At 41.3% G+C, this 269,664-nt stretch overlaps 8 protein-coding genes and 2 long non-coding RNA genes across 33 annotated transcripts; 6 read left to right on the top strand and 4 right to left on the bottom strand.

Moving 5' to 3' along the window:
* The first annotated feature begins 35,905 nt into the window (after positions 1 to 35,905).
* On the top strand, positions 35,906 to 51,479 carry col1a2 (collagen, type I, alpha 2). The gene is made up of 47 exons (XM_071500153.1): positions 35,906 to 35,983; positions 36,660 to 36,716; positions 36,958 to 37,002; positions 37,136 to 37,189; positions 37,356 to 37,409; positions 37,521 to 37,574; positions 37,686 to 37,739; positions 38,353 to 38,406; positions 38,782 to 38,826; positions 38,995 to 39,093; positions 39,240 to 39,293; positions 39,679 to 39,777; positions 40,175 to 40,219; positions 40,498 to 40,596; positions 40,715 to 40,768; positions 40,887 to 40,994; positions 41,108 to 41,161; positions 41,302 to 41,400; positions 41,711 to 41,764; positions 41,884 to 41,982; positions 42,095 to 42,148; positions 42,263 to 42,316; positions 42,416 to 42,469; positions 42,729 to 42,782; positions 42,884 to 42,928; positions 43,112 to 43,210; positions 43,414 to 43,521; positions 43,653 to 43,706; positions 43,833 to 43,886; positions 44,826 to 44,879; positions 45,032 to 45,085; positions 45,221 to 45,328; positions 45,640 to 45,693; positions 45,996 to 46,049; positions 46,238 to 46,399; positions 46,585 to 46,692; positions 47,416 to 47,523; positions 47,799 to 47,852; positions 47,958 to 48,065; positions 48,211 to 48,264; positions 48,466 to 48,573; positions 48,691 to 48,744; positions 49,017 to 49,124; positions 49,264 to 49,507; positions 49,672 to 49,856; positions 49,982 to 50,224; positions 50,409 to 51,479. Exons 2-47 carry the CDS (start codon positions 36,714 to 36,716, stop codon positions 50,553 to 50,555), a joined length of 3,810 nt encoding a protein of 1,269 aa, XP_071356254.1. The 5' UTR covers positions 35,906 to 35,983; positions 36,660 to 36,713; the 3' UTR covers positions 50,556 to 51,479.
* Positions 51,480 to 55,891: 4,412 nt separating this feature from the next.
* On the top strand, positions 55,892 to 68,350 carry casd1 (CAS1 domain containing 1). 2 transcript variants are annotated; one of them, XM_071500158.1, is made up of 18 exons: positions 55,893 to 56,272; positions 57,436 to 57,532; positions 57,801 to 57,921; positions 58,914 to 58,958; positions 59,052 to 59,114; positions 59,252 to 59,296; positions 59,403 to 59,526; positions 61,200 to 61,414; positions 61,554 to 61,973; positions 62,108 to 62,197; positions 62,303 to 62,422; positions 63,159 to 63,319; positions 63,510 to 63,585; positions 63,948 to 64,049; positions 64,221 to 64,361; positions 64,810 to 64,887; positions 65,336 to 65,428; positions 65,730 to 68,350. In XM_071500158.1, the coding sequence occupies exons 1-18, from the start codon at positions 56,014 to 56,016 to the stop codon at positions 65,997 to 65,999; spliced, it is 2,520 nt and encodes an 839-aa protein (XP_071356259.1). In that variant the 5' UTR covers positions 55,893 to 56,013; the 3' UTR covers positions 66,000 to 68,350. The 2 variants fall into 2 exon arrangements, with proteins under 2 accessions (XP_071356260.1, XP_071356259.1); XM_071500159.1 differs by lacking the exon at positions 64,810 to 64,887 and having other exon boundaries at positions 55,892 to 56,272; positions 65,730 to 66,137.
* Positions 68,351 to 68,426: 76 nt separating this feature from the next.
* On the bottom strand, positions 68,427 to 81,991 carry sgce (sarcoglycan, epsilon). Of its 5 annotated transcripts, none has more exons than XM_071500160.1 (12): positions 79,241 to 79,411; positions 74,629 to 74,751; positions 74,182 to 74,339; positions 73,568 to 73,640; positions 72,212 to 72,410; positions 71,451 to 71,613; positions 71,068 to 71,282; positions 70,561 to 70,587; positions 69,894 to 70,082; positions 69,496 to 69,539; positions 68,996 to 69,033; positions 68,427 to 68,836 (listed from the first exon to the last, which is right to left on the bottom strand). In XM_071500160.1, the coding sequence occupies exons 1-12, from the start codon at positions 79,284 to 79,286 to the stop codon at positions 68,786 to 68,788; spliced, it is 1,326 nt and encodes a 441-aa protein (XP_071356261.1). In that variant the 5' UTR covers positions 79,287 to 79,411; the 3' UTR covers positions 68,427 to 68,785. The 5 variants fall into 5 exon arrangements, with proteins under 5 accessions (XP_071356261.1, XP_071356262.1, XP_071356264.1 ...); XM_071500165.1 differs by lacking the exon at positions 79,241 to 79,411 and adding an exon at positions 81,851 to 81,991 and having other exon boundaries at positions 68,634 to 68,836; XM_071500161.1 differs by lacking the exon at positions 70,561 to 70,587 and having other exon boundaries at positions 79,241 to 79,412.
* ppp1r9a (protein phosphatase 1, regulatory subunit 9A) lies at positions 81,971 to 128,954 on the top strand. Of its 4 annotated transcripts, XM_071500154.1 has the most exons (19): positions 81,971 to 82,174; positions 83,558 to 85,073; positions 96,783 to 96,915; positions 97,895 to 98,015; positions 102,575 to 102,679; positions 107,907 to 108,042; positions 113,025 to 113,177; positions 115,547 to 115,600; positions 116,483 to 116,712; positions 118,151 to 118,247; positions 119,430 to 119,565; positions 120,853 to 120,929; positions 121,812 to 121,974; positions 122,137 to 122,206; positions 122,870 to 122,918; positions 124,622 to 124,741; positions 125,294 to 125,317; positions 125,634 to 125,816; positions 126,202 to 128,954. In XM_071500154.1, the coding sequence occupies exons 2-19, from the start codon at positions 83,700 to 83,702 to the stop codon at positions 126,382 to 126,384; spliced, it is 3,408 nt and encodes a 1,135-aa protein (XP_071356255.1). In that variant the 5' UTR covers positions 81,971 to 82,174; positions 83,558 to 83,699; the 3' UTR covers positions 126,385 to 128,954. The 4 variants fall into 4 exon arrangements, with proteins under 4 accessions (XP_071356255.1, XP_071356256.1, XP_071356257.1 ...); XM_071500155.1 differs by lacking the exon at positions 81,971 to 82,174 and having other exon boundaries at positions 83,564 to 85,073; positions 113,028 to 113,177; XM_071500156.1 differs by lacking the exons at positions 81,971 to 82,174; positions 125,294 to 125,317 and having other exon boundaries at positions 83,564 to 85,073.
* Positions 128,955 to 129,345: 391 nt separating this feature from the next.
* Positions 129,346 to 133,420, top strand: asb4 (ankyrin repeat and SOCS box containing 4). Its single transcript, XM_071501303.1, has 6 exons — positions 129,346 to 129,779; positions 130,176 to 130,475; positions 130,580 to 130,822; positions 130,941 to 131,188; positions 131,299 to 131,412; positions 131,580 to 133,420. The coding sequence occupies exons 1-6, from the start codon at positions 129,479 to 129,481 to the stop codon at positions 131,766 to 131,768; spliced, it is 1,395 nt and encodes a 464-aa protein (XP_071357404.1). The 5' UTR covers positions 129,346 to 129,478; the 3' UTR covers positions 131,769 to 133,420.
* A 773-nt stretch (positions 133,421 to 134,193) lies between these two features.
* On the bottom strand, positions 134,194 to 144,453 carry pdk4 (pyruvate dehydrogenase kinase, isozyme 4). 3 transcript variants are annotated; one of them, XM_071501306.1, is made up of 11 exons: positions 144,313 to 144,453; positions 143,041 to 143,182; positions 140,846 to 140,917; positions 139,683 to 139,867; positions 138,695 to 138,784; positions 138,296 to 138,373; positions 137,541 to 137,617; positions 137,355 to 137,453; positions 137,006 to 137,119; positions 136,527 to 136,640; positions 134,194 to 136,209 (listed from the first exon to the last, which is right to left on the bottom strand). In XM_071501306.1, the coding sequence occupies exons 1-11, from the start codon at positions 144,329 to 144,331 to the stop codon at positions 136,066 to 136,068; spliced, it is 1,134 nt and encodes a 377-aa protein (XP_071357407.1). In that variant the 5' UTR covers positions 144,332 to 144,453; the 3' UTR covers positions 134,194 to 136,065. The 3 variants fall into 3 exon arrangements, 2 of the variants coding, with proteins under 2 accessions (XP_071357407.1, XP_071357406.1); XM_071501305.1 differs by lacking the exon at positions 144,313 to 144,453 and adding an exon at positions 143,712 to 144,064; XR_011694019.1 differs by lacking the exons at positions 134,194 to 136,209; positions 136,527 to 136,640; positions 137,006 to 137,119; ... (1 more) ...; positions 137,541 to 137,617; positions 144,313 to 144,453 and adding an exon at positions 143,712 to 144,064 and having other exon boundaries at positions 138,330 to 138,373; positions 139,657 to 139,867.
* LOC139634675 (cytoplasmic dynein 1 intermediate chain 1) lies at positions 144,263 to 198,847 on the top strand. Of its 12 annotated transcripts, none has more exons than XM_071501300.1 (18): positions 144,263 to 144,933; positions 145,958 to 146,082; positions 146,356 to 146,470; positions 147,428 to 147,515; positions 148,785 to 148,826; positions 150,273 to 150,332; positions 150,652 to 150,764; positions 168,517 to 168,612; positions 170,412 to 170,583; positions 171,995 to 172,094; positions 172,303 to 172,428; positions 183,140 to 183,286; positions 185,048 to 185,161; positions 185,395 to 185,528; positions 186,005 to 186,149; positions 191,759 to 191,899; positions 195,225 to 195,350; positions 198,056 to 198,847. In XM_071501300.1, exons 2-18 carry the CDS (start codon positions 145,975 to 145,977, stop codon positions 198,164 to 198,166), a joined length of 1,938 nt encoding a protein of 645 aa, XP_071357401.1. In that variant the 5' UTR covers positions 144,263 to 144,933; positions 145,958 to 145,974; the 3' UTR covers positions 198,167 to 198,847. The 12 variants fall into 12 exon arrangements, with proteins under 12 accessions (XP_071357401.1, XP_071357400.1, XP_071357395.1 ...); XM_071501299.1 differs by having other exon boundaries at positions 147,428 to 147,517; positions 148,781 to 148,826; XM_071501294.1 differs by having other exon boundaries at positions 147,377 to 147,517; positions 148,781 to 148,826.
* Positions 198,848 to 198,908: 61 nt separating this feature from the next.
* On the bottom strand, positions 198,909 to 246,191 carry LOC139634674 (electrogenic aspartate/glutamate antiporter SLC25A13, mitochondrial). Of its 3 annotated transcripts, none has more exons than XM_071501287.1 (18): positions 246,054 to 246,191; positions 244,879 to 244,932; positions 244,581 to 244,723; positions 239,099 to 239,214; positions 235,644 to 235,783; positions 230,455 to 230,601; positions 228,304 to 228,442; positions 223,673 to 223,766; positions 222,411 to 222,495; positions 219,928 to 220,012; positions 218,258 to 218,416; positions 216,239 to 216,291; positions 215,746 to 215,826; positions 210,287 to 210,427; positions 206,178 to 206,316; positions 202,329 to 202,487; positions 200,987 to 201,077; positions 198,909 to 199,913 (listed from the first exon to the last, which is right to left on the bottom strand). In XM_071501287.1, the coding sequence occupies exons 1-18, from the start codon at positions 246,063 to 246,065 to the stop codon at positions 199,730 to 199,732; spliced, it is 2,022 nt and encodes a 673-aa protein (XP_071357388.1). In that variant the 5' UTR covers positions 246,066 to 246,191; the 3' UTR covers positions 198,909 to 199,729. The 3 variants fall into 3 exon arrangements, with proteins under 3 accessions (XP_071357388.1, XP_071357389.1, XP_071357391.1); XM_071501288.1 differs by having other exon boundaries at positions 246,081 to 246,173; XM_071501290.1 differs by lacking the exons at positions 244,879 to 244,932; positions 246,054 to 246,191 and adding an exon at positions 243,655 to 243,729 and having other exon boundaries at positions 244,581 to 244,720.
* LOC139634679 (uncharacterized) lies at positions 245,197 to 248,901 on the top strand. Its single transcript, XR_011694020.1, has 4 exons — positions 245,197 to 245,649; positions 245,901 to 246,160; positions 246,970 to 247,044; positions 247,173 to 248,901. It is a non-coding gene; the product is annotated as an uncharacterized lncRNA (long non-coding RNA).
* A 13,063-nt stretch (positions 248,902 to 261,964) lies between these two features.
* Positions 261,965 to 264,457, bottom strand: LOC139634416 (uncharacterized). Its single transcript, XR_011693960.1, has 3 exons — positions 264,296 to 264,457; positions 263,700 to 263,793; positions 261,965 to 262,167 (listed from the first exon to the last, which is right to left on the bottom strand). It is a non-coding gene; the product is annotated as an uncharacterized lncRNA (long non-coding RNA).
* Positions 264,458 to 269,664: the final 5,207 nt, after the last annotated feature.

Below are 269,664 nucleotides of genomic sequence, written 5' to 3'. Positions count from 1 at the left end.
CATGTCTTCCATTGAAGGAGCTAGTTGTAAGTTTTGCTGATGACACAAAGCCAACATCAGCATTAACAGCTGTTTACTTACCAGTCTTGCCTAGAGCTTCAACCATTGTTGCATTCACAATACAGGAGGTTATAATACATCCTCTGAGCAGCGCTACTTCTTCGGCGCAGACTGGACATTACAGTGACTCAGTATCTGAAAGTGACGAGAAAGTCTGGCCAAACCGGAGCGCTAGCTGGTTAGCATGCTAACTTGAGTAGAAAAAAACAAGTGATAGAAATAGAAGCAAAACAAAAGGGTTGCTTTCCTCCCTTGGTGTGTAAGGGAATGAAGTTTGATGCTGAACTTGCAATGTTTCATTGACACTGGCTATTAGAAAGCAAAAGAAATACATCCTTTAAATAAAGCAAACATGAAATGTAAGCAATGTCTTCATAAGCATGTGACTACAAATCCTTCGGTATTGGCAAAGGTGTGTGTGCTCAGAGCACATTCTGAATGAGTGTCATTAAGTAATGATCAAAATCATAAAATTGAACATTACTTCAAAAAAGTAACACAACTGCCTAACATGCTCACTTTATCTTCACTCTCAGATTTATGGTATTCTAGCAAGTTGGTGACTTCACTTGTGAGTCAATTTCTGCAACACACTTACGTATGTGTTTTCTAACCACATACTGTGTGGAGAACACAGAGTGTTCATGTCAGATAAACACTAATCACCTGAGCCCGGCTTGTGTCATGGACTCACAGTAAGCTAATCAATTGTTTGCACACCCCCAGTCAGGGTGACAAGAAGGGTAGGTAGAAAGAGCCGACCTCCCGATGGTCTGGACCCATGACTGATGATTAAGTGCATGATTGTCTGCACAGGGCAGAAGATTCTATGTGATGTTATCGGACACACAGCTGTTTATGTCTTCTTCAAGGTTGGGAATTTACATGGAGAGGATGAACAGTTCTATAGGTCAGACATGTTTATATCCACAGGTCAGGCTGAGTCATGGTGAGGCGAACTCACATTTGCTAGCATGGCTGTAGAATCATAGGCTTGTTTCAGCTAATACAGAGCAGTGAATGGCTGTTAGTTTGTAATGATAAATAAATTCTTTATCCTTTAAATATCAGTGTAATGTCAAAGCCACATTCTCCAAATCTTTTTGATGTAGCCATAAACCCCCATTCAAGGCATAAAAGATCAGAAAAAACTACCAGACAGCCTAAAAAAAGAAAAGAGATGAATTCTAGGAAAAGGTTGTTAGTTAGACATGGTGGAAAATATAATTTGATTGTAATTTTTTTTGAAAAGCCATTCTGCACTGCTGTTTCCTTGCTTGTCAATTAGGCAAGCACCCATTACCCAGAAATTGAAATTAAATCTTTGGAGCACCAAAAATATTTTATTTCTCCTCAAGGGCACATTTCAGTTAACTGAGGCAATTATCATATGCATGATTATTTATGTGTCCTGGTGGCCTATCTGTCTCTAGTCCACTGATCTGTGCCTCTCTCCTCCCTTAAGCTTGTCTATGAAGTTCTGACACTTTTTAAAACTAATCTTTATGTATGGCTGCTGCCGTGAGTGTCTGCCTTCATTAACAATTCTAATGTATGCAGATCAAGCTGTCATTTCCTCCTCGAGTCGCCTGGTGACTCTTGAATGACTGAGCAGGACCTTTGGTAAATACAGCTCAGCAGGGACAGCAGGAGCAAACACGGCAGGCTCTTTCTCGCTGTAACATACGTCAGATCAGGTTGATAGACGAGATCTGTCAGAGACGTGAATCAAAATAAGATTAGATCGGACACTGTTCATTGTGGTTTCAAAAGATCTCTAACATCAGAGACCACATGCGGCTTCCTGTCATGTATAAGCATCAGTAAACTAATATGCCACTGTTCCCATATTGGTAATGTTACTGGATTCAAAAGAAAACAACCGGATCAAAAAATCTTACAGGCTGTAGGATGACATTGGGGGAGAATATTGTATCTAATAAAAAAGCTTACAGATATAGTAATGTGATTTAAGAGAACCCACTGAGGCATTGCTTTAGTGAAGCAATGCCTGAACCGAATGCATGAACCAAAATTGTAAAGTTGCAGGCCGGGCAGATAAGCAATGAGCTGAAACTCACTATGAACCTTGTCTGTCATCCTACATCATCGACGCCATACACAGCCGCAGGAGAAATTCAAAACAATTTTTTTTCCTGCTAAGTGACAGCCAGGTCACAGTGACCTCAAATGTTTTATTTATTTTCTGTGGTGGTCACAGAGAGTTCACGAAGCTCGAAGAGAAATATTTGGATGTGACTCTAAATTTTGGTGCAGCAAAATGACTCTATCCACTAAAGGCAGCAAAGAAAGAAAAAGGAAACAATGCATCTTGTACCAGAACATGAAACCAGTGATGGAGGAATGGCTGCCGAGGTCAGCAGATGAGTCGAGTTTGCATGGAAGCAAACGAGCAGATCATTTTAGGCTGCCTTTCTGCAGCTGTTCATGAGGCAGTTTCACCATTGTTTGAATAAGAGTGTTCTCCCCATCCGGAATGAATCAGGATAAATAGGAAAATCCACCAGAGTTTGTGTGAGGTTTGGCGTAAACACAACCTTATCAATGTGCACAGCAGAGGGTTTTACCTGCGTTCTACTGGGAAATGATTTGAACATGCTGGAGTTATCTGAGTTGAAAGTGGAGTGACGAGAAGAATCGAGCTCTCCTGGTTGAGATTATTTCTTCTTCGTGTTTTTTTTAAACAAAATAACTCTTACACATAAGAGGATCTTAGAAATCGCGAGTCGATGAATTACAGATTATTATCAGATCACTGCAGGTTTGTTGTGAATGAAAAAGTCCCATCCTCAAAATGGCAGGATAAATCTTGGTGCTGAGGTATCCTTCCTTTAGGAAAGACACCACATTTACAGCTGCTCCAGTGTAGAGAGACATTCAGACTTCTAGACTGTGAATTAGTGTGGAGCATTGCATATGTTTACTCTGCCCTGTTAGAACGATTTGTCCACAAAAGTCACAACAAGTGATTTATTTAATGATCTGAGTTTTAGAAACTTGTCTTTAAAGGATGCTTCACAATTCAAGACACAGTCCCTGACGCTCTCTGCATTTTATGGGAGAATCTGATGCTTCAGTATGTGATCCAGTTGCACCCTCCAGTGGACAATGGGGCAGTGCTTTCCACAGCTGTCACGTATAAGGCTATAAGGACAGTGTAACTCTGCTACAAATACTAGTATAACTTATAATTCTTGCGAGAGAAGTACCTGTGTATGCAAAAATATTATTTCCATATTGTTTTGATGAGTTGCATGCAAAGTGTTGTCTATGGAGGTGACAGTGAGGTTTCTTTGAGACAAATCCCTCTGTCCCCTGCGGAGACATCAGAGGAAGGAAAGGGGATCCTACTTAGGGAGTGTTTTGTTTATTGAGCATTTTAACCAGAAGAGGATGCTGCTCTCTCACTCATGAAGGGAAGGAAAAAAACTAGCAGCTGTCCCTGGCTGGGGTTAACGGAGGAGCTTACAGGATCTGTGGTCGGAAAGTCTTTGTCTCACAATAACAGAAAGAGCAGAGAGAAGAGAAAATGACGACAAACTGTTTGTACAATACAACAAAGCTTTAACACAGTCATTTTGGAGAGTACCTTTCTGTTTGATAGCATAGAAGATCAAAAAATGTGAATGAAAATAATCAGAATAAAAGGAATTACACAAATGGTTGCCTACACTTTTGACGTTTTCTTTGTTTTCTTTGCACTGTTCGTGACAGTTATTTTGGGAGAAGCAGTTAACTTTTTCTCTTCTTTTTCTTTTCCTCTTTTCTTTTTTTTTGTTTTTTCACAGATGGTTGGGGTGGTCCCTAAGAAGGAGTGTGGGAGGCGTTTAGACGCTTCACGTTTCTCACATTGTTGGTGAGGTAAAATGTTAGTTTGATTCTCTAAAATATGTTTAAGTGTTGTAATGAGTAGGTAGAAAGAGCTACAGTCTAGATCCCACTCAGCTTTAGAGTGAGACTGCAGTCTAGACTGGAGACTGTGATGGTTGGAAGTGGCTGATATCAACTGTGTGTATGTGCATTTGAGGTCTATGCATTTGCTGCCATGAGTGGTTTATAGAAAACAACAAAAAAAAAAAGCCCCAAGTGCTTGTACATTTCCACTTGGTAGAACACAGGAGAGGGAAATTAAAGCTCTGAGCTTCACATCTCTGAAGTCTGCACTGTACTTGTGGTTACTCTGTGAGCTTGAGATGCATATAATGAACTGTTTACACTCAGCAGCTTTAGCAGCACTTTCACTGTAGACGTGTCCAAACGCAGTGTCTGGATCCTCCGAAGCCTCCATCTGAATATGTTGGGGTCAGTGGCAACCTGTTATGTTGTTTTTTGTCCTCAGGGCACTGACTGATCACTGGTTAATATTACCATTAATCTAAACAAACACCGCCACATGTAGATGCTGGAGGGCAGATATAAACACATATACACAGAAGTTACATTCATTTGTAAAGAGACGTCAGAATGTAATATGCATATTATTCATTAATGTGGTGCCAGTGGCCCATCACATACTAAACATCAAGCCTCATTCTCTGCATGTTTGTCTATTTCAAGAACGACATTTATCTTTATGAGTCGAGGAGAATTGCTCAGATTAACAATTTGCTTTGGTGTCTGTGAGGTTGCACCGTCTCATTTAGGGGGGAGGAGCCGGCTCCGTCTGGCTTCAGGTCCTCTGAAGGAGCCACGTCCAGCCTCTGCTCTGCAACGCAGCTATTGATCAGGAAGTGATTCATTAACTTCTGAAGCCTCAGTATCAAGCACCCAACACACGCACACGCTTATCCAAAAATATTCAGAAGACACAGCATATTTAAATATTAATTACATCACCATATGGTCAAAATGATGTAGCGCACACCTTTGTTTAATAAAACTGACGATACTCCCAACAGCTCTGAAAAACTCACAAGTTCATGTGGGAGCGGACAAGAGGGAAACAAGAGAAACTGAGAAAAATGTATTAAATGCTACAAGACATTGAATATGCATAAAATAAACCAAAGACCCAGACATAAATATACAAGGCAATTGCTCACTCATTAAATTTACTAACCAGGTTTTAGTCTGTTCACTTTCAATTAACCTGAAAAGGTTACAACATTAATTACAAATGACAGAGTGGTGTAGTAATTTTCTTTAGTCTTATCTGTCTACAGCAGAGGTTTGGATCCTCAAGAAAACTGAACAAACTGAAAATGATTAAACACAATACAGCTTGGTTTTCCAAGACTCAACCTGAGGAAGTAGAAGTAGAATTGTTAAATGTCTCATCTTTCACCAAACATTCAGCAAGCAGTCTGTGTGTGCAGGCTCATAGGCCCCGACAGTGTGTCTGTCTGCGGGTCTCGACAAAATGAAAGAGTACAGCGTTGTGAAAATGGCCAGTGTGACCGGGATGCAGCAGCTGAACTATCACTGCACCCTTCATGCGCTGCTGTGTGGTCACCAAGCTGGCATTTAGACTGCGCAGAGCACAGGAAGCACATCTACTGGACTGACCCTCCCTTCATCCCTGCGACAACCACATCATACAGCAAGAGTCAGAGCTCTGCCAGAGACTGAACTGCCAAAGAAAGAAAGAAAGAATGAAAGATAAAATGGAGAAGAAGCACAGAGAGAGAGGTTCAGAAAGTGAAAGGTATCATCAGAGAGAGGGAGAAAATGGCAGGAAAAAAAAGGGGGGAGACAAGGCCCAAGAAAATAAAAAAAAAGAATACAGTGAGAAAAGAGCAAGGGAATGAGGAAGAGACAGAGAGTGAGGGAGAAGAGAGAGAGACAGGGAGGGGAGAAAGAACAGGAGAGACAACGTGGCAGGAGGTTTCGTCCGACGTAGATCTTGGATGGGATGATAGGACTCTGGGTTCATCTGAGGATGAGTGCTGGTAAAAAGCGCTGCGTAACCATTCATAAGTGTGCAGTAACTAAACAATCATTACCTTTCAGCCCCTTTTAACTGCTGTTTGCACCATAGCTAATGAGGCTTTTTGCATCATGCAATTTAGTTTTCACTACCTATTTGATACCACACCCCATGGCCTTAAATGACATCTAATAGAGGGCATTTTTTATAAATTAAGCCATAAATTAACACAGTTCCCATGTAATAACAGTAGTACAATGTGATGTATAAGTATTATAGGGTGGTTTGACTGAACTCATTGTGTTTCCAAAGCACAATTCCCTCCTCTCTTTGTATTTTCTCCTTGCAGACAGACTTTATCACAAGGATCAGGCTGTGCTATTAAAGTGGAACGTCCTGTTTATCCCCAAGGAAGGGCAATTGGGCTTTCGAATAAATCAGGAGCCTCTATAAGGTCAGTGGATAGTGAATTCTATCTCTTGAATATATCAAATCCCAGCAAAACTGTGGATAAAAACCATTTGATTTAGGCAGTTCGACCTTTGCAGTGTCTTGTTTGAGCTCTTGTCATGCTTGTGGCGCGGGGATTCACACAGAGTATTTTCTTTTTTGCATGTTGGGCACTGATGTAGGGAAGATGCCACTGCTGATAAAATTTGTAAAAAAAAAAAAATGGTGTGTATGGCGTTTTTACTCCCATTTTAACAGACTTCAACAAAGAGGGACTCTCAGTGTGAGAAGAGGAGACGGCAGGTAATTGTGGCTTTCACCTCTCCTTGGCCCACCTTTCAATTTTACACTTTATTGCTGTTGAAATGGGGGAGTGGGGGGTGGGGGTGGTTCTCTCAACATGCAATCACAGGCCACGTGCCTGTAAAGACAAGGTATGGCTGGCACACTTAAACTCACACACTCCACACACACACTTCACAGAGCCAGACGTGGGATTTGCAGGTGTGTGTGTGTGTGTACAACTGTTTTACCTTCAGCGCCAGAGAGGTTACAGCGAAGTGACCAGGTCATATGTGTAGCAACCTCTTATCTATGTAATTACACAAAATCTATTGGAATAGAGTTCATTCCTGACCAGGAAAGCCTCCAAACCTATGTGCAACAGTACAGCACACTTCAAGTTCAAAGCCCCTCCCCCTCAATTTCTTCTTCAGTCCCCACTATAAAACCCCTTTGCCCCCTCACCTCTCACCTCTTTGTTCACTTATTAGCCTGTTGTTTCTCATAGTGTATTGTGCATATTTAGTCCCCTGATTATCAAAATATTTCAGTCCATTGTCATTTACTCAGTTGTTTTAACAGCCAAGCTGCTACTCACCTGAAAGTTCCAGTAAAATAAACCGACTCTGCTGTTTTTCCTTTCATTTAATTCATTTGTGAGTAGAAGCAAGCATTTTTTGTAATTGCTGGGATAAAATGAGTTACAAAGCAGAAGGCCACTGGTTTCGTTATTCCAGTGTTGCTAGGTACTTTGACCCTATGACCAATTTCATGACATATATTTGAAAGAATAGTTCAACATTTGGAGAAATAGGCCTGTTTCACATGATGGCAAAGAGTCAATGAGAAGATTGATACGACTCTCTTGTCTGGTTGTACCTTAACATTTTATGTGTTAACGTGGCTACTGCTCGAGAATGTATCATCAACCAGACCGGGACATAAGCTGCTAAGCCTATGAGATTGCAGTCAGGAAATCCCTCCACCAATTGCAAGGAAGCATCATCTATCTTGGAGAGTCATAGAAAACGCACAGAAAAGAGGGAGCGGGTGAGGAGCTAGGGAGCAAGGAGTGTGTCTGGGTGGGACAGGGAGGAGTGGGGAAGGGTGGGAATGTGGCAGGGCGGCAGAAGACGGAGGGAGGAGGATCGCTTTCCCTCATGCTGGAGGTGTGTTTACCACCCTCAGGGTGTCATCTAGCGGATCCACCCATGACAGCACCTGGGCAGGCTAGTCCCACCTCCCCCTCTGACCACCAGGGGAGGACAGAAAGACGGAGAGAAGATCCTCCACAAAAAAACCAACCCTTTGGCTACGGAGATTCCACATAAGCCTCATTCCTTCCCTCTGTTGTGTCCTCGTTCCACTGTTACTGACAAGCACTGCAGGCTGAGACAATCCAGCAGTAGGAGCCTTAACACAGAGAAAGAGAGAAAGTGGGGAGGGGAAAAAGGCGTGGGGGAGGGGAGAGCGTTGGACCTTTTAAGATGTCTGTGGAAAATGAATCATGGGGGCCTGCACAGGGGGAGATCCAGAGGAGAAACACATCTGGTTAGGAAGAAAGTAGAAAAGAATAGGACCGAGGAAAGAGCAGAAAACATTTTCTTTAGGGCAGCTCAAAGAACTGAAAAGTGTCTGAGACTTCATGTGCTTTTGTCAGAATAAAGTGCGATGAAAGAGAAAGAAAAATACAGAAAAGGAGAGAAGAGAATATGAGAAAGCAAAAAGTCTACAGAGTGGCAAATGAGCAGAGACTGGTGGGCATAAAGGAGACTGTGAGTTGTCATCTTTGAGTTTAATGCCATGTTATTCTAAGCTGGAGACGTCCCTCCCTAAACACTGACTGTTCTCCACAATAGGCTGGCAGAGGCAGGGAAGTGCAATCCATCGCCGCCAGCTCTCGATTCACTCTGGCCACTAGGGCTTGTCATTAAGTCTTTTTTTTCTGTACTCTTTTAGAAATTGGTTTGAGCCACTAGCAGCAGAGACTGTCTCAGGAGCCCGACCCAGCCACGTCATCTACAAGTCTGTGTGAGGGGAAATGATCAATGGGCATCACATCATTAAGAAAATAGCATTATACTAAAGGTGCAGAGGAGATGATACATTTCATTGGAGTGCTGTTTTAACCTATTGTTTCTCCTTAAGTAGCTTTAAGGTTGTAAAACTGTCTCATACCCCAGTGACTGACTGTCTCATAAACTGTATTGGCTTGTTCCAATTCTTCATTTCAGCTAAATGATGTTTGCTCTCTGATTTTATGGCTGCACCATTCCTGTGCATCATTTTATACATGTTTCCCCAAACTTCTGCCTGAAATATCAATGGAAACTTTGGGATCACCACTAAAATTCAAAATAAAGTAATGAGACTTTGAACAATGTTTGTCTGCACAGTCTGGGTTTGTGCCCAATTCACTTCTTGTTAAATAAATCTTTGCAGATTTTAATTGAGAAAAGTAAAATGGTGCAGCTTTTTTTCACGTGTGATTGTTGCCTCAAAGGGAGTGGTCAACAGACGTGGAAGAGGAAAGACAGAAGGAAAAGAAGAAGCAGAAGAAGAAAGGGGAGAGAATTCCAGACATGTTGGAGGAAAACCAGATCTGTGAGGCTGGAGGCTGCAGATTTAGAGATCAGACTACATGCTGGAAAAACGTCTCTCTGTCTCTCTCTCTCTCTCTCTTCACGTCACTCTCGTCATTTTCACTAAAACTAAAATCATGCTTGTGTCTCTGTAAAGTTCTGCAAAGTTGGACACAACAAGAAAAAGTGTTTCACTCGTACTTTGGCATTCTCTGCCTCCCCTCCCACAGTTTGTTGCTTCACTGAGAACATTTATATAAAAAAAAAAAAAAAAAAAAAAAGCTGAGTTGACGACAGTGAGGTTCCAACCATTCAAACAATTAGTGAGAGGAGGTACAGGTTAAAGTGGGGTAAGAGAATAAAAGCACAATTTTTGGTGTGAGCTGCAGCATCTGCTGACAAGAGTCCTGGATGGACACGTGTGTGTGTGTGTGCGTGTGTGTGTGTGTATGTGTGTTGACACTAGAGACCCCAGGGAGCAGTCAGAGGAAACACCCCTGATTCCTGCTCAGTGTGGTCATCCTGTCTGACACAGGCTAAGAAAATACAGCAACATGGCCCCCATGCTCACCTGAGTGTGTGTTGTTATTGTGTGTGTTATCATTCAGGTGTGAGACCTGCATTTACTTTAGGGCCATTGATAATATTTATGATTTATTTACAGGCTATAATCCACTGCTTAATATCTTAAAGAAGACAGTTAGTAGAAGATATCACTGAATATCATTTATTGTATGTATTGATAATGGATGATGGTTGAAATTCCTCCAAACTCAGTAGTGAATTCAGGGTAAATGCATCTCTCTAAATTCAGTTTGTTGAAAGTTTTGCCAACTGACTGAATTTCATTCATTTCAGACAAAAAAGCTCTGCCTTTGCTGTGCTTTGCTACACTCAAGACACAACACCCGAGTCACCAAAGAATTTCCCCAGTAAACATTTCATTAGCTCACATGCAAAAAGATGACTAAGTGACATCAAAAGCTTTTGGTTTGCTTCAGAGATACACTAACAAAACATCCAAAAATAGGAATGTAGAAATACGTTGATATATATCTGCCTCAGAGTGGCACACCCTCAGTTACGCAGAACTTGAGTTATATAAGTGAGTGATATGAGTTACATAAAAATTCACCCCAATACAGTGATGAAGTGGGAAATTAGCTGTAGTGAGTTTGCTTGAGCCGGCCTCAAGACGCCACGAGAAGAACTGCAGTTTTCGATGCTTTTGTGATGGCCGCATTTTTTAGCCTCAGAGGGTTTCACTTGTCGGAAAGTGACATGACAGACCGGGGCTAGCAGGTTAGCATGCTAACTTCAGTAGGCAAAAAGACATGATAGAGACAAGAGGTAACAATGGTGCTGCTTTCCACCACTGGAGACAGCTCTTGGTGAGTAAATAACATTAATGCTAATGTTGGCTATGTAGCAATAGCAAAATTAACAAATCGCTCCTTTAACCTTCTTTATATACACGGGGAACCTTTTGTTGCCTTGCTGCGTGAATGTAAATGAATAAAGATAATGATACTTATATTTATGTTTACTGTACCACCATTATAGAGAATCTGTAAATTTTAGAAACACAGGTGTAAAAATGCTATCATATTAATTACGATGAAATATTATTAAATACTATTATAGTGCGGTACTCTTATTGCCTCTAAAACGAAATGTGAGCGGTTTACTTGACTATTTGTATCTTTTCAATTGAAGATGATAACTGTGAGTCAGATATGTACATGCGTTAGAAGAGAAAACATGGTTGTCCCTGAGGGAGGAAAAGGGGTCACATTTCACAGAGCTAATAGCAAGTCCCAGCACATCTCTAATCCCTACCTGGTTGGGACTGTCAGGCTGAGTGGCCAGTCTCAAAAATCCCTGCCAACCATCAATAAACAGTAGAATTAGTTATTGCTGGACACATGTTGGTCAGGGGTTAATGGGAAACAGGGCTGATACAAAGATAAAATGAAGATTTCTGTAAAAAAAAAAAAAGCTGCAAATCTCTCTCAAGGATCAAATTTTGATCATTATATGGTGACATCCTTTATGAGACACACTTTTAAGTTACCCCAGCTTCAAAGTCCTTTCCTCTGTCTTTTAATCCAATGGAAGGTGAAATAGAGCTCAGGGCTATTTCTGATTACAGGCAGACAGACAGCTTTTCAGAAATAACCGCAGTTTTATTTTAGAGGCACAACACTATCTCTTGTTCTTTTTTTTTTCTATTTATCAGTCATATAAGAGTTACATTTTGCGGCATGTGTCATCTTGTTTTAGACTGAAAACAAATACTTGTGTAGTAGATAATGTGAAGTACTCTGCTCACTACAGGCTCAGCGGATTTGTGCTAATGATCCAGCAGATCCCAAATATCCCCTGCATAAACTTCTCTTACATCCAGTCTGAGAAATGCAGAAATCACAACAAGAACTTCATTATGAGGATATGTTTAATGCAATTAAAATGGAATTAAATTGTGATACTTTTTTTTTTAATTAAAATATGAAACTTTCATATGACATTGTCAATGTACTGCAGCAGTGGTGTCCACTAATTGCAGTGATGTTCCTTCAGTCCCTGGCTCCCTGGCGGACTACAGTATAAGGGCACCAACTACTCACGCTGTCCTCCAAGTGAACAATAAGAGGCATAATAAGAGCAACTACAGAGCCATGGTGCACATGGTGGGGACAGCCAAGTCACAGACACAACAAAGGTGGCTAGGCACCCATATACCCTCTGATGATGAAATTTACATCATGTGGACCCTCGCAGACTCTCGCATTCTCGCGGATGCAGAAAGTATAACACTGGCTTCACTCTCTCTTTCTCTCACCAGTCAAGGCCTGTCCCCTTCAGCTCAGCGTCTCAACCCCCCCCCCGGGGCAGAATGCCTCCACTCTCTCCTCCTCTCAGAGCCAGGGTTACTCAGGTCACGTCAGCACAGTATTACTGAACTTCATCCAGCACCTTTGTCACATTAATAAACACATGCTTTAAAAAGTAAACTGACAAAAGGATGAAATGGAAATAAGGTAAAGAAAACAAAAGAAAAGAGAGAGAGACGGAGTTTATAGTGGAGTCACAGGCCTTTTCACCTGTCTTCAACTGGGCAAAAAACATCATTATTTGTATGTTACTCTAACAACTTCTCTCGTATTATCTGACATGTTGGATATGTTCTTTTTTTGCACATATTCAACACACCCTTTCCTGCAGTCTAGTACACTGCTCATGTAAGCTCAGCCTTATTCCTACCCAAACCTGAGCATTTCATGAACACATGAACAACATTTTGTTTTATACAAAAATGACTTTCTAACCTGAAAACACTGATAAGACGAATTCCTTGTACTGGTTTCACCAGACTCCTAAATCATATCAGTTATTTCTTAGCCAGCCAGCTGTGTTTTGTTTTGTTTTTTTATCTGGCCTTCTACATGCTGTTGTGTCAGAGTGTGTATCTGTTTGCATTACATCCAATCTAAATGGATATTTAGCACTGAGCACCACAATCTACAGTTAATATTTCATAACCTTGATTTAAGGAGATGAGAGACAAAAAACTGGAGAAAAGCTGTACATGTTCTTTTCCTCCCCTCCTCCATCCAAAGCCAGCGGTGGACACGTGGAAGAATTTCTTGGTCATCATGAAGTTTTGAATTCGGCTAAGGAAAAAAAAAGACAGAAAGCAGGACTGGAGAAAAAAAGGAAGGGCAAGGAAGGAAAAGAAAAGAAAAGATTTTTTTTTTAACTCAGACTCCACCCCAGCATTATGACTGGCTCCAGGAGATCATCTGGTCAACAAACTGAACTCGGTAAAGAGTGGAAGCGTGGACATGCCCTGAAGCTATGTGTTTGTGTGTGTGTGTGTGTGTGTGTGTGTGTGTGTGTGTGTGTGTGTGTGTGTGTGTGTCGTCTTTGTGATTATATTACATAGAAAAAAGAAAGGGAAGGAAGATTTTAGAAAAGAAGAGGTGCAACAGAGGATTTATAAAGTTAAAAAAAATGGAGACAGAAAAACACACTTTGTTTCCAAACAGACCAATCCAATCATATGAATAATTCTGTCTTGAACTTTAAAGATATATGTAAAGAAAATAAAAACTGCATGATCATTCACTCAACAAACAATTATTCAGGACATTTATTTACTTTATCAACATTGAGGAGTTTTGTTAAATTGCAGGTACCATTAGCTTGTAGAAGAAAAAGTGTGTGTATGTATGCGAGTGAGAGTGAGACAAGCTCATACCTGTCCCAGAGCCCCACGTAAACCCTGGAATGACTGGGAGTCAGTACGAGAGTTTGGGACCACCAGTGTTTCAACACGTGGCCTCATCCATTAGTCTTTATTGTCCTTACAGAACCAGTGCACAGCTGTCTGACCAAACACCTCAGGCCTGTGATATTCTTTTGGATGCAAGGTGCAGACCTCTATAGCTGCAAAATGATCAAAGTGCAAAGTAATTAAAGACATTTGCATGATTTACCTGCAGTAATCAGTGAGAATCTGCATGTTATTAATTCACCATCTGGAGGCTGAAAGGCAAGGGTGTCTGCTGAGCTGTGAAGACCTGGTTCATTATTGTGAGTCATGGCCACCTTAGGACTTTATAGTAGATTAATCTATGAGACACTGACACCATGGAAACACTGCTTAATTTAAAAACTGCACTCCTGGACAAAATTTATGCCAGTTTGCTTAGCTATACTGAACATTTCACTGCCAAGTAGAATATGTGTGTTATTTTCCTGTTCCCAGTGAATTATCTCTTCAGAGAGATACAGTCCAACAGAGACAAGAGACTTTTCTGTATGGCGAGACATCATCTGTCAGAGTTAGTCAGCTGATAATGAAAGTGACACTTCCTCTCTCAACATTATGATAGAAACCAAATGGCTTTAAAGTACTTGGGTGTCTGCACATTTTCTGGGTTACAACAGCAAAGGAATCCATGTCCACGTTGAAGAAATATTTCAACATTTTGGGAAGTAGTCTTCTCGCTTTCTTGCTGAGAGTTTGATAAGATTGGTGGCACTCGCAACTCATATGATAAATATGAAGCTACTGCCAACAACCAGTTAGCTTAGTGTGGCATAAAGACTTGAAACAGGGAAAACATTTACATACATACATATACTGTATATATTGCATACATATATTGTATATTTAAAATATGACATGTTAATCAGTAAGCGTTTCAAACAAAGACAAGCTAGCCGCTTTGCCCTGTTTTCGGTATTTTGTTGTGTCCCAATCCAGGGGCCGCATCCTTCAGGGGGCACCGTCGATGAACGCGTGGCTTTCGTAGCCATGGTGGGCCACGAAGGCTGGACCGAAATAAGGCAGCCTGGCCAATGGAGGATTTCTGTTTTGCATCCCCAGCTGTACTGTTAGCAACCATGATTAAATGCAAAGTTTTTTTTTCCAAAAACTGGAGGTTTTAAGGTTCTTGGTTTTTTAACAGTTGTACCATTAGCTGTTTAACTGAGCTGAAACCCAGTGCTTGCATTTGAAAGTGTAATCCTCCGTCTCTCTGTTGGTGTTATTTGCTGCCATATTACTTTCATTGCCAGTGCGCAGTAAATCTTGGGATCGGTTGGGCCACAAAGGCTCTACCAGTGGGAGCCTTCATTTCCCAGGAAAAGATGGTTGCATAGAGCCTTTAAAATGGGACAGCTTCAAATGCAGTCTTCAAAGGATGCAACCCCTCAATTGGGAAACACCTTATGTTCTAATAAGCTATCGGGCTGGAGGCATATTTTACATATACATGGGGGTGGGTGTCAGTTTAACTCTTGGAAAGAAAGAAAGCAACCATGTTTCCCAGCTTTACCCCTGCTTTCCTAAATTCAGAGTTTCTCTAAATGGAGATTTTAATTCTGCAAAATGTTTGTTGATTAGGAAGAATCCACTTTCTACTCTCGTTACCGAAACATTTTAGTTATTAATGTGTTTAAAAGTGAGAGAAGGGAAGGGGCAGAACTACAGATTAGGAGCAACAAGACAAAACACTTTGGCAAAAAGGTCAACTCTTCCTTCCAACAATGCTGAAACATCAAGAAGGAAATAGGTTAAGAAACGTCCTAATGTTTCTCATTCTATGTGTCTGCGCTTGTCTCTGTAGACAGAGACACAGAGAAAAAGCAAAAAAGAAACAAAGAGCAAACAGGCCACGGAGAGGAGAAAGGGAATAGAATAAAGGCGGAATAATTGAAAATGAGAGGAGATTAAAAGAAGCGAAGAAGAAGCAGGGAAGTAGAGGGAGGAAAGCAGAGGCAGTAGATTTTAACCAGATGCAGAACTTCTCACAGTGGACGTCAGCCAACAGGCATGTACTCATGCTTTAGCTATGTCAGAGGCTGCCTGCTTTACCCTTAAACCTCCTCCCCTTCCTCTACTCTCTCCCCCTCTCTTTCTCTCTAGTGCTTTTCACCTCTTTCTCTCAGCCTCTCTAAACTCTGTTACCCCCCCCCCCCCCTCCCCCCTTTCTATCTCCCCTCCTTTCCATCATGCTTGCAGCCTCTGACTCATTCGTGTCGTATATAAACAGATGTCTAACACTGTCTTGATAAACAATGGTCATGAATTTTGTCGAGTCTTGGTTACGAGTAGAACGAAAGTCAAATTTAAGCTACGTGGCATTAAAATATAACAAGTGGGTCTGTTTCAACCTAGCTTCGGTTTACAGTTTTTGACTAAGTGAGTTTGAGACGCACAGGCTAGTGTTTGCTATGATGGTGATTTTCCATTGGGCACTCATGAAATGAGAGAGAGACATCCAGAGAGAAAGAGGGAGAGAGTGGGAGGGACTAGACAAAAGAAACTGGAAAAAAAAAATAAAACCATCTGTAATTCTCAACTGGAATTTCTTCCATCATCAGCCAAACCTCCAAATGTAACCAGCAGAGGAGGTCAACACACACACACACACACACACAAGCTATGTCTGGTGGATCTAGTGGCCTACATACACTGCAGATCAACACAAACCCCACCTATAGTTAAATTAGGAAGACTTCCCAAACCAAAACTACATGAGCTAATTCTGGTATAGGTTGTATTTCATGTGCACTGGAGGCTTGGAGAAAGTCATTGCTCCCTCAGGATTAGATATTATTCCTTATTCCAAAAGCCATGAAGTGAAACATCTTATTTATGTTGTGTAAATATTTTCACCATAAAATCACATTTTTATCTCCACCTAATACCCAGACCCAGTAATTAGGGGCACAACAGTAGCTGAGGATATAATATGGCCCTGAAAAGACAACAAGGGGTCCATATCACCCAGCACGTGATGATGTCATCGGGCCAGTCCAAATGGCCAGGCTGGCAGGGGGCGAGGACTTTACTAATAACTGTAATGTGGGAAAGACAGCTCCCTGCCACTTTAAGACTCATGTGCCCGACACATGGCTCTGTAAGGATGTAATGTGTTCCAGGTGGTTTTCACTGGGAATGTACACACAGGCATGAATTCATTGTCTCTCTCACACACACACACACACACATACACACACACACCACATGTATGTATACACGTACACAACAAACAGAAACCTGCATGAGTGACCACAAGGTCTGCACACACCAAAATTATTTTGCATGAATAAAATTGCACCAGTGCAGAGGGGAGATTGTTGTGCTGGAGACCCTGGTGACCCTGATCACCAACCATGACCAACAGCAGCTTCACACACCTCTAATGACATACACACATGCACACACAACCAGGGACAAACACAGGCACATATTAGGCAAGTGTTTGTCAGATACACCTAACATGGCCGTCCCATCGTGCCAAATTAAACATTTCCTTCAGTCTACATACTAGTGGGGGTTTTTTGTATCTCAGAGAACAAACCAGGACTGTATGCAAAGCCAGATATTCATGGGTTATACAGGAAACATAAAGCATTTCAAGCCAAGCTGCAAACTCCTGTTGAGCAGTCTGTAACTGTCGGCACACTCGCATTAACTCAGCAATTTGCTGATTAGCAAGTTAGACATGATCGTTCTATGGGAGTCCTGCTGCTCCTGGTGCCTTCATATCATAAACTCTCACCTAGAGCAGAACTATTATTAACATAGAAGGAAACACTTAGTATGTCTAATTATCTTCTTCAGTGCTCTTTACAATACTGTGTATGAGCCTTCACATACAGTAAAGGAGATTATTATTACATTATTAATTAAAGGCTCAACAGTTAATACTGTGCTGTGATATTTTATGGTTTTACATCATCGGTACAGTGAATACTTCCTCCTCATGTCAACCTGTGTAGTTTTAAAGGCAACACTGTGCTATACTGACATGTAACAGTCCTCACCTGCACAAACCACAGGCCACCATGAGGCCAGGCTGTCTTCTGTGAGCACCGTAATAAACATACTTGGTCAGCCACTAACTTCCAAACAAACTACCTGTGCTCACAGACGCTCAGCAGGATCTCACCTGGGGTTTTCCTGCAGCATGCCACATATTCACCAAGTAGTGAACTCCACTTTTGTAAATGAACTCTCCCTAATGTTCCAGCTGTGTTGTAACGAAGGGATTGTCACCTAACAACAATGGTTTCGCAAAAGCAGAAACATGGGAATAAATATACATATATATTACATGTGCATGCATATTTGTATCATTTGCATTATATATGGAACTATATTGTGTAATAAGAAGAAATAATTGTGTGTAAAATGCAACGTGTCATCAGTATTTTCCTCCTTGTTCTCAGGTTTATTCGTCTCACTGTGGGTGTTTGCACATATTTTTTGTCAGTAAAACTACTGTGGCTTTTAATATACTGCACATATTAGTGTAATATGTTTTTTCAGTCACAGGCAGGTTAAATATACAGCAGGAAGGAGGGACTTCACTAAATTGCGTCCTTTTTTCGAGCTTTGAAACAAAGCAGTGTGTATCCATATCAAGTACAAACACCACTGCTTCAAATCTTTATCACAGGACACGCAAAAGTTTTCCCTGCACTAGCTTTAGCCCCCCCCTATTTTTCCTCCTTTTGTTTGGCTCTGCATAGTGTTTTCTCTGGACAGCAAACCCTAACATTTGGACTGTGATCCAAAACCATGGATCCAGAAGCGCTGTGCTACAGGCAGAGAAGAAAAGGCAGGAGGAGGAGGAGGAGGAGGAGGAGGAGGAAGAGAAGTGATGATGTGGAGCTTGTGAAAGTAGAACATAGTCAGAGTGAGGTGGATTTTTAGAAAAAGGAGAAGAAGAGAAAAAAAGGGATGAGTATGCCATTGTGTGTGTGTGTGTGTGTGCGCATTCACGTCTGCGAATAATAGAAAAGCAGAGGCATACTTGGGCTTTCTAAATGACCTCTCTCCAATAATGATCGTTTTTTTGAATACCAGTGGGCGGATTGAGGACTATTTAATTTGTTCATTAGTTTTGTTTACAGCACCTTTGTTATAAATTGAAAAACATCAGTTATTTGCTTCAGTTCAATTAAATCGTATTTGAGACAGTGCACATTTATCACAGATTTCACAGGTGAATTAAATCAATGTAATTAAGAGTCTGTTAATTAGATTAAACAACAATTAGGCTAACTTTATTGAAGGTGTTGTCACCATGGCAACATTTATCTCCTTCATTATCTCTCAGCAGGCTTCCCTTCTGAAAGATGGGTCCTGACTTTGGAACAGACTTCCTAGTCCTAAGCTTTTTTCTACATCCCAGCTCCACCTCACAAGACAGCATGAGGGTTTCAAAGCAGTGGCTCCTCCGGCTATGACAAAGTGTACATCCTTCCACGTCCAGCAAAGCTCCAGATTCTGCACTACCGGTGCAAACTTATCACTTGTACCCATGGTAACACATGGTAACCAGGCCAGTGTATGGGTTCCTCAATGGCTGAGGGCCACAACATCAGAAGCCATTATTTAATTAATGTAATTTATGCAATTTTAGATGGAAATTTACAACTCTAACTCAGAGCTATATTTAAAACTGTATTGAAGAGGCCATGATTGGTAAGTATGGGTTATCACCAAGTGGCAACCAAAAATGAAGCCAAACGTGCAGTTCTTCAAATGGCTGCTTGAGGCTGGCTCCAAAAGCAATCCCTATAGACTCCCATGTTAAAATGCCCAACTTTACAGATTTACAACATGATACAATAAAATGCTTTTTGACGACAGTATGGGGGTGAATTTTTATATAACTCAGTAGTTTACATTTTCTTATGGCTTAAAATAATGCACAATTGAGGGCAGGCGGGTGAGCATATGCTTGCCGCTAACCGGCATGTGCTGAAGTCTCGGCTTCACATACGCCCCACCTCTTTGCCCATTTTTGGAATAGCTGGGAGCTAGGCGGAGTCAGGCACTGCCAACATGGCGACGGCAAAGCAGCCCACTCTGAGCTTTAAAACCACTCTTCAGAAATCTATGATTGACATCGCAGAGGCTATGTCCATCTTTATTTACAGTCTGTGGTTATCACAGACACTGCCCATGCCTGATGGCCGAGGTATATGCAGATGATTATGTTGACCACACATGTAATTATGTTCCCAAAGAAAGAATATACTCTATATATCTGTTGTAGCTTTATGTTTCCCTGACAAACATGGTGGGAAAAGTCAGAACTTACTAAACAGCATCATCAAAATAGTCTCATATCTACTTCTACGATAAAAGTATTGGGACTATTAAGAGTATTAAGAGACTATTTCAACTTGATGTAGAATTATTCTGCAAAATCAGACAGTTTTGTCCACCACTACTTGGTCCTTAAAAACATCTGGGTTTTAACACCGGTTGGTTTTCCTGCTGCCGATAGGAGATGTCTTCCACTCATGGCTTCAGCTTTTTCTCTGCAGTGGCCCTCCTCCCACTGGCGTAGCGGGTGGAAAAAATGACACAGCAGCAGACTAAAATGCAAGAGGTAACGCAGCTCCCAGACAGTGATCGAATGGAGACAAAGAAAAAAATCTCAGAAACTGACTTACTTTTCTGAGTTTTATTGAGATAACATGGAGTATTTACTGAGCACAATTCAAAGACATGACAGAAAGTGTATATAAAGGTTTAGATGGACCATTTACTACAAACAGGAACATGTTCAGCTGTGGAGATGGCTGTAGATAGGCTTCCCACCCCTGTACTGCTCTCAGACACACACAAACACACACTCACTCACACACACACACTCATTGCTCTGACCCAAAGCAATCAATTTCAAGAATGTCTGCCGTTTGCAGTTTAGATGTGCCAGCCATGTTAGCTGCACAGTCACCATACAGGGCTGTTGCTAAGTAATTCATTATTTCATGTCTACTACTTTATTTTAGAAAGTTTGGAATCCCAACACGACATTATTATCTAAAAAATGATTACTTAAACTACTGACAAATCATTTAGGATCAATAAAGAATAAAATCTCATAAAGAGGAAAGAGCTATGAAATCAAAAAGCATCTTGTGCAGAAAGTTGTCCTGCAATGTCCCACTCTACTCGAAGTGGTAAAAAGGGAAACCAAAGAGTAGCTATCCATGTTTCATATATCCCCTGAAACCACTACTTTCTTTCTTCTTCAGCCCGATAAGTGAAAATTCCAAAATCAGACAACAGGATTTCAGCTGTGACTATGGTTCCTTGTTTGTCCCCAGGCCACATTGTTTTACCACAAGCTCGAGGAAGTTTAAAAGACCTGATTGCCCTCAGCAAGCGTCCACCAGGTGTTTTATGTGGCAGGTGGAGGTTTGATTGGTAGCAGGTGGCAGACAGTTCAAGCACTCATTTAAACCCATAACCCAGCAAGACCGGGGACAGTCCATTTTAGCGGCTGACTACACCAACACATCCCAGCGGAGATGAGTCTTGCTCGAGAAGGATGACACAGTGCTTTGAGTTGGTCTCAGTTCAGTCATACTGACCTTCATTCTACAAGGTTGTTTGGGTTTATGACTATAGTTACAGCCAGAATTGAGTACAGCGCGATTACATTTTAACCGACTAATTCACAATAATAAATGAAGGTTTCTGGTTCCTTTTCATTTCATTTTTATGCAGTTTACACGATTTAAACATGAAACAATGGCATGAGCTTCATACAAACATAAATTGTCATTTAAAATATAATTGTAGCATATAGAGCTATGATAGAATAAAACCCTAGAACTCAAATAGACTCTTATTTTCATTCGCTATGTCAGTACCGAGCTAACCTAAATCTCTGTCTATCCAGAGATATAGGGGTGTGTTGTGCCCTTTTAATTACAACAACATTATGTTAATGTTATATGAAAATTTTTCCCCTTTCAACCATATAACATGATCTCCATAAAGTTTTAGCCAATATAGAGAGCTGCAAAACCTAAAACCTAAAGATTTGTTGAATTAGTTAGCATTTTAGCTCTTCTGGTTCCCTTGTCTCGAAGTCAATGGGTTTCTTGAATGGGTTTTTGGTTAGATGCCTGTGGTTAACACAAGCTCAAGAAATTTTAATGTTTTATTCTTTGACATAAAATACACCAGTAAATACTATAGTTGTGATTTCTTTAAACTTTTATGTGTCCTAAAAAAGGCTGGTTGCTATCAAGTGGTGAACAAAAAGTATGAGTATCATAAACTTTTGTCCGTTATTTTTTGCAATAATGTAAAAGCCAAAGTAAAAATACCTATTGGCTTCTTGTCGCAGGAACCAGGGGCTGCTCATTTCCAGGTTGGCCTACAAAAAGACGTCATCCCTGCAATTTTCTACTGTTAGCCCTGCTAGCAGCATGGCACTAGCAATGGCACTGCTGGTCTGCTGGTCCACCACTTTGGTCCAGATTGTATTCATGTACCCCTCAGGGTGAATTGTAATAAGTTTTGTGAATTTCCCTATAGTCCATCCATCAAGTCAAAATTATGTCATTATTTTTGATCAAATACATGCAAAACTCATGACATTACCATTACCCTGATTTTTTCTTTGTATTTTGTGCGAATTAGCAAATGCACGCTAACACACTAAGATGAACATGCTCAACATTATACCTGCTCAACATCAGCACGATAACATTGTCAGTATGAGTATGTTACATACCAACATTAGCACTGAACCACCGCTGTGCCTAAATACAGCCTCACAAAGTTGCCAGCAGTAAACTGGCTGTAAATTACTGGCCTTGTTTATTTACAAGGTCAAGAATGAACTTTCATGACTACTACTTGTGATACACTCCCAGTATACCTTGGGTTGATGTCTTAGTTCATCTTTCCCAGATCAAATCTATCCATCATTGGCTGGTTTTAAGTGTCAAACTGTATCTAATCTCAGTCTGGTATGGCATACAAGTCATGATTATTACATATACATAAGAAAACATCCTACCACATTTGTTCAGCTACATGAAATGTGTAAAAATGTTCTCTCCCTCATCAAAAGCCTTGCCCTACAAGATCCAACTGTTTGGTGGACCGTTTTCTTCTTTCCCATCTGTGAAATCATTCAAGTGCGGAGGAGGTCTGAAGGAGTCAGTTTACTTCCTTGTTGTCACACTGACTGCAGCAGCTGTAAAGCCAGAAAGGCCAGGCCCTGACAAAAAAACTCATAGGCAGCGTGAGCAAAGCTGAATGCAAGGGGGTTAATTGCAACTTAAATGTACAATACCAGTGAAACTAAATTTTATCAGAGTAACTCCCCAGCACCTGGTGATAACATGAGGACAAAAAATGGTGCAGACTTTCAATTTTGAACTTTCAGCAATATCTGCTGAATGCAAGGGGGTTAGCAATACCTGCAGAAAGTATTAAAGGCCTGAATGGATTCACTTCCATTTGAAATCTGGCATTAATATGGGAATGAGTGTTATAAGCCCTTTGAGGAGTTGATGTGCAGATTGCAAATGAAGTTTACATGGCAGAAGTGAACTGACCAGAGAGAATGTGAATTCATTTTGAAAGGAGATGAAAAGAGGATGTCTAATGTTGGGGTTCCCTTAAATACCTCCTCTGCTTTTTACAGGACATGGAAGGTTTGAGGTCAGGCATGAGGGGGCTGTCGTATGTGAGCCTTCAAGTAATGCGTGGAGGGTTTTTTTTCTCTTCAACTTTGACCTCACCACTATAACTCTTGTTTGCCCACCCATCACTCTCTCTGCAGGGACCCCACTACCTTTGTGTCTTGATGAAGACAGAAACAGGGATGGGAAGAAAAGATAGTGTCAGTGGCCACCTTTTCTACCATACAGCATCTGCAGAGAGAAACATACAGAGGTAGTTGCAGTCATGGAAGCAGTATTACTGTGGTATGTGGACCTGGGACTGAAAGGAAACAACACTTTCCATACTGGAAAAAAGAAGTGTGGAGATTCCTCCCTCCTGAACGCTCTGCCAGTTGACATTCATCATACCGAAATAAAACTGCAGCAGCAACCAAAGCAATTTCAGAGAGGTGGGGTTATTGCAGGAAAGTGATGGGAGGAGCTGAAAGGGTTGAAGTCTCAGATTTCTGTTAGTGTTAATATTAATGCCACAGTTTGTCGTATACAAATCTTTTGCGGGGCTTAGCCATTTTGTGCTTTGAGAGTGTGGAGACGTCACTGCCAGCATACTAACATTAACATTCTCAGTCTAGCTCTCAGATGGACTTCAAATGGATACAAAGTGGTTTTAAGGGGTATCCTGCTTTTTGTTCACTGAAGTTCATTGAACCTTTTTTTCTTTGTCCCATTTTGTTTCATTTTCAAACTGCACATCCTTTACCACAAAGGTTGGTTACGGATGGAGCGCATTGTCTCTCTTTGCTCTAGTGTGTGTTATCCAGGGCTCTGAGTGCATTTTCCCAGATGTGTAATGATATATGGCTGTGTTGAACTTGCCCCTAACCAGCCAGAGAGGGAGAGAGAGAGAGAGAGAGAGAGAGAGAGAGAGAGAGAGAGACTCCAGACAGCTGAACTCACTTAAATGTGTTCCTCATGTGTGCTGTAATATGGAAAAGATTTCAGCGCTCGCCCCTCCACTCGCCATGACTGAGCTCAGCTTAACCCTTCAAGAGCCAGTACACACTGACAATACTAAACAGGATTAAGGCTGCTTCACACAGCCTGCAAGTCCTGCGTTGTCCATCTTGTGCATGGTAGTAAACTTGTATTCAGTGTATGGTAAACTTTCAAACATTTCCTTACACTATTCCCCCTTAAACAAAAGCTGCCAATTTGCCAGTATCACATTTACTGCAGTCAGATGCTAACTTTTGATTTAACGAAGAAAAACGACAGCTAACTTCAATAAAAAACTTAACTTAAAAGAGGAAAGATTAACTAGTACGCTATGTCTGTGGACAATGTGCTTCATAGCATTTTTTTTTTCTGAAACAAATCATACAATCCACAGTGATGTGTATATGTTGACTGCCAAAGAGAAACTAAAGACAGATATGAAGCATAGACCAAGAAGATAAAGGTTTGCTATGCTTCCTTACAACAAAGAGGTATTTGATATATATATATATATATATATATATATATATATATATATATACATACATACATTTTGTGAGTTTACTTTAAAATATTGTGTTGGCCATAAAATATTGAACCTTGTGTCATATGCACATAATAATTTCCACACATTAAAAAAAAATCACCTTCCACTGGATGATACTAATGCTGCTAAAGCACTGATGATGAAGTTGAGTCTTAACAAATTGAATATTTCCCTATGACAGAGGAATCATGTTGGGGGTTAAATTATCAATATATTGATGTGAGTATTAATATAAATATGCTCTGAATATGACTGAAATGAATGAATCAAACAATGATGCACTAATTTTGAGAAGTTATTTAACAACTGAGTTACAATTCACCCAGAATTATTCATTATTAATTTTGGGGAACTAGTTTATTTGCTTCTTTTGTTTGTTTGTTTGTTTGTTTGTTTGTTTGTTTTTTGTTTTTGCCAAGCTTTTTAATACCACTTTGATATCCAAAAGTCAAATATGAAACTAGAGCAGCTAGCACAGCTTAGTATGAAGACTGGAAACAGGGGGAAACAGCTAGCATGGCTCTGTCCAAAAGTAAAAGAAAAATCTACCTAACCACAAATAGTTGTCTTTACTTACTTATGATTTTGTGCATAGTAAACCATGAAGGTATAACATGTTAATTAGTGTGTTTTAGAGGCGTTGGTATAGGTGGACTTTTGTTGTGATATACAGATAAACCAATGTAAACCAGTCTAGTCAATTTGAAATATATTCCTACATTGAAACTATGAAAATCTATTCTCCAAATAAACTCTCCATATTTAGTCATAGTGGATGAAGAGAAACACCAAACTGAAGGACAGTCATTGAACAGTGAACAAATAAACAACTGCATGCAAATGTAAATGGTTATCAGTTATCTGTAACAAGTGTCGTTTTGTCAAAGCTCTGAAACATACATCAGATTATGTTGCTTTGCTTTATTTTATTTATTCATCAGCGGCCACATTTAGCCTGGCCTAAGTGTGTCATATTTACCAAAAAGAAAGCTCATTGTGATCTGCATTCCCCGGCCAGGTTGATGTTATTCATTAAAAGAAACTAACAAGACATACAAAGAGCCAATTAAACAATATCAAAGCAAAAACTGAATTGAGACATTTCCTCATTTTGAGAACAATCCTGATTTCCCTTAACTCAACCTTCCTTTGCGTATTTATGCACCCTTTCAAAAGAAAAAAAAAAAGACATTAAAAGAAAAAATATACATATATGGACAGTCTCTTGCTCTGCTCTTATGAGTTGGACTTTTTTTCCTGTCGAAAACCACAGCTCAGCTCTATCTAGCAATTAACTGCCTGCCATGGACTCTGGTGACATTGTGTGGGGGATATTTCTGTCACGTTTATTATGCCTTTGCTGACCAGACTGTGAGTCATGTGGACACACAGGCAAATCTAACCATGTGTTAGTCCCAGCCAAGGGAGGTTCCCTACTTTGACTTTCATCCTTCTACTTTTTCAGGATTCTCACGTTCTTCCTAGTCACTTTGGCTCTTTCATTGACAGAAAGGGTTTTTGGGGGGGATTGTTTTTGCTTTTTGATAAAGCCCCTGAAGAACAATACAAGAAAGCTGCAAGAAGAATTGTTCACTAGAGCGTCGGTTTGAAAGGTGGAAGGACAACTCCTCTCTGACTCATCTTCTCCACCATACTCGCTTGTATCGCCTGACACATATTTATACTCTCTCTCGCCCCTATCTCACACTCCCTCCCTGCACCCACTCCCAAACTGACATTACACCAACTCTTCAATAACCCCGCCCCCCTAAAGTCTAAACACTCAAGATCTATATTCCGCTGGAAACTGCATGCAGATGTGGTAACCTGACGGAGTAAAGACTGACAAGGAGGAAGAGACACAAAGGCAGAGATGGTGATGGAGGCTCAGGGAGACACTGCAATGATATGAGAAACGTGGGGTAGGAGGGAAAACAGGAAAAGCAAAAGAAGGACAGGAACGGGTGAAGAAGAGGCGTTCCATACACATAGACACATCACAAACTTGGCCAGAGCGTTGTATAATTTGAAGCACTTAAAGTAAATGAGCTCTCCTTAAAAAGCCTCGCCTGTCTTTTACTAGTTCTCCCCCAGTTCCTTCCTTCCTGGGTGCTACACAGCAGGGTGAACGTGATGCCGGTGGCCTCCGCATGCTGATATGCGCTCAGGCCTGTCAGGGCCAACAAGAGAGCTGAATTCTTTCACTCGGCCTGCCTTTTTGATCACATTTAAACACTTGTGCAAGTGCCAGCAACATACAGGTTCTCTAAACAGCAGAGAAAGGGTTGCTATAGAGCATCAATTCACGCTTAAGAAATAAATCAGCGCGCTTAAATATTGCACTTTCTGTAAACAGCTGCTGTTGCTGATTGACTGTCTGAAGGAGCAGTGGTTCACATATCGCCTTTAGAAAATAAAGACTTGTTGTATTGCCGCCTCATTTAGCCTGCCTACCAGCCGTATCCAAGCCAGTACCACCTCGTGTTGTGCTGTCAAGCTTTGTTCAAATCCCAAAAAATGCATGCTAAAGTTAAAAAATACACATCAGAGTACTTGTCTTTGCGTTATTTCATTTTAGCAATACTTTGTAATTGTTGATAAAAGAACCGACAAAAACCTTTGTCTTAAAAACACAGCTAACACGGTCTGCACGATAACTGACAGTGGCAAACTTAAGCCGCTGCTGCGTAACTTAACATTACTAAATCTACACTGTGTGCTTTCGTATAAAGCAACTGACTTGACTGGTCACATAGTCTCCTTTTGACAGTCACCCAGTCAATCGCTGTGTAGTTTAAGATGTATCCCACTCTCGTGTCTGTCCAGTTCATGTGATGCAGTCACCAGCCGCTGGTTAGCTTAGCTTAGCGCAATGAATGGAAACAGAGGGAAACAGCCTTAAGTAGAGCCACAAACCAACCTGTAAGACTACAATGGGTTGTTTTTGCACTTCATTTTTTGAGCAGATTTGAAAAGCAAGTTCTGGTTAGGTGAGTTGTTTCACTTTTGAACAGAGCCAAGCTAACAGGTTTCTCTCTGCTTCAGGTCTCTGTGCTAAGCTAACCGGCTTCTCAGGATGGTAGCTGCTAATTCTCACTTTGCTACACTCCACACCTTAAAATTTCAATATTTCAATGACGTTTTTATTTAAGCGTTTTCATCATAGACCAGCTCATAGTTTCTAGCTTTTCCAACAGGACTCCTGAGTGGAAAGTTCGTTGCGAGCGTTCAGAGCAAAACTGCCTGGAATATAGGCTGTAATTTGAAAACCTCAACCGCCCCTGCATGTCTGCTGATGTGTGTGTGTGTGTGTTTGTGTGTGTGTGTGTGTGTGTGTGTGTGTGTGTGTGTGCCTATAGTGCACTGTTTAATTAGGGCCTATCTCTGTGTGTGAGTGTCACAGAGGGCAGTGTGTCTGAAGCCTCTTTTATCCATCTCTCCCCGCTTCCTTCAAACCTTCCTTTAAACCATTTTTTCAAAATCTTTTCTCATCTCTGCCTTCTGTCTCTTTGCTTCAGCCGGTGAAAGGATTATAGGTGTGTGTGTGTGCTCCTCCTCTTTAATCACTAACTCTCTCCTTCTCTCTCTATCACTAAACTTCCCCTGCAGACAGCTGCCAGTGTCCAAGTGTGTGGGCCACATCTATTCTAGTCACTTTATTTTACTGTATGCTTTAAAATCCAGAAGAAAGGGTATGTTGATGCTTAGACTCAGGTTGCACAACAAAAAAAAAAATGCTTTGAAACAAAACATTTTAATTTCAGAGTTAACTCTCTGAGTTACCTGGGTAACTGGTGACATAAATAAAACATACACAGTATGGATCTAATACTCAAAGCTGTGGTACAGTACATACACACAGGTGACAAAATAAATGCAAAAAGCAAATGTAGATCACCACACACTGAGATGTGTGTGTTAACAATGTATGTTGATATCTCTCAGGTTTAGGTTTGTGAACCTGATGAGATACATCGTTCACACAGCTGCATTTTTTTTTTTTTACAAGTACAAGCATCCAGATATATGTAAATCTTCTGCTCTTGTTTCCATATTAAAACCCCATATTAATTTGTCACCTGCTTGTTGTCACATTTCTGAATTTGAAGTTTTTGGCTTTTTAAACCAGTGTCACATTGTCACAGAAGCCGTTTTTATAAAGTGTGACCACCAGACGTTCTCACGTGGAGCTGTATGTACTGTGCCACATCTATCTGGGCTTTGGTATCATGGATAGAGTTGCCTGCACAGAGCATCTGCTATGCTGCACATTAATATGTCTTACAGTCAAAAATACTGACACTCAGCAGATGTTTTTCATGCCTCACATTACATCAGTTGAAGCGTTAGCATCTAATCTTCTCTGTTTGTAGCCACAATATGACTTCATAACATCAGATATTTTCCTATCAAGGATGCAATAGTTCTACTTTTCCATCTCAGCATACAGCAGTTGATCAAATCTTGTTTCCTCCTCGACTCCTTAGTTGTGCACTGTTTCCTTACCAGCTGGCTGACAGGTGGACAGCCACCCCTGACATGAGAGCACCCGCTCCACCCATAATCCTTAGTGCTTTCTTCTGCATCAGAATGGAAATATGAGACCCAGTGACTGAGGCCAGCGAGGAAACAACTTAGACAGCCAATCAGAGCGCAGCACATCTGGAGGAATCTGTCTGCAGGCCCAGCTGGTAGCACTATGGGAGACAGAAGAGGAGAGGAGCAAAATGTAAGATTCAAAATGGCTGAAGAATTTCGAAAATCTTCAGGTCAAGGGATGAATATATATGATCTGGTTATATTTCACTCCTTTTCCTTTACTTTTTGCCTCTGAAAACTTGTATTGACGAAAAGTTGAGCTGCGGTCGGGTTAACTCAACTTCTGCCAGATCCATCTGCAATTGTTTCCTACGAGCTCAGTGTAATATGTCACCGTGGTTAAAGATTTGGTTCTTTAATCTACCAACACAGCCCACAGCAGCTGAAGGTGGAGCAGCAACAACAACCTCTGCTGACCTTCAATCAAGAAGCAAAGTTTTCAGACATTTAACACGACCTCAAGTATCTGTCTGGTCCCAGTGATAAATGTTTTAACCCACAGGACACCTTCACATTCTTGAGGAAAGGGGGTTTGGTCTACTGAAAATGCCAATTAAAGCATTTGCAGTTATTTACTTGAAAGCGTAGTATAAGAGTAATATCAGTGGAGCATTTTAAACTCAAGTTAAACTGGTGTTTTTTATTGAGTTGTATCCGCTGCCCTGTCCATGACCCTTTAAGAGTTGCATAAAATCATTCATATTTCTTTACCATCTAATAAATGTTTTGGGTTTTTTTTGTAAATAAAGAAACAAGTCATGTTTCTGAATGTCTATGAAGTGCAACTCTTCACTGGGATGACACATGATTGGCTGTTTCATGTGGAATGTGTCTGAATCAAGAGACAAAAGTCTGATGATGTGGAGCTTCGCAGCCATCTTTGATTTCCTACGCCGCCTGTCTGGTGTCTCCAGCTACTTCAAGGCTTCAGCTCCTCAGCAAACATGAGAATGTAACTCTGCAGTGAGTGGGAGCTCTGCCATCTTTAAAACACATTTCATCTCACTCGCCCCTCCTCCTCTTTTTTCTCTTTCTATCTCTCTAGTTTGACTCAGGGAAGAGTTGAGGTAAAGCGGTCGGGAGTGTCCAATAATTTATTTTTTTTTTTTTGGCACAGAGGGGGAGGACAGAGAACAGGCCTGTCTGTAGGAAGGAAATAAGTTTTGTGCAGTTATTTGAGAGAGGATCAGTAAACTGTAAGAGAATAGAGCCAGGATGTAACCCGTCCTCATTCTGCATGGCCCACTGATCACTAATAAACATGCCTTTAGTACAACATGCCGCAAAAAAAGAGTTTTAGAACAAAGTAGAATAATTCAGACACAAGCTGAGTTAACCATAAAAAAGGGTGTTTAAACATGCAGTGCATCGCTGTATTTTGCTTTAAAATACTTATATGACTGTGTGGGTGTGTAAGATGAGGTGGTATGAGGGCCACGCTCAGTGTTGTTGGAGTGGTAGTAGAGTAGATGACATGTCTGGTCATGTGGGCAGGTAAGAGCTGCTAAGGGGGTGGGGGGGGGGGTTGAGACTAGGTCTCTCCTTCACACCTGTCTTTTGTCAGACTGGATCTCCAGCAGTATTTGTGCGTTGCATGTGAATCACTGCATTCCACTGAGACTTGCTTTTGGTTTGTTCAATATCCATAAACTCTCAACAGATCAAAGCCGTTTGCATGAACTGTTACAGAAAGAGGGACAGAAACATAACTTTATTTTGACACACAGGGAAAATGGTTGGAAAATCTTTAGGAAATGCTTGGTGCATATGTGCAAAAAAAAAAAAAATGGCACAAAATCTACTTGGTAGCATGAAGGGTATTGGAAGAAGCCACACACTGCCTAAAATAGCAAAGCGCCACCAGAAAACCTTCAAAATCAATATAAAATAAGGCTGAGTTATCTTTTTTTGTCTATAAATCCGCGCGTAAAAACGACACAGTACAGGTCCAACTCCAATAGATCAACAACGTTTTACTAGCTAATCCTAAACTGTGTCTTAAGTTATGATAAGTTACTTTTCCTATAAAATCCAGCACAGGAGAGAAGACCCAGGCTCTCCCGGTGCCAGTTGATGCCCATCTGCGCGCACCAAAACGGGCACATTTTTACGCACAAACCTAAACTGCGCACAAAGTTGCACGCTGGGCGCCTGTATCTCGGCAGTGACACTCCGGATTCACTGCAGCCCGTAAAAGAGGGAAAAAACGTAGGCCTTCTTCTCCCTTTTAAACCTCGACGCTGTCCACGTCCTCAAAAAGAATGGATCTAATTAAAACGTTGCACTCGTCATCATCGCCAAAGCTTTGCCAAACGGTTTCTGGTGGAGAGGAGGCTGGGAGATGCAGGACCACATGACTGAGTCTGAGCTGCAGAGGGATGGGAGTCAGATTGGGTTTCTCTTCTCCGATTGGCCGGTGGGCTGACTTTTGACACGCAGACCAGGGACCCTCCTGCCGTATAAATAGGCCTGATAGAACTTTATTATTCTAGCATCACGGCAGCAGGTTTCTGCTAAGTTTGGAGTTACTCTTGTCACCACAACTGTATGCCTGCTTGAAGGTGGTTTAAAAACAGGGGCTCAGCAGCACAAGGAGTCTGCATGTCTGCTTAGACATGCTCAGCTTTGTGGATACCCGGATTCTGTTGCTGCTTGCAGTAACTTCATACCTAGCATCATGTCAATGTAAGTTTGAATATCTGCTCTTTTTTTTCTGTGATGGATATCTTTTTTTTCGGGTCCCACTGCTTGAGGATCTTGCGCTTGGCTTTTGTTTGGGACTTACATCAAGGTCAACGTGAAGACAGCTCAAAGCACTGCTGAATTAAACTCATCGGATTGAGCTCATGCAGAGGATTCTTCACTTTTTTTTTTTTTTTCCAAGGATACAATTATTATCATTTGATTAGTTTCCCGAGAGGGAGAAGTTGCACTCATGAAAAAAAAAGAAAAGTTTTGTCGCTTTGATAGAGACGTATTAGTAGTCGATCTTGTGCCTTTTCAAAGCTTTAAATGCATGAAAATTGGCTAAATGTGGATTTTCTTTCAGACATAGGATGAAAAACTTTGTGGGGCGTTGTACACATTGTTCCATCCAGACGTCCAGGGAATGACGCTTTATTATAGGAAACTGCATTGTCTCCCTCTGGTGGCCATGGGTGCAAACATCTCCTTGGCACCACTTAAATTTTCTCCCCCTTGAAGAGACAAATCTGTTTATCAGAGCTTTAGTAAAAATGACAGTGAATTAGAACATATTTCAGTAATTTTTTTGATTTTTAATCTAAATGTCCTCTGACTTTCTGAACATAGGTTAACGTTTAACTCACAGAGCAATTTTAAGATGAGATCACAGGATACGCATTTGATTTGAACTCCTCTGCAGCTTTTTCATCACTATAGTACATCAAATAGGGAAATAAATAGGCTCACATCACTTTGAAGGTCCAACTGCGCCGCCTTGTGGTCCAGGTCGGGCACGACACGTTAGAGTTCATAGGGAGGTCCCATGTGTGCCAAGGCCAGTCATGACCAGCTGCTCCAGATTCAGAGAGGTCAGCTGATGTCCACCTGCAGCCAGGTGTAGATATGAGATACTACCGTCAGCCACGCATGAAGGACGCAGTCATCGAGATTAAAACAGCTTAACAATCCTGTATAGCAACTGTCTTTGTAATTGGACTGAAAAATCACCTTTTTGCCATGGTCTTATCACCTTTGTATGCACCTTTCCTAATGTTGTATCATCAGTAACAGATGTCATACAGTCACCAGTAGTAGGGGTGTGCAGTAGCAGGCCAACTATTCCTGTCCCAAGGGCATAAACTACCTGTTCAGGCCTGTTGGCAGCTTGAGTCTTTATATCTGGAATGCTATTGAACGCTGAGATTCACGTCACAGAGTCAGACAGTGTGCTGTGATTCACACACTCTGCACAGACGGCCCGCAGGTACACTAATAGACATGGGCTAAGAAGGGATACACAGCAGGCAGGCTGTCAACAAATAAACAATGCGGGAAGGCTAATTGTTTAATGCGTGGCTGAAACATTTGATCAGCATTTCCCGACAGAGGTGATAAGCGTAGTTACGTTCAGACAGACTCGTGGCAAAGTGTTTGTGCCACGCATGAAGGCTGAGGCCCTGACTCATACACATAAACGCAGAGAGCCTGGCTGAATATTCTCTGCAGTGCGGTTCTCTTTGAACATGCGATTATTAAATGTTAACGTGGTTATTGTGCATCATGACTTTCTCCATGGAGACATTCACTTCTTGTTTCTGCATAACTGAGTTACTCCTCATCCTGTGTGCAAACTTTTACAGACTTTTTTTGTCATGCAGAGGAGCAAACAACACTTTCCACTGACCTGTAGCAGGATGTTAACACATTGAACAAGTTATACAGAGGGATAGAAATGACATTGTTTCTTTTTCAGGTGACTGTTTTGTTCTAAAATTGCTTATGGTGTTCTAACGGAGTATTCCCTCTTCTCCCCCCCACCCTCCTCTTCTCCCTCTTCCTCCTCCTCATCTCTCCAACGCCACAGACTCGGTTAGTACACACGCATGCAATCATGAAAGCAACACATCTTAAAGAGAGCTTTACCTTGTCACTTTTGCCTTTTGCCTTTTGCACGCTGAGAGCTGTGCCATGACAGGAGAGACTTGTCGGCTCCTCTTGACCATTTGAGCAATCTCAACGAAGGCAGAGCATTTCATTTAGGAGTGTCTGTCCCTGAACCAAAGTTATTTCTTGCAGTTTTCTCCCTTCCTGTCCACGGATAGGTGAGGGTCCGATTGGCTAAACGTTTGTGTCAATGAAAGCTAAAACCGCCGTGCTGAGGCACCCGTGGGGCCTGGCACAAAGGATCCTTTCTGAGGACCACAGAGAGGGGGCAGAGGGAGGTTTGCTCCTAACAGCTGGCTTTGGGTCAGTTTGGAGTTTTCCTGTGCTTCTTGATCTGGATTTGATTTAGGAAGTGGAAGCTGGTCTCAAACCAGTTTGAGGTCTTCTCAAATAAAACTTAGAGAAACAGTTAGTTGAATTATTAATGAGTGCAGGACTGAGGCCTGTTGAGATTGCCTGAAATGAAACAGCTCTCAGCATGGTGTTACAGCTTCAGCAGCAGCAGCATTTTAGTATTTTAAAGGTGCAGTACGCACTGTGTGGTTCTGGTACCATGTCAGAACTTTTATTGTACCGTGGACTAACATGCTCTTACTAAGAGATTGTTGAGTCTGCTTTGGGATGCTCTATCATGCTGCTCCATAAAGCATCTCTGTGCACATGTGGATCATTTGCATCACATTGCTCTGCTGTACTTAAATTTAAATCCTGTGTCTGCATGGGCATGTTTTATGTATTTTGGGTATATATACTGTCACATCATTGCATGTTTAGCTTTTTAAAAAAATTTTTTTTTTTTTTTTACAATGGCCACTTATTGTCACGCATGCAAAAGATAAGCTGGATGTTCGATATAGCCTACACTTTAAATGACCTGAGAAACCCTGAAAAGACTGAATAAATAAATTTTACATTTATTTATCTTCTTTTCTGTTTAGGGAAGAGTCAAGGTGAGCACATAATGTTGTTCTTATGTGTCATTTAGCACCTAGAGTGTGGCATATCAGACATAAAACAAGAAAAATAGCTTAGACTGGAGAGCATCTTGATGACATCTAGTCTAATCACTGAAATGTGTCTTAACTTGCTTGTCCTCTCACTGTAAGGTCAAGTTAGTTCACATACACATTTTATTGATATGAACATGAACTAGATGGTTTGATTGCAAGTCAAATCTGGTTTTTGTGATTTGCTTGGATGATATTTTGCTTAGTTCAGATGACACTGGCCTGCCTTGCTAGAGCAACAGTTTGGAGTTGACATGTTGTTAAAGCAATAAGCTGAGCTGAGCCATCTGCTCTGTGTTTTGGTCTGACGGAGTGATTTCTCTGCCGCAGGGTCCCAGAGGAGACAAAGGACCTCGAGGTGACAGGGTAAGCTGAACTGAAACTCTGCGGCCTTTGATCAAATGTGTGATTTAATTATTAGGTTACACATATTTATGAAGCATCTTTGCTACAGTGTTTGTTGATGTCATTTGACCTTTTACCCTCAGTAGGCCACACCCCTTTGTTTACATCACCCACAGCCTTAGTGCTGATGATGATAGTAACAGTAATGTGAATAGATATGATAGATGATATTCAGCATTGAACTGATTTTATTATAAAAAGGATTTAAAAGGATTTTTTTTGTACAATATTCCCTTTCTTCACTGTTGTTGAAACTAAGATTATGGTCATCATTATTTACAATAACACAATTTGCCACGACAGTGATACATCTTTATCTGTTTCATACATCTCTAATGTATGTATTTATTTATGAAATAGAAATTGATGAGTCTTTCAGCTCCTGAGAGAGCTAAACAGAGCTCATGTTATAGCAGCGTCCTCAGCCGACAGCATCTGTTCATTCCATAACAGTGTTACTCACTTCATCATCTGTGTTTTACAGGGTCCTCAAGGCCCTAATGGAAAAGATGGCAAACCCGGACTCCCTGGCCCCCCTGGTCCCCCTGGTCCCCCTGGACTCGGAGGAGTAAGTCCACTGTTTATACTTGCAAAACAACCAGCTTAGACGCACTGTGTCTTAAGCAAACATGGTCCAAAGACTTTGATAGTGCAGCACTGGCTGTAATATGACTTCAGGTATTTCTTGTGATGCAAACTGTGCAGAATACGCAGCAAAATGTGTCTGTGTGACACGTGAATCTGACCCACATTTGGCCCAGTGCAGGCTGCAAGCTGTGACAGCATCCAGCCAGTCTCATTCACATTTCCCTATGCTGCTGTGTCACCCTGACAAGTCCTATAAAACACATTACAGATGTTTTTTGTTAACCTCTGTTGACCTCGCTGTCTAATTAGTGATGCTATATCCCCATGACCTTTGACCTGTTGTCCTTTATCAATATGACCTTAAGGCCATTATAAAACCCAACCCAGTTTGAAACATAACTAGGTTACAATGTTACCATTTAAATAAAAAACTGTTTTAAAAATATTTTTTATATATATATATATATATATATATATATATAGTCTATGTCCACTTTCTAGTTTTTTCATGTTTAGTTTTGTCATGGCACAGGTTTGGATTTATTTATTTGAGTCTTGTGCCCTGTTTGCCTAATAGCCCTGATATGTTATATTAATAGAGGTTTATGAGTCTGTACGAATGTATTAATCAGTGGTTTATTTTTACTTTTCAACAGAACTTTGCTGCTCAGTACGATGGTGTAAAAGCTCCTGATCCCGGCCCTGGACCCATGGTGAGTGCCCCTCTCTTTCTGCCACACACACACACGCACAACACTCATACACAAATAGACGCACACATAAACACTCAACAACGCTGGTAACACCATAGGACACGTTTCCTGACAACCATACCAGTCCATGTCTGTCAATGCATTGAATATTGATTTCAGTCCTGATACAGTTTCATTAATGCTTATGGCAGAAAATACTTTAGTGTTGATGATTGATCATTAACTTGTTTCTCCTTCTCAGGGTATGATGGGTGCTAGAGGCCCTCCCGGACCTCCTGGACCTCCTGTAAGTGCCAACGCCATATCATGATTTGACTTGACCGATTACTTATTCCCATAACCTCAAAATGCAATCTGCTGTTGCAGTTGTTGTGCTGTCTACATCAGGACTAATTACTGTGCCTCCTCTCATTGAACAGGGAGCCCAGGGACACACAGGACACGCTGGTGAGCCCGGAGAGCCCGGACAGACTGTAAGATCATCCTCCAAAATATTACACAATTCTTCAGTTTGTTATGTGAATAGAACTGGAAGGATTAGGTATCACTGTCTTTGTCAGACTCACTCAGGTGACACCATCTTGATAACTGAAATTATTTGTCCTGTATGATCTTAATGCTCTCGTTTTCTATCCAAAGGGTCCCGTTGGTCCTCGTGGCCCCCCTGGACCTCCCGGCAAATCTGGAGAGGATGTATGTACCTTTTTAAATTTTATACAGGAACTTTTTAATGGCAATGAGTTGTTGCTATAGTTTCTTGTTGCTTAAATTTCAGATGTTAAAGTCTGTTTTGTTGACTCACAGGGTAACAACGGCAGACCTGGCAAGCCCGGAGACAGAGGTGCCCCCGGCCCTCAGGTAAGAGACTTTCACCAAAAGATGAAGAATGACATAAACAGATACAAACACACATTCGTGGTGTAAATATGGACAATATCTTATTAATATTCTCTTGGCTTTGAATTGCAGGGTGCTCGTGGATTCCCCGGAACCCCTGGACTTCCAGGAATGAAGGGACACAGAGTGAGTCCTGTTCTGCTGTTCTGCTCTAAAGCAGAATAAAATGGAGGAAAAGACACACCTGTGCTGCATAAAAAAATTTAAAAAAAAACTTAAGTGTTAAGGCACATTGTGCCCCATAATGTCCACCACTGGGGGAGATTATGGCTGCTACTGAAGAATTTCCTCCCTGTCTTGCACGAGGACTCCTTGTGGAAAATGAGAAAGTGGCTGGATTGACAGAAAATACAGAGCGTTACTGCTGGCATCTCTGAAATCACTTCATGGTGTCCTCCATATAAGCAAGAGCCAGATGTGAATCCCCCTCTGAAACCACCTTTGAGGATAGACAATCTTTCTTACTGGGGAAATAACTTCTCATATGAATGGATGGATGTCTCTTCTACCATGTGAATTATTAATACAAAGATCAAAAAGTCATATTTCTTGTTTTGCCACAAACCAACTCCCGTCTTGTCTAAAAGGCATCCATATCACCTCAGTTTGTCCCTTATATCTTCTTTTCTCTCTTGATCTCTGGAGTAATATCCATTTTATCCTGCTATCCATGATGTAACATCTGGTTGGCCTAATCTCTATAAACACCTTCAATCATCACTTTCTCTGTGTCTTTCAGGGTTACACTGGTCTGGATGGACGCAAGGGAGAGCCTGGTGCCGCTGGCCCCAAGGTAAGAAGGACACCTTCCTCATGACTGCAACCACAAACACACCTACTGATTTTTTTTATTTCACGTAGGTGCAATGTCGATGTCAGCCTAATGAAGATATCAAAGGTGATATCTGATTTTAGATCACAGTTTGCAACCTCCCAAAAGAGGAGAGTTATCTATTTTAGTTTCTACAAAGATACATGTATTTAGGAATATAGCAAATATAAACTGGAATAATAAAACGCACACAACTCAGAATTCAGTGTAGCATTACCAACAGTTTTTTTTTTCACTCAGTTGTTACAATCAACTTCTCTATTTGATCTATTAACCTATAATACTGATGCCAGATGCTTCATCACCCTAATCCACCTTCTCCTGCTTCTTCTATAGGGTGAGCCTGGTGCCCATGGAGCTGCTGGAAGCCCTGGACAGGCTGTAAGTTTTTTCTTGTCACAGGTCTCACAAGTAATCACCATTTTCAGCCAATGGCCAGTTATTGGAATTTGTTTTATATCAACCCTTCACAAATGTATTATATACCAAAACTGTATAATATCCCACATTTTTCTCATCACCTGTGTTTTTCATGTATCCTCCTTTTAGGGATCTCGTGGAATGCCTGGTGAGAGAGGTCGTCCTGGCCCTGCTGGACCCGCTGGTGCTCGTGGTGCTGATGGCAATGTTGGACCCGCTGGCCCTGCTGTGAGTAATGGCACTTTAATCCCCTCTTGTGATAGTGATGAAGGGCCCATGTCAGACAAAAAAACATTTTCAATCTTTGACCTTAATATGAACTTTGACCTGTATGGCATACATTCTGACATTATGTCTACTGTTCCTCTACTCAGGGTCCTCTTGGTGCTGCTGGTCCCCCAGGTTTCCCCGGTGGCCCCGGCCCTAAGGTGGGTGTGATATCGCTTCCTGTGTCTTGGCAACATTGCCTCACAAAGAGGTTCATGTGTAGAGTCACAAAATTAACATAGAGTGTAACCACTGTAACCATCTTTCAGAAGTCATTCTCTGTTATTTTAAATCTGATGCAGTGTCATCAGTGTCTGTGAAGTGTTCAGGGATTTTCTCATATATAACATATGTAGCATCTCCAGTAACTCTGGACTGTTCTTTTTTAAAATAAATAGTCCATCCATTGCAAGCATTCACATTTAAGATATCACTTAACAGCTGTGATATTGTTTGAGTTGCCAATGCTGCTTTAACCATAACGCAATCATCCATCAGGTGTTAATGATACTGTATATGACTTTGAGTGTGTCTCTACTTTGACAGGGAGAGATTGGACCTGTTGGAGCTACCGGCCCAGCTGGACCTCAGGGAGCTAGAGGAGAGCCTGGTGCCAATGGCGCTGTTGGCCCCGTTGGTCCCCCTGTAAGTAAACAAAGACATCTCTGGCCCCTTACTGTTACTTGTAACCTGGTCTGGAATAATTGTTAATAAACACATTCTTTCAGTCTTTTCATTCTTTGGTCAAAGTGTTAGATTTTGTCTGTCTGAATAGTTAGAAGATGGTTGTGTTGTTGTAGATACGATCACTTAGCTTCAAACAACTTGATGGCTTTCTGAGCATTATTAATAATATTATTACTAAGATTTGTAATGCAGTAGCATTACCATCAGTGATTGAGCTCTATAGGCAACCCTGTAAAAAGCAGTTATTGTCATTTAGTAAAAATATTGAAATATTAAATAAATTTTTTTTCTTGCATTGCATAGTTCCATCTTTATTTTTTATCTTTATCCTAATGTCTTTTTTCTCTCACTCTAGGGTAACCCTGGTGCTAATGGCCTGAATGGAGCCAAGGGAGCCGCTGTAAGTTCTCAAGTTGTACTTAAAGTGTATGGTCAAAAAGGTCATCTAGGGTCACACATTTTAAGACAATCAGGCCTGTACCATGATGCACACACAACACATAAATAATGAGGTTGTTTTAACAACCAAACATAATTTATGTTACTAATAGTTGCTAATAAGATTTATTTAAAAAAATATATGTTATTAAAAAGTATATTTTTTTAGATCAAACAAATGCAGTGTTTGAATTTAAGCTGCTAGCTAATGCTCACCTGTCTGTCATGGCTGCCATCTAGGGTACCCCTGGTGTTGCTGGAGCCCCTGGCTTCCCTGGACCAAGAGGAGGACCTGGACCTCAGGGACCTCAGGGTGCCGCTGGACCTAGAGGCCTGGCTGTGAGTCCACATGCACACAAATATACACAAACAACATGTATATCCTCATAAAAGCATGTACATGTACAACACTCACACTTATTATATTTTTTATTTAATGCATCTGTATCTGTTTTAGGGAGATCCTGGTCCCCAGGGTGTTAAGGGAGATGCTGGTCCCAAAGGAGAGCCTGTAAGTACATGTTCTGTTCATGTTTGTGAATTAAAAATTTCACCAAATTGAATGTGTATACATCCATGCACACTCTCCATGACTGCTGACCTTCATCTTGCCTGTTTGCCTTCTTCAGGGTAACTCTGGACCTCAGGGAGCCCCTGGACCTCAGGGTGAGGAGGGCAAGAGAGGATCTACTGGTGAGGTTGGTGCCACTGGCCCTGCTGGCAACCGTGGAGCTAGAGTGAGTACCAGACCTACCTAACCATTTCTGCTGCATGGTGTTGTACCCATACAGATACACATCCATAGCCATGTTACCTGGATCACATGTTAATGCTTGTGTTTCTCCTATAGGGTGCTCCTGGCAGCCGTGGTATGCCTGGTGCTGAGGGAAGAACTGGCCCCATTGTAAGTTTTTAATTAAAAATTCTCCACCAACATGCAATTTTAATAGTTCAAAATTCAATCAATTACACTTGACTAAAAACATAATCAACATTCACTCATGTGGTGAAACTTTCTTCCACCTCTTTGTCTACTTCTTGTAGGGCATGCCTGGTGCCCGTGGTGCCACCGGCTCAGCTGGACCTCGTGGACCCCCTGGAGATGCTGGTCGTGCTGGTGAGCCTGGCCCAGCTGGTCTCAGGGTGAGTCTTTTCGCTAAATTCTGGTTTTGAACAGTGACAGGGATCTGATCTCTGTGTGAGCTCTCTGAGTCTAGTAAATCACAGAGAGACACTTTAAAGGGAAAATAGGCCTATTACAAATCCAGATAGCTGAACTAGAACCTCTTGGAGCAGTGTTGCTGTAATGTCTTTAGTGCAAGACTATCTGATGTGATTTGCCTTGTATTGGCGATTGAACCCAATGTTTTGGTGAAAGCCCAAGGGGTCAGCTGTAACAGTACAAATTAATTACAAGCCATAGTTCTGACTGATAAATGTTTATCTTCTACAGGGTCTCCCAGGAAGCCCTGGAAGCTCTGGCCCCCCAGGAAAGGAGGGACCTGCTGTACGTAAACCTGAACACATACATTTTCATTGATCCCATTCTGATGGTTTTTCATCATATTTGCTTTAAAAAATACCGTTAACATCACTTCCTGTGTTTCTCCCTGTTTCCTCCTGTAGGGTCCTGCTGGACAAGATGGCCGCACTGGACCTCCTGGCCCAACTGGACCTAGAGGCCAGCCCGGAAACATTGGCTTCCCCGGACCCAAAGGACCTTCTGTAAGTAAAAATAAATGCAAGACTGGAAAATGAGCCTTTGGAACAGTATCTTTTTTTTTTTTTTTTGTCTTTTATCATAACCTGTGTTTAACCTGCCTTCTAACTCCTTCAGGGTGAGCCTGGCAAGCCTGGTGAGAAAGGAGCTACTGGCCCCACTGGACTGAGAGTAAGTGAAAAAGAACCAATATCATTTACATATATTTGCTATAATATTATAGAAAATGTTTACATCCATGTGATCCATCCATATATCCATCATGTTCCAATCTTTGTTTTTTAGGGAGCCCCTGGACCTGATGGCAACAATGGAGCAACTGGCGCTGTTGGACCTGCTGTAAGTGTCCTTGTATACATTCATTTTATCATGTGATCTTCTTACTGTAAGTATCAGTGTGCCATTTTTAACATTGGTCTTCTCTCTTTCTCCCTAAAGGGTGGACCTGGTGAGAAGGGAGAGCAAGGACCTTCTGGAGCTCCTGGCTTCCAGGTTTGGATCCATCATTATTCTCTATCAGCAATTTAGAGCAGATTTGCTAAGGGAAGCAGTATATTGTTTTACTGCCCTTCAGTAAAACAATGATGTGATTTCTACACTACAATGCAGTAACAGAATGTGGAGTGATGCATTAATCTCATTTTTAAAGGCTTCTATTTTGCCACTGTGTACTCTGGAGAAGTTTTTATCACCTTTCTCACCTTCTTCTGTTGATTCCCTTGGTGCTGATGTTGCGGTTTGATATTTTCAGGGTCTTCCCGGACCTGCTGGACCTGCTGGAGAGGCTGGAAAGCCTGGAGACAGAGTAAGTAATACACAAACACACACACTGAGCTCTTCTATTATTCCAACAAAAACTGTAGAATCGGCTCTTACATCTCTAACCAACCATTGATATCTTTATAGGGTATCCCAGGAGACCAGGGAGTTGCTGGACCTGCTGGTGCCAAGGTGAGTTGATCTGACCGTACCCTTACTTTCCAGAGCACATGCAGTGCTAATGAAAGCTCACACACTTACAGAGCCTTCCTTAGATTCCATGTATATAATGTATATAATGAAGCAAACACACAATAAACCATCTAATAGTAGCTGAAAACATTATACTGACTACATCTGTGTGTGCTCCTCTAGGGAGAGCGTGGTAACCCAGGTGCTGCTGGAGCTGCTGGACCTCAGGGACCAATTGGACCCCGTGGACCTGCTGGATCCCCCGGAACTGATGGTGGCAAGGTAAGATGATGCGCTGTGGCTGGGCCCAGCCAGGGACACTGTAAGAAGCAAAGGTTAGAGATGAAAGTGGTGAACAAAGAAATAGTGTACTTTGCTAGGTCAGTGCTGTTGAAATGTTACACATTATGCATACAAGTATGCTTTTATTTAAGCATCTGTGTTTTACATAAAAATGAACCATCATTCGTCCTGTCTGTTTCCAGGGAGAGCCTGGTGTTGCTGGAGCTGCTGGTGGCCCTGGACCTCAGGGACCTGGTGGCATGCCTGGTGAGCGTGGAGCTGCTGGTACTCCTGGACCCAAGGGAGAGAAGGTATGTTCCAAAAATCAACCACCTGCAAATTTAGCAGGAATTTATCCCTCAAAATACCTAAAGTTTGTTAATGAAAACATATTTCTTTTCTACTATTCCCTGTCTTCTACCCTCTCCCTCTCCCCCTATAGGGAGAGCCTGGACACAGAGGCCCTGATGGCAATGCTGGCAGAGATGGTTCCCGTGTAAGATAAACTCTCTAATCCTAAACTCAGTAAAATGATGTGAAAAAATTGTAGCTATTCAATTCCAGTAGTTTGTGTGTAGTTACCAGAGCCTTGGTCTTAGTGCCCTCTCCTCTCTCTTCCTAGGGTCTGCCTGGACCTGCCGGACCTCCCGGACCAACTGGAGCCAATGGTGATAAGGTAAGTTGGTTTTGCATAGATATTATTTGCCACAAAACAAATCACTGACAGAAACAACCAAAATATACCTGCTTAGGATTTACTCTGTAAAAAGAGGGAAATATAATAGAGCTTTTGTGTGACCTAAAAATGGCTGCCACCATCATTATTCAAGATGGCTGCCTCACGTAAGAGTGACCTACCAAAGAAAGTCATTAACACACGTTGTTGAGATCAAATCAATGTTGTAATTTAATGGCTGAACAAGCCCACACCTTATCTTTGAACCTCCCACTCCTCTGCAGCAGTAATTACAGTTACCCCCAGTGTAGCAAAGTGTCTGAAGCTAGAACCTCAACACTGCCACCACATGGCTGTTTTATAATATTACCCCAATGGCTCACCTACACTGTAATCTAGGATGGCACTTTTAATAAAATAATAATAAATGCAGAAAACAAATTGACAATGTTGATACATTTGAATGTTTTCTTTGAAATTTTATGCATTTTGTCAGTTAAGGTTACACTTAACGTGGAGTTAAGGTTACTTAATTTTGTCAGTTAAGGTGTTAACTGACTTTTTATTGCCGAACGCCTGATGGAGCATACACCATCCAACAATAACAATGACAATAGCTGTCCATGACATGGCAAAATAATCAATCAGCATTTATAGAAGCTAATCAAGTTTGCAAATGTATTTAAATTAGCTCTTTTGGTTTTCAAATCTACTACTGACCAAAATTAGTTTCAAGAAAAGTTGACATCTTTTCCCTGGATTCTGCTGCTATTAGCATTTAGCATATACCATATCTATAAAAGTTATTCAGGAGTATTTTATACAATCCTGATGTTAAAAAAGATTTTTCATATGAATTAATGGACATATTGGTTGATTCATTAATCGATAAATAGATGGAACAATGCTGAGCTTATAAAACACTTTCTTCTCCTGCAGGGTGAGAGCGGTGCCTTCGGACCTGCTGGCCCCGCTGGACCTCGTGGATCCTCTGTAAGTAGCTGTGCTTCACTTCCCTCATCATTACCTGCAGTGCTTTATTCGCCCTAAAAGACCTGTTGATATAAATATCAGCTGAAGACCCCAACACAACATACAGCTTTTAGTATATGCAGTCTTTCTGACCGACTTCTTGTTGTTGACAGGGAGAGCGTGGAGAGGTTGGACCTGCTGGAGCTCCCGGATTTGCTGGACCCCCTGTAAGCCAGCAGCTAATCACTTTACGATACAATATACCATATGCAAATCATGTTTGACCAGCACTATCAACACAAATACATGCATACACAATTGCCCATATATTGACCCAGCCCTATTCCTCCCCCTCCCTATAGGGTGCTGATGGTCAGCCTGGAGCAAGAGGAGAGCGTGGACCTTCTGGAGGAAAGGGAGAAGTTGGCCCCGCTGGCGCTGCTGGACCCGCTGGACAGTCTGGACCTGCTGTTAGTACCACTTACACTGGTCACATACAGAATATTTGCATTGCCACTTGGCAGAAACAGCCTGACTGGGATACTGTAGGTCAGATATACAAGCCTCATCATAGGGAGCAGCAGAGAGTTAATGGGACATCAGACCTGATTTAATATTGGATAGAAACGATACAGTGAGAGAATTCTTTTCAGACAGTGTAAGCTTTGCATTCAGATGCATCAGTGGGATAATATTTAGGATTTTAGTTTACAAATGATCGTGAGATTTGAGTAATTCTAATATGAAATGGCATTTCTGTATTCTTTTTCTGTGTATCTAGGGTGCCTCTGGCCCTGCTGGACCTGCTGGTGCTCGTGGAGATACTGGTCCTCCTGTGAGTAATGAAACGTAACAATAATTTACTCCTGATCACACTGATTTCATTTGAAAAACATGAAAGCATATGTACAGTAAACACACACACACACACACACACACACAAACACACACACACACACACACACACGTTAGCTCTGCAGGCCTCATTAGCTCAATGTGAAAATGTGACATCTATTTATTTTTTCATCTGTGCTTCATGGCTAGATGGCTCTCACATATACATAGACACACAAACAGATACAGCACAGGTTCTCAACGACAGCTGTATAACCCTCGCTTCTGTGTCTCTGATGTCAGGGTCTGACTGGTTTCCCTGGTGCTGCTGGCAGAGTTGGTGCTGCTGGTCCTGCTGTGAGTATTGATTTTATATTTACAATTATTAGTAAACACACACAGTTACAAAAAGTACTAGTGGCTACTCCTCATGTAACGAATCAGAGCCACGGCCATTCTTGTTTCCTTAATTACTGTGCATTCTACTAAATTGTAAATTGCACTCACACACACTCTTTAAATTAACCCGCTCTCTTCGTCTTCAGGGTATTGTTGGACCTCCTGGTCCTGCTGGTCCCGCTGGTAAGGATGGTCCTCGTGGTCTCCGTGGTGACCCTGGTCCTGCTGGTCCTACTGGAGAGCAGGGTATGGTTGGACCACCTGGTCCACCAGGAGAGAAGGGACCCTCTGGAGAGTCTGGTCCCCCTGTAAGTTATAGCCAATTCTTTTTTTTTCTTTTTACCCAATTAACAAGTAAAAATTATTTAGACTATGGATATACAAAATATATATGTTTTATATACAAAAACATAACTGAGCTTACGTCTTTATTGCATACCAACAGACCCTTAGTTCTCCATCCAATGCATTTATACATGTCCTGTGTGCTTAGGGTATTCCTGGTGCTCCTGGATCTAGCGGTCCTCTTGGACTTCAAGGATTCGTTGGTCTGCCTGGTGCTAGAGGAGATCGTGGTGCACCTGGTGGTGCTGGTGCTCTGGTAAGTACACTTGTAGTACCTCCCAAAATATTCACCTATTCAATGACCACCTCAGAGCGATGTTACATGTTTTAATTCATATCATTCAAACGAGGACTAAACGATATTCAAAATAAATTACATTGTGGTTATTTAGGTAGATACTGTGATTGCAATATGACTCACAATTTCAGTTAGAAGGGTAATTTTTACATTTCAATGTCACTGAAAAAGAATTAAAAATGATGATCATATGATTTTTGTTGGGGATCATACTGAATAAGCATGTTCTTTCATGTCTAGAGAATATGATTTTTAGGCCAGAGCGTCTATGTGGCACCACAGTGCTTCATTTATGTATGTTGTAACTCAGTTTACCTTTAGCAATTTTGATATTGCACTTGACCATATTGCGATTTTGATAATATTTCGATTAATTGTGCAGTCCTAATTCAAACCAATAAAAGCCTTCATCTTCAACTTGATGGAGTTGTTCCAAATATGTAGTGGGATCTGAATTTGTTTGAGTTTAAACAATAAATACACAACTCTATATGTAATTTTAAAAAAAAACATAACTGACATTTGGCTTCATGCATGCAAGATTTTAAATATTGCATAGGCAGGCTGATTTGAATGGACAGAAAAGATATACCAGAAGGTCAAACATGCTTTGCGTAATGGTCTACATACAGTATGAAGCCATTGGTTTTATTCAACCCTCTTCTCTGCATCCTACCACAGGGAGAGGCTGGTAGAGTTGGACCTGCTGGTCCCCCTGGAGCCCGCGGTCCCCCTGGCAACATTGGCCTGCCTGGTATGACCGGACCTCAGGGAGAGGCTGGACGTGAGGTAAGTATTTGACAAATGCAAGTGCAATGACCTGTAATACTGACCTGTGTTCAGGTGTGGAGAGAGTACTAAAATCCCAAGTAGAAATACTGTTATTTCACTTAAATGTTATTTGCTCTAAGTGAAAGGACAATTACTTGATTGAAATTTACTCATGTACAAAGACTGAAAGAGCTCTTCTGTAGAGCAGCCCATGTACTCACAACAACCGGAGTCTGATATAAAGATATAACAGAAATCATTATGTGAGCTGTAATAATCTTTGCCATCCACAGGGTAACACTGGTAATGATGGACCTCCTGGTCGTCCCGGCTCTCCTGGATTCAAGGTAATGCCCTTTCATACACCTTAAAGCATGTTTGCCTACAAAATACACACACACATACAGTGCACTATGATCTGACCTGCATGTGCCCTTTCCCACCATGCTTAGGGAGACCGTGGTGAGCCCGGACCTGCTGGTTCCATGGGAGTTGCTGGTGCCCCTGGACCTGCTGGACCCACTGGAGCTCCTGGCAGACCTGGAAACCGTGGAGAGACTGTAAGTATTGACAGCGACCTGTTTAAAAATAACGGACTGCACCGACAGTTAATTTTCTTTTACGAATTGCAGCATTTTCAGGGCACAAAACATTGCTAATCTACAATCGTCTGCTTACTTCACTCATCTGTTAATTTGTCTTTAGGGCCCTTCAGGTGCCACTGGACCCGTTGGCGCGGCTGGAGCTAGAGGAGCTGCTGTAAGTACAGTAGACAAGCATAGTCATAATGTAGCACAAAGAATAGTGTTCACAGACTATTTAAAAGTACACAATGTTATTATATCTGTTCACATCCATGGCACATAGCACATGACATGTGGGCATGAAAACTGTATTTTTTGTTTTTTGAAACAACATATTGTGTCTGGCTCTGTGCGTGTGTGTGTGTGTGTTTTATAGGGACCTGCTGGACCCCGTGGTGAGAAGGGAGTTGCTGGAGACAAGGGAGAGAGAGGCATGAAGGGACTGCGTGGACATCCTGGTCTCCAGGGAATGCCTGGACCTTCTGTGAGTGACAGCACAAGATTATAATGCGCACAAAATATGTAAACGTACAGCAACGCATTCTGGTATTTAAGACAAGTCTTATTAACGCTGTCAATGATGCACTTTCTATCTTCTCAGGGACCTTCCGGTGACACTGGACCTGCTGGACCTAATGGACCTGCTGGACCCAGAGTGAGTGGAACACAAATTACTCACCATACACCAGTAGTTTTTATGTTCCACTTGCATCCATAGAGGCACCATACCCTCAACCCAACCAAACCACTTCCAGATGTCATGCACCTGACAATATTTGTAAACTTGACTGATCATTTATAAATATCAGAATTTTCTCAGCACCAAATGCAGGATATGTTGTAATTTTAATTTTCATCCATATACGATGCAGGATTTCACAAATGAGACAAATGTTTGAATGTATCATGTGATGATTTCCTCTCCAGGGACCTGCTGGACCCCATGGACCAGCTGGTAAGGACGGAAGAGCTGGTGCCCATGGTACTATCGGCTCTCCTGGTGCTCGTGGACCCCCTGGATACGTTGGACCTGCTGTAAGCAAATCTAGAGTGTCTTCATCTGCTTAGATGCTTCATATCATTTTGTAAACTGGAGAATTTAGCTTCACTGTACACCAAAGGATCCAACTGCAGTTTCAATCTGCAAATAAATCCACTTTTTTGTGCTTTTTAGGGTCCTCCTGGAGCCCCTGGTCTGCCCGGACCTCCCGGCCCTGCTGGTGGTGGATATGACGTCTCCGGATATGATGAGTACAGAGCTGATCAGCCTGCCCTGAGAGCCAAGGACTACGAGGTTGATGCCACCATCAAGTCCCTCAACACCCAGATTGAGAACCTGCTAACCCCTGAGGGATCCAGGAAGAACCCTGCCCGCACCTGCCGTGACATCAAGCTCAGCCACCCCGACTGGAGCAGCGGTAAGCTCAACTTTGTGGATTAATATGCCCCAATATTTAGTTAGTTTTAGATTTCTTTTGGAGCTCATGCATCTATATCATCTTGTTAAGCCTTCAAGCTGGACCAATAATAGTGAAATACAGTTTTCCCATAAATTTAACTCTCTTCTCTGTCTGCCCTGTAGGTTTCTACTGGATTGACCCCAACCAGGGCTGCACCAATGATGCCATCAAGGTCTTCTGCGACTTCACCACCCGCGAGACCTGCATCTATGCCCACCCTGAGAGCATCGCCCGCAAGAACTGGTTCAGAAGCACAGAGGCAAAGAAGCACGTCTGGTTCGGAGAGACCATCAATGGTGGTACTGAGGTGAGTCTGCAGGCTGGAGTTGGCTTAAGTTGAAATGAACAGGGTTTCAGCACCACACAAGCGTAATATTTTCTATACATTAATAGATATATGAAATACTGACTGTTGTTCTTTCCTTCCTGCAGTTTACCTACAATGATGAGACCCTCAGCCCCCAGAGCATGGCCACTCAGCTGGCCTTCATGCGCCTGCTGTCCAACCAGGCTAGCCAGAACATCACTTACCACTGCAAGAACAGCGTTGCCTACATGGATGGTGAGAGCGGCAACCTGAAGAAGGCTGTGGTGCTCCAGGGCTCCAACGATGTGGAGTTGAGGGCCGAGGGCAACAGCCGCTTCACCTTCTCCGTGCTGGAGGACGGCTGCACTGTGAGTAGCTCTTTGCTTCACTTTCATCCTTCCTCATGAGAGAGAAATTATTGTGTTAGCGAACAGTAAAATTAAAGCAATTTTGAGTAAATGAGACAAAGGTGCCTTAAAGGTGTTTGATTCATATTCTTTCGCCATTTGACACTGTTCTGAAATTCTGTCTTTCCTTTCTTTACCCCTGCAGAGACACACTGGTGAATGGAGCAAGACAGTGATTGAGTACAGAACAAATAAACCATCTCGCCTGCCCATCCTCGACATTGCACCTTTGGACATTGGTGGAGCTGATCAGGAGTTTGGTTTGGACATTGGCCCAGTCTGTTTCAAATAAATAGACTCATGATAAATTAACACCAAAAAGAGAGAAAGAACGAAAAAACAAAATCTCTGCCCTTCTTTCTGTGTTGTTTTTTTTATACTGAATGCTGATTTCTCTCTGCGCATCCACTTGCTTAAGATGGGCAACTATCGGAGAGGACTGAACGGACTGAACGGAGCGTTTGTGCAATGCAAATTAATACAGCAACCCAAAGGGACGCGGGAAAACACCTTGTTGTGGGACATCATGTCATCCTTTTGTAAAAAATAAAAGAAGTGTAATAAAAACGCTGAAAGTATGCATCACTTTGTGGTCTTTGTATATCTTCCAAAGAGGAGGTTTAAAACCACAATTTCCATGAAAAAAAGGTTTAAACTACCTCATGCCTGTACCTAAAGAAAATACTATTTACGAAACTTGGGTCCACAACCGAGATGTTAAGACTTCTAATGCTTCAAGCTTTGTCCCGTATCGGAAGGTGCTCAGTTACTTGAAGCAGAGATCTATGGTGCTAATATGCAGCTGTGGAGCAAACCACTTTTACTGTATTACTTTGTATTGACCTTTGAGGAGTCTTGCATTCGTCCCCTGATACTCCCCCACTTTAAGCAGGTGGAATGTTCCTAAACCTAATGTCTGGTTTTTGTTTTGTTTTATTTTGTTTTGTTCTTTTTTTTTTTGTTTTGTTTTGTCTAGAAGGTTTTTTTTTTTTTGTTTTGGTTTTTTGTTCAGGCTTTTTTACTCTTCAAATCCCACACCCAGTGTTCATACTGACAGCACATATTTCATCCAATTCTGAATGGTTTTTAGGCGGCCTCTCTCTCTCAAAAAAATGACACCACAAAGTCTATTGTACCTATTTTGTATATGTGAGATGTTTAAATAAATTGTGAAAAGTTCTGAAATAAAGCATGTCCAATGTTCCAAAACACACTACTCAGTGACTTAAGTGCTTTCATGTTTTAATGACACCATTGAAGGTGTGTCACTGTATTTTGGTTCTAGTTTGGTTGATGATTAACATATCATCACTGACTTAAACATCTTCCTGTTGTGGAAGCACAGCCATATCCTGATTTACCTTCCCCCTTTATCTTGCTTTTCAACCGGTACATCCAATTTTAATGTACAGTAAATTTCTGTTTACACTGTCCATGCCAATGTGTGATTACTAACGTGCATTGTTCCTTGTAAATATGCATCATCTCATGTTGCTTTTTCTTGCATTATACAGCTTTTGCATCCAAATAAATTTCTGTGATTTGGATCAAGGCTTGAATTGCAGTGATGCATGCACATAGATCTTAGATCTTAGATTCAGTATGGGAACATGGCATTCTGACAGAAATTACTTTTGTTTTGTTGAGTACAGTGTGTTGAGGGAACTGGGATATGCAGAATTTGTGAAAAGTGTAATTTAACTATAAATCCACATTTAGAAGCAGTTCTGTTTAAGGTAAACTTAACACATAAAAGGTCACCTGCAGCGCTTTCAATAACCACTGGAAGGCAGTGTGGCCTGTTTTTATTAGCTCCCCTGCTTTATGTGCAATACATTTAGCCTTGAGGGATGTTAAAATCAAAACATATTACCGTTGACCACTGAGCAGCAAAAACTTGGCTGCCTTGGACACAAGCTATGCAGTGTCTTTGTGCATAAAACAAACCAGAGATTGGACCTTTAATGGTACAGACGTCAGGCTATAGACACGAGTAATTTTTGACTTTACAATATAATGACAAAGCTAAAATCACATTATGATGAATGAAGTCCTTTTCAGTAGCAGTTAACCCTAACCTAACCCTAACCCTAACCCTAGTTACAAGATTTTACATGATTGTCCAAAAAATTATAATGCATTATTACTGACAAAAATACCAAACAGCACAGTGGGATAAACACAGAAACAAAAATGTGTTGTTGAGACCCCTTTGCCCCCTCCTTCATTCTATGTACAGGACCCAGAGACCAACCAGTACTCCTTTGCTGGAGTACTCCTTTAGCCGCAGTATTTTGTACTGTAATAAATGCATCTTTATTTTGGGTCATGCATCATGTGACCACAGTATAAACAAAACGTGTCTTCAAGACAAGGCCACAAAGATAAGGTATTATGCACAACCCTCCTTATATTATATTGTACTTTGACACACAGTAAACCTCAGGCTTTTGGTGCAAGTGGGATTCTAGATCCCTGAGGAAGATATTCTCTTTGGTAATTCAGCCTTGCCCAAAAGTAAGGATAAAGCAGTTACAATTAGCTCTATCCTGACCAACTACAACATTAAAATCCCATTTACATCAAACTTAACCAGAATTAATAATAATCCGATTACATTATGCCCAATAGGTACTTTTACTTTTAATACTTTCATTGCATTTTGCTTAAGCACAGTAAGTAATATTTAATACAGGATAAATTGTAAAGGTATTTTTACACTGAAATATTTCTAAATGAAGGGTCTGAGTACTCCTTTGACTCCACTTTTGACTTAATTCAGTCCTGCTGATTTACGACAGCTCCAACTGAGCAGGTAACCTACAAACATATTTTCACACATTCAGTCTTTTACACAAGCATGCTGTATGTTTGCAAAGCAGTAATTATAACCTCTATGTTCGTACACCTATAATTTGTATGTGTGTACATCTAATAGGCATTTTTCTGTCGCACACAGGTGAAGCACTAGAAGTCAAAGTATGTAAATGATGCGACAATTGACTTTGGCTGTTTGTTACATTATGCCGTGTTGCAGTTGGCAGGTTCCAGTAAATACTTTGAATTGTTGTCATGCTGCCCAGTATAGCTGCACAGTGTTAGATAATGACTGAATGACCCACACACACATTATAAATAATTACATGATTAGAATAAACATAATTTGGCACATTATACAAGCCATTCAAACACAGTAAACAGTAGACCTTTATCAACCTCTGTTGGTAGGCAGTACGAACTGCATCTACTGTAGACTGACCCCACCTCAATACTTGACAATGTCTAGGTACAGTTCTCGGATTAATTTAAAACAAATAATTTAGATGAGGAAGAAGAACCTGTTCAGCATATCTCTGAGGATACAAGGGCTTGGAAAACGGCAGGGGCATTGGTGAGGCAGCATGGCTTGATGCGATACTCGATATGACCAAGCCAATAGCTGTTTTCCACTCGTCTCCTTCACAGAATTGGTTCAGGTGGTTAGAGTTGTGGAAGTCCAACTTTGTAATTTGGTTGGAATCAATGAAGTTGTCATCTGCATTTGAATCCAACAGGGCCAACAGGGGAATTGATTCACTGCATATAATGATGAGGGGTTTTGGTAGAGGTGGAGGTGCAGTTCATCAGTACCCCAACTGCTGATGAGTCTAATCTTTTGGCAGCGGTAAAGGCACAGTTTTGAGCTCATGTGACGTTGTTGCTCAGCAGGAGTGGGTCGAGCTCTCATCAACTATATGGGGTTATCTGGGGAAGTGGATGGTGAAGAGCTGAAGGATTGGCTGGGGGTGTCCTGACTCTCAGAGCTCATTCAGAAAGGGGGTCTGGACTAGGGCCGGAGAGTGGAGGCTTGTGGGCGGCTAGCCTTCTCTCTACACCATTCACAAAGACAATTATCAAAGCGGGTTTCTATTGAGATGAGGGAAACAGTCTGAAGAGAGGACTTGTAACACCCATTCTCTGCAGCTAATAACCTAAATTTAATAGAGCGGTCTGCAACTGACCTGTTACCCTGAGAAGGTGACTAGAAGCCTCCTTGCCATGAATGGGGTGGTCAAAATTTTTAAATATCTGGCCCCAGAAACAGACACAGAAACTCAGAGGTGGTATGAAAGGTATTTTAAAAGTGAGAGGGTTGTGAGGAAACAAATAGAGAGGTAGGGGCTGAGGCAAGGGGGATGGTCTGAAGGGTAGGGGCTAAGGTCTCAATGTCAGGTGGTGTCAGTGTCAACATGCTAAGCACTAATTCAACACTTATTGTTATCTGACCATCCCATAGATTGTGGCAAAGGTTATTTCCTGACATAATTGTATAAAGTGTCTGGAGTTTTAAACAGTAAGCATAATCCGCAGCCTTGGATCAATCCAAAACTTCATGTTGTTTCTGTAACTGGTTTCACATAATTGTGTATACTGGTCGCACTGTTGTGAATGCATCACTGAATAGGAGTGCACCCACTGGGTATGTTCACGATGACTCATTCAAGTAAAAGATGTTTCATGTGTAGTGTCAGCATGTTCTGACGTAATTAATAAATATCTTCCCCTGATTCTCCAAGATTCACCACAGTAAGATAGAAGGCTAAGGTTGGGAATATTTAGTTCACTGTAAGGGAAACAAGGCAGAACAGCTTTAACGTAAACCTGCTTACCCTCATCTGGGATTTACCAGACACATGTTTACTATAGATGCAACCAGCTGCAGGTATCAGTGCAGACCAGTGCGGATAGAACTGACAGGGCATAAATGACACAAAGCTCCCCTGTGATATGCAGTTTAGCGTTTAGTGTCATTGGAAACCTTGTGATCTCCCACTATTGTGAGTTTTAAAAAAAGATATGAGTGATACGTATATGACTATATTTTAATGTGTGTGTAACCGTGGGAAACAACAGAGAAAGTGCCTTGTGTTAACACTTGAAACCTGTAGGATTTATTGTGTATCATTGATACACCGTGATTTGCATGTCGGAGTTACTTTCTTAAATGCTAATCAAGCTCCATTAGGAAGGTACTGAACCTGCCAGAGGACGTAGGCTAATTTGTCTTCTTCACACAATTTGACTGCCAAAGCACAGTGACTTACAGAATTTCACCCAACTGCCCCACTGGCCCCAGTGTTTACTGAGACCAGAAGAGACAGAAGAAACAGAGAGACGGGCAATTTTAAAATTACCTTTTTGACATGACAAACAAACACTTTATATCAGTAAACTTTTTCACATCACTGACCCCTAAACTGACACAAATTAGAACACGGACCCTCATCTGATAAGATTTTTGCTTTTAAATGTTTTATCACAGAAAGTGTTTGAAATCCACGACCAAAATAGTCCTAGATTCTGTCATTGTGGCACATATTGATGGAAGCCCCTTAAGGAACCCCCATAACCTTTTTTTAACCAGGTGTAAATAAGCAGTTACCATCACTATGGGCCCACCAGATCTGTTCAGAGGAAGATTTGCACTCTTCCTCTGAACAGATCTGAACAGACACATAAAGTGTACACTGCGTTGTAAAAACAATAGGGATACAGCAGCACACTCTGTTTGGACCCCTCATTACTCCCAGTGCTATCAGTGAGTGTAGGCAGTGTACACAGTTTGTTTTGAAATACTCATGTGAGGGCACTGAACCTTGATCACAGATGATCCTTAAAAAACTGTGGTCCGCCGAACGATCTGGTGTTTTAATGTAAACGGGAGCCCCCGTAAATCATATTTTGATCTGCAGCTGCTTTGAGCGGCGGTGATGGAGAAGGAGGCGGTGTGGCGTGAAGCAGACGGGGCAGGTGGCGCACCGGGAGGAGCGCCGCCGCCGCCGCCGCCGCCGCCCCCGCTAGACTGCACAGCTGCTTGTTGTCATGGAGGAGCAAAGATGGCGGTCCTGGCCTATAGCCTGGGCAAACGCGAAATAAATCAACATTTTACCATTAAAAATGCCAAATTAATATCGCTAGTAGTCGTTATTTTACTCCTCGTGTTTCACACAGCTTTGCGGTATTATGAAGGTAAGTGGTTTCCGTTTATTAAAGTTGCTATTGATGCAGCCAGAGAAACACTTGACATAAGCTATTGCTAACGTTAGCCCGCTAGCTGCCCTGTACTTCTCTCTGCGGGTCGGTGCAGTGCCGTTATCCGCTGTTGCTTTTAAAAGGTTACTTAAACAGGATGTAAACTTAACATAAAGCAGATAGATCAGTGCATAGACTAAACTCACTCACAGTAGCGTTAACTTAAACTTGCTTGGCCCCCACTGGCTAGCTGAATGAAGCTAACACTGCATTTAGCTGTGTTTACATGCTCCTGTCAGCATGCGCTTGATTACTGCTGGGGAAGGAGTGTGTGCAGTGATTGCCTTAACAAGATTTTAATATTAGTGAGGCTATCTCATTTACATCGGTATTAGCAGCCGGTCCGTTAACTTACTAAACAAATGCTGAAGTATGCGTTAAGCTAGTCAGAAATGAGGTGTTGTACCGTTAACAAGTAACGGTAACAAACTGTAGCTTTAGTGGTTTTGAACAGTGTTGTAGCGTCCTGCTTTCTGTCTCAGGTCTTAAGCAAGTTTTATTGGCTTTGCGGGCAAAGATAAGTTAGACCAAATCGCGAATTGGACCGGACACTCATTTTTCAGGCGTAAAGAGCTGGATCTCATTTTGCACATCCCACAACCTGAAGACTGAGAATGACAGCGATGGCACAAAGCCAAGAGCTGGACTATAAAGAAATATTAGTATGGCATACATCCACTTCGCGGCTGGGTTGCATAGAGTGGACTTTGTTCATGAAAGTGGGTAGGAACCAGAGACTGTGTACACACTGAGAGCAGCTGCTTTGGCTGGCGATGACACTGAAATGCCCACGTCTGTCGCCAGCCTGCCGATCCTTCATGTTCGCCTGTTTCTATGGAGTGATTCAGTTGTAGATGGCTCTATTCATTTTACACACAAATGAATAGCTGGAGAGATTTATGGTTGAGCTAAATTACTGATGACTTCATTTTATATTATGGCCCCTAGCAGAGCCCTGTATTGTATCCTAGTCCTTTGACAGTACTGAATGGAAAGCCATGGTACTATTGAGACAGCAAGTTACAGAGCAACTGTGGGTGAAAGCGAGATTAGTGCTTTTGTTTGGTCTTACTGGTAGATTCTCTGTGTCTTGCCTCCAGGTGGAGACTCATGTGAATGGCTGCTGTCCAGAGGACGTTACTTGGGGGAGAATGTATGGCAGCCTTATGGCTGTATGATGCACAAATACAAGAGCATGTGAGTCACGCTAACTGTGGAAGGCTACTATTAAGTTTGAGATAAAAATCTAAGTGTGTAGCAGGAATGGGTGACGTGTGTGTGTCTGTGTCTGACTGTAAGGTTGGATGGGTGATTCATAAGCCAAATAACCAATTGAAAAGATCACATGGTCAGACAGTGTGTAATAAGATCCATGCAATGAACCACCCAGCACATGAATGATTGCCATCAGCAGTTGTTAAGATGCACAATTTTCAGATTCCTCACCATCATTTTTGTCTTACAGTGAAGCCAAAACCTGCCTTGCTGAAAAGCGGGTGGCCTTTGTTGGTGATTCACGAATCAGGCAGCTATTTTACTCATTCATTAAAATTATTGACCCTGGCCGAAGAGAAGACGGAAACAAGGTAATTATGAGAAACAGCAGCATATTAACCCGTGGTTTTTGTCAGGACATTATTTCAGCAGAGTTGTTGGACAAAAAATGGTGAAGGTGCACGGAATACTAATCTAGAGAGCTACATATCATATCTGCATATTTTTTGTACAAAAAAAAAAAAATGACAAAGTGCAGCCACTGTAGGTTATTCCTCTCTGTAGGTTATTTACTCTCTGCTCATGTGTACTGAGGTTTCTGATCTGATCAAAACAAGTTGACCTAGAATGATAAAAGAAATGTTTCTACTTTTTAACTTACTACATCCTGTAATATATAGCCTGCAAATGTATTCTGGCTGATCCAAATAAAATATGCTTGGAAGAGCAGACAGATAGGTAGAGCTGTCTATATCAATCACAACAGCTTTGGAAGCAGGGCTGCTTGTGTTCTCTGTAAGAAAAAAAGGTCCCTGTGCCCTTCCCCAGTGATTAAGGATTTTGCCTCGAACATTTTCTGACTGGAGAAAACTTAAAACAATCCTGTTTCCTGTTGGCTTTGCAATACTCTGCTCTGACTATTTACCAGAAATGCAGGCCTGACTACTTACTCACTGCCATTTACAGTGAAAATGTTGTGATCAATTTACTTGCTATTCTCAGGCCTGACATTAAACCTCAACCTACAGTCTTAAAATGAGAAATATCCCAACTTATCTTTTTTTTTCCCATTCCCAATCTATATGTATGTTCATATAGATTTGATTTCATTAAAATGTGCAGATATATTTAGGCCCTCAGACTTTGTGAAATAGGTGGCATTGGGAAAATGCGCTGCAACAAAAATTTAATAGTAAGTGGTTTGCACAGAAACACGAACAAAGGAAAAAAAAAAGCAGCACTGGAATGCATGGTAATTATGCAGCAGTCTGAACTATTTTGGTCTGATCTCAAGCTGGGAAAAACAGGAACACTATCTGCCTAACAGACTTTCTCTCTGTCTGTCCCCATGTAATGTCTGAAGCATGAGGACATTCCCTTTGAAGAAGAGAGTTCTGCTGTGAATGTGGTGAGCTAATTCTGGATGTGTTTTTATCTCCTGTTCTCAGTCTTTCAAAACACTGATAAAAGTTAAAAACATCTCTGTCCTCTTTGTGTTCAGGACTTCCTGTGGTATCCAGAGGCAAATAATTCAATGAAGGAACGCTTGATATCATGGACACATGTGAGTGTCTTTGTTAAGTTCTGTTATTAACAAATGGGGAACATTGTTAATCAAAGAAGTTTTATAGACTTGAAATTGTCCTGGTGGTTTGGACATGGATTTGCTGCTCTGACAGCAACTTCTCTCATGGGTTGCAGGAAGCTTCAGCAAAGCCGGATGTTGTCATCCTTGGAGCTGCCACAGTAAGCTGGATAAACAAGTGCTCAGCAGTGCTTGCACATTTTATGATAGAAAAAACAAGGTGTTGGCTGAGTTTTGTCAATCTTAATTTCATCTATTTATCTACAGTGGTCCATCAAGTTGCACAGTGGCAGCAGTGAGACCCTACAGCAGTACAAAGTCAACCTGACAGCCATTGCTGTGCATCTAGAGAGACTAGCTGACCATGGAGAGGTCTACTGGGTGCTGCAAGGTAAGCTCAGCTTCAAGGTGAAGATCCAAGATGGGAGCTTTTTATCATTGGTCATCTCAGACGGGGTGGTAAAGCAGATTACTGCCTTTACCCTTCATTACAGTGATTAATCTCTCATGTGATTGCTGCCCTCATGCCATATGGGATTACCACTAGAACCGCTTAATGGTTCAAAGCTTTGATTGTAAAGTGTTCACACATTCCAAGTCACATCACATTAGGAGTGGGTGATATATCAAATATACTTGATGTATTGCGGCTTGTTCCACGTGGGATGTGGTAAATGACTATAGTGAAAAAAATTTAGTATATATTGTCACATGATTGTTTAAAGAAGCCTGCATGAAATTCGTGTGGGCACACTGCCTGCCCATCCATCGAACTCCACTGGGAGCGTGTGTGACATAGGTGAGGTATGTGCGTTTGTATCTGGAAGTGGAGGGAACTAGAGGGAGCAGAAGTGCTAAAGCGAGTTATACGTGTTCAGAAACGGCAAGTGAAGATAGAGGTGGACGAATTGGTTCAGAAAACGAATGCATTGGAACACACTACCTGCCTTGCATGTGCGTTGTGTGTGTTCACACCAACTGTGTGTCTGCTGTGTCGCTACTACTGCCAGCGCTGTCTTTCTACATAGTTTTTCTTGGCTTATGTTACCCTCATTGAGAGCAAGACACGCACACATAGAGTGACAGCGAGAGGAACTGAGAGGGAGTGAGCACACTTATGCCCTTCACATGTTAAATTATTGACATAATATGATTCTAGCCTATGTTGGGTTTCTGCTATAAACATTTAGCACTTGTGGTTTCCACTGTTTCCACATGCAGCTGCTAAAAGCTGCTAAAATGGTTCAAAAAATGTTTTTTTTTTTGTCATGTCTTTGACAAATTCAGATTCAGCCTAGAAATTTCAAACTATATAGTGAAAGGTGTCAGTTTTATCTAATGTTGTTGGTATGATGTCAATATCACTATCATCAGATGTTTTCCTTGTCTGTTTTTGCTGCGAACTGTGCACGTTGTGTGAAAAGTAGGCCACTCTAACCTGTTTACATGGGTGCCTAATGGAAACCAAGACATTTTGCATACGCCACGAAGCCAGTGTGTCTCAGGCCTCAGGGTTAAATGTCTTCCCCAGGGATTCTTGTCTTTTGTTAAGGGTCAAATTTAACTTGTGATTTCTCCTTTTTGCAAATTTAAAATTTTTGAATAGGAACCAGTAATGAATAAACCATGTACCACACATGTATGAAGTGCTTTAGAGGAGATTTCAAAATACCAATATATATAGCACAATATAACCTATAAATATTGCAATATTATTTATACACCATATTGCCCAGTGTCATATCTTCAATCACCCCAAATCAACTTTATGTACTTTTTGGTCGTTATATCTTATTTTCCATATGTGAATTTGTTAATCACTGCCATTGAATACATGTTCTTCAACAAACAATCAAATAACAGCAATACAGAATGGAGATGGTTGGGTCCTTCTGGGTATTTCAGGTGCTACAGTGTCATCACTAAATCCCTATTTCCCAACTAGTATTTTTGACTAATTTCACATGTGGCTGTAGAATATTGTGACTATCATGCTTTCTCTCAGCCTCTCAACTAAACCTTTTTTTTTTCCACACACAACACCATCACACCTCTGCCCAACAGACCCAGTTAATGAGGAGGTGTTGAGTGAGAACAGGAAAATGATCACCAACCAGCAGCTGGAGCTTTACAATGAAGCAGCCACAGATGTGCTCAACAGCAGCAAGCGTAGCAGCAGGTCCCGGGTCAAGCTATTGGCGGCGTCCCGCCAGGCGGCACTGGAAACAATCTCACAGTCAGATGATGGCTTGCACCTGCCTGAGAGCACCAGGAATGTGGTAGGCAGAATTTCTGTTAATTGAAGATTATTTATTGACAAATATATTGTTCTGTTGAATACGGCAGCACGGTTGTTATATTTTTAACTTGGAATGTTGCTCACATCCTCCCCACCATCCTGTGTAATTCTCCTGTCAGGGGGCCATGGTCCTCATGAACTCTGTGTGCAACAAGCTACTGAGGCCCATAGATGGCTCCTGCTGCCAAACATTACCACCCCCCAACTTCCTCCAGAAACTGTCAGCATGTTTCTTCCTGGGCTCAGCAATGGTCTTCCTGGTCCTCCACGTCCTTGGCAACAACCGGCACCGCCGACCTGTGCCCCCTGATGTGGAGAGCCTAGAGGAGAAGAAGCCAGCGACTGCAGCTGTCCCCTTGGGTCCAAAGGCGCCCTTCCAGGCTCTCTGCAGGATGGGCATCATCATGGCCTATTTTTACCTTTGTGACAGAGCAGATGTGTTTATGAAAGAGCAGAAGTTCTACACACACTCCACGTTCTTCATCCCTCTCATCTATATATTTGTCTTGGGAGTGTTTTACAGTGAGAACAGCAAGGAGGTAAGACAGGAAGTGCTGTTCACAACAGTATTTTTTTTTATTTTGAGGTTTTATTTCAACATAGAATTAAGTATAGTGCATTCTCAGCTGGTATTGAAACGATTTATTTTTCTGAAATTTTACATTTTGCACAGACCAAATTACTCAACCGAGAGCAAACAGATGAGTGGAAAGGCTGGATGCAGCTTGTCATCCTCATCTATCACATATCTGGTGCCAGCGCTGTGAGTTATAAATATGCCTTCTTCACATACATAACCTGCTTTGAGGAGGTGTATATATTTGATATTTGATATAAAGGCATAAATTGATTTTTTTCTCTCTTACAGTTCATTCCAGTGTACATGCACGTGCGGGTGCTGGTGGCAGCGTACCTTTTTCAGACTGGCTATGGACACTTTTCCTTTTTCTGGCTCAAAGGAGACTTTGGACTGTATAGAGTGTGCCAGGTGAAGACACACACAGTTATACTTTAACCAGGATCTTGCAAAGTATTACTTTGGGATGAAATACAGTGGAAATCACTTATAGTGGTCACGGTTACAGGGATCAACCATTTATATGGATTAAAGCTTGGGACAGAATTATTCCTATACAAATGATGTTTAAATAATTTGCTTATAGTAAGCAAGTATTCCACATTAGTGTTTTGGGTCTTTTCATACAAGTCAACATATGAAAAAAAAAGCTCCAAGCTGCAGTGTGCGCATGTGCATGCATGCACTTGTTTTGTGCACTGGTGCACCATGTGATCTCTTCACTGCCATGGCCCAGTGAGTTATTTTGCATCCTGTTCCTGTTCTGCTTGTGTTCTGGGACTTTTACAGTGCGTAATTATCATCCTGCTCACTCACAACAGCAGGTGTGTTACGTGTGTTACCCTGGCCATTCAGACTAGGCTTGGAGCAGGAGAGGAAGGCACAGTTTGTTATTTTATCTTTAAATCAGTAAATAACAAAGCTGTCAGTTTCATTACTTTATATTCATTTCATGAACGTGCAAATGTCAATTAGAGGGTAATCTACATCAGAAATAAAGAAAATAGACAAAAGTCATTACTATAATATGGTTTCCACTGTATCATCATATGATTGATAATAAAACATACAGGTATTTGGTTGGGACTGTCAGTGTGATGCTGTCGATTTATTTAGGTTTTGTGTTTTCATGTTTATTCCACACTAGGTGCTTTTCCGTCTAAACTTCCTGGTCTTGGTGCTGTGTGTGGTAATGGACAGACCCTATCAGTTCTATTATTTTGTTCCATTGGTCACCTTCTGGTTTGTCGTCATCTACGCTACACTGGCCATGTGGCCTCAGATCCTGCAGAAGAAGGCCAACAGTAGGTGTCAGAGAACTGATGAAAGTTTAAGGAACTGTTATCAAATTTGTTTCACTTCCATCATGGCCCTTGACTATGTGAATCAATACATGCAAATACTTCTACACAATAAATTTGAAACTTGCCATGTCAGCAGCAGGATTGCATTTAGAAGACAATTTCACTAATGGCTGTCTTGTTCTCTGAACAGGTAGTGGCATGTGGCACCTCGGGGTCCTGGCGAAGTTACTGGCCCTTTTGCTGTTCATATGCTTCTTTGCCTTTTCACAGGTGGCTGAATTTAATTTAAAAACTTGAAATGAAATTATACTGCAGGTTTTAGATTGATTTAATGTGAACAATGTCATGTGAGAGGTGTAAATGGCAACACGTCAATGTTACTTCTTCACACAGCACAATTTGAAAGAAATTTCATGCTTTCAAATACAAGAATACTGTATTTGATTGCATTTGTAGCCTAAATGAAGCAAAATGGATGAGTATGCATTGAAATTTTGAATGGGTATTCAGTGCAGTGTAGACACAAATTGTCAAGAACCTCTGAATGACGCTATCATGGTTTTTTCTCAAATTGGTTTTGACCCTTGTGTGAGACTTCATCTAATATTCATGTTTTGGCCGGGTGACTCCAGGGTTTCTTTGAGAGCATCTTCTCCATGTGGCCCATCTCCAAACTCTTTGAGCTGAACGGAAGCATCCACGAGTGGTGGTTCAGATGGAAGCTGGACCGATTTGTAAGTCAAATGTGTTTCGCTCCAGATGCACCCAAGTTTAGTAGCTGCTTGTATTAACTTGTTTTGTGAAATGTACTGCATGGCACAATACATATCAGAATCTTTTTCAAGTGGGATTCATTTTCTAAACTTTGTATGAAATAATTTTCATGTGGTAATGTTCTTCTGCAGGTGGTGATACACGGCATGTTATTTGCCTTCATCTATCTGGTGCTGCAGAAGCGCCAGGTGCTGTCAGAGGGCAAAGGAGAAGCTCTCTTCTCTGCCAAGATTTCCAACCTGCTCCTCTTCCTTTCTGTCGTCTCCTTCATAGTAAGACTCTTCATCTTATTGTAGTTGATGAATGAAATGCTCGCTTGCAACAGCGGCTTAGGAGAGAGTGGTTACACAGTGATGGGTGTGTACTTAGATAAATGCCACACCTGGTATTTGCCTTGACAGCCGCAATTGTCTGCTCTTTATGTTCTTACTTAAGACTTTGCCCACCTATTGAGAAATGTGCAGATCACAAACACAGAACAGAATTCAGTGTAGTGATAATCTATTCATCTCATATGGATAACGCCCATCAAGTTGGCTCATTTGTAGCACCGAGACAGCTCTCTGTTCTCTGTTGACTCCACCAAAGCATTTGGAGATTACAGCAACAAGGGCTCATCAAACTAAATCAACCCATTCATCTTTGTTGCAGCTGAAGATTAAAAGCTGTTACCCAACCCCCCCCCCCCCCCCCCCCCCCCCCCCCCCCCTTTTATTCTAGACTTACTCAATATGGGCCAGCAGCTGCAAAACCAAAACAGAGTGCAATGAGATGCATCCTTACATCTCTGTGGTCCAGGTACAGTAATTATCTCTCCTTTTTCTTTTTCCCTCTTTTCCTTTTGTTCTCTGTTTGTATTTAACAGACCATGTGTGGTTTAATAGCAGCCCTGAATGTTGTATGTTGTTGTAGTCTTGTATATGGGTATGGGTGTATCAGTATTGTTACATAGTTGTAATCCCTTTGGATTTGCCTTGAGATGTAATTACCCTAATTGCATGACAGGACATTATGTGTGTAATAACAAGGGAGTTTCCTTCTTGTAGGGCCTAAAGATAGTACAGGCATTATCTAGAGTTGATCTTCACTGGGAAATAGTTTGAAGTAGTGAGGTAGATAAGGTCACTGACAATATAGTTGAGCTTTCCTCCCCTAAACTGAATGAGATTGCAACCCCTATCGTAAAGGACCCAGTCTGTCTTTAAGCTTTGACTCTTAGAAATGTCTTTGTATTTTTTTTCCACAGATTTTGGCCTTCATTCTCATCAGGAACATTCCTGGCTACGCCCGCTCCATATATAGCTCATTCTTTGCATGGTTTGGAAAGATCTCCTTGGAGGTGAGAAGCACATGGCAGTAGTGTTACAATAAGATAATAAAAATGTATTTATATGGTTCTGTATAAAATCTCTGATTGTAAAAAGTGCTTTGCAAAGTGTAGCATAAAACAATAAAGAAAGATGAAGGAACAGTCATAAAATGTGAAGGAGCACTAATAAAATAGCAGGAATAAAAATATAAGTACAAAGCAACTGATATTCCTTACCACCTCTGTAGCCCCCTGGATGCAACTGTGTTAAAAGGGAATTAGCACAAATGACATTACCTACTATTGAACACGTTTTGTTTGTCTCCCCCAGCTGTTCATATGCCAGTACCACATCTGGCTGGCAGCAGACACCAAGGGAATTTTGGTCCTGATTCCAGGAAACCCTTCTCTAAACATCATGGTCAGCACCTTCATCTTTGTTTGTGTGGCTCATGAGATTTCCCTCATCACCAATGACTTGGCCCAGGTGGTCATCCCCAAAGACAGCGTGGCCCTGCTGAAGAGACTGGGGGCCGTGGGGCTCTTCAGTCTGATTGTACTGCTGCTAGCCAGGGGCAGCCAGCCCATGCCCGGGGCCTGATGGATACCTCTTGGTGTGGGGCATGAAAGACTCGCTAAGCCCCTGCTGAGATTGAAGTGAGGCACAGATTCAAGCCGGGAGCAGGCCCAGGGCTTGAGGCTCCTGGTGGCCACAGGAAACAATAAGGAACCCATGGGAGATCACCACTGGCCATGTTTGAGCAGAGTTTGTACTTTTTGACTGCTGTGAAAGTCGTACACTGAAGAAAAGAAAAATGACCAGAAAAGGGGGAATTGCTCCTTTATGTAAGACAGAAAAGAAGAACAATAACGCTTGAAACGTTTACATTATCTGGTTTCAACAGAGGAGCATAGGAGACACTTGGATATGTGGAATTTTATTTAAAACAAAAAAATGGTCCTTTCATTTCAAGGCCTTGTGCTTGCTGTGTGAATTTCTGCAGCGTTGCTTCTGTTAAGCAAAACACACAAGTAAGAAGTTTATTTTGTCATGTACAGTACTTCCTGTCATTATTTCAATCTGGAAGGGATCACTGGGCACACACTCCGTCCACACGGCAGTAGCAGCTGAAGGTATTTTCACTCAGGTGCATCCATAACCTACATATTCGGATATCTACTCTTTTTACGCTATTATGTTAAGTTGTGCTGCATTTTATTCTCAGCATTACTTTGTACAGTATTTCTGGTGACTTAAAAATAGTGTTAGATATCTAAATATGCAAAATATGGACCAGCAACTAGTTTGTTTGATCAAAAAACGAACAAGACAAGGCAAGTAAAAAAATTGGAATGCAATTGTTAAAATGTTGGAACATCCCTCATCGTATTTTTCCTAATGTTTTTGTGAGTAATTTCAAAAAATATTTGCCTTGTGCTGAAAGGTACCATGGTCACCTGCTGTAGCTCTACTATGTGATATGTACAGTATTTAATGATTTAAATTAAGCATATATTTTATAAAATTTTTTTTTTTTGGCTTTTTTATTTCTGTATTTTGCGCCCATGACTGCTGTTTGTGAGGGAAGTATTACATAGATCCATCTTATACCCATCCCAGCATCTTACAGATGATTACCTGCCTCAGAGACACACTGCGGAGGTTGAGCCTTTACAGTCTGCCGCCTGTCTGTCTTATTAGCAGCTCACATCATAGTGTGTGTATATTTGTATAATAGAGTGAGAGATTTATTTTATACAGCAGTGCTTCAGCAGTGTTTTTAGTCCTTTTATCCTTTCATTGTCATCAAGAACATGCCTCATAGCTCCGTCGGAAAATGCTGGGTTGCACATATTATTGTACAATAGGGCTAACAGCTGTTAGCTATACACACTTCCTCTGCTGTCACAGCCAGTGAACATTTTGGTCAGTGAGTGAATGAAAGTGATTTCTTAGACTGAATGCCTTTGAACATACAGCTTTTCTCAGTGGCTTATCCATACAACACATCTCCAGGTGTGCTTTGTCACATCTGTGATGCAGCCTGGAATCACAATCTGCCGTCGTTTCGCACTTTGCATCAGGGCCTCATCAACGTTTAAAGACAACTACTTGGTAATGCACTGACTGAGCTGAGAAGACATATTACTGTTGCTTTAAGGAAAATATTGTATATTTTGTCAGTTGACAAATGGGCGATGTCTCTGTCTATTTATCCTAAGACATTTGACTGAAATTAGCACTTTTATTTTAAGGTCTGCATTTTTCTTTTCATCTCTGAGGTGAAATACAGTGGTTAACATGGTACCAGTGCAGATACCTTCTGCACATTTTTATTGGCTAAATCAAATGTTTTGCAACAATCATTTCATAATATTGTAAGAGCCAAGCTGTATTACTTATAAATGTAGAGTTGCATATTCCATCTCCCGTGAGGTAGTAAAAGATTGCAGTGTCAGTCGTTTTCTACACGTTTATGTAGCCTCCCTTTTTAAGAAAAACATGGGTCCACAAAGAATGAAATTTTCTTTACAGTGGAACAATTTGTCTACAGCTTTCTCCTGTCATTTCTCTGATGATGTACAGTTCAGGTTGTGTTCTCAAACTAACAAGAGCCAAGTGAATTTGTAATTTGTAACAGTCATCACCTCCTTGTATAGATGAGAGTGGCATTTCCATGCTGCAGTTTCCTTTATGTGTAAAGTTTACTGATCCATTTTCTCGTCTATTACTGATCAACAGTTAAAAAAATTGGTAATTGCGTCAGGCCTTAATAGATCTCTTTGGTCATGTAAAAGCAACAACTATTTATACCCCTGTGCAGGTACTCTTTGAAATATGTTACATGTAAAAAAATTTTGTGATGTCTTCAAAAATGTGAAATGTATCCATATTATTTATAAATGCCTTTATTCTGTTGTACATTATTAATAATACCTTCATAAAATTTGCTGTTTTGGCTTCTTTTTTTCCCACATTATTCAGTCATTATAAGTAAGGTGTAAGGTACTTACAGTAAAAACAAACTCATTTTAAATATTTTATTGTCATCATGTGACATATTACATATTATTAATGTGTGACAATTGAAGGATTTCCATGTAAAACTCCCTTTTCCTCTAAGAGGTCCATTGTGCAAAGCAAGTAGAAATACAAACATCAGAGTTTTAACATTTACACATATATTCCAAAATATTCTAATGTATCTTTATAATCAGCTGAGCTCTTTGTTCTCTTCCACACTGTCACTCTTCAAGGTATAAGTGCATATGGACAATAGAACTTTGTAAAGACACTTCTGAGGCATGCAGATTGGCACAAATGTTAGATAAAAAAACAAATATATAGATATGGAAACAGGTAGCGCCGACACTGGTTTTTTCTGGTCACAAATTAAGGGCCTCGGCCACCTTTCTCTCCTCAGGAATACCATTTACCTGGAATAATACAAAAAAATATATAAAACTCTGTTTTGATGTGCTGTTAGTCCTGTTTAGCAAAAGAGATGAGCTGAAACAAACCTCATGAATAAAAATAATTCACAAATCAGCATTAATTATCTCTTCATTAGCTAATAAACAGATCGCAGCACCTACCTCCAGCCTTCGAAATGTTGACATGACATAATTATCTCCTTTGTTAGCAGTGAACAGAGAGAGCAGCAGGTTAGTGTGTCATGCAGCTCACCACCATGCACACAGGAGGGCGCTCACACACCAACACAGCAAAGTAACTGTGGCCTAAATTTCAATGTGGCTTCATATTGTTAAAGTCAACAAAGCGTCAATATGGTAGTAAGATGTAATAAGTCAGTCTAAATTATTTTACTGTGAAGCTGATGAGACATGCTTTCCCTGCAGTGGACATCCTGATGAACATTAGGCAGGAAACTATACATTTATTTACAACAACTTGCAGCAGACGATGTTCAGCAACAGACTGCTATTTTTTTCACTAAAATAACTAGATTAAACTAAATTAACTAAAGTTAATTATTCATGTATGTGGCATTAAATAGTCACATTACATATCACATATGCAGATACAGTAAAGCAGTCTGTTAGACTAGAATATGAAAGACGGAGGTAGCACTAACCTGATGGCCGTTGCTGTGGTATCGTAATCTGATTTTGCAGGTTCCTGAAATAAACAATGATATTGTGGTGAACAAACATTCCCACACAAGAGCCTTTAGTATCATGTGAAAGCGTGTTGTATTTAAAATTTTTGAGTATCAAGCCCATTAGTAAATATCATGAGACAGCTTGAACCTCTTAAGCTGTAGTTATATTTTCCAAAGACCTGACTTGCTTGTTGCAGCTTTGGCTATAAACATGGCGTGGTTAGAGAGTGCTGAAAACAAGATTAAACGATAATGGTATTGTTTTGACTCATATTTCCCCATAATGACGCCTATAAGCCATACATCTGTGTGCCTGCGAATGAACGTAAGCGTGTGTATGTTATTTCCCTCCACCAAATCCCCTAACTCACGTCTGTGTCTGCATGAGGGGCATGCTGGTGGTCTCATAGTTGTCGGGGTGGATGGGCGGCACCACCTCGCCACTGACTGGGTTGAAGACAGGCAGGGTGGAGAGCGGCCAGGAGATCTCGCGGTTCTTAGACATGCTCCGCAGCTCCTTGGTGGACTTCTGGATGGAGCTGTGGTGAACCAGCTGGATGCTGGAGATGGGAGAGGCAGCGAATTTAACAAGAGTTTGTGATGTTGCCATGTCTGGTGGTGTTATCTCATCCCGTGTGCAATGCTTTATATACTGGAGAGGTATTTAAAATATCTGAATAAGCCAGCGATTTGCATCTGATATGGTGAGATCTGCAGTCAGTTCATGCATGCACAACAGAAATCATCCACCCTCACCTACCACTGTGTCTGACTTCAAGATATGTTCTTAATCTTCGATATTTGAGATAACTGAAAGCAGCCACCGCTAAGCAAGAATTCCCTTCATCTGGTCATTAAAATTTTGAGCAGCCCATTGGATGAATGGATGTCAACACACAGATGAGCATATGACTGGTTATGAGAAAGCCGTCAGTGACAACATAGATGACAAAACTGCAAACCAAAGAGAGAGGGGGGGGGGAGGGGACAGAAACAGACCCAAAATCAAGAAAAACACAGGAGAGGTAAAACACTTACTCTGGTGTTTGCATGTTTCTTTTTTCCCTAGAAACAAAACAAAATGGATGAATTAAATACTAATATTAATAGTTAAAGAGACATCTACACACAAGTGAATGGACTGTTGGGTAAAGACGGTGTGGAAATGCTGATGGGGTGTGGAACGTGGAGTGAATGAGGGGGCACGTCACTCCCAGCCTGCAAATGATGGAGAATGATGAAAGGACTTATCATGGATGAATGATCATCAATGTCATGGCTATGCTTCAAAACAACAAGACGTTACATGAAAACATTAAAAAAAAAAACAAAAAAAACCTGGGACAGAAATTTATGGGTAACTTAACATGTGTGGACGGTACAACTGGATGGTAATGACAAGCTGCAATTTCCAATCCAGATTTTTGCACTATCCTTTCTGTCTCTCATTCCATACTTCAGTAACTTTTTCACTGCGTTCCTCAAATGTCTGTTGGGGTGTTTGGTGCAATATTTGCATAAAAATATAAGACCAAGCACACTTACACCCCTTCCCGTCGGCAGCACATAGTGTAGCCGAGGATGAAGAAGAGGACTAGCGCCACAGCGGAGGGAACAGCCAGCGTGATAAGGAAGTCGGAAAAGTAGTCCCGGCTCCTCAGAGACTCAGAGGGGGGGTTGTATTCCCCAAATTCAGGCAGGATCCCTGTGCCTGGGTCTGGGCGGGTAATGTATATCGGGACTACTTTGTTGATGTCAACCTAAAGAAATAAATATGAGTAAAAGTTAATTCAGTATTTGTGAATAAACCTGATGAAGCTATTGGTCAAAAACAATCCTTATGTAGCCACGAGCACAAGGTTATGTTGCCCCACTATTAAAAACCTACAATTTTCAATCCAGGTGAATCTGTATATGAGAATCCTCACCAGAGAAATCTTACACCAGTCGATGTGAAACTGAGCTCTGAACTTCTTGTCACAGCTGATGACAGGCTCCATCTCCTGACTGCAGCGCAGCTGGTTATGTGGGCTTTCCACCTCCCGCAGGCACGAAGAGAAGGGTACATCAGCACCAACCATCACATACACTCTAGGGAGAGGACACAGTAAAATATAAAGGATGAGAGAGGAAGGAGAAGAGAAGAGAAGAGAAGAGAAGAGAAGAGAAGATGGAGCCTCACTTTACATGTTTATGCTGAGGCTTGTAATAGTCAGAGCATTTCTCCTCCACTGAGTGTTCTCCTAGATGCTTTTATCTTCCAAAACGTCAGCATGAATCTTTGATGTACAACTTATGGCAGTTCATGTGGGCTATTCCCCGCTGAACTAAACCAACTGACAGTGTCTGTCAGTGCTGACGGCCAAGTGTACTTATCTAATTCTCAGCAAAATGAGGATTCCCAAGGCCCCAATTAAATAAAATGTTAGCATGATGTGAGTGGGCTGAAAATATATGCAATTTGTTTGATTGTGAGAAGCGAAGAGGTCATTGATTGAGAGATTCTTTAAGAGTGTGTAAATCACAACACTTAATTTAGTTTTTAAAATAGAAGCAAATGGGGAAGCAAGTAGAGCTTAGAGCAAAGAAAAAAAACCTTGATTGAGCTTTCCTTTCCTTTAGCTATGAAATGCTTTTCCAACTGTTGAAAAATTCAAACCAGGTCCACTTCAGCCTCCAAAATCCTCACCCTTCTTTGAGGTTATTGATGGGCAGGGGCACACGGCCACCACGGTCCAGTGCCGAGGTGATGTTGATGGCGTTGAGGCGCTCAGGCTGCCATACATTTTTCACCGCTCCTAGGAAGTCCCCCAGCACCTCGCTCGCCAGCATCTCCTCCACATTCATGTTTTTGATGTAAAACTCTGCCTGGTAGGGCAAAGGGAACTCTGTGCATAAGGATGAAGAAGAAAGAGTGAGATAAAAGGTTGAAAACGGTGAAAGGCAGTAAGATGAGGTGGGAAAGAAGACAGGAGGGTGAGCTACAACCATGAGAATCCATAACCCTGAGAAAAGAGAGATGACACAGCGCTGTCCTGCTGACTCAGACATCATGATTACTTTATTACTGCTGCGTACAGTAGTTGACACTGACTTCACCAGTCACTTCTGGGGCCAGATGGCAGATGACATCACAGCATAGGGAGAGTGATGTCACGTTAGCGCCGCGAACATCTGCTGCGCGTTCACCCGACTCAGTTCATATTGCACTGCATGTACCGTGACTGGTCAACAAGCCAGTGCGCAAACATACAGATGCACAGATGTGAGGTGTAGTCACAAAGATGAACAGGACGCTGCACAATGTGATCATTTAGAACCATAAGGCTTCAACACAGGACTGCGCTGTTCACAGAAGCCACAACATACAGTATATTGAGATCAGTACCAGTCAGACTGGATGTAAAGATACATCTTTTACTTCACTATCTGAAGAATAACAATAAATGGTTTTGACTGTTGACAAATAATATCACCACAAGGTTCACTTTTCTACAGCTTTTTCTTACATGTGCTTCATCCGCAAATGGGGTTCGCTAAGTTCTGAAAACTCTTGCTTACGAAGATCATGTCATATGATCAAAAGCTCCAGACTAGCTACTAAATGTACCTTGTGTTAAGATTATTTTATCAAATACTGTTTCCATGGTTCAAGAACTTCTGAGCTCAATAATTTAAACTGATCTAGGAAATAAGAGCAACAACAATGCATATTTAAATTTAAACACAAACATTATTGATAACATCAATAATTTAATGTGAGATTGACATAGCTAGATAAATATAGTATTTATTGTACCATGTGTATGAAGAAGATACTTGACCTCTGGTACATTATAGCTCTTCGTAAGATCAATATAGTATATAGTTTTTCTTTGGTAATGATTTATTAGTTCTGGTTGACAAAAGTAATCACAGGGAAAATTTTGTCTTCAGGGAAGTCCATGACTCCGTTCAAGTTCTGAATGTGCCTTCAGGATTTAATCAGGGAAGTTGCACAGTCTGATCTCTGCTTGCTCTAAGCTCTCATACTGGGGCCTCTTACCTTCAGTGGCCATGATGTTTATGACCAAGTTGTGCCGTGCCGTCTCGAAAGTGCGTCTGTTATAGGCAGTAATCTGCAACACACAGGGGTGAAAGTTTAAGCCCAGATCAGTGCAGCTTATATTGCAGCAGCCCTCTGGACAAGGCTGAGCTAGATACACCACACAGGCTCCGTACCCGACTGAAACACCGTATAGAGGCACATGTGCACTGCTGGGAACGTTAAGCCTTTTGGGAAAAGAATTTCTGCAGTAGCTTATGGGGGACAAAGAAAGCATATAAAGACATAGTGGAATTTAAGTCTGAAGACTCGAGCGTAACACTGTACCATGCTACTGCTGCATGCACACAAATTAGCTGAATTCAGTAAAATAAAGTCTAATGTGCAACTACTCCTTTAGCTTTATGTGTGCCTTAGTGAAGACCACAGAGTACCTGATACTGTCTCCCATTTAAATGACTGAACGTGATGTATTCTTTTAATTCAATGCCCTCATCTTGTTCAACATTTTAGCACTAAAAGGATCATTCCTTTTCCTTCCTTGACATAATAAGCAGCAGCACAAATTACTTCATCTCTACTCTTTTCAGTTTGAAAGTGGTCCAGCCACCAACCTCTATAACAGTGGGCTTGCCAACATGCTCTGCAGTGGGGGAGCCGTAGAGCACTCCGTCGCTGTGCGGTGTCCTCTGGATGTAACGCAGCCAGCCTGGCCTGTCGGGGTAGCCCATCAGGTTGGTGTTGAAAGTGATGGGGTCATTGCTGGCGTCCCCTGCAGGCAGAGCAGTTTAATGAGGGGGCACTTGATTGTTCTGTTATGGGTCACAAGCAATTCAGTAATGTACATTTAGACCCATTAGCTGAATTGTAGTAAGTTTTGCCAACTGCAGCGAAGCATTTTCTACTTGTGAAATATGATAAATTAACAATGTGCTGTGGTATTTATAATTTATATGCGTACAAATGTTTGAATGTCATTAAGGTTAGCAAACATTTAAACACAAAAAATTATATCTATATTAATTAAAGAGCCACAGAATGAAGCTGTAATGCTGTAGTACCTGATTTTGGGTAGGGAGGAAACTCTCCTTTGAAGTACTCTCTTTCCAGAACGTGGACAAACAGCACTCCTGCAGATGGGTAGACGTTACGGTCCGCGTGAGACCTCGACAAGATGGTAACCACTGCAATACAGTTTTCAAACAAACAGAGAAAATTAGCTCCTGAGAGAAGAACATTTCCTATTCTGTGTGTGTGTGTGTGTGTGTGTGTGTGTGTGTGTGTGTATTATTCATCATTAATGACCTGCCAGCAGCACTAATTAACCAAGAACAGAAGGCGTTAAGGTGAAAACAAATAAAGCAAATGTTGGGGTCACTCTTACCAGCTAAACTCCTTCACACTTTGAGAATCAGCAATGCTAACAATGACAGATTTGTCTACTTTTTTTTTGCCTTCTTATGAAGGTAAAAACATGAGCCTCACACGAGGTCGCAGTCCAGAAACCAAGCCTGAAGGCAAAAAATCTGACTGAAACACCATAGTTGTGTATATACGACGACAGGCTGTTAAACCAGTGAATTTGCAAGTAGCTGAAGCACTGTGGGTAAAAGCAGCAGTAATGAGCGTCATTCAGACTGTACAGAGTTTTTATGAATGCCCTCCTCCCACTCTGTCTCTATTATGCCCTCTTCTTTAGCCCCACTCCATTTCAAACACAAACATTTAGTCTTTATTTGTGAAGGGCATCGCTAGGAAAATGGCAGCCCCCTTGAGAAAAGTTTGCACAATGTAAGAGCGAAGGTGCTTTAGCCAGCTCTCCGCTCTCCACCCCCACCCCCACCCCCACCCCCCCATTCTCCCTCCCTCAGTGGGTGGGCACTCAATTTTTAATCACCATGGGAGACTGAATGCACAAGGAAGGGGGGGGGGGACTAGAGATCTGTGCTATGAAGTGCAAGAGAGGGAGAGAGTTTGAACTGTTCTTGCCTGCAGACACAACTCGAGTCGCATTAAGCAGCTACAGGAAGGCCCAGGAAAGCTGTGAGTCTGTAGTCTTCTTCTACTTATGTACACCATTTTTTAATCCTGCTTCATCTTCTCATCAGTAACAAACCAACATATTCTACAGCACTATCATTAGTTTAGCAACATTAAGTGGATCTCTACATCTGCAGTGTGAGCCCTCTCCTTGAACAGTAGCTGAGTCTCTGCTGAGGAGAGTAATAGAGCAGGATTTACATTTTAATCCGGGTCCATGAAAGAAGAAGTCAGTATGTGATCTTGGGTTGTTGAGCGTTATCTATTACCAGGGTGCACAAAGGGGTTAAAGAAGATTAGGTGACACAGTAAGCTCCAGATTATTAAGAGAGTCCACATCTATGAGGCCAAATTGCCTAACTGCAGTCTAAGTACACTGATGAGCTGTTGGAAGAGTAAAGTTGTAAAACGGCCCCATGTGTATGTTAAACTGGGCTACATCTGTTGCCACAAACAGAGGCGCTGAACTGGCCATATGTCCCATGTCCCCGAGGGCTTGATCCCAGCTAGATGCAATCAATACAATGTAGCCGCCACTAAATGTGGCGTTACCTATCGAAACCTGAGGTTTGCATCTACAACATCTCTTTCCAAGGACAGACTGAGGGAACCACCTGAGCATGACTAATCCACGCAACAGCTCTTCATGCTGCTACCACTGCACCCATGACATTAGGATCTAGGTTATTCAGAGACCAAGAATAAAACCTAATTCGGTTTCAGCACACCGGTGGCGCCCTCTGTGATGACTTCAGTTGATCCACAAATCCCTCTCTGAATGCAAACTTTCAGTTTCTATTACCCGACCGTTGGGCCTCATCAATTCTTCACCACACAAAGGACCACGGTCACACAGTCCCAGTCAAGGTCAAGCACCGGCCATTCTGTTCTACTTAAAGACCAACTGGACGTGGTGTAAACATGTGTGACACGTCCACATATGAGACAGGCAAGACATAGAAGAGAGCCCAGATGGCCTGGTCTCACCTAATGGTCTGAGGAATTGAAATGACCTATGGGATATGAAATGTGTTTTAGCCTAACAACATTAAAGATTTGATGCAACAGCAAACATTCACACACACACTCCTGGCCACCTTATGTTGGCCAGTCTAGCCTCCAGGATCCTACTGGACTGTCTGCCACCCTCACCTTTGATCGCAGTCACTTCCATTTAGACAACAGCCAGTGTAAGTAGAGATCAGTGACTAAGCTATACCAAGGCTCTGCTAATAGCATCAGATCTGCTTAATTGTGGCAAGCTGACTTTCTGCCAGGCCTTCTCGAGATGATGAACTGCACCGCTCTTACGGTACATAATACATCACCAATTAAAGGTTAATACTAAACTGTTCTCTGCAGACTAACCTGTCAGCTCCTGCTGCAGGACAAATGTAGAGACAGAGATTTGCATTGTAATGCACACAATGAGCTACACTTTTGCAGTAATTGCACTTACATACACACTAGAATACAAGTATTATCCATGAAGTACACGTAATAATAATAGACACAGTACTTTGAAACTGTCGCACATGTCCATACACTACATGACTAACAGGCCTTTGCAGGGGGGATGTAAATGGCTAACCAGATTCTATGCTTTTCTGAGCTGACCTTGGGCTGGCTGAAGTCTCAGGAGTGATGTTTTAGTTAAAAATGCCATTGGCAGCGTGGAGAGAATAAACCAGCCTTGTCCCTCTAATAGCTCTAGCTAACTGAGGCCTCTAGCTAGGTGAGGCACAGTCAGTTGGGAAGAAGTCCTTTGGATCTGCTGAATCAGTATCACATACATGCATGCTGTCCAGGTCAGGAGGAACGCATGTGCCTCTTTGGTGACTGGTGGGGAAGCACAGATAACAAGGATTCCTACTGTTTGGACTGAGGCCTTGGTATTCTGCCCGTGATGAGTTTGAGCCTCGTTCTAAGCACAGACCTGGAAGTGAAAGTAGTCGGTGTCACAAGAAGCAGAAGGCGATGACTGAAATCAACTGTCGACACGAAACAGCCAGTTCAATGTTCTAGGAATCTATAACGGTAAGCAAATTACTAATTTATCAATTGTTGAGAAGTTATGTGTCATCAACAGTGTTGAATTTGTGTATCATGTGTTTAACAGAGGAAACAGACTTTTGTCGCATAGTTAATGATTAAGGATAACGTCTAATACTTACAAGGAAAAGGTTTAGACAAAATCTAAAATCAGTAAACTACTGTTAACAACAAAAGTAAGGGGGCCAAGTCTGTGAGACCGGAGACGATTGCAAACAATTATGCCAGTATTAATGGGAACCAGTTGAGCGTGTCACTGTGTTATGACAGGGGGGAGGGGACAGCGGGTCAACACATGAAGTGCACCACTGCACACACCGACTCACCATCTCTGTACAAGGCTGTTCTCTGCTTCAAGCCCATGGATCGCTCCATGTGGACATGTCTCTCATGTAAAGCGCCGCATTTCGCCACATAGGCATGTGCAATGTAAACTATTGGATCAATGAATAAAAGCATGAATGGAAAAGCGTGTCTCTCCAGGGCATTCTGAATTATGCATAAGGTTGCCAGTTCGTTTGGTCAATGCAGTTTCATAACAGCCCTGACTTAAACCTTACTTTCATGAAGTTAAAGAGGAACAAAGTAGGGGTTAAAATCTAACTAAAATCAAATACAGCGGAATAAAGAGAATAATAAGGAAGTACAGTGCACTTACAGTTCACTGAGACATAAACAGCCCCAAATTTGACATAATAATAGACAGTGGCAAATGTCAAAGCTTCAAGCCTCAATTACAAAGAGCTCAGGTTTTCTGGAAGTTTGTTTCAGGTACATGGAGCATGGACACTGCATGCTGCTTCCCCACGTTTTGTTTTGGTCCTTGGGGCAGTGAGACCCTTGTCCAGATGTCCAAGGAGGTCTGAATAGCTCTCAACATAGCAGCACACCATCTGATCCTGATGTGATATGTCTCCCTTTCAGATTTCTGGCTTGGATACAAGGACGTGTAAGATTAAATTCTTCATGAATGTAGGATTTACTGCAGGGTTGTTGTATCTCCATTAATTTGTGATGCCTAATAAACCTGGTGTATATTTTCCCTGGGTACAAGTGATGCGCAGCTGTAACAAATAAGATGCTGTTACTGTCCATGCTTCACAAAATTCAGCAATATATTAATATTATCTCATCTATTCCTCTCATATGTCATTAGGGGTAACTTGAGCTGCTAAGCTACTTAATTAGCCATTCATAATACACCTGTTCCGCATATACACACAGGCCTGCGCCAAGGGAAACAGGCTATTTTCCCAAAGGAAATCAAAGCTGAATGGATGACTGACAAGAACTAGCCAGACAAGGTATAACGTTAGCGTTATATTCCTCACTAGAGATGTAAGGTACAGTACAAATTACACATTTTATGTTGAATACTGAGGCACTCCGCCCGTGTAACGGTATAGCTGCCTATTGTTAGCCATTTTTTCCATGTCTCCTCCTCAGGCGCTTGGAAAAAATGAGCAGCGCAGCTAAACAGCAGCAGGCTAACTAGCTAGCTAGCTAGCTAGCATGGATACGGCATCAAAAGCAAACGCGTGAAAAAAAGTCCTGACATTTCCGGCGTTAATCGATACGTACCCGTACCGAGCCATACCGCGACAGCTGCAGCGGACATGGTGCTCATCGTCCCCGTGAATTTTACATGAAAATGGAGGTTTTATCTAATAGCCACTGGGTTTGACAGCCATAATAATAAGCATCCTGCAGCATTCCTTCCTCCGCCTCCTTCCTTGGCTGGAAACAGCACTTCTCATTGGCTGAACATCTGGATGGAAAAAAAAAAGATGGTCGTCTCGTAAAACAGAGGCAAAAAAAAAAAAAAAAAAAAAAAAAAAACGAGATGTGAATCACAATTATGAGCACCACGCCTTTCAGGAAATGTCTCCATGTGATGTTCGAGTTTGGCGAGGATTTTAATTTAGTCTGCCTGCATATCAAAGTCAAGGAGTGTCTGTCTGCGTTTCTGTTGACCTGGCTGTGTCCTTGTCCTCTGGGACCCAGTGCAGATGCGATTTCATTGACACTTACGTTTAGTCGCCCACAAAGTCCACTTCAGATTAAGTTGCATTTTCGCTTGATGAATGTTTAATGATCAGTTATTTAGCTCTCCATGATGGAGAGCAGACACACACACACACACACACACACACACCACCCAGGGCTTGACCTCCTGAGCCCAGCTGTAAGAGGGCACGGACATGTTTGAGAAGTCTGCTTCAATCTGTCCAGACCCCCTGCAGAGACAGTAGTAGCAGACAGATGGTCATGTTTTGGCCCCTTGGCTCACAGTCAGGCCTGCTAAAGGCCAGCGGGACTCTTGATTCAACCCCCCCATGCCCCACTGATGTCAGCCCCCCGCTGAGCAGGCACTTCAGATCGTACAGAAAAGCACCCTAATTCTGCTGACAGTGGTCACTTCATGGCTCTTGTTCAATATGAACAGTGGATTCATTTCTTCCTCTGTGGTGATATACAGGATGCCATCCATCCTCTGTGCTCTGCAGTGCGTGGCTGTTCTGTTCTCTCACCCTCCCTTTTATCCCCTTAAGATTATTTTTAGGTTGCTTAGCAACATCTTCACATAGTCAGTGTTTGGACTGGGTATGAATGCATCACAACATTCACTATAGGTCTATGCACGCACTAAGATGCATAGTAATTGAGGCTGGGGGACTACAGCTTCTCCCCCATGGCCAAATGTGTCTGACACTGATTTGGTCTGATAGTCTGCACTAAATTTCAGTTTACACTGTAATTCTCCTGAATCTGCTTGTGTTTAGCAGTGAACTGAGATGATAAATGATAAAAGCTCTCTCTCCTGTCTCCTATGTTTTTTCTGCAGTCGCTCTTGGCATTAGGCCTGTTACTAAATGTGTGTAGCAGCCAAACTGTAGCGTCTGTAGTACAGCAGACACAGTGTACCTCACTGAAAAAAAACAACACTGCATTTCCAACAAAGTTTGTATTTCAAATAATATTTTGCTTACTCTGAACTGAAGATGCTTGTGTGGATGCACTTGCAGTTGGTAGTGAAAAATCAGAGTGGCTATGAGTAAAAATAATCAACCAGTTGTAAAGGCAATGTAGATGTGTTTTAGGTGCTGTAAATGCGTCCAGCGTGGACTGAGATTACATAATAATATAAATAACATATCCTATGCGCTCATTTATAAATAAGATTTATATTATGGATTTTATTTAAGAGGGTGACAGATGAAATTCGAGCATAAAATCACTTAATTTCATGCAGCACATGCATATGCTTGCTCTAATAAATCACACTTTTTGAATGAATTATGATTCAAATTTGATGAAACTGTAATATGTTTGTCTAAAACTGGTGTGCCTTTACTTACTTACATACGTTTGCCATGTTTTATAACACATCAGAATGAATTATATAACTCAGTCCTGTTGGTTAAAATAATCACACATTTGGATGTGGACAAAGCTTCCTTTCTACTCTGCTTAATCACATGGATTCAGTCCCGTGTTTGAGGTGGTGTCTGTTGACTCCTGTGTGACCCAGCCAGCTAGTATTTTTACACTCTGATCTTTATTAGAAAACTGCTAAAATATTAATGGATTAATTTGGGAAAGCGACTGCAAACTTTAGAGATAATTTCATCCCCTGAATATGCATTTAATCATGGCGAGTGTGTGAGATAGAGTTGCTGTGTTCAGTAGCCAACTTTAACATCTTTCCTATATTTCATTCAATAAAACACTTTTTATCCATAGACAGAGTTAATTGCACCTATATATAGACTGATTAGATTGAGGGAGTTATATTCATTCATATTCTCTCATCAGGTTGACTTTTAATGAGGGAAGAGTGGAGGACAAACTTTACCCAATCCTCTGGCTCTAAGCCCTCCTGTGAACTCCTCAAGGCCACCTGGTGGTCCCCACCCCACAATTTGGGCAACCCTAATTGGAACAGCCGTCACACAATCAGACATGTCTTTGACCCTCTACCACACCCAAACCCCACAGATGAACAACAAGCAGCCAGTGAAGTTACAGTTGCTGTGTGCTGGTATTTATGCCAGACTGCAGCTCACTGAAACCCCCTCCGCGCAGCAGATTATCGGACCAAACCATTGCCGCAGTTCAGGTTTTAACACCTGTCACATGAGGCTTCACGGTTTCAAATCGCCGGCTATCATTACAGCCGAGTGCGTTTACCTTACTGCCCTGCGGACGTGCATCGGACGGCGGCGTCTTGCAAACGCTGCCACGGTGCAGCTTTCAGTGGGATGAGCTGCCAAATTGCACCGACACCCCTATTGTGCGGCTGGCAGCATCACCCCCTGCCTGCAATGGCGCTGAAGCGGCTCGACTATGTCCAAGCGTCTCTGTAGTGGCGATTCCGTCCCGGACTATTTTCCAGCGTGGGGTCGCTATGTTATTGTTCGAAAGGGTTTGCATCCTTGTTTTCTTTTCCACCAGTTTACCCTCTGGATCAGTGTTTATTTCTATCAGGCGTCAAACGAAGCCGGAGCCATGAATGTAAGTCTGACTCTTTTGTTTTTGCAACATTGAGGCAACATCGCTGTGGTTTGTGGTTGACAGTTAACTTCGTTTTGTTTTAATTTTTTTATTATTATTATTATTATTATTTTTTCATTGAGAAAGATCGTTTTTTTTCTAAATGACTGCCCCTACGGAAATCTGTACAAGGGGACACATGTGAATAAATGAATGTTAAAGTGTCAGGAGCGGAGAGCCCGAGCTGTCATCGTGTTGTGTGCGCTGTGGCTGATGTGCAGCTCAGCCTGTTTGTCTGATCCCACTGACACAACGTCAAAGCCTCAAATTCATCTTTCTCCTCTTAACTTTATTTTCCTCTGTGCAATATCCTCCGAGGCAGCACAGGCTGTTCCTCAAGTTCAAGCGGATGCTTTTTATTTATTTATTTATTTTTTGTACACAGGGATTTCACATATGTGTTATCGTGGACAGGCAAGAGTCCAGCATGGTGAATAATAAATACTGAACCAGGACATTTAGGTTTCAGCTGCTGCTGCTGCTGCATCTATGCCGCCCAGTCTGTGGCTTTCAGCACAACTTGGATTAATGAATTCTCTGTGTCCCAGATGAATGTTTTTTTTTTTTTTTTTTTAAATCCACGCTTTATTGTGTCATATTTCATCCCCCTTTCATGAAATGCATTTCAAACAGCATTAAACAGTAATGGCTGTGGGTATGGCATATTTAACTACGACGCTAGCCTGCTAACCTGTTATAACCCTGTATTATTATAATGGTGGGGCAGAGGACAGAGGCATTAACTCAACATTTAACCTGCAAGTCTTAGCATTCATGAAATGTTGCATCTTTTGGTGCGTTCAGCAACATTTTCTCTGTGCATTTAATGTTGAAACTGCCATGCACTGCTTTGTTGACACTGACATTTAATAGGACCCAACATAATGTCAGTGATGGTTTAGAAAGCTGGGGTCACAGCTCACTGTAGAAAACAGAGTGATGGGGAGACAGGGGGAAGAACAGCATAGCATCCTATTAAGCACAAAGAGATCACATCTTTACACTGAGGTGTACAACATTGATTTGAGAAGGTAAACAGCACAGCAATGCTGAATAGACAACATCATTACAGTGCTCTCAGAGGCCAATAGGCTTTCATAAGTAGCTCTCTTGTACTAAGAGCTTTTATATCACACATTTCTCAATAGTGTTATTGATGGAAGGTGAAAATGATCTCTTTTCTAGCTTTGTAATTATCATTTTGATATGAAAGTGCCACTTGCATCTAACATGATGTCACTGTGTTCATGTTTAAATAGTTATATCTCTTGAACTCACATCATGTAGCGTTACAAAATGCTTCTATCTTAACAAATTTAATTAAACTATTCTTTATCTTTGCAGGTGTGAATGGGCATAAAGGAAGTATAACATCAGCTTTGTCAGATTAGGCAGCGCTGCAGTAGGTCAAACTTGACTCCTCACTCCCATGTTCTAATGAGGCCACGGCAATGCTGACATCTCCTCTGCATCCAGAGACATCATCATGCTGAAGACGGAGGCCTCGGGGGAGAGGACTAGCCTCCGGAGTGCCTCCCCCCACCGTAATGCCTACCGGGCTGAGTTTCAGGCACTCAAGAAGGCCTTTGACCAGCCTCGGATCGATGGAGATTCAAAGCCCAAAGACCTTGAGCGGAAACAACCAAGGGGTCGCCAGTATGGCACCCATGTCAGCCGCATTAAGGACATGTTCATGCAGATGGGCTCAGAAAATTCATCATCTAAGACAAGGGGTCGAGATGACTCTTCGCCACAAAGGCTGGTCAAGCCCACCAACTTCATCAACAAGGCTGATGGATCAGTGATAAAACTCCAGCATTCCTCATCAGCTGAAAGGGTTGGAGGCGCTGGAGCAAAGTTCTCTGAAACCAGAAAGCTGTTTGAGCAGCAGTCACGTGACCAGTCGCAATCACCAGTCTTTCCCTACGGACGTGATAAAAGAGGATCCCATGAGCACCTTGATGACTGGCGAGGGGCAAGGTCCAATCGAGGCAGTACAGACTCCTTGGATTCACTTTGCTCCAGAACAGAGGCATCCTCACCGACTGTCAGTCAGCTCAGTGCTGTTTTTGAAAATGTTGACCACCACAACCAGGGTGTGCCCTACAAAGGAGTCAGCAGGCGAGCCCTCTACTCACCAGACGGATTCCACCGCCATGGAGGTGATCTCAGTGAGGATGATTCACGACAGTCTCCTGTTTCTGGAAACTACCGGGGACGGACAGGTGGAAAGGTTCCCACATCCTCGTCCTCTGAGGACCTCCTGAGCCCCAGTCCTGGGGCAGAGACAGTTCCACAAGTGGAGGAAGCCCAAGACAAAGCAGACAAGGTTGAGACTACAGGTGGAGATCAACGGCACCTTTCTGGGGCTACCACCAATGGAAGCCATGTCAATGGTTCTTGTGAAGAAGAGGAGAAATCCTCAGAAACAAGAAAAAATACTGAGGATCTTGTGGCGTCCAAACCTTCAAAACCTACAGATGATGCCATGATTACCAACAAAGCTTTCAAAGATGCCACTTCAGAGCCCCTGCCGACTCCAACTACACCAGCTGAAAGCCAGGAAGATGGAGGTAGTCCAAAAGAAGACAAACCCTCTGAATCCCCCAATGACCAGGTGGAAGAACCTGATGAGGAATACACTGGGAATGAGCGGGTGGTTTTTAACGCAGACGGGGATGCCTGTTACCAGGGTTGGGGTGAAAGCTGCACAGACCCTGAGGATGACCTCTATGGAGACGACGAGGATATTGTCTACGACCCGGGCTCTGATCTGACAGAGATTCCTGGTCTGCCAGAAGAAAACAAAGAGGACATTCCTCCAAAGAGAAAGATTCGCTTCAGCACTTCTCCCATTACAGTAAGTCGGGTGCCGTACAAAACTGTTGTGGAAGCCTAAATTGTGTAAACACACTGAACACAATCCAACATAAAAGCCCTTGTGCTGCTCTTATCAAAAGTAGGTTAAAACAACAAAGAGCTAATATTGTATTCAGAGCTTCCTTTTTATGGGCTCGCATTTAAAGTTACAGCTGAACTACTCATTGTGGTTAGCTTAGCTGTTTTCACATGCATTTTAATGCAGTCATATAGGTGATAAAATTATCTGACATCAGTAATCTTGATCTTCGTAAGACCTTTATAGTGTGCTTCCATTTCACAATTCTTTCCTTTTGATATGTCCTACTATATGGTAGATAAATTATCATACATTGTAGTTGTTGCTCTCTGATGGCAGGGGTTGTAGCTGTTTTGTGATGCAGAGATTGAGGGTCAAAGCATCGCCCTCTGGGAAATTGACGTGTTCATGAGCTGAACATCTGTGCATGTGTTAGTCATGCTGGTTCTGCACCCACACAGTGCTCACACAAGATGCTGTGTTTGTTTTTCTCAAGCAGTCCCATTACCATCTTTTAGATCAGGAAGCCATGTTTTTAGCAGTTTGATGAGGATGTTCTGTACAATACAGTGGCAGAGTCTATATGAATCTGTCAAATATACTGTATATATAGTGAACTGAGTCTGTGTGTGTGTGTGTGTGTGTGTGTTTAGTATATAACCTTACTGTGACCGCTCTGCCCAATGATATCAGCAGGCGTATAGCTAGAGATTACATGCTTTTTTACCATCCGTCCTATGAGGTTTCACAGAGATTATGCTACAATGAGGTTTTTACTTGAAAATGAAAAAAGGTTGTTGTTTCTGGTGATAATGCCCAGTTCCCATAGAATGTCATTTCCCTGGTAACAGGCCAGTTTTCTGTAATATTTTCTTTTTCAATTAATTGAAATAGTGTTACATTTACCTTACATTACATTTGTTGCATCATATGCCATGGAGTGGTTTGATAAGGTTTTCAGTGCCGAGCTGGACACAATGCAGCCAGTGTTGTTTATGGATTGGGAAGATGGATTTGGAAGATTATGGGGAATATTTTTTAGCCTTTATCCTCAAGCATTTGGAATCAATGAGATTAATGTTTGTAGTAATAAATAACATGCTTTAGGTCGTTCTGTTCATTTCATAACCTTTTTATCTAGTTTGACAGTGAAATCTATTTTTATTTTGGAGATATTTAGCCTGTTGACAATCTGTGTGTGTGTGTGTGTGTGTGTGTGTGTGTGTGTGTGTGTGTGTGTGTGTGTGTGTGTACACATATGATTAGAGTACAGTTGTGATGAGTGATTGATCATATGTATGAAGGATTTGGAGCTAACACAAACATTCCACAAGTTGAGGATCAATCCTATTAACATGCTGTAACGAACCAGAACAATTAGCCCAGTTATTCTCAGGAGAAAACGTGACGTGGGCTCACTAATTACGTTGTACTGTCTCTGCAGTGTGCGTCCTGTTACTTCTTTCTCTTTTCCTTCCTCTCAGGACTCAACCTCACGTGCGTGAAAATGCACACAAATGCAAGTACACGTTTCCACGAGGAAATGAAATCTCCCTAATGAAATCTCAACAGTTTGTTTAAGTTATTGATGCTGATTCAAGCCTTATATTATGTTGCTCAAAGGTAGCATCAAATGTAATAAATTTATATTTTTGCAAATACCTTTAATTAATACCATATTATATTTACAAAATCTATTTTTGATTATTTCAAAGGAGAGACAACTTTATTTTCACTACACAGTGAATTGAGCACTGTAAAACTTGTTGTCCCATTTAGGTTGAAGAGGCGGGGAATATGCTGCTCTGTTGTCTGTTGTTTCAAGGCTTCTGTTTTCTATGAAAGGGCCGACGCTCGTTCATCATATGGAATATTCAAGAGGGGCACCGCCCCCCCCACTCCATCCCACCCCCTTTACACAGACGCACACGCACAATTAGACATGCACCCCTCCCACTTCTCCATCACACGCCCCCCTCCTCTCAGCACATGAGGAACAAACAGGGTTCTGTCTTTTGTTCGTCTATATAGTGAAAGAGACAAAGCTATTTTCTCAGTGCTCGGCCCTGCACGAGTCCAGCTTGACCCCTGTGGGAGGAGACTGCAGAGGAGGCCTTGAAAAAAACTGCCATCTTACAATCTAATACTCAACGCTCCCTCCTCTTCATGTAATATTTCTCAGTCCTGCCCTGTAAAGCGGATAAATCATTTCAACATCTCAGCTTTGAAGGCTTAATGAATTCAGAAATCATCATGGCAGCCACAGGGAGAGGATGATACACTTTTGGCAACATTTTGTAAACATGCACACTATAATTGTGCTGACGTCACTAGTGTTGAGTTTGGAAACCTTGTTTTTAGCATAGCAGCATGGGTCTGTAGATGGCAATTGTGGTTGTTCTGGCAGTCCACTGTTTTGGACCAGACTGAAATATCTCAACAGCTATTAAATGGATTGCCATGAATTCTTTTACAGGGATTCCTGGTCCCCAGAAGATGAATTTTACTAGCTGGTGATCACCTGGCTTTTCACCTAGTGCCACTGTCAAGTTGACATATTTGGCTTTTAGTGAAATGTCTTGACAGCTATTGGATGGATTCCCAGAGGATCAATCAGTCACTTTAGAGTTAGCACCGACAGCAGGTCAAAGTTTTCACTTATCCTGTGAAATATCTCAACATCTATTGGATGGATTGGCACAAAATTTCCTACAGACATCCATAAATCCCAAACGATGAATCCTAATGAGTTTGGTGATCCCCTTTCTTTCCTCTTGCGCTGCGATGAGGTTCACACTTGTGGCTTTGAGTGAAATGTCAACTATTAGATTAAATTGTAATAACTTTGATGATCTCAAAGACTTTCCATCACAATAACATTTCAGCCTCAGCTGTACTTCAGTGCTAATTAGCCAGTGCTGATACACTAGACTAAGATGGTGACATGGCAAACATAACAGCTAAACATCAACATTTTAGCATTGTCATTGCAAGCATGTTAGCATGCTGATGTTAGCATTTGGCTTAAAGCACTGGTGTGCCTAAGTGCAGCCTTTACAGAGGCACCAGCATGGCTAAAGACTCCTAGTTTTGTTAATACAACGCATACAAGGTTTTTTTTTTTTATTATTATTATTATTATTATTTTTTTTTATCAGTGATTACTTCCACATCCTTTCACTTAACTGTAGCATCCTGACTGACCCAGTGAGAAGTGACTGCTGTGAGCTACCCAAGGCAAAGAACAGCCTTACTTCCCGAAGGCGCTGACCTACAGAAAAGAATCAGATCTCATGTTCATTCAAGCAACTGGTTTTATCCTTGACATTAGTATCCCTAGTTTGGTTGTTCAGTCTGTGACATATTGATTAATGTGGTAGTATTTCGATTCAATCCTCTGTTGCAATTTTGATACTTTGAGTGCTACGCTCTGTGCAGCTGGCATGACACTGAGAATACAATGTTTAATCTGAAGGCATCGCATACATCTCAGCCAGTGTTTGGTTCCCTTGTCTGGCTCTTTCACGGTTTAAAAATTTCAGCCGTGATCACACACTGATCCCAAAAGCTTTTAACCATCTCTCACTTGTTGCTTGGTTTCTTGCCATGCAGTGTGTTTTCTTTCCCTTTGTCGAACCGCACCCCAGGAGTTTGACAGCAGAAGTCTTCTCCCTCTGCAGGCAGCGTGCTGTGTCAGTCTCCTCTTGTTTTCCTCTCCTGCTCTCTACGTGAATGGCATTTATATTGTCTTTCATACTTTTTTGCGCCTGTACAGCAGTTGCATTTTCACCAGTGGAGATGTTGCAATATCTTAATGGAATTAAGCAGGTGTGATGAGTGGAGTGCCGGTTAAATGGCCACTGAAGTGGTTCTGAAATCAGCCACTCCACTCTGCATGCTGTCTGTTACTGGATCACAGTGACTGGTGTTTCGTCCATTAGTTTCTGCTTTGTCACAGGAATACGTAGTAGGGTGGGCTATTATCTGTGCCAGTGGTTTCAAAGCTGCAAGATTGTGTACATTTTAATGAAAATCTTTTACCAGATGTTTTGACTGGTTTGTTTTTCTGCAGCGTAGACAGTATGGTTGTGTTCATTCTTTTTCCACCATGAACAAATGTCTGGCTCTTACAAATATTTCTTGATGTATGAAGCAAATTTGTAGATTTAGTTCACTATGTTTAAAATGGCATAACTTATGCTGGGGGTGATATGAGCTCACTGACTCAGTGATATCTTCATGCTTGCAGATGAGATTCCACGGCTAACGTGGTTGCAAAAACAATCACATATCTCTTCTGTGTGCTTTCTCCGTATGCTGGTTTGCATCTCACGGTGGAGTACATCAAACCAGTTCAGAGACTAATCTTGTACTTTGCTGGAGCAGAACATAAAGACAAAGTCGATGATGCCTACAAAGAGGGAAACTGGCAACTTACACAATCCCAGTGGCTCTCTTCAGACTTCAGACGGTCAGGCATTAAGAGACGGTTATTTCGCTTGAAGATTTGGGAGCTCATATGACTGCCCTTAATACCATACATGACAGCGGAGGCTCCCAGCTTCTTGTCAGGATATAACATCTGACCTATCCGCACTACTGTACATGACAGTTCAAATTCAACAATGTCATTATCCACATACATCAACCTTAAACATTTGTGTGATTTGTAACATCCTCCTTATCTGGAGCATCAGCTAATACAGTCTTGTGCTTCACAAGCTGAAATTAGATGGCCTCCAGCCAGGAACTTTCTGACCGTATTTTCTGATGGAAAGGATTACTCTACTTTAGGGCAGTCTGTCTTTCTGCCCGATGATATATGTGCAGCAGCATTTCTCAAATTTTGGAACCAATACTGACATGGGTTTTGGCAATGTCATTTGTAAATAGTATTTAGGTCTGCAGCAGCATTGCTACAGATTAGTCTTAGTCTAGTGTTGCAGTGGATGCTTCTTCAGATAAGTCCTCTTTTATAAGCCATTCACAAAGGACGAGTCAGTCTCCAAAAACACAACTCATAAATGGTATTCTACCACATTATTTGCATTACAGAACTTTCTGTACCTGTGCATATTTCAGTTGCTACCTTCTCCAGTATCCAAATCTTCTTCTTTGTGCCCTAAATTCTGACGTTTTCCCTGGGTGAAGCTGGCTGTCAGCTTCCAAGTTATGCAAGCTGCGGCTGGGCGTAATGGGAGGGAACAGGGTTTTGTTGGGAGAGACTTCCAGCACCCTTTGACAGCAGCTATAGAACAGCTGACATTTTGGTTAGACCAGCAAAAACAGCGGCTGAGCTCCGTCAGAACGACAGTCTGGTATTTCAGTTAAGCTTCTTTTAGGGAGGCTAAACCGAAAATCTTGACTAACAAATACTGTAGAATCCGTACAAATGATCTAGTAGTGTAGAGACGTGTGTGACTTTATATATTATTATATTGATATTTGAGTTGAAAGGCCAGCATAAACAAGCCAGCAGTCTTCTAAAGGATTGTACATTAAAATTCATCCGAAACCGTCTCATGAAATGATGTGTTTTTGTGTTAAAGTCCAGCTATAAATGGAAAAGGAAAATGATTTTTCCTTCCTCTCTTATCTCTGACAGGTACAACTACTCCAGACTCGGGTGATGGGTATGTGCGTATTTGTGCGTGCATGTAGCTTAGTCCCTCCATTATTAATGCAGCAGTGTTTTTGTTTGCTTGTTTCGGTGCCACCCGATCCTCCCTCGGGGATGCATTTTTAATGATCCAGGAAAGGCGAGAAGTGCCTCGCGTTTTTTTTAAGTCTGGTCAGTTACGACACAGTAGACTGTGTCATGAACCATCATCCAGCCCCAACCAATGCAATTTTGGTTCCCTGCTAATGATATCATCAGTGATCTGCCAGTTTTTATTGTAGTAAAAAGCTGCACAGAGCAAAGTCTCAGTTACACAATGTCCTCAGTGTTTGCTCAGTCAGTGCTGAAGAAGGTTCAGAGTGCCACACAGTCACCACATCCTTGTTTACAGTGAGTCAGGAACATGATTAAGGTGAACTGTTCAAATTTAACCTTAATCAAATACTGCAATATCAGCCCTTAGACTCTTTTTGTCTTGGATAGTTTACGGGATCTGTGCCACATTTGCAGTAGTCCAGATCACAGAGTGATTATTATGCTGTGTAGAAATATGGTCCCACACTCTGCCTAGTCATTGTTGCAGCCTAATGAATTTCAAAGAATACCAAGTGGGCCTCAGAGCATCACTGCTGTAACAAGCAACATGTTGTTGTATGAGTTGTGATCCCAGCCTCCCACCCACTGTATATGACCAAGGCATAACATAAAGCAGGGCATTGTCTGCAGTCATTCACTTGCAGTTGTTTACAACTCTCTGCCCCCTGTTTAAAGCTGTGACACCCCCCCCCCCCTTGTTTTCTGTGTCTCTCGTTCTGTAGTTGGCCCATGACTTGGTTTGTAGGTGGGAGTCATGGCACCCAGTGGCATTATGCCATAAACTGTGGACTGAAGTGCATTCTTGATTCTTGGTTACAAAAAGCTGAACTTGAGTTTTATCATCAGGAGTAAAAACACAAATCAATTAAATCTGAATTACATTTCAAAGGGAACATCCTGGCAGTGTTTGTCTTGTATGAACAGCGTGTGTCTGCTCTGTATGCAGAAGCTCCATCTGAAGTTAAAAAAAGAAATGCTGACTTGTAAGATTGTGGCATTCCCCCGATATGTCAAAAGTCACTTCCTCAGACGAGGGGCGATGTGCTGTATGTCAGGATGACAGAATGGTTGGCCTTGAATTGACTGTAAACTCCTATATGTTCTCACTTCTCTGTATTTATAGCCACGTACTGGATGTTTCTGTTTGTGTCTCTCTTTTCTCACTCTGTCCTCTTCACAGCTCCACATCTTCATATCTGTCAATCTCAATCTGTTCTTGCGAGACATGAATTCACTCCCATCATCAGCAACTGTCTCGTCCCCTCAGCATCCAGACACTTTCCTCAGCACCTGTCAGCTCTCTGGCCTGGTGTTGTGTGTGTGTGTGTGCGCGCGTGCGTGCGTGCGTGCGTGCGTGCGTGCGTGCGTGCGTGCGTGCGTGTGTGTGCGTGCGTGTGTGGGTGGATGGCCACAGGTAGAAGTACTGGAATGTAAATGTGCTGAGCTGTCACAGCAGAAAAAAACTGTGTGTGTGTGTGTGTGTGTATGTGTGTGTGTGTGTGTGTGTGCCAGGCTGTAGTTAATCCACTGCAGGGTTTGCTGGGCTCGTGCCACAGCAGTAGGAACATTTCTCCTGGGTTTTCCAGCCTCCTTTTGCCCTGGGCAGCATCCACTGTCTGGAAAGTGCAGGGCGGGTGACGGCACTGGCACCGACACGCCAAAGGCCCAGTTTAATACCATCAGAGGCGGTTGGCCGGGCATGGGCGCCATGCCGTGACATCTGAGGCAAGGACTCAAACAAGCCTGGAGCAAATTACCCCTAGCTTTGCCTGCTCCTCAGATTTGTCTCAGCTTTGTGTTTTTTTTTGTTTTTTTTTCATGTTCTCTTCTTTATTTCTCTCTTATTGCCTGTTTCACTCTTCAATAGCCTCACTGTCTGCTGCTGCTCTAACCCATGAATCATATGAGTCATTCTGTTTCTCTCTCAGTGGATATTGCCTCCTATCCTCTTTTAACTGGATTCTTCCTTTTCAGTTACTACATCTCCATTTTCTTATCATCTTAAAGCTTCTCGCATCTCTTCTTGTGTCCCCTCATCTGTCCCTCTCTTTGTCCAAGCCCACTCTTTCCCTCTCTGCTTTTACTGCCCCCTCCTCACCTTCAGTTTTCCTCTTGTTCTTTCTTTTTTTTCACCCTTATCTTATTCAGCATTATCCCTATGTTCTGTTGGCTTCCTCTCTTCTCCTCCTGTATCTGAGCAGGCCTCTGTAGCTGACCAATCCCTGCTTCTCTGTCCCAAAGGGGAGTCATCAGGCTCACCCAGCAGCCTTCCAGACAGACTGATCTACTGACAGACAGCCAAACATGATGTGGCTGAGGGGCTGTCATCCAGCAGCATAGCCAGGGAGATGAATCTTGATTCAGCCCACCAGCTCCCCAACTTTCAATTGGCTTGACACACATGCAAAGCCTACATGCAAACACACTCCTGTTGTTATCACTCAAATACCGGATGCGCGTTCCCGGCATACACACTCAAACACCCATATAACAAACACAGAGAGAGGCACAGATAAAGACTAAGAGGGCTCGGCTTTACTGAAGTCAGTGGGGGCTCTCCAGGCATCTGCAGAGTCACAGCAGCGTCCACAGATGTCAATAAAGCTGCATTTCAGAAAAACTAAAACCAAACTTCATCCATCTTCCTGCAGGAGCCTGAGGATCAGATAACAAGAAAGATGTGACACCTGAGCAGAACTGCTGTCTGCACTTAAACACCAGTGGCTCTGTTGTAAGGGGTTACTAAAAAAAAGCAAAAGTGTGTGTGTATCTGTGTGTCTTTGTGTGTGAGAGAAATTTGGTGCCATGGACATCGAGCAGTGTGAAGATGAGCAGGGGGAAGGAGATATAAGGAGATATTGGTTGATAAAGTGAGGAATGACTAAAAGAAAGAGGAGAGGTTGTCTGATTTCATCAGACTTGTCAGAGAAAGAGGTGTGTATGCGTACGCACTGTACGTGTGTGTGTACGAGTCAGTCGGTGGATCAGGAGTGACATTACACCTAAAGAGTTGCAGTAAGATGAAGAGTGCATTTACAGGCTCCCATCTTAAATGGATGTTATGAATCCCACATGCTTTCTCATATAGAGGTTTTAGACACGGATTTTTGAAAGTGTAAATTTGTAGCCGTTTGTCATCCTGACGTGATGAGGACTTAGATTTCACACAGTTATTAAAGCAGATAAGGTCCGAATGCTCTGACATCGCTGTTTCCAAGGGATCAGTTTATTGGATTATGTGGGTCAACACATTGATACACGTCATATTACATTTGCTGACGCCGTCAAGTTTCATTTTGTCTCTGGGGTGCGTGCCTACATGTAGACAGTGCTCGGTTGTGTCAGCTTGGCAAAGTTTTGCACCATCTTTCTGTCTATGCTGTGCATCAAAAGCAAGCAATACATTTTTTTTTTTTTTTGTTTAGGCTGTTTAAATGTCTTTGCCCTCACTGTCGGCTCCACAGCATTCAGACTTGTGCTTGCCAGCTGCATGCCTGGTCTTGTACTCTGGCCATCTCCCCATGGTAATACAAGCAGCAGGCAGCAGTTTCCTGCCATACTGCCAAGGTTAAACACAGTCACTAACATCACTGTACCTCCTATCTCAGAAGAGAAATGTGAACCTTTTGCTCAACTCAAGTGAACCTGAAAGTGACTGAAAAAGGCAGTTGAATCACTTATCAGTCCGCTCTGGTTGACCTTTACATTTCAGAAAGCTCTTCTCCTTTGAGGAGGGGGTATTTTGAAGCGGTGGCTTTGCTTTGGGAGTCTTGAATAAAGGTGTTCTGTTTGATGGCACAGCCTGTCTCTCTGTTTCTCTTCTCCCAATCCTTATTTCCCCTGTGCATGCTCTTTCATTTATCTTGTCCCTCCCTCCTTCAGTCACCATTCCTCTCTTCTCCATCCTTTGCCTTTTTCTGTCCCTCTGTCAGATTTTTTTTCTTTCCCTGCCCTTTTCTTATCTGTCTCCATCACTGCGCCCCCACCATCTCCTCTTCGCTTGCCTTCTCTCACAGATCCACCCTCATCTGTCCTCATCTCCCGTCATGACCTCCCCTCTCTCTTTCTCTTTTACTCTCTCAAGTGACTGGCCACATGCTAATGTGTTTGTAGATAGCACACAGTGACTGAGAGAGGCCATTAGAGAGGGTACTGGCTGCCAAAGGTAGCATCGCATCCGGGACTTCCAGGACAGTGCAAGTGCTGGTGTTAGCATTCGTCAGCAGTACGTGCATGTGTGTGTATAAACGTGTCTGTAACTGTGTGTGTATGTATGTGCTTTACTGATCACTGAGTGTGCTATATAGTGATATATTCACTTTTATATTCCTATAATGATATGCACAATATTATACTCGTGTATGTGTGTGTGTGTGTGTGTGTGTGTGTGTGTGCGTGTATGTGTGTGTCTGTGTGCATGCAAGCATTAATAATGCAGGCTGTTGATCACACTGAATGATTGATGACAGGGAGGTCATGGATAGAGCTCACGCAGGCTCGTACAGAGGAAAGAATAAAAACCAACCCTGACAGCATCACGCTACATCAATGTGCCCAAGCTGTGTGAACAACCAGTGCAAGATCCTCTCAACAGAGAACCATTTATTTATTTACTGTTGCTCCTTAGATTTTTACCATGTGGTAAAGTATTAGTCAATCCCGTGCCCCATCAGCTGCAGTAGCACAGCACGAAAAATCTGTATTTAAAAGCACAAATACCTTGACTGGCATTTTTCGTACATTATTAATGCTATGGACTTGTTTGCTCCCATTATTGATATGTTTCACAGTTCCAACAATACTGAAATATTGATAACAGAAGCCAGCATTGATTATTGTATTTTTCATGACCTTACACAGCTGATATCTTGTTCCATTTTTACTCACATACATACAAAGTGACTGACATAAATCTGGCTTTAGGCTTTAATCAATACATGTGATGTGGCATGACGCCTTATTGATCTCTCTTTCACCCAAATCAAACTGAGGGCACCGAGGAGCTGGTAGGGAGCGACTGACGTGCTCGGTGACACTACAGAGGGGCCTGTGTGATAAGATGTCATCTGGGTTCTCACTGAAGTGTGTGACAGTTTATTTCTTTCATCTAATGTACAGCAGTCCATGCGATCACAGATGAGTAGCGTGCGTTGTGAATAACTTTGATAATGATTGACGTCATCTAGACAAACGTGTGAAATGCTTCCCTCGAAACCCTTGTCAGAGACAGCAGCTGCTGCCATCAGTGTGGGTGTGCAGATGTCTGTCTGAATGAGAGACACACAGACTGCCAGGATGACTCTTATTTCACCATCCAAGCGTGCCTATTGCCTACGCGTGTCTACGTGTCCGCGTCAACACTTTGCGTACCCGTGCACACCTTTATTTCAGCGCTCGGCAGAACACCGCACCACAGACGTGACGACGGCATGCACGTTCGAGCCAGCTTGTGCACAGCTCCCTCTCCTCCTCTCCGCCCTCCTCAGTGCAGAGCGCTCAGCTGGGCTGAGATGTGAAGTGACAGCTGACTTTTGCAGGGGAGGAGAGGTTCCTTCGAGGTCCACACAGCTTAGGGGAGGAAAAAGGCATCCCTATATCCTCCATCAATGCACTATGTTTGTCTGCATTACAGTTTGTTGTAGGTTAATAGGCTGATTTGTGGTTTCAGTTGTGGCTTTTTCTTTACCAAAGTTTTGTTAGATTAGTTCTGGAGATAATGCATCAGTTGGAAAACATAAATGCTTTTATTTCCTACCTATATTTACAAAGTAGCATAGATTTGTGAATTTGATAAACGAAAACGTGTTCTTCTGTTTAGATTAGTATGAAAACTTGCATGAAGACCCAGAACTAGTCATTCATCTTTTCTATCTCTGTAATGTGAACCTGCTGCTGTATGTAATTGTGTGCGCCCACCCATTCTGTACCATGAACTCCCTGTGTTTCTCTTCCAGGTGTTCAATACCTACTCCAATGAGGACTATGACCGACGTAATGAGGAGGTGGATCCTGTGGCCTCCTCCGCAGAGTACGAGCTGGAGAAGAGGGTGGAGAAACTGGAGCTCTTCCCTGTGGAGCTGGAGAAAGGTGGGAAAGAAAATCTAAGAATATTATATCATATCCACCATACCCAGTGGACAGAATCACTCACATGTTGGATTTAACTTTTTGTGATATTTCTGTTCTATTCTCTCTAAGCAGCTACTTTATTCATTTATGTCTGTCGAAATTCCCTCTCCATTTTTCCCATCATGAATTTCTGGCCCAGCCATTATAAGACTGACTTTCCTTTACAACCCTAAAACATGTATTATACTCCTCCTTACCATCCCGTTGCAAAGCAACAGTTCACTACAAATCACCTTAGATCACACTAAGAGACACTGTAGTGCACAGTTTGCACCTTATCCTGTTGCATCTTCTTCACTTGCCTTGTCCTGTTTTCCTGTGTTAAAATCCAACACTGCAAAAAGCCTAAAATAGACTGACTTTACATTTTAAGATTTCACCATCCACCCCGTTATGCAACCCTAACAACTCGCGAATAATTAATACAGAGATGGAGATGGACAAATGCTACACTGGAAGGGAATTTCCCATCCAGCACATTTCCTATTTATGTGACGGCCAGCATGTCTATAGTAAGTGTCTCTTCTTCGTCTCCATTAATAAATCAATTGTTCTTCTCTTTGGGTGTATTTTTGCACGTATCCCTCGCTTCACCTGACATCACTTTCCCAGGAGCCATTTTCGGTGTCACTGTGTGGATCCAGGCTCATTGGAAAGTTAGGAAATGGAGGCGCTTAACCCTGCCGTGCCCGGTCACACTTTCACAGAGACACAAGTATTTGGACAGTTGTTCTTCAGGCTCTGTCCTTCAGCACATTTAATGTGAAATAAAATAATGGCTACTACATTAAAGTGCAGATCTCATCTTTAGTTTGAGTAGGTTTCCATCAATATAGAAAGAACTGTGTGGGAGATACAACTCTTCTAACATAGTGCTCAAAGTTCAGGGGTCTGGGACTGTACATACTCAGTAACTGTGTCTTCTGTATGTTTCCAGATGAGGATGGCCTGGGGATCAGTATCATCGGGATGGGTGTCGGTGCTGATGCAGGCCTAGAGAAACTGGGCATCTTCGTCAAGACTGTCATCGAGGGCGGAGCAGCTGAGAGAGACAACAGGTGAGAGCTGCCTCCTTATTGGAGATCACCTCTGAGCAATAAGTGAGTCTGGAAACACATTAAAGCAGATGAGAGCGCACAACAGGTCAGAATGTAATTCACGTCATTTATTGGAGAAAAATGCACATTAATCAGCTATTTTGCTTCTGTTTTCCCACCATCTTCTCTGCCTCACATACACAAACACACAAAAACACACATACACACACACAGTCTCACTCTGTGCCTGTCAGATTTAGCAGCAGGGGTTGGGATTAGGTCTATCGGGAGAGGCACAGGACTGCCCATGCGTGTATGCTGTACGTGTGTTGTGTGAGGGACACGCTGCATTAGAGTGCATTGTGTGTCTTGTATTCTGTGTCAGTTTGCAAGACTTAGTTTGTATAAAATGAGAGACTGTTTTGCATCTGCTTCCATATTCACAGTGTGTCTATCCGTGTCCCTGGATGTTGTGTCTGTGTTGTGCAGGAGGAACTGTGTGTATGTGTGTGTGTGTGGGGGTGTTGTGTGTCTTTGTGCATTATAAAGCGTGAACAGTGCAGAGTAAGCACTCAGCCAGGGGTAGAGGAGGTCACAACAGCTTCCTCAGGAGGCGAGCTGTGGTTTTCTCCCTCTAAACCACCAGCTTCTACCTATTAGTGCCTCTGTGTGGTTCAGGTTGAACAGATTTTAAAACTGATACAGTAAGTACTGTAAGCTGCTCAAACACCCCGGGAGCTCTTTGGCACGAGGCTTGTTTGCAGTAGGTGTGTTTTCTTAACGGATTAATTTTTTTTTCTTTAATGTAAAATCTGGGGCTGCCTTTTTCACGAACACACGAGAGCGAGATTAGTTAAAATGTAGTGAGCGGAGAGACGGAGGAGAAGAGTAGCGGGGAGGCAAAAAAAAACAAAACAGCGTGTTCAGAAGTGAGAAACGTTGAGCCTGTTCTAAGATGACAGTTTCACTGACATGAAAAAGTCTAATTTCCCTCAGTGAGCAGGAGAAGTATCTAAAGTTGGAAAGATCAGAGGAAGGCTGTGCCAAAGCTCAAGTTCAATGCATTTCTAAGACTGTAGATTTGAGCCTCTCTCTTTTTTATTTAAGCTGAACAAGGTTTTACATTAGTGCTCCTCAGTTCTCTAAAATCGCTCCAATGTAATAGTTGCTTTGTTCAAAATTAATTAAAATCAAATCAAATCAAGTTTTATTTATACAACGCCAAATCACAACAGAAGTTATCTCAAGGCACTTTCCAATTGGAGGAAGTCAAGACCTTCTCTATAAAGTATAGATGATGAACATAGTAAACATTATGACTGCAGTACATGCATTGTCATTGTGAGGATGTTAACATGCTGTTGTTAGCCTCACTGTGTCGTCTCACAGAGCTGCTACCATGGGTGTACACCCTTGTTTTGTTGTAACCTGCATATTTTCTATATAAACTGCATTTGTACTCAGTAAAACACTGATGAATATACAATAAATATTCAGAATTAAGATTTATTTTGTTGGAATATAGTTTCACAGAGTCATATTGTGCAGTCCAGTCCAGTAACCCATGTTTCGTGGGGTGTAGAAAATAGTAGTTATAGTATGATATATCTCTAAAAGAAGATTTATGTTAAATAACTTGTAAATATATATAGAGTGAAATGTGAAAACTATAATAATATAATATAATATAATATAATATAATATATGTGATATATTATATATATTTGAACAGGTTACATTTTTCTTTGTAAACTTGTGTAATAACATACTTGTGCTCTTTAACTACTTTCCTCTGTGATGTTGTGAATTGATAAAAGGAGAGAAAGCCATCAAATGAAGCAGTTACACATTAAAGTGTATAAACGTCATTAACAACTAACTTTTAAGTGTATACAAGCCCCAATGTAAAACACTGTAAAATCCTTCTAGAGAAGACAGTGGTGTCGTTGTCTCAGCGTTGCTCTCACTCATGTGCACTACATGTATTCAGATTCACTGTGAAAACTCTCGATTTACAGTTCAGTCACACGCTGACTGTTCCACAAACACACAAGAGCAGGAGATGGAGGAGAACGATGGAAACAGAAACATCCTCCATTGTGAATCTGCAGTTCTGCCTTTGTCCTCATGACAGATTTCACAATAAACCTTGATCACAATGTGACAGAAATAAACTGAAGACTCGAGATATTAGTGTCACAATAGCAATGAATATTGGATAACACATTCATGCACATTCATTTGCCCTCTAAGTGCTTTCTCACACACACGCACACACACACAGGGGAGGAGTCAGTAGCCAGAATGTAATTTCCTCCCATCATTAGCTCGCCAGCTATAGGGCTCTCTCTCTCTCTCTCTCTCTCTCTCTCTCTCTCTCTCTCTCTCTCTCTCTCTCTCTCTCTCTCTCTCTCTCTCTCTCTCTCTCTCTCTCTCTCTCTCTCTCTCTCTCTCTCTCTCTATTGCTGAGTCTGACTGAATGGTCTGACGCACACAGACACACACTCCCAAGCAGACAGATAGATGGGCTTGGCTGTGCCTCACTGATGACCCTAACTGTGTGTGCACTGTACTGAGATGAGTATGTGTGTGCATGCCTGTGTGTGTGTGTGTGTGTGTGTGTTTTGATTTACTTGCAATATCTTCCTTTGTTGTCAGTGTTTTGTTTTGTTTTTTTTTTTCTGCTGGCTTTGCTTGGCAGCCATATGCCAGCCAGCCTCAGCCACACAAACCCAGATTAAGATGTTAGAAGCTGTTTAGGTCAGAAAAGCATCTGAGCTGCTGACTGACAGACCACCAGCTCGCTCTCTTGTCTACCTGACAGACTGATGCGTCTCTATGCATCCATGTGACACCTCTGTTTGACGTGTTGGGTGTCACAGACCTATTAAATCCTGCTCTGCAGCTGCGGCGTGTTGTGACAGACTGAAACAACACTGGTTACTGCAGTTGTGGACGCAGCCATCGGATAACATTGCTTGATTTTGGCTTTGACTTTGCAGGAAGTTTTTGGAGCTTAATCCATTATAGGTACTAAAAGAAAGCATATCTCAGACCACTCTTTAATTTAAATTTGCCTCTTGTGAGTCCCTCATGTTTATGTGAGTGTAATTCTAGACCACCTGAGTACTCTTAATAACGAATGTCTCTGAAATCAGTTAAAATCAAATCCCTACCTTATAGTTTAACTTTTTTTTTTATTAAACCTCTGGGCCTTTCATTTGTAGTTCTATCATACAAATCAAGAAAAATTGAGTTAAGAGGTTTTCATTGGTCAGAGGCATAATGGTGCTTGTATTCCAGCTTTCACCGAATCCTGTAGAGTCAGTTTGTTTGAAACTGTGAACGAGGCAGCGTTTGTTTGTCTAAAACAGGATGAATGAAAGCAGTAAAGCAAAGTGAATGACAACTCATGGTTTTATGTCTGTAGAACCTGGTAAAACTTTGTGAAACAGTAACTCATTATCTACTCAATTATCCTGAGTGTCACCACTTTAATCTCCAGAGCAGTAGTCCTGGTTTGATTGGACCATTTTATATAATAAAATTGTGATAATTGGACAAGAAGTGTTGTTAAATTGTCTGTAGATATTGACGAGAGGTCTGACATTCTTGCACATTATTACCTCCTCCAAACAGGTTGTGTTTAACCCATTACATTTTGGGGGGGTGATCCACTTAAAGGGTGCATCTAGAAAATTTTGAGATAGGCATTGTGAGATTATTACATTATTATTATCATATTATTACATTGTGAGGTAATTTTATCGACACTTTTTCAGTTTCTCACAAAGGAATGTATAGATCTTATAATTTATGTGACAAATAAATCAGTCATGTTATCAGACTATTTCCTTTTTCCTTTTATTGCCCTATCATAAGAGCTAGACACGTGTGTAGCATTGTTTGGCCTTGGCGGGGGTATGCACTATACTGAATGCCATTCTAGTTATTACTTGGACCAAACAGAAGCAGGACCTTTACAGTGGAGCTGTTTGAAAAATATGTCAAAGAATTCAGATTTCAGTATCACTCTGACTCTGGTTTTTAATGCAAATATTCAAGCAGATTTAAATAGAATATTTAGCAGGGACATTTCTTTTAAGTGATTTGTTCACAATTCCCCTGCTATGATTAGCAGATCATCAGGAATTTTATTTCAGGTTAAGAACTGAGGTGACCTCTCTTTGTGTTGTGGAGCAGAGCAGAAATGCTGGCTGTGTTGTGGCTCCGGGCAAAAGGCTAGTTAGGCCTCCTAGTTTGTTTTGAGCCTCATCTCCTCTGTCTCTTGGTTAGGCAATGGTCTGGACCAATCGCAGCGGAAATTTGAAAGAGTCTGGCACTGTTGTTATGTGGAGAATAATGTGAATATGCATGATAGGCCAGTTCCTTTGTCCCTTAGTTCTTCTGCATCAGGCACAGTGTAATTTGATGTTTATTTCTGTGGACTAGCCGACATATTCATTGTCAAGAAGGACACCGTGTGCGTGCTACATCAGTATAGTATCACTCTCAGCTCACATGTAAACACACATATGTGTCAACACAGAGTGACACTTTCATCCTTGTGTCTGCACCAGGATAAAGGTGAATGACCAGATCGTGGAGGTGGATGGGACCAGTCTGGTGGGCGTCACCCAGAGCTTTGCTGCCTCCGTCCTCAGGAACACGTCGGGAGTGGTTCGGTAAGACACATTATAAAAACAGTTAGGTATCATTTAAGAAAAATATCAGAACAAAGTGAGAGGGATTGGACACAAGTATAATTATGTAGCTAAAGATTTTCAACTTTAACATGAAATATGATCTAAGACTCGCGAGTGGATTCATCTTAACACTTGTATTTTTCTCAGCCACTGATGAGGACCCTTGGATTACTAAAAGATTATAGAAACTAAAGTGTGTCAAATGTTATAAGCCCAAAGAACCAGACTGCCATCGTACAGTGTCACACATAATTCCTACCAGCCTAAAAAAATGTCTTCTAAATTCAGCCATGATTTGTGACGTCTCTCGTCTTCACTTTTCACTACCGCCTGTTCGTCCTGCTGTCGCGGCGCAGAAGTTGCACTTCTGCCACTTGAGCAGACGCGCTCAGTGAGGTTTTTTTTTGGCGGACCTCCTTAGCTTCATTATCATATCTGAGATAGGTGAAAATGCAGGAACGCAATATGTGACAAAAGTCTTCCGTGTTTGACAGTAGAGCAGTTTTTGGCAGGGGTCCACTTAGAGCAGTGGGGGAGCAGACAGAACACACACACACACTCACAGCATGGCAGGAAGGCTTTGATTTGGAGAGCCAGTGCTGTCCTTGGCAACTCTGTGAGCCTGCCATCTCAGATTTCAGTTGTTTCTTCTCTTTTCTTTTTCTTTTTCTTGGTGTGGTTTAGTGTCGTCTGCTCTTGTCCACTCCTCTTTTTACTCTTCCACTCTGTCACTGTCCCGCTTTCCCACTGAAGCCTTGTATTCTTTGTCATGCTTGTCCATCCATAGACACCCTGCACAGTGGCGAGACGCCTGTTGTATTACTGTTAAATAATCCAGAGGCCTCAGTGTGGTTTTCAACCTCAAGCGTGTTGTGGTCAATACGTTCTCTGAGGGACTCAGCTGTGGAAAGATAGGTGACTGTGTGGAGGCTACAGTGCCCAGGGAAAAGCCGGTGGCTGGACAAAGACATTTCGAACAGTATCAAAACAGACAGCTGAACTAATATTGACAATGGGGGTTTTCCTCATACCAGGGTGTGTAGGTGAGGCAGCCTTGAAAAGGCCCCATCTGTCACCTGTCCATCTATCCAAGTATGAATAGATTAATATGAGAAGTGCAGAAAGCTAATCTGCCTGTAAAATATCTAGAATTACACAGAATAAATGTTAATATTTTAAATCTAACATATGAAATAACAACACTGTGACCATCTTTTAGCAAGCTGTGATGATAATTGACACTCCTCAGTGTTATTTCTCCCAGAATCACCAGACCTATTTTCCCTCTTCTCTCTCACTATTTCAGTCTTCCTCCATCACTTCTCACCCACTCACTCCGCCACCTCCTCCTCCTCTTCCTCCTCGTCCTCCTCCTACTCAGTAAATCCTTCCCTCGCTCTGTCTGATCACCAGAGGTTTTATGGCCAACTGTCCTAGATTTGCCATTTTAGCTATATTTAACCTCGACCTCCAGCAGCAAATCCTCCAGGTTTTAGTCAGAAGTTTCCCTTCATCCCTCTGACTATAAAAAACTGTTATACACATCACCTCAAGGGAAACACAAGAGAAATATGCACTCCGTAACATAAAATAAAACGCAGGATGCATGCCTTTATTTCATTAACGGAAGAGAGTTTCTGGATTTAGACCTAATTTCAGCCCAACGTGGCATGATGCACATTTATTGGCTGTAAATGCACTCACACTAATTGTCTAACAGGGCCAAGCTAACATGAGTTTATAGCTGTTTTCCCTTTACAAAATACATTTCCTCCACAACACAAACCCACTGCTAATTTTATCATGACACACCTAACCATTCAATCTAATTTTTAGTACCTCAATCCACCGATTCTTCTTCCCAGTTCTAAAAGAGAATATATTCTATATTCTTCATACTGTCAACAAATCCCATTAAAAGACCAAAACTAACAGTAACAATAACCACTAACCATAAAACTAAAAGTATTGTTTTTGTAGCTGAAGCCTGATAATGGCACATTCCTCTGTGCCACAGACTTCCATTGTTATACAAAAAACTGTTACTGCATCAGTGAGCCACACTGTTGCACTGGGTGACATGTTCCTTCATTATGATGAGCATGGGCACATAGTTTATTTTTAGTTAGTCGCACACACGCACGCCGTCCTACTGCCATAAATACTCACCAGAACACTAAATGTGTATTAGTCTGCGGATGAAAATAGACCCCAGCAAGTGCACTACTTGCTCTTGTTTGAGTAAGGTTTACTAAAAATGACAGGACCCAGCTGTTTCAGGAATTATTGAGCCTTTAAAAAAATATAATATTTGTGAAAAATATATATTTGTGTCCTGTTTTTAAAGATCTACATCTTCTGTTTGAACAGGTCAGTAAGTAGAGAGAGATTCATTAACACATTGGTTTTGGTCTCTTTAATGGGATTTGATAAAAATAAGGAAAATACAGAATAATAGTATCTTAATCCTTTATGGAAGTCTACCATATAACACTGAATGTTTACAACATACACAAAAAAAAATTAGCAAAAATAGACGAAATCTCTGGATGAACTTAAATATAATAGTTAACCCATCTCGACTTTGGTTGACCAGTCATATCTGGTATGCATGAATGTGTACTGACATCCTCAAACGCCTGTCAACCCAGTACTACCTACTGGAGGAGACACGTGTCCTGTAGCTCTCCCTCCTTCCTCTCTTTTTTTTTTTTTTTTTTTACTTACTCTCCAAGCACACAAGAAAAAATCAAGCTCATGCATCATACTGTAGATTTAATACAAGCCATGTCTCTATTAATCGGAGCAAATGAGATCAGTAGTGAAGGTTTCTGCAGCTGAGCAGAAGCGGCGCTGTGTGTGGCAGCCCCAGAACAGCGGGATGCAGGGAGGAACCGAGACATACTCCCCATGCATGAGGAGAAAGGCTGTTTCCAGGTCAGCTGCTCCTCAGACCTCCCTGCTGCCCAAATGCTTGTTCCAGTACACTACTTAGCTTAGCCATGGCCGTTACTAGCCCCTTTTCTCTTTTTTTCTTTTTCTACGTTCTCTCTCCGTCCTGCTCTTCAGTTGTTCCTTCTCATGTAGATCAAATGCGCCTCTCTGCTGGAGCGTGAGGCCTTTTCTACATCGCCCTTAGAAATATATGAAAGAGCTCTCGGGAACTGAATTCACTTGATTAGGCCCTATCTCGAATCCATTCTCTCTCTCTCTCTCTTTTTCTGTTGGTCTCCGTCTCTCCCTCTAACACACGAACACACACACACACATACAGCTGATAGGAGCATGCTCACGCATACACAGTCATAGGGCCCCTGCTGGTGTGGATATTTCCCAGAATAGGTTAGAGAAATTCTGATCCATCAGTGTTTGCTTTTATCAGAATTACAAGAAGAATAAATAGGGGGTCATATTAAGGATTTTCTTCTGAATGGTATAACTGTTGTTGGCATTGAAGGTACCATAGAGGGAGGAACACACCATTCTGCCTATTTTCTTTTTATGACTCTGCACCAGTGACAGCCAGGGCCAGAGGCAATATGTTTTCAGTTTGTCCGACCTGAGGCCATGTGCTGCATGTCATCCCCTCTCTCTCTCCCTGACTTTCCTGTCTCTCTTTCACTGCAACTATCACAATAAAGGCAACAAATGCCTGAAAAAATAGCTTAAAAAAATAAAATAAATATTTTCACACTGAGATTATGACAAATGGTTAATATTTGAAATGATTCAGGATAAACAGGAATTTAACCTGAAATAAGTCTGAGTGGCGGCCTTCACTGTCTCTGTCATACTGACAAATATATACACACACACACACACGATAATTTACATGAATACAGCATTTTTGGAACAAACTCCTTTTAAGAAATGATTGTGTATTTGTCAGTTTCTCAAACATCACCCTCTGCTCTTTCTCTTTCTCCTTCTCATGTTGTCTGAATGTGAAATCTACTGTAGCTATCCCATGTTTAACTACTGTTGTTAGCAGTCAGTAGCTTGGAGGCACAGCCTGTGGTTTTCCATTTAGTTCCATGCCAGGCTAATAACAGGCTGCCTGACCGAGCCGACCGTCTTCTCACATTATTATGTGTGTCCCGTCTCTCTGCCCTGCCCTGATACGTCAGCAGATATCACTGTGGTTGCTATGTGACCGTGGGCTTTGGCTGCTGTCACACAGTGACTGCTGTGGTCATTCCTCTGCACAAACAGACACCACCATGAGAGAAAGACAAGGCATCGGGGTAGAAATATAGAAAATAACACATGCTTGTGAGTTAAAACTATCAGATCTACTTCTATGTCTAAAATCTGTAAAAAAAAATTATTTATTTAAAGTTACTATCCCATTGTTAAATATTTCACACTATCAGAGTGTCTGTTACCATAATCAAATAAGGCTTAAATGAATGGGGGGTTTTTTGTGTTCATCATCAGACACTACATTTCACCTAGCACTTTGATATAGATGCAGATTTTCTTTTTTTTTGCCACAGTGCTGGTGATAGCCTTTATGTTTTCAGGTTGTCCTCACGTCTGTCTGTCCGTCCCATGCTCGTGAACGTGATATCTCAGTAACACCTCAACAGAATGTTTTCAAATTTTGTATAACTGTTCACTTGGAGTCAAGGTTTTAGTGAGATTTTGGTTGTCAAAGGTCAAAGGTCAAGGTCAATCTGATATCAAAAAACACATTTTTGGCCATAACCCAAGAGTTTATACACTAATTATGACACAAATTAACACAAATGTCTAATAGGATAAAATGATGAAATTTTATATCCAAATGGTAAAAGGTCAACTTCACTGTGAAATCATAATGTTCTGCAAAAACACTTCAGGCCATTTTTCACCGCTGTGACTTAGGATAAGGAGATTGTGACCATATTTCCTGCAACTTGGCTGGCAGAGGCATAGAACTAGTTTTTCTTTTTCTTTCATTTTTTTACCAAAAGATTTCCATACACATTTCAATATCTTGTGTACAATATGTTTTTTGTTTTTTTTTTGTTTCTTTTATGATAAGTTTTACTTTTCTTAGAAACTAATTTTCTGAAAAAAATTTAAGGAAAGAGAGGCTGTTCTAAAATGCAGTTTAGTGGCTTTTGATGATCTTATAACATAAAATTCCCATGTAGGTCTCAGTTTTTTCAGTTTCTGCAGTAACTGAAGTCTGTGCTGTCTAAAATAGTGCTTGTTGTTGCAGGTTTGTGATTGGCCGAGAGCGTCCGGGACAGCAGAGTGAGGTGGCCACTCTGATCCAGCAGACCTTGGAGCAGGAGAGGAGACAGAGAGAGCTGCTGGAGCAGCAGTACGCACACTATGACGCTGATGATGACGAGGTAATGACCACACATGACCCTGGCCACTGTACAGGACGGTGCACAATTAAAGTTAGAGCAAAGAACTGTGCATACACGATATGAATTACATACCTCATAGACAAGAGTGGGTGCAAGTAGAGTAAGACACCACTCACGTAATTTGAAGAACAGATTCTTTGAATTCATGTTAGTGAAGCTTATTTGAAGTTCATCTGCTATTAGTGTGCACACTTCTTAGAGATGGCATTGCTTTGGAAAAATTGTTGCCACTTAATGTAAATCAGCTCCCTTTTCATTACAGATAACTTGAAGTTTTAGCTTATTAACGACGTAAAACTGACTGACAGTAGGCTTTGATGGTGGCACACAAAACACTCTCTCACACAGGCACACAATTTCACACACACACACACACACACACGCACTCACACACACAGTAAGAGGATGCCATGTGAGCTTCAGTCCTAGAAAGCATCACTCAGCGTTTCCCAGTCTGTTTCTGCTGTTTATTCACAGCACGTTTAATCCACCAGACACTGAGCTCATGGCCCTGCAACTCATGCCTTGTGTGTGTGTGTGTGTGTGTGTGTGTGTGTGTGTGTATGCACCCTGCAGGCATACATGCATGCACATACACTCACTTTGCATATGTAAGCACACACCATAGTAAAGTAAATCAAGGTGTATCCTCACACATACACACACAGGAGCAGCCACACTCATGCATAGTTTTACATGCAGACACATTCACTCAGGCATCTCCTCCTGCACCAGCTTCATCAGTGTTATTTGATGTCTTTCATTTCCTGGTGGATGGTAGATTGAGAGCCCTCATGCATAAGGAAGCTGATCCCAGCACTGCCATAATCATGGCTACATACACATGTAACACTGTCAGCTCTTATTAAAGCTCCTACAGTGAGTCGAGGCTGGAATTCAACCATCACGAAAGACCTCAGCATGCTTTGTAGAGTCTCTTAAACACAAAAGAAACTCCTCTCCTTTCATTTTCGTCCTGCTGTCTCTCTGTCATCATTTCAGATTCAGGGTGAATAATGAAATAAGGAGTATAACTTGAGATTTTTTTATTTGAATGATCACCCTGTGCCACAGATCTCTGGAAGGGCACATAAACATAAGAATGGTGATTATGCTAAGATTGTTTATCCATACATAGACTGCAAACCCCTGTAAAAACACACTTCAGATCTTCCACTGTGGAGCACCAAGGCATTCATAACTCTCTATGTAACTGCCGATAGGGTAAATAGTTACAAAACCATTACAAAGATCTATGGGGCAATAAAAGGAACTCATCAATATTAATATCTCTATAAATATTAGATTGAGTTCTCACCCGGTGGACGGGGAGGGAGGTTATTTCTCACTCTGAGTGCTGCCTGCCTGGATGTGACAGACAGCTCTTTATTGGTGCTGGGGGCTCGGGTCCCAAGAGGAAGAGATCCTTCTTCAGTTAGCAATACACACCACGCATACATCAGCCCATTTGATTTGATTGTATGTAATGTAACACACATGTATGCCCATCTGTCAGCAGTTAAATGTGAACACACACATGGGAAAAATCACGGACATCCACATGAGTACGCCACATATTCTGTAAGTCTAACAATTCTAATATCCAGCCTTAAAAACTGACTGAAAGTGCTGAAATGATTCATCAGTTGAAAACTAAGTGAGACGAATTTTGAAAAACTGCTTTGATTTTCCGCTGGTTCCAACGCAAAGCAAGTGAGAGTATTCAGCTTATCCCTTTTATATGATGATAAAGTTAATATTCTTAGGTTTTGGCTGTTATATGGACAAAGAAGGCTTTATTTTTGTACTATTTTCTGGCTAGCTATGAAGCAGTCAACACACAAAGACACCAAATTATTGAACTGTATTGACAGATGTTTTCTCTCATGGCTGCTGTAAATGTTTAATGTGAAGTTGAACATATCAGAGCCCTCGAAAAAAAGAGTAATTAATTGTAATTATGACTTTTATGTTTATGAGAGTCAGAAAATAGCAATTATAGTCGTTCCCATATGACATGAAAGTGGCAAAAGATAGTTTATTGATTGAAATACAACAATTAACCATTATTTTCATCATCAGTTGATCTAGCAATTGTTTTTCTTCAATGTATCGATTAATCTCTCGGCCTATAAATTATCTGAAATAGTGAAAAATACCCACAACAAGTTCCCACAGCCCAAGAGAGAGACAATTTCAGATGTCTGGTTTTGTCTGACTAATAGTACAAAACCTAAAAGGATTCAGTGCTTAATCACTGATAATGAAGATAAGTAAAAAGCAAAAATAAAAAGTTTTGTTTTAAAATGCCTTCAACGAATAATTAATTATCCACATTGATTGAATGATACATTTTCTGTATCATTCTATATATATATATATATATATATATATATATATATATATATATATATACACATATATATATATATATATATATATATACATCCATCCAATGTAACAGTATTGCATATGTTATATCATTCTGTCAACCAGTCAAAGCCTCTCATAGTGGCTCTTGCGCACTCTCCCTCCTGTCAAAGAAGCAGTCACAGCTCTTTCCTCCAGCACTGACTGACATTATGCCAACACCATACCAATATTAGAAAGTCACAGTGCAGATCATCAAAAACTGAACACCCTCTAAACAACAGGGTTTCTCCTCAAATCGTCCTTTCCTCTCCTGAATCTTCATGCAAGCAGTAGGAGGGGATCCATTTATCATATGCAAATTGGTGACTGCCCTTCCATGTGTTCAATGGTTAACTCCACCTTCAGTAAATGGGATCTTAAGGCTTGATGCTGGCACCATGGCAACAAACAAGCCTATTATGGAAATGGTACTCTGTGTCAACCATGCATGCAGACTAATCAGGCCTGAGCACCATTATCTTGGTGGGGTGGGGTTAGGTAGGAGGGAAGTGCGGAGAAAGACGTGGAGGTAGGAGGGAAGTGCGGGGAATGAGACGTGGAGAGGATATAGGCCAAGATGGTGAGAGAGATGAGACAGAGTGTGTGTGTGCATGTGTGAGAGATCAAGACCAAAAGCTAAACTAACATAACCACAGGAGGATAGAATTGTAGATAGACCAAACAAGATAGAGAGATACAGAGACAAAGAGATTGCATGCATTAATTTTCTGCAGCATAAAACAATTTATTTCTTTATCTTAGATGTAGATTATAAGATTTATACAAGAACTGGCTGATAGAAATGAATAAAGTTAAATAGGAAAAGATTGTATGGTGCTCAGAGGGAGAAAGGGATGTTTTCATAGAGTGGCTCCACTGGAAATATCAGGCTCTGTTGGTCATCAGCCAAAGACTGAATCAGCCCATCCATTTAGATCCAAAGCCTAATGGCCGATGCCAACATTCAGTGTTCAGTATTTTGAGAATCGGAGAAAAGAAGAAGTGCCCCAAATACATACAGCATAATGGCCTGCATTAATGTCAAACCACAAAATGTTGCTCATTTCAGTCCTGTTCAAACTTTCAAAGCTGTAATGCCAAGTTTTTTCTGGTGACTTTTATTAGTCAGAGATTCTTTTTATAAATCATATATTGCTGATATTTAGCTCCATTAGGGACAAGGTACAAATCTTATTAGTTTTGACCTGTAACCTCCTTGCACTTGGAGCAAGATGGTGAATTATGTGTCATAATAATTAAAAATGACATTCAGATTTTGTCAACACAACTTATCTCATGACTTATTTTCACAGAAATGACACTTGTGGCTCAGCAGGCTGTCAGACCACTTCAGTTTTGACAAAGTTTTGGGCTGCTAAGCGGGTTAACTAAATGTTATATAACCAGTAGCATTAAAATAGCATTAGTTATGTAAAAAAGAAAGTGAAAAAAGGGTGGCGTGAGAGGAAGAGGGAACATTAAGTTTCTGGTAGCGGCAGCAATGTGCAGCAGGTAGAGCAATGTGATGCGCCCCGACTGATGCCACTTTACGGAGAGATGGGTGATGGACAGATGAAAGAAGACAGAGAAAGAAAGAAGGAGGTGACAAACAGATGTTGCACTTGGATGGCTGGATGTCTGACTGCCTGGCTGACTTCCAGACTGATGGGTGAATGCTGTGAGCTTTAGCGGATAAGGAAACAATGGGTGCTTGATTTCAGAAGTACAGAAGAGCGACGTCCTTATTTTATTTCTAGCTGGTAACTGTTCATTTTGCCGGCTGCAGCTAACAACTGCCGCTAATAGATTTTATTAGCTACAGGAAGCTTCCCGAGTTGGTTGAAAATGCCGGCTTTGGTTGACTTTTTTATGACTCGTTTTACAAACACCAAGTCTTAAGTCAGTTATGTTTTATAGGCTATGTTTTATATCATGGTAAAGGGCTGAGGCTAAAGCAAGCACTAGTTTGTTTCTCTCATGTACCATTACAGCTGAGTCACAAAGAAAAGCATATGATGACTTAAAAATAAATGTCCTGTGATCTTTGAGAAAAATAAATGTCCTGTGATCTAAAAGGTCATTTTACAGCACTCACTGTTGTTCTGAAGTTATTTCCAGAAGCCCCAAAGACTCATAACCATCTGAATGAAAAAGACAATCTCTCTGCTGCACAATAAAAAAAAAATGTTTAACCTGCTTCCCAAGTTGTGCCACAGTAGACAGTAGCTGGAAATGACATATCTCCTTGCTTAATGTACAACATGAACCCAAATGAAACATTTTATTACCAGTTACATTGGTGTACTGAGGATTTATTTCCAATATTTTAGATTTTATTACTAAATTACAGTAAAAAAAAAAACAAAAACAAAAAAAACAAAGACATCATTTCCCTTCTAACTTCCAAATTAGGAAGTAAAATTCTCCATTTTGCCTGCAAGATAAAAGGGAAAGTGGATGTCACTCACACCTGTACACTGTGCTGTGTGTATGAAGTATATCTGCAGAAAAGAAGACTGTGGTACTGACTTAACATCTTCCTCTTAAAGCAGACAGGAGAGTACGCCACAGATGATGAGGAAACAGGGACAACGGTGGCTGGTGGAGAGAAGAGCATCGAGGTGTTTGACTTGCCAGAGACAGAAGACATCTTGTCTCCCTCGGAGTTAGACGCCACTAAACTCTACCAGAAGTTTAGAGAGGTAAACTCGGACACTTCCTGATCTACAGTTCAATTCTTATTCCTAAATATCCCAATGTAGAAATTACACAACTGACAGGAGCCTACTAACACAACAGAGTCTAGCACTGCTGCTTCATCTGGCAGAGTTGTATTCTTTTTCCTAATTCCTAATCTGGATGATGAGAGGCATGAATATAAAAGCAATGTGAGACCACATTACCCACGTTTGATTAAAACCCCAGAGGAAGAGAAAGAGTTAACACTTTAAACCTGTATTGAATCCTGATCTTTGCACAATTGGCCTCTGAGAATAAAAAACCCTTTTGTTGAACCTTTGCTACCATCACTAACAGTGAGCTCACCCTAAAATTACAGCTATAAAATGGAAAATGGATTCACTGCCTGTTAAGTCGTTTATGTTTTTTCGGCTGCTGTGAAGCTGCTAGTATTGATTAAACAGTCCAGCACTGCTGGCACCATAACACTTTCTGTGGACTGCCACAATAGCCGTATGACACTTTTAACAAACAGCTTCAGCTGCACTGCAGCACCGCAGGGCATATCGAGTGAAACCATAATGTAATCCCTGGTCTCAGGATGTATACATTTGTTCCATTTTCTCTGAGTCTTGACCTCTCTGGCCCCACAATGTAGCTTTTACCTTTTTTTGTTCTAAGGGCTCTTGTCTTTGCTGTCTCTTACACACCCTGAGGAGAAAAAAAGCCAGGGGTCTGTGGAAGCCGCCTTTTAAACAATGAGATGTTAAAAGTGAAGGTTTAAAACATATGTTTGCAACCTTAATGTCCTTTTTTAAATATTATTAACTAAATCGATCAGTCTGCTTATCAACACAGATAAAAACAAGATGTTATGCAAGATAGTATTGGTATAATCACCAGGTATCATGTCATGCACTGAATTGTAAGTTTAGTATTTTGGTTGTGCATAGATTTTATGAACATTTGACCAAATTTCAAACTCATTGCTTTATCTCCATAACCTGGCAGACTCAACAAAAGACAGTTGTAAGGCTGAATATTTGTTGTAAGTCAAGATAAGCAAAAATACCAAATATGCTCTGCTGAGCTATGAAGAAATGTGTTTTTAAATGATGCCAGTGTATCTACAGCAGAATATTTATTTCAATGTAATTGTGTAGCTGCAGGAAACATAAACCAAGAGACCATGAAGCTTCAATTAAGTGTTGGAACAAGCAGATACCGGCTGTGTTGCTTTGTTTTGTAGTGAGTGAAATGGTTTTCTGACTTCATATTGTTTCAAGTTTTTTTAAGCATTACTCACATTCCCATATGTTCATTGAAACAGTTTTTGCTTGCTGTATAATCATCCCTCCTGTTCATACTGTTCATACTCCTCCAATTTAAGGGTTGAGGCAAAAATATATTCCAGTTTCTGAAGTTTATATGAAGCTTCAGCAGTCTGAGTTTTTAAATCAAGGGGGGATCTTCCAGAGGTCTGTTTTAGGACAGAATTCCTTCCATTTCTTTCCCCCAGCGCTCCCATGTTGAGCTATGGTGGAGTAACACAAAGAGGCAATTTAGTGACAAGGATTGTAACTTTGAAATATACTCAGTTCATTTGTGGATCTCAGCTGAAGTCTCGTGTTTATTACAGATACACCATGTATTTTTGCACAGAACGAGGACTATTCAAAAACTGTTTGAATGTACATATGGGCAGACTTGAAAAATTGTGAAAAAAAAAAAAAAAAACAGCTCCCAAAGACAGAATAAAGTATGATTATTGTTATTATTGTAACACTTCAAACTTTCCCTCAGCTTCCATTATCACTTCTTCTCTTTTTCTCCATTTCTGTCTCACCAGCTCGAGCTCCCATTTGCTCCCATTTTTTCATTTCTTGCTCCATATCCAGTTTTTTTCTCTTCATCGCCTCTTCTTTTTTTTTTTTCTGCTCTTCATTATCTGTCTCCCTCTCTGTGTCTGCCTTGAAATGACTGCTCATCTCAACTTGCATCCATAACTTCTTTGTCGCTCTCACTCCAAGTCAGTCTCTCAAGTTACACTTCAGAAAATATCCGCTACATGTAACACTTTTTGTCTCAAGATTTTAGGGAGTAGTTTTAGCCAGACAAACATTTCTTAGATTTTTTTCTTGTTGAATTTATTGCTATGTTAATGACTTTTTAAAACCATTTAGCCATTTATCTTCCCCTATCACTTGCCTTTCCTTGCCTCTCCTCTGAGAGTGCGTGTCAGTGCTGGAGCTGGGATGCTGTCAGGGGAGGACAGGGTTGGCTGCCTCTGTCCGTCACACTGTATCGACAGCAGAGAGAGCCTGCGCAGCCATGCATTTGATTATCTGACCGCCCTCTCTTTTCTCCCCTATCTTCTCTTTTCTCTTAACAGCTCCAGATCAAACACACAGTGACCGAGGCCGAGATCCAGAAGCTTAAAAACAAGGTAAGAGATTAAAACTGTCAGGGGGCGGGCTAGTGGTGAGTGCAAATGACAGAAGTTTGTCAGAGTTCAAACTATTTGTAAACGGATGAGGGACCGGTGTCAGGACAGCAGAGGTTCATGGTCGGTGTGGAAGCTTTAGGGGTGGGTAGCCGATTATATCATCCATTAGGGAACCTGTTTTTACTGAAATAGTTCTCTACAAAGCTTAGATACCATTTCAAACAGTCCAGCCACCTGCAACTGTTGCCTTACTCGTTGCATAAAGACAAAAAGTCTGCAAGTGCATGTATTTTTCAGTATTGTGTCTTTTAGTTTTCTTGAAAATGTCCTTCTTAGCACACACTGTTGCAAGTGTGTCTTTAGTAAGATCCAGTACTGTTTTGATTTATTTCTATTTGTGCCTACACATCTGTAGTGTATAATTTATATTTTCTGTCAAATGTTGATGGCCTGATTTGATTAATTTCCATATTAATGTGGTGTGAATGGTGCCTTAAAAGCTTTTCAAGGGGTAATGATGACTCCACTTGTACAGGGAAATAAAGTAATGAGTTCATGGTCTGAAATACAGACTTTGCTCTAAAAGGGTCTTTGTGAGGCTTTTGTCTAGGATCATCTTTGTCAGTTTTGAAAAACTGGGTTTGTTTTGGTCTTAACCAGATGAATATTTTATGAGATGTTTTCGCAAAGTTGCAGACAACAGAATTTTTTCTATTCATTCTTTGGTGTGATGGACAAACTATATAATCTGGTGAAATGTGAAATCTTTTCTTCCAAAACATGAAAAACATAGTAAAGGAGTCCTTACACACTGTTAGTTAAATATACGATCCTATCAAAAGTTCCCATGTTGTAAGTGAACTTGTTTTTGCCCACTTCCAGTTGGCATCAGTGGAGAGGGAGAAGCAGCGCTGGGAGAAAGAGAAGAGCCAGCTGAAGGCCAGCATCGAGGAGAACAAGGAGAGGATGTTGAAGCTGGAGAGCTACTGGATCGAGGCGCAGACCCTCTGCCACACCGTCAACGAACACCTGAAGGAGGCCCAGGCCCAGTACCAGGCTCTAGAGAAGAAGTACAACAAAGCCAAGAAACTCATCAAAGACTTCCAGCAGAAGTAAGTGAACCCTGGGTTAAACTGTTCATCCCAGACTGTGATCAGGGAATAAAGGAGGAATATATTCTGACTGGGACCTAATGCAGAAGGGGTAGCAAGACATCTCAAGCTTTTTCCTGTCAAGACATCCCAGTCAGGTTAGACCTTGTTTTGAGATAACACTTGTTTTGAGATACAAGTTTGTGTATATCTGTCTGCAGCAGACCTAAGGAACCAAGCAAGAGAAGATAAGATAAAATAAGATAAGATACTAAAACTAATCCTGAATTCTCTAATTTAATTAATTCCCTTCCTCATTGTGTTGGGACAAAAACCAGAGAAAGCCCCCATACTTTTTTCTTTAGTGCCACTGTTGTATCAAACTTATTAAACCGAAGCAATTTAAAAAATAAGTAAGTAAGAATCATTTGATTTTATCAAAATCATTTAAATCATCATTTATCACCCATAAAAAAGCTCCTATGTGTTTTTTATGTATTTATGTATTTAATGTATTTTTATGTGATATAAAATCTTTCAAATTATTCAAATGGGACAATCCCAGTCAAAATTGGCGCAGTCTGTGTGTTGCTTTTACCCCATTATCTTCTTGGGTCCCACACATATTGGCTGTAATTTAACTTCAGGCCAAAACAGGTCCAAAGCTTTGTAAATTTTATCTCATCAGCTCCATAAAGTTCTATGTCTTTCAGTCCAGACCAGAGCAGTCTGGTTACTTACTTTCTTCTTAATCAACTCTGCCTCCTTTACTTGTTGCAAGAGGCTTTAAACTGCTTGGAGTGAAATATCATTTGCACGTCTATTGTAACTCAGACACTTGAGCCATTTTCTAAATGAGGTCATCACTTCAATCCTGCCATTAAATGTACGTATTCATAAATAATTTTAGATAAATTCCTTCATTATTCCTTTTGCAGCTGCCCTCGCTTGCCTCACTGAACAGAAAAAAAGGAAATATCTGCTGCATTTCCATCTGTGAGGCAGAGCGCGGCTCTTTTTATAGCCCAAGTCTTATCCCATCTCAACAGTAAGAGCTGAGTTTCTTATTCTAAGGCAGCACAGCTCTCCTGCTCTTCAGTGCGTTGATCTCTTTGGTCAGTCCCATCACAACCTCTCCTGCTCAGCTCCAGTCTCACTGCCTCTAATTGGCTCTGGTCCTGCAGGCCAAATGGAAGCTAACTAATGAAACAAACTCTCCATGCTTATCTTGAGTAAGAGACTGAGCAGCACAGGAGAGACAGCGAGCTCCCAGAGTAAAATGAGTCACGCTGACATCCTGAAACAGCCTCAGCTCCCTTATCACCATAGCTGAGCGAGAGACAGGCACAGTCACACATGGCGACACATGCTCACACAAATAAACGCATCCTGTTTTCCTGTCTTACCACACACACCTACTCAGCACATTGCAATTATCTCCTCCCTCTTTTCCCTCCAGAGAGGTGGAGTTTATCCAGAAGGAGGATGCAGAGAGGCGACGGCTTGAGGAGGCTGAGAAAGCTCACCTGGCAGAGATCCAGGGGCTGCAAGTCAGGGTAAATCAGCTCTTTTTAATCTTATTCTGCCCATCTCTCATCTCTGTCCTAACTGTAGACCTCTCCGTCGCTTAGTTGTTCAGTCTGTGTCTGCAAGATTCAGCACATTGGCCTCTAAAGAAAAGAGAAATCCCCGAAGTAAAAATAAGCAAATGAACAATGGGATTCTTCTCTCTGCTTGATGATCAATGAAGTTGATGGGTTTGGTGCTTCTCATATCAATCGTGAAAAAGATCAGTAACAGCACTCCATCACTGCTGTTTTCCCTCTAGAAGGCAATCTGTGCTTTTTTTCTGCCTCATATTAAAAAGCTTTTCTCCTCCCTGGACAGTGACAGCAGATGGACTTGCTGTCCAGGGGCCTGTGGTTCTCTCTGCTGTCAACTGATTTTCTGCCTTTCTAGTCTTAAAACATGACAGTTGTGTTGTGTTTTCTGCACAAGTCTCGGGCCATGCCCCACAGTTGAATGGGCAGTCAACTTGGATGTCCCCATCTATTATTCTCCACATTGAACACTCATTCTCCTACTGCACTGCATTGTACAGGGTGAATGGCAGAGTTGGGAGTAACTCACACATGTGCAAGTAACAAGCAAGTCTCCATTTTAACCTTCAAGCCTCAAGTGCCAAGTTACTGTGGTGAGAATCAAGCAGTCACAAGTCAAGTTACATGAGATTCTGATGATCAGTTTTATTAATTTAAATCAGTCAAGACACAGAAGTCATGAAAAGTTTCATTTTACTTTCAACATTAATGACTCAATGTCTCAAGTCTAAGTGAAGTCCCAAGTCATGAATACCAAGTCAAAGTCAAGTCAGTGTTAGTCAAACTAGTCCTCAAATTTTTGTCTGACTTGAGTCAAGTCGTGTGACTCAAGTCCCCCACCTCTGGTGAATGGCGAAGTGTGGCACAGGCAGGACTGGTGGAAAGATGGTATAATCTGGAATTCAAGCCAACAACAAGACAGAAGAGTAATGCTTTAACTAAGCTAACATGCTGGATCAATTGTGCTGTAGATTCAAATACTTTATATGTCAACTTGTCGGACTCGACCACCTCCTGTAGGAGACTCTTTCCAAGTGGAATCATACAGGCCATTTACATTCAGTGCTTTAAAGCAGCTGTTTTGAAAGGTAAATGCCTATGGCTGATTAACATTGATCGGTTCCTCTCCCACTACAGATTGCAGCATTAGAGTCCGAGCTAATGCAGCTGATGAAGCAGAACGGCATCCAGGTCAACAACAACAACAGCAACAGTGCTGAGAGGCTCAGTGCTCAGCAACACAGCCCTGTCAGGGCTGCAGCACCAGCCAGAGGTCTGTTTCTCTTTGAGGATTGTTGTTATGATATTTCTGATATAAAGGAATAGTTTGGGAAATACTATTTAGTTTGGGAAAAAGGTTAGATGAGAGGATTGACATCACCCTCCTGTCTATCCGTTCAACACAATAGTTTAGCTTACCTTATAATCTGTTGATGAGTGAGCTTTAGAGGTGCTGGTTGGTGGATTTGTTTTACTGACAGAGCCAGGCTAGCTGTTTCCTCCTGTTTCAAGTCTTTGTGCTAAGCTAGGCTGACTGCCTCCTGACTCCAGCTTCATATTGAACGGACAGACATGAGAGTGGTATCAATCTTTCTATCTATCTTTCGAACTATAAATGAATTAATGAATCGAGTGACTTCTCGAGTGACTTCTCAAATAGGAGACTAAGAGATGACATGAAGCATCCCTTCAAATTTATGTGAGATAAAATGCTTTTATATCCTCTATCGCTGCACTGATGTTTAAATAAAGTATTTACTAAGGATTTACTGTTGTTGGTCCTTAAGTTGACTCATAATGCAGCTCAACACCACTGCCATAACCATGTTTTAGCCTGCAGTTCGTTGGCCCGTCTTGCCCTGTAAAGGACATTGAAAAGACAGGACCGTCTTGTTCTGCACTGTGAACAAACTCTTATGCACAGACACACACACACACACACACACACACACACACACAAAATACTATTCAGACACTTAGTGAAAATCCTGCTTCTCTTACAAATCCTCCTTTCTCCAACTGCCTTAACCGTCACACAAACTTTCACCTGTGACCCTCATTTCATTTTGTTCTTCGGCAAACAAACACAAACAAGTTGTCCCCTTTGAGCACATCTGCCTGGCTTTGTTCTCCTCGAGTCTTTTTAAGCTCTGCTGGCTTCACTTCAGTGGCTGCATCTGTCAGAGCGGAGTGTGCACAGAGAAGTGCCATATCCGATACTGTACAGTTCAGACGGGATAACAGAGTGTTTGGATCTGCACTGATCCGAGTGACGCAGCCCATTATGCAATATTAAAAAGGGAGGTGGGGGGGGGGGGGGGTTGAGGGAGACGGCTGGAACGGGATGTGAAGGAGAGACTATGTGGGAGGAGAAGACAGGATCTGCTGAAATTATCTTTTTTTTTTGACAGCGTTTCCCTGTACACAAAAAGTGCCTAGAAACAAAGACTGAAACAAAAACAAAAAAAAAAATGCTCATAATTCATGAGCAGATGCGTTACACAGTGATTTTTTTTTTCCATGTCAAGTTAAATGTTTATTTGTGTGTGTGTGACTCTAGACCTGAGGGATGGGTCTCCCAAAAAGAAGAGCTACAGAGGAGTCGCCCGTGACAGCATCAGCTCTACAGAGGGAGAGGTTTGTATTAAAACACACGCACACGCACACACACACACACACACACACACACACACACTCACACACACACACACACACACACACCTTCATGTTTTTTCCTTTCACTCAATGAAGCTTCAACATACAACAGACTTCCTGCCTAACAACATCTGTTATCTGTTGGAAGTATCAACCAGATGTGATGTGGGTACGTGATTTTTTTTAATCAAACAAGTTCCATCATTCTCATTAAGCTACACTTACATTTAATATGCCTTTAATTTCACCACAGGGTCTCTAATTACTGTGTGTGTGTGTGTCTATCAGTGTGTTTGTGTGTCTTTAACCCCTGTCCATTCCACTTTATTCCTTTAATGGATTAATTGCAGCGTGTTGCTCCCCGGCACTAATTGAGTCTGTGGCGCTGTCACAACTTATTGTCTCTCCCAGTGTGATAATAACAGCCACAGTCTTTTCTGGATGAAAGGCTCTCGTCTGGCTAATGCTGTCCCTTAACTCAGCTCGAGAAGGAATGAGTTCAGATTGGGTAAACAGCCCGAGAATCGGATGAGAATTGGCAGGAACACAGAAACTGGGCGGTGTGAGGCTTCCAGGGGGAAAAGAGGGCGAGGAATTAGAAATGGTGAAAGTATGTCAAGTGACTTGTTTCAGATTAGTCTGCAGTACTGGCTGTTCAGATCAGTTTTTCTTTGATTGCACTTTATTCTTCTTTTTTTTGGGACCACTTCTGAGCCTTTGCTTTCCTCTCTTTTGATTTCTCATTTTCGATTCTCTCTCTCTGCCTTTCCTCTCTTACATTTCTCTCACTTTCCTTTCTGGCCTTCCCTCTCCTCTTCCACTGACTTCATCTTTTTTCCCTCTTATTTTTCTGTCTGTCTTCAGGTATCAGAGGGACATGGCAGTCCAGCCCACAGTCGCTCTGGCTCAATCCGTAGCGTGGCCTCTTGTGATGGAGGAGCTGTGGTCCTCAGGGCTCCTGGCAGTGCAGAAAGCTCCCCTAGACGAACACTGTACCCATCGTCCACTGCAGGAGTCCTCCAGGATGGTTAGTACACCTGCAACCTCAAATGGTCACTTAATCTACTATCTAGCTATAGTATATCTACCACATTTCTCTCATTATCATATTTCTTTTTTTGATATTTATTTCTGTGAGCACATTAATTGAAGGAGGAGTAATCTCAGTGTTGGGTGTTTGTGATCACAGGGTCTCAGTCTCCTGCAATCTTGAGCCCTTCTCACAGCCTGGAGGAGCACAGACAACCTCTGGACCCTGGGTAAGACAAGGCCTGAAATGCCATATTATCTTTTTGAGTGCATCAATCCATCATGCATCGTTGAGGGAACTTGATAGACAATCATCAGGCACAAGGATTTGTCAGTTTTTCGGGGGATACTTTTGGAGTACATGTGATTTTTATTTTTTCTAAGATGATTCTAGATTATTTCTGATGTTTTCTCTGCATTAATTATACACAGTATGAGAAAAGGTTGGAGCCATATAATTCAAGGTAGCTGCTTTACTTAAAAACTTGGGGGTTATTGCTAAGTGTGGTACCTGGTACCATATTTACATACAGTGTTTACCACATGTATGTATATTGGCAGTTATTGGCTAGCAATGCACATAAAATACTGAGCCCTAATTGATTAAAATCAAAACCTGCTCCACATATTTTACAGAAGGTCCCAGAGCCTCACCTGGAAACAGGTAAATAATGGTCGCATCAGCGTTACAGCGTTGGTTTCCTTTTGCGTATCTGGCTCCAGCAAATAAGCACTAAACTGTGGGACAGTGGTCTGGAGCAGATTTTCTGATGCCTGTTCTCCATGATTGCTGATTCAGGGGCTATTTATCAAAGTGTGGGACACTAACCATCAACCACTGATCTCTTTTTCATATCTCTCTCCCTCCATTTCTCTCTCTCCCTTTCGTGCAGCTCCACAGAGCCACCAGCAGAAGACAGTCCAGAGAAACTCAAGGCCGAGGTATAATAAGCTTGGTAACTGGTACATTGGGCAAATAATGATTTAGTGGTGTAACTATAAGTCCAATCAGAGCAGGTACATACTTATACTTACATACTGTCAGTATGTACCTATGTTTAATTTTCCTGTGTTATAATATTTAGCTTTAATGTATTGTGTTGTTTCTGTTGAACAGACCTCCCTTACATGGCCCCACTTCTTCTCCTATTCATATTACTTGGTATTGTATTCTTTAGTGTTTTGTTCAGTTTCACCACAATCCACTGAAATGGGTATGTCTTGGTACTCTAAGAGGTAAACAGGGTTTAGAATTGGCACAAGCAGAGAAATGCATAATTGCATTATTAATTCCAAGAAAATCATTGACACATAAATTGACATGATCCTAAATATGTTTTATAATCTTAGCTGTGTCCTCGGCCACACTGCAAAAATGTCCATTTTAGCAACCACATGATCTGTTCTATATTATCCTATGGTATTAAATTCCAAATTTTTGTAAAAATCCCAGCTCCAATCAACTTGTTTCGTAAGGCATGTTGAATCAGTTGAATGTCATACTAATTCAATAAGATTAAAGCTGTTAACATGGGCGTTTGTTGCAGTGTAGGAACTTGTAGGAACTTGCATGAACTATTTCTAATCCTGTGTAATATCAGATGTGGTTACTTTAGGATTAACAGGGAGATTATTTTTGATCCTGCACCAATCCAGTCTTTAGCTTTCTCTCCGTGGACTTGCTCTCAGCTTAAGATGAGCACACATCAGAAGATAAATCAATGCACAATTTTGTGCTAATGTATTCATGTGGAGCATTTAAGTAAGGATTCGACACAGGAAGCTGAAAGTCTGAACCTGCAAGATTAGTCTTTTAGTCTTTTACCTCAGATAGCACTGACATTCAAGCTACAGCTAAATGTAAGGCAACACTATAGACTTTCAATGCAAAACCTTAGATGATTGACATGAAGAATACTGTATATTCCAGGTGGTGAAAAGGAGAAAACATTGGTCCTATTTATGAGTTAAAACGTGATGTTTTGACCTTCATCTGATGAAGGCACGCAGCCATATTTTTCTGCAGAGCAGGTTCGCACACGTTTTTCTCCCCCTGATAGTCTGTGTTTCTCAGCAGCAGCTCGTTTCTTGCTGTTTGAGCACAGGTCTTAGATTTTAATGTAATTCCCTGAATGTCCACACTCCCTCACACTCACAAGGACAAAGAGAGAGAGAGATTTTTTTGGAGTTGGATAGCATCCAGCTACATCATTCCTCACCACTAATCACATTTACAGTTTGTGCTGTAATGGAACAGCTTCAAAATGAGGGATGTGCACAGCCCTGTCTTCTTGCAGTCTATCAAAAAACTTAAATATATTAGTCTACTGTAGTTTTTATTGACTTTCAAATATTAGGATGAAGCACATCAGTGGTTCTGGTACGTGCTCAGAGGAAAAGCCCTTCAATCTCTCAATTCATTCACTCCTCATCTAATCCGTCGGTTTAAGAAATAGATTTAATAACTCCTGCTTGATTGAATTTGCAGCATCAACATACTAATGCAACGTCATGTCGCTTTTAATCAATAACACTTCACAGAAACATCAATAAGAGGGAAGCGCTCCAACTAATCAGCTAAATTCAGCCTCAGAGTCAGTTGGGTCTCACCACGGGCCTTAGAAGTGTGTTGTTGATTTTTTTAGGGGCCTGCTTTGAATGATGATCTGAGCGCCAGCAGCAGCAGCTCAGTGGAGATCAGCGGTCTGCTGGGTGAAGCCAAGATGTCGGGACGCTCACACACCCTGGTGCTGTCCTCAGACGAGGTACAGGTACAATTTTATTTATTTTTTTAAATAGAAGTTTGGCTATTTGGCAATGTCCGGTATCAACATACAGATACAGAATCAACATTAGATTCATTTTTGTTGTGCCACATCAAAAGTACAAACCCTGAGTAAAAACATTCAGAGGGATTTCTTAGAAATATGTCAGTTCATATACAATTACAGAACATCCAGTAATCAATTAACTGACAGACCCCAGCTATGTTAAATGTAGGCATCTGTCAGTATATTTATATTTTAGTAAGTTTACATGTAAATACAAACAAGGACAACTGAAACAAAAATTGCTCCAACAATGCATCTGTGTATGCATATAAAGTAAAAAAAAAAAACTTGTGCCAATGCCCCCATTTATCATCTGTACAGATATCTCATATTCCTCTTGCAGATAACAAACAAGCTAAAATCAGTGCGCTGGTTTAGTTCATTGTATTCAAATGTTGTTTTCGGCTGCTGTGGTGGAAGCCATTTTGTTGCTGCTCAGTTAACAACCCAGTCATTTTCTGTTGTTTTCTATGCCGCCACATTCAGAGTCTGGATATGATAGATGATGAGGTGAGACTGAGGCTGCGAGCCTACAGAGGACATGTGTTTTACTGAACGTGTGTCTTGTCGTGTGTGTGTGTTTGTGTGTTGAGCCATTTATTCGTACTTCATTACCACACGATTCTTTTTTTTGTTGTTGTTGCATGTCCCACAGAATTAATGTGTTTCTTATTCTTATTTCCACTTTATACATTTTTTATGTTCAACTCATTTTTCAGCCAGTATTCTGCAGAAGATATTCCTTCAGTGCAATAATGTATGTAAGACCTGGATATTTGTGCATCTCATCTGGTTATTTCTTTTTCCTTTTGTTATATGTGTTCAGATCCTAGACGAGGGACAGTTTTCGCAGCAGTATCAGTGGCAGAACCGCACCATTACAGAGTGGACCTCCCAGCAAGTGTCCCGCTGGCTCATGGGCCTCAACTTAGAACACCATATCCCAGAATTCACTGCCAAAAACATAGATGGAGAACAGCTGCTACAGCTGGATAGCACTGAGCTAAAGGTAGGTTAGAACATCTTTTTTTTTTTTTTTTTTACATATATTGTGCATATATTGTCATCACATAAATTAGAGGCTGCAGATATAGATATAATATAGAATATTGGTATTGGTATACATTTGTATACACTTTTGCAGATTTTCTATAGATAATATCGCCATGAATACTTCAGGCCACAATAATTATGTAGTGAAAAATCTGATATTGTGACAGCCCTACTTGGATCCTCTCAAAAATGTTGTGTGTTTATGTTAAAATAATTGAATATCTACACATATATTGTAAAAGATCTATTTTTCAAATCTAGCATCCCTCAGGCTACAATGTTATATAAACAGGTAAATAGACCAAAGAAGCAGGATGCTTAAGCACGTTCTTTTGTTTCAGGCCCTTGGAGTCTCTTCTTCGCAGGACCGTGCCCTGATCAAGAAAAAGATCAAAGACCTTAAAGTTCTGATGGAGAAGGCCAAGAGGAACCGTGAGAAGGTGGAAAAACAGCGCGAGAAGCTACGCAAACGAGAGCTGGAGCAGCAGCAGAAAGAGGCACGCAAAGAAAGCGCGGCCGAGTGAAGCGAATCCTTAGATCACCTCCTGCTTTACTGTAGCACCACAACGAGTAGCATCGAGGAACAGAACGTCAGTAGGCCCCACAAATGAACCCTGAGGGACGCCTGCTCAGTAGTTCAATAGTTCTCAGTGGTGGAGCTCCACCCCAAACTGTCAGAGATTGTTGAGTGACTTTTTCACCAAGCAAATTAAACCAAAATGAGCAGTTGGATAATAGGATGCTGCCCCTTCATTTGCTCGTTTTACACCCATCCTGTGTTTTTAGCCATTCAAGAATTTGCTCAGTTCTATTTATTTTGCTGTTTATAGCTTGTAAATTGGGTTTATTTATTCATATCCAGAGCAAGTCTGTGGTAAACTCATTTCATCCTCATCCCATGTCATCCTCAGAGCCATCTGTGTCACCCATCACAACACCTTTAGACACAGCCACCATGTACATATACAGTAACAAACATACAAATACAAATATCTCTGATGTGCCATTTTGATAGATTTATGTATATACTGTTCAGATAGATTGATCAGTGGAATCTCTATTGCTTCGAAGCACATACAGGTCGGGCAGTACTCATCTCCCACCACTGGGTGTCCCCATGCTGCTTACTTTCACTACTGACCAAGACAACACTGGAACTTTCCAATAGGAACTGAACTGGGAACCAAGTTTCACTGAGAGAAACTAACTTTCTCAGTATTTGCAAGAACACTGGAAGTGCAAACACTGTAAATTTAACCTGTGCACTGGTCCGCCCAGTGCTCCATACAGTATACATGTACCATAACTAAATCAGTTCTCAAAGTATGAATGACATGGACATGCTGTACTCATTGGACTGGTTCTAATGGAGACTTCAGGTACAATGTAATCATGAAATTTGTAACTTACCAAACCCGTACCATAAAAACAAACAGAAACAGAAAAGGATGATAAAAAAGAAACTTTCTGCATATATGCATAATGTTGCTCTGACTCTGCTTGTAACCTGCTTTTGACCTCTTTTTATATTCTCTCAATAACAAATTAATACCCCGCCGCTGCCTTTAGAAATTCTAGAGTAGTAGAATTTTTCTGAACTCTACCCGCTTCTGTGTGAGTGTTGAAACACATACAGTAGACTAAACCGACTCATCCATTCCTGATTGTTATTTTATTCTGTCAGAAGTCAAGTTCACCATGCAAATTACTCTGGAATATTCTTAATATTTAGGAATGCTGCCATACACGTGGTTCATCTCTGTGATCAAGGACAGATGCAGGAGGTGCAGAAATTGTCTTAAAGATACTACTGATACTACACTGGAAATTGCACCTGATAGATGCAATATAGTTTTAATTTTCTTATGAAACTGGTTCAGTAAGACTTAAACACTTTTGATTTACTTGTTAGATGAAAACTATACCTTTTAAACTGATTTTGACTTATGAACTTTGTGCTGTTTTTGTTATAGGATTATGAAGCTCACTGAGAGACATGTTCCCTGTGTTACTTCTTTATCATTCCCAGGAATCATTGCGTAGGTTTACAATAAATATAGAGACACCAGTGTCACCGTGATGGAAATGAAGGCAGCTGTAGTTACACTCCCTTTTGTCTTAAGGGTCCTGCCTGGTGTACTGGTGACAGGTTAGGAACAAGAAGAATAGTTGGGGTTACAGATACCGCCATGCAATGCAACAGTAAGACAGGTATCACTGATCTGTTAATGTTATTATTTATTTATTTCTGTATTTAATGAAGAAACTGATTACTGTTTATGATAACTTATACAAAATAAGAGTATTATTAACACCTAATAATGATTTATCCAGAATTGTATGATTACTTCCTTTTGCCAAAACATAATTAAAAGTGTTAGTTAAAAATGATTTAAAGATTTAAATGGTTGCTATCAAATGAAGGAAGGTTTGAACATGCAAAGCGAGAAGAAAACACAGTAATACCCCCCACCCCCAGCCTCCCATTGTGCTTGTGGTTTTCCTCTAATACAACCATAGTGCTGCTCCAGTGCTACTCCAATAAACTGCTCATGATGTATTCTTATGAAATATTTTGTAACACTTGAACCTTTCTGTGAATACCCCCACCCTGTTAAGTCAGTCAGCAGACTGCACTCTTTTGACTCTTTTGTATGTATAGTAAAAACACTGAGAGCAATATGCTGTAAGAATCCTGAAGAAGCCTTGTTTTCTATTGTGTCAGTGTGTGTACACAGTTTGTCGGAGGGCTGAGGTGGCTGAAAGGTCAGACCTGAGCCAAAATGTGATTCCAGATCTTTTCTAAGTGCTTGACCGAGCTTACCTGGCATGATGACACCAACGTATGGATGAGACCCTGGTGCTCCTTGCAATGTTTTGAGTCATGTCTGGAAGGGTTTTGTCTTTCATGTATGTGGAGAGCAAAAGATAATCACCACAAACTGCTAGCCATGCTTTCACTCTTTTAAAAAGCTGTGCTTATTCTCCTCCTCCTCCTCCTTTATTTGTCATTACCTTGCTCTCTTTTTTCGCATTCTGAAAAGTTTGAAAGGGCAGCTACCTGTCACACTGAATAAAATGTGCAGTCACTGTCCGGAGCTTGTTTTCATTTCTTCTGTTTTTTGTCTTTTGTATGAATAATTCCCCGACATAAGTGGTCATTTGCAAGCCAGAGACCGAGCCTGTATCCTATACAAACAACAAATTTCATACTCTGTCTAGAATTTCTCATTGTTGACCTGGTAAGTAGGCTAAACTTTAAAATAATGGTTCAATCAGATTGAGACATCAGAATAGAATAATAGAGAGTAGTGTTAAACCTTTGCCATGCCCCTGCCATGTTCACATGGCCTGCTATTTTTACCATGCGACCATCCACTTCATGATGCCTCTCTCTCTGTGAACATCTCAGCAGACTGGCTGGCTTTGAGTCAGCCACAGTCAGTTGTAGCTCTCTAGTTCCTCCCTCTCTCTGTTCTATTTATATTCGGCTTAATTTCACTCCAGGACTATTTTCTCCCTCCTGTCACTTGTTGCCCCTCTTCTTCTTCTTCATTTCCGTCTTCCTTCCTCATACACCTCCCGTGGCTGGGCTTACAGAGGCCTTCCATTGTGGGTATGCTTAATTACTTTATTATTACCATTTGTGCATTCATTTCCAATCTCCTCCATGCTTTGTGGACAACATTACTGTCTGAGCCGACTGGTTTGGTAGGGCAAGGCCCTTCTGTTAGGGAGTTCATGGAGGAGTTGAGCCCCAGACAACTGGCTGTCAAGCAGCTGAAGCAGAAGTTCCTGGAGGCCCTGCAGGCCAACGATGCCCAGGAGGTCCTGCGGATTCTGCACACCAGCAAACTAGACATTGACACGGTGCTGGAGGTGGAGGACCCTAGCATGGTCCTGGCCTCGTACAAACAAGGTAAGGAGGAAATAGGGTGATATACCTGGTCCCCATTAGCGATAAAGTTGTTACCAGTGTGTGTTTGTCATAATATGCTGAGTGTTTATACTCAGTTAGGGGACTAGTTCTGCAGTGTATCCACTAGGTGGTGCTAAACCCACATGGATCCTATGTGAAGGGGGCGCCATCTACGCTTGGTGAATTTCAATAACATACATTTTCAGGCTACTATGGAGTTAATATACTGTGATTCAGTATCTTGAGTCATCATTTATCTGATTTATCTGAGTCATTTCTATACTTTAATTAAGTCTTTGAATTGAGATTTAAATCTATTGTAGATCAGAAATAATATCAGCATCTTTGGCTTTAACTATTACTATTGAACTCTTTTGGTTGTTTAATTTGCTACAGGTTATTGGCTACCAGGCTACAAACTGGAGAGCTCCTGGGCGATGGGTATTCATGTGTGTGTGATGTACAACGCTATAGAAACAGCACTGGTGCTCCTTCAGGAAGGTGCGGCCGTCAACCGGATGCCCAATGGAAAGACCCCGTTACATGTGGCCTGCGAGGTCTCCAATGCCGACTGCGTGGCCTTGCTTCTAGCTCACGGGGCAAAGATCAACAGCCTGTCGCTGAGCGGGCACACGCCACTGCACTACTGCATCACCAGGGAGTCTGTGGACTGTGCCAAGCAGCTCATCTTAAAAGGTCAGGAGGAGAGGATGCAGAGGTGGATGGATGCATGCATGAAAGTGTGAATATAGAATATGTAAACCACAACAACAAAATAATTATTACTTTTTCCCATGGAGGTGCAAAAATTAACATGCCCAGCCACAACAATGATGAGGACACACCTTTGCACACAGCAGCCAGATTCGGCGTTCCAGAGCTGGTGGCTCTGTATTTGGCCCATGGAGCGTCTGTGGATGCAGTCAACTCGTTTCAGGAGACACCTCTGATGACTGCTGCCTTCTGGGCTTTTGACACTAAAGAGCAAATCTACAGTGAAGATCACCACGTCGTCTGTCGTCTCCTGCTGGACCACCGAGCAGGTGAGAGCTTCTGGATCAGTGACTTACTGTGTGTGCGACTTTTCCATTCATATCGTCATGGTTGTGTATCATGAAGTCTTTGTGCTTTGTATCCCAAAACATTTCCTTTCTCTTCCAGATCCCAACCTCCAAGAAGAGGACCATAAAACAGCTCTTCACAAAGCAGCCTGGAACTGCGATCATGTCCTGATGCAGATGCTGATGGAGGCCGGAGCAGATACACGAGCCATGGACATCAATGGCTGTGCCCCCATTCAGTATCTCCTCAAAGTGACTGATGTAAGGCCTATGGCCATACCTGAGCTCTGCTATCAGCTGCTGCTCAACCATAATGCAGCACGGGTCTACCCACCGCAGTTCCACAAGGTGTGGACCAATGCTACAAAATGATATTGAACTACAGTAGCTATGATAGCAGAAGGTCCTTGCAAGATTCTTGTGCTCTATGATGTCTTGTGTTGTGTTGTTTTTTACAGGTGCTGCAGTCTTGCCATGACTATCCCAGAGTATTAGAAATCATGGTGAACTCTTATGAGCGTATAAAGCCCACAAGGAAGTGGAGAGATGCCATTCCTGATGACTGCTACAAGGTAGCACAGGGATGTATTGTGCATGGATAGTATCTACATACTTAGAGCAGAGAGTTAAAAATATAATCACCAGAGATCTAATTTGTTCTAAAATACACAACGAAAACTTTAGAATTCTACTGTCTTATAATTGAAGATAATTTCACATATTTGTTTTGCTTCCTTAGCGACATAAAGACTTCTACGACTCTCTGTTTGCTGTTTGCACCAACACTCCTCGCAGCCTGCTTCACCTGACCAGATGTGCCATCAGAGCCAGCCTGGGTGGTTTCTGCCACAGCAGTGTAGCAAAGCTGCCTCTGCCATCTCCAATGAAGAAATATGTATTACTGGAACCCGAGGGGATACTGTACTGATGGGAGACTTTTTTTTTTTTTGTAGACTTTAGTTACCACATGCTCTAATATGTAGCTTCTCACCTGATGATCTGAATAGAGATTTTCATTCCCTGAGGCTTTTGACTGGAACACGAAAAATCCCTGTTTAGTGTTTGACAGTGCAGAAGAAAGTACATGCAAGCTGTCAGATGTCAGACGACTTACAATTCATCTGATTTATTACGGTGGTTTGAGGCATGACAGAGGACGTCATCCAACAGCTCCACAATTCACAAATCAACCGATTGTCCAACCTTAAATATGTAAGAGTTTGAGCGACAGGTGAGAAAATGGTAATTTATTGATGAAAACCGCTGCTCATTATGGTAATAATTTATAGTGACTGACAAGTTAGGAAATTTGCTTGCTTTGCCACATGGAACCGCCATCCCATTCACAGCATGTGTCTTTATCATTTATATCTCTCACCTTCTCCTGAGAACTTAGGTACCTCTTTGAAAGTGACGGTGACTTTAAGCAAATGTGTGTCTTTTTTGCACTCATTTTCCACCTGCGCAGCGTTGACCAACTGGTCTCTCTCCTACACTGCTGCCTCATACTTCACAGGATCCAAATCTACCTGGCAACCAGCCTTAAAAGTCACTCTCAAGCTCTCTCATGATACTCCAGAGCAGATCAAACACTTGACAGAGCACTCCACAACAAGAGCTTGTTTTTCCAGTGGACTGCACATGTAGGCACACACATGGACCAATATAATTTTCTGAACGCATTTGCCAGAAATATATTACAGACTATACAAAAACATACACAAGAGCATTCACTGGAAAGTATTTGGATCTTATGTCCCTCAATTCCCTGAAGTGTGAATACTTCTTCATCTTCAATCATAAAGTGCGCAGATACACAGAAAAAATAAAGGGAATGTCTTTGCGTCTTATTTCCAATATTTCCAGTTTCCACATTCTTTCAGCAATCCCAGTACATGTGTGTCTCCATTATTCCACATACAATGTCATATATTCTCATACTGTTTGTCATGCTGTTTGTAACTGTACTGTTGGACTGCTGGTGCAATATTTGTGACAGCAGTCCATAGTTCTCACACACACACACACACACACACACATACAGGTGTATCTATGTTGGCACAGCGTCTTACTTCCATTTTTCTACCTTAGTCCATGGCTTATTTCTCATATGCTGTCATGTTAGTTTGAAAAGCTAAGCTAAGTAAACATACAATGTCAATAGTAATCTTGACTTCACTACCTACCACACTGTTGGTGTTTCTATGTATTTGTCTGGCTCTGTGTATCAAGCACACCCAGTTGGTATCTTACCATGTGCCACAGCATGTGCACACTTGTACATGAATGAATGCTAAAAGATGATCCGGTTCAAGGCCGGTGGCCTCACAACGAACCCTCTGTAAAGCCCAACAGGTGCAACAGGGTGCAGTACCACCGGCAAGCCGAGGCAGCAAAACCCAACAACGCAACACAGACAAGACTTAGCTGTAGCTCCAATATTTACTCTCACCGTACATTAGCACTAGCATAAATAAAGAGAACAGCTTTGTTGTGTTGTTTGTTATGTCTTAAAGCTGTTTTTACCACCACATTTTAATGAAAGCATAGAACCAAATAAAAAGATCCATATTAAATCTCTATTGTAGCTATGTTGGTCTGTATGTGCAGCAGACATATTCTGTAGAGGGAACATTGTCTGGATGACTTAAGGGTCAGACGTCACACCCTGAGATCTTAAAATAAACCAGCAAGAGCCAGGGACAGAGACATGTTATAATAATGGGGAGAGGAAAACAGTTTACTCCTTTAATCGACATTGACATCGACTGCTGCGGTGGCTCTGACTTTGCAGTGATTTTTATTTTACATTTTATTCTGTTGCCTTTGAGAATGACCTTAAATCATGTTGTTTTTGTTTTGCTTCCATACCAGCAATACCTCAGGGAAGTGGGAAAACAGACTTCAGAGAGACAAACAGAGAAAGTAACGAAACCAGAATAGAGCGCAACGTGTGGGCACACTAATGAGGGGGCAAAACAGAGCAGGACAGCCTGTTCTCAGCGCCTAATGGCAGCTGGCCATGAAAAGCCAACGGACTGTGTCTGCGACGTTGACAGAGAAACAGAGCAAAGTTTCCTAAAAACAAGCTGTGGAGGGAAAACAGGGAGTCAGGAGGACACTGCACATGGAGCTGTTTACGTAACAGACTAGACACAATTTAATTTCTACAGATCTCACTTCTGTGACCTGAAATCTTTCATGTTGCTTGAATCCATTTGTGAAAAAAAAAAAAAAATACAGTTAACACATGAACAAGTAAGTATAAATGCTGCAAAACAACAAATTGCAAAGAACAGACTTCATCAATCAACAGTAACAACAACAAATAAACAAAAAGGCAAACATGCATGTTGAGAAGTGACATGAGATTTTTATTGTCTACATTCACTGGTCCTATTAGTGGTGAACCACAACTTCAGTACATGAACACTTGGCCTTTGAGAGCGATGTTGCACCATATGAAAAGTGACCAAAACATGTGTACTAGTTCACAAATCATTAAATATTATTACCTAAAATAAGAGAATGACATAAGAATATTTATATTCTAAAATGATAAGTTCTCAAAGCAATTTCTAAAGGCTTAAAACTAGGCTGAACAGAGAAGGTTAAGTGTGTGCGAAAGTGTGACTGGTATGTAATGGGGTAACTGTTATTATAGATGCGTCAATACGGCTTGCATAGGGCAACATCTGAGCATCTGTCTGTGTTATTCCTGTCACACTCATTGTGTGTATCAACCTATGAAATGCAGATTACATGCTATACTGATCTGAGCAGGATGGCTTACAGCTTGTCAGATACAAGAAAGCTGAATTACAGTTTTATGCAGTGCAACATTTAGAATTCCACACAAGCCAAACACAAACCCGCTGAAGTGCAGCAAGTCACTTAAATATACAACACATGCATCATTATGAAACACTTAAGGTGATATTATCAAATTACTTTCAGTATGCATGAGAGCAGCTGTGTAACTCTAGACAGTTACTCCTGGGAACACTGACAATGTTCTTGGAAAAAATGTTTTAGTTCCTGCTGTGATTTACTTAACACATCAGTTTCAACACAGGCAAATTATTGTGAAGGTCAAGGTTAACTTGGCAGTTGTTACAATTAAAATTAAACTATTCACATTTCAGCTACACGTATTAACTTTAAACATGCACCAATACTTTGTTTCAACAATTCCCCTTCTCATTTTCACAATTCACAATAATTCAACTTAAAAATGACCGTAGCTTACATGGGTTCAAGGCTAAGGCACAGGGTAGGTAGTTTATTGACATTCAGCGTCCTTTAAGAAAAGGACCACTCTTTGTTTCTATTGCTACTGAACAAGCTAACAGCTTGAGCTTATATTGAAGTGATCAAAGCAAAAATCATTTCAGGCCTCATCAATTCACAGCACACGTAAGTAACACAACTTATTATTGTTTCTGAAATGTTCCACTTGTATCAGAGCTGAACCTGAAATGTAGAAGTTGTTTGTATGAAGCAGTTCTGTGAGTTATAAAGGACTGAAATGCTGACAGACAGGGAACAGACTTTGCTCCCTTTGTCTTTAGACATTGAACATGTTCCCATTCTGATTAACTTGAGTGACTGGGTATTGTCAAGGTACTGATGCACATTTAACCTCATGCAAAACCACAATTTTACCCAGTAATTTAATTAACCAAAGAACATTAGCTGGTTTTGAAATTTTGAAATGATACATTTTGAAAGAAAAAAAAATGGACATAAACACAAACAGCTAGCATACTTGTTTCACAGTGTATCCACGTTATTATAGCTAAATAACTGAAAAATGGGTGTAATGAGTGAGGCAAAAAGAAATTAATACTTGACTTGTTCCATTACCATTAGCAGCCTGTAATCATCTTATAATGGAATTAAATGTGGTGAGCTTTTGTTGGGTTAAATTGCCTGGAGGCTGGCAGTAATAGTTCAGCTCAGTTATTTCACTGCAGTTATCTGATTCTTGACACCAACAATGAGCAATTTTCTCCGTCTAGGGTTCCCTCTTAGGTGAGAAAGGAATCCAGATTCCACGTACACAAGTCCAGGTCCAGCAACACGCTGAGCGGATTTGGTGCCTTCTTTCACTTACATTACAAGTTTATCCACTTCTTCCAGCATGGACCCCCTTCTTCTTAAATGTATTATTCATTTATTCAGACTAATCTATAGTGTCCTAAACTTTGTCCCTTAGTCTTTCATCACTGAGTCCTCTCATACTTGCCCAGTTTCTTTGGATCCTTGCTGGGCATGCACCAGTCATCGGCCTCTGTGCTGGCCTGGTAATGCCGTAAGGCCGATTTGTTGAAAACAGGAAGTCTCTCCACTGACTCTGAGGACAAGGCCTGGTGATACAGAACAGAAGGGAACTCATTAGTCTTATTACACACGTGCACATGAATGAGAGTCACGTCCAGGTTGTTTCTCGACACAAAGTTCCATCTGTACCTGATTAAAATTTTCTAACATGGAAAACGTGGTGAGTTGTAACTTGCATCAAGGCACACATCAGTTGTGCATCTGTATTACATAATTACTCAACATCTGCCAACACTCAGTCAATCCAGTATGTGGCGTTGACAGTACATTTCTATGTGAATTTTGCACCAACTTGGTTTTCAGTTATTTTTGACAATGTGTGTGGGGGTAGTTCTGCTCTCACCTTTAAGTATATGACAGCTGAGGTACCATAGCCTTCCATAGAGTAGAGCTGCAGGTCTCCCTGGAAATACTTGGCATACAGGCGGGAGATGGGCAGGCCATAACCAAAACCAGCCTGAAGGAAAAATAACAGGATTACATTATCTTTACAGATTAGGTTATCTGAGCCAGTTGTTAAAATATCACAACACTCAGAACACAAAAGGGATACTGCATAGCGCTTGCTTTGTAAACAGATCTTAAATTTGTCTTGTGGCTACAGTTTAATCCAGTGAAATGTTGCTGACTGCTTTCCTCTTTGAAATAAGATAATCTGCAATCATGCTCAGTTATGTGAGCCTCTGTTTAGAGCAGCACAGTGAGATTTCACTGAGCTGCATATCATGTTTAAAATGCAAAAACAAGCTTGTAGTCTTGTGGCATCTTGAAGACTGAAGACAAAAATGTGTGAGTGGTCAAGCGCAACAGATTTAGTCTCACCAGAGGTGCATTGCGAGAGTTGTCTACATGGACAGGACTGGGAGCTGTGGAGTACATGTAGCTGAAGAGACGTTCAATCTTCCTCAGAGGGACTCCTCCTCCTCTGTCTGACATCTAAAAATAAGGAGGACAAGGGTTCACAGTGGGTTCTATTTACAGTATATACTAAGATAATAAGGTCCACATGGAGCTGCATTCGGTATAACTGATGGCACAAGATGTAATTGTGTAGTGACTGGCACTACAACATGTACTACTTTGTTAGTACAGACTTATAACAATGGTGTGCACAGTACTGCCTTTAGTACAGAAACAGTGGTGTGTCTTAACTCTCAGTGTCCTCATCTACCTTGATAGTGAGGTCCTCAGTGCCCAGAGCAACTCGCACTTTGATCAGGGGCAACGTTGGACTCGTCTCATGGGTCTCTACTGTAGCTCTCATGGCGTTCTGACACAGAACATGGATTACAAAATGTGAGCAGTGAGCAGACACGGGGCGAAAAGCAGCATAGGTCTGGTTTTCTGGTTACTTTACCTTGAAGAGCTCAAACAGCATGTGGTAGAGATGGGAGGGCACATAGACAATGTGGAGGGGCTGGTCAGGGTTTTTGGCTGTGGATCATTTCAAATTATTGATCATAAGAAAAAAAGATACTTTAATATGTTCAAAGTAACCTTTTATACAACCAGGTGTGTTACTAAAGTACATTTCAGCTAAATTAAGCAAAGAACAACATCATTCATCATTTGATTATCTAGACCTTATCTGCCAAGAACATGCTGGCCAAGTATGTACAGGAATGGAATGTGTTCCGGCTGATATATTGCAACAGAAATAAGGAATGTATCCAGTAAAGAACATATTTGAACAATAACTACCACATTTGAAAATTTGTTTTTTACTTAAATAATACATTAAAGTATACATATTAGCTTCTTTTGGAGTGTGCAATTGCAGCTGCAGTATAGGCCTAAGGAAACCTGTCTTGGTTGTGATTTTCTCTGTAGGTATCAACTGTATGCTTCACACTGAGGAATGTCTACTGCCGATGCTGGCTCATGGTAGGCCCAAATGACAGGAAACATACACAGAGGCTCTCTGTTAAACCAACAAAGATTAATCTTGGAAGGTTCAGTTGAAATTCAGGAGAGCAGCAGTAAAACTATCCTCTCATACAGATCTTTTAAGTAGAAAATATCCATGTGAAACAATAAAGATCCTAAAATGTGCACACACAGATAAAAAAATATCTGCAAATAGAAACATTATGGTTGTTTTGTAAGACTTACAATTGACCTCTGTGATCTCCATATCAGGCGAAGTCAAGTAATACTGCTCACACAGCATCTTTGAAGTCTCGTAGGCATCTATAAAGTGAAACAATCTGTGGTTACATTTCAGGGTGACAAATTCTAACCACAAAGAATAACAACTCATGCTGAATGGGAATTTTAGTGAACCATTTTACACAACATTCACAGATGAGTCTACAATAGCCATATACATAATGAAAACATCACTTCCCTCTTTATATTTACTCTTTAAATATTAGATAACACTGTGCAAGAGTCATGAATCTGTACAGACAAAGGGTGGTGGAAAGCAGATAATGCATCCTGTGTGTGTGTGTGTGTGTGTGTGTGTGTGTGTGTGTGTGTGTGTTTAAGGTGAGGAAGATCATTCATTACCTTTTACTACCTCCACAACGTCACAGCTGGGGTCAATGCTGCCAATATGTTTGGGATGGGCTGGGTTCACACTGCCATTGAAGATTAATGCTACAGGGTAGAACAACAAACACTGCGTGTGATTAAAGAAAAACAGAGCTGTATAGACACGATGGACATCAGTCACATGTCAGATGTTGGTTATTCAGTGTAACAGTAGTGCTGCAGGCATGTGGTACTTTTGTACTGCAGTAACATTTTAAACGTACAGTGGCCCTGATAGCTCAAAACACTGCAACTTATGAAAACAGACGCATAAAGACAAAACACAAACAAATTCAGAAAATGTCTTCATCAATTTGACCACACGTGCTGCAAATGTACCATGAAGGCATTGTCCTAACTGCAGCCACCACAGGTTCGAGTCCGACTTATGGCTCTTAGCTGCATGTCATCCTCTCTCTCTCTCCCTGGCTCTCCAGTCGCTATCAGAATAGATTTATTTACTTAAAAAAAAAACGAACCTGCCTAGGATGGACGTGCATGGATGCGCCATAATACATGTACCATAAACCATCCATGCACACTCGCTGTTCAATGCTTTTACCTTCAAAAGTCACAAATCATAGAACATCAACTGCATCCCAGCCAGGTTCATCACTTTAGTGTCCCCTGGAAACACGTTGTGTTGTGAGCATTTGCAGTATGATGCATGTGTTGTCAAACTGATGAAGATGTTTTTGTTTGTGTTCTGTCTATTTGCATGTGTTTTCTGAAGCTGCAGTGTGTTGTGCGTTGAGCTCTCGGGGTCACTGTATAAACACGGCTGAGATCACGACTCGGTGCTTAATCAAATTTTTAAAAATGACAAAAAAACCTGCTGTGACATAGCTCCTTCTTCTCGCTGTCAAGAATTTTCAGCACACTGAGTGTAATTTCATAACATGAGCTGTGAGTGTTAGCAACTGTGTTGATTAACTCACAGTCAATCACCAAGTGCTATACTGACTGTGCTGGTTCATGAGCATGCGTGTGGAGATGCGGCTCATGTAGAAACGGTCCAAGAAGTATTGAACGTTCTGGTTGGTGACGGGGTCCACGCCGAAGGCCTCCTTGTACTCCACCACACCCTGAGCCATGGTGGGCACCACGTTGTTGTGCCGGTTCCGGATGTTTACCAAAGTCTGTGTGAAGCTGAGGGCAAAGACAATGATGATGGGTGTGTGGATATGTGAGGGGAGGTACAACAGAATATGTTCACATCAGCATAAAAATCCAAGACACTGAGTACACATGACACATTACATACAATCATACAACAACAGCACCACAAGACCCTCGTCCAATAAATATATTAAGGTATCTGGTGATATATGTAACAATCACATGTCATGTTATCTAGTTGATTTCTGTTCTATTGTACTTAAAATGGGAATTCAATACCAATATCAATAAGCATGCACACACATACAATACACACCAGCCCACTAGTGATGTACCAATATCCAATAGAGCTGATCCCAGCAAACTAATAGCCAAACAGGTAAACTTTCTGTTTGCAGTGGGAGCCTGCCCAGTGGTGGCCATAACACTGCCATTTATAATTAAACTACTTTAATCAGCGATTTGAAGAAACTGCATTTAAAGCTGTAAAACAGGTTGTTACAAATGGGACCTGATAAAAATAAAATAAAGTCTACCCCCTAGAAACAAATTTTGAAATACATGCTGAATAAACAAGATGAATTGTTCCTTATTACTCTGAATTAAAAGCAATTATTGCTGTTACTGAACTGCACGAGCAGTTCCTCTTTGCAGTGGAGCATGTTGAATTTCACTGAAACCGTGGAGCCCATAACTAAGGTTAATCTTCTATCTTTGAGTCCGACAGTGGCCTTCAGTGGCTGTACAACAAGGTATGTGAACATGAAAGATGTGACCGTCGCTGTTTTCATAACAGACATTTGCATTACAGGTGTCTGTGGTACTACTGAGTCTGAGCTGAAGTTTGGTTGAAAGTAGGCAGTTAACAGGTAATTATAGGGTTGTTGGATTAGAATTCACACTTTCTGAATAATCAGGAAAGTGGAACAGTAACAGAAACAAAAGCACAACAAACACATTCTTACAGTGTACAAAAGCAAAGCACACTGGAAAGTGAGAATGACTTACTTTGTCAGGACATCCTTATCATCTGGACTTTTCTCTAAAAAATCTACAAGCTCCAACAAGCTCTGTGAATACCTGGTGGATACAAAGAAATACAGAAAACTCTCAGCTCTGGTTTATTTACTGTAGATCAGACAATATGATAAAACAAACAAAAAAAACCAAAAAACATCTATTTTGTGATTTCATTTACACAAAACTTCACGTGAAAGCACTAAAAACTACTCTGAACCAGCATTGAACTCCTTTTATTTACACAACTGGAGCAACTGTATAATTAGGCATGGAGCATTGCCACATGATTACCAACACCCCCCTCCCCTCCATTCTTTTAGTTAATTGTAGCTTGTTCTATCACAGACTTTTTATCTAGGTTAGCAGATGAAGAAGACTCAAGTGCTGAGCTCCCTGAGTCACATTCTCTCTTGCACCGTCTCACTCACTGTGGAAAAACTGGGTGAAAGGTGAGCAGCAGTGTGGCCATGCTTTCTACGTGCAGAGTTTGTCCCTCAATTGACCTTCAGCTCTGGATTTTGCATTGTCCCACAATGCAAACAGATGTACATTGTGTAATAGACTATTTTGCAACAGCTGTTTTTGCAAGCTTGCCATGAAACATCAAGGCGTCACCTCGCTCCCCTTGTACAAAAAACATTAACAAGTGATTGATCAACTGTGTTGCAGGAAATGCAAAGAGCTCTGCAGCAGGGGGAAGAGAAAGTCACAGTACAGGAGGGAGGCTACATGGCCAAATATAGACACTGCTGTGGCACTTACTAAAGGAGTGGGAGTGGGGTAATGACCTCTGTTGTCATGTCTTCACGTGACTTGTACACCAAACATAATCAACCCGTAGGGAAGTGCTGTCTGCAGCAGAATACTGTGTAATAAAATGATGAGACTGGGAAGCTACAGCTGCGGTGGAAAAACAAAGTCTAACTAGTGAAAGTACACAGAAACAGGATTTCTGTTTTGCTTTAGAGAGAAGCTGTTAAGCTCTTCAGTCATGTAAACAAACTACAATGCATGGCAATATAGCCTGCACCTATACTTTGCTGTTCAGAGTAGAAACTGGATGTAAAAGAAAAGAGAGTGGGGTTGACTCCAATATCCAGTATTCACTTGTGTAAACTCTATCCCAATGCGTCTAGGGAGTGTTTTATAGGATCCCATCAGGTCAAGTGAAAATGATTACAGCTATTCTACTATCATATGAAAACCTAGAACGGACATAATTACCCATTCTCCTACACGCACACTCCTAAGCTTAGGTGCACTCTCAATGTTTATAGCTTTTCATGCTTAAGATAATGTATGTAGTGTACCTTGAAATGGGTGTGTGCACACAGCGTCACATATGCTGGTTCACCTCTAACTGTCTGAAGATTGTGATCAGGAGCCAAAAATAAATAAATCTTCAAATTTCAAAATCTGTGCTGCATGTTATGGTTTAACATAACACTGAACTTTGGACATAATCTATTAAGTTATAGAGGCCTGCTATATAAGCATAATGTACAAACAGGAAACAGGGACAGTGAGGCTGCCCGGTGCACTGGATAGGGCTGAACAATGAATCCAAATATCAAAATTGTGATATCTCTTTGCTAAAGAGATGCCCTGACCTACAAATCCTATTCTCCAGATATAAGGGAACATGCTTGTTTGGAACAGACCCCAGCTAAACTTACATTATCATCATTTTCATATTTTCTTCAGTGAAAAGGAAATGCAAAAATGACCATTCATACTAAAATTGTGACTCGTTGCAGTCTCAATATCTGTCAAATTAACTGCAATATCATTTTTTCCCCCCTTTTCATTCAGCCTTAGCATCAGCCTTATCTGATTCAAAGAAAGATCATAAAGCATGTTCCCAGATCAATGGCATCTAGCCATATAATGATTGCACAGGGGACAGGTGGGTGAGGGAGGAAGGGATTTCGTGCATCTTTAAACAGAACGGAGTGACCTCACACAACCTCGGACAACATCAACAGCAATGCTTTCATCCGGTCAAATAAGCATGTGACACGCTGAGTTCTCCTCAACTAACACTAACACAAACGAACACTGCTGCAGTGAGGTTAGGGACAAGTTATTGGAAAACTATGATTTAATCATTTCCAGAGCTTAGTAACAACGATTGTGGTACAACATTGTATAGAAAGAGCTGCTGTTTGGTCTGAAGATCCTACCAGCTGGTGAGGAGCTTGAGGGATGGAGTGCTGAGGAGCTTGTCAGGGAGGAAATCAATTTCCTTCATGATGTTGGCCAGTCTGACAGGAAGCTCCTGACGCAGGAACACAAATGAGGTCTTCTCACATGCATCGGCCGAGCCTGCAGTCACATGAGGGGCAGAGTCAGGAAAAAAGAAATGACCGAGTAAGGATCCAACTTTGACATTTGAAGGAAATCTGTCAAAGGTTATCTGTCTTTCTTTACTGTGATCCATTGTGCAAATAAAGTGGAAAACATGGTGAAATCTTTTCTGCATTGTTGATTTTTTTTTTTTTTTTTTTTTTTGCTGACATAGCAGTAACATGGGAGGTTGCACGTATAAATGCAGATATCAGCATCTGTTATCTGTTCAGTCATTCATTCAAACCACAAGTGGTACTTTTCAGATTTCATATACGCAGTAAGAGACACAATCAAACATCTGAGACACACCAGCATGTCCATGAACATTTGCATCTGCATGTGTATTTTTCTGGCGTTAGCAGCTGTTGTCTATCAACGACCAGAACAGTGCAAAGCCAGCTGTCACCACACAAAGACAATGATGTGAGTTGCGCAACAGCCATGTGAGTGTGGGAAAAAAAAAACACATCGTAACATGCACAAAAATCCACACGTCAAAGCTTACCAAAGTCAATGAATTGCTTCATAGACAAGGGAGAAGGGGAGAACTTGGAAAACCTCTCCACTTGTTTCGGTATCCCAGCTACGGAGCCGTTTTTCAGCAAAAACTGAGCGAACTTCATTTTCCCTGTCCTTCACAGACCCCAGACTGTCAGTGTGTTAGAGACGAGCTGCTTTCTTTCTCCAGCCAGCTCCAGTTTGACGACTTTTGGCTAGCAGGCCTAAAGCTCGGCGTCGTACAAGAAACCCTCCGTTATATGAACATCTTTAAAGAGGCTGGCTATGATTTCCCCATCACTGTTTCTCCCAGGCAGCTCCCTCTCATCTCGGCAAGTTGTTGTATGTCTTTGCCCCCCCCGAAGACAATTCACAACACGGAGCGTTGTGTTTTGTCTTCGGACGACGAGGGAAGAGATTGACATCACAATCGACCAATGAGAGGCAAGATTTTCCTGACGGAGGGCGGGTCGGAGCCCTCTCACAACGTTGGATCCATAGGATTCAGACCTTGTTGTGAAATAGCAGAGACTGTTGTTACAGCATCCCCTACCGACGAGCTACCCGAAATACGTGTTTATTTATTTATTACATATTTGAACGCTTACCGTAATAAGACCAGTGCATATCTCTCGGGTCATCGTTGAAAACAGAAGGGAGCCAGCCGTTGCAACGAACTCAACTGACTTTACTGGCCGCTGCTTCACTTTTTGGTTAACTAACATGTGAATGTGCTGCTGGATAAAACTCACCCAGCTTTCAGCTACGAGTTAGAGCCTAGAAAATACAACAGACTGCCTCTTAACGGTTCGGTGCCCCCATTAAAGGTATAAACATTTGTTTTGTTTTTTGGTTTTTTTTAGCACTTCTCCAACGGTCCACAAGATGGCGGCGTTGCAAAACCCATGGGTCGATGACAGCGCGCGTATCAAAGGAGGTGGGATTTCGTCTCCTCCTTCTCCACATCATCCCACTCCGCCTAGGGATGCATCGGCGTGCGGTGCACCTGTTTTGTGTTGTCTTCGGGTCATCGACCGCTGAAATGCCCCGTTTGAACCAGTGTCGTCAATAGCTACACGAAAAGGTTGAAACGACCTGTTCGGTGGTAGCCGAGCGGCCTCGACTCAGTGCGATTCAGGTGGAGGATGTACTGATTTTTTTTGTCGGGGAGCAGCAGTGAGACAGCATCTTTACCGGGTGACACATCATTATCAGTACGAGTGGACAAGGTACGAGGGAAACAATAATAGTACAATACACAGTTATTTGACATAAAATGCCCCCCTTCCTGTCAGCTAACGTTACTCGTTAGAAAAATTCACTAGCAATAATATACATAGCAAGGCCCTAAACGCATCACCTTAAGTAAATAATGTCAATTTTTTTGATGAGCTAACGTTAGCTGCGAATGCATTTATGCCCAGCTAACCTCGGTCAGTCAAAGGGACGTTTATCATCATTTACCTTGTGTTTTATGTTATGAGGATACTGTGTGTGTGTGTGTCTATTCCTTCATTTCTTTATGCTGGAGGACATAATGGCCTTATTTTCTTAGATTTGTTCCAAATATCTTTTAAAACCTGCTTTCTATTCATTTGCTGTCTCTGAGAGACGTGACACTGGCCTAATACCCAGCAAATTACTGGTCAGGGTGAACACTGCTATAAATAGGTAGCCCACCTTTCTGTAACAACTCAGGCATAGTGAGCCTGATACAAGACTCCAACCTTAAGGCTACATTAAGTCTGTTTTCCATCCACTTCAGTTTAATTGCCTTCTTAATTGGATAGTGGCAATACAAGTGTTGAGCTTTTGAACTGTTCCTATAAAGCTGTCATCTAATTAGAGTATTGTAATGCACATAACACGGTTGGTGAGCTCTTTGATAACCACACTGATTTGACTAAGGAACTGATCAGAAGGTGTGGTAGCCTTCGTATGACCCACATACACAGCAACTAGTTCCTCTGCAACTAACTACAAGTGTCACACTAATGTGGAAATCATTTTTAGCTCAGTGCGACCCAGTATTGACAGCTGTTTTGCCAATATCAAGTCCTTATTGATTGCTGAGCCTGCAAGGTTATGGATCTACTGCATATGGCTGTATAACTCAGTGGGTTTTCTGAAGAATCCCTCAGGCTGGCTGGATGAACCGATACTCCTCCATACTGTATCATGTCAAAATGAAACCAGAGCACATTGTGACAGTGTCGTATATAGCTCATTCCTCTTCGATCCTCTTGCTTGAAGCCCCCACATAGGACACCATGTCGGACAAAAGTGACCTAAAAGCAGAGCTTGAGCGCAAGAAGCAGCGCCTCGCCCAAATCAGGGAGGAAAAAAAGAGAAAGGAGGAGGAGAGGAAGAAGAAAGAGGTAAGGAAAAAAGTGAGTAAATTCACACAACTGGCACTCATACTGTATCACTCTCTAGTGTGTATTGTTTGTGTTCACTTGCTCCTTGTCAGGCCGTGACACATAAAAGACTGAGGTTGTGTGTGTCCATGCGTGCATACAAACATCTATATGTGTGCAGAAGGTTGGTGTTGGAATTTTTAATCAAACTGTGCATGCACACGTAGGTGAGCTGTGAACGTGTTCTTTAATTCATGATGGGTGAGCTGACATTTCTCTGTGTGTCCTGTGCAGTCAGAGAGCCAGCAGAAGGCAGAGGTGACCCCGGAGGATTCAGACTTAGACCGTAAGCGGAGGGAGACTGAGGCCCTCCTACAGAGTATTGGCATATCACCGGAGCCTCCACTAGGTATATAATACTCTTATACCTTAAACAATAAATCAGTCCTTCTCTTGTGATTGTGATGCAAAAGCTTCAGTAAATTCTTACAATACCTACAATATAAATGACCTAGATGGTTCTAAAATTATACCATAATGAATTAATTACAGCAAAAAAAAAAACCTTATTCGAAACTGTTAAATGGTCAGACTATACTTCATTATCATATAACTGACCTAAGATGCACACAGCAACCTACTGTATGTGTAATTTGGTGAAAATTAATTGTCCATTCCTGAAGTAGAAGTATATTATCATCTGTGTTGTCATGACGCTGCATAATATAGTACTTGTGTTTTTATTTTATTTATTTACAAAAGTAGTAACATTGTCACATGTTATATTTTAGCAGGTTTCATCACATTACACTGTCTTTTTTATCCTAAGTTGATTCCATCATTTGTTGTACACATTGTGGTTGGACTGTGCTGAACATTTTTCATAATTACTTTGATGTGTAATTTTTATAACAACTTTTTCTCATCTTTTTCTTTTCCACTGTGTGCCTTGAGTGTATTATATCTTGTAATAAGGTCATAAATAGTATTTTACTCTGACATTTGCTGCTCAAAAATGTCCTCCCTTGACTTGTGCACAAATCAACAGCAAGCTTTTGGAGGCACTGTTCTCTAGTGGTCTGAAATTGTAACAACACCCTTTACACCTCAGAACTGGGACACTGCTATGTCTGTTAATAGTTGAAGTTATTTATAATGCATCTTCAAATACAGCTGAGTACAGATAAACAGTGCATACAAAATCAACAATGCATTTGATACCCTGCCCTCCCTCTCTTTTCTTTTAAACATTTATTATATTTGTTCATCACTCATTTTACTTTGTTGCTTCTCATCCCAATTTTTCTTTGAGCAGTCCATTCTTTGCAGCCTTTAATGTTAGATTCATGTTACTTTCATTATTTAGTCCCGACCCCTGTGTCCCCCTCCAAATCAGTGAGCACACCCAGTGAGACAGGGAGCCAGGACTCAGCTGATGGAGGAGCAGCAGGCAGGTAGGCCAAAGTCACACACGTCAGAAGTCTTTCTTTTTAGATGAGTTTCATTCATCTCTGTGGTAGCTTTGAAAAAACAAAGTCGTTTTTGAAATAGTTGCCCCTTTTCTGAAGTTTGGGTTAAAGAAAAAATATTTTTAAATTCCAAAGCTGGGTAAAAATGTCTTAATAATTTCTCACATTCTTATAATAGAAAAAAAGAAATGTTAGATGCTCACATAAATGAGATAAGACATTAGGAAACTCTGTAGTAGAAGGCTCTGCACACTCTCACATACCAGGCATGCTCTTTGAGAGGTTACCAATAAGCGGGATGAGGAAACACAGAGTCTTAAACTCGAAGTCAAAATGTGGCCTAAATAAGATGATTATCTGAAGTAGCTGTGAATCTTTTTGGCAAATTGTCCTTTTTGACACATATTCTGTTTCTTTTCTTGTCAATTTCACTACAGGTTTAGGTAAGAATGAGTGTCAGTATTGGTGAGGTTGTGGTGCCTTGTTAGGTTCTAAATGTGGTATCTGTCATTTGTCATGACATCTAGTGTTTTGATGACCACAAGGTTGCTTCTCATAGCTAGTCCTGAGAAATTAAGTTTGATCTTGAGGTAAGTCTCAGCTGTAGACATCCTTTCAAAGTAGATGTTAGTATGAAAAAACTGAGAGATGCACATTGGTAAACTTTCAGAAAGCAGCCTTTGTGAGCCAGTTAATGGAATATGTTTGGAATATGGAGCCTACGGGGCATGAACCATACATTTACAGGTAAGCAGTTGATTTGTGACAAAATGTAAGTTTTTCCCCTTACGTCACAGCTCTGTAGGATGCATTCACAGTGCTTACAACACACTCATAACACACCAGACCTGTGCATAAACCAGTTATCTTTAAGGTCTGCACATGGCTGCTTTGGTGAATTAAACCTGCCGTTGAGAAGGGAGTGGTCATCAAGCGCTTTCCATTTGCTTTTTAATGGTAGCGGACTGTATGGTCAATGTGTGAGGGATGCCTTCAGGGGTCATTAGTGATGTGTTGTTCTGGTATGGCCAGGGGTGGAATTGGGGCTAAACAAAGTTCCTAGCAGAAATCATTTCTCTTATATAAGACTCTTTGTTGCTATTTAGCTTGTATCTATTGGATTTTTACAAATTGGTGGGTTAGTTCCAATACCTAGAATCAAAAGATTTTTTTCCCCCCAAATCCACCCTGGATGATGGCATGCCATTTTGAGCTTTTCCATTTGTGGCTGTGTATGTGTGTGTCCCTTCTTAGGTCAGGTTTCTCTAAAAACAAGTCCCAAGCACAGAACACAAGGTAAGCATTTTCATGTCAAACCCAGGAACCCCCCCCTCTACTTTTCTTTAGCTGAGGTTGTCCTCATATGAACAAAGAGAGGCACCAAAGTGTTGTCAGTGGTCTTTCCAATTTGTTCTCATCATTATTTATAAGATCAAAACAGTGCAGCGCCTCTCTTACCTTCGCTCCTCCACTCTTTTCTGGTGACTTCCTGTCTGAAGCCGTGCTGTCTCCTTTAAAACCAGCTCGAAAGATTGCTGCTTGCATGAGTTGAGCCACAGAAGTCATTTCAGCCTTGGTAGAGTTGACAATCAGCTGCTTAAAGTGTCATCACTGTTACTGTAAAACAAACAGTCTGTCAGGCTAAAGAGATGCTTTGCCACTCTCACCTGGTGCTGTGTGGCACCAGCTGAAGGCCTAATGGCCGTGTTCGCTGGCCCTAAAAGGTATCATCAAAAAGTGCAGCGGGGTTGGACATGTCATCCTTTCACAGCTGGTAGATCTCAACCAACTCGCCTTAAAAGTCTTTAGCTTTCAGTAATTCCTACCTCCCCAATATAAAACAAGCTAGAGCTGCTGAGCAACCACGCAAATGCACTGAATGAGCTCATGGTTTGTCAAACTCATTGATCACACATGGCAAGTATATTGTCATGTGTGCTGAGCAAGCTAAATCTTTGTATACGGATTTATTTTGATTTTAATATGCTGAATGTTACCATGTAAATATATCCAGTGTGTGTTGGTACAAGTTGTTCTGTGGGTGTGAGATGTAAGTCATGTTGCTGTATACATTGTTCATGATTTTCATGTATTGCTTGGCACTGTTTTGCATATGAAACATCTAGTCACACAAATGTAATGCAGCATGCAAGTGAGTAAAGAACAAATGTCACACATGTTGCTAAAATCGGATACTGTAGATGATGAGAAAAATAAATGTAAACATTTCTGCAGAGCCTGCATTTAAAAAGTCATCAGGTCATCATATAGTTTTCCCACTGACAAGATTCAAACCGTTTTTTATCATAAATGTATCTGTATTTTCAACTTGTAGATTCCTGGCACAAGACCAAGAAATCTATTACAGGAGATGAGCAGAGATCTTTAAATAAGAAGGGAACATTGATGTATAATGAAATATAATGTCTCCCTAATGTATAGCCCTCCCACGCTATATCCACTTATCTAAACATTTTTCCATTGACAGTGCCATCTTTGCATGAAATTCGATGGGAATTTCCGTGTTAAGCTGTTCTCTAGATAAGTGGTCTGTGGGTGAGTGTGTGTGTGTGTGTGTGTGTGTGTGTGTGTGCGCACGCACGCATACATGTGGCAATGTGTGTTGTGGTAATATGTGCCACCCACTGATACATGTGTGCCAATGTTTGTGTATTTGTAACAATGTGTCTGTTTGTAAACATGCATGTCCTCTCTTGCCCCGCCCCCTGTTGGTGACATCAGGACGCTGCAGTGGGACACAGACCCCTCTGTGCTGCAGCTGCAGGCTGATTCTGAGCTCGGGTACATCTTTCTCCTGTCCTCTTGTTCACTGTCTGACAAAAAAAAAGAAAAGACACCTTATGTGGCATTGCATGGCACATTCAAACGATGCTTGATTTTAATTGAAAAGCGCATTTTAAGGATAAATGTAAGTGTGAATAAAGCCACTTTAATGATGCACTCCTGTAAGAACTGAGCTAGTTGTTACAAGAGACACTAATCTCTACACATTATTTATCACTGTGAACTTTGGACAAATGTAAATATATTTCACTCTAAAAAGGGCAATTTGAGTGTAAGCTCAATATGCTAATGATAACATCTTGTTTCTGTTACCCAGGCGGAGGATGCAGAGGCTGGGGGCCTCTAAGATCACACAGGTAGACTTCCTTCCCAAAGAGGTGGTCTCTTACAGCAAAGAGACACAGACGCTCACCGCCCACCTGTCTGAAGGTGAATATGTGTGTGTGCATGTGTGTGCATGAGTGTGCATGAGCAACTTTCAAGAGTGTTCTCTTGACAGTCCATATCATCCATAATTTTAAGCTGAAACGATTTAAGATTCAAACGGTTTTTATGATCTGTGGGGGCACCAAAGGTTACAGGAGGCAACAGGCTGTTTCACGTTGCAGCTATTGTTGTCGTTGTGTGGTTGAATTTGATACTCTTTTGGTTAGGTAGTTCACGGCCTGTAAACCTGGAATGATTTAAAGATCTTACAAAGAGAGAGAGAGAGAACGAGTAAGGCTTAGAGAAGCTGACAAGTGTCTGCCTGTCAGTTTTTGTGTCTTCAATCACAGAACATCATGCTTCTGACTCCTGGTCGTAAGTGGAAACAGGCTGACAGATGAAAGTTACCCAGATGACTTTTGATGGATGTTGGAGAATCACTCTATGTTTATGTGTGATGTATCCACACAGAAGTATATATTTGTGGTGGGTGTGTATGTTCATGTGTTGTTTTTCAGGTTTCAGTAATACTTGTAACACTTACAGAGGAGATGTAGTTATAACATGTTAACAAATTTGAATAGAAAAAGCTGCCATTCACTCCATTGTGATTTGCACTGGGAAGATCTGGTCCACAAGAAAAAATGGGTGTGTTTCTGCATGTGTGTTTTAAGCATGTAAGGTTTTGCGTGCATACATGTGAAAATGTGAGCGTGTTTTCTGCAAGTGGGCGTGCACATGTGTGCTGAGCAGCAGTTATTAAACACATCCATATGGTCAATGTGCTGGATTTGGCATGTCGACGGTGGTTGCACATCCAAGGGTTATAGATGTGAGTACTTTTCTACTGGAAGAGAAAGACAGTGGAGATTTGGGTGGATGACAGTTGGAGTTGTTCCACTGAATTGAACTTCAAGCCTTTGCTCTTATTGCAAATGCAGATATTCCATTCAGAAATGTCATCTTCACGTGCAGGAATGCACAAACAAATACCACTCTACCTACACATGTATGTCTATGTATATGTGTACACACGCACACACACTCACACATATGCACACACGCTCTCTATCATCTTCTCTGTCTTCTTCTACTTGCCAAGACAGCTGGCAGCCATGTGACTTTGAAGGGGTTGTACTTCCTGCTTCCTGTCATTATAATAGATGGTCTGGTGTGGATTCCACCGCCCTCCTCCACCAGCAACCACCACGCACATACACACACGTCTCTCCTGATCAGCTTCCAAATGGCCTGCCTCAACTCCCCCCATTTCCTTGACAGACCCAGGAATAGATCCTTTATTCAACAAGTGCACAGGCACTGACTCACATACATGTGCTCAAAGACATACACACACATATGTGTAAACATACACATTCCAGAATCAGGCTTTTTTGGTAAGTTCACTTGTACACACAAGAACTCCTGTTGCCAGATGCTGTTAGTGTACCTACATGGAGTACCAAAACAACAAACAAGCAAATAAACAAATATACAACTATTACAAACTGCACAGGGCAATTAGGTAAAGAGACAAAGACTAACAATTAAACAGACTAACAAATAAGCATGCAGCAGTTACTGTACACGGAACAAATAGTCTGTGTACACATTCAAACAAAAACACACATTTTGTCTGGTCAGCACCTGTAGCAATGCTATATGTCGGCCCGTTTATTTGGTTTGTTTGTTTTCAGCTTCCAACAGCATGTTGAGGAGGTGTGTGTGTGTATGTGTGAGTGTGAGTGTGAGTCTGAGTGTGTGTGAGGGAGAACATCTGGGAGCCAGAGCAGAGCTGTGGTGGTCTACAGGGAGGTGACCCTGGCCTTAGGAGACCCTCCCTCTGCAGACTACCACAAAGCTTGTGTGTCTGGAGAAAGAAGAAAAGAGGCTGATGGTAGCACCTGCCTGCACTTCTGGCTGTATGTTTGTTCAGGCCAGTTCCTGTTGTTGATTACTGAACCCAGTCTTCAGATTCCAGCTACAGGCTGTGCACACAGTTAGTTTGGCTGTGACTTGAAATTTCAGTTGAATCTTGGAGTTTAAATGGCCAATATTAAGTTATTTATAACCGTAAATGTCAAATGCTGAACCTAAGTGTGGTCATTAAAGGTTGTGAAATGATTCACACATAAAATACTATTAAACCCAGCCTATTGTAAAGTAGGACACCTGGGAAGCTTTAGAAGTAAATCTAACAGTCTGTTTGAGCTTCAATAGCAGGGATGTGTTCAGTTTATATACGTGTGCGTGCGCGCGCATGTGCATGCATATTATGTAGGCTACATCTCTGTAGGCTGTCAGAATGGGTATAGAGAGCCAGTGAGCTCACCTGGTTTTCATGTGACTGCACAGGCAGATGTGAAGGGTTTCCGTTAATGGCGATGTCCTTGAACTAATGGCAGCATAGGGACTGACACTGATCGTACTGTTTCAGCTTCAGTTTGTTTGTCAATTTGTTTGCATTTGTATCTGCATTTCTTTTTTTCCCCCTATCTTTATGCTTTTTAACTTTTAGGATTGTTTTGCTTTTTCTTCTTCCTCTTCCTTTTTTTAATTCTTTCTTCCTCTGCTTTATTTCCATCATTCTTTCTTTTCCTTCTCTGTCCTTAGGGTCTGACCTGGACGAAATTGCTCTGTGTAGCTTGCAACTAATGCTGTGTCTGTATAACGTTAAGTCGTATAATATGAAGTACAGAGAGAGAAGAAAGAGTGGGATGAAGTGGGGAACAAATCCTACTGCACTGGAAGAATGAACAGAAGAGTAAATCTGTTGTCTTAATGACGGTGGTGCCCCAGTCATGTATAAAGCTCAATGGAGAGGACTCTAGTTGTCTGGATATGTGTGTTTGTAAACCTATGTGTGTTGCTGACCTCTGACCCTCAAACTGGAAGTAGAAATCTCCAACAGGAATGATCTTGGTGAAGTAATGATAATTTGACCAATCAGAGAGCAGCTTTAAATCGACCAATGAGAACGCAGCTTTAAATCGACCAATCAGAGAGCAGCTTTAAATAGACCAATCAGAACGCAGCTTTAAACTGACCAATCAGAGAGCAGCAACAAATCGACCAATCAGAGAGCAGCTTTAAATGGACCAATCAGTGAGCAGCTTGAAATCGACCAATCAGAATGCAGCAACAAATCGACCAATCAGAACGCAGCTTTCAATCGACCAATCAGAACACAGCTTTAAATCAACCAATCAGAAAGCAGCTTTAAAGACCGATCAGAGAGCTGCTTTAAATCGACCAATCAGAACGCAGCAACAAATCGACCAGAGAGCAGCAACAAATCGACCAATCAGAACGCAGCTTTAAATCAACCAATCAGAAGGCAGCTTTAAATCGACCAATCAGAGAGCAGCAACAAATCGACCAATCAGAGAGCTGCTTTAAATCGACCAATCAGAACGCAGCAACAAATCGACCAGAGAGCAGCAACAAATCGACCAATCAGAGAGCAGCTTTAAATCGACCAATCAGAGAGCAGCTTTAAATGGACCAATCAGTGAGCAGCTTGAAATCGACCAATCAGAGAGCAGCAACAAATCGACCAATCAGAGAGCAGCTTTAAATTGACCAATCAGAGAGCAGCTTTAAATGGACCAATCAGAACGCAGCTTTAAATGGACCAATCAGAACGCAGCTTTAAATGGACCAATCAGAGAGCAGCTTTAAATCAACCAATTAGAATGCAGCTTTAAATGGACCAATCAGAACGCAGCAACATATCGACCAATCAGAACGCAGCAACAAATCGACCAGTCAGAGAGCTGCTTTAAATCGACCAATCAGAGAGCATCAACAAATCGACCAATCAGAACGCAGCTTTAAATCAACCAATCAGAGAGCAGCTATAAATCGACCAATCAGAGAGCAGCAAGAAATCGACCAATCAGAACACACCTTTAAATCGACCAATCAGAACGCAGCAACAAATCGATCAATTGGAACGCAGCTTCAAATCGACCAATCAGAAAGCAGCTTTAAACTGACCAATCGGAGAGCACCTTTAAATCAACCTATCAGAACGCAGCAACAAATCCACTAATCAGAACATCACATTTTTAATGGCCACATCTGGCCTCACTGATGCTTTTCATTTTGCAGATGTGTTTCCTAACATTCGAATTATTGTAATTTATTAGATGATCCCTAATGTGGGAGATAGTTTCACATTCAAACTGTAATATTGACATTGTGGCATAAGTGTGTGTGAAAGGAAGGATAAGTGAAGTCTCATCGTAATCACTTTAAACAATCATTGCTGGATGACTCAGGGATTCTCTCATGGCTTCTTCTCCTCATGAACTTCTGACCTCCCCAGTTCTCATATCTGCCCTTATTCCCAGGGTGGCTAGCTGTGTGTGTCTGTGATGTGAGTAAGCTCTGTGTGAGTGTGTGTGTGTGTGTGTGTGTGTGTGTGTGTGTGTGTGTGTGTTCAAACCTGAATGCAGCTTTATCGAAGTGGATCGATTTGATCTGTCTATGTGAACACATGTCTGTCCCTCTACATACAAGTTTGTGTCTCAAAGCTCCCATGGAGTGTGTGTGTGTGTGACTCTCATTTAAACCAGTTAATGATATGGCTTTTCATTTCCGTGACCAATTTGCCCCCATATAATTGTGATGTGTAGCTGTCTATGTATGTTATTTTCCCATTGGCTCTTCAGTGATCTGTCTGTCCCGAGTGTCCATTGTGTCAGGCAATCGGATTAGGCCCAGTCACGGTTGGCTCCATCTATTTACTGCTGTCCTAATGGGTATGAATGGACATGCTTGTCGTGAGGGATGGACGCTTTGTCTAAGGACATAGCAGGAAAATAAAGTAAGGCCTAATGTGGTGTGTGATAGTAACCTAACCCACCGAGGTCAAACTAAATGTGTGTGGAGTCGTTGGTGTTTCATGCCTCTGTCTTGTGTTAAACTGTGTTGACTTGTTCTTGAGAAAGAGAAGTGGCTTTTATTTCAAATTGACCATGTGATTTTCACCCAAAACAGAAATTAACATAAATAAAGGCTGAAAGATTTGTCAGTTGGTAGTCTTAGCTTTAATCTGCAAAGTAATCTTCCTTATTTTTCTAAATGTAAGTGTTTGTAAATGCAAAAATTCAAGGTTATGGTCAGCAATGGTTGAAATGTGACAGGTGGATGCTTTTCAGCTCACCTGTGTCAACATTTAAGAGAGACACAGAAAACCGCAGTGATATAGCAATGGTGAGACTGTCCACTAAGAGTTGGAGGCCAAAAGGAGAATCAATATTGGATTTGTAGTTGTTAGGTAGCCTAAAACAAAATTTCAAATATCAATTAATGCAGATTTAAGATGATGCAAAGATTAATTTTTACTTAGAAATTTGACTGATATAATGTATTTATTATAGAAATATGATCATGATATGTTTTCTTTAAAAGGGCAAAAAGTAGAATCTATAGTTATCTTTATAATATTCAAAGATAGCTTATCTTTGAATATTATAGTACCATCAGTATAGTCCAAATGTAAGGTTGTGGAATATAAAATTGAAGTTGGGGTTTTACCAAAACTTCACACTGTAATAAAGTCTCAAATGTGTTACATGAAAATATTTCCCTCTACAAAATGGAAATCATGCTATATTTTGTCCTTAGGTTCTAAAATGAAAAGATGTAATTGTCACGTCAGTACACAGACACTGGTGAAGTGTCTCAGGAGTTTCACTGAGACCATGAACCCTCTCTCATGTTGACTACTTAACCACAGCAGTTGAAATGTTCCAACTCCATTCTCTTCAAATCTTACAGAAATTATAGAGCCAAGTTTCAAACACTCCTTGCAGGGAGGAGGAGGAGGAGGAGGTGAGATTTCACCTAGTTCCAGTAAAATGTGGGCAATTTCTCTGTCTCTCTCTTTGTTTCTTGCCGCGTCCCTTCTCTGGACCAACCAATCCCACTTGGCCACAAACAGAGTCAATGTCAGTACTCTGACAAACCCACTCTTTTACTTTACTGATCCCAATCTGAAGATAACTATCTGTGTGTGTGTGTGTGTGTGTATGTGTGTGTGTGTGTGTGTGTGTGTGTATGTGTGCGCGCGCGTGCAGGCATGCTTACTTGAGATGTTGGCAAGAGCAGAAAAGGTCAAGAGGATTGTAGGCATTTTGTGCATGTGCTTGTGCACGTATACATGTGTGCAGGTTGGCATGGCTGCAGTGTGAGCCTGACCCAGTTTGTAAGTTTGTAAATTGGTTTCGCTCAGTGGAGCCTTAAAAGACCCATAATAGGCCACACTGGAAAGGTAGCCAAAGATATAGAGAAACATTAAGAAAAAGGAGAAAGAGAGAATATAAAGTGTAAAGAGAAATGTGAGGTCCCCAGAGAATAAACAGAGGAATGAAAGAGCAAGAGAGACACAAGTGGAGGAGACACAGGCCACCGAGGGATGTTGCAGCAGTTATGATGTTGCAGCCGTAATTGTTTGCAGTGAACCACAAGTAGGCCTTCAGAAATACAGCTCTGCATGTGTTTGTGAATAATTTGATGTTGCAACTTTGGAAAATCCCTTTGTTAGGGTTAAAAGTTCACAGGGTCAAGTTTGTGTGTTAAGGTTTTTGCGTCTGTATGCAAAAGTATGCGCACAACTCTCTCTCTCTCTCTCTCTCTCCCCCTGTAGTATTTTCTGGCCCATTAGTTTTCAGGGTCTGTACAGCTTTAGTATATAGTTTGGTCAGTAATTCAGTCCTTAAGTATATTTACTGAAATAAGAGGCTTTCTTTTGACATGTGGTGGACTGGTAATGGCCTCTAATTGCAAGAGAAAACCTTTTACCAAGCACTAATTTGAAAAGACAGGTTTTTGTAAGAACACATACAAACACATAAGCAAACAGATTCTTAAATGTAAAGGTATATGTGCAGACTAACATGCATGGGAGTAAACAAGCATACACACATCCTCAGAAATGTACACATATGAACCCAGACAGAGTGGCCACACACACAAACACACGCGCACACACATACACACACACACACACACACACACACACACACACACACACACATGCATGTGTCACCTGAACTCTGTACAATCCCATAATGGAGCAGTTTAATTTATGAAATGATCCTGACCATTGGCAGCACATTGGTCCAATTAGAGTGTTTACTTTTGTGTTTTTTTCCACAAACTCCTAAATATGATTCAACAGGTCCTGAACTGTGTACAATCAACAGTTATTCAAAAAAATGTCCTTGAAGATTTAATCCAATAGGGGTGGATTTGAAACTGGCACCAAAAGCATGCCTGAAACTCATTACTACATGAGTTTATAGCACTAGGTTAGTCAAGTTTTTTTCATTACACATGGAAGTTTGTCTGATGTGCTGCATAACAGGAACACCTTTCACTGGATTGAAAATATAGGATAACTTTTCTAAATTTTGCATCGGTATAGGGCGACAGTGGAAAAGTAGTCATATTAACATTGTGACAATTCAACCAAATTGTCAATCCTAGTTAGTCCTAGATTGTCAGGTTCAAGTCACTGAGTTGGAACTACATTTGCAGTCATACAGAAAAGTAAAAAACAAAACAAAACAAAACACAAAAGCAAGTAAAAACCGAATTTTACAGCTGGATTATGTTATGTCTGATGACGAGTTGGAACTTTAATACTTTTGGTTACTTCAATATCAATCGATTTTGGTATCAAAATCTATCTGTAGCACCAAGTATTAAAATGCTGAAAGTTGTCATTGAATAACCATTCACATTTACAGTCTTGTTTTATGTTTCTTTTGTCAGATATTTAGTGATTTTTTAAAAAAAAATCCCCAATTTTAGACAGTTTTATTTAGTCAAAATTCTAAATGACTTGTGTTTAAGGGAGCATTTAATATTTGATAGGTTCTTGGCTTCTTTCGTTAAATGAAAATATGGTTTTGTCATGAAAAGTTTAATATATGTGTAAGTATTGATTTTGCATGGTAACAAAAGTCAGATATTGTATTGTATTGTGTATTCAAATAAGTAAGGTTTAAGTAATGGACTAGTCAGAAAAGTGGGGTCCATCGTCTGAGACCACTTTCCCATTCACTTGAACGGTGGCAGTTTAGCCGGGTGCTCAACTCAGCAACGCAGTAAATACCCTAACCGCATGTTAAATGTAGGGTTATGTAAACAGCTTAGTGACACTCTTTTGTTACGGCATTTGTAACATAACTGTGCCCGTGCAATGTGATGCTTGTTTACTGGAAGACTTGAATGTAGTTGTTATGTTTTGACTGGTTTTTCCTACAACAGAGCATCAAGAGGGAAAGTATTAGTGCATTAGGCAGCAGGCTCATACCAAACACTCACAACTCAGGAGGTTGAGGTCCTTTAAGTTCCCTCAGCCAATTTACCCCGTGTCTGTCTTTGGTCTTTTCTGCAATCCAGTGAAGCAATGATGCATTCAAATAAAAACAGTGAATGTAACACACTCCCGGTCTATACAAAACCGACATGACTGAGGGGTTTGTGGGCAGTCTTCAAGGCCCTGAAGGGAGGAATGTGGTTGCATGAGTGTGTGTTTTGCTTGGTTAGGTACTTATATGTTTCTGTATGTGTCTGTGTATGTCCATATATATGTGTGCGTAGCCACATATGGAAGTGCTTGTCTCATACATTGTTATTGTTCCAGCCAGGCGGGTACAACAGGCTGAACAGACCAGAGGGTGTGTGTGTGTGTGTGTGTGAGAATGTGTGTGCGTGTGTGTGTGTTTTGTAAAGGCAAAATTCATGTAGAGAATAACTACAGTGAGTATATCCAGAGGACCCTGAAAAAAAAGTACTCTGCTGATTTACTTTGCATTTGTTCTGAAAGTTCATAAAAGAATTGTGTTTTTGTTTTGTGACTTTTAAACTTTGGGAAGAGCGTTTGCCTTAACACAGCCCCATGTACGCATGTGCACATTCACACATACACACATAGTTGTCTTGCGTTAGCTGTGAGGAAACTCCTTGAGATTATGCATTACCTTAACACAAATAAATACCTAACAGCCCAAAAAAACCTAAGTCTTAACCTCAACCCTAAAACTAAGTCTTAGCCCTTAAACCGCCCAACCAAAATGTCCTCACAACCATGGTTTCAAACCAAAATTTGTCCACACAACAAAAGAAAGATATGGACACACACACAGACCCACACACACATACTTCAGATCAGACCTGGGTTTTGCTATTATGATCTCCCCTCATCTTTTCCCTGCAGACTCACATAATTGGCCCATACTTCTCACTTTCTCTTTTCATAAAACATCTCTGAGTTCGGCTTTCATCGTCATCAAACTCAAAAGGGCGCAGCCTTCACTCCAGTTTCACTCCTGTTTCGAAATTGATGCGGGGTCCCAAGCGGTTTCTGTCAAAATGGCCACGGCAGTCAAAACCCAGAGACGTTCCTGGTATTAGAGAAAAATAATGTCTTTCACAGTGCGTAAGGTATTCCAAGTGAGTCACAGATGATTGCAGTTTTCCCCTATGACCACTGTATAATAAGGTACACGAACCCTCTTCTTCATCTCCCTCCCTCTGGCTTTCTTTTTCTCTTTGGCAAAATGACCATCATCCAAAATAATATTTGCCATCTGATGAGTGCTTGAGATGAGTAGGAATACAGTTTCACACATTTCTTTTTACTCTTTTCAACTGTTTTCTTTTTTCCCCTTTTCACTTGTATTTCGTTGAACTTGACTTTTTGACATGTGCGCCCCACCCTTTCTCCCCGCTTGTTGCATTTTTTATACGTGTGTAAAACAACAGTGGGGCTTGAATGTTTCCCTGGGTGGTCTCCCTTGTACTCTGAGATCCCTTCGACTCTCTAAGGGTTTTCATTTGAGAGGGTAGCGGTTCACTGCCACAGCGAGCCTGCAGCTTATAGCCCTGCTTCCCTTCAGTTGTTTCAGTTTGATGTTTATTAACTATTTCAGGGCTAGTTTGTGTGTTTTTATGCGCAGTGGAATTTCACTTTTTTTTTCAAGACAGACAATCAAAACCTCAAACTAACATTTACTGTCAAGTAAAAACAAATGTTGTGCTACTAACAAGGTAGCACAAGAGAAGTTTATTTTCAGTTGTTTTTCAGCCAATCATGGTGGAAATCCAGAGGGCTTTAACATCAACTTACTCTGTTCTAGCTGCAAATGATTCAGACCTAAAATTTCCACATCATTATCACAGTTTATAGCTTGACAGTTGATTGAAGTGAAATTCAATAACCATGCTGGTTTTCTGTTTGGCAGGAGTGTGGCATGCTGTTCTGCAGCTCTCCAGCAGGGAGCACTCTTGGCACATATACTTGATACATACTTGAAGGCTCTCTCAAAGTCTCACCAACCAAAAGTGTCAGAGATTTATTATTATAAATGAGTATCAGATGAAATTAAATTATTGTAATAATTTAAAATAACAGTTTTACAAATAATCTCCAACATGTGTTGGCTTTTAAAGTCTTTATTTGATTGACAAGACTCCACAAGATTGAAAGCCAGTGTTGTCTTTGATTCCTAAAGGTACTGAGATTATTTTTCTAAGAATATGCTTTTGTTTATTTATCAAAGTGTTGCTGAGGTGCTATGAATACAGTTGTCTATTTTACTACAATCCAGAAAAATTCAATCCCAAGCGTCAACATCTAGCAGGCCTATAAAAACTGTTTGTCCCATCTCTCATTAAAACAAAATGAAACACTATCGTCATCCAAGTGGCAAACACAGACCACCAATGACCATCTGAGCCACACACACATACTCACACAGATGCAATAAGAGCTATTTCTGAGTGACACAAATCCCTGCTCAGATGACGTGTTGAAAAGTGAATCGATGGCACAGCGGTGATTTTATGTAAGACTCTCTCTGTCCCTCTCTCTCTCGCTCTTTCTCTCCCACTCTCTCTCTCTCTCTCTCTCTCTCTCTCTGCTCTGACTGGGTTTTTGACAGTTTGGAAAGTTTGAAGTCATGGGTTTTAATCAGGGCCCTGTGGCCAGGCTCAGAGCATGGCGTGGCATGGTATGATGGCTCAGTTTAAAGATGTGGGTCTGGGTCGGGGCCAAGCCTGGGTGGCACTGCTAGAAAGAGAGGAGGGGGGGAGGGAGGCAGAGAGAGAGACTGAAAGAGAAGAAGATAGGGGGAGAGAATCTACTCTCACTGCAGCCACAGCACACAGCAAGGTTGGCTGCAGACCCCCAAAGGCCTGAATTGGCTGCATTAATGACAGCTGATTATGTGTGGGCATGCGTGCCTGCATAAGGTGTGGACTTGGGTGTACACAGACTTTTACACAAACACAATGTTTGATCAGTGTGGGGAAGTGTGGCGAAGAGATGAATTAATCTAAATCATCCTGCGGTTTTTGCCTCACCAGTTTTACATCAGGTCCTGCTGCTAATGTGTGTGTATGTGGCAAATACTTTTACTCCTACTGTGGCAATCATGACTTGATGAACCATGATGATTTTTAAACATTATTTTCGATTAAAACAAATGGAAAGCATGAATAAAATTAACAAACTGGAGTAAAATGGCTTGGAGGATTATCATTGCATGACTTTTTATGCATTGCATTTCACTTTGCTCTCCACCTAAATAAAATCCTGAGCCAAAAAATATTATTTTACAAACAGTTACTCAGAATTTGACAGACTTTGAAGGAGACTTAAGTGATGCTGCATCCCTGGAATATGATTCACATGCAAGAGGATGCAACTGTGGACTCAGAGATTGAGTTCATCGCCGTGTTTTTGCATTTTTCCCCCCGCAATCTATCCCATCTGTTTTGACCATCTACAGAAGATTCTTGAGCAGATTGGGCTGCCCTCTCACCTGTCAGAAAAAAGATCTGTTTGACTTCAGCACACGTCTGGCTCTAACCCAACAATTTGCTGTCCAGCCTGACTAACAGAGATCCCAAAAATGCTGTCAGTGTTTCTCTGTGTCTTAAAAGAGAGTTGCATGTGAGTCCAGTTGAGTATTAACAAAACTCAGTGATCTGCATTGGATTGCCCAGACAGTTCACCGGGCGACTTGTGAGTGGGTACAAGGCTTGCAGAGAGGATGACTGGTCTAACTGTCAAAAGCATGAAAAATAAGTCGGAGCAGTGTTTATTTTAATCTCTGGGTCTACACTCAAGAGGGGCCAAAAGCTTGTTCCAGGTGGCTGAAAACAGGATATTTGTGCGTTAAAGAACCTGTAAGGATTGTGAAGACATAAAGCTCTGTATACTTCTGTTTGCTTTCTTTAGACATGACAGTGTTTTCTAGATTTTTCTATTATCAATAATGAGTAAGTGTTGTGTTAAAAATGTTGTGTGCCAGTAATAATGCTCTGTGTGCCAAGAGGGCTTTCATATCACATGTTATCTATTTTTGGATTGCATCATTTTATTTGTGACCTATACGTTATTTCAGTCGTACATGTTAAAATGAATCTTTTTGTTTTGGTAATTGGATAACAGGGATTACATTACTGGAGGTGGGCCGAATAAAAATGAGAGAATTCCCCAGATGCCTTAGGTCATTTGTGATATATGCAGAGGTTATGTGAATGTATTGCGTGTGTTTCAAAGAGCTTAATGCATGTGTGTGTGTGTGTTTGTGTGTGTTGCCGTGCCAGGGCCACATTAGAGGAGCCTTTCAAGTCTTGTCGACCTCCTCCTACTCCTCTGCATAGTGCTTGTGTTGTGGTCTGCTCAACAGCCAACCTCCCAGAACCCCTGCGAACCCTGTATGTGTGTGTGTGTGTGTGTGTGTGTGTGTGTGTGTGTGTGTGTGTGTGTGTGTGTGTGTGTGTGCTTGTGTGTGTGTGTGCCCATATATGATGTTGTCGGGTTATTCCCAGTGCGTGGGATCCCCCAATATCCTGCTGGATTTCTCTTTTGTATCCCTATCCCTGTTTCCGCCGCCTCTCCCCTCATATCAGTGTCTCTCTTTGTGATTAATATAATAGAGATCTATAAAAATTATGAGTACTGTCATCTTTGATTGTGTGTGACTCAGTTTAGTAGTCACCTCCATGCTGCTATGATAATTCTGCAGCTCTGCCCCTATAATGTAGTCGATGACAAACGTGGGGCCTGGTCTCATCCTCCCCTCTCCACACACACCCACAGCTCTTTGATAGCTACGCCAATCGCTCCAAGCTTGCGCTAACACATTTCAGCACACTAGCACTCATTGTGAATTGGGTTCAGAATAAAAGGTTAGCTAACGCTTTGATCCTTGCCAAACAGAACACATGCTCATTTGCCTTGACACACCACGCCATTGTGCTTTATGTCCCAGCCGAAGAGAAGCAAAGACAGTGTGCGTCCCTTATATGTTTTCAGTATCTTTAAAACTCTTCTCCCCACATGCTCGGTAGTCGCTGCCTACTGTGAAATAATACAAGATGTTTAAGCTAATGAAACTCTCAGCGGTGTATCAGCCTTCATTAAGACTATGTTTTCTTCATTCCATCAACAGATCAGCCCATTACTCCCGCCTGAACTATTTCATACTCTTGTTAGTCTATAGAGACAATAATGATGCTTATACTGGCTAACACCAGCCTCATGCACAGAAAAAAAACATGATTATTAAGCATTAATTAGCCTCAATACATTAGACAGTGTCATTGTAATTGCTGGCTCACTCCATCTTGTCTGTCTGAGATAGTTCCTGAGTGATGTGTCTTTGGAGGAGCTCTGTGTAGGTGCAAATGAAGGTAGGAACAAATACAGTTTCAGAATATCCTGTCAAAGTGTAGGCACATGTGAGAGTACTTATTTTGCTTAATTTTTTTGCAGAATATTTTTACATTTTTACGTTTTACAATTAATATCAAAAAATATATTTTATATACTTAATATACTCACAAGGCAGAATTACGTGTCAAGGAATCTACTTTATGTTAAATATAAGGAACTGTGAGCTACTGTTATGCATTATATTGCATGAATTTGTAGAGCAATTCATTGATTAGTTGAATGACAGAAACTTGGCAGCTGTTTTTAAATTGCTTAATCAGTCCAGTAGTATTTTAGAGTGTCACTGGTTCCAGCCTCAATAATGTGAAGATTTGCTAGTCTCTGGCAGCTTCCTCAATGTTGGCATGGGTTATGTCTAATGCAAAATGCCTCCACGTGGTAAGAAACTCTGGTAAGACATCAGAATGTTAAAAGATGGAAGAAAGTACAAGAGCATCAGCAGGCGACTGAACATAAGCTCAAACACTGTTGCAGCAGTGGTTAGGAGGTACAGAAAGAGCCATACTACCAATAAAAGAAGCTCTGTTTTGACTGCAGTGAAAAAAGACATGTAAGTACTTCTGACAAGGATTATCTGTGGAAACTGGTGTTTCAGTGACTGATCAGACTGTGAAGGATGTTGCGTGAAGTGTCCGTAAAACTGTAAGATGAAACTTTGCCAAAGAGCATGAAAAGATGCCTGATGAATATTGGCAGCACATTGTTAGATGAAACCAAAATAAATTTGTTTGGATCAGATGGGGTCCAGCATGGTGTGGACCCGGCCAGGACCACTACAGTGACTGCAAATTCTAATGAATCAAATACTGAATGAAAAGCAGCTGTAAGGAATCACCTGTGAAGAACGGCAGAAAATCTCTCTGGCGTCATCAATTGAATCTGTCATTAAAAATAAAGGCGGACAAATACAATATATAAAAAAAAAGAATGGAATCTCACATATGAAGGGTGTATTGACTGATTTCTGTTTTTCAAATTCATTGGCTTCATTCTTTTTGGGCTTTGACCAAAAACAAAATAACGTTTTTAATATTTAGTACTTGTATTACAGTGTAGTTACAGTGCCAGTTACTGACATTATAACCATAAAAAGCTGCATATAGATGTGTGTATATGCCTCTGTTTGTGTGTGTGTGTGTGTGTGTGTGTGTCCATGTATGTGTGTGTGTGTGTGTGTCCATATGCATTTACAAACGCCTTTACACATTTGGTGTGTGTGCATGTACTTGTGTTGGTATCTCGAAACTGTGTGTCTACATACCTGCCAGGCTGTGCTGAATTGACTGGGCCTGGTCAGCATGAGGAAGCAGCCAGGAGAAGATTGAGGCAGCCAGATGCGATGGCCCTCAGCTACTGAGGATATCATTACCCCGGGTGTGTAGCCGGCCAAAACCGGAGCCCCCAAGCGGAGTTTCATCAAGGTGGACCCCCGTCTGTGGCGAGGGGGAGGATACCAGTTAACCTGTTGTCCTGCAGTGAGGAGCGGTATTAAGCAGCAGGTGGAAAGAGAAAGCATCCCGTGACTGGAATGAGGTGGAAACAAGAAAGTGTGCAGATACTTGCAGGGCAGCAGTCAGACACACTCAAACTGTGGAAGATTGTCTCTTTTGAATTCCCTTCCCTGCTTCTTTTGCAACTCAACAGGAAACCCTGTAGTGCCTCTGTGTGTGTTTGCGTGTACATTTTACATAAGGTTTTATATTATCTTTTCTAACCTGCGAGTCCTATTTTCCAGTATCATTTACCACAATGTAGCTTGTGCTTTACTTTGAGCACATAGAGAAATGTATCTGAAAATTTCCATTGAAAGGAAATTGCTAGGATATTTTTGGTGCATGACTGTGACAGAACAACTTGATGCATGGCCACTGGCAACGACATCAGCAGTATCTTCGTACGGGAATTGGACCGTCTCCCCTTAGTGAGGTAACCCATAGGCCATGAATCATGCTGCCTTGCTTCATAGTCCTGTGGTCCCGGGGGCTGACAGTTTGACCGCTCCTCGATGTGGTCTCCGTCCTCTACTCACGCTCCTCCCATCCCCGTCACCGCACATTCCAACCACCGGACTGGTCACGTAAGGTCAAGAAAATAGAATAGAACTGAATAGAATAGAAGTTGTGTGTAATGTATCTGCCTAATGTTGGTTAGCAGGACCCCATTTGCTTGTTCTGCATTTGTAGATTAATGGCCAGAGTTTGTGGAGGGGAAGAATGACTGACAGATGACAAAAAAACAACAACTGAGAGAAATATAGCTTTTCAAACCAGCACATAGGGAGAGACAAAAAGACAAAGGCGCTCGAAAGAAAGGTATCCCTGCACGTTTCTGTTTGCAGCTTGTCTGTTTTGGCAGCTCAGATATACAGCTAGTCTGGCAGTCTGCCTGTCTCGTCCTCTCTGGTCTCTCTTCCACACTGGTGGGTCACTGGTGTTTGGATCACTACAGTTGGCTGTTAACCACCAACTTGGACTGAGCCTCACCGCCATGTGTTTGACTTAGCTTAGTCATTTATTATATACACACTATGAAAATTAAAGTCATATATCAAAAACGTTTACTTGGAAGTGAAAAAGAAAAGACAATAAAAAAACAGGATGAGAGAATAAGGCACTGGGAAGGCTAAAATAATATAGTAAAATAAGGGCAGAAGTTATTTTAATAAGTAATGATAAAAATAAAATAACTGAAGTGTTTAACCAATTAGAATCATATTTGCTGCTTTTAAAGAGCACCAGTGAGTTCATCAAAAGCTTAGGCAAGGGATTAATGGACAGTTCATCCAGTGCAAGTGAGGCCCTTGAGCGAGTGGTTTTGACAGTGCCCCAGGCCATACTCCAGCTGAGTTAAACACATCCCGACGTGTGTGCTTGTGTGACTCTGTGTGTGCATGTGTGAGAGAGACATGACACGGTTAAGGGTGTGATGTAGTCACTTCCTCCCACTGGACTGAGCGGCTGTTGTCAGCTTGACCCTACGCCAGTTAACCCCTCACCACCCCTGGCACCGCGGGTGAGGGCTCCGGGTGTGTGTGCTTGAGAGGGAGAGAAAGACAGATTGTATTTGTGTGTATAGCTTGTGTTGGCAGACCACAGGTGTCTGGTCGCAGTGTCAGGGTGTTAAGAGGTTTGCAGAGAGGCCCCCCGACTCTCAGCATCTGTTTTGGAGGGAGGGAGCGGCAGAAAAGAGGAGGAGAGGTTGGCGAGGGTTACCAACACATACCCTGAGGGGTGTGGGGGTGTGAGGGGGTTGCAGGGGGCCAGTAGCTGACAAGCAGGTGCCTATGTTGACAGTAACCCTTCATACTTGAACCCCAAACACACACACACACACACACACACACACACACACACACACACACACACACACACACACACTTACAATAAATCCTGGAGAGTTGGGTGTAATTGCAGAGCCTGATTGGAGAGAATGCAGAGGGAATCCCCTTTTACACACACACGCACACACACACACACACACCATCATCATCACTGGATCTCTTTGCTTGGGGTCAAAGGTGAGAGAAAGACGAGAGCACACACAACTCTGACGTTTCCTGCTGACTGTGTGTGTCTGTGTGTGTGTGTGCTTCTTATTTTTGTGCATGATGAGTGCAGTATCTCCACACATGGGGACCATGTGAACTCATGCTTCAGCTACAACACGGAAATGGACACGGGCTTGTTTCCTTCGATATTTCTTTTCCCAAGACAATGTATATTTAATATACAAAGCATCAGTGATGGAAATTCTGCATCAGTTGTGCTTCACATTTTTTCACAAATACCTAATAATATAAGTCTGTGTGTGTTTGTAAATGAAACCTATTTGGAATGAATGTTTGTTAGTCAGGTGTACCAGTCCATGTCTGGGAATGATTACTTTGGTAAGCAGGGGGGGAAGGCGGCACACAGCAGGAGGTTGAGGAAAATTGGAACAGCTGTTGATTAACATGAGTGCTCTCTCTCTTTCGTTTTTCTTTTTTTTCAGTGGAGGAGGAGGAGGAAGATGAGGAGATGATGGAGGCGAAGCCAGGCCCTGAGTCGGAGCAGCAGGATGAAGACGACAACAGGGAAAACAAAGAAGGTACAATGGGTGGATCGCTAAATGAATGGCTGATGGAAAAACTGTAATGGTCAGCTTATGTCAACCACCTTGTTATATTGTGTCTTAAGTTTGCTTAAATTCAGTCACATTTCCTCCACATAAATTAACTTGATATAGGAGGATGTTCTTGTCCCAGTCACTACAAGCATCCCCATTCTTCATCCTTGAGTCCTCTCATTCCCTCGACTTCTCACACGTTGCTGTCACGAAACACGCCGACTCGTGTGTGACACCCTCGACTAGTCAGTGGGTGTATCAGATGGGAGGGTGGGGGTAGGTTACACTGGGGGTTAGAGCGGGTGCAGCATATCAGCTCCATGGCATGTGAGGGTCAGCACTGATTAAAAACCTGTCACTTGACCCCCTTGACCACACTTCAAAGTGGAGAGAGAGAAGTATGAGTGTGTGTGCGCGTGTGCGTACGAGGAGGGGTTCACATAGTAAACAATAGAAAAAAATACACACAGCTCTTGGGGGAGTTAAAACACAACATATGATAGGCACACAGATGGATCGACATATTCATATTCAACCACATGAACACATCAGTGACTGTACTTTAGTCTGAGTCAAACACACACATAGAGATATGTATGCACACGCACACTCATAAACACACAGTCATCCGGCTCCGCTCCATCCTGGCCTATTAGAAGGTCTGGCCTTTGATCTCTGCCACTCGATTCACTGGGTCTTTTCTGACAACTTGTAAGAAATACAAAGGGATGGGAGGGGGATCAAAGTCAAGAGGCAGGGTAAAGGTCGATATATGTGTGTCTGTGCATGTTTGTGTGTGTAAAATCGCATGTGTGCTTGGGGACAGTGACTTCAAAAACCGGACGCCGTGCTGTGCAGCCATTATGTTCAAAGGGAGGCGGGTTGCTCAGAGGGCTTTGTTTTTCTCTTGTTTATGAAGTTCTTACTGTTGGGTTTTATTAGAAAAGATGCATTAGGAGCTGTTTGTAGTTTATTATGTCCTGGATGTGATTCTGGTTTTGATAGAGATGAAGTGAATGTTAATCTGACATAGGAAGCATATCCTGTACAGTACTCTCTGTGCAGTGCTTTTTGTAGTGGTAGACATGGCAGCACACATGGCAGGTTTTTTCAGTAGGATATCTGTCCTTTTCTAGTTAGAGTCCAGAGTCGCAGGCCAATTTATTAGACTTGAAATGAAGTGGTTCATTTTTGCAAATGCCTGGAAATTATGGATGTCTCGTAACATCATGAAAAATAGTAAATTTTGGAAGCAAGAAAGATAATTCATTTTTAAAAATCTCTTTAATATTTAAAGAAATTACATTTTTATATAAGATCTTTGGCCATATAAAGATTATTATTCGGGCATTAATATAGTCATGTGACAGGCAGGCCTGCATGTTCCTCCAGGACTGAGGTGTTAAGCATAACAGCAAAATTAAATATTATGTATATTTTTGATATTGAAAAGGTATTGTGGTATAGAAACTTGATGATATACCAAAATATCCCAAGTTGAGCTGACTGCTATTGTGGTAATCAATTAATCCTTTAGGTTGCCAGACTAGCAACAAATTGCAATTGGTGATAAATTAATAATATCTTTGGGTTATTTTTAAAGTGTCACCTTGGGCTTTTGGAAAAAGACCCAAAGACCAAATGATTAGTCAGTTAGTTGAGATAATTATTGGCAGATTAATCGCAGCCCTAAATTCAAGTTGGTGCACTGGGAACAATGTAATGTAAGCACAAGTGTCCCTCACAGGCTTGTGTGTTCATATTTGTGTTCCCTCCAACAGGCTCATTCCCGGTGCTGCGGGAGCTGACAGAAGAGGAGAGACAGCAGATCCTTCACTCTTCCGAGTTTCAGAGTTTCTTTGACTGCAGCATCCGAGTGATGGAGAGAGCTCTGGCCGAAGACAGCGACATCTTCTTCGACTACAGCGGCCGAGATCTAGAGGACAAAGAGGGGTGAGCAGGGAGGAGGCGAGAGAGGGCAAGAGGAGGGAGGATGTGTTTGGTTGTGCGAGTACATGTGAGTGTTTACTTGCATGCCTCGAACTAAGAAAATGTGCTAAGACTGACTCATGCCCACTGTTTCACTCCAGGGGCCTGGGAGGCTCCTTTGTTCTTCAGAATATATGTCTTCCTGCTGATGTCACACTCTCAGGGGGTTAAAAACTCCTGTGAACTGAAAAACCATCACAACCTAAAGTGCATTGTCTTGGTTGGCTCCAAACAGAGGTTATCCAAGTGGTGATTGAAGTTGTGAGAGTCATAAGTGCAAAGCTGTTTTGGTATACTGCTCTGCTGTGACAGATGAATGCTGTTTTTACTGACTCACTTCAGCTTTGACCGCTGCAGCCACAGAGGAGCATCAAGCCTGTGGTCGAACAGAGATTATGTCTAAAACAGGCCATGGCCCAGTGCTTAACTTCAGTCCCCTTCTTTTTCCATTGACATGCTTTTTCTGTGAATGTAGCAGCACAACATTTCACTACCATTAATGTGAATTCTCACATTGTATGAAACACAACGTAGGTGTCATTTATACTTGGTGTGTAGAGGATTTGTTCTGTTTAACAGTAAAACTAACTGTTTATTATCCTGGCCTACAAATGAAGATCTGGGAACTTTTCCCTCACTGAGGTGACAAGTAGGGCTCAGACATAAACATAAACTGTGATGGTGCTACTGCTGCTGTGGCCAGAGACACACTACCGACCCAAATCCTGTTTGACTGGGAACATGTTTTCCGGTGTCTGAAATTACTGAATGGTGACCAGCCAGTCAGACAGCTCTGACCAACTCCTCCAGTGCTGATTCAGCAAGCTGAAACATGCTATGTCTCTTGTTTGTCAAAAAAGAAAGACATTTTAAAGGGGTACTTCATCGACTTAGTAATCCACTTTTATGAAATTCAGAGACTCACAAGAGACAGCTGAAAAAAAGAGCAGGCAAAAATGGAGCAGGGAATCAGAGGTCACCAATCCTGAGTTTTAGTTTCTAGTATTTGCCAAGCTCCAAAAAACTTGGATCTTGTGATTCCCATAATGCAACTGGATAGTGTCTCTCATTAAACCTGATGACCCTGACCAGAGTTATTTTTCCAAACTTAAGAAAGCTACTTCAGAACCACAAACAACAATGTACAACTGTTTTCTCAGGCTGAGAAACAGAAGAGTGACACCTTAAACTGAATTTCTGAACTGAGTTTCGTTCATTCTTTCATTCATTTACCCCGACATACTGAAGCTATTTTTTTCTTGGCAAGTACCTACTTACTTTTGCAAGTGCCTGTTGTGCGACTGGAACATAAATGTTGTCCTCAGGTCTGATCAAGAAGCAACCTTTGACCCTTATCTCTACTGTCTGCCTGCAGAGACCTGGGTAGCGGCTCCAGTCTGTCTTTCAGTAGACTCTTCTATGATGAACACTGGTCAAAACATCGTGTTATCACCTGTCTTGACTGGTCTCCTCAGGTGAGGCCCGCCACCTTTTATGTGGAACACTGTAACACTGTAACCCTTTCCCACATTGTAAAATCATTTCTCAAGAAAATCAGCAGCAGTTAAGCAGGTTTGTTAGTGTTTAAAGAGCATGAGAGCAGCTCTGTCACGAAGTTGCATGGTTGATTTGACGAGTCTCTGTTTTTTATTGACATCACTGTCTCTTTTCTTTCTCTCTCAGTATCCAGAGTTGCTGGTTGCCTCCTATAACAATAATGAAGATGCTCCTCATGAACCAGACGGTGTTGCCCTGGTGTGGAACATTAAGTTTAAGAAGGCCACACCCGAGTACATCTTTCACTGTCAGGTACTTAAACTTATCAAACCTCATGTATCCATCCATAAGCATCATGGGCAGGTTACTGTAGGGAAGAAGTTAGGTTTGCCATTTCTTTTTTTACCTAGGTGTGGTGAATTGTGAGTATTTAACTGCCACAGAACTAAGTGGTAAAAAAGAAACAAAACATCTTCTTTCTTCTCCTCAGAATTTCACACTCAGATCTGGCGACCAAGATATGTATTTTTCATACCATATCTGGCACCCCAACATTAAGTACATCCACTAATCTACAGCTTGTGCCTCTTTTCTGATCTATAATGGCAGCACCTTTGTGAGTGAGAAATAATGTGTGACACAAAGGGAAATGAAAAGCAGCTCCACTTGCACTCATTTGACCCTGTAGATTGGATTATAGCTGAACACTGCCACTGGAGGCCAGTTTCAATGGAAGAAATTGGGGCCTTGGTGGGAAAGAACTCACTGACGAGAGTGATGCTAATGGTAAATGACACCGAGAAAATGGCAGAAAGGAAGGAGGGAGGGAGGAGAAAAGGGATGGAGGGATTGGGTGTGAGGGCTTCACGGTTCCCAGGAGACAGGCGAGGCCATATAGAGACGTCTTGGTAGTAAAATGATGTGGCCTACCACTTCCTAATCCGAGGCTGCCACATGTGTGTGTTAGCCCACCCACATTGACGCAGCATCTAATGTCAGCAGTGCTGTTTCTCAGTAATTGACAAATCTATGTCGTGCACATCACTGTAAACATGGAAATACACCTGTAGTAGCATTAATGTCACAAACAGACACCTGACTGTATTAGAAATAATGTTAGAAATGCACTCACATACTCTCACATTCAAGCTTCATCCAGCCAGAGGAAATAGATTTTCTCTCTTTTTCTCAAACGTGGACAGAACCACATATTCCTACAGGCCGCACACTGCTTACAAATATTTCGATATGAAACTTGCCATATACATCTAGCTCCATAATGGATTTTTAAAGCGCTCCACTCTTTCACTGCACCATAATTTATTCTGCTGCTGAAATCCATGTGGTCTTAGGTATGGATTACAGCTATGCATCTTGTAGCTGTAGGATTCAGTAGTTTTTCCATGTGGGTCTTGACGGAATATGTACAGTACATCTGACTTTATTAACAGTGCGGTTTCTGAGCATGCTGGTCTGTGAATTGTCAGTGTTAAACAGAAGACGTTTGGAAACAAGACTATTTGTGTACGCAGCTGATAAAATGCTTAGTGTATCAAAAAGGGGGCAATCAGCTGCAAATGCGTACAAGAGGTGAAGTGTATTCAAGTTTAAGTGGAAATACAATGACAAGAACATAATGGCAGATGTTTGCACTGAATTGTTGGGAAATTTCAATTTATAACAGAATGAAGCATCGTCATTGTAGTTTGTTTTGATTCTCTGACACATACAAACCACTTCTACAAACACAGTCGATTTGTTTTAAGTGAGTGTTTACTGGAAAGATGTGCATTAGATGAAGTGATATCAGATGGAGAAAGGAAAAGAAGAAAGATTGAAGGAAAACACAAAGTCTCAAGTGCCTCACTTTCCCAACCCAACCCCCCCAAATGTTAGTCAGCGAGTTAATGTGGCCTGGGGCTGTGCCATGGTCTTTTTCATGAGGGGAGAAAAGAAAGTCAATGACAGAAAAACAGAAACATAAAAAAGAAAGACAGAGTGGGCAGCAAATGAGCAGGGATAAACAGTGAGGATAAATTGAAGATGAAATAATTCAATGTGAAAAGAGAAAAGAAGAAAGAGGAGGTTGGAAGGATTGGATTTGGAGGGAAGGAACACAGGAGCGGTTTGATGAAAAGATGAGAAGAATAACATCTCTCTGTCTGCAGGGCCTTTTTGCAAACACAGTTGCGACTCTCTAGTTAGCTGTGGATCAGATGGCTCTTAATGTGCGAGCATGTTCTGCCGTTTAACCCCCCGAAACCACAGGGCTGTGTGCCTCTTCCCCTCTCTTCCTCTACTTTCTCATATTTTGCTTTTCACCTTCCACCTCCCAAACTGCGGGAGCACTCGCTGTTTACTGTGTGTGTGCAGTACACACATACACACGTATGTATAGGGTTGGGTTGGGAGGCCCCAGTCGATGGTTTCATAGCCTTTCAGACATTTTTAGTTTTTCCAGGTTTGCCTGCAGAAGCGGCTTTCATCTGGTGGATGGAGAGGTAGATGGCTGTCCACTGCATGTGTGTATGCACGTGTTTGTATTGTACACATGTGGCGTGTGTGTTTGAGAGAGAGTACAGATACAAAAGAATGACAGTGCTGGGCCAGTATTGGAGGGTTGGGGTTTGTGGTTGAGGTCTGGTTCAGCGGGGGCTTTATTGTATAAGGCTATGGCTTATAGAAGGCTTCATGTTACAGATGGGGTATTGGTGAGGTCAAGCTTCTATATTTCTTGTCTGGCTGTGTGCAGTTCGGGAAACGGACTTAGCAATGCAAAAACTGTCCATTTTCCTCAGAATTTCAAATTATAATCAGGGTTTAAATGTTTAAATGTTTTTTGTTACAAAATATACAAATTATCCACTATTATGAAGAACACTACACAAAAGTAAGAACAATTAGCTGTTTTTTACTTTGCAAAGGCATTGATGGGGTTTATGTTCTTGACGTGCTGCTGGGATGGAAAGTAAATCATTTAAAAGCTGGTGTTGGTTTGGTTTTGGGAGGAGTTTCAAGGACATTTTGGGCAAATGCAATCTGGTGATCATGCAGAAATATTTTTGGCAATGTGCAGTGGTGTTGTAATATTGCATTCTAATGCAATAGTTAGGGAGACAACGTTTGACAAATCTTGGTCCCATGCGGAGTAAACACATGGCACTGAAATCTCATGGTTATGCATCTATTTTCCCATCTCCTGCTTTGCTGTTGCCTTCCTGCTCTTTTTTAGCTCATGTCTGTGAGAACCATTCACAGGACTCCAATTTCCAAATGGAGAATAATTTGACTGTATTATTCTGCATAGCAAAGAATGTAAAGCATTCCTTAAATGGTATTTCATGGTAGGAATATCAAACCTGTGGTATGTGTCCAGTTTTACCTTTATACAGTCACATAATTTTTCCCCTCTTCTATTCATTTGGTTCATTATTACATCTTTTCTGTAATGTTTTATTATTTTGTTCTGGTTCATGCCATGAAATGCTCCATACAAATGCAATGTGTTATTGTTCACTTACTCAAGACGGTGAATTAACTGTATCTGAAATTACACTGTATCTCAGTGTACTCCCATTGTATGGGGAAACCTTTTACAGTCCCCTTAAGGTGCCGAGGCAGTTTCATGACCCCCCTTCAGGAGCCATTGATCTGTAATAAAGTGAAGGAAGTGTGTGATCCATCAGTGTGTGGCTTGGGTTTGTACTTCAGGAAAGGGGCTGCTGGTGCTGTGGATTCTGGTACCAGTTGAGCGTGCCTCCCTTCATCACGGCCGTCCCAGCAGTTGAACCCATCATCACCTCGTCCCAGTTGGGTCCAATCATGTAACTTCACACCAGCCTCTCAAGTGGGCAAAGTCAGGCCACATTAAAGGGTCCATTTGACTTAAAACCTCTGCTGAACCCCTGAAACCACACGCCTCCCTGCAACAACCCCCGCCACTACTGTCATATCCCATTGGACTCAGTCATATATTTATTAATATCTCTCTGTTTCGTGTTGCTCCATAGGCCTCTGGCACTTTCAGAAAGGTTGAGTAGGAGAAGTAGAGCAGGCAGGGAGGAGAGTGGTTGGGGGGTGTTTTGAGGGGTCGGGTTGGTAAAGACAGTTTGAAAGGGAGAACAATGCAACAGCATTATTCACAGGCTTCATCTGAATTGGAGCCCATGTGAAATTACACAGGAGGACGGAGCAGCATTGTGTTCAGAAGCTTAGCAGAGAAGTCCTCTAAGTGCTTTCTGAACAGATGAGTTAAGACTGTGCGACTGTATTTGATTTGTGGCACACGACATAGATGAAGCGTCTGCTGGCAAAGATTAATTTTGCAATGAACTGGATCATTTTGTACAACTCTGACTGTGCTGATTGAAGCTGCTTTAAAAAATAAATTGACATGTAATGAGGGAAATGGGGAAACACAGACTTAATTGTTTAAATATTACATGTATTAATACGCTGCACCACAAGTAGACGATTTCTCCCAGGCAGCCAGAGTTACAAGTGTCTGTTACTCATTGTGTTGTTGTTGTTAGTGAAGAGCTTCGAAAAAGGTGTCATCCTGAGACTCTGGATATCTGATCTATTTTAAGTAACAACCAAAATGTGCCCATAAAATTCACTATTGAAAAGTGTTGAGTATCAAAATTCTGCATTGAATTACTTCTGCTTCTGATCTAAATCAGGAAACATTTGTAACTGTGGACTGCAGCTGTTTCATTTTGGCAAAACTCTTAAATTAAGAGTGTAATCAAATGTAATTATAGAAAACAATGGAATAGAATAGAATTGAATAGAATAGAGTAGAATAGAATAGAAAAGAATAGAGCACTGGGTGGTTGAGTCCAACATCATGAATCCAACAATAAAACCACAAAAGTGAAAATTTGAGCCAAGCAAACAAACAAGATATGGAAAATAAAGGGAGAGGAGCTCCAGAGAGGAGAGAGAAAGGCCTGTTTGTGTTCCCGGAGCCTCCTCCTCATGCTTTCACTCCGTCAAACCCTCATTCTTTGCTTGGTGAAATGGAGACTCGGCTTGGTATTTCTCTCTCCTTGCCAGAAACCACAGAGTGACAAAATCTGTGGGGTGTCATAAACGAGTAAAGCCAGGGGGAGAAAGGGAGGAGAAAGGTGGTTGCAGGGGTGGGGGAGGTTGCGAAGCAGGGATGCAAGAGAAGACAGTCGGATCCATCTGGTCCTGATAAGGCAGAGTGGAAAACACATGAGTGTGGTGAGTGGGTGTTGGGGGTGGAGGGGAGCATGGAGCATGGATCTACTTGGAGCGATATACTTTCTGTTGTGCCCTATCAACCCCCCGCCTCCTCCTTCCCTTCTCACCATAGCACCCTCTCTACCTTCCCAAGCCGGCTTTAGCAACAGTTTGTTGCCTGAGGAAAGAACGAAAGAGAGGAGGAGGCAACAAAGGAGGGAGTGTTCCCCTCTCTACAACTTTCTTTCTCTCTCTGTCATTCCTTCGAATCTCCCTAATCCCTCGTTGGGTGCCATCTTTCATCACTGCCTACCATGTGTGTATTATCCTCTACAGAACACTTCCCATTAATATAATAAGGGCTGCCAGAAGCACTTAGCCTTGTGAGCCTGTGTGAGATATGGTAGATGATACTTTGTGTGTGTGAGTTTCTCCCTCATGCAACACACACACACACACACACACACACACACACACACACACACACACACACACACACACACACACACACACACACACACAGAGCAGATCTTGCCTGTGGAAAGAAATGAAACCCACTGTTCTGTCTCCCTGTAAAACGTCCACGATTTATCTCAGGCCCAATATACTGAAGTGACTCTTGCTGCTGCTTTTTCTTCCAGGAGCTGTCACTCCCCACATCCTCTTCATCTGGGCTGGCAGGAGATGACTTGGCAGGTGTCTGACCTGCGCTGCATGTGAGATTAGAACCATGCACAGAGCCACTCTGCGTTTGGAAATTAAATGTCAGGCTCAGTACTGAGTCAGCTCTGATATGGAGATGCAATCATAGCGGGAGCATTGCCAACATGAGAGTTGTTGAGGTGTTATTTAGACAGATGTGGTGCTTGTATGACTGGTATGTCCAGACTTATGAATCTGAAATGAAGAGGAGCTGCAGGGGAAGCGAGGAGTGTGGCTGCATCTGATTTAAAGGGAAAGTTCCGCATTTGGAGAAATAGGCTTATTATTAAAGAGACGACTATTTGAGCTTCTCTCACAGAGAGTTAGATGAGAAGATTGATACCACTCTCATGTCTGTACACCAAGTATGAAGCTACTGCCAACAACCAGCTAACTTATCTTAGCTCAGAAGCTAGAAACGAGAATTTTCTGGCCTCGCTCTGTCCAAAGAACCGAATCTGGTAACCATTGTCTCTGAAGCTCACAAATAAACACATTATAGCTTGTTAGTTTAAAGCATTAAAAAACAAGGTGTAAAAATAACAATGCACCTGTTTTTGGAGGCTTATGTATCAGACTTTTTCTTGACTGTGACCAGTAACTTCTTGGGGTCTCCACTTGGTGCCTGTGAACCATTCCTTGCCAAGAAATAGTTCAGGCTAGCTGTTTGCCCCTGTTTCCACTCTTTGTGCTAAGCTAAGTTAGCTGGGTACTGACAGTAGCTTCATATTTATCTTGCAGATCAATGAGTGGTATCACTGTTATCATCTAACTCTAATATAAGTGTGAAGAAATAAGTGTGTTTACCAAAATGTCAAACATTTTGTTTAATTCAGAATGATAGTCTTTACACATAGAACATTTTATATAGTCATGTTTACTCACTCTGAAATAAATTGCCTGTAATAGATGCAAAGACAGCATTTGGATCAATAAAGGCAAAGGCTCGTGAATGAATGAAAAGTAGAAGAAAAGGCATGAACATAACCCAGCTCCCTATAATTCAGCTCTAAACTCAGTCATTAACTTCCTACATGACATCTAAATTGAGAATCCATCAGTCAATTCCCCTTGAGTTTAAATCATAAACGTCCTTATATCATGGGACAAATTGATCTTATTTCAGCGCCTAATGACATACAGTGGATTTGAAAGGCATATAACTCCAAAACATGTGTGCCGATGTGACGTTTGATTAGAAGCATTTAGGGGAGAATGGCTTTTATTTTAAGCCCAAGTTGTGGCTGGCAGGCGCCTCAAAGTGCACTGTCGGGACAAAGTCGGGCTAATTTTCAGTAGCTCTTTCACTAAGCCTGACAGTACATGAGGGGAATGATGGCATAACCTGCGGTTTCTTAAAGAGGGGATTCAGAGTTTAGTCAGGATTTTTCCTCTTAAGATGGGGACACTGATAGGGCTTAGGAGTTAAACTAACATATGGAGCAAATAGAGGGGTCTCTTGATTTTGCTTCTCTTTTTCATTACCCATTTGGGGTAGAGATGTTTATTCAGGGTGATAACCGGTGGAGGAAAAACAAGAGAGAGTAGAGAGCAGGGATGTTTTCTATTTGTGTCTGTATATGCTTCTGGATTTGCGTGTTTATTTTACTTTTTTTTAAAATGTTGTTAATAGTAAAAGTAGAGTCACATTGGTCTTTACTGGAAAGATCAAAGAGATGAAGTGAGTCTGCAGTGAATTTAAAGATAAGCGTATTAATATATTTTAGGTAGCATGCAGTCTATGTTGTGCTCCAGATTGTTCCAATTTGGCAAATATATTTAAAACTCACATGTGAAATGACACATTTATAGAAGTATTATGGTTACTGTCACTTTAGGCAAATAGATAAGCCTTGACAGAGTCAGCGATGAGGGAGTAAAAAGGCAGAACTAAGGTAGATAAAGACAAAGTAGTAAGAACTCAGCTGTTAGATGTTTGTTTATAATTCCTTCTTTCTGCTTTCCTGTCTCCTTCGGCCTCTCTACGGGTTTAAAGTTTCCCTGCTTTCTGAGGACTGATGAATGGTTTTGGTGGTGGGGTGTACCTATTTAGTACTCGTGTGGATGTGTGTTTTTGTGCACAGGGATGACAGAGAGGGGAGGACTTGGGTTTATTAGCTCACTGATGGAGTCTGGGGAAGCAGACCTCAGACAGCAGCCTGTCAGACAACCACAGAGGGTAGAGGTCATCCCAAACTTCTGGGATGTTAAAAGTCATCAGGTTCAAGGCAGAGTCATCCAGATGAATTTGAGCACAAGTGGTTCGAGTAGCTGTTTTATGTCACAAAACCTTCTATGAATTCTTTTTGGACTAGTTTCTATATTGATAGGTCAGGATAGTCGGGTCTCTCCTGTGGCATTTTACACAGTTATGCACGGTTTGAGCTTCATATATTCTTTTAAGTCAATTGCAGCTGCCTTTACTTTACATATTCCATAGAATAAACCTGGCAAGGTGACTTTCACATGTTATAAATCAAACAATTGTAGATATTCCACGTCGGACCATCAAATCTCGTGTGCTAATATATGCTAATAAACCAAAAACCTTGATCCCTTTTTATCTGATTGTGTAAATAAACCTTTTGGAGAGTGCCTCACTGCCGGCTGTCGAGCAACTTTATTTTTACCACCGAAGTTCAGTTTATTTTGAGTGTTGACATCTGAAGCTACTCCCGAGCCATTCGTCTGGAAGCCGTGACTCTTCAGAAGAAACCAAAAAAGAGAGAGAGAGAGAGTCTGCAGTGTTTTCTTTCCCTCTGGTTTGTTTTCCAGTCTGCTTTCAAAATGTACTGGGTTTTGAGTTGGCTGCTTCACACATGGTGTGGTGGTGGGGATGGAGAGAGGGGGGGAGGGGAGCAGGAGAGAAAGAAACGCAAAGAGAAATGAAAAGTAAGACAAATGTTACACTATTGTAGATTTTTAGATTGTCTCAGTCTCCATTGGATCTTCACATTAATCTACTGTGATTCAGGACAAATGTGAATGTAAGTGTAATGTTATTTTGTAATGATGGTGCTGCCTAAGCACAGTTCCAATAGTCTCAACAAATTGATGTTTACTGATATATACAGCAATGCTCTGTTATTCAGTGATATCATCAATTCATTGGAACAAGATAACTTTGGAGATCTAAGAAATTGTGCCTTAAAAAAGTTATGAAGGGATATTCTGAATGATTAAGTGCTAAAAATGTAAAATTCAATACAAAAGTTGACAGGAGTTTGACCTTTAAACTTTAGATTTAGACACATTTTTGGTCTGTTGAACACTCACAGGTTTTGCTGCTATAGTCTTTCTTGGTCTGTTATGACCAGTAGTTGAGGATGGCTAATTTGAGCAAGCTTTAGCTAGCTAGGTGCTAGGTGTTGCTGTGTAACTGATGTTTATGATGATATAAGTTTTCTGACATTATGACTCTTTTTACTTGTGCTGCTTCTATGCTGATGCTAAAATCTGTGATGTCTCGCTCCAGTCAAACAGGTGATCTCCTGCAGCCTCAGCAGTGTATTCATCTAACAGTTTATCACCATTATGGTATTTAGATTTGACAGGTCATAGGCTATTCCTTGAAGGGCATTCATATAATCCATTACTGTTTCTGAGAAGGATTGTCGTAGAGATCATTAAGTTAATCAAACATTAATGACTTATTGCATCTATTAGCCAGGCCCAGCAAGAGCCAGGGCCGGAGCATTATGTTTTAGGGTTGTCTGTCTGTCCAGCCATCCCATTTTTTGTGAACATGATATTTCAGTAACACTTTAAGGTAATTTCTTCAAATTTGGCACAAACATTTGTGCACTTGGACTCAAGGATGAACTGATTAGTCAAAGGTCAAGGGTCAAGGTCACTGTGACATTGTAATGTTCTGCAAAAACACTTCTGGCCATTATTCAATGCTGTAAGTCAGGAAGGGGAGATTGTGACCTTGTTTTGACGGGAGACATACAACCAGGAGGCAGTGATTCTAGTTTGTCTGAATTCTGAAATCAAATTCATTGTAGTCACTGATTACAAGTAATAGTACCATAAAGTCTTAGAACATTTTAATTCATTCTCTGTTATAAATGTATTCACATAAACAATCATACAATCATTGCCTTGTTAATACATTGATTGATTTGGAAGGATTCTGATAATAAATGAAGCAACCGTCTCCAAACAGCAACAAAATGTGTGACACATCGTTTTTAGGGACACTAAATCTGTCAATGTCAGTTCTCCCAACAAAATCTACGACCGCATCAGGCAACAATTTTTGGTGAAATGCAAAATTGTGATTTGTGCCTCTGAGCTTCTTGTTGGATACTCTCTTGGCCGCGTCGTGCCTATAAATTAACTCAACATGATTGTGCTGCTTTACTAGATGGATGGAAGAGAAGGGAGTTGGGGAGTAAATTTGTCAGTGCATAACATCACTCGCCCTCATGTAGCACTATGTAGCTGAAACATTTTCTCATCACTCCTCAGTGCAGATGCTTCAGTGGCTCTGGGTCAGCCGAGGCTAGCTGTTGCACGAAGAAGCCCACATGGGACAAGCAGTGAGGAGGAACCAAAACTCAATAAACACGGCACTGGTGAGGGAGGGAGTTCAAGGGTGCGCTTGTCATGATGGAGGCTACAGTGAGCGCTCCAGTGGCTGCTGGGGTTTTGATGCTGTAACGTGAAACGGCTGGGGGAAAGAGGACTACAATTCCCCTCTTTGTCTGGTCTCCGCCCCAGCATCACCCCTTTCCCCTCTCCTCGGTGGACCCCCACCGTAGCCAGACTCATCATCTCCCTCTCCGTCTATCTGACCGATGTCTGCCACCCATCACGATGCCTTGATCACCCGTTCTCTCTCATGCTTCGTCTAGCATTACCGTTTTCGGTTCACATATTTCTTTGTTTTTGCTCTTTTCTCACTGTCTGCTGTTTTATCTCAACGTTTTATCTGATCAGCCTATTTCTTTTCTCACCATCTTTCTCTTTCTGTTAGTTCATGAAAATATTTTTTTATATTTCATATTCTTTTTCTAAAACCTCTCTATAAAATAATCTCACATCAGAATAATATGCAGTGACTTTGCTCTCTCATCCTCTCCCCCTCTGTATTCTTCTCTCTCCTCAGTCCCCGGTGGTGTCTGTGGGCTTTGCCAGGTTTCATCCCAACCTGGTGGTGGGGGGAACTTACTCAGGGCAGATTGTACTGTGGGACAACCGCAGTCACCGTCGGACCCCTGTCCAGAGGACCCCCCTGTCTGCTGCAGCACACACTGTAAGGCTGGCTCCCAGTATTAGTATAACATAAGCACTACATCTAACATAACATAGAAGAGTTGCAGTACCCATCAGATATTTCCAGTGAATTTTGGTGCATATACAGCTAATGGAAAACAGTATAAATGTAAACATAAGTTATTGTTGAGAAACAAAATGCCCTTATATCTGTCTAAAAGAAATCAGATATGTGCCAAAGAGGTCATTCTATCAGCCTACAGTTGTACAATGTGTTGTTTTCAATGCTAAAACAATTAGTTGATTAGTCAATCTGTAGAAAATCAATCTCCATTTTGATAATCTGTTTAACATGCATTTATCAAGCAATGTCAAAGGTTTGCTGTTTCTAGCTTCTCAAATTTAAACACTCTGCTTTTCTTTGTTTTATATCATTACAAATTGCATATCTTAATTCAACATTATCAATCATACAAAAGAAGCAATTCAAAAACTGTGAAATTGCAGTTTTGGTACTGGAAAATATTTTCTGACATTTTATGGATAACTGATACATACATCAATTAAAAATAATTGCTACTTGCAGTTCATTGTGATTTCAAATGCTAAAACAATTTCTGAGCTACATGAAATAGCTTAATTTATCTGCTTTAAAAATAATGCAGTGATTTAGTAGCAATGTCCAAAGGAGAGTTAAAGCTCCTGACACTTTGGTCTTCATGACTAAATGAGCAACAATCAAAGATAAAAATAAAAAAAAAAACATCCCTAGTTATATCTGGTTTCATGTATTAAGAGTTTCATGCTCAAAAATCCTGGTAATCTGTTTCATCGGGAATGTGTAGGTGTAGTTTGAGCAGATGTGATTGTATGGAAAGATCTCTCTCATGAAATAACCAAAACAGTTCGAATTTTGCCCCCAAAAAATTGTGTTCCCATAGGACCCACCTTTGCCCATAGTAAGAAGCTGATAGAGTGTTTGTAGGGGCTTTAAAGACTTGAAAAGTTTGTTTGATAAAAATCGTGATGAGCAGATATTGAAGCTGTACTGTACTGTACTGTATCTGATAATGTAGAATAAGGATAATAAGAAATTTTCATTATAACAGCATGATGTATGTTCCCATTAAAAAAAGAAGCTTTGAGACTCAATATTCTCCAGTGAACTCAATGACCCTCTGCAAATTACTGACCAATATACACTAATAATATCTTAAGATCCGTGGCTGCTGTTTAAAATCAAAGCCACAGAAGACATGTAGAAACACACACACTGCTACACAGCGTCCATGCTGTAGATTTAAAGTGGCCGTGGACTCCAATAATGAGGCTGTTGCTCTTGTCTGCTCTGGTCAGTGAGTCCAGCCAGCGAGCACGGTGCTGATTGCTGAATGGATTCTTTGTTCAGCCCAGTACACAAATCAATTACTGCCCAGTAATGACATAATGGTTACGTAGAGTCATTTAAAAGGACGACTGCACACTGGCATGTGAGGTGTCTGTTCGCCTGCTGCATGCGTTGGTTCACAAAGTATCTAATGATGTCACATGTTTAAGGGTAAAGTTACATTATTGTGTTTAAAATCTAATTTAATCTCAGCAAATCAAATCATTGGAATATTTTATTTCCCTCACAGCCAATTATCCCAATATTTATTCTGTAAGGTGTCAAATGTGCAGAGAAATTGTTATGCTTCTAATTAACGAGACTGATCATTTTCATGTATATACTTCCACCCATCTTATTCCTGTGTGTGCCTGCGTGTCTGTATTGCTTTATTGTGTGTGTGTTTTTGTGTAGCACCCAGTGTACTGCGTGAACGTGGTTGGCACCCAGAACGCCAACAACCTGATCACTGTGTCTACAGACGGCAGGATGTGCTCCTGGAGTCTGGACATGCTCTCCCAGCCACAGGTACACAACACACTCTTCACTAATCAGACAGTGCACACAACCTGACACAACCTGTATCTTAAAAGTCTTAAAACACAAATTATATTTAATATTTTATGACTCAGTAACTGGTTAAATGTAACTGTATTTTCTGGAACTGATTGTGTATGTGTGTGTGTGTGTGTGTGTGTGTGTGTGTGTGTGTGTGTGTGTGTGTGTCTGTGTGTGTGTGTGTCTGTGTGTGTGTTGCATAGGAGACCATGGAACTGGTGTACAATAAATCCAAACCAGTGGCGGTGACAGGTATGGCCTTTCCCACGGGAGACGTTAACAACTATGTGGTGGGGAGTGAGGAGGGCACTGTGTACACTGCATCCAGACATGGCAGGTTGGTAGAGACACGCACACAAACACACACACACACACACACACACACACACACACACACACACACACACACTGTTACATACTTATGCATAAAAGATCACAGGAGGATCACTGTCACATGATCATAGCGTTGGTGCTTTAACGTCTTTGTTTGATTTTTCTGCTTACACACTCTAGAGTTACAGATTTAGAGTAAAATAACTGTAAAAATATAAAGTTAGGAAACCAAGACATTTTGAGGTCGATGTAATTTTTCTAAATTAAGTTTATTATTGTGTATTTTTATGGAAATTATTGAAACCTTAAAATTTGGAATAAATTTGAACTGTTCCCCTTGACAGAATGTTGTAAGAGAAATGTATTTGTTTTAATTTAATTTTAATCAGTCAGTCACAAACCACTTCACCCCTTTATTTTTAACCAATGTGAGACCACTGCAATGCTGAATATCAAAGATATCCCCCCTCCCCCTTACAGTAAAGCAGGTATCTGTGAGATGTTCGAGGGCCACCAGGGGCCAGTGACAGGCATCAGCTGTCACAGCGCAGTGGGGACGGTTGACTTTTCCCACCTCTTCATCACATCCTCCTTTGACTGGACTGTCAAACTCTGGAGCACCAAGGTATAATGTGTGTGTGATTGTGTGTGTGTGTGTGTGTGTCTATGTGTGTGAATGTGAGAGAGACAGAGAGAGGGGATGTGTGGGGGGTTGATTGTGGACTTGGAGACAGAGAAAATGTGCGTGTGTGAGAGAGAGCTGAGACTGAAAGAATGAACAAGTGTGTGTGTGGAGGGGGGAGAGATACTGTAGGTGAGCAACTTTTTGAAAATCAGTCTCTTACTGCTTGTGTGTCTCTGTGCATATGTGTGTGTGGGGTTGTGTAACTGTGTATATGGATAATGTGTGCGTGTGCAGTGAAATGATTCACAGTTTTTGCTGATGTGATAAATTCCCTACTAAGAGATCAGACAAAACTTTGACAAGTTGCACGTTTTTGCTGCACAATTTATTTATGAACGCTTGTTGATTTCACCTGAACCCATCCTGAGGCAGTTTCCTCTCAGGCTGGGCTCTGCCACCAGTAAGATGTACTAATAAAATTCTGTAGTTTTATAGATGGTAAAAACAGGTTTACTGCCAATAGTACAGAAGTAGGCTGGATATCTTCCCAACATCAAAGGACGGTTTGCCTGTGATGTGTAACTCAGGGAGACAATGTCCTCCATAGCTGATTTTGCCTTCACAGTAAAAATAGAAGAGTCATCACTATCACTTCAGGACAGTGGTTAAATATGACATGAGTAGAATTTCATTTTAAACAAGACAAACTTAAAACCTAGTGTATGGCTGCACTGTGTAGTATCTGCATTCTGTCTAATGTCAGCTAGTTTCAGCCTTTTTTCTTTTTGCTTCTCTTACCCTCTGTGCTCACATATACAGTATTTTGATAAAACCTAATTCCCAAAAAACTGCTGTTTTTTTTGTTTCTGTGGTAAGACATCGGAACAAGCATGAAACGTGCCCACTTCATGTTAACCAGCTGTCATCTCCGAGCCATTTCCAAGATGCTGCTAGAATGCTGATTTTATAATTGTGACGTCATCTGACAAAATCACCAAACACATAAGTTAGAGACAGTGGCTGTGCTGGCTATACATACTTGTAAAATGATCCCTGAGAGAGAACGTTACAAGCTCATTCACGTCAGCAAAACCGGTGACTCTCTTCTACAGAAAGTAGCAAGGGTTTATCCCAAAAACTTGCTAGATTTGTCGTGAGGTGCTTCCTTTGAAAAGACGTCTGAAAAGTGAGTTATTCTAGCGACAAAGGTGCTAAGTTGTCAACACTGCTTATTCGCACGAAATTATTTTGAAAGCACAACAATCAATGGGGTTCTAGCCAGTCATTAGTCTGCTTCCAGTAATAAACTGAACTGTAACCCCATTCTTTTATTTACCAATAGCTATTTGGTATTGTTCAAAAATTCTGTATGTTCTGTATGCGTGCGTCACTCCCCCTCCCCCATCCCTGCAAAACCTAAGTGCACTGAAGGTGAGCCCTTCTCTCGCTAGTTTTGAGTGACCTCGTCCACTCAGGCCATTTGTTCTCCTTTCAAACCAATGTGATGAATTCCATTTGGCAGCATTTTAGTGGCAGTAAAAAGCAAACAGTCACTGTTTCTGTCAGAGTGAGTGTAGAAGAGTAGAAAAGTTAGGTAACTCATTCAAAGGACACTTTTGGCAGCGGCGCAGGTGGTGAGACCCAAAGTAGTACGCTTAGGTGCAACTGAGATACTGCACAGACGAGTTGAAGAAGGCACGATGGTAAGACCTATGAGCTGAGATGTTGCATTATTAACGTCAGCTTATTGAATTAATTGTGTTCATAAAGAAGAGAATTCGAGCTTGAAGAAGGATGGATGGGTGGAAAGAAGATGGCAGGAGAGCGAGTGAGGGGAAAAGGGCCAGGGGGCGTTTTAAAGAGAAATAAAAATTCATGGTTATAGTGGAAAGTGACGCTAACGTTGAAGGACAGAGAGACCAACATGAGCAGGGCATCAAACAGCAAAAACAACCAAGAATCAAAGAGAGAAGTATTCAGTGTAAGGAAAATACATAATGCATATTGCATAATACCTTTAGTTTTATGCAAGATCCAGTTACAGTTTTCATACTTGGCTATGACAGGCAGTAAAGATGAATTTTAGCTCATGTTTGCAGTCCAGTCCATAAGTCACGTGCAAAAGGTCCCGTGACAGATATTAAAACATTTCTGCGGATTTTCATCAGGAGAGTGGGTTATTTTTCAGGATTTGGGAATTCCCTTTCCTTTGAGGGGCACCGCAGGAATGTGCGTCTGTCTCTTATCCCACATAACCCATGTTTGTATGTGGGCAGGAGAAATACCTGAGTGTATATATATATGTGTGTGTGTGTGTGTGTGTGTGTGTGTGTGTAAACATAGACACCACACATGTCTCACGTACACCTTAAGCAAGCTGCCGTTGCTTACCTAAAATCCCCTTGAGGTTTGCCTTCAACCCACCAATCACAGCCATCACAAATTGTTGTAACACACACACACACACACACACACACAGACACACATGTTCGCAGTGGATTCTCATTGCATTCACACGCACGTTTGCCCTCGCAGTTCAAAGAGGCCGGCGTACAGGAGTCTGCTGATGTTTTTACACTCAGCGGTGCAAATATTGTGGTTAGTGAAAACATTTTGAGTCAGCCAGAGTGTGAAGACGTCGCGACAGCTGGGAGTGGGTTTATAATTGTGCATAACTTGAACCGTCTTGCTCTCTTGACCCCAAAACCAGCGTCTACTAAGTGATTGGATGAAGCATAATCATTCCACTTTTGCTCTCTTAAGAAGTTAATTAAAGGCCTGCATCACCGTCAGCTCAGGTGATTGTTAATGAGTGTTGATAATGTTTCAGATGAGTGTCTGTAGATGTATTTGGAAAAGGAGAAAATGAGATTCTGTCAAGGGTTTAGTCCTGGTGTGCTCTTACAGCACTGCTTATGAAACGTTTCAAAACAATTTCTAATTTGAGGACAACTTCTCAGTCCCCACAGTGTGTGGTTATTATATCTGGTGTGAAGCTATCGAGCTAGCATGGTGTCTGTGATGCAGATGCAGCCAGGATGTATCCAGTCAGATTGTACAACTCTGGCTGCTACAGAGAGGAGATGGCTTGGATCCGTCTGGACAGTCTAGTGATGAGGTGTTTTCTGCAACACTCACAACCTCTGGAACATTTTGAATTTTGAGACGGCAAACACAAAGGTGTCAAAGGTCCCATATTGTATGAAGTGAGATTTGTCTTTTTTGATTATAAATCAGATCTAGGTCTTATATTAATATTGTGAAAATATCAAAGAGCTCAGTCCGCAGAGAAATGCACACAGCCCCTATTCAGAAACTGAGCCTTAAAACGTGCTGTCAGGATTTCCATAACTTTGTGATGTCACAACAAAGCAGCCACCGCCCTCAGCCATGCCCCAAGCCTGGCCTATCTGGACCCACCATCAAGCCTTGCAGGATTTGGTTTCTTTGGGGTTTTTACCTGAATCCGCTATATTTTTATTTTGTCACAGCCAGCCAATCAGAAGAGAGGCTCAGATTGGTTCACCCACCTGTTGTTGCTAGAGGAGATGTAAAACTACAATGAGATGTTTTTTTGTATTTAAAGCCACAAATGTATCTTGTTATGGATATCAAAACTTCTAAAATAAACATACACACACAAAACCTGAATAGTGTGAAATATGGGACCTTTCATGATTGTAGTACTGGATAGTATTATAGTTTGTATTATTTCAGTAGGATTTTACTAGTGTGACTGTAAATGCTAATAATTTGTAAGAAAACTATTTTTAGCATCATTAACTTCAGAATTAAATTCCTAACTAACCTTGAATCCATCCATTTATCCATTTTCTTAACTGCTTAACTTGTTCAGTGACATGGGAGACTAACCAGACTTTTATGTCAATAAATTTCCATTGCGCTTTGACGTCAACTATCAGTATCCAGTGTACCAGTAATGGTTTTCTAGTTCAAACGTGCTAGAGACTCCCCAGATCCTCAGCTCAGGAAAGATAATGACAAGCAGTTACTTCACGTGCGGCGCCACTTGGATTAAGCTTAATTTTAAGATTAGTTTTAAGACTTGTTTACCCAAATCACTTTATTTGAGATTATGGCCAGACAGCAGTAAAACAGTAATTTACAGAAGATAGAAAGAGGACTTTATTCATCTGTTGAAATAGCATATAGAGGCAAATCAGATTATAAAAATATAATGACATTTAAAATGCAACCAGCTGATATAAAATATTGTAGAGATAGAAGATGAGTAAAAGAGTTAAGTCAAACAGTAATGGGGACACAGGCTAAAACAAGGAGAGAGAGAGAGAGAGAGAGAGAGAGAGAGAGAGGGAGCATAAACAGGGGCCACCCAACTGATCGAATGCTGAAACAGTGAGGTGGAGAAAAATGACCTCTGCTGTCACCTGTTCGGCTGGAAAACAGGTTCAATCGAGGCTTGAAATTGGCTTGGCCCTGTTTGGTTTGTGTGTGTGTGTGTTTGTGTGTGAGAGTGGGCGTGCACTGCTACCTTGTCTGCAGGGCTCACAGCCTTTCAGAACAACTGTGGCTTGAGAGAGTAAAGGTGATGGAGGAAAAAAAAGAGAAGGCATGAGGAGGAGAGAGAAAAAGAAAGAGACCACATTCCTTCATTTGCTCTTCCAGCCAACCTGTCTCCTGTCTTCGACCCCTCCCACTCTACCTGTCAGGAATGCAGTTTGTAAGCCGCTGGAATCCTAACAGCCAGTCTGAGAGATGGGGATACACACACACACACACACAGCTTCTTTTGCGCTTCTTTTGACTATGGGAGACATCATATTGCTACAATAATATGTACACAATTTAAATACACTTCAAAAGACTTTCACTGACTACATTTGTTCCCCAACCTCTGACCTTAAGCTAAAAGAATTAATCAGTGAACTATTTTAATCTTCTTGAGTCATTTTTTCATTCTGCTCTGCCTTTGGGGACATCTGGTCTCCATAACTTCAGAAATTTAGAAATAGAACCACAGAAATACACAAACACACTGACTGATAAAATGGCTAGATCAATATTATCAGCCAATATTATCTTATCACACATACTGCATATCAGTATTGGTATGTATTTTGGCCACTAAGTAATAAAACATTGCAATAAAGATACAGTTTGTCCACCAAAGAGCACTGACTTTATTCTTCAGTTATATAACATAAAAAAAAAGTTACACTAAAATATTGTTATCGGTATAGGCCTAAAAAATCCAGTGTAGGCTGAACCACACACACACTCCAGAGCGCCCCCCCTTCTCTCTCTCTCTTTCTCAGACAGCTGTTGTGTTGAGGTTACAGTACACCTTGTGCAGGGGCCCTCCCTTTCATCTCTCCCAGCGGTTTTATGGCGCTGTGTGAATGTGCTAGGCTTTTTAATTAGGCTCTGCACCCAGACAGGCCCCAAGGCTGAGGCAGCGCCACTCTGTCTGAAACTCACTCACTCCCTCTCTCCATTTCTTCTCTCTCTCTCTCTCTCTCTCTCTCTCTTTTCTGTCTAGTGTGTCATCTGCTGTAATCCCTAACTCTCTCTCTTTTTCTCTGCAGTCACACACACTCACACAGATATCCTCTTTTCCTCTTTTCCAGCACAACAAGCCTCTGTACTCGTTTGAGGACAACGCAGACTATGTGTATGACGTCATGTGGTCACCTGTGCACCCTGCGATCTTTGCTGCTGTGGATGGCATGGGCCGCTTAGACCTGTGGAACCTCAACAACGACACTGAGGTGTGTGTGTGTGTGTGTGTGCACTGGTGGGTGAATATAGGTCATTGTGGGCGTGTTTTCTGTGTCATCTCTTTGTGTGGTGATGTGCGTGTGTGTTTGTGTCCTCAGGGCCTGTTGCTGGGCCTCAGCCCGAACCGCACAGCCAAACACCCAGGCCTTTTCCCTCCCATCAACCCCACACCCCACCACCAACCCCTCCACATCCCTTCCTACACACACTCACACGAATCTGGATTCCCCTGTGGGCGTTTCCCACAGCCCTCGCTTTAAATCAGACCGGGTGACATCTCCCCATCCCAGCTCCCACCCAGTCATCCCGCTAACATTCCTGCAACCTCTGTCCAACGTTAAGGCAACCTCAGGACCCCACCACCCTGTCCCATCTCCGTCCCACAATCTGTCCCATCAGTGGAGCACACAGATGTGCAGGAGACTACGAGCCCCAGCCTTCAGTCCGCAGCCCCATGCTGGAGATGAAAATAATAAAAGGAGATAGTTCAGGCCAGGGGCCGAGGTTTTTCATTTATTTTAAGATGAGTGCATTTAAGGCCAGTAAATAATGGCTGATTTTATTATTCAGTTGAAATGTACAGGCTCTAAAATAGCAAATAAGACTTAATAAATAGAAAAGATTTAAAATAACAACTTGGACACCTGTTTTGGATTATTCATGGTCATTTTATGAAACACAGATTCACGCCAGGTCACTGTCAAACCTGTTTAGCCTTTGAATTATTTTCTACAAATCATGTGTCTTCTTTTGCAGTTTGTAATTGATATAAGGAATAATTGCACATTTTGGCAAACAAACTTATTCATTTTCTTGGCCAGATTTAGTTGAGAAGATCAGTACCACAATCATACCCAATACTTTACCGACTGAAATGATGAAATCTACAGTATCAAAATTTTACATCAAATTTTTGGTTAAATTCTTAGGCCTCTGTTCAAAATCAGGAAATGATTCCAGCTTGATTTTATTTAATTTTTATGTTTGAATTAACCCAACAAGATCAATGAGTTCATTAGTGAGCACTGAACAGAGCCAGGCTCCCTGTTTCTTTATGCTAAGCTAAGCTAAGCGAAGCAGCTTCATATTTACTGCACAGACATGAATGTGTTATCAATCTTGTCATCTAACTCTCGCTAAGGAAGAAGAAAATCACATTTACCAAAATATCAGAGCTATTCCTCTACCTCTACTGGAGAAGGTCATCCGCTAATCGGAAGGTCGGTGGTTCGAAAGCCGGCTCCTCCAGTCCTCATGTCAATGTGTCCGGGGGCAAGTGTTATAGAAAAAGTGCTGTATGATTGTATGAGTGAATGGGTGAATGCAGCTTGCAGTGTAAAGCACTTTGAGTGGTCGACAAGACTATAAAAGCGCTATATACTTGCAGTCCATTTACTGTTCCTTTAAGTATAAGAGCAGAGAGACAAAGTTGCTTTATAATGAAAATATAACTTCAGCTGTGAGGCTGAAAACCATACTTTGCTACAACTCTCGTAGAGGAGTAGGCACCAAACCTTTGATCACTCAGGTAAAAGTAGGGATAAAAGGATCCTCCATTCTCCTTCGCTCTTGGTTTCCATGGAGACAACACCCACAGTGCCTTCAACCTTAATATGAGTCTGCATCTCTACAGATGCTCTCCTCCCTCTCTCATAATGCTCCTTTGCTCTTTATTCGACTCATTTTCTTGCAGCCCCTTCGCACTGTTCACATACATAAAATTCATGTCTCATCACCTTGGATTTCGTGGGTGAAATCATTTCCATTGTCTGTTCTAATCTCTCTTTTCTTTTTGTTTTTAACCCCACTCTCAATCGCTGATCCCATCACTGGTGTTGTGCCTTCTCTCTCCAGCACAGATGACAAGTTTCCCATGGTTCCCTCAACAGCGGCCTTTTCACTGACAGAGGAAGAGTTCATTATCGATGGCCTAACTCGGCTAACAATGTGCTTTATGAGAAACATTTGCTCAGACACACGCACACACACACACAAACGGATGTACCAAACACATGCACACACACACATTCACTCACACACAGTCGGTCTAATAGCAACAGACTTCCCATTGTTGCCGTCATATTAAAAACACACAGTCATAACGACATTAACGGAGCAGTGCAGCGCGCCTGGTTCTCATTTCCACCACACACACACACACACACACACACACACACACACAAGTATACAGCCAATACAGATACAGTACAGATCCACTCGAGCGGAGCGGTGGAAGCTAGCAGACTAATGGCAGTCAGTCTGTGGTTAGCACTGCTTTAAATACGCAGGAGCTCGGTGTGTGAGGCGACACGATGCCAAGGCCTCTGTCTCCACCGGTGACATGTGTCAGACTCGCCTGCCACATGTCAGGAACAGTTTATGGAAACACTACAGATGGTTTTTGGTTTTTAAAGGTGCAACACGAGCACCGCTGTTGACTAAAAAGAGGATCAGCTCACCCACAACAGCAAACATGAAGGCAGTTATTATAAAGTAAATATTGTGTCCACATTTGAATGAGAAGTTGTAAATTTGACAGCTATGTTTGTCTAACTTCAAACGTGTTTGGATGAAGCTGGCCTTTTTATGTGGTAAATTTGTTCTGTAAATTAGACTATAATGGCATAATGCTCCCATTTTCCAATAAACATTAAGAAGATTAGCGTAAACATCAAGTAGGTCATTAAATAAAAAGAAACTGGGACTCAAGAAACATGCTGTAAGTGTAAATCTTTATTTCAGAGCATTTGTGTTTAGATCTGGCTTGTAACAAACTTACAAACTAACCCATTCACTTTCAGTGAGCTGCATTATCATAAATAAAATATAAAAGGTCAAACACACCAAAACAAGAAAGCAAAAACAAAGCAAGAAACCGTCATTGCCTGCAGGTGGCAGCCTGGAGGTGCTGTTGCTTTTGTTGCTTTTGGATGTAGTGGAGGATTTCATAAAGGTTTATTTGCCTCCTCACATGGAACTTACACTGATTTAAAAGGGGAGGTCAGACAGTGTGCGGCAGATTATGGAAGCAAAGAAAGGTTATAATAGTTTAGCAACTGAATACATAAATGTGAAATTTAACCACTACTGAATACTTAATGATGAAATATAAACACCACTGAATTTATAGCATTGAAGTATTTCACTGTGAAATCAATCGCTCTTCTTGTGGGTTTTTTAAGGGCCCCCAAATTCAGTTCATTCAAATAAGGTCAGAGAGTCAGAGTCAGAATAACCCAGTTTTCAAATGTGATGTGATCCACTGGTGGAAAAATTTCTGTGGCATTTTGATATTTCTGTTTACTGCTTCACCAGGTACCAACTGCAAGTGTGACCATTGAGGGTGCATCGGCCCTCAACAGGGTCCGCTGGTCTTCAGGAGGAAAGGAAGTCGCTGTGGGTGATTCAGAGGGCCGAGTCTGGATCTACGACACTGGAGAGGTACTGATAATAATCCCGCACTTTACAAATAGATGAAATCACATAATACATTCACTGGAAAGCAGGAACATATTCTATGTCTGTGAGCAGAATCTTTTTTTTTTTTTTTTTTGTACCCAGAAAAAAACAGCAGAGTAGCGCTCATTGCTTTAAGGACAGGTTAATTATTACAGAATAATAACTGACATTTTAAATAATGCTGCACTGAAGTGTTTCCCACATAAAACATTAATATTTTGGCAGCCGGCTCTGGTTAGAAATAAAAAAAAAAAAAATCTGCTCATTGTTGTTGGATTCACTTTGAGTGCTCTGATGCAAAGAGCCGGTGGTTCTCGCGGACTTCGTTTTCAAACAATCAAGAATTAATTACACCCTAGGTGCCAAAAGCATGAGTGGACTACAGTCACCAAAATGTATTGCGCTATTGCAATTAAGTTGTTTTACAGTAGATTGAGAGATTTTAGTGCCTAAAAGTGGAGTGTGTGGTCTTGCTGAATGAAACATCAATTACATCTCATCAGAAATGCATCCCTCTTTCCTGATTTTACCAAAATAAAGTGTCATGTGGTGGGAAATTATGTATGTTACTAGTGACTGAATCTGGATTTTACAAACACATACTTGCATTTGCTGCATGTTCAGAGCACATACTGCACTTTAGTGTTTCTTGTATATTTGGTGTATTTTGAGCTCGTTGAAAGACAGGAACTAAAAGAGTAGAAAGAAGTGCATTTTTTTCACAGTAAAACCTCCACATGCACCACAACCAACCATTTTAGGTCTTGTAGCCCTGTATGTTTACCCAACTGTCAGCATTGCCATGGATGTATGTGTTTGAATTTTTTTTTTCTCCTCTCTCGTGTCACTGTAAAATGGCCTCCACATGACTTTGCCATCACCACAAAGCGGCCAACCACTCTGCCTGCGCCTGTATGTTCTCTCATGTTTGGAGGGCTCTGGTTAGGATCCCCATGTGAGGGCGCGTTAGCCTAGCCACGCGGCTAATTTTAGCCTCTTTTTTTGTTGTGTGGTAAGTTGGGAGAGAGGCTCAGCTGAACCGGCGGCCTCCATGCTGGGTTGATGGTAATGAAGAGTCATCAATAAAAGTGAGCAGGGTTGAAAGGTTTTATGACTCCAAAGAGGAGTGTGTGTGGTGGTGGTGATGGGGTTATTTATTTCACTAGAAACTCCCCCTATAGACCTAAAACGAGGAACAGCATGCGAAAAAAAAAAAAAAAAAAAAAAAGAGATGCCAGCAATTCCATCCAGAGCAGTGTGGTCCTGGGACCAACAGCGAACCTTGAGAGGGATCCAGGAAAGCAAAATACTTTTATATCAGTGTTATTTTACTCAGTACAAAACAGTTTTAGGTCATTTATCAGCAGGTATTAGGGCTGTTTTGAATAGTCCTCTACTGGTGTGGCACTATATGGAAAGTCCAAATCATAAAACGCAAGTCTTTCTGTCATGGGACAAAACTCTGGCAGATCAGGGTCAGTGGTCTGATGCTGTTCCATGACATGCTGATTTGTCTGACAACAGAATTAACAGTGTTTCGATTACATTCGGCCGCTGTTAAAACGCTGCTAATGCTGAAGCCATTCAGGCACATATAGATGATGTTCTGGAGGAGCCCCCTGCTGCGGCCGGCCCAGCTCAGTGGGGGGTTGGAGGGTTCAAAATGGCTGCCTCCCTCCCTCCTCCTGGTTCCTGTTTAATTACAGCCTGGCCATGCAAAGCGGTTGCAGACAGCTTGGGTGGCGGCCGTGGCTTCTGTCCCACACAGTCTTACTCCTACAGTGCACGACTCTTGCTATACACTTTAAGAGCAACAACATTCAGTTTGACAAGTCCTTTATTAGCGCTATGCTCTCTGCAGTTACCATGCTAGCAGTGGATGATAATGTCAGTCAGTTGTTGAGCGTCACATCTTGCATAGCTGTAGACAGCATTCAAGCATTCAGACCGAAGTCAGCCCTGAGTTAATAACAATGCAACAGATCAGAGAAGCTGCCACTCTGCACTGCAGTTTATGATGTGTGTGTGATTGGATGCTACAACTCTGGAACAGCAGCAACTATTTTATCTGTTGTTACAAAGTAATCTACCAGGAATATTTGTATTTGATTAGCCAACACAGTGCACTGCCAGATAACAACACTTTGCATTGCAGCAAAAGTGGAGCCTGGCTCAACTTTTTTGCCAGACAATCCTGGGACCCTCTGATTTGGCATTACTGCTGCACCACTGGACTTGTCTCTCTAAAGTACACAAAACGCTGGTGCTGCCTTATAATTTTCTTAATGCTGCAGTGCTCAAGTACCTTAAGTTGAAAAGCAAAAGAAGAAGAGTTCGACCGATCGTAGTGCTGTATTTGTTTTCCTTCAGGTGGTACTGACTTGACTTTCTTCTTGGTTGGCAGGTCTGCAAATGGATGAGAGGGCTGTGCTTTTTCACGTAGAGCTAAAGTCGCTCTGAACAGTTTATCTTTGTTGATTTCCCATCGTTATCATTCAGAAAATAGTCTGGAGTAAAAATGAAGGTCTTCGTGCATCAGAGGTGATTCTTTGGTATCATAACAAGCAGTGACAGTAGGAGTTCTGTTAACATGCAAACATCCGGGTGTGGTGCCAACACCACCACCACGCAGATGTGTCCATCCAGTCCTTAACACCATGTACCTGTTTCTGTGCTGTTTCCTTCAGCTGTCTGTGACTCACACTGACGACTGGGCGCGCTTCGCCCGCACCCTGATGGAGATCCGTGCGAACCGGGCAGATGGCGAGGAGGAGGGGCCTATGGAGCTGGCTTCATAGAACAGGACTCCAAACCAAAGTGGAGCGAATCAGAGACCTGGTGTGCTTTTCTTGATGTCACTGTAGCATGTGCTTCTCACTCGGTTTTGTTTCTCCGATTTCATGTTGTCTGATTCCAACAAGATTGCACTTTTATTCTATTTTTGCATTTGCTCTCCTGTAAATGCAAACTGTCTAATAATGGGTAAACTGTTGAGTTCTACTGATTTGTCCACCCTTATTTATTCGTTTAATGAATTAAGGTGATTTGTTGCTTGCAACTTGTGAGCCTACAGTATATACAAAGTGGCAGCCTTATGAAGATATGTGTACTGTAACGACGCTTTGCACTACCGTAAAAATAAAGCAGGGTCCATAGACTAGTCACGTATTGTTTACAAAATGTCACGTTCACTTTATGTTGTGCTTCTTTTCTCTGTATTAAGCCTGCATGCAACACATTCCTGAAATATCCCAGATTAAGTCAGTATGGTGACGTTTTCACAGGTGGGGCTTTGTGGCTGCTTGATGTCAGTGTTTTCAGGGTGTCGGAAACAGAATCAAGTGTCTTTTGTTCTGAACGAGAGCTACAACTGTATATTCTTTCACGGACAGTAACAGCTAACAAGAGGTATATTGTATTCCAGAGTGCTCACTGTTAAATCTGCTATGTTTACCATTAAAGCGTAGCTGATGAACTGATGTCTTGCTTTTTCCTCTGTGCATTCAAACAGTGGGAATGAAAACTCCAGCATACATTCAGTTTACTAATATAAGTTTCTCTTTACTCTCAGTAGACATGTTGCTGCCATACGTACAGTAAGGCACAATTATTACACACCATCTGAAACTCCTACATTCTCTGTACTGTACAATTTTAAATACTCAGTCATGACACACTACAGAGCTGCAGTTGGTGCCAGCTCTCTCCTTCAGATGTTTACACATCTGCATGCATTTAGACCTGAAACCAAACATCTCACAACAGTAAACATCGTGTACAGTCAGAGTGTTACACTGTGTCTTAACATTCAAGTGCTTTTTGGTCATATTCTTGTAGATACATTTGATCAAATGAGCAACTCAGGATCAAAACAGCCGTATAGATATGAAAATATGTCTCTGGATATCTCATATATACAGGAGTGCCACACTTATGATCAATACATCCTTCTTCAGCCAGCTATATGATCATATGAGGAATGTGCTTTTGATTATATAGCAACAATAGGAAGACACTGGAAAGAGCTGCAGCTGTATGTAGTTATTGATGCTATTCTCCAAAGCAGTTAAGGTATATTTCAATGTCTGCCAGCCCTTCTACTGCCTGTGTGCATATACTGTACCAGCTGAAAGCAAAGGTGAAACAAATGCTGCATGAGTCCTACAAAGAATTTTCTTTGAGTAACCCATGCAAGTTGGCTCACCAATAATACATTACTATACATATATATTGATTTATATATAAGAGAAAATAAATTACTTTAAATAAGTTACTTAAAATACTACAATGACTTTTGTACGAAAAACATTCAAGCCCTCTCTTTCACTTCGCTTATCCCCCCTCCCCACCTGTGGATTGATTCAGGGGGTGTTTGCAGGGGCTGCTGCCGCGGCCGCCACCATGTAGCGTGGGAGATGGAGTCCAAACTTGCTCTCGATGCCAGCGAACGTGGCCACGGCCAACCTGAAGCCTCCGATGTGGTCGGGATTGGGCGCCGGCAGGCTGATCCGAGACTTGGGGGTGGGCTCCGAGCCAGCCGGCTTTCTGTGGTGTGGAGAGAGGGAGAAAGACAGACGGAGGACGAAGCCAGAGGCACAGAGAAACAGGAGGAGGAGAAAGGCAAAGCAAAAAAGGTGGTGGAGTAAAAGGGAAAACTGTTCAACAACTTAAACATGGTGCAAGATGTTATTTTAACCAAACAGGGGAGAAAGTGAGCGTGCACAGACGGGAGTATTATTATCTTTATTATTAAATCTTAAATTAATATTATCATATGAAACGCTGTTCACCACAGAAATAAACATCTTGATAGGAAATCAAAGGTGGAGCGATTAAATGTTTCTCCCTTTAAACAGAACTGAACCAAATCCATCACTGATTTCACACCGAGCTCTGTGATTCGCTGCCAACACGTCACGGACAGCAAAGAAACACAGATGAACTCGCTCCAAACCACACTGACTATTCACTGGATCTGCAGTTGATTTGGTTTCACTGTGAGCCTTTGGGAGAAAGGCAGCTTCATATAAAAGTAATGAGCCATCAAGCCAAAACATGCGTGTGCAACACAGTCTCAGCTGTCCATTAAAAGAAGCATTTTCTTAGTCATTTTGAGAGGTTCACTGCCTCCCTTCCCCACTGGACCTTTTTAACTTCACAGAAATAGAGGATTATTCCTGAAAGTGACCTATTTGGACAAGGAAAATTAGCTCGTTTCAGTCCCAGAGGTAGGGAGAGTACGTGTACATGTCTGCCCTGATCACGGTTCGGTAAAACTGTTGAACTTGAGAAAATTGTCACATCCTGCGCTCTGAGCGAGGGCTTCAGTCTGTCAACTTATGTGCATGGAAATTATTTTTGGTCTTGTGGCATTTCTTTGTGTTTTGCAGGGGAGGGAGGACGAACACTAAGAGCAGCTACTGCAAACTGAAATCAAGCCTGATCAAAGAGGTGGTGGTGTTGGGTGACGGGATGAACTAGATGTAGTGCTCTGTCTACAAAAAAATGTCTGTGCTTCATTCACTGGCGGATTAGGGGAACTGAAGTTTTGGTGTGGTTGAGAGTTTTGTAACAACTGTACCAAGTGAAGGAATTCAGTAAAACAGAATGAGACTTACTGTCCTCCAAAGTCGATATAGAACCAGCGCTGCAGGAGTTCATAGGTCACCAGAGTCACACCAAACTGAGGCGAGGACCGAAACACTCGAGCTGTAGGAAGAGGTAGAGATGAGTTTATTCAAATTCATATAGACACTACTCCACACATGTATTTAACCAAGGGCTCAGGTTTGGGCGTAATCAAGTCAGAGGTTGTTTAACCAAACTTTTTTTTTTTTTTTTTTTTTTTTTAATGTGAACATTATTTCTTATATTATTATTAACTTAAATCAATCAAGCAAATAATAAATTATGATTAAATTAACAATAATGGTAGTATAACCATTTCCATGTGATGCCCAGCACTTGGCCCATTTCATATGGGATGACAAAACATTATTCTTTATCAAACCCCAGAAAATATAACATACACCTTAGAGTAAAACATATTCAAACCCAAAAGAAAAAAAGCATTAGGTACTTCTATAAACCTTAAATATACTTTCAAATAATATATATTTATATGAAGAATGTGAAAATGTGAACTGAACAGCAGAAGAGAGCAAAAAAGCCTGAAGTTTAACCTGATAAACGTTTTCTTTTCTTATCTAATTTAAATGTTTAGTCTGTAAACAGTCGCCTCAGTCTTAAGCAATCATTCAGATTTACAAAATAAAGTTTTGTTTTTGTCTTACTAAACAGAATGTTGCCAAGTTCCCAGTAAAAACATCACAGCACTTAGAACAAATTAGCTCCCCTCTTCCACACTGACAAACTGTCCAATCTAAAGTCTGTTCAGATTCCTGTGTAATAAATGTCCCATATTCAAATTACATTATAATATGTTGGAAATATGTTAAAGCAAAGAGCACAGCCCTTTGCTGCTTTATCTGTTCAATTCTAGCATCTTTTTATGAGAATATTATGCATAAATAAAAAAACAGATTAAATCCTTTTATCCCCACAAAAACGAGGAGGTGATGCAAGTACTTTTTACTGCCCTTTTCCTTTTCCCAGGTTGCACCTCCGCCAGTACGGTAGGTCAACCTGTATGTAGCACGAGAGGCGAAAACCAGGCCAAAAAAATGCTGTAAAGCTGTCGCTGCTGCTTGTTAAGTGAATTTTCGAGAGTGTGGGGTAATAACTGAAGGCCACTCACATGAGCATATCTACGTTTCTATCCAGCTTTATGAGCTTCTCTCATCTCGTTTATGGCGGCTGGACCGAAAAGCTCAAGAGAGATTTTTGTAAGAACCTCAAACTTTAACTGTGGCGGTGTGGGTGTTGGAAAATAGGAATTTGAAATTATATTCACTACAGCTCTTTTTTTATGTTATTAGATGTTTTACTTCATGAATATACCTCCAGCTCCTTTCCAGAAAGCGCGGGGCCCCTCTTCTCTGAGGATCTTCCAGAAGCAGTCCACCAGGCCACTGTAGGTGGTCTGACCGGCGCGTGCCGCCACCTGTAGCCTGGTCTTGATCACGTCTGCTGGGGTCACCAGAGAGGCCGCTGGCATGCCTGGACAGAAAAATCCAAGAGCTGTTTAGTTTTGTGTGATGTTGGATGTGTTTGATTCTAAATAGAGCACATTTTTTTAAATCAGCCCCAAACACATGAGCTGATTTGTAGAAGCGGCCATCAGCGATTGACTGAAATCTTGCATATCATCCTAACTGCATCTGATAGAGTGGTTTTAGCACCCTTTGTTCCCTCTTTAAAACACGTCATCTTGGATCTTGGCCATCTTGCAGCAAGTCTGGAGCATACATACACTATACACAAGTAGGGGCCAGTTCCTATCACTTCGCCATCGACCAATCCATACCACCAGCGAGGCCATTATTTAATCTCTACCTTTTTTCTTCCTTTCCTCTTTCTCCCACTTTTCTTACAGCCGTTTGAAAGGGGCCAGACAATGGACGGTAATGACAGCAATGCACACTGTGCCCCGTGTGCCGCTGAAAGTGACTGGCTGACTGAAGGGAGTGACTGCAAAGTCCCCACTCCAGCCACTTCAACCATGAATGGGCTCAATCATTGATGGCTCGGTCATTACCATCAACTGCCCTCTTGACGATTTAGTCTGACTTCTTGGTTTTTGTAACGGCCAAACGAGCTATTCAGCAAGCCTGATCAACTCAGCATTAGGTAGCAGACTAGCAACTGGTGGAGACTGACCACCTGCACTGAACCGAGGAGAGGAGGTGAGAGGAGAGGAGAGAGAAGAGGAGAGGAGAGAGGAAAGGAGCAAAGAGGTCTGAAGTAGAGCTAATGTAGAAACTCTGACGCTGCAAATGCAAATATTAAAAATTGCAGATTTGAACTGTAGAATAACTGACAGCAGTGGTACATCATATGATACCAATTAAACAGTCTTTTTGAAGGACATTGTGTTCATACTATATCCTCAAATATCAATCATTTAACATTTCTGTGAAGTCTTAAAAGTCTGAGATAAATATAAAGTAAGACTATAGGGCTAAGAGTGTTATTGTCATGCTTTACAACACCCTCTATCCTTAACCCTTGGAAAAAGTGGAAGAAACCTCAGGAACAGCAACAGAGGAGGGATTCCTTCTCGAGTTCAGACAAAGATATTGTTTGTACAGAAATAGATCTAAATAACAAAATTACAATATGGAAAATCAGGATGACAATATTACTACAGCCAAACAAATATTATTGTCCAAAAAATGCCCATCACAATTTCCCACAGGTCACAGTGTCTTCAAACATTTTCAGAAACCTGTCTGAACATTAAACATATGCCGTTAAAGCTGCTCTGTGCAGTTTTTGTACACAAAAACAAACATGATGTTTAGATTCAGTATTTCTCACCAGACATTGTGTTTTATCCTTGAGAGCTTAACAAAAGTGCTGAAGTTCCTCCCTTATAAAACATTTGCAGCCCGTTTTAAAAAAATATTTAAAATCATGCATTGTTTACACCCACGTTTGGTTGTTAGAAGTCTTCTTCTTCCTTGCCTTTTGTTGGTGCATTGCTGAGCTTGTTGCCGCGTTCCAACACAAACTGTGGATCAGTGGAACAGCTTAATGTAAACCGAGCCACTGCATGCTCGTGCATGCGCCTGTATGTCGTGCATGTGCATCCTAGCTCATAAAAACATTGTTCCATAGCGCTACTATTAGTGGTCAAAAAGTCCACAGGGTACCTTTAACACTGACAGAAAATAGAGAAGAGCAGAAATTACTCACATTTAAGAAGCTAAAAGCAGCAAATGTTTGGCATTTTTGCTTGGAAAGTGACTCAAACGATTAAATAATGATCATAATAGTTGCAGATTAATTTTCTGTCAGTTGACTTATCTATAAATCGACTGTTTCACCTCTACATGACTAGAATAAAAATATTACCATACCCTGTCATGGACAAAAATTTGACTCATTCTCATTAATATTCATTCATGGCCCATTCTTGGACAGTAGTTGTCAGGATGTTCCTTACACCCCACAGCTAATAAGACCAAAAACTTTTTCTCACATACAGCTAATGTCAGTCAGAGATGGCCAACACTATGTTCTTCATAGAGCAGACTAATGCCTGGCTAAATAATGCTGCACAAACTGAGCGTGTAATTCAATTTCCTGTGCTGACTGTAAAACACTAATTGCCAGAATGCTGCAACCGCTGATAAATATATGTGAAAGCGGGATGATAAATGTGTCGACGTAACGAAAAAAATAAAGAAATCATGAGGCTCGTTTCAGCTCAGAGTCTGTGGGCCGTGGCTGCCAGTCTTGTGGTGAGAAACCAGAGTAAAAATGGAGGAGTGAGGCTGGATTTATGATTTTTCCGTGTTGTGCCGTGTCTCTGCGTCAAGAAGAGAGTGCTGCTGACACATCTCTGAGGATTCAAAACAAATATTAAGTCTTTTATGCAAATGCTCTAAAGCTTTTTAACTTGGCAGGAGAGTGCTGGGCTGTTATTAGTGTTTTCTTTAGAATAAATCCAATATCAAAAGTTGAATAGATCATATTTTCAGGGAGACGATAAAGTTAAGTCATCAGTGGATGTTTTGGTCCTTCTGGTCTCTTTGCTCACTTCTGTGGCCACGCTAATGCATATACAGGACTGCACGCATTCCTGCAGCGTGAACATGTATAAAGTATGCACAAGCATGTTTGTGCAACAGTGTGTGCTTCCCTGTATGCATGTGTATGTGCATGTACATTATATTAGGATTGGAAAGCCTCCTTGGCGGCCTGGTTGGCAGGCATGTGAGGCGCTTCCCTGCAGCAGAGCTCCAAAACCCCAGTCCCCAATCACTGAGCAGCGCTCTAATTAGCAGCTACCGCCATGGAGCCTGTGGTTGGAGGCTGCCTGGTTTCCAAACTCTGAGCTCTGCTACTGTTACTGCCGGCTCGTGAAGGTCTGAGGAGAAAGCAGAGTGAGATCTGCTCGCACACTTTGTTCAAAACTGGACTTGTGCTAGGATTTTAATTCATAAACTTAAACTTAAACACACTGGGTCAGGAACTGAAGCTGACTTTTCTGGCTCACTGAGGACAGTCAGATGTTTTACAGAATACTGTATTTTCATGTGAAAGTCACAGGCATACTCTACAACACAACATGGGATTATATAGTCTGTCAACAATTACAATAATGTAATTGTAATTTATTTAAAGAAGGAAAATGCAGCCTTTAACAGGTCTGATTACACATTTTATATTTTGTCATATCTCTATTCATGTGGATGCACAAATCTCACTTTTTCTCTCCTTAATCTGATACTGATTAACAAGCAATATTCTCTTTTCCCCAAATCTAAAATCTGTTTTCAACACTGCGCAGACATAATTTTTTGGAAACCTAACATGAGGCCAGGGATTGCTGTGCTGCTAAAAACTGAGGGAGTTAATGAATGTAACTGACATTGACAAAATTATTGTATTTCATTTGGATCAGTCACATCTGGACAATACCTGATCCATGTAACGGTCAGTAACAGCCAGATACTGATCAAACAGGTGCAATATTTCCTCAACAGAGGACTGATCCCAGAATGAGATAATTTGGTCTAAATCTGACAAATCCATAAATACTTTGTAATTCATGCAGCACAAATGGCACACATAGACGCTTTTGATTTTGACTGTGTTTATGGATAGCGTGGGTAACTTTCCCTGTCCCTTGTCTGCTCAAGTTTTAAGGCAGTAAGGATGGTGTGGTGAGAGGTACTTTACCTGCCAGAGCTCCAGCAAACAGCATCTTGGCTGGCCCTATCCTCCCATCCTCCTCAGTGAGGTAAGCCTTGATGTGAGCATAGCAGGGGAAGTAGATGGCTGAGAAGGGGATGTCCCGCAGAAAACAAGCCTTGGATCCCTGAAGAAAGAGAGTTAGAGGAGGAGAAAGAGGTATTTTAGGTCATAATACTGGGTTTAGAGTTAAACTCTCAGAGAGAGAAAACAGAGACAAGGATAAACAGAAAGGGGAGCAGAGAAAGAGTGATGGGGCTCAGGGGATTCAAACCTTGACTTCTGGCTCTGGGCGTTGAAGATGGATTATGGGTTTTTTTTCTAACCACAATATGAAACATCAACTGTCTGTTCACAAAGCAGATATTCAAGCGTCAACCGAAGTCACCACCAATGAAACTACCTCCAAAAGACTCCTGGATCTCTTTTGGCAGAATGAAATATTGACCACATCATGCCAGAATAATCATGTCTCTGCATATTCAAACAATCTGTGTCCTCAGTAGCAGGTGAGGGAGGCAGCTCCAAAGCAAAGCTGACAAACAAAAAAAGAGTGGGAAGACAGACTGGCTGACGAAGATGGCTCCTTGTCTGCCACTGTAAACAACACTATATCATCAAGCCTATTGAGTTTCCTGCTGTATTTCAAGCCTGTTGGCACGTTGCCACCGTCTTGATACAGCAACTACAGTCAACAGAAGGCGTTTAAAGAGCCGGGCAGGGTCTCCCTGTTTTGGACAGGCTTCATTTAACTCCTATGGGATAATCCTTTAGTTCCTCCACACACACACACACACACACACACACACACACACACACACACACACACACACACACACAGAATTGGCAGATACCTGGGCTATCTCTTTCCCTCTCTTTCCTCTGGCACTTCTTGTCTGCCTGTCCCTCCTGTTCGCTGACTGGGGCCCGAGCGGCTGCTGAAAGCTGGGAGATTCTATCAAGGCAGGACAGACAAGCAGCGTCACAGGGACTGGGACTGGAAGCCTTAATATCAGGGTAATGGTGTTGAGTTGGGTAATGCACTTGCAGAGCGGCAGCTTAGCGAGAGTGCATCTATTGAGTCCTTTTACACCAAGATGAAATGCAATTCAGAAGAGGCAAAATGCCTCTGATGTACTTCTGCACATAAGTAAACTTATATGACTACATATATTTTAAACATCAGCTGGATCCATATTCCTACAATGACAGCTTTCCCCCTGTGATGAAGGGTGGCGCTAGTGCGTTAGCCACCCTACCAACCAGTAGCTCCACCAGTGGAGGGTGAGCGTCAGGATAATTACCCTGACAAAGGCAGCTCTGTGCCTGGGTGCAGCCCCTCCGGAGCCAGCCCGTCTGGGGCTTGCAGGCTGAAGCTCGTCTCGTCCCCACCTCCCCTCCTCCACCACCACCACCACCAACACCAACACCACTACTGCTTTCTCAATGCACTTTGTCTCCTCTCGATGCATGGACCAGGAGATGAATGCAATGAAGTGTCTGCATGAGCATGCACGCACTGATACACACTCTTTTGGACAATAGTTACATGGACACACACTCCAACAAAGTCATAAATTCAGTGCACAAGCACACAAATACAGGAACAGGTAGGCAGGTAGACAGAGACAAGAGGAGGCCCCACGTTCCTTTACAGCCTTGTTAACATAAGCAAAAGGTTTACATGGAATTTGTCTGTGCTGACCGGTGGTCACGTCAGCAGACACAGGGAAAAACCACACAGATACATGAGATAAGGGTCCAGTGTAGTAAATAATGAGCAAACTGTCAAAATTTAAGTCCTGTCTGAGGAAGGCTTGATCTTCACTGAGAAACTCTTTACTACCATTGTCTTACTTAACTAAAATCAGGCAAATTAATCCAACCCCAGGTATGAGATTGACATTTTCACAGTTGATTGTGTTTACAGTCGAAGCAGAATCTCTCCTGCCAAGCTCCATTAGGATTTATTTATGTAATTTAATTACACATGCTCTGTTTCACCCTGAGGGCTAATGTCCCTGTCTAGCCAGTTAAGCTGCTAATGTTAGCGGTAGCCACAGCTTGTTCACTGATTCCTACAGCTCTTCTGTAGTGGTGCCATTGCAAAAAAAAAAATTAAATAAATTTTAAAAAAACACTGTAGCTGTGCACCTCACTGGCACAAACCCACTGATGTTAGGAGTCATAATATTTATAGTGGAGATTATAATGAAAATACAGGAAATATTCTTTAAAACACACCAACAATACAATATTGCTATATTAGCCCCTAATATGGCACTGTAATCTTTCATGCTTTACAATGCGTTGGTGCATAATATCACACAACCCTAATATGTTCAAACAGAGCACTGTAATTTTTAGCCCCTGTGCCATTGAAAAATACCAATTATGGCAATTAAGGTTAAATACAGCTTTTAACATAAATTGTGCCTTTTCTTGTTCTTGAACAGAGGACCACACAGAATTGTTGATTTAAATGATAGCTGATGTGGGGTAAGGTAATATGTATAATTGTACAATAGTTAATAGAAAAATCACGTATGATTGAGTCATAACCGTGATGAGAAATAATGGATTGTTGTGGAGTTGTGAGGCTGATGAAAATACAATAGAAGGGATACTGGACATCTGGCAATGATTTGCCAAATAATTTAACTTGAATTTAGTGTTACATAAAATATGGCTCTGGGCTTCTTCCAAGGGTGTACCTTCCATTTCAAGATAAATGTGATTTTCAATTTAAGAATTGGAAATCTCCTGAATACAGCTACAGTCTTCTCTCCAAGTGCTCTATCATTAAAGTAGTCAATGTCCAGTATCCTTTCACCGATATCATACAGTGGTCTGATTTTTTAACTGCTTCAGAGGCATGACTTGATTGTTTCAAAGTGAACATTTTAAACAGTGCGTCTCCCCCCATCTTTTCTGGGGCAGGAGCGAATGAGCTTCATGCTCACAAATCAGATGAGACAGACAAATGAAAAAGTGGGTTTGTGTGTGTTGACTGACATGAAACCAACAGGCTGCTGCTTTATCACAACACTCATCAATTGAAACCAATGTACTTTAAATCCTTTCTAATAACCCATCAGAGTATTTTATATTATAAAATCCCCGGGTGTCCACCTAATCTGATGCAAGGATTTAATTAGTCTGCAATTGTAATATTTAACACTGGGAAAAAACACACACATCGGGCTTGGACACCATTAGCACCAGTTCAAGCTTGCACATAGCAAGGCCATTATTTCCAATGGGGAGAGTAATGGGGAGAGTGCTCTCCCAGGCAGCGGCATGAACCATAACAGCACACACTACAGTGATTTCCTTCTAGGTAAGTGGCCAAAGTTCACCTAAATTGAACACTAACCTCAACAATGGGCGTCCATTGGGATACTGGAATTGGTGGGAGGCAAGTGTCATGACAGTGACCATTTTAATAACATTTTTGGGCACTTCCTGCCTTTATAAGATTTTAAGTCACTGACAGTAGACAGATGACAGGAAATGAGGGTAGAGACATGCGACATGGTCCCCAGTTAGGAACATGGAGTCCCTAGTTCAGTGCCTTAATCCCTTGGCCACCACAGCAAACCAACAGTTATAATTTTACTGGGGAAAAAAATGTAGGAAAAGTACATTTGTGCATTCCCGCAGTTATATAACTCTACTCTCTGATCCTAAAAGGACCTGAGCAAAAAAAAAATCTCAAGCATGGCAGAGAAAATCAGACCGGACAAAGATATCATGATAGAAAATTAATTTTCTTTTTCTAACTTTTTCAAAAGAGAAGTTGGCTGATTCTCTCTCTAATTCTGCATTGGCTTATAAATATATATTTCTATATTGTGTATAAACAATGCATTTATATAACATTCACAAGTTCAAATTCTGTATTCTGTACAATCTGATGCAACAAGATCACACCACACTTGTTCCAATACAAAAGTTATGGTGCAATAAATGCATCAGACATGGGAACACACAGCCAGTGAATGTTAAAACATCAGCTATACATGAGCCTTCAGTGTCCAGTTGCAATGTGTGTGATTATATTTAAATGCACCTCTGACCTCAACATTGTTTCTCACCTTGTAAAGTCCGAAAAAGCCAAGATCCCTGATGACGGACAGGGCGCTGACCCTCGGCCCTGTGGTGATCTCTCCTGCCACCTGGAGACGAATCTTTACTATCTCCAGAGGGTTGGTGAAGATCACCTGGGAGCCGCCAGCCTGAAAGAACACAAAAACAAAAAGAAATCAATAGAGTAAACATCAAAGGAAGAGAAAAGGACTGGATACTGATGTTGTGATGTACTGCTGCAAATTGAATCCAATTTAAATTCCAGTTTTTTCTAAGATTATAGTGAGATTTAGCGTGGCTCACAAAAACCATTATGACACAATCAAGAGAAAAAAAAATGTTTCTGTTATCTGCTTGTACACAGTTGCAGCAAGTGATGTAACTTAACAATAGTGCTGCCTCAGCAACCAGCTGCAAAACAAACGTGAAGAGGAGGAAAGTACAGGAGAGTGCCGGGAAATCCATCTGCTGCAGTCGAGTCTGTCAGCTGTTCGTCTTCATCACACAGACCCTGCGGGGACTCTCTGACTTCTCTTTTTCTCCCTAACCTCTCACTTTGCACTCTTCTGCTAACCTGTACTTGTGAAGGGAGGGCAACAACACTGCAGCAAGTTCAGACTGGTTCCTCTGCCTTTCAGGTCGGCAGGGCTTTTAAGTGTAAGAGGTAGATGCTGTGGTGGAGCTGTGGCAAGACAAATGGTTAGCTGTATCTAGTCGGGGATGACGACAGGATTTTTGATGTTTACACTCTTTGAAGATTTTGATTTGGAAGGCGGACTTTTCCTGACTTAATGTAATTTAATCACTGTCCCTCTCTCTGTTAGTTTCGTTCTCTGACTTCCTCTCAAACTATCTCCCTCCTCTTCTCTAATATTGTCTCTTTCTCACTGCAGTTGCCCATGGTAACTGTGGCTACACGCAAAAGGGCGGCACATCGCAATTAGATAGCAATCGGTTGCCATGGCGCCATTTCTGTCTTAAATAGGCCTGGTCTGTTTGTTGTTGTTTCTCTCCTTTTCTCCCCCTCCTTCATTCGCTTCGTTATGAATGATGGATTGTTCTTGTCGCCTCTTGCCTTACGGGAAGGCATCAAGTGCCAATCTCCAACATGGGCAGTTCTTTTTGCTAAAAGTGCTAAGTGTTGCCATATATTGCCTAAGAGAAGAGAGGGAGGAGGGAGAGACAGAGATCATAATCGTCTCATTGAAGGTGTGTGCGGCCGCTTTTTTTTCCCAGCAGAGTGCAGTGGGCTACAGCCTCCCTTCCAGACCCAACGAGAAGCTGTGAATAGCAGGAGGGCTGCTGCTGCAAGGCCACTACATCTCACAGCTAACTCTTTATGACTTGTTTTATGGAAATAACCTAGTTGATTACATGCTGGCTAATAGCGCAAGCATTAAGAGGCTATTGGCTCCAGCCCATGGCAGTGTTGGCTGCTTCAATTGGATTCTAATGAGACCGGAGATGGAGGGGATGGCGATGTTGTTTACTCAAGGAGGGTAAACAACAACATTGTTCAGCGAGATGAGCTGACAATTATACCTGACAACATGAGATAAAAGGAGTGACAGTGTGGAGCTTTTTTTTTTTTTACCATCACCATCCCACATTCCTATCAAATAATTCTGGAAAACCTTTGAACATCCAGGACAAAGAGGTAGATGATTAGAAAAGAAAAGAAAAATCAGACAAATAAACAGAAAGAGCTAATGAGAGAGAGAAAGATAGTGAGAGAAACAGAGAGAGCAGAAGTCAAAACAAGAGAAGTGAGGGAAGGTCGAGGTTGAGGCAGAGAGGTTGAGGGTTGTGATTATGGAGTGACAGCGTCGCCGGCTCTCTGATGATTCCCAGGTAATTACAAGGCAAGGTGATCCTTAGAAACCTGGGACATCAGCACCTTATGCACGCATCACAGCTCCTGGCTATGCGTGTGTGTGCTGCAAAGAGAGCTTAGTAAAGTTTGAGGACCCCCCTCTCCTCCCAGCACCACTCACTTCAGGCCATACAAGAGATTAGCACCAGCTAAACACATTACCCACCATCTATAAATAACAATCACACTTTCATTTGGACTTAACAGCCTCCGTGTGTGTGTGTGTGTGTGTGCGTGCGTATGTGTTAGATTCACCGATAATGTTTTCATAATTCCCGTCAGGCTTGAATAAGAAACCCATTACAAAGACTTAAACCAACCATGCAAACCTGTGATACATTTACAATGAAAATGAACAAAGTCTTACTGTATTTTGTCTTACCCCCACTCTTCCTCTCAGCAATGACCCAGTAAGCATTTTGTGTAACTTAAGTCCTGAAATGCAGGCCAGTAACTGCCAGATAAGCATCCAGCCAGCTCAGTCAACGGAGCATGCCATTCTTACCAAATAATCATTAGAAACTGGCAACCCGCACTGGAGCTTAATGGTGCTGAGCCACGGGTTTAGAGAGGGGAAAGAGGAGGGAGCAGGGGGAGGAGGAGGAGGTGAGAAGAAGAGTATATTTAAGAGGCCAGAGAAGAGAAGGAGGAGGTAAAAAGATAAGGAATAAGAAAAAAAACCAGGGAGAGTAGAGAACGGTGAGAGACAAAACGGCACATCAGAGGGGTCAAAGAAGTTGTGTTGAGATATGCTAAGTCTACAACACAGACTGTCATTAAACATTACTAGTCCCCTGTTCTTTCTCTCTTTCTTTTGCTTTATAGACTGTGGATCTGAGGCTGACACTGTGGTCCAAACCAACACTTTCACAGCTACCAAATGATATAAACAGATTTCATGTGCTGTGGCTGGAGCCTCTCTAAAACAGGGTTCAGGAGGGTTCGACTTCTATGTGTGAGTGTGTCACTGTGTGTGTGTGTGTGTGTGTGTGTGTGTGTGTGTGAGTGAGATAAAGTGGCAGGCAGAGTGCAGTGCCAGCACTAACACCGGGGCCTCAGCCAGGATGAAAGGAGCTGTCACGACAGCTCACGGAGGAAAAGAGGAAAAATCCATCCATCCACACTCCTCTCCACTACATTTATCCTCTGCCTCTGCCTCTGTTATGGTTCTGCTTCTGAATCCATATGGGTTGTATCAAAAAAAGGCAACCACTACTTTTCACACCCAGTACAGTGGAGAACACTTCTTCAGTATATTTGCTTTCCTAGAGTTACTGTACTGTTTTATTTCTGTCTCTTTCAAAAAACAAAATCGCCATCCAAAATTTAAATTACAGCAAATGTACCATGTTAAGACATTTCTTAAACGTATTCCCAGAACAAGTAAGGTCAATTGAATGTGCCTGAGTGGCGCTAAAGCCATAATGACTTGTGTATCCTGAAATACTTTGCTTTAGTGATCAGCATCAAAAGAGGGCTGAGTGAAAGACCTTCTTTCATTTGCTCAGCCTCGGAGGACAGACTGCATGTGTGCATGTGCGTGTGTGTGTGTGTGTGCGTGTGTGTGCGCGAGCCATACATAGTTTGTGGGTGGACTGTGACAGCTCACTGATCAAAACCTATGATGGGAGGGGAGCAGGTAACAGACTGGAGGGGGGTCTCAGGTAGCAGCTGCTGTCAATCTTCGTCTCCTCCCTGTAAGCATGTGTGTGTGTGTGTGTGTGTGTGTGTGTGTGTGTGTGTGTGTGTGTGTGTGTGAGTGTGTGTGTGTGTGTGTGTGTGTGCGCGCGCGTGCACCTATGTGCTCTTCTGTTTGTCATACATGCACACACTCTTGCGAGTGTGATGTACAGCATGTGCGTTTGCTCTTTCATGTGTGATCTCTACACTTTCCATCAACAAGCAGCGACTGCTGGCCTCCAAACAGGTCAGTGTCTGTCTGCTCAGCTGTCAGAGGGGCGGCACTCAGAAAACAGGTAAACATAGTTAAGAGATGTATGCTGCCTTAGTACTGTACACACTGTCTGTGTAGAGCACAGCATCTTTTCTGCACAGTGCACTTTGAAAAGCCACGATGATGAAGAGGGAAAGAGAGGCTCTCCATGTTTGGATCTTTAATCGAGAAAAAAAAAAAGTGGATACTGAAATATGTCATGTTGACTGTTTTTGAACCAAATACTTGCACACTGTTGAAAACATGCTGAATATATTGGGACATTTTCACAGTCTCACAGAACTCTGAGAATCTGAACAAGAAAACTGAGAGGAACTTTTATCTCAGTGAAGAGGTGTGATTGATAATTGTACGGTATGAACAGACACTGGCTGATCAAACCGATTCCCAGCACTGCTGAAGTAGTCATTCAGAATCCACATGAATGATGACATATAGTCTACAGTGTCTTATATCTGTTTTTCATTACATTTCTATACATTCGGTATATTCCTATCCCCACTGTTTCCGTGTGAAATAAAATCAGCCATTTATGTTGCATGGAAAGCAGTGGCTCTCAATAAACCAGTCCTTTTACTTTATTGTACTTTACAGTTAAACAGCTACAGTGATTCAGCTACGCAGTTTGTTGAGATTTCTGCTTGAGCTGCTGAAATGAGTTTGTTGTTTTTGCCCTTTTTGCAGTTCATGTCTTCTTACATGTACAGAACACAAACTGTGGTAGTGTGTTTTTTTATAGATCCTACATCTCATCACCAGACCACTTCCATACTGCTCTAGTCAACTCCTGAACAGTGGAGCTGGCAGCAGCTTTACTTTCCTTTTCAGCCAAGCTTTCTGCCGGATCACAGTCATGAAGTAAATATGTCAACACCATGAAATGACAATTTTTGATCACTTTCAAAAATCTGGCAGTATTATTATGAATTATGTGATATTGCACATCTGTATTTGATTGGACTGGTGGTTGATGTTACAATTATAGCTCTCAAATAGTTAGGATAACAGAAAATCTAAATGGCTTATTGCCGCTGTGGTCACTCTTTTGGAATTGTCTCTGAGAGGGACGTCTGCTTACATTTTCTTACACAGCGTCTTGGCTCAATGTTTAGATTGCTGTGTCTTTTGAGGCCTCAGGCTGAAAAAAGCTCCTTTATCCAACATCAAATGGTCCATTGGTTTAAATTCTGTCTAGGTTGTGAATAGGAATGGGTGATAAAATGATATTCATCACAATATCATTTCCCCCAATAGAAATAAAACAAAAAGTTGATAAATGCTCGATATAATTAATTTCCATGCTTATAAAAAATTAATAACAAACACTTTGCAGGAATAAGTTAGATTTTAGATGAGTTAGGTTAAATTTTATAATTTTTCAATTGCTTTGAATGTTCTCTCTTATAAAGCTGTCTCCCTCAGATTTTAGAAATGTTTTCTAGAAATGTTCCACTTGCAAGTGTTTACCAATGTAGAATAGTTTAAAACCACATTTAACCTTCTGGTTTTGACTGATATGAACATTTTTATCGTGATACCATTTTTGGTAGCCCTAATTGTGAATGAATGACTCAGCACAGGTCTCAGCTGAGGTCTCTTTACAAAATGTGACAGATGTTAACCGCTGACTTGAGACTTACACATCCACCAGCCAGGATCTCAGCAGGCAGAGGGACTGTGCCATCTTTCTGTCTGGTCTTTCCTCGCACAAAGTCATTCACCTGGAAACACAAAAGTTATAGTTTCATACAAAGCTAGCATTACAAAGCTGGTTCAGCATAGTATTTATATAGCATTTTCTGTAGAAAATCAAATGTTAATGCTACATTTCACTATTGACTTAACTTGGTTTGCACTGAAAGATGCTATTGATTTAAGTCACAAATGGAGATTATAACTGAGTGGTATTAACAAGCATTAACCATTAGATATGTTACAATGACAACAATACTGATGATGGTGCAAGCAAGTGTGTAGCTCAATGTTAAATGCTGGAAGGGTGCTCACTGTCTGGTCTTTATGGACATGTAACTATGTGACAGTGATGTAAGCATGTTACTTATGTTGTATCACAGAAGAACCTCATGGCTCTCTGTCTGTGTGAACGTGCATGTGTCTAACGCAGTGACTTACTGTAAGCTTTATGGCTTTCTCGGGCGCCACACCCAGTAGCTGTGGTACCAGACCTATCATTAGGAAATGGCGAGATGATTAGAAAAAAAGAGTGCTGTGGTACCCCTCCTCAAACACACACACACACACACACACACACACACACACACACACACACACACACACACACACACACACACACACACACACACACACACACCCCCCACACACACACACACACACACATATATACATATACCACATCCACACAGTGCACATGAACTGTGGCTTCCTGCTGCATGTGTCCGACCCTGTGAGATCCCCCAGACGCTAATGAAATCTATTGATGTGGAGTGCGGGGACATCAGAGTAGCAACAAAAGAGAGAGGAAGAAGGGGTAAAGAGAGGATGAAGAAAGAGAAACTGCTTCCCAGAATAGGAAAAAGGGCAGAGTATAAAACAAACCAACCAAAAGTTTACGCAGACCTCAATTACAACCCAGAGCTGGATAAAAATAAACAAAATAATCACAACAGAGCACAATGAAACTTGGCCCCCTACCCAGCCCCTAGGCAAGAAACACACTCATGCAAACACACACACACACTCCACTTCCTCAAAGTTACAGACACAGTTTATAGTCTACAATAGTTTGTGTGTAGCGAGGCCACACACACATAATCATATACTCAATTTGGAGCTTGGTGAAAGGACCAGACTGGACCTCATAAAAATGGAAAACCAAAATCATGTTTTAAATATTTTTTTTCTAACTGTTCACATACTTTCTTCAACACAAAATATCGTGAATACGCAGTAAGGGACTTAAATCGTCCCTATAAAAGAAAAAAAAAATGGAAAGATGCTGTTTTGTTTATGGGTGGAACATTCGCACACCATGTTCGCGCGACGTTCAGCATCGTACATCAAACAAAGGTAATTGTGCCAATTTTGCAGTGATGATTTTAAATTCCTCCATCTGCAAATTTCTCTAAAAATGAATGCACTTTCAACTTAGATTACATAACTACATTTTGGCTGTCAGGATACCTGTCTGGCTATCTATCTGGAGCCAGACCTGTCTGTCTCTGTGTCTGTGAAGCCATTCCACTCTTGATGGCCTTTGTGTTTCCCTCAGAAATTCAAGCATTCAAGTTTCCTCTCAGGAGCCCGGTGCTGTCAATCAAAATCATGGGATTTTGAAAAGGGCCCGCCACCGTTCCAGGGGACCATTTTTCAATCCTTCTCCAATCCTACCCCAACAATACCCACACAGACACACTAACCCCAGTGTCTGAAGACAGGGCAGGTAGTCATTAGGGATGTCATGCCCTGGTATGTGCGTACCTGCATGTCCAAGTAGTCGCCTGCATGTCCACGTGTGCATGTCCACATACTTGCGCATCTGCTCAGTGTCTGTGTATGTGTTTGTATGAGTGTGTAGGTCTAGACGTGCGACATCACCACGACGTGACACTGTCCTAAAGGTATGTGGCCTTGCGTGTGAAGTTCATTGTGCTGCTCTGAAAGTCCCCAGCCAGTCGGTAATCACTTCAAAGGAGACAGGTCAACAGAGAGGTGAAGTCCCCCCGCCCTCCCGTCCCCCATACACTTTTCTTCTCCTCTCATCTCCTCTTGCTTCTCTTCTCTTTTATTGTCCTTTACCACTCACCTCTTCTTTCTTTTCTATCATCTCAGATCCTTTTTGGTCAAAACCTTTTCTGTGGAGCTGTTTTCCTGAAAGCTGTGTGTACATACACATGAGGATGGCCGCTTAATTTTACTTTTGACTGAATAACATGTACTGTATGTTAAACCTACACTTGTACATTGCTCTCTAACATGACCATGTTGACACCACAATCATGGAAATACTGTTTGCAGTGTTTTTACATGCCAACAGTGACCGTATCATAAAGATCCCAGCATATTATAAGCAACAGCTTCTGCACAAGTGATGCGGGATAAAGGCATCTAAGACGTTATTGAGTGTACAGTTTACAATCATGATTGCAGGTCAAAACATTCATGCATACTGACCTCGGTAAAGCCCAAAGAAGCTCTCGTAGCGCACCACCTTCTTGAAGCAGTCGAAGCTGTTCTTGTACATGAGCTCTCCCACCAGGGAGCCGCTGCTCCTCTGGTTCTGCATGCGTGTCTTCACCAGATCAATGGGGTACACTGCTGTGGCACCCACAGCTAGAGAGAACAAAATAAAGCTTTTTTTAGATACTGACCATGTGTTATGAGTGTACTTTCTGTTTATTTCAACACACATTTTTCACTTAAGTAGTTTACTGTTATGGCCATGCCACCATTGCCTTCCTGTAGCATCCACATCCTACCCTTGTGCTTATCTTTGTGTTTACAATTGAAGACAGCAGCAATAGAAAAAACTACAAAACTATAAAAAAAAATAAGAATAGGTGGAGTGAAAAGTAGATGGGTATATGATATTTGATGACCTTAAGCTACTTTTTCTTTTGAAAATATCTTCACACAAGCTATTAGGACCCACGAACCTGCAGTGAACTATTAGGCAAAGTGCAGCAACAGTTTTACAACATACAATATATAATAGTTTTCACAGGGTTTACAGCACTTTGAATTATTCAGGATAATGGAGCCATGAATAGATTTGTTCTTGAATGCCATGTATAAGTGATTCAACAGAATTTGTCACAATTGTCCTGTAGTTGAAAGTTTTTTCCTTGGCACAAAAGAAATTCACAAGTAATCCAGGCCCATCATAAGAGTCACACACAGATACTTGCCATGGGAGAAAAACATTTGCTTGACTTTTGAATTATAACGTCTTCACATAAATTATTTTGGAGGTTAAATATGATGCTGAAAGCAGGCAGAAGAGGTAGCCTTATAAAGCAGTTAGTGGTCGTCGATGATAAAATCTCACAAACATGCAAAGAAAATTAAATTCACCTTCACTATATTGGGGTGAAAAACTAAAACTACTGGCATTGATACCACTCAAGATACCATTTGGTGCTCTTGTAATTAGAAGAGGTAGAGGAGGAGGAGGAGGAGGAAGTGGAAGTCTGTGGGGGTAATGTTAAGAAAAATGTCAAAGTGTTTTGAGTTCAGTGTCTTCGGCCTGTCAGACGGACACAAACAAAAAGAACCGACCCAAGGCGACAGACTTAATTAGAGAGAGGCCGAGAGAGAAGAAGGGATGGCGGACCTGTACCTCCTTATTAAGCTGTCTCCCTTGGGATAGAAGGAGGAGGAGAAGGGAGGAATGAAGGGAGGAGGAGAAGAAAAACAGTGGGGAGTCTGGAGCCAAACACAAGGCCTAGGCACCACCCTTCACCCACCCCCACCTTCATCCTCCCTCTTGTGATCACTCATACAGGTACAAAAGAATCCACACAAGAGGGTTTTCCCATGGAACGCAGAGAGCGAGAGACAGGACAGAGTGAGACAGAGGGATGGTCGAGAGAGGAAAAGAGACAGAGGGAGAGAAGGAGAAACAAGAAGGAGAGGGAGAACTTCTCTTTAAGCAGGGCAGCAACCATTGCTCTTGTTAGCAAGGGAAAGGGCAATAGAGGGGCCATTGTCCTCTCTCTCTCTCACCCTTTTCTTATGAGGCCAGTGGAGGGCAGGGGCAGGTAGGCAGGCAAGCAGGTAAGGTGGGTGGGTGGGTGGGTGGTGGGTTTAAGGTATGCAGGGAGCCAATGGGGCGTGTCTCTTACCCCCTGCCACTGAGCCAAGGGTGAACCTGTAGACCGACTCTGCCACCTGGACGAGGATGGGGCGGGCGCCGTCACTGCCCAACTGCTGCTCACAGTGGAACAAATTAAAACAGTCAGAGACATGACAGTAGACACAGTTTTCAGACATTTCTCTATAACACTCCAGATAAACACTTTTTCATAAAATGTTCATGCCAGACATCTAATTCCACCACCCTGCGAGATCGATTTCAGGTTGCTACATCAAGAATTTGTCACACAGGTTGTATAGTGTTTGACAGCAAGTCCCAATTTCACAATGGACATTGTTTTTAAGTATAATGGTCATTTAATAAAATTAAACAGCAAGAAATGAGAGTAAGTAAATGTTTTTAATTGATGAGTGCACAAATAAACACATAAAATCACAGAATACAGAAAGAAGTCTTTGTATGTAGTCCATCCATTAAGTGTTTGAATATGATTTAACTGTAATATAATATTAAGATAATAGTTCACTGCAGTTAATGATTATTTTCTACAACAGTTTGTGTAAATTATTTTTTGAGTGACTGATTAATTCATTATGAAATGTCCAAAAATGCTTTAAAAAAAAAAGCATTTTATCATCATCATTATTTCCCATATCTCAAGATGACATCTTCACAATGCCTCTCAAATTACAGAGTCATAGAAAGAGAAAATCTTCAATCTTCTCATTTAAGAATCTGGAACCAGACAATATTTTGGCACTTTCACTTAAAAAAATTAACAAATAATGACTTATCAAAATTACGAATATATTTTTTAATCAACTGAATGACAAATCATTTCAGAACTAGACAGAGTAACTGCTGAAAGCAACACAAAGTCCTGCACAAGGGATCAGGTGGTGAGTTAGGTTAGAGACCAAGAAGACTGCAGTATTTTCTAGGTTTTAAGACTGTTGTGTAAAACATGTGAAACTATTAACCACTAACATAACATCTACTGCTGTATCCCTGCGCTGACCTGATGAAGCAAGTAATATACATTTCTAATTGCTAAATAACATCAATCAGTTGTGTTTCCCTTTACATTTACCATACACTGATTTATTTCAATGATTATCTGTTGACATATTTATTTTCAGTGCTTAATTCTTTCTTTCTGCATTAGTATGGCACTCTCTGTGTAACTGAATCTTCTGAGTGTTAGTAGCCGGTATTAGCCACACAGTAACATTAGCCACACTCTCCTCTCCACCTCAGGTACCTGTTGCCTTGTCTGGTCTGCCCAGCCCTGGCCTCTCGACCCTGGGGAGAGGGGGTTGGAGTGTGGTAAGTATGTGTGTGTGCGTGTGTGTGTGCATGTGTGAGGGGGATGGGAGTTCCCTAGAACAGGTCCACCTGTCAGAGAGAACCCCCACCCCCACAATTCATCCTCAGAGATTGCTTTCTGCCCAAACGTCCCCTCTACACAAACTCCTCCACCTCTCCTATCCTCCTCAGCTCTGTCTGCCTGAGGATGGCAATACTAACTGTCACGATGTTTGAGGGAGAAAGAGAGGACAAGTTAACAGGACGTAAAGAGAGAAAGGCAGACCGGCAAACATGTAGAGAAATAAGAGAGAGGGAGAGGAAAAAGGAGAAGTAGATCAAAAAGGAAATGGAGAGAACAAGCGAAAGATGAGGCGAGAGAGTTCCAGCTAGCTGGCGGCCAGCCCCTGAGGCCGAACCACAAGGGCCTAAAGTGGCTCATTGTGGTGGGACTGGCGTCTGTGTAGTGCTGGGCCCCTTTGCTTGCTCCCCTTTGGCCCCAGCCTGCTCCAATATGGCCTGGCCAAGCCTTCACTGTAGTGCTGGAACCCACCAGGCAACACAACTCTGACCAAACAGCCCATGAAAAAAAACACTCCTCTGCTCATCTGTCTGGATCTCCATACATCCTCCTTCCTCTTTTTGGTTACAAATTGCTCTTGTTAGCTGCTCTAAAGTCTTTTCACATCTATTATTTACAATTTGAAACATTTTTGGCTTTCATTAGGCAGTGAGGATGATTCTCCTTCTATTTATTTGCATGGATTTGTGAGTTTTGAGTGTATGTTTTTTTTAAGACATCAACCACATGTGAGGAAGAAGTCTAGTGGGGTTTTCTCTCAACAAAGTTCACGTCTGTATGGTGAAGTTACTTGGACACAACTTTGTCTGAACCTTTGTATGAACTATGAAAAATGAGCAGGGCTGATGAGTACTGGCTGACCGGCAGGATGGGGGCAGTCTTTCAACTTCTATGTAACTCCAAAATACTTCTCAATAAATTAATTGTATAATTCATGCCAAAATCCTAAATCAAACTGATGGTTTGGTTTTGGGATTAATTACCTGTGGAAGGAGATATCACTATCTGTAATTATAACTCTTCTGCACTGTGACATCTAGCCCTGGAGATTGTATCGAGATGGAAAAGAGCTGCCAATGTGGAAAAGGAAACCAAACACATCAACAGCTCTTCATATTCTGTACCTGTCGCTGGACCTCTGCCAAGTTATAGGGCAGGGCGCCTTCCTCCAGCGGAGCGATCTTCTCAATGTCCACTAAACCAACACGTCTGATGAAGAGAATGAGGAGAAAGAGAGGTTTCAAGTAACTTTCAACCGTTGTAAAAAACTCTCAAAGGATTATAATATTTCTTCCATACATCACCAAGTTCGTGACCTTTGCAAGCACAATCTGTCAGTGTGAAGTTACTCAGACTTTAAAGACAGTTTGCCATTGTCCCATGTGAAAATATTGTGGCATTCAAAAATCCAGACCTGCACTTGCCATGATTGAGTTAGACAACCGATCTACAGGAACTGATGACTCCAACTCTTTTATCCCTTCATCCAAGTATAACAAAGATATTTTACCTTTGGATAGAAAACTACTGCCTTTATGAGTCTTTCCACTGCATCTCTATGATGGTCCCAGATTTCCCAGGCTGAGGGAATGGGGAACGCCAATAACCCCCCCGACTCCTCTCCTCTGAATATTGGGGCTATTATCTCTCGCATCTCCAATCAAGGGGAGTGGAGAGGGCTATTAAAGTATCCCATTGCCCAGAAATAATAATCAGGTGGTGTCTCAGGCCGGGGTTAGAAATTATGAGTGCACTGGTCGGGCCGCGAGGCAGACGCAGAGGAAGTGAGGGAATGTGAGACATATACAGTTGTTTTGTGCCATGGATTACAGGAGCTGGAATTGCCCTTTTTTTTAAGATGAATGGGAGTTTGGATTGGGTCTCTGGCACTGATGTAGTCATGTCTGATTCTTTTGATCCATTGCAGAGAAGTTTGAGAAGGAAGTAAGTGCTCGTCTCTCTAAGTTATGGACCTCGAGGCTAAAGGTGCGCTGTGGGGGGGCAAGTGTGGGATAGACTTACTGCCTGAGTTGCTGAGGAAAAAAATTAAATGACTGAAGTTTGAATCCTTAGATGCCATCCCTCTATTACTGCCCTAACACACGTACAATTTTCTGAACTTATGTATTTGCCTGTGCCTCAGTGAAACATACAATGAATGTCTCTACCTGATCCACATTACTAATGATTATTTCCTCAGAGATCTTATTATCCACCCCGAGACTACATTTAACGCCAAAAAGTAGGTTACATCCAAAACACTGTCACATTATGAAAATTGAGCTATTTTTGTGTGTGTGCCTTTTTTTAATATTTTTTTGAGGCTTTAGAGATTTCTTTCCAGTGTGTGTTTGTGTGTGTGTATCTGTATTTGTGTCTGTCTTACCCACGGGGCTCTGACAGGTCTGCCAGCTGGAAGAGGATGTCAACTTCCATGGGTGTCACCTGGCCAAACCTCTGAGCTGCCACAATGAATTCCTCTACAAAAAAGAGAGGTTTTTATGATGAACACCACACCTTAAGATACAAACCCAACATTTACAGACATGCACATAGGTTCGAAAAATGGGAAACCCAATAAAACACAATTAAAACATCTTTTACCACTATCTTTCACTTTGACACTGCTTATCAGTGTCCTGGTCAAGGTGGCAGCAAACTAAGCACATGTTCTGTCAGTCCAGACATTTCACTCCTCTGCCACATCCTCCAGCTCAACCTGCTGTTTCCTGAGGTATCCACAGGCCAGATGAGATATATGTAACTCCTCTACTATTCTCTGGCTCTGGGAACCTCCACAGGAAGGCACACAGGGAGCATCATGATCTGATGCCACCTCAACCACCTCAGCTGGTTCTGAATTCCTTCTGATTTTCTAAGACACTAAATTAAAGCTGATGACCACAGGTGACTGTTGGAACAGACATTGACAAGTAAGTTGAGAGCTTTGCTTTCAGGCTTTCAGGAGTACAATGGTGCAATATCCACAAAACTGAGGACCAGTGTACCTTCACTAGCAAGCAAGTCCCCAACTTCATCTCCACAACTCTTTAACTTGAGAAATCAACTCTCTTTCAACTCCAACGGGACAATCCGCCCTTTTCCGACCTGAAGTTTGGAGGCACCAACAATGATCCTAACAGCTTCACAGCTGGCTGCAAACTGATCCAATGAAGGTCATGCCCTGATGAAGCCAACAGAACTACATCATCAGCAGACAGCAATGCAATTGTGATGTCCTAAACTGGATACTCTCAACTCTTTGGCTGTAGCCTTGGGATTATGTCCACATCAATTACAAACAGAATAGGTGACAAAGAACAGCCCTGGTGGATCCAAAAAACACAATGAAACATTCTCGACTTAATGCAGAGACAATCATACATGGACTAGATGACTTGGATTAACAGCTCAGGCAGCAGTATCTACACAACAGTCAATAGCGGGTCCACTGCTACACAACCATGACAGCATCTACACTGCTCCTCCTGAATCTAAGGCTGAGGTGGATGGACAATTAGATAATGAGCACTGGCTTGCTGGGTTGTACTGAATGTGACATTAGGCACTTTTTGCTCTTTTTAGTTGGCTGTGACCTGCAGTACCCATTGACAGGAGCTGTTTTAAATGTTGGTGCTTTATGGTGGACTGTTTTTCTTCAAGTTCTGTCAGTGACACATATTTCTCTCTGTAACATGGTTATAAGTTACAAGTGAGAAGTGTCAAAGCACTGCTGAATTCATCGTAAGAAAATAGAATAGAAAATATGGCCATGGAGAGTTATGGACTTCAGGAGTTCTTTGAGGCAGCTTTAGTATGCTGTAAATTGAAACCTGGTCTATTGTTGGTGGAATAAAGAACAGGTTGACTGTAGGCTGGCTTACAGTGGAGGAGTCAGCATTGTTTGACCTGCTTTATTCAAAGAGCAGCAGGCTGGGGTTGTGACAAAGTCGTCCTACACTGGAGCCATTCACCCTGCCGAGGCTCAGCTTACCCCTGAGGCATGCTCTCTTTCTCTCTCTCTCTCTCTCTCACACACACTCATATACACACATATCCATGGGTACATGCAGGTAATGCTCACAAGCATGTGAGAGAGCATACTTACACAGGACTAAACACACACACACAAACACACACACACACTCAGACATAGACAGAATTCTGTCTGGAGAGATCACAGATCACAATGCTGATAACCTGTCTACCTGTAGCCTGTAGTCACCACACACACACACACACACACACACACACACACACACACCTGACGACCTCTATACACATTTGTCTCTACTTGCCTCTCTGTCAAATGATTGGACCATTACTCTATTAAAATGATGAGCAGAGTTACATATAAATGCGTTGTCCACACACAGTTCCCTGATAGTATAAACTCAGTTAGCTGTTTATTAAGTATAGTTGAATATAACAGTCCTGCAATAAATCTTCCCCTGATGAAGGTTATAATGTTCAGTTTTTAGTGAAACTGTTTTAGAGAGGTTGATTCAACTTCATGGTCATTTTGGAGGCTGCAGTTTGTGGTGCTATTGAATAGTATTGTGTACAATGCTGTCACACTAAATATCGGCAATACCTTTCTGTTTAACACAATACTCTTTAACAGCACCACAAACTACATCCTCATACAGTTGAATCAAAACCTCTCTGGATTTATTACTGAACTTCTCTACTGGACTACATTCGTTTTACCTAGGTGTACCTAATAAATTGCCTAACGAGTGTGTTTGCTAAAGTCTCACCTTTTCGAACTGACAGGGGATGAAAAAAGACAAATGTGGAAAATGTAAAACTCAGTTTGGACATAGCTGTTCACATTTGCAGACTGACACTTGCCAAGTTAGACCATTTAAACAGCTAATTACTACAGAGTTATTAAAATTAAACTCATCCTCTCATCCTTTGTTAACAATTAGTGCTTTGTTGTTAATGAGTGCAAACTAATGGCGGTCTCTTCAGTGTATTATGATAATAATAATTGTTTTTATACAGCAATTTTTTTTTATGACAAAGTGCATTATACATGCGTTTTAAAAAAAGTGGTGAGAGCAAGGCAGGACAATAAACATACAGTAAAATATTAAAGGGACATCAAAAAACTAAATAAAATAAATAAAAGCAATTATATAAAAGTAATTAGAAAAAAAACACAGCCAGGCCTGTAGCTTTGTGAAGCTGTACATAAACACATCTGTGCTTTGAGAAAATGCTAACATTAGCATACTAACAGACTGATGTTTTATCATCACCATCTTAATTTAACCTGTTTATAGGAATAGCATTAAACTCAAGGCACAGTACAGCTGAGGTTGATGGGAGCATCATAGGCTTTGCAAGTATTTGATTGATGTTGAGTATGGACCAACTACCCAATACTGCTATTGGGTGAAAAATACTCATATAAAAATAGTAAATAGTCAAGAAACCCTATAGACAAAAATTTGCATTTCAGAACAATCACTGGTGTCCCCCCGAGGATCTTCAGAAGGGAATTGGCTCACAAATCAAACTGGCACTATTTAGTAAACATGCATCTACATTATTATGTGTTAACTTCATCAACATACACCTGATTTTAACCTGTTCACAAAAATGCACAGTCATGAGTTGCCTTGTGGTTGTATACTGCTGGCTCAATAAAGGTTTTGTACGCGTTAAGCGCTGCAACGGTTTCCCTGAGGCAAAACAGTGGCCTTGTTGCACATACGGAATCAATCAGGATTATTGCGCATGTGTGCATGCTTGGCTGTGTTAATGTATTTGAATGCTTGTGTGTATGTGAGAAATGTGAGGGAAGAGTGTGTTGCAAAATACACATACACTTGATAGGTGTGTACAGTATGTGTTTGTGGGCCAGCTGGTAGTACATGGATCTGAGCACTTGCAGTCCCCGAGGAGGCCTTAATGACTCAGGGAGTGGAGGGTGGATGGGTGGTGGCTGTGGAGGTCTGGCTGGCTATGGGCCACCACGGGTCGAGCCAAGCTCAGTCTTGGTGTACCCATGGTGGGAACAGCCTGGGGAGCACATGGGCTCTTGGTCTGGGTCGGTTATGGTCCACACCCCTGATAAGGCTTCAGATAGCATCATAAGGCTACACTAGTGGCCCTGGGCCATGTGGAGAGAGGTCAGAATGGTTTCTTAAACACGACCAGAGCAGGAGAGGGAGTCAGAAAGAAAGAGACAGAGAAAGGGAGAAAAACACAGAGAGCCAAATAGGCTCCTTGCCAAGTACTGAGGAAAAGAATGAGAGACAGCAAGTGGAGCAAGCGAGAGAGAGATAAGGATTTTAAGAAACCATGAGAGCAAGAGACGCATAGTGAACACACTGAATCCTGTTGGATCGATACATAACAAAACACCAAATTTCAGCTTCTTGTAGTTTTAAATATTTGTTCTGCAATCATTTAGATGATGAAGGGTCATAAGTGCTAAAGGTTCATTGATCTATGTGTTGTGATCTATGTGTCGCAACAGCCTCAAACGTAGGCATATCATTTTTGACAAATCAAACGCTTCTCATTATTGTCTGTTTTCTGAAAAACCAAAAATCTCTTTATCAACCTAAAACATCCCAGGACAAGTAAAGTGGTCCACAGATCAGTGCCAGGATGTCTATTAGACAAGACAGGCACCATCAGGGATTGTAGGTATGCAGCACGTGTGCTGGGTTGGATCCAACGTGCCCATTTAAATGCCACTGGGAAGGAAGAAAACCAAACAAAAACAAGTTTCCACCCTCCTTTTAACACACACACAGATGTAAATACATTATCTGCGACACACTGTCAATATTGCCTGTAGTCCAACATTAGTTTGTGCATGAGGGCACATATACATGGCATCCTCACAGCTGTTTTGTGAGTGTGTGTCCTGCATGCTGCCTATCTTCTTCACTACATGAGTACATGTTTATATACTCAAAAATGTGCATCTGCTTTTTGGCTGCCTGTGTTAATTTAAGTTTGTAGGTTTTTGTGATTATCTTCCTCCCTGGGTACCTTTGGTGACCTCCACATCTCTGCGGTGGCCAGCCAAGGTGCTGTAGATCTTTCTGATCAGCTCCATGTTGTTAAGCAGCGAGTTGAAGCCGTTGAAGTAGGAGAAGCTGACCTGATGGGAGGTGCTGCCACCCGCAACCTGGGCGAGGAAGAAGAGGGAGAATTAAAGAAGCAATAGAATAACCTACATACATAAATTAACACATTCACGTTCCAAATAGAATAAATGCTTAAGGGATGCATCTAGATATCATGATTATGGAGGAAAAACAAACTAAAATCACACGTCAAGAGGATATCTTGACAAACACCAGTGGTTAATCAGCAACGCTCCTCTCTACCATCGCTCCACAGGGAGAAGTAAACCTGTTTCAACTGCTACTTTTTCCATCACAAGACGAAGACTCTCAGGGAGTTTAATTAACTTTCTTTATGAGGTGGAGGAAGTGGTAAAAGAACAGAAAATAGAAAAAAAGGTAACAGATTAAAAATAGAGGCTGGGGCCTTCGAGGACATTCCAGACTGTCCACAAACTCTTTTATGAGAGCCAGGATCCCATCTTTATCAAACCAGATTCTCAAACTCTAACTGCTGCATGTTTAGTAATGTGTGTTTCAAGTACGTTCCCTGAATGCTGTTGCCTGTTTTGGGTAGTTAAGGCCAGACTATCAGATGAGCCTGAGGGCTTTGCTGTTCTCCGCTGAAAATTGAGAGCTTCCTTTCACTAGATGGCACTGTTTGCTTTACAGACACACGCAGGAAGATTGCTAGCTGCTTTCTGTGTGTGCAACATGGGAGAGAAGCTCTGGCTTGAGTGAAACTGCCCTAACAGAGAGACACTTTTGTATCTGTTCATATCTATGAGCCTATAGACATGGATCTTCCCACGATATCCAACACAGAGTCTTTCACAAAGGGGGAGAGGAGAACAATATTTGGGGGGAGAGAGTGTGGCGCTGATCATTTGCCATGTTTGGTGAGTGAATTAAAGGTTTTACTGTATGTGTTCTGCCATAATACCGCCTTTAATGTGTCTGCAGTGTTTATGGTATTTTTGATATATGTGTGTACTTGTGTGTGAGTGTGCATGAGTGTGTGTGAGAGAGTTTACTAACAGCACACCAAGACGTCTGGTCGGTGAGGTAAACACAGTGGAGAAAATGACAGAGTCTACAAGGTGTTTATGAAATGGGGCAAGACATGGACACAGACATAAGACACACACACGTGCAACAAAAACACTAACACAAAAAAAGACAAACATCTCTAGAGTTCAAAACAAATAGAGCACACATGCACAGCTGCTCGCACACAAACACACAGGCAAAGATGATGGACTGTAAAGCTCCAGTCCCCATCTATCTCTGTCTCTATCTCCCCATTCAGCTGGCCTGCTTGGCTTTGACACTGCCAGAGAGGTTAGACTTAATGACATGTTGGGAGAGAGACAGAGACACGGGGGAGGGAAGTATAGAAAGAGGGGCAGTTGAGAGAGAGGGAGAGAAAAAAAATGAAGGGAGGGAAGAAGAGAGAGGACAGATGAGAGGCGACAGACGAGGTAAAGAGGAAGAGGAAGACGCAAGATAGACAGCTGGAGGGAAAGCCATGGTGTTTGGTTGTGGGAGTGTGAGTAAGAAGTGAACACAGGGAATGACAAAAGACAAGAAAGACGACATGAGAAGGAGGGAAACAGTCCTGCCTTTACCTCTTTATGGTAATATTAGGTTGTTAGCTGGTTTTAGCAACCAAACCAGTGGCAAACATTGCTTATAAAGAGTGTATGTAGAGGTGCTCTTCATCAAACATGGTGCAAGATTTTTTCAAATATAAAGATACTTGTTGTATCACAACATTGCCAACAAGTGATGAATATAGATATACATTCACCTGTATCATGGCCAAGAACATTTGCAACTAAAGTGAAAAATTAAATGATTACAGTATTACAGTGTCCCACTTTATCAATTTGTACAACTTTTTTTAACATAAGATGACATAACATAAAACATAACATTTAACATAAAATATCGTAACTCCCAGGTGCACAGCTGCGGCCAAACTTGCTATTTTTAACCAGTCTGACTTTGGCTCTGTGGATGACAGTAAAACAAATGAGATGAGAACACCGCAGAGCCAAACAAAAAAACCCACCGCCACAAGGCATTCCTCCACAAAGGGCGTGAGCATGTGCGGCCGGATGGTGACCATGATGTCCCTGAAGTCCAGGGCTGAGATGGAGCCGCTGTGGGCTTGGTCACGCTGGATAAAAGCCTGTCGCGCATGTTCCAGCTGCATCTCCTGTGGAAGGGAGTGGAGAGAAGAAAAGAGGGGAGTCTAGGTGTTAAATCATACAGCAAATGCATACTATTGCACACATATGTGGGTCATACACCTCTTTAAGTTGCCTTCATGAATTAAAATCGACATATACTTACACACGTAAGCACAAAGGCATAAAAAACACAGCATTTGCTTTGATGGGCCCCCTGGTGCTGTCTCCCCCTTTCAGTTATGGGTAGCCAGAGTTTGGCCGGGCTTCAGCCTCGTCTCCTCTCCCTACAGCGGCTTGCCTACTGTGAGGCGTCACTTGGGCTTTTCACACCCTCCCCAAATCCCCATTAAACCCACTTGAGGGAGAAACATACAAACACACACACACACACAGACGTGCAGACACAGGAAAGACGGCTAATCACCCAACTGCTCACTTTGTCTCTCTTCTTGCGCACACATACACACAAAGGTCCACAGGGACAACGGCAGGCTGCGGTGGGGACAGATCCCACAAGGCCTTTGAAATTAGCAGCCATTATCGGTACCTGCAACCACAAGTCTACGGAGAGAGGCTGTAAACAAACCGCTGCCACCGAAGCTCTCTCTGTCTTACAACAAGACACTGAGTTACAGCAAAAGACAGGGTTATCCGAACAATACTAATCCACAAAGAGTCATTGTGTAATGCAGTCATAAGCATGAGGACAGTGAGCTGAGGCTAGTTGATTTGGCTGTTGAGTCACCTGCAGAGGTATTTAACTCAAAAAAACAACAAAAAAAATAACTTGAGGTTATTGTATTTTTATGGCAAGGCTTGTGACATAACAACAATAACAAAGGCCAAAATCAGCCAAATCAGCTTACTCACTTTTAAGTACATATCAGTGTAATAACTCGACTGAAACATCCATGCAACCAAAGAGTTTTTGAGAGCTTTTCTTAATGCTCTTTTGTCATTTCCAACATACATGTAGAGCTGAAACGATTAGCTGATCAGCAATAAATTGAACTGCAACAATTTTGATATTCGCTTAAACCTTAAATCATTTTTCAGGAAAAAAAAGACCAAATTCATTAGTTTGAGCTTCTCAAATCTTAGGATTTGTTGTTATTCCTTTGTTTTCATGATGGTTAACTTAATATCTTTGGGTTTTGGACTGTTCATTGTACAAAACAAGCAATCTAAATATTTCAGTTTGCCTGATGAGAAATTGTTATAAGTATTTTACAGACCAAAGGATAAACTGATTAATTGAGAATTAATAATAATAATAAACTCATTAATAACGAAATAATAGTTAGTTTCAGCCCTACATGCATGTAGTATAATAATATAAAATATTTCTCTATTAAAAAAGCACCATCGAGCTTTATTTAGTTAATTTATATATAAATAGAGAGATTATATTCAATGAGAATATATCAAAATTTTGTGCAAATGCAGAATCATGTCAGGGAACATTTTCTAAATGTTTTTTAAGAAAGTACTGGCTAGTAGTTTTAGTACAATAAGTTTTTTTCAGTTCAAAATAAATGATTATCAATTTATCCAAGAAGAATGGACATTATTTTTCGAGCCACATGTGAAGGACAAAAAGTACTGTAAGGGGACTGATTAAAATCTTGAACATGCATGGCATTATTCAATTGATTGTTTCAGATGTTATTGTTATAAATGGAACTCAAAAAAGTGGTATTACCACAACACAAAACCCTATGAGACTATGACTTATTGTTGTGTTGAATTTGAGTGATATTTCACTGACAGCATAACTGATCGAACTCTAAATTCGCGGCGCCCAAGAGAAACGACTGGGGAAGAGTGACATTTACACAAAGCTGAATGGAGACCGGAGGGGAGTAAGAATAGACATTGCAACAAAAGAGCCAGATTTGCGAAAACAGCAAATGTAGCAGCCATGTGTCAGTATCACCTATGAGCACAGCAGGGGCTCTGGAGAGTGTATAACTGAGTGGAAGGCAAGGAAACTAAGAGAGATTGACACACGTAAACACTTCCAAAGTAAATAAGGTGAGATATTTTGGTGTCAGCATCCTGAGTGTCATGACTCACTTCTCCGGTCGGTTGTGAGTAGGTCAAAACACTTTGGTGAGAAATAAACTGGGAAGAGGAAAGGGAGGAGGGGAACTAAAATATCTAAAGTCAAAACAAAAAAGGAAAAGTGAAGAAGTGATTTGTTTTGCATCCATGACTGTGTGCATGTGCATAAATAAGGGTAAACATTTGTCTGTGTGTTTGTGTCCATCTGTAAATGTAGGAAAATAATTAGATCCCATTTCTTTGGACAAGTCAAAAGTCTGAAAACCCACACACCAACCACACAGATCAACAAAACAACTGTGGTCCTGGGGATGGAGCAGTTTGTAGTCTCAGCCTCTTAAAACCTTAACTTGTTGCAACTGTATGAGTGTTTCAGGGACATGGTTTTTATTTGGGAGGAGGCTGATGGAGGCAGGAGACAGAAAGCTGGGGGCTTAAGACAGCCAACAGGAGACTACTGAGGCATTTGCAGTCACTTTAATTGTCCTTGGATGAGAATGAAAACACATGACAAGACACCTCTGTTTGTTTTCAATGGCTGTGATTCTCTTCAAAACCTAAACAACAGATATGAGTGGAACAGGATTGTTTCTTTTCCAATCTCTGCTTCTCATCAGCACAGGGTGAAAGTTATTATAAGGAGAAGCTTAAGCACAACTGCCCATTTACATGTGTGCCACTGAGCCCTTTACGCAGTGATGTTAAGGGCTGCCCAATGATTCTTGGGAGAGTCAAACATATAATTGGGGCTTTTAAAATCTGAGCAATGCCAACAATTCACTTTTTTTGAGTGCTTAGGAAAGAAGTGGGACATGTGTTGCCCCCTCCATGTAATTCAGGCCTTTTACTTGCCAGTATTTATAATATGGGCAAAAAATGTGCCACTATGTGCCACTTCTCTGGACATCGGTAACACCATTGCCAGAGACAACACCACGATGACAGTGCAAGCTGAGCCTTGGCCAGCGTCCACGCGTGAGACGAGAAAAATGCATGTAATTGGTGAGAATCTCTGGCTTCCATCAAGACAGTAATTGGCCAGAGAGAGCCCTTGTGAGAAATATGCGGTGCAAACGTTTTCCCCGATAATCCCATCTTGTGAGCATCTGGCAGTGGTGTGGTTACAATGGCAGAAAAACACAATAAACACATGTATATATGGCAGGAAGAGGAGGAAATAAAGGACAGGAACATTCCTGGGGGGGGAAAGTTGGGTGATAGAGAATTATATAAATAACTGAAAAATATTCAGAATATGGTGTGTGGGTTGGTGTTAACAACTCCCTGAGAACTTCTACAGCCACACAGTGCACTTTTCTTTAAGGTTGACATTTACAAATGCTTAGTCTGCTAACGAAGGTATCACAACATCACTGGGTAATAGTGCAATCATTAAGTATGTAGTAATTGTGCAGGTTTAAATTCTGCTTCAGGAAATGTTGTTGTGTCTATCCTAATTGCCCTGTCATCAATCATTGGAGTCGCAGATAACACACTATAGGAGTGAGCTGCCAATACCTGAATTTTACTTGTACCTAAGTACTATAATTGCAGCAAGTAATGCACCATCACAGTGCTATTATTGTGTCTTAATAATGTGACTTAAAACAGTAGACCTCTCAAGTTAAAATATTTGAAATATTCTTTTACAAATATCAGTAGACCAGCAAAGTGACGCGATAAAAGAGTGAAGGCAGGATGATATTTATAGCACATAACTAAAAATTCTCTGTTGAACATCCCTTACTCTTACCTACACAGAGAGGCATCCTATAATGATGTGAAATCCACTTTCTTCTGCCATTTATTAAGGCATGAATCAAAAGCTATGAGAAATGATCAAATACAGAGAGCATAAGCAGGAAATGTGCATTTCATAGTTGAGCAATGAGTGTGGCTGGCTGCTGGCCTGCTGCTGTGAGGAGCTGGAAACCACTGAGTGACTGACTGGGAGAGAACTGGGCATGATGTCAATGCAAAGTACAGCATCTACTGGCCGCAACGCCACACAGTTGCACTCATGCACACGCACGCGCACACACACGTGTGCGCGCGCACACACACACATACACACACAAACAAGCACAGACAAATACACAAACACTGACATAGACACAGTTGCACAAAGCTTTCATGCTACACATACGGTAAAGCAGATAAGTAAGATAAACACACATACATAGAACCACACATATTTTATAGGCACACACACTATATGTTCAAACACATGCACATACACAAGGACACACGTACACATAACAAAGTCCCAATATCCATGCGCTGCTGCCCACTGTGTGTAAGCCATCTGGTCTAAGTTAAGTGTAATATAAAAAGCTCATTCAAATACATGGTGAGTGTGGATGCAAACTTGGCACAGCTCTGGCCCGCTCTCCCACCTACTCTACCACCTCTCCCTGCTTAGGCCTGATTTAAGTCTAGACATCATATTGGAAAATGGCTCACACGCCACAAATACACTAGGAATATTCCAGCTATACTATTTATGGAGGTAGAACTGTGTCTCTACCTGCTTCAGAATAGGTGGAGTGGAGAAATGCTAGGTGTACGTCAGCTAATGGAAAACAAATGCAGAAAATGTTCAAAATACAGTACTTAACCTCAGTGTTTCATTAATGACTAATGGGGTCAATATGTGTTTGGGAGGGATAGAAACATGTGTCTTCATGTGCCCACATTTGTCTGGCCGAGCTTAGATAAGTATCTAAAAATACAGTTATGTGACAGGATCGTATGAACAGCCTATAAACAACATGTGAGGATAAGGCAATGTGTACAGGCACATAAACTGGTTGATACAGATTCATTGACTATCAATGATGTCAGACAGACAGACCAACCAACAAAAAAGGGCCAAAGAGAGAAATGCAGAAAGACAGAGAGGAAAAACAGAGACACAAAGAATGTATCTCTTTCGTGTCAGCAGGGTGGGAAAAAAAATGGTATGTCAGAGACAGGGAGAGCAGGTGATCAACACAAAACCTACCAAGAGAAACTGAGTGAATTCTCCGTAGCTGAGCTGCTTGTCCCTCTGTGTGCCAAAGTGCAGCCGTATAAACTCACTGTCCCAGTTGAAGGGGATGTGCTGGTGGATGGTGGTCTGCCTGAAGACCTGCTTCACATCCTCTGCAAAGGAGACAAAAAAAGAGACAAGCTTCTGCTTTCATAACGACTAAAACATAACAAGATGCAATGATTATACAGCAGTGGACCTGCATGTCTGGTATTCAGATTTGTTACCCAAGTAAAAGTACTAATTATTAGAACTGTGTAAAAATACTACATTATGACTAAATCTTCATAAGTATTATCAGCAAGTACGATTTATGTTATGTACACAAATATGATTGTTATACTGTTATATATATTACCTTACTGCATTATTGGTAGTCAATAAATTAATGTAGTAGTCGTGGTTACTGTTCAAGTTGGTCTGGCTGGAGCTAATTTTAACAGCATTATTTACTAAACTTATTTAAACTGTAAAAATGTGTCATATTGTAGAAGCTGATCAAATGTTTTGTATGTAAAATCTCAATTAGCAAAATAACTATAGCTGTCAATAAACATAGTGGGCATAAAGTAAAACGTTTCCCTCTGAAGTAGAGTTATACTGAACATAAACTGGAGGTACTCAAGTAAAGTACAAGCATACTGAAACTGTACGAAAGTACAGTACTTGAGTAAATGTACTTGATGACATTCCACCAATGATTTCCTTTCCAAAAATTAGCAAGCAATGAGGCAAAAGTAAAACAGTTTTGTTTAGGTTTTACAGATTACACCCCACTTCCAAAGCTAATTACTTTACATTAACCTTGTATAAGGCCTTCAACACCATTAAACACCTGCCTATATTCTCCTTTCTGTGCGTTCATGTTTTTATAACAAACAATTATCAAATTCTTCTTCCTGCTTAAGTTTTTAGTTTGCTCCAATTAAGACCTTAAATCTGTTGGTACAAAGTCTGGTGAGTCAGGTCTTGAAAAACTGCACGTGTTTCCTATCTTGTGGTTAACATTAGTAATTATTTGATTTTAGGAAAGAAAAAAAAAAAAAAAAAAAAAGTCTGTGATTATTTCTGTCAAAATGTCAACATCAATCTCCAGAACACAATTCCACTCTGATTGAGACTTAAGTTCCTCAACTCTAAATCAGTTTTGAATGACACATGGCAGAACTTGTTGAGCTGAGCTGTGTAGGCTCTGTATTCAGACGGAAAGCCTTTTCTTCTCACTTATGTTCCTCTGCCTGAACCCTCTAAGCCTCTACAGCCAGTGGAGTGGAGAGACACTGAACATGAGTCCTAAATTACAGCCTTACTAAAGAAACAAAAACAAACCAATAGAGTGACCTGTTTCTTATTACCAAACAAGCCGCGCTGAACGAGGGGAGAAAGGAAAGGAGGAAAGAAACAACTTTTTTATAAAGACAGACAGGGAGGGAAAGAGAGCGAGAGAAAGAGGTGATATTTACTTCAGCCTTACCTTCAGAGGGAAGACAGCTTATGCATTGTTTTTTTTACACTTTAATGAGGCAATAAATATACAGCCTTTAACTCTTTAAAGGAGAGGCAGCTCCAGAGCCTGCCGTTTATATTATCAGCTTTTATAGACCTGTCAACACTCAGTCGTCTTTCAGTGTTTTTTTTTTTTTCTTTTTTTGTCCTTCTGGCTGAGACACAACTGCATTTCATGTGCCATGTTACGTTGCAATTTTTATGAACTCAGCATTCCACCAAATTATGCATTTATTTTTTAAGTGCTAAAATTCAGAGCACTGCGCCGCCTGTACTTAACAGAAATTACTCAGGTTATTATCAAATTAAAATGGCTTTACAGAAAAATGAAATAAAAAGAAATCAGAGCACAGACATTTATTGCATGTGGGAACAAACAGGCCTTTAATGCAACATAAGCTGCAGCTATTAATGTTTTTAATAGGTAATAAAGAAGGGAGTTCTTTATTTGGTGCCATGGTGAAGTTCTTTAATCTAACAAATGGCAAAGAGAAAAAGAGAGTGAGAGCAAAAAAAAAAAAAAAAAAACATTACGAATTCTGTAATGTATCACAATAAAGCAACTTTGACAAGTCTATAATCTCAGTCACAAGTTATTTGCTTTTGGTGAAATGGTAGGCCGATGCAAGTGGCAGACACTGCAGTCGGTGTTTGTGCATGGCATGATGTGTGTTATGTTTTTCATGCAATTTTCCACTTGCATGTGAGTCTCATAACTCACAGGCATTGGGATATTCATTAACCTTTGGGAGACGCAGAAAAACAGCGGACCTTTTAATTGCCACCAAGACAACGTCACTCTAATTGATCCTTTTAAATATGAAAATTTACATATGTGCATATATAATCAGCAGCAATGATCTTGCACCCTGTCGACAGCAACAATTAAAATGAAATTCACTTACTCTTCCCTGTTTGCGAGCGGGATGTGTGCACTGCATTTCAAATCAAGCCTAATGTGCTAACGCCTCGCACACCTACAGAAGGCTGGCATTAGACTTGTTTAAATCAATTAGGCAAATGTGAAATAAGCAACGAGTACAAATGTCTTCCCTTTTCACCTCGGAGCTTCCAGGCATCAGAGTAATGGTGCCAATCAATGCACACACACACACACACACACACACACACACACATTGTGCTACCCACCCCCTCCTCCTTCTTCATCTCCATCCCGTAGTTGCCAGCAGCCCTCTCCACCTCCAAACCTAACCTTACCTTCTTTACAGACGAGGTACAGTATTTTTGTTTGTGGATACAACCATAAGAGAACAGATGAGTGGAGGTCAGACCCCCATGTAAACAAAAGAGGACTTTGTATGCAAACTTCTTCAGTGACACATTTAAGAGGAACAGTCACAGTGCTCTGTCTGGATTGGCTAAAAAATGTCTCTGTTAAATGTCAAATGCAAAGACACAGGTGTAGTGTTGAGACCTGAACTTTTATTTCATGTTTACATGACACCATTAGGAGTTTGGAGGAGGACTGCATACCGATTCGAATTTGTTAGCTGACCAGCACATATGTTAAACCGCAGGTTTACTTTCTCCATAACTTTGTTTTCATCAAGTAAGAACGTGCTTATCTCTGTAATGTTGTTTTTTTAATAATTCAAAAGAAGACAAGTGGTAAGATGATTTTTAAAAAGTGATTAAATAAAGACAAAGTAATAAGACCACAATATATGAAAAGACAGACAAGACATAATAAACACCATAACGGCAATATTTTAAAATGAGTGAGAAATGGGGGGGTTATTATTTTTCAAGGATCAGCATATGATTCCAGGTCTCTTGTGCAGCACATTACAGCAGCTGCTGTGTACATGCTAATGGTTCAGTGAGACACAAAGCACATCTGTGCAAACTTTACTACGGTATTATTTTGTCTAATCCTGTAAATCAGAGGCAGCGTTACTCACCAAAAGAGGTCACTCCATTGCCCGCTTTATCAAACAGCAGGAAGGCGACCATGAAGAGGGAGTCTGGGGCACACAGCACTGACTCAAAGGCTACAAACTCCTGGAAGGAGATCAACCTGAGAGAAGAGAGGAGGGTAGAGAGACAGAGAGCAGGTAGGTTTGTAAAAGACTGTAAGATGCTGTCATTTGAGTTGATTCATTACTACAGTATTTCAGGTTTCTTGTATAAATACTTCATAAGCTACATACGTAAGACACTGAGACTCTAATATTCATTAAGCCATACATAATAAAGACTTGACCTTAGTTACATGAATAAAATTAAATATTGAATTCAAAAAAACAAGTTATCTTAACACTGCATTAAACTAAAAACTAGTACACTAGTTTCAACCTATCAATCTGCGCTACAAGTAATTCAAGCTGCCTTTTATTCAGTAGTCTGTTCTTCCATATGTAATGTCATAAACTCATCGAGTGTGACAGCAAGAAAAGAAAACATTTTAAAAAGCTCAGTGTGTGTTCCCGGTCTGAGCTGGCAGCTGGTATGGAGAGGGCCAACTTTACACCAGCGAGGAAAAAAATTATTAAATAGGAAGTTTTATATTTTAGTGTGCCATTTTAAACAAGTAGGCAGGCAAGGCGGGAGTTGGGAGCCAGTTGAGGAAATATAATTCATTTCAATGAAATTGTAACACAATATGAGAGACGGCAAGATGGAAAAAATTTGAAATTGTGAACTTGATTTATCTGTATCAACACTGAAACTCAGGTTATGAGTCTTTTCTTTACAGCACTTCCTCTTTTTTGTGTTATATTATTATATCTTCTGGCTCTCCATAGTAACACATATGCCCACTAGCATCATCAACAAGAAAAAAATAAAAATAAACATAAACATTGCTATTGTGTGAACCCACTGAGAGCCCCCTTGGGAGAGTCCTGCTGTGGGGAACTGGACCACGCAGTCTTGCCTTTATTTCGGTCCTGGTTCACAGTTGCACACAAAGTCCATTATGAATTTCACAAATGGATCTGATAATTACAGGAGGGGTCAGTGCTAATGAGCCGTCCCCGAGCATCCATCTATTAAACCTATTTCAATTTCCAAGGGGGAGTGTAGAGAGTAAAGAGGAGGGGGGTGGAGGGGGTGCAATGATTACATTTTCCTGGTTGCTTTAATTAATTATGTTACTGATGAAATTTAGATGTTTGTTTGGAGATGGACTGTTTCAAGTTTGGGCGTAGGTGCTTATGTGCATCTTTATACTGCATGTACCTGTATGCAGAGGATATACTGTACAGATGAGACAGACTGAGAAGGAAAAGAGCTGTGCATTGACAAAAGTATTGGTTATCAAAATAATACCAAGAAAGGGGACCTATTCTGAAAATTGTTGAGTACCAGAGATACTTTAGATTACTGGCTTTTGAATCTAGTCTACAAGAATGTAATTTCTCCCTTCAAACATTCACGAGGAAAAAAAAAATGGTGAACACAAAAGCTGCTTTCAATACAAACTCAGAAATACATACTTGTATCATTCAAGACAACAGTGGATTAGAAAAGAAAAGATTTGTGTGTGTCGGAAAGAGCTCAACAGAAGAACCACGAGAAGTCAGGAGAGGGAGTAAAAGTGAGCAAACAGTTCTCCACTGCGGCAAATGAAATCAGCTGTCATTGTTTCAAAGGCAAGACTAATTTTTTTATCAACTAAGCAGGTAGTTCTTAAGAGCAGGGCCCTGCTGATGGCAAGTAGGTGGAAGGGGACACAAAAGCACACAGCTGTGACTGTGGATCCACTGCTAAAAACAAATCCAGTACCATTGTCGCTCATGCTGCTGGAATATTATCAAACTTTCCAATAATGATCATTCATGACAGATGTATAGTACACTCTGAACTTAAACCTCAGAGAGGTTAATAAATGAGTTTTAGCAGGTACAGGCTGCAATGCAAAGACTCATAGCACTAGTTTCCCAGGCAGAACTGAGGGAAAAAGTCAGATTTCTTTTTCTTTTTTCTTTTTTTATTCACACGCATCAATTTACATACACACTGGTCATCTTGTCTGTGTTTTCCCAGACGTGGATAATCAGCATATTAGTGTAACTGAGAGGGCTGTTGATCACTGAGGGATTGGGCCATGGTTTAGACCAAGGAGTCCAGACAAGATCCAGGGGGCATCTCCATAACACGCACTAGAAACATTCCACGTACTCATAAGCATTTACACACAGCTCTGTAGCCGGGGATGAAGCTTATGATGGTTGATTAGCAGCGCCATGACGGCTGCGAAATGATTACCACGAGACGGGGAAGCCATCGTTTTTGCTATGCAGACCCAACCCCAACGAGACACTCAATAATCAAATAAACCGACAGCATCTCCCAACCATCAAGTGCTATGGCATGTGTCCAGGGCTGCCCGATCCATGTACTATGCAGCCTGGGATGAACTTTGGAGACAAGGCTAATGTGATACTGTGGCATGGCATCTCCTCAGCGAACTGTGTACTTACTTTACTCCACAGGACTTTGTTAAATCTTTAAACAGGCACAGACATATCTGTGACATGTATCGGACGGGAGATGTAACACACAAGACATAAACAAAGACTGTATTCTTGCATGTGCTTCTATAGATGACAGCTGAATGATGCTTCTGTTAAGATGCAAATACAATGCGATTTAAAGTGTCTGTGCTGCATAAAAACTCCACCCTGCATTCCATATATTTTTGTTTGTTTTTATATTATCTTCACCACCCGGCTTTTATCTCTGTCTCTTCTCAGCAGGCATCTAAATACTCTCCTCTGAACCGAATGCCAGGCTTGGAAACATTGTTTACAAGTAACATAAAAGCATGGTGTTGGTTCGGCCTGGCTGATAGAAAGACAGCTCTGCTTCTTTGATAGTAGTGGGAGAGAGGGGCCTGGAGGGGCTTCAATAATCCCCTGTCCCTGGCATCTTGGCATTGTTACTGACAGCCTTCCACCCACCCAGAGCATGCTTGCACACAGACATATGCACACAGACACATCCCAGAATCACACATACACACACACCCAGGTGAGTGCTAGCTGCCAGGATCTTTTCGGTTTATAAGAGTGGACACCCACCAGTCCAAGGCCAGAATGCCCACAGCAGCTGGCAGACTGCTATTTTCCCAGCACGCTCCCTTAACAAAGTTTTTTTTTTTTTTTTGGAAACCTACAAGAGTCTATGGGGAAAATGTCTTTTCTTCACACTTGAACAGATGCCTCTATCAAAATATCAGAGGGAAGAAGGAATAGAGAAGCAGAACGGTAGGGAGTCTAAAGGAGCCAAAAGGAGATGTAGGGAGCTTGGAGTGCATTATGGTATGTGAGAGTGTAATGAAAAGTCATGATGAAGGAGAAAGCATGTAAATAAAGGCAAAAGAGAGGACATAAATAAGTTGAGTGAAAGAGGAAAATCTTTAAACCATCTTGCAGTTCTGAATGTCAGTTCACACATACACAAAATGTTTGATCCGTGGAAATTGAGACATCTCAAAAGTCCTGTCTCTATTTCTCTCTCTCTCTTTATTATCTATCTGTCTATCTATCTATCTGCCTGTTCATCTGTCTCACTGGGAGCAACGAGAATAAGAGGGAGAAAAGTGATTTCCACATAACAGATTGTTACGACTGTCACTATATCCCCTGATTTACACAGTCACAGAGAGGGAGGCAGACAAATGCATTTTCTCTGTTTACACCCTGGCATCTAAGTAAAATTTCTCTCACACAGCTACACCCCAACAGAAAAGTAAGCGAGCATGCTGCCTGCCGTCCGACCCCCCGCTAAATCTATTACCCCTGACTCATCTTGTTGAAATGGAGTCCTACCTGACAAAAACAGCAGCAGGCGCACTAGCTTCAAATACACTACGCACATATACCAACCAAAACTTATTGTTCACAAACATATTTGCATGAGATCGGGCGAGCTGGATGAAAAATACAGCCACTAAAGTGGTTTGTTTTGTCTTGCTCCCCGTTCTTTTCATAAGGTTTGCACGGCTGAGCGCTTGAAAAACAATGCATTTGTGTTTTCAGCTAGCACAGACGAGAGGGACGTTGCCGCATCTCCACTCTTTCTATATCTATTTGCTTTGTGCTCATGAGACGCTGGTCTGCAGAATAATCATCTACACTCTTTGTCTCGTCAAATCATTTATCCATCAAAGTTCAGGAGGAAAATAACACATCACAAAGTATTAGCATCAAAAAAAAAAAAAGAATCACTTCTAAACCAAGGTCTAAACATTATTCGGGAGACCAGAGATTCAAAAAAAAAACTTTTTTTCCTGTTTTGCCCCCATATCATTTCCATTCCCCTCCACAAAACCAAAATGAGGTTTAGATACAAAGCCTGGGCCATGGGTTCCTAATAGATTTACCCTGATGCCACGGCCACCATTTATCCTGCTCCAAAGCTGCACAATGCAACGGAGTGCTCCTGAATAGCATGGGCAATTACAGTGCATGTGTGCGTTTTTTATGTGTATTGTGCGTGCGCGTGTGGGTACCTTGCTCTCTCTTTTTCCAATTCCAAAACCCCCACTACTCCATCTCACCGTCCTCTGTACATGCAGGCACACACACTACACACATACACACACACACACATACACACACACACACACACACACACACACACACACCTTAAAGCAGATGTAATAACATGAAACTAACGCAGCCATGTGCACTTTGCTCTTTGTAGAAGCCCAGGTGGTTACCATGGCAATGTAGGGTTTTTTTTTTTTAATCTTTTTTGACTTACCCTAACATTTTATTACCCATCATTATGTATCATTAAATACATACATATTAATGTAAAAAACAGGGGTGATGGAGATGGGGGGAGGAGTAAGTGTGAAATTGGGGGTGTATCTACAAAGAAGGAAACACCTGAAAGGGGCCTTTGGTGGTTTGATGTCTCCTTGCTATGTAATTCAAGTACTAACATCCCTCTGTGCATTTTTTACACCAAAGGATTCAGTCATAGATTTGTTTATAAAATGCAAAATAACACTAGAAAGGTAGTTATACATGATCAAAGGGATACATAATGGATATACTGATAGCTTTGAAAAGAGTCTGTCATAAGCTTACTTAATAGTTGGCTTAATATTAATGAGAGAAGATGAATTTCTGGCATAAAGAGAGGTTCAGCATAACAATTTCACAGTCAGATCAGCAGAGATCTGCCAGAGATATTTTCAAACAGTGATGATGTCAATCCTCATGAGACACCCTTTGGTTGATTCTCTAATTTTATTATTACATTTACAACCTACGGTTATATTTGCTCTGTATCTATCACATCTAGTGTGACAAATCATACCACTTACAATAGCAGTATACCCTCCCAACAGCAAGGATTATCTATGCAATTTAAAGTGTACAAGCATCTTAATTTATGTGAAACGTTTGAAATGTTAGAAACACCTACCCATCTTTCTTCTGGTCCACCACTCCAGCCAGCAGCTTTGTGGCCTCATCCGACAGACGGATGTCAGTATGGGCATGGAGGAAACGGCTCACAAAATCCTGCGGTGACATGAAGTGCTCATCATTCTTCTTAACGCTGGCATACTGTAAAAAGAAACAGATACAGACAGGAGGACAGATGCTGGGCTTTAGAATTTGCTAAAAGAAGAAACAAACATAAATCGAACGATGAGTGAAAAGCTTCTTTGATAAGAGGCAAACACAAAAGAGAAAACAAAAATATATGGGTAAAATCCCACCTTTTCAAAGATGGCTTTCAACTCAGTGGGGTCGGCCCTCCTAGGCAGAATTGCCTGCAAAACAATAAGTGAACATTTTATGAATACAACTTTCATCCACAATGAGCGAACACAATGGCCCACTGCGTATCAATACCACACTTACATTATCGTCCTGGTGTGTCTTGGTGCATTGTTTGAGCAACACTGTGGAACAGTGGCTCCCAACCTTTTTTGGCTTGTGCCCCTAAAAACAAAGCTTTATCTTTATCCTAAACTCAAGGTGCGCTTACGAGCTTTTTATGGAGCTTTTGACTTTATTCATATGTATACACATGAGCAAGTTCCAGTCAGTGTGGCAGTCTGTGAATTTCAAAACCTCTTGGAAAAACTAGTAGATGAATACAGAGTTTACTATGTTTCATCACAAACCTAATCTGGCGTATCAGAAGATTGTTCTGCTCTGCTCTCATTGACCAGCTTGTGACCGTTCAGATTTATCCTGTGCCCCACTGGAGGGTCCCAAAACCCCAACATCAACCCCTGCTGGTTGATGTTAGTGTGATGTTTTAAAAACAGCTGTTAAAAACTGTTAATTTATTCATATTAGAAGTTGATGTGAGTGTGTGAGAGTGAAAATTACACCAGCTCCAGGACATAGTGACTGCAAACAAACAATGACAGCACAACCATGTTACAAGGTCTCCTTAAGTCTGTAGAAACGTCTGGCACCTGCAGGTAGTTTATGACAAGATGCCACAACATGTAGCATGATGCTAACCAAGGTTACCGGTGAGTACAACCGGCTCATTAGCAGGTACCAGCCGGTAAAGTGGCAGAGACAGGGCCTGGGGGGGAGCAGGGTGGATAAAAAGCAGCAACAGAATCATTGCTGCACTTTGCATCATTTTTGAAACGACAGTCAGTCACTTTGACTTAGGCACTGTTAGCTAAATATACCTGGACTAGCTAACCGGCTATAGTAAAGCCTCAATGTCATTGCCGTATGGCTAGTGTTAACCTCTAGCACATCCTCTTAATAGGCTAACCGGCGGACAGCGAGCCCTCCGGGGACAGACCGCCTACCGGGCGGAGAGCTCCGGAGGAGACACTGCCGGGACCCAGCACATCACCGGCAAGGCGACAGCTCTGCAGAGAGAGGAGAAAGTGATGTGGAAAACTCATCGGCTGCTTACCTTTGCTGCCATGCTAAGCGAGCTCACCGTCAAATAGTCCCGTTCACTTCCTCCTGCGTGACGACGTTTCCATGGAGATCAGGAGGAGGATGAAAGAGGATCAGCTGGTCAGTGGCTTGCGCGTGTCAGATCCATTCAATGATCCATTAATGTGATTGTCAGTCTGTGTGTGTGTGTGTGTGTGTGTGTGTGTGTGTGTGTGTGTTTGTCAGATCCCTGTGTCTTCTATTAAACTTTTTTTTCCACTTATCTTACAGGGCCTAAGGTGATGCAGGGCCCCTGAACAAGGGCCTCTTAGTATGTTATAGTATGTCATACCAAGTGTCATCTAGTATCAATTCTTCATCCAGCTGCCCAATGCATACAACTAGTGAAGCTATTTAAATGGCTCCCTTTGAAGAAATCTGCATCACAAGTTTATTCTATTTCCTATGCTTCATATTCTATATAAAGTAAGGAAAGTGTGTACAAACTTTTGACTGGTACAATATAGTATATAGTATTTGTATCTGTGAAGAAGAGAGTGTCTGTGGATTTGATAACAGCTTCTACTCATCCCCAGCATGAACAAAAATATTTCAGCCATCAACAACCTGCCAAAATATATATAGACTAAACTATATATATATAATTCATACTCAACAGTGCATGTGTTATAGGACTTAATTGTATCTCCTATGGTATTACTGTGAAATTATATTCATCCTCCATCAGCATCAAAGTTTTTGCTGCAATATTCTCTCCGAGCTGTAGTGTGAATGAAACATAGTTATTATTGTGTGGGTTTATTCTTCTGCACATCGAATCTCTACTGTACTACGGAACACAGGTCTGTAGACATCAGTATGAAAGTCTTAGTTCCTTCCTCACGCCTCTTCTTTCCTCACAGTAAATGGTTCCTATACTTTATTTCCAGCTTTTCCAGACCATCTGTGCTTTGTGCCGGGAGGGAAAAAGGTGCAGAGAGAATTTCATGACTACAAAAGCAAAGGTTAACATTACTCACAGCATAAAAACAATTTAAAAGGGAGCAAAAGGGCTCTAATGGCCCGACAGTCTTCAAAGAAAATGTATTTTGCGCTCAGAATAATTCATAGCTTTTTGCTGGTGGCTTTTCAGCTTCCCGGAGACCCAGCATGAACCACTGTATTTTTCCCAGCAGGCTCTCTGCTCCTCGCAAAATGGCCTTCGCCAGGGCATACCTCGCATCCCCTCCAAATATTGACAGCACTGAGTCCATCGCTTATTGGAAAAATGGCTGTAAGTAATGTTTTATCAGCAGATGCAATCTCCACACCTGTATTTTCTCCTGTCATATGACAATATTTGACAAGATTAATGATTTGATCCCATGACATTTTATTTCCCATCACTGTCAATCTGCCAGCAAACAACTCTTACTTGTGGCATTTAGTGTAGGAAGCATGTAGCAGCATTTGCTTTGCTCTTGTATTATTCATGAACTGCAAAATTTACTTGAGGCATATAAACTACAGTGTTCAGCGACTCTGACATGAAACTCTTGACTGTTTACATGGAAAAATCTTTAAAACTTACACTCTCTGAAATGATGTTGCTTGTCATTTCCAGAACAGCACTTTAGTCTCTATTTTTAGCATTCAAACCAACAATGATTCTGTCAGCCGCCACAGAGTAAGTGGCTAATAATGATAAACCTTGTGACCTTTGAACTTCCACGGCTTGAGGGGTCTCCTGCCCACGTCCCCAAGGGCCCACGTGTCCTGACAGCTTGAGTGATGAGTGGCGGACGGCTGTCTCAATTTGCCTTCTCCTATTTTTAACTCACCCTAAACACAGAGCTTCCAAAATAGACCAGAGCTCTAAACAAATGATTAATAGGGCATTTAGGGCCTCCCTACTGACCAGCGTGTCCCTATTAACAGCCAATAACGGAGGCCCTCTGGGGTCAAAAGGTTTAAAGACTTTCTAATAAAAGTAACACAGACATGGGGATGTGTTTTGGAGGAGAAAAAGTTGTGTCTCAGTTTGAAATGCTGACAAGTTAATAATCCCTTCTCAAATGGCCCTACCGCAGTAAAATGGCCAGTTTGTTCTTACTTTTATTGCTATCATCTGTCAGTCACTCACATCTCCTTTTTTTCTCTTCTTAAGTGGACTGAAAGAGCTAAAACAGATTTACAGTAATGTTCTCGCTGGGGCTTTATTCTCATTCCCCACTCTTTCTTTTCTTTTTCAGTTTGAATGTGAATTCTTATTGTATTTTTAGGCAGGAAATGCCTAATGGATTCCCAAAGACGCATTCATGACATGGTAATGAGATTCAAATTTGTAAGACATTTTTGACCTGAAAAAGGAGGCCGCTTGTGGCAATGGCTTTGTCCTGTTTTCGACTGCTCAGGAACACCATCACTCTGACTATTCCCGTTTGGTTTTTTTTTTTTTTTGTTTTTGTTTTTTAAATTTTTTAGAATTGTATGCGATGGAGACACAAAGGCAAAAAGGCTTCAAATGTAGAAGTAACTAAGGAATATATTGATCTGTCACTTACTGTCAAAACAGGTTTTCCTAGGGTTGGTGGAGAGCATGGGTCAAATGTAAGTTGCACTGTATTATGTTATTGCACTGGATCATTGTTTTTTTTTGTTTTGTTTTGTTTTCTTTTTAGCACAACATGTCATCATTTCAAAAAATGTTTCTTTTAAATAAATCATCTTTATTGTTTATATTCATCCCCAAAAAGTATATAGTAAGTATAATAAAGTACGTAAGTCAACTTTACAGTTCATTCAGCTCAGAATATGTATTTATATACAAATGTCCTCCTCCCTCCCCCACCCACCACACTGCCTCTCCATCAAACCCCAAGATGGGCAAATGTAAAATCTCTAAATGCATCAATAGACTTTTAAAAGTGTTACTGAGGTAAAGATTTTGCTGTCACAAGTGCTCCCTCCCAGGCCCTCAGAACCTCCAGTTTGAGCCAATCGATCCCAGCCGCAGATAAATCTATATATATATATATATAACTCAATATACAGTATCTATATATGCACCACACCATTGATAGAGCAACAGTGAATGTGGAAGCCTCCATCTACTCGTTCTCAGTCTTGCTGCTCTAGATCCAACCAACCCTAGTTTCCCCTGGGATATAAATAAGTTGGAGTCTTCAGGGGTATAAGCATCCAATAAAATTATAATAAATATCTACAAGGGGGCATGTCCCATGTTGTATGCAGGAAAGTCCCCAACTGATTTAATTTGCAAAGATTAAAATTTGGAAGGACTGCCAGCTTCATTGAGTATCTTTTCCTTGGGGTAAAGCAAGGTCTGTGTACAAATTTGAAGTGTAACAGCTGATGGTTCCAGCTATGTGAAGAAAATGTGATATTATTCAATTTTTTTTGCCAATTCATTGATATAGCTAAATGAGCAAGATTTTTAGTCTGTATTGTATTATAAATGAGGGTTGTGTGTCTCTTTGGTATTGCTTGTGATTTATTAAACAAACATGCTAAGGGATGCACAGTCAGTCGAGTATCACGGGGAACTGCTACAGCTAATACAGGAGCCCAAAGCTGAAGACAGAGAAACAAACAGTTAGCTGGAATATATCTTTAAAAAGTTCTGAACCCTTTTCCATCCGTTATGTTGTCTATGTTATTAATTCCCAATCTAGTTATGAGAAAGTGGCTGTTCATTTTAACTGATATAAACAGATGAAACAACGCTACCTTATACATCCTATTTGTGGTTTTAAAGGATAAGTCTTGTGATATGCTGTTGTTTATTTGGAGTCAGTCACAAACATCCCCCTGCTGATGTAAATACTCACTAGGACATCAAATGTGTAGTCATCCGCTGCTGAAAGTAGTCCTCAACAAATATACTTCTTACTGTTGTTTGAGTAATACTTGCTAAAAAACGACAGTGCCCAGTTGTTTTAGGAAACTATTTAGGTTTCTTTTATAAAATGAAATTATATTTGTGAGCCATTTTCAATAGTAGAAATGAGTTCAGGGCCATGAGTGCCATGTCACAGAAAGTACTGAGAGATATCACATCGCATTGTTGGCTTTGGTCTTTTCATGGGATTTAGTGACAATAAGATAAATATAAAATTATGTCAGACTTAAACTTTAAACAGTGAAATCAGTGAAAATGGTAGATGTAGTACAATGTATGAACATTTGTTAATACTGTATAAATACTAGAATTCAGAGTTTTGCCAAATCCACCTTCAGACAAACAGGAAAAATAGGTTTTTTATGATCAAATTTGCCATATAATGTGCTGTACTGAAACAATTATGACCCCTTGTTATTGACTTTAATTTAACTCAGCACACAGAGCAGCATTATTCTCTAAAACTAAAAGTATTTAAAAGTGGAGATGAATTTTTTTTCAACTGGCAAAATCAAATTTTATGGGTGACCCTGACATGACCTATGCCTTACATCCTTCTAAGGATCCCTTTTTTTTTGTTTTTTAAAATTTCAGCTGATCCTCTGATTTATACCTGTCATGAGTGAGAAGTTAAATGTCTCAAGGACACATCAGCAGGACACATGGCTGCTGATGGACACAGTGGCTACAAACCTGCAACCACTTGATTATAGCCACTTTATTTCCCCTCTAATTAACTATGTTTCATGTGAGAACCAAGATTGATGCCAAAGTCGTTCCAGTTGAGCTCAGCGTTTGAAAAACTCAGGGATGAAAACACCCATTGTGCAATGACAAACCATTGCAAACTTCACACTTGCCAAAGTGGGAATTTTATATAACTTAGGAGAGTCACCAAAAAACCACAGAGTAGACAGACTGCCCGGATAGTGTGGGACGACTTAGACAAATCTGTTTTGAATAAAAGACAAGAAGGTGGCGAGAATAGAAATGATGGATGAAAATAGCATGGCAGAGCCATTCTAATGAAGTCAGCCTTGTAATCCATCTAATATGCTGTACTTACAAGGCAAGGACGTGCTTCTTATGTCAATTTTGTGCTTCTTTCATACTTATTTTTGGTGTAATATCTCTTCCATAAGAATAGCATTATTTGTGCTAATACATAAAAGATATCATATCCTTTCTCTATCCATCATATAGGGGAGCCTTCTGTCTGCATGCATAGTCTCTGCTGCCAGTCTAACAACAAAACAATGCCTCTTTTAATCTACTTTCATTTTTCATTTCAGTTGGTTGTCAAACACTATGCTTAATCATCATACATAATATGCACTGCATTAAAGTGGCATTCTTGTAAACACCATATCTGTAATAGTGTGTGACAAGCTGCCTTTGTTTACACCATAATAACTGGGTGTTTGAATAACTTCTCAGTGACTTTAAGTAACCAGCCAGACTCACTCTGCTTCCATTCAGCTGTGCAGTTTGATAACTTGGACTGACGTTTGGCATGGAGCTGACTGTGGATTATACCAAACAGTAGGGCTGAGTGGACGTCTCATTCGTCTCACCTGTGGTCTTGAGACATGGGAGTGCATTTCCTGCACACGTGCGTTTTTCAGATGCAGTGTACATCCGCTCATCACATTATGCAAATGTTGACGTGGGCATTCATAAACATGTCAGACAGTTAATATCAATCCCACCTACACATACATTTATTTGAAGCACCAGCTTTGCTTCCTCTGAACACTCTCCCCCCTCTTTTCCAGCTGCCATGAAACTCTCCCAAACCTCCAGGCGGGCTGTCTTCACTTGTAGCTTCTGGATGAATCTGTTTAGTATCTTTCAGTTCTGATGAAACGCTACACTAACCATGCTTAAGGGCATCTGGGATGAGCGGTGGGCCTGGTGAAGCAGTGGAAAGGGTGGATGGGAGCTTTGAGATGCTCCAGACAGGCTAGTGGGAAGGCTTGAGCTCCTCTCTCCCACAACAACAAGGACCCACACTGAAGCATGCTCGGACCATGCAACCAGAGAGGGCACAGGGGTCCTCCAGCCTGCCTGGATTGGGATAAATGAACCCAGATGCTTCCCGCAAATGCAGAGCGACCAGGCTGAGGGAATGAGGGCGGGGGGAGTAGGTGGTAGAAACGGAAAAAGAGGAGGCTCACCTCTTTTTTTCTCTCTCTCTCCCTGGTCGAGGCAGTTGTCTGTCTGATTCCTGCGTTTTCTCATAACCACTGATCACAGAGGCCTCCGTGCAAGAGGCATTGTGGGAAATGATCAGGCGGGCGTTTGCGTTTGAAGGAGAATGAGAGCAGCAGCAAATCCTTAAGTCCTTTCCTGTTCCTCTTCCTGTCAAGCTGCCACCTGGGCTCAGAGAGAAGGAGGGAGCGAGAGAATGATGGTCACATTTGTCTAAATGACTTAATTGAAGTTCTAGTTGGTGCAGGAAGTTTTAGACTGTAACATGAATAGTGTGATTCAACTTTTAAAGGACTTATTTTATAGATGTGGTTTAGCTATTCATCCCAGCAGTACACTTGAATGAAGACGCAGAGCTGCCATTCTGCTGATCGTTCTGCTCCATAGAATAAATACCTGTCAGTCGTCTTTTAAAGGAATTGTTCCACATTTTGGGAAATACACTTTTCTTGTCCTGAGTTAGATGAGAAGATTGATACTATTCTCACATCTGGCCCGATAAACATGAAACCACAGCCAACAGCTAGTTGTCAACAAGTCACCAAAAAAATTACAGCTTTCAGCCAAGAAGTAGTCCAGCCCATAGCCCCTGTGAAACCAGAATGTGTTGTTTTTACACCACAGTTTCATACAGATTAAAATAGTATAAAAAGTTGATTAATGAGCTTCAGAGGTGCTGGTGGGTGGTTTTGTTCCCTTCAGACAAAGCCAGGCGAGCTGTTTCCCATTGCCAGACTGTTGGCAGTGGCATTTTTTTTTATAGGTAACAACTACCTCTCTGCAGAAAGGATAAAAAAAAAACAAAAAACGTATTTCTCATAATATCAAACCATCCTGTTAACACAACTTGTCTGGTGCCACTCACCAGTTGATTCTTCTCTTAAGAACACTGCATCATGTATAAAATAACTCCTTCAAATACAATGGAACAATAAAAATTTGATGTGAGCACAATGCAATAAAAAATAAAAAAAAAAGTTGCATGAAAACATTGGAATGCCGATACGTTTATTCCCCTTTTTTGCAGTAGCGCTTCAAAGCCTCTTTTCCACAGCACACTGTGGCGAAATGTTTCTCACCAGGGACCTCGGGAGTAACCTGTGTCACTACCAATCTGCCAGGCTCTCCTGATGCCATCCAGATGCCCCATCCTGAAACACACACCGGCCTCTTTGTTTGCTCCACTTGAGGTTTAGGAGCCCCTTTTTTTCACTGCATTGGACATGCACTAACACATATACAGATGCGCGCACAGTTACACCAATTCACGAGCACAGAGACGCACTTTCAAATCAACGTGAATGTTTGGATACTCCATACACTTACCCACACGTGCACGCACACCCACACTCACAAACCACCCCTGTCTGAGGTAGATGCAGCGATGAGGAATAAACGACAAATTTCCTATTTCATTTCACCAAGTCTCGCCTGTTTTAGCTCACTCCTAACCTGCCTTGCCACGTCGGAAGACCAAGAGTTAAATTAGAGAGGACTTAATTTCCTGAAATGAAATGACTGTCAACTCAACTTTGCTCCATCATCTCAGAAGAGTGCAAGAAAAATAACCCAGTCCAGTCCTTCCAGTCTGTTTTTTCATACTGAACAGCAAACAGACTTTGAATTATCAAAGGCAACCGAGGTAAAAGGCATCGCTCTCAAATGAATTATGAAACAAAGTTGAGTTGTTTTAGTCTATCTTTGATCTCGGAGACTTGCAGCGAGCCAGCAATATGTAGCTCCTGTATATGTCAGCATGACCATTAGGAAGTGCTGACATCTATCTGATTAGGATGACAAAACAGCAAGCACCTGTGTGCGAGTGTGTGTGTGTGTGTGTGAGCATGTGTGAGTGAATGTCCTTGCTTTGCCAAATGTCATTCACAGCTGCTGTCCTAAGTGAATGTGTTTTTGCACTTTGCATGTGTGCATTCTTGTACATTTGAGTGTATTTGATTCTGTTCGTCTATTCGTTCTTCCACATCTGTGTGTGTGTGTGTGTGTGTGTGAGGATGAGAGAGTGCATGCCTGCATGGTGTGCTGGCTGGCTGTCCTGCCTTGAGGGGAGATAAATGGCTGAGTGTTGTTGTTGTCCAGAGAGCAGACACTCAGACAGCCGCTCACACATGATTAATTGTTTCCTTGTTGGGACTGGGACCAGTTGACTGTGTCTGGGCCAAGGCCTCCCACCCAGCCTTTCCAGGCGTGTGTGTGTGTGAGCAAGAAAGCGAGTGATGAAAGGCAAAGACAGTAAAAGAGAGAAGGAAAGAATGTTATGTCCTCTTTTATGAGTTTGTCTGTCATTGTACTCTCTTTTTAAACATATGCTATTGTTTTGAACCCAGGCCACACAGTGAAGTGGTGAGGTTTTTGGTTGAATGTGGTGAAAATGATCGATGCGAATTGAGGGAATGAATTTGTCCTGCAACCTTTTTATGTTCACTTGAACTAGATTGTGCAATGTTAAAGGTCTTTAATGGACTTTTTCCTGCAATTCGTTCCCTCCCTTGTGTAGTTATGATGCAGATACTGTAGTGTGTAATTAACCATGCTCTAATTACTTGATCCAAGTGATAGAAGCTCTAGCTTTTGCCTTGAATCATGGTTGCACATTGATTTCTCATAGGTCAACACTGCTCAGGTTGATCTACAGTGATGCTGGGTTTCATGGGAGTGCATGAGTGAGCCTGATGATTGATTAATTACAATTATCAGAGGCCTGATAATTCACCAGAGATGATAATAACATCAAGTGTGCTTTATTGCTCTGGCGGAAAAAAGCCTCTCCGGTGTCTAAATTGTCCCCCCTGTTAATTTCTCTTCCTTCACTGTCCAATGCTTTTAAGTGCAGTAGGACAGGTGGATGGCTGATCCAGTGTGTTCAAATATTGGAGGTTTGGGAGGGGATGAGGGCTAAAAATCAGGAGTAAAAATAGAAAACAAACTCCCTAATTGCCAGGTATCATGGGCATACGGGAAGGAAACGCAGCAGGGGGTGTTGTTGCCAGACGTCACAGTTAAAAACACGCTGCCATCCTTGCAGGGCCATTTGGCTCGGTTGCACATTGTGGTTTAATGATGGCATGAGGATGACTCACATGCAACACTGATTCACTTTACATTAGACCGTTAATCACAGCAGCTATTATCCCCCCTTTGTGTTGGTAAAAGTACTGGACTCCACCAAGACTTGTGTTAAATCGATGCAAAACATTTACTCAGTGAGGGTTTCAACTTCTGTCATGTGTGCTATTTCACGGTGTAGGCTACTATCGGCCTGATTTGTCATTGAAATGGGTGGTTTGTGGATGAATGACGCAGTATTGGTTTTGTTGGGGTACGTGTTATATTTCACAGGTGCTGATCACCTAAATTTGTAAAAAGGCAAAGAGCAGAAAATACAGAAAAAGTAAAGTTGAGGCATAAAAGTGTTAGAGGTTTGAAGGCAATTACTCAAGCTGTGTAACAGACATATAGCTTGTAAAACCTTAATTTTATACCTCTCATTTGCCACAGATTTTACAAATAAAACAATATTTGATACTACACTTCCTAGTGTGTAGGGAAAACAGATACAAAAATAATGTTCTTTCCCAGCTTTCTTGTCCATTTGAACTTAAACTTGTTAAATAAATGAATATCTAATTACATACATTTGAATATGTGATTTCAATGTAGCTTAATCACCTCAAATCATATGAATTTTGCTAGAGTCGAAGGCTGAAAAGTTACTCTTTCACTGCTAATAACCTTTCAGCAAGACTTTTACCTGGTGTCAGCCTACTGTTTTTCCCCCACACTGGTTTTTTGCCAGTGCCTTTTTTATGTGGAGTGAGAAACTCAAATACTACTATGTTGGAGCAACAGACAACATTTTTTAATTGTAGGAAACAAGAAAAGGTAGGGTTAAAAAGTTTTTGCTAAGGCTATCTCACCTGCTAGCTGTAACACCGTAACTAGCCAGAGTGCAATCACTGCTACTGTGCTTAGCTAGGCTAGTAACTTTTTAGCAGGACTGGTTTATGTGGTGTTATTTCTTTGTTTATTATGATTAAATTTTGCTATTGCCTTAGCGAATGTATTATTTACTACAAATCCAAACATGTTGGAGCGTCAAAATTGATGCAGGAAACAGGAAAAATCAGATTTAACGGTAATTTCACCTGCTAGCTTTAACTAACTTGTTCAGTCACTAGTCTTTAATCCCTACCTGTTTTCTAGTTCTTATGGATTTACATTTCAGTTTTTACCCCCCAAATGCCATATTTATAATAATTTGTTAAGTCAAATTCTGGCCATGGCTTTGTAGAGCACTATACGGCCTCCGTGCTCCATTTTTTGCATTTGTTAAATCACACGCTTATCTGTCAAAGACCTGCGAGATGGATCGTTTCATAAACTGCACGGCTGAAACAGGGCACTCATAATCCCTCCTGACATCAAACCAGAGTCTTGTGTTTTCATAGTGACTCAAGCACCAGGGATAGCGGTAAACTGAAACATACCCATCTGTTTCTTTCTGTGTGCCAATATGTCAGATCAGGTTAAAATCTGGACAGGTTTAAGTGACAGTGAGGGCGCTGCGTGATCCCATACTGTGTGAACTATCCAGTGTCATGTTCACATGCTTGGATGAGTTTATCCTCTTTTTTAGCTGAGCTGTGATGACTCTCATAAAAACATATACGGCTTGCAGAGGAAAGTATGAAATATAATCCAGATATTGCATCTGTTAGTTGTATGTGTAACTAGGTGGAGTAAAATATTTCCATTTTAGCCATTTATGTTCCCTTCAGCCACAAGTATCAAATTTTGGTTAAAAGTATGGTGATGGTTACTTTGTAGACATCTTTAGACATCTTTAGTTTTCTTAAGATCAAAGTAATAGATGTGTCAACTGGATTAAAAGAGAATTTGATTTTTGTGGCTTGTGATTTGTATGATGTGTTCTGAATCTGCAGTGACGCAGCATGTTTTAACGCAGGGCAAATGTCTGAATGCAGTCTAAATCAAACACAACTACAGACAGGTAGTTAAAGGAAAAACCCTGACATCTTGGGAAATGGGCTTATTTGCTTACTGATGGAAAGTTATGATGAGAGGATTGATACCACTCTCATGTCTGTCCAGTAAATATGAAGCTATACAGCCGGCAGCTTTGCTAAGTGTAGCACAAATACTGGAATCTGAGGAGGAGGCAGCTAGCATGGCTCTGTCAAAACTGATGTTTAATTTTACAAAAATGCACCATTTTACTGGAGGTTATGTGCCAGCCTGTTTTTTTGGCTGTAAACATGAACTGCCTAAAGGTAATGGTTGTTCTGTTTCCAGTCCTTATCCTAACCTAAGATAACCATCACCTGGCTGTAGCTAACACAGATAGATCCGTGATTTAAATATTCTAATTTAACCCTCCACCAGAAAATATTTAAATTTTGCTTTACTTATTTTCATTGTGGTCCTTGATAGCAATGATTATGATTTATGCTGTAATTATGGACTCATCCCAACATTATAATTCTATTAAATTGCTATATTTTCATGCATCTGTCCTAAGAGAGCATCAGTGAGCATGGAAAAGCTTGAATCCATAACACAGACTATCTATGCATTATCACAGTCCTTCCATAAGAATGGCCCCTTTGTAGACAATGATACATTTTGCACATCTGCACATGTACTGTATATTGTCACATTCTTGTCTCTGTTATATACAAATGTAGAGGTTAAAACCTTTATTTTACGTCACACATTTGGTATAATTTCGGATGGGTTTCTTCTGATCCCATAAAGTAGTGGGAAACCATTCAAGACAACACAGGATCATTTTAATGAGAATGAATGGAGCTAAAAAAGTAGCCTGTGGTCAATCCATACTGGTTAATTGAGGCAGTTAGGGTAGAAGAGACATAAAAGCCTCAGTCCTCCTCGACACTGATGACTGTCCTATAAGGGACCCTCGGTTGGGCCCTCAGGTCTTTTGATAGGGCACTCGCCAGCGTCCTTTGGGGCTGTTTCACCTCCCACAATAAACAGGCAATCCTTTGTCAGTGCGAGTAGGGGGGTCTGGAGGGTTGCTCCTCGTTATTATTTTCTAAAGTAATTATACCTTATTATCTGTGTTTACTTTAGCGGGGGTGCGAGTGTGCAGGTGTGGGCCATTCGGCAGTGACTTGGCAGTCTCACTGGTGAACGCACCCCTGAGTGTCTTTTTTTTTTAACTCTCTCCCCTCCATCTTTACTTGGAGGTTTTTGGGGGTTTTAGTAGTAGTATTGTAGCCCCACCGCTAATTTCAGCCCAACAAAAGAAACGTGCAATTAGGGCTATTATAGTAGCAGCTGCATGCTTCCTAGCTGTGCAGCGGCAGCTTCGTCTTCACCCTGGCTCGGCGGTGAAGGGAGAGTGGAGAAGCAGAGAGAGTAGGGCCAGCAGCAGTGGGGAGAAACATGGTCACAGTAGCCTCCAGTGTCTGCAGAAAAGAGAGGAAAATATAGCCTGGGAGGCTGGTGTGTTTTTTCAGTGTAGACACAGCAGGGACTCTCGCCCACAGACTCGTGGGCCTTGAGAACAATGGATCTGCCATCTCCCAACATGAAGTATTATGAAATAGTGCTTGCCACAGTTCCATTGACTGCTCTGCTGCATGAAGTCATGTGGTCTCAGAACTGCGTGGGCTGAGAGAAAACGATTTGCAAATAAGAAAATGCTTTTCAAGGAATCCGGGCTTTAAAAAAGACAACAATCAGTTTACAGAATTCGCTGCATTCAGTAGTTCCCAATTAGATTGATGCAGAAAATAATCTGGTGAAAGTGTTACAGGTGTTTTGGATTTCTGTATGAAGCTCAAACTTTCCATTACTTACACATGAAAACTAGACTGTTCTGTAATCCATTGTTTAAAAGATTTAAAATGCAGCCTTCAAATGAATTAGCAGATTTTTAAATCAGCTCTCCTTAAGTCAGTCAATACATGTCAAGCTGAATCACGTGGATCACAACATAACAACAAAAATGCTTGCACAAATGAAAGTCATGATTAAATGGGTTCAAAGAAGAACTTGTGCAGAGACACTGAAAAGCCCGGCGAGCTGTGTGAGGTTGAATATTGAGGGCCCATCAAGGCCCTCGCAGCGTCAAACACAAGGGACCAATCTTACGCTCTCAGCACAAACAAAATGGTCACAGGTCCTCCTCTGTTGCTCTCACTTACCGATTCTCTCACTTCACTGACTTCCCAACCCTTAGAATAATCATCTGGCCCAGGGCCCTTAGTTTCAAGGGCATAAACAGATCTGAGTATCCCATATGTATGAGTTCACTTTGTGAACATATGACCTTACTTTAGTTCCTGTGGTATGTGCCAATAAAATGCTTATTTTCTGTATTGGCATAATATATCAGTAGGAGCTGAGGCCTTGTCTTTCAAACACAATGGAGTCTGTGCACTCAGGAGAGCTGTTGGGCTGTGATATGGAGCTGATTGGGATAATAACTGGTAGTAAACAGGGATTGTGTATTTTCCCAGAAGAGACAGACAGACTTGTCAGCATGCTTTCAGTTGCCAACATTTAAACGCTTGACCTGAGCAAACAGATTTCCACTTCTACCTTTTCCAGCTTTTAATGCCAAAATCTGAGTGTAACACTTTGAAGTGCAGAATAACAGTTTCCAAATATAAACGGATGCAAAACAGCAAATAGTGCTGGTAAATCAGCATCATGAGGGGAAAGTACAATAGCTAGAATCATTGGCCACCCACAGGCAAGCAGCGGTGGTGGAAAACATCTTAAATGTGATAGAAATGCTCAACCTCATGGTTGCATATATATATATTTAATACTTATACAATACTTAAATAGAAGCCCTTCTGCCTATAAATTTTTATCTTTTGATTTCATTATTATTTTTACAGGTTAAAATATTTGTAATGTTGAAACAAACTGGTCTAATCACACCATACATACATGTGTAGTGTCGTACCCTTTCGAAGCAGGAAGTAATATGAAAGGACACAGAAACAGTGCTTGGTTTAATTTGCAATATCATATAACAGAACTATAACAGAGTTAGAAAATATTTTACAGTGTTTAAGTTTATTTTTTCTGATAATTTGGGTCGCTAAAGTCTTATTTCCTTAAAGCAAGTGCAAAAAGTATGGCAGTGCAGTAGGAATAATTCTGCCAGTCCATTCAATCAATCCTTCAGGTATTTTTTATTTTTTTTAATGTAGTGTCCTGTCTTTCATGGTTCAAGATACAGACACTCATTTCTTGACAATTCTTGGTATCTTTTGGAAAATAGGTTAAAAGTCTCTGTCTGCACTGACAGATTTGAACATGTTCTCAAAAATAAAATTTATATGGCTCAGTTATACACAAAGGACTTCATAAGATACACAACTTTAACAATGTATGAACATTTATGTGAAGTTATCATTTTATGCCACACAATGCATGATGTGAGCCTAATGTGTTTTGCATATAGAACCACATAAATTAGATAAATATAGTAAATTACACCAAACATATTCCTCTCAAATGAGCAAGTTGCGCACAATTTTAAATACTCAAGTACAAAAATTGAAAAAAAAAATCCTGTACTTGAGTAAATGTATTTAGGTTACTTTCCACTTCTACAGGCGAAAGATAGATGTTGTTTTCAGGCTGAAAACTGCTCTTGTAGCCTTGGTCTTACTAGCATCCATTTCACCTCATTAGGACCCAGGGACTGAGAGTCGACAAAACACTGAGAAATCATTTTGCCGGGGGAGTGTGGCGGGGATAAATTGGCCTCTGGTTCAGTACCAGAGTCCCTGCTGTGCCAAGCGGAAGAGAAGGGCCTGGCTGGCAGTAGGGGCAGGCCCAGGCAAGGCAGGCTGGGAGACCCCATGCTGAGACCCCCTCCCTGCCTCTGACAAACACGGCAGTGGATAATCTCTCCTTCAGGGACTTGGCCCAGTGCTGTGGGGCTGAGAGGGAAGGGGGATGTTATACAGCACAGTGCAGAGGAACTGCCTCTGTATGTGTGTAGCATGCATCACAAACACTAACACATACTTGTTAGCATTGTGTGTACTTCTGCACTCTTTCTCTCCTCCTCATATGCAGACATTTCTCTGACAGTTTCAATAAACTGAGCCGTACATTAAAGTATGGCTGCTACAGAGTGATCACTAATAAATTCTGTTAGCACTTGAACTAGAGTAATATGATGCAAAACTCATGTAGTCTAAAATAAACGCACAATATGTCAGAGGGCAAGGCAATTATAGGTGGGTCATGTTGACTTGGCAGCTGTGCTTCTGAGATCAACAGCTCTTTACAAAGACTGTCAATTGTAGATATTTTAGCTAAACCCTGAGTCATCTTCCCATACAAAAACCAATATCTTCCAAGTTTTGGATTTAGTTTTATCTATGAATAAGAGCAGTCGAAGGACTATGCGAAACTGTTGGACAAGGGCAAGATCTCTGGTAATGAACATTCAAGCGTTAGTTAAATTTAGCCAGTGGTTATGCTGCATGAATTAGAGGTTTGAAGGCAATTATGATGCATTAGTTCAACATTACAGCTAACTTGATTTCAGCAATGTTCGTATTATTACTAAAGAAGAAATCCAACCCAGATTCACCAGGTTAGATGACTAGTGCCACTCTGTAGATCAGACTCGGTATTATTAAGGTATATTACACACAAAAAAGCTTAAATAAACACTAATGTAGTTCATAAACAACAGGGAATTTATTATCTGTTAATGTCATTGTCTAAACATATCCAGCATTGTTGGTCAGTAAAAACACTCAAAGGAACAATTTTCTCCAAACACTTTACTTTAATCAATATTTCTTACAAAAAAAAGAGAAACAAATGAACATCCTCAAATCTCTTCAGGTGGTGTGTGGTCAACCAGTAATGTTCAAATATTAATGTCCATATCCAATGTCATTGTATACCGAAAGGCCTTGTCAGCTGCTACGACGTCTCCATTTTGTAACCATGTTTTTCCAGCTCTGCTCTGCAGGGAGGAAAAGGAAAATAGAAAGATCAAGTCAGCAGAGATGATTACAGGTGGGTGGTTGAGGCATAAGTACCCTCTATTGATTGTAAGAACCATTAAGAGATGGGAGTGAAAAAAAAATGTAAATATTGCATAATGCATACAGCTATGGATTTGATGATTACATATATATGGCTGCTGTGCCCTTTAACTATAATGATATCTTTAAGAAACAACTTAATAGCATAGCTGTCATAATTGAGATAAATAAAACAATAGCATATTACTGTCTAAAGTGTACTCAAATGAAAACAGACCTGCCACTTATCTATCAAGTTATTGATTATTCAATAAGTGTGAGAGTAAGTCTTTGATGCAGAAAAGATGCTATGATAATAAATTTGATGTATAATGCACAACACTGCTAAATTTAAGATTATGTCACTTTTTGACACTTTGTCTAGCATCTGTCTCTTTTTGTGTTGTCATGGTGTTTACGGCAAGATTTTACATGCTGACAAACAAAACAAAAAAATATACCAAAAACAAAGAAAGCCATAGCAGTTTTGGTTACTGTTACTTCCAAGATGCAGGAATTTTGGTTGAACATAAATCTGCAATAGTTAGCTTTTTACAAGGCATTTTGACGTTGTGTAGAGTCCATGTTCTACAATACAAGTTGTATATTAGAGAACACCTTCCTACATCCATCTTTAAATGGACAGCATGCTGTGTACTGGAAATTGTATTCCCAGTTGCACTTGGAGTATATTTCAAGATTTTATAAATATTAATAAAAATGATAACGATAATAATAGTAAATTATCCAAATAATATCTAGGGAATAGTTTACATGTGAAAGGTACAGGCCTGAGTACAATAGATCAATAGATCATTAGCTCAGTGAGATTATATTTTACTGGTCTGGTCAAGGTGTGGTTCTATTGAAAACACTTCAAAGAAAAGGAAAAGTGGTTTAACATGAACTGCAACTATATGCATATATTATTCCAATAGTTATTTTGTCATTCACACTTGTTTGTTGATAACACACATTCAAAGAAAAAGCAAAGTGTAACAAAACCAACTGGACCCGGCTCAATACTGAGACACACCACAGTAAATGTTAAACAAATTAATCCAGAGAAAGTTATGGGAAAAGACCTGATGTACAGTCATTCCTAAATGGCATTACAAATACTTGAAAGGGAAGTGAGTCTCAATGCCTCTGTAGCTACTTCATTATCACTTTAATGGTGTATATCACAAAATATATCAAAGAGCTGTGTGTCTCATTTTCTGTATTTATATATATATATATATATATATATATATATATATATATATATATATATATATATATATATAAGGGAATTTGGCCTGTGTGGATGGCATAAAAAAATCATCTCACAACCAATAACGACATAAATAATTAAGTTTCCTAAATGAAAGTATTCATGATTGTAAACCAAACCAACAACGTACTGGATACACTAGCATGGTGCAGGGGGTGTAGCTACACATGGCTGATTCTGGCATTGTCTTATTACCTCAGTTGATTTGAGAAATCATCTTCTACGTTGTCATCATCCCAGTTGTCTTCCCAAACGTGAGCATCTTCATCCTCATCCAGCCCCGTCCAATCTGGTGGTTATACAGTAGAATCAAATAATAACCAACACTGAGGAACTAAACAGACAAATCCTGTTATGAAAGCTTAGTCTGCCTGTTAAGTAAGTCCGTTACAACTCAAACACTTAGGCGTATAGGTCTTCTTAAAACTGTTTACCTGGGTGGCTAACACTTTAGCTTGTTGCCTTAATGCTACATTACCGGTAAGCTAAACAGCTACCAAATGTTAGCAAAATAAACACAGTACATGCGCTGACAGAAGCATTACGAAAAATTAAAAGCGCGTTTACTAACACATAAACAACACTGAGCCGCATGAGTCAACTAATTTAGTCAGCTAAATCAACTAGCTGTGGCGTGTTACCAGCAGGTCTGCTAGCTAATGCTAACGCTAGCATGGCCTGGCTAGCTGAGTCACTGCTGCAGGGCCCAGCACCGAAAAATCCCACTTACTGACTGTCGGCAAAAACAAAACAACAGCAATATGACTACAAATAACATGCGTGTCATTTACCCTCGGCTGGAAATTCTTCAAACTCATCATCCTCCTCCAGTAAACCCAGGTCCACGGTCTGTTTCTTGTCTGACATGTTTGCTGTGCCACCGCTGTGTTGCTCTTTGAGAATGAACGGCTCTGATACGCAGGAATTGCGGGACGTCGAAGATGTTCATGCGGGTCGCGACTGCGTTCACTGCGCAGGATAGCGCAGCAGTAACCGCACGTCACAGTAAAGGGAGGGAAGGCAATTTTCTCTATGTGGCACTTTCCATTACAAAATCAGATCGGTGTGCTTTACATTAAAATGCATGTGCACTCACTCAGAGACAGTATTGACACAGACACTATCAGACAGTATGTAGTAACTAATGATCAAGCTGGATAAAATATTAAAGGTTTGAAAGAGAGCATTACTGTAATCTAACCTGGTTGCGATGAAGACATGAATCATTTTATTCTAATCAGCTATTTAAAGTCCAAAATAACGGATGTTCCTGACTCATTTTAACTATATGTTATTGATTACGATTCTTATATTTCATAGACAAACTGAAAGTGTAAATAAAATTCCCATCTTTGATTTTTAGGACTAAGTATCAGTCAGGTTTGGCTTTATTAAAAATAATCCTGTACATCCAGTAGTCTAGTGATGTCAGTTTAAAAGGTGTAGCTGTAGATAACACAATTTGATTGCATTAAAATCTCAGTCTCAGTTCCAACAGCGTGGCACCTTACTTAGGTGTAAGGAGCAAAAGAGTTTGAAATGATGATGGATTTGGTTTGACGTGTGCTTTAAAATGAGCTGTAATAAATCCATTCAATGGACTGAATATCTCCTCGAGTCCCCTGCCTTGAGGAAAGTTTGTGTATTTGTATGACTGTTGATGCAGATCAAGACATTTTAAAAAATAAAAGTATGAAGACCAGACCCTCATCGGTCTAGTGCTGCATAGATATAGCAAAGGCTAACGTGAAGCATCTGTTTGTTTCCCTGTTTTCAGCATGGATGGTTTTCAATAACAGTGGTTTGACATTGAAAAGGTGGAGCAACACTTAGAAAATACTTGCAAATATTTTGGAAAACAGAACACTCTTTCTCCCTGTATGTTTCTCTCTCTCCCAGACACACTCTCTCTCCCACACCACCACAAAAGACTTGTGCAGGCCACTTTTATCCTTAAAACATATGCACTCAAGTCAGTCACATTTCTGCAAAGATTTTTCATTTAGGAACAAATGCACATTGTAACCCATGTGGCCTGCTCCAATAATGAAGCGTTAGCCACAGCTTAGGATGTATTTTAGATAAATGAGAGCACACATTTACCACAAAACCACTCGTCCCACAATGAAAATTGCTCTGCAGCTGTCATATGTTGACAGATGGCGCAAACCTCAACTTAGGCTGTGCGTACTTATTCTATTTTCAAATTATTTTGTAATCATCCTAAGCCTTTACACATGACAATGCCACAACAGTCGCAGGAAAGGGGAACAAGACAGGGAGAGACAGTGCAGGATGTAAATGCCCCTGTGTTTAAACGGCCTCGTCCAGTTAGATATAAAGACATGGGATTTAACTAAAGGAGAACATCCTGCGCACAAATTAGAATAAAATCCACCAATGAAAAAGACTTAAAGTATTGTTTTCATTGGAAATAATGGATAAAGGAAGAGGTGACATACTTATGGATATTTTTTGTATCTCTCCACAATATAGGCCTACAGAGTATATGATTGCGCTTTAGTTATTAGCTGCTCTCAGAGCCAGACTCATGCCTGGCAGAATTAGTGTGTACCACCATCATCTCTTTAATGGTCTCGCCTGGCAAAAAGAAGTGGAAAAATATCTATATCTACTGTTTGTCCATAAATAGATAGAGATATGTCTGTCAATCAATTTATATAGATATATATGCTACAGGTTATTACACCACCATTTTTCTAGTTTTTATTGATATTTTTAGCAGTTGGATTCCTGTCAATAACCTTAAATAAATGGTACAAAGGTAAGTAGTAAACTTCCCTAGGTAAAAATAAATAAATAAATAAATAAATAAAAAGTTTAGGTCATCAAAAACTGAAAAATCATTTACATTATATAGAAAACATACCTTTTTCAGGAATTAAAAAAATTGTTAATTTACAGATTTCCTGCAGTCATGGCAGTAAGTGTTGGAACAAATTGCGTTACTACACCCTCTGAAGCATGATTAGGACATTACTGTACTGCAGGAAGTAGTACTGCGTATTGCAATCAGAATGGGGAGAAAAAAGACAAGTAACAGGGGAGGACAGACTGGTTGGTCAGGTGTTTATCCTACAGCAAGCTAATGAGCCAAACGTTAAAGGAACAGAACTACATAGTGGCTTCACGTGATGGAAGACCAGCACAGTCTCCAGACTTCAGCCCCGTGGAGCTGGTTTGGGATGAACTGGACAGAAGGTGAAAGCAAAGCAAACTACAAGTGCAACTAATTTTTGGGAATTTCTCCAACAGTGTTGGGACGAACTTTCTGATCAATATTTGATTTCTATTGTGACAAAGAACGCCACAAGTGGCTCGGCTGCTGAATGAGTCAAAAAATTTAGATTCAATTTAGTTTAACATGAAGATTCCATGATTCCTTATTTTAAAAATCTCCTATGTTTATTTGTTCTATGCTTTAATTACAGAAACACTGAGACATTTAGTTATGTAAATTTTAAAAAAATGGAGGTGTTCTATAACTTTTGTCTATATATGATACACCTTGCTATAACAATAGCATAACATTAAGATTTATCATACTGGAAGGGCTTTATAACCAGAAAAGATTGCATTGGTCGTTAGCTATGATATATTTACCATTTATGGACATCTCTACCAATTGGTTGTGCATGGCTTTAAAAAGAAATGTAAAAAATGGATAGACTTTTCTTGAGGCTTGCATTTACAGCACTTTGTTCAGTAAGCTCTCAGGAAGGAAGCCAGATGAAAAGGTATAAATGCTTTGGTCTTACACACTTCAACAAGGTGCTAGACATGATCAGTCAGGTTAAGTGACAACCAATTTTTCAACAAGATGTCACAACTTAAAATATGCTCCAGAAAACATATATAACATTGAAGTGTTGGGTGTTATCAAAGTTAATTATGCTGTAAGCTATAATGGCAGGAGGAGAGGCAATTCCATTCACGTCCTCAGCTGTGGAGAAATTGGTTTATGAATGACGGACTGTCGCCGCATCACTCAGTCTCAGGTGCAGGTGAAGCCCTGGGAAGCCGCTGCAATGTCCACCCAGCATACCTGAGACTGCAGTTACACTGAGCCTGGCGCCTGGAGTCTCCCTGCTCAGGAAAAATAGGAGGAGGTGGTGGGGACTGGGAGAAGGGGGATAGTTGGGGTGGGGTGGGGGTGGGGGGGGGCTCATAAACGGGAGATACAACATGGCCAACGCAGACAGACTCCATCACAACTTGTGTCTGAGTAGCAGCATCGCATTTCTGTCCTTTCACAAAGCCCTCTGGGAAAAGGACAGGTTGGCAGCCGCTGTAAGTGCACTGAAAGAGACAGACAGGGGACACAGAGGACGACTCCAGCTGAAGCCTGCCCAGCCAGTCTGACAGGCCCCCCCCCCCCCACACACACACACACACACCACACACACACACACACACACACAGACACACACACACACACCTACCAAAACTGCATGGCTTTTTAAAACTGGCCCTGCTCATGATATGGCCTTCAGGCGGTGGGCAGCCAGAAGAAAAAAGTGTGTGTGTGTGTGTGTGTGTGTGTGTCACCAAACAATCCAGATCACCTTCCAAAGATAAGAGACAAGACCTCTTCTCCCACATGTCAGAGAAAGTGACAGTGCATAGGAAGACAGCTGGCTGTCTGCTGTGTTGTTTAGCTGTATACCTGTCATGGGCTGCCTGCAGACACTTTGTCTAAATGCCCCCCTCCCCGCAATTATACTTTGCATTATCACTTTTCCCTGCTTTATAATGGAGCTTTCCTATTGTACTACTCAAAACTCAGCATGTGCATAGCTTAAAAAGTTTGAGTTTAATTTCGTTCTCAGACCTGTGAAGTATCAAGGCAGCAAGGTAACGAGATACATCAGCTTAAAGAAAATGCCATAAGACATAGAAGAAAGTGATCATCATGGATTAAGGAGACTTAACTATCCAATTAATGAGCCAAATCCAAGAAAAAACATGTAAGCTTTGCTCCTAGGAAATCTGCAGAAAGAGTGATATGCTTCCAGGATATGTCTGTCAAGATCCTGTATTAAATTTAATCCCAGCCATTCAGTGAGTCTACTCCATTGTGTGTTGTGTGGAAACCCGTTCGCTCTTTTCATATGAATCCTTACATCCAGTATAGAGAGCAGTGGATGTTGATTATTTCATGAAAAAACTTGAAATCCTGTAGGCATGAGATTAATTTAAAAAAATAAAAAAAAAGAAAGGATCTTTCTCTGTTTGTTTTGCTTTAAAGATCCATTTTTCTGGGGGTCTCATTCACTGAGACGTCTGTCATGACGAATTTAAGTTTCATATTTTCCTCCCTGTCCGTCTTGAAAAGCTCTGTCATCTTGGGCTTGAGGTACAGTTTGCCAAGAGGCTAATGGCCCTTTATGACAGTACAATCTGATGCCTGTCCCGGCTAGCCTCCAGGTAATCCTGTCCACCTCGGCGGCTTAGCCCTGCTCGGGCTTAAGTTGCATATTTTGTTTTTATCAGGACACTGCTGATAAATGCTATCAGCGAGGGAGAAATGAAATATGGGGGGTCTAGCTCCATTTTGCCTGAGCCCCTAGTTGAAATCTAGAGTTAAGGAACAATGACACCTCTATTGGTGGATCTAGACTGTCTATAGGCCTGGAATAAACAGAATATCATTCACAATATTCATAATGTTTCTTTGCCTTACAAGTAAAATTTTGTAACAACAATGATACAAATTCCACTTACAGGCCACATAAACTACATTCGATTCTAAATTGTTTGCATAAATGCATGATAATCCCACCGCTCAAAACACTTTTAATCACAATTACAGCGGGTGTACTTTTAGACCCCCAAAATATCATTTAATAAAATCATAAAATTACATGCTAATTTATTTCCAGTAAAGTGTGCTAATAGTGCACTACCTCTGTGTCCATGGTCCAATGCCATGGACCTATACTGTACGTGAAAAGCACTCACGCACTCTTACCATAGGTGATAACCCCCTCTGTGAAAAGCACTCTTATTGGAAGTACCCATTATCTGCAAAGTCTATCCTCATGCTGACACTAAGTCATTAGCTTAAGCTGTCCTCTGTGTAAAATCATAGTTAATTTCTTTGCCAATGGTGCATGGTGAATTGAAACATATTTTCATT

This window comes from Trachinotus anak, unplaced genomic scaffold (genome assembly GCF_046630095.1).
Source record: "Trachinotus anak isolate AG129_WGS33_773 ecotype Australia unplaced genomic scaffold, CSIRO_AGI_Tana_v1 ptg000016l, whole genome shotgun sequence".
Taxonomy (NCBI): Eukaryota; Metazoa; Chordata; class Actinopteri; order Carangiformes; family Carangidae; genus Trachinotus; species Trachinotus anak.
Note: the sequence above shows the minus strand (reverse complement) of the source record. Positions and strands in the feature narration are given on the sequence as shown.

Coding starts and splice junctions, on each gene's coding strand:
- sgce (XM_071500160.1), bottom strand. CDS start 79,286: ATGAGCACCATGTCCGCTGCAGCTGTCGCGGTATGGCTCGGTACGG. Junction 74,340..74,628: donor TCCTCCCTACCCAAAATCAG/GTACTACAGCAT, acceptor CTCTGCCTGCAG/GGGACGCCAGCAATGACCCC. Junction 71,614..72,211: donor ATCAATAACCTCAAAGAAGG/GTGAGGATTTTG, acceptor TCCTCTCCCTAG/AGTGTATGTGATGGTTGGTG.
- LOC139634674 (XM_071501287.1), bottom strand. Junction 220,013..222,410: donor TGGCAGAGGTCCAGCGACAG/GTACAGAATATG, acceptor CACTGTGAGCAG/CAGTTGGGCAGTGACGGCGC. Junction 202,488..206,177: donor GTTTGCTGGAGCTCTGGCAG/GTAAAGTACCTC, acceptor TTTTCTGTCCAG/GCATGCCAGCGGCCTCTCTG.
- LOC139634675 (XM_071501291.1), top strand. CDS start 145,975: ATGTCGGACAAAAGTGACCTAAAAGCAGAGCTTGAGCGCAAGAAGCAG. Junction 147,518..148,780: donor TGGAGGAGCAGCAGGCAGGT/AGGCCAAAGTCA, acceptor GTGTGTCCCTTC/TTAGGTCAGGTTTCTCTAAA. Junction 170,584..171,994: donor GATCTAGAGGACAAAGAGGG/GTGAGCAGGGAG, acceptor GTCTGCCTGCAG/AGACCTGGGTAGCGGCTCCA.
- casd1 (XM_071500158.1), top strand. CDS start 56,014: ATGGAGAAGGAGGCGGTGTGGCGTGAAGCAGACGGGGCAGGTGGCGCA. Junction 57,922..58,913: donor GAAGAGAAGACGGAAACAAG/GTAATTATGAGA, acceptor TAATGTCTGAAG/CATGAGGACATTCCCTTTGA. Junction 59,527..61,199: donor GGTCTACTGGGTGCTGCAAG/GTAAGCTCAGCT, acceptor TCTGCCCAACAG/ACCCAGTTAATGAGGAGGTG.
- pdk4 (XM_071501305.1), bottom strand. CDS start 143,829: ATGAAGTTCGCTCAGTTTTTGCTGAAAAACGGCTCCGTAGCTGGGATA. Junction 139,868..140,845: donor GATAAGGATGTCCTGACAAA/GTAAGTCATTCT, acceptor CTTTGCCCTCAG/CTTCACACAGACTTTGGTAA. Junction 136,641..137,005: donor ACTCTCGCAATGCACCTCTG/GTGAGACTAAAT, acceptor TTTTTCCTTCAG/GCTGGTTTTGGTTATGGCCT.
- ppp1r9a (XM_071500154.1), top strand. CDS start 83,700: ATGCTGAAGACGGAGGCCTCGGGGGAGAGGACTAGCCTCCGGAGTGCC. Junction 113,178..115,546: donor TCTACCAGAAGTTTAGAGAG/GTAAACTCGGAC, acceptor TTCTCTTAACAG/CTCCAGATCAAACACACAGT. Junction 116,713..118,150: donor ATCAAAGACTTCCAGCAGAA/GTAAGTGAACCC, acceptor TTTTCCCTCCAG/AGAGGTGGAGTTTATCCAGA.
- asb4 (XM_071501303.1), top strand. CDS start 129,479: ATGCTTAATTACTTTATTATTACCATTTGTGCATTCATTTCCAATCTC. Junction 130,476..130,579: donor CAAGCAGCTCATCTTAAAAG/GTCAGGAGGAGA, acceptor TTTCCCATGGAG/GTGCAAAAATTAACATGCCC. Junction 130,823..130,940: donor CCTGCTGGACCACCGAGCAG/GTGAGAGCTTCT, acceptor TTTCTCTTCCAG/ATCCCAACCTCCAAGAAGAG.
- col1a2 (XM_071500153.1), top strand. Junction 41,983..42,094: donor CCGGACCCAAAGGACCTTCT/GTAAGTAAAAAT, acceptor TAACTCCTTCAG/GGTGAGCCTGGCAAGCCTGG. Junction 48,265..48,465: donor CTGGAGCTAGAGGAGCTGCT/GTAAGTACAGTA, acceptor TGTGTTTTATAG/GGACCTGCTGGACCCCGTGG.